Source organism: Pinus tabuliformis, chromosome 4_1 (assembly GCF_031772625.1).
Source record: "Pinus tabuliformis cultivar Carrire ecotype Pingquan chromosome 4_1, CPIR1, whole genome shotgun sequence".
NCBI classification, from domain to species: Eukaryota; Viridiplantae; Streptophyta; class Pinopsida; order Pinales; family Pinaceae; genus Pinus; species Pinus tabuliformis.
Window position 1 is genome coordinate 957828248 of NC_142303.1, and position 288358 is coordinate 958116605.

At 38.5% G+C, this 288358-nt stretch overlaps 1 pseudogene across 1 annotated transcript; it reads right to left on the reverse strand.

Moving 5' to 3' along the window:
* Positions 1-75894: 75894 nt before the first annotated feature.
* LOC149179334 (putative serine/threonine-protein kinase At1g54610) lies at positions 75895-218169 on the reverse strand (annotated as a pseudogene). Its single transcript, XR_016258265.1, has 9 exons — positions 217760-218169; positions 216989-217421; positions 213243-213527; positions 205997-206313; positions 164121-164348; positions 89909-90009; positions 89474-89597; positions 78777-78906; positions 75895-76633 (listed from the first exon to the last, which is right to left on the reverse strand). The product of XR_016258265.1 is annotated as a putative serine/threonine-protein kinase At1g54610 (transcript).
* Between the last annotated feature and the right edge of the window lie 70189 nt (positions 218170-288358).

A 288358-nucleotide genomic window follows, 5' to 3' on the forward strand; every position in this document is an offset into this window, starting at 1 on the left:
ATTTTCCATTATTTTTTTCTCCTTGAGACTAATTGAGTTTTCATTGAACGTAGTGTGACTCATTTAGAATTTCCAATAACAATTTTTCAAATCCATGGGACTCTCCTATGTGCCCAATTGATAAAGCATTGTTTTATCAAACTATCTAATCAAAACAATAAGTTAGGTATCTGAACTATTAACCCAATGGTGGAAGAAAACTTGGAAAATGGATAGATATGAGAAATTAAAAGCTCAAGCATTGAGTATATTGTTAATTATATTCAATACTCCACCCACTCATATAATGGTGATTAATGTTTTATGTTAAAGACAACATAGTTACACACACATATAAATTATGATTATTATCACTCAAGGAAAACTAAACTAGTTTCATGGAAAATATTTAAGGATGGAAATTTTAATTAATGTTTAGAAAACTTGATAAATCTCACGAGTCCACAATATGCAATATGTAAAATGTTTGGTGATATTTTGTAAAAATATTCAATTATTTTATAATTTTATATAGTCTCTTTATAAAAAATTTAAGGATGAAAATTTTAATTAATGTTTAGAAAACTTGACAAATCTCACGAGTCCACAATATGCAATATGTGAAATGTTTGGTGATATTTTGTAAAAATATTCAAATTTTTTATAATTTTATATAGTCTTCTGTGGCTAGGTCTTCTGCGGCTAGGTTTTACTTCTACGGCTAGGTCAAACTTCTGCAGCCTTCTACGGCTAGGTCTTATGTCTTATTCTGCATCAAAAAAGTTGCAACCATTGGATTCCTGGCATTATATTCCTTCTGCGGCCTTCCAGGCCAGTAAAATTAACCCTGGGTTAGCCATTGTTCGTGCGTGCATGCAAGGTTTCACTTCCAGTCGTTCATTCCCATCTCGGTTGTTGCAGAGTGAAGCAAGCAGTCAGATCGATTTTTGTTTTCATTTTTTGTTCAATTCTTCATAGATCTGCTCTATTTGCATTACCCGAGGGTTTCTGAACTTATAGTTAACCATTTTTTAAGATAGCAAGCGATTTTCTAGGATTTAAGATAGCAAGCAAGCGAGGGCTTTGATCTCTGCGGCTGGAAAATTATCTCTGTGGCTGCACATTTTGTTCTCTGTTGTGGGGGATCTTGTGAGATCAATCTCGCAAATATTAAATCTCAACAGCTCACAAATATTAAATCTCTAGATGGCTCCCAACTTCGCGAAAATAGTTGTTGGCTCAGTTCCGTCTGCCTCTGGGGGGCAAGCTCCTGCCCATATCGTCAGTGAAGCCCCAGATCCCACTATCCAGGTGGTCCAAGCCTCACTTAATGAGGCTTTGAAGTTTTCTGAAAGTGTCCTAATTTGTTGGTTCAATGGTTTTTGGCCATGGCTGACAGCTCTCCATAGTTGGATCTCAGAGATATGGAAGCCTGTCATTTCTGTTGCAATTAATATCTACCCCTGTGCTAGGGGTTTCTTTATAGTAGATTTTGAAAACCTTGAAAGTAGACAATATATTCTAGATTCCAGCCCTTGGTTTTTGGAAAAATCGGGCCTATTCATGAAGCCGTGGAACCCATCATTCAATATCTCAACAACAGTCATAACCTCAGCACTAGTTTGGGTGAGATTTCCAAACCTACCCTTGCATCTCTGGAATTTCTCCTCACTAAAAGCCATTGGAAATGCAATTGGGAAATTTTACTGCAGGTGCCCAGAAACAAATGAATATGCCAGAGCCACCTATGCACGCATCTGTGTGGAAATGGACTTTAGCGCCAGATTCCCCACTAAAATAAACCTAACAAGTAAAGACTATGTGTGGAACCAAAAACTTGATTATGAAAGTGTCCTCTTCAGATGTCGATCCTGCTTTGAGACCGGCCATCTAGCCAAAAATTGCCTAAAATCCTCCCAGAAAAATTCTGCTAGAAAAAATCACCACAGATCTACATGGTGGGAAGGGGCACAAAAATAACATTACGCTGTCATCAAAGAAGAATACTCTTGAGAAAACTCTGAATCACAAGAAATCGGCACAAAAGAAACAACTCTCAAGACAAGCAAAGGGAAAGCCTGGCCCAACAACAAAAAAGTGAACTCGACAACCCCTCAAGCATCAACATTTATGAAGATTGGAATACTGCACAGAATAAATCTTCATTTACCAACAAAGCAGATCTCCTAGACCAAACTTCTTCTCCGACTATCATCAAAAGGACGAACACAATAGATCGCAAAGCTAAGACACTAATGTCCCAAGAACCAGAAGAGATGAAAGAGGTGCAAGATAAAGGAAGTTGGAAGACCGTAGAGAAAAAAAAGAAAGCTACAACACCAATCTCGCCAAGAAAGACGAGGAGCCAGACAATTAAAAACTAAGAAAATTATAGGTCCGATAGACCAATTTGGTCTCAGTGGATGTTAACCACCATCATCATCATCATCATAAAATTTTGGTAAATTTTAAGGTAAAATAATTTTATACTATAAAATTTGGGCAAATCATTTTTATAAAAAATGGAAATTAGCAAATATTTTTTTTGGAAAACTCATGGAAGATTAGTGCACTTGTGAATATTAACCCCTAAAATTTTCCCTGACTCACTCTTAGATAACATATATTATCCCATAATACCTCTAAAGGGTTACTAATGTCCACCACTTGTCTCTCTCTTAGGATAAAATTAAAAGGGTAAAATATTGGGAAACAAAATTTATATCACGTGGGATATGTAAGTATCATCATCGAGACTATGGATGCTCATTGGAAATGGAACAAGGCCTATGATACCAAAGTGATGTTGTCAAGGCTATGGATGCTCACAAGTAATGGAGAAACACCAAGAGAATAAGAATAAAACAACCTAAATAAATATTCAAACATCTATTATTGTAGCAAATTGGTTGTATTATGCTAGCATCTAAGGACAATTATGTCAAGAAGAAAAATCATTCATCTATCCTTGTTGCTTTGGCTAGTAAGTTCCAAAAACTTGGAATTGACTCTTCATACATCTATTTTTAAGGACGAGTTCTAGTGGGGATATATGGAGGTTGAATCTAATATTCTATGTGCAATATAATTATTTCCTTTTCAAAACTTGTGTTATCCAATAGCTAATTTGTAGAATTCCATGGTTTCACTTAGTGTGTCACCAGTTATTAAACAAGCAACAACCTCCCTAGTCTTTTTTTCATTTTTCATGCAACTCAGGAAAGAATTTGGGGCCCCTCCTATCCCTTTTTCAATGAGTTCAAGAGAATCCAAACTTGTTCATGTTCTAACTTGAATAAATTTCTATTTTTTTTTTATTTTAATGAAGTACCAAATAGGATCACTTGACTTCTAGTAACTACCTTGTCTGTAATTTCAACAACTTTGAATGGACCTCTCAGTGTTTTATTTTATTTTTTTACAATCTCTCACTATGATATTATTACCAATCCTTGAAATGTTTTCATTTGCTTCAAATTTTCCTTCCTTGCAAAATATTCTAACATGCTCAAATTTGGAAAGTCTCAAAGTTTTGAAACTACATCATTGACCATTTTCCAAAGTTCGAAAAGATGTGATGCATCACAACATCACAAAAGGTATCAAACATCCCAATAAAAATATTCTTGTATTTATCGTGTGTATCCCAAGGATGTAAGACTTCAAAGTTTGCAACCAAGGAAAGAAAAAATTAATAAGGTGTGAAATGTCATGCAATTACAAATTTTAAAAACATGTGAGACTACTACAAAAATTTTGTGATGTAACTTATCACATCTCCGCAAAACCATGAATCTTGCAAGATTACAACAAGGAAGAGGTAGTACTCACCTTCAAAAGCTTTTTATGTTTGTGATGTGACACATCTAACATGAAGAGAAGAAGAAACTTGGTTATCACATCAAAAATTTATAAGGTGCAACACATAATGAGGCTTGATGTTTTAAAGGGTAATGGTATGTGGTAGCATAAAAAAAGGGCTATCATACCTTTGAAAATTCTCCAAGGATGTGACACACCACACCAAGCTAGAATTTAAAAAATGTGAAAAGTGCACCCATGGAAATGTTAAAGTCATGCAATACATAAAAGTTTAAAAAGGGAACCATATGCTTATTAAAGGGGCACTATAGTAACTTTATTTTCACTTTTCTTTTTACAAAGGATTAATGTGGTAAAGCTAACTCTAGTAAGAGGGTTTTCACCAAGATTCATTCACTTTTATAAATGACTAAAACAGCTATGTCATATTAGCATAACTCCTTTGATGTAGGAGCATCCAGCTCACCATGACCAGGTGAAGTCTCTGCCAGGTTGGAAAGTTGTTTGAGTATTTGGATTGTTTTTTTTATGTTTAGTTTATCAGGACATGGGATAGGATTTTATTTTGTGTTACTGTTAATTGCTGTGTTAGTCAAAGTTAATAGTCGGTTAGGGTTGTTATTTGTCCGACAGAAATAAACAACAATTTAATAATTGTTCTGTCAACTTAAGGAGGAAAAGACAAAATTGTCTACATGAAGATCTTGTCATGTAAATCGAACTGAGAGCTAGAAGTTACACAACTATATTATTTCTGTTCAACTGAAAGCAATTACAGTTTCAATTAATTGTAAACAAAAAAAAAAATGTATAAATGTAGCAATGTAAAATAGGAAAAAGGTTCAGCATTTCCATAATCAAGGAATAAAACAGAGACAGAACATTTTTCTAAATTGTCCATCTGTGTCATTGCCTACATACTGTAGTATTTTATTTTTCATTTCATTGAACTGTTAATATAATTCTAGCAGACAGAGAACGACCACTATAGGTCATGTTTCCTTTTGTCCTCATCGAACAGCAAACAATATCGAATTCACGCATAATCAGAGCAGAGAGCAACCGAATTGAATCTACAGCCAGAACAATAAAGCACAACGAGAACACCGAGGAGATAACACTGAAACAGAGTGCCGAAGAGAACAGAATAGAACAAAGGTAATTTCGAACGAACCCTTTAAATTTTCATAAGTAAACAGAGATCCACAAAATTGTGTTCATATTGCTATTGTTCAAGTCACACACATATTACAGTCATTCATAAACAAAAATCAGTGCCAGCGTCCATGGAATGGACAAACCCTAGCCTAGGGTTTGATAACAGGAATCATTTTTTTTAACCAAAACGGGACAGCCAACCAAAACAGACATTGAAGCCAGATTCAAGCTTCATCCTTGAAAGCGATTCGGATTGAATATGAATGCAAAATGGCGAGTGACAAACCCTACAAAAACTCAAAGACCCTAACTGTAAATTGACGGACTTTAAGAGCTAGAGCCTACCAGTAGAGGGTTGCCACATTTGGAGACTGAACCCGTAAGGAATCTGCATACCCAGGTTGAGCCATTGACCTGCACATACCAAAAAAATCTCAGTCAGCATACCTGTATAGAGAGACCTGAAAATCGAAGTAGAATAGAAGCAGAAGGGATATATAAGTTACCTGAGTGCGACCGGACCAAGGGGTTTGCGAAACAGAGCCACTGACAAATCGAAGGAGCCTGAAACAGAAGGAGTAGGCTTGGTCACTGTCAATGCTAGAGGAAGATCGAATTAAATCAAGGAGAGGACTATTTACCTGTTTGTAGCCACGAAAGACCATCACCCTATTACCTGAGTTCATGGACACCAGAAGTTAACCGATTTGCATACCGAGCAGAGACAAAGGCAATAACAATAATAGCAAGTGACAATCATCGAATGAGAGACCTTATTCCATAACCAAACCACAGAAGAACGAGAGCATGAGATCAAGAAACTTACTGTATGAAAAGAGTTCGAGCAGGCGCACCTCTGGAGCCAAGACAAGCTCGTGCCACAGGAGAAGTCCACAGAAAACCACATCAACAAGTTTGGAAGTTCGGCATTCATTTACAACCATACCCAAAGAGAAACCAGAGATTTCTATACGCGCTAGAGAAAAAACCATACAGAGTGACAAACAAACCCTTGCAGAGTCGCTCAACAGAACAGAACCATCGCGAATGACCGGGAAGCAGAACCATTTTGGGCATAGACCAAACGAAGGGAATCAGGCCCAAGGACCGTAGATGGGCATTGAATAACGCATTAAATCATTCCCACTTTCCAAAACAAAATATCTGTTATCCACATTACATACAACCGCCGGAAACAACAAACAAACACACCACGTCATAAAGCCCGAAACAGGTGTAAAGCCGAGGCTACGTGGAAGCGTGGGCTGGGTCACCTCATCCTTTCCATTCACTATCAATTGTTTGCTACGACTAAGTAGAAATTATTTTACCACAATAACTCAATAAGAATAGTAAAATTTCTTGTTTCTTACTCTGATAAATTATAATCACTTATGTTTGGAAATTTCATTTCTACTTCACCTAACCCTATTGGAACTTCTGCTTCCACTTTCTTTCCCATAACTAAAACACAAGAATATGGTCTCTTAAATAAATTTCACTTGCACTATTAAACTATACCTCATGACTGAAATCCTAGGCTCCAGCCCTTTTATGGTCAATTTTTCACTTGCAGTATTAAACCCTACCTCATGACTGAAATCCTCGGCTCGAGTCCTTTTATGGTCCATTTTCGTGTGACTTATGGTCTATTTGTACTTATACAAATCTCATCTCATACAAATCCCATCTCAAATAAATTATTCTGTAAAAATTTATTATCTATTGCATATTTAGATATTTGATAATATCTATTACACGTATTGAGTATATGAAAGATGTTTCAATATTAGAGGTCATTGTGTCGTTATGCTCTGAAGATCCCTATTCCTCATTATTTTTTTTCCTTTGCTTCTGCTTGCACTCTTTTCATTTTCTTTTTTAATGAGCTTCAAAATTATCTTTTTACCTTTTTATCATCAATAATTTAAAGAAGCTAACATGCAAACAGTTTTGAACTCACTTTAGAGTGAGGTTTTGGAGAAAAAATAATATATAATCTTGGAGAAGTTTAAAATGAAAGAAAGAAAATGATAGGGAAAAAAATTAAGATATTTTGGTTATGTTTATATTAAATTTTAATTTTACAAAATTTATGTTTATAGGTATGTTTATTTTGAAATAAAGTTTCTGGAATTTTAATTTAATTATCAATAATCGTTAAATAGATGATGTGGATTTAACCACCATGAAATATTTTAAAATATTTATAGTATACACAAATTAAAGGGTCAATGAAATTTATCTTCAAAATAGTTATGTATTCTTTCTTTTTAAATTAAGTTAATTAATTTTTATAATGTCATATAAACAAATGTCATTCAAAAGTGAGTTATGGCTTTTTGAGCATCTGGTATTGATTGTATTGTAACAAAATATATTCACAGATTATGAATAGCATAGTAAAGTGGGGGTAAATCTCCATGGTTAAGAAACTTGTTCCATGTTTTCTAAAATGTATATATAGTTAACTTCTATAATTAATTCTTTTAATAATAATAAGTTAAAATAAAATTACAATTTAATTAGTTTATATGGTTTTTTTAATTTTAGCAACATGAGAGGTATAATAAAGTAAGTATTAATACCCATTTAATTTATATGGTTGCACTAGATATAACAATATTTATCTTTCTAACTAATTATTTTCTTAAAATTCTATAAAATGATGATAATGAGGATTGATTAATGTCCATTGAGGCCAATATGATATATCACCTTAAGAATATAAGAAATTATTCTAATTTTTTTAGCATATCATTTCTACTCTTGAAGAGGAGTGAGAAGATATTTCCCACATCACCTTAGTTTTGTTCTCTTAATAGGTAAAGAAGGTTGGTAATATGGAAAATATTTTAAAGATTGGAATAAATTTGACTATAATTGTGCAATCTAAGAGGAGAAAGTTATTTTCATCTTCAACCATCTTAGTATTTCACAGGTGGATGTTTCTTTACATGGCATGTTTCTTCCCATGTTTCTTCCCATGGCGTTTAGTATTTCACAGGTGACTCTTTCTTCCCATGGCATTTTGGGAGTATACCAAACCCAATTTCACTATGAATCTCATGAGAATTAATACTTATCTTAGCAATGTTCAATAATTTTAGTTTTTAAGATTGGGTTTGATCGCCCCCCTTATAATATATTAGCTTCATTTTTCCCTCTTTCTTTATCGCTCCATAATTCTCCTTAAATTTGGAAGTATTAATATTTTTAATATTATCCCAAGATGATCTCCTCCTTTATTTCCCAATGATCTAGCTAAGATTTGACATCCTTATGTCATGGGGTTTTGGCTAGAGTTAAAAGCAATTTTAAGAAATGTCTTGGCTTCCATGTTGTATAAGTTCTTTTTATACATAATATACCTAGTCATAGCCATGTGTTTAGTAGTCAAAAGGTAGGAAGTACATCCTTTAATCTTGAGGATGTAGGTTTTAAAATTATTTTGAATTTGCTCAATTTTCCTCCATGCTTCTTTGCTTGCCTCAAACTTCCGAGCCATGTAAAATAACAAATGAGTAAGAAACTTTTTTTTATCCCAAATCCAAAGATATAGTAACTTACAACTATTTTCAAGCTCATAATAAGCTTTCCATCCTCCACTTATTCTTTTCTCAATGATGAATCCCAAGTAAGCTCATGATTAATGTCAATTCCTAAATATTTGTATGAAAAACCATCTTCCAATTAACTATTTTTATAAATGAAATATTTATAAATTTAATTATCAAGAATTTAGTCTTAATAATCATAAAAATTATTATATACCATCTTTAAATCAATATAAATTAATTAATTCATAAATTCATAAATTAATTTCACAATTTAAGTTTTAATATACTTGTTTTGATATTGTATGTTAATTTTAGTCAACAACTATTTTAGTAATATTTATTAGTCCTTTATTTTACTCATTTTAGTAATATTTATTAGTCTTTTATTTTGCTTGTTGAAACTTGGGAGCACGAAGAATCTAAGGTCCCTAACATAAATGGCTTTACATTATGGTCTACCTGGAATAAGAAATCCTCTCGTAGAGGCATTGGGGGTATAGCTTGTTACATTAAGAAGAACATCTCTCCCCATGCTAGGATTTATAAAAATGACCCTTACAACCAATATAGTTGGATATAAATTACTAACATTTATGATAAAACCTACATAGCAAACTCTTATTTCCCCCTCATCAATTCTAACTTCTATAACAAAAAGAATCTAGATAAAAATAGTCCTTACAATGGTTTAGAGAATGATATTTCTAGCCTAAGGAATGAAGGAAATATCCTTTTAATGGGTGACTTTAATGCTCGAAATTCAAGCAACCAAGCTATTATTCTAAGAAATCATTCCAACCCTAATCCTCTTTGGTTAGACGAAGACCTTCCTTTGGCTAGCTGGTACAAAAGGAGCTCTGAATACCTCGGGGAGAATTTGTTTCGGTGAGAGCTAGTCAAGCTTTGTAGTGCTCAGGATCTCATAATTTGCAACAGTCTAAAGAAGTGGCCCAATTCTAGCCAAATGACCTGCATCCATGGTCTTGGTAGCAGCGTGGTAGACTATGTTATCTCCGATCTCCCTCTATATAATGAAATAACAAAGTTTGACATCTTAAACGACCATGAGCCTGACTTTGATCATAGGCCTTTACTTATAACTCCCAATTTTTTCATGTATAGAGATCCCATAGAAGATAATCTTTGTAGCCAAAAGAAGTTAATCTTTGATAGAAATAAAAAAGATCTCTTTCTAAATGAATTAAAAACTACTTTGCTTCCTTTATCTAGTATAGACAACATAGAAGATCTCTATCATAATTTTACTACAACCCTCTCATATTCTATTAACAAGTTCTCAATTGAACTTTCAAGTAATAAAAGAATTAGCAAAACCAACCCATGGTATGATAAAGATTGTAAAAGTGCGAGGAAAGCAATTAAGGAAGTTGTTGATGAGTCTCTTAAAATTACAAGATAAAAATATACAAAGCCATAACTAAAAGGAAGAAAAGGCAGTATATTCGTAAAAGACAAGAGAATCTCTTACACCTCTCTAAGGTAGCTCCTAAGAAATTCTGGAGGTAGATTCTAACTAGGAAAACTAAAGATAATAATAAAATTTCTTTACACGACTGGAATTCCTATCTTAAAAAGCTTTATGAATTTCCAAATGTCATGGATAACTTTGAAACCCTGCTCGCAACGAAAGAAGTTTTCTCATTAGAATACATTGATTTTGGGGTTAATCGCTTGGCTAATGGGAAAGCTAAGGACATTAAAGGTTAGCAGGCGGAAATCTTAAAAATTAGAGGTCCTGTCCTCATCCCCCACATTCACAAGCGTTTCAATCAAGCAGTCAAACAAGGGTTCCCTAAACCATGGACTCAAAGCCTTATTATCCCTATTTTTGAAAGTGGGGATACAAATAATCCCTCTAATTATCGAACAATTATGATCAGCCCTCTCCTAGCCAAGTTATATGGTATTATTTTGGAAAGGAAGTTGAGCATATGGCTTGAAAGTGAAGGTAAGTGGGCTAAAGGCCAAGCGGGTTTTAGAAAGCAGCACTCAACAACAGACCACCTCGTTACGCTTAGGATCATTGTGGAGGAATGCCGCAATGATAAATTCAATCTCTTTTGTTGCTTTGTGGACTTTAAACAGGCTTTCGATACAATTCCTAGAAACAACCTTTGGAACATATTAGAAGATTTAAAGGTTCCTTTTGAGTTGAGAGATGTCGCTATAAGGTTATACGAGAATGTAATTTCCAAGTTAAAGAGAAATGAGGGGTGGTCGAAAGATATTAAGTGTAATATCGGAGTTAAACAAGGTTGCCCCCTCTCCCCTACTGTATTTGACATTTACATTGACAAGCTAGAAGGTTGTTTAGAGGAAGCAGGATGTGCTGACATGATCTTAGCTGGGATAGTCATCATCCTTCTTCTCTACGCTGACGATATTGTTCTTCTCGCAAGGTGCCCATCTGATCTTGATAAACAACTTATACTTCTTAAGGATTTCTGCTCTACCATGGGTATGATTGTTAACACTAACAAAACAAAAGTTATGATTATCAAATCCAAGAAGGACACTTACGCTAATTTTATGTATGACAATAGTAACTTGGAGGAAGTGTCTTCCTGCAAGTACCTAGGAATTGATATTCATCACAAGCTCAACTGGAACTATAGCATTGAGAAAATGATTAATAGGGGATGGAAACCTTATTTTGGACTTGAAAATAATTGTAAAACGGAAAACCTCGTAATGTGGGATAGAAAGAAGTTCCTCTTTGAAACTTTAGTCACTCCGGTTATCTTATATGGATGTGAGGTTTGGGTTTGTAGCATCTCTAGATAATCCTGGAGAAAGATTAAGCAAATCCAAAAGCGTTTTATAACGTATAACCTCAAAATTAAAAGCAAGACACCCTATCCTATTCTCCTTATAGAAGTGGGTCTTTGCCCTATCGAGAGCCTAGCTATGACTAGGCTTCTATTGTGCAAGTACAAACTCAATAACATAGGAGACCATAGACTTCCTAAGCTAGCTTTAAATTCTAGCCAAAACCACCTAAGGCTCAAACAAGGTTGCTATAAAGACATCGGGGCTTGGTTAAACCATTGGGAGATCGACGAGAATGTTTCATTGCAAAACATTAATAACATTAAAAATATTGTTACTTCTAAGTTCAAAGAAAAAATGTGGTGTGAGAAAGATTTAGCAGCTAAAAGAAAATTAAGATATTATAAGGAGGTCATCAACCCTACCCTAGAAGATCAAAAGTATCTCTCTGTTTTAACTAGCTCAAAGAAGAAAATTAATATAGCCAAGATTAGAACGACCTTTCATGAGCTCCATAGTGAAACGGGTCGTTGGGTAGTTCCTAAAACACCATGGATGGAAAGGTTCTGCCATCTCTGTTGGAATACAAACATCGAGGATGAAAATCACTTCCTCTTAGAGTGCCCCGCGTACAACCACATTAGATCTCAGTTTCAAAATCTTTGTTGCAACACTGACCTTCCTAGCCTTTTACGATGTCAAAATTACAGTGAGCTCAAGAGGCTTCTCTCCAAGCTTTTCGAGCATAGGAATAAAATCTTAAATCAAACTAAATAATTCGTTTCTTTAGGTCCCATAGACCAAAGTTTGGTCTCAATGGACATTAACCACCACCATTATTATCATCAATAATAGATATTAAAATTAAAAACTTAAAAATAATAAATTTTAAAAAATTATAAATATTAATATTATTTATAAATTTATTTTACAAAATTTAAAAATTAATTTTTTTTATTTAATAAATATGAAATATACAATAATTTATATTAAAATTTAACTATGTTTCAAAAAAATTATTTAAATATTTTTTTATTAAAAATAAAATTTTAATTTATTTTTTAAATAAATTTTATATTTACAATTACAAAATTATGTATTTACAAAATATTAACGCATCAAATTTATGACATAAACCTATAATATCAAAATACCAAATCATTAACTATTAAAAATATAACACTTAAATTAATAAATATACTATATAGTACGATTTACATTGTATTAATTTTTTTAGCATATGATTTACTCTCTTTTATTTATATATATATGAATGATTATACATTAATTCAATAAATATTAATAAATTTAATGATTAAGAAGGTGTCTTTATTCTTAAGAATAAATTCACATTTATAGAGGTGAAAGATAATGTGTACATAAATAGAAAGATTTCTTAAAAACTTGATATTGTATTGCCATATAATTTATATGGCCATAATCTGATTATGTTCATATGTTCATATTAACAATAGTGAAAGATAAAGTACATATAAATAAAGAGGTTTTTTAAAAAAAATATTGGATTGGCATAAAATTTATATGGCGATAATCTAATTCTCATATGTTATGAATGTGCTTATGGAAATACAACAAATTTTTTTTTTTTTGTTAATTTAATTTTTTTATTATTTAAATCGAGAAATATTAAATTTTATTAAAAATCGGTTAACATTGAAATCAAATTATTTTATAAAACTGAATCTATTCATATATTCAAAAATACAATTTTTTATTTTTAAAATCTCATATCATCACATAATTTATTAAAAAAAAAAAAAAACATAATTTTTTATTTTTAAAATCTTATATCATTATATGATTTTATTTTTTATTTTTCAAAACTGATATCACCTGAATAGATCCATTTTAATAGAGGATCTAATATAACCCAAGAGATCAAATTTCTTCAAATAGTAAATTTATTTAAAAATGCAAAAAATAATGTGTAATTTTTTATTGTTTAAATTGTATTTTTGAATGTTATAGATGCAGCACATATTTTATTATATACAACACTAAAATGTTTTTTTTACATTTTTTTCTATATATAGATATATATAAAGTTGATATTACTTTTTAAAAAGCTTACTTAGATATACTCTTTTAATTTCTAATTACTTTACATGAATAGGTTATATGGAACAACTAATTAAATATCATAACATCTTTTTTCTTTTTCTTTTTAAATATTTTATTTTTATTTTAAGAGAGAATTCTTATACATTATCTTTACTGAGCTGTAAAATGAGTCTCTCCACTCAATAAACTATACATTACCTTCACTGAGCTGTAAGTCTCTCCCCTCAATAAACTTCAAAGCTTAATCAAATAACTCTTGTATTTGTGTCTATACAATTTATTGATAATTTGCAAATTTTATGTTTAAAAACAAATCTCATCTCAAACCAATGCTCTTGTAAAGATTTATGGTGTTTGTACAATTTACTGATAATTTGCAATTTTTATGTTGAAAAACAAATCTCATCTCAAGCGAATGCTCTTGTAAAGATTTATGGTCAATATGTACTTCTCTAATGCTTACAAATCTCATCTCAAATAAATGTTTATGTGAAAATTTATTGATAATTCGTAACTTTTGTTTTAAGCTTAAAAACTGATTTCAAGAGCAGATTTACAGAGAGATAGAACTAAAAGGCAATAATGTTCCGAAAAATATCACACTGATAGTTTATTATAAAACGCAGACAACTTACAGTCGATGAAACACAAGCACCAACTTAAATAAACAACTGACGGTGTACGATACATATAAATTGGCACTGACATTAATGGAAATGCGAGACAATCAACAACGCAAAAGAAAACATCAACAACAATCACTATCCAGCGGGGACGAGGAGGAGGTGGTGGTGGTTTTTGTGGATATTGTTAGCATGGTTTCTCGCAGAAGCATCTTCTGTTGCCCATGTGAGTGTGGCGACAGCTGCCCGAACTAAATTTCTCTGTTTGGCAAACGACTTTGCAGTTGGAGCTCTGCCCACAAAGTCCTTTATATGTGTGGCTCTGCGACGTACATGTCCGCCCTTCTGCAACCTCCACCTGCATCTCTGAGATTATTGGGGCAACAATACACACATTAGCTACTAAACAATAAATAAATGATTGAATCAAAAACAACATCAACATTAAGATCAAGATCTAACAACAAGAAGCAGTAAGAATATAAGAATCAAGAAAGAAAATAAGGATCAAGAATATGAGATCAAGAAGCAAGAATATAAGGATCAAGAAAGAATATAAGGATCAAGAATATTAGATCAAGTATAAAATAGCAGCAAGAGTATAAAGAAGTAGTAAAAACATAATGAGGGTTTATTTATCTCTTGAACTTAAGTCGATTGCAGATTTTCTGAATAGTCGGGAATCAGACTATCATGAGTGGTCAAAAAATTGACCTGCCCATATCCTTTTGGGAAATCTGCAATCCACTTAAAAATAACTTTATGTATCTAAGCCCCATAAACTAAATTGTTAAAGAAATAATACCTAAACTTAAGACCAATATCAACAACACAAACAGTCCGCTCAAACTGCCCATCTTCTTCACCATATCGTTCCTACTGAATGAAGGGCTTTAACGCAATGATCAGATGAGCTCTCAGTCTGAGAGAAAGCAATATAGCAAGGAACAGAATAGTACTATTTCGCTGCCTTCGTTGATAGTGAGGCTCTGTAGAGCAAAGCGTTTATTTATAGGGAGCGGGAGAGCTTTCATGCGAATGGGACTCACGTGATTGTGTCTCCTGTTGCAAGTAAACGATACCCCATTCCCAATCTGGCTCTGGTTCAGGCGATTTTCCACCAGTTAATAACCCTTTTAAACTCTTTTTTAATTTGCTTCATTTTCGATTGATTCGCTGCTTGCTTTCCTCGAGCGTTCCAACTATTTATTTATCACTTCATTAATTCCCACAACTTCTATAAACTCCACTGAGATTCTTTCCGAGAAGGAGCCCGTGATCTTGTTTTGTCATTTTCTCAACGGATAAACATGTAATAATTTGCTCAAGCAACGCGGAAAAGGTTTATCAAACCTAGAGCTTCAAGATGAATCGGACACCTTAATGTGGTGAGTGGTGGTATGAAACCATATGTTTACCTAAAACTATATAGGTATATAACCTAAGTCACCTGACTGGAGGACACGAAAATAGAGTATATATTAACAAATATAAAAAATAGTGAATATTTAGATGATCAAACAAATTCAATCAACTAACGTATATAATTAAAATAGCAATGAGTGTAAATGTAATTTATTTATGAATCAAAAATATATCGATAAAGAGCCCTCGAATGCCATGTATAGTCCAAAAAAAATTCATTTACTTTATATTGGGGTTTTCATCATCAATATCATACTCTATGCATTAAAATAAGATAGAAAAAGCTTAACATGTCAAGTCAAGATTGTGTTTCAGTGATGGGTGCATTTTTACTAGGGTCATGATAAATGAAATCAACAATCAATGCCACCACTCTCTAAACATTAAAATAACATAGAAAATGCTTAACATGTCAAGTCAAGATTTTGTTTGAGTGATGGGTGCATTTTGACTAGGGTCGTGACTAAGGAATTCAACAATCAATGTCACCAACATCTAGGTACATAGAGGGCTTGATCCTCTTAATTAAATGTTATTTCCATACCCTCATACATGACAAACTCCAATAGAAACATTGTAATCCCCTCAATCCAAAAATCTTGAAAACTATTAAGTCTAATGGATTTTGAGTGGGATCTAAAATTCTACTTTCTCCATATGAAACCCAAAGAGGTCTCTCCAACATCCTAAGCCAATTAATGGTAATGTTAAAAATTTAAGTATGTTGAGACATAATCATTGGATTGGGTGAACATTTGTAAATAATGTAAATAGTAAATAATGGAAAATGAAGAGTCATCACGAGGTCAAGCCCAAGAGTCTCTCCTTCCTGTATATAACCATGAGTAATCTTAATGAATAAATAGAATTCATTTGAGTTACCTCCTGGTCCTACATGTTATCAGAGCCAGCCCCATTTTTGGCTTCCTTTCTACCTTGTAACTCCCTCCTGCCTATGTTCTGCCTATTTTGTAGAACTGACAACTCTGCCATATTCTTTGTCCTGCATTAACATTGAATGCATATTCCACTCCATTTTCCTGAATGCATATTCCACTCCATTTTCCTGAATGCATATTCCACTCAAATGAGATGGTACGTTATGCGAAGGATAGTGCATTGTTATGTTGCAATTACTTCCGTTGAACGTTGCAATACGTGGCCCCTCCATATGTGTTAACATCTCTCCCTTGAGCCTCTCAACCCTCTCCCAATTGCGCACTGCCTCAGCAGTCATACCACACTTCAACACTGCTCCTCACATTCTTCGGTCCCTCAACTGTGCTCCCACAACATGCCCAATGCCCTACACATTGTGTTCTTCATACGCTGCTACCACTCCCAGTTTTTAATAAATATGCTCCCGATTTTTTTACTGTTCACATCTCCCACAGTTAGCACCCTTCCTCATACGCATTGTCGCACCCTTCCTCGTATGCACTATGGCACCCTTCCTCCTACACACAGTCAGCACCCTTCCTCCTATGCCTTGTGTCACCCTTCCTCCTATGCACTATGTCACCCTTCCTCCTACGCATTATGTCACCACGCTCAAAGGTGCTCCCTTGTGACCTCGACTCCTCGCGTCCATACCTTTGGTCACTGTGGTCCCCTCCCCACTACATTATCGCTGCCATACGTAACCCTCCCACTCGGTTTCCTTGGTATATAGTCGGCCCTACCTACACAAGTTAATCCCTCGGCCTCCATATGTATACCACTGCAAACACTCCTCACTAGTCATCCCTCAACCATTACATTAATAGCGGCATATACACCCTCCCCATATACTCCCTCCCCCACATATAACCTCCCCCTTATAACAACTGCCCCAAATATTACCTTTGTCCCATAAATATTAGATTGAATTTTTTTACACCAAAACTGCACTCTTGCCACCGGAACTACATTTTTTCCACCACAAGTACAATTTTTATATATTGGCAACAAAGTATTTTTAAATGCATTCATTGATCTCTATAGCTGGAGTAGTTCTATCTGGGAAAGAGAACTCTACAGAATGGTCGTGGAAAATAAAACGCACTCTCATTTTCAATGAGCTATGGAAAGGAGTTTGTGTAGGAGAAGGAGATAATGAACCTGCAAAGCCTACCTCAGACAAGGAATTCACCTTTTGGGAGAACAAGAACAGCAAGGCCTATGCATTGATTGTAGCTTCTGTAAATGAAGAGGTGAGTCGTCATATTTCACCATTTTCAAATTCTTTTGAAGCCTTATAGAAGTCGAAGGAACTCTATGACTCACACTTTGAACTTGAAGTTGTCCAATTGATGATTAAATTGTTCAGTCTTGAATTAAAAAATGATGATTCTCTTGCTTTGGCATCAGAAGTAAGATCTATTATGCATGATATCAAAGTCACTAATGTTGAATTATACATTCCTCTTGTAGCTTTTGTCAAGGAACTTTATTCCACTTATTCAAATTATCTTGAGTCATTGCAAGTAAATGGAAACCTCAAAGAGATTATCTTTGACTCCCTTGTGAAAAATTTTGCTGAGAGAAAGAAGGATTTTGGGAAAAAGGCATCTCCTCAATCTTCTGAAGAAGTTGTATGTCTTGCACATAGAGAGAATGATCATGCTCAAGATTCTTCTAGAGGAAGAGGTGGTCGAAGAGGAAGAGGAAGAAGAAATTTTAGAAGCAGGGGGGTAGACACTCTCAAGGAGAAAATTTTGTCTTCATTGCATACATTGCAATAGAGATGGATCACATGATGCATCCACATGCAAGTTTCCTTGGGAAAAATTTGAGCAAGAAAGAAATCAAGCCAAAGGTAAAACCAATGAAAAAGAGAAAGGTAAAGCACCTGAATCCACTCACTATGTTGTGGCACATTGTAATATTGGAGTAAATGAAGACTTGTTTAATGTTTCACTTGTTTCTTGGAAAAATTATTGGTTGCTTGACTCAAGAGAAACTTGCCACATGACTTTTAGAAGAGATTTTTTTGAAGAATTTACCGATAATGTTGATGGAGCAATATACTTTGCAGACAAATCAAAACTCAAGCCATCAGGGCTTGGCACAACTAGGCTCAAATTTCCTGGTTTTCCAGACTTTCTTTTGCATGATGTTTTATGTCCCCCACAGTTGAGGAGAAACTTGTTGTGCTTGGTCCACATCCGTCAGCAAGGACACTCCATTCATATGTTTGATGGCAAGCTTGAGGTTAAAAAAGCATCAAATCACTCACTTGTCATGACAGCGATAGAAGAAGAAAGACTTCTAAAGTTGCAAGGTACCTCTACTCATAAACAAAATTTATCATATAGTTCTCATTATGATGTAGGTACATTTCCATCAAGTCTTTTATGGCATGCTAAATTTGGACACTTGGACTATGACAGCCTTCGCTTGTTGAAGAAAAATGTTGTTACTGGTTTGCCTACAATTCCTAGGAAACTTAAGCAATGTGATGCTTGTATTCTAGGAAAGCATAGCAAACAGTATTTTCATGATTCACATTTCGAAGCACATAGAAAACTTGAACTCATTCATTTATATTTATGTGGTCCAATTCTTGTTCCTTCTGCAATTGGAAATAAATACATGTTGGCATTTATTAATGCCTACACCAGAATGTGTTGGGTTTATTTATTGAAGAACAAGTCTGATGCTTTTCAAACATTCAAGAACTTTCATACATGGATTGAAAGTGATGCACAATCTCATGTTGGCTCTATTCACACTGATAATGGAAAATAATAAACTTCAAATTAATTTGAAAACTATATTCGCCAACATGGGATCAAACATCAAACAACTGTGCCTTATAATCCCCAACATAATGGAGTAGCTAAAAGAATGAATAAGACAATCTTAAATATGGTACGTTCCATGATGTTTTTCAAGAATGTAAAATTGATGTTTTGGGTTGATGTAGTTCTATGTGATGTATATGTAAAGAATGGATGTCCATCTAATGCTATTAGAAACAAGGCTCCTTATGAAATGTGGTATGGCCACTTTCCTTCGGTAAAGCATCTCAGGGTCTTTGATTCCACCTGTTATGCCTTGATACCAAAGGTACAAAGAAACAAACTTGGTGCAAGGAGTCATAAGTGTATCTTCTTGGGGTATTCAAATACCTCACAGCGTACCATCTCTATGATGAAGTTAATAAGAAGTTTGTTGTATCTGGATATTTAATATTTCTTGAATCTTCCTGTTATCACCCCAAGAAACTCTCCTAGGTTGTATATCAGAGATGCTCGGGAACATTACAAGTTCAACAAAAATGTTGGAAAATGGTGGATGAATGGAAGAAATGATGCGTATTCAAGCCAGATAACCACTTCTACTATGCTTAACCCCAGACATGGGTGAACACCCCCAGACTACAAGGCTTTAGACCACTAATTACTCACAGTTTGAGGAACAGGTGAAGATGGAGAATACTGATCACACCAGCAAATGCACGGGACCCTATGATGTCCAGCTGCAACTAGTAAGGAGGTCTGCAAATCTATTTCCTAATGCACAAACAGGATGACAGCTCTCTGGCATTAAAATAACAAAAACCTGCATGCAAATTCAATGATACAAGCTAGATTCTAACACAGAGGTGGGATGACAGACCCTCTAATGCTAAACATCAATAGAACATGAATAAATGCATAGCAGGCACGGCCTGGAACAAAGAAGAAGTGGAAAGTGAGCAATTAACAGCAAAAGAAGCTTGCACTAGCTGAAAATGAAGACCAGAAGCTGCAGGTATCATAGTAGTTACAACCTCCAGAAGTTGAACTTTACATCAAAATAACATTCATCAACCATCAACACATCTTGTTTCTGGGTATATATGGAGTTTGTTTACAAAATTGCTCTGTTGTGCTATGTGTGAAGGGGTCATAATGGACCACCAACCACATTAATTCTTTGGAATGGGCCTCTGCTATGATCTGCTGCTTTAAATGGGCAGATCTAATCTTTTCTAATATTCTGCTATCCTTCCTGAGCAGGTGGAGTGTAATACGGAGCACGCCCCATAACTGATAAATGCTTGATCTGCTCGAGGCATGTCCTCTCCTTCTTCGACCATCTTTTCCGTTAAATGCAATTGCTGAGGAATAACTGCGCCAAGTACAGGTAGGTGATCGCCTTGATTCTTTGGTAGCAGAGAGTAGTCGGGAGTGTTACAGACAGTATGGCAAGGCAGACTTGAATGGAGGAACGAAGCTTCGCCATCAGATCATGCAGATCGACGATGGAGATCAGTTGTTAAGGAGTATCGGGAGGTTATAGAATCGGGATAGATGAAGGGAAAGATAGGAACAAATAACAGTCGTTAGATCCAGCAGATGAATGGCGGGGAATGGTTCGTGGACGATATCGGGAAAGAACGGAAGCGGACAGATGAGAACCGTCAGATCAGGGCGCGGTGGATCCGACGGTCATCACACGAGAAAGATGTGCAGACGATAACGTGCAGGACACGGTGGTTTCGCGGGCGGGCAGTATTCCCCGCACCGCCTTTGGGGCTGCAGTGGTTTCCGCATAAACCCGCGCGATCCAATAAAACAGCAACACATGGCAAATCCGACTGGCGGGAAACCACCGCGATCGCACATTAATGGGCGAGCAAGTCGCGCGAGCGAGGCTTGCGACTACCATCCGATCGTGCGACGGACGGTTAGATGGCGAGGAATATGTACGATGTTTAACGTGCAGGAAAAAGGGTTGCGACCATTAGATGACGATGATCAACGGCTACGGCTACGAATGCGGCAGAGGCTAATATGGGCACGGTTTCGTGGGTTAAGCGCCCGGTCTTTAGGAAATGTAGGTTTATGGGATAAAAACGAAATCGCGTTGAGTTTTGAAAGAAAATAGGGCTAGCGGGGAAAGAAGAAGTTTTAGGAGACAAAACAGAGAAAGCGGGGCTCAGAGAAAACGCGGGATTAGGCAGAGTTTCAAAGGAGAATAGGGAAAGCAGGGGCTATGGAGTTATAAGGAGAATGAGGGAGAAAAGGAAACCAACTGCTGTGAGCATTCTTAAGGCACGGAACAACACTGTCACACCTGTTTTCAATCCATCGAATGTCACAAAATGTAGCAGAGCTAACACTGGCTCCTTTTGGGATGAGATCCTCCCTGTGAGGTCTCAAGAACCTGCAGACCAATGCCTTCATACAAAACCAGCTTCCAAAACATTTCCTACTATTCATTGGGCATGGAGTCAAACTAAGCCTATACTAAGACCTGAAAAAGAAACTGCTTACAATCATTAAGGCCTGAAAACTTAAGACTTCAAAAACTGCCCATCTGCTGGGCCACCAAAATTGTTTCTCCTGCTCTCAGCCCCTTCATCATAGAGCTGCAAAACAGGATTGATTTGATCCTCTACCTCAAAAAAAATTGGGCATTTGACCTTAATAGGCAGATATGGATCAAATCTCATCTCCCTTCTGTGTGCTCTCTTCCTTGGATGTTCTTTATGTGAGCTTTTGTACACCTGTTGAATAACCATTGTTGTTGTGTACTTATCTTTGTCACCTGTGGCCTGCACAATAAATATGGATGGTGTACCAATATGTTCATGTGTAGGGGACAAAAAAACAGTATTTGCTCCTAAATCTTTGTTTGAACAATCCTCATACAAGGAGGAGTCCCACAATTGTACACCCTCTTCCTCTGTCATCTAATAAGCTTCCCTTTTGGTCTGTGTGGAGGCCAAATGGGTAGGATCCTAAATATCAAGACAGATTTTATCCATATTAGCCTTGATCATTGAATTTTGTTCTACCTCAGTGTTCAAGGGGAAACTTTGAGGGATTTTCACTTGAGCAGATAGAGGGACAAAAGATGATGGGTAGATTTCTTCTCCCTTCTTGATCACTGGTCTGGGGACAAAAGCAGGCTAGCTAATTTGCATAGCCATGTGAAGATGAGCTAGCATCGAGCACAGATTCTTGGAGGATGAAGGGGTCAGCTGCTGATTGTTGCTGCTGATAAGCTTGTTGTTCTGCAGGTACAACAAACTGACAAGCAGTGCCTCTGGATAATGCTTCTTCATATGCAGCTCTGGTTAAGAAGGGGGCACTGCCCTTATCTTCCAAACCATGGACCTTCTCCTCTTCTTCACACTGCACTTCTTCCATGACTAGATTCTGTAAAATGGTCTTCACCCCTTTATCTTTATTTGCATCTCTGTTTCTTTGCAAAATCTGCAACTGCTCCTGTGCTCCTTTATATGGATATGGCTTTAAAAGAGTAAAGGAACAAGGAGTTCCTGCTTCCTCAGAATATTGCTCAGCTTTTAGCTTGGAAACTTCAGAGGCTAATAACTCAATCACCTTAGCTAATTCATCGATCTCATGCTCTGAGGATGATGCGGATTCACTTCCCTGTCTTCTCCTTTCAACATCACCTTCGAGTCTTTCTGCAGCCAGAATGTTCGATTCTGCTTCAAAGGCTGCATTTTGCATATCATCCAAAGAAGCACATCTTCTTTCCCTTAACAGCAGGCAAAACTGAGAATCGAAGGCACTAGCATAGGTGAGCATGGCAGAAGCAGGGGTGGATCTTACTTCAGCTGGCATTCTATTGTACATAAGATTGAATCTGATGTTGAAATCAGACAGCAGCTCACCATATTCTCTTTGCAAGTTCCTAAATTCAGTATGATAAAAGAGCATATCTTTATTATTCCTCCAGTGCTTTAAAAACACATCATCTAGGGCCTCAATGTCTGCAATAGACCTAGGGGGTAATTCTCTAAACCATCTCCTGGCTTCCCCATCTAGGCTTTGGACAAAAGCCCTCATCCACACATCCTCTTCATTGATATCCAGGTTATCAGCATAGCTATAAAAGGCCTCTAAATGCTCTTCAGCTGTTACTCCTTCTGCACCAGTAAACTTAGGCATATTTTCTTGATAATCTCCTACAGGCATGGCATTCAAAGGGACAGGCATCAATGATTCTTTTTATCTTTGTGAGTGCTTGCTGAGCTGCCATGACTGGGGTATATGAAAGGATACTGGTAGAATGAGTGGTATGAATCAATGAAAAGAATGACAGAAACAAAGGAATATGATGGACAGCATGGATGCTTCTTTGAACTGAGGCCTGAAAGGGAAATGAATAACTAAGGAGCTTTATGAATCTCTGAAGGTGACTTTCACTAACATATCTGAAGGTGACTTTCACTAACATAGATACATGTAATTTCTAAGGCTTACCTGGTCCTGGTGCTCCTTTCTACGATACTTTCTTCTGCTTAACGATCTTCTCAGGATCAGGCACTGGTTCAACTGGTGATTTCTGAAGATATCTCCGAGCATGCCTCACAAACTAAGCCAGGACTGCGATGTGGAGTCACCAAAGGTTGGTCTTCCTCCAATGGAGTCGCCAAATAGATGATTACAACCAGAATATGTGCCCATACCTTGTCTATCATCAAAATCTGGAACTGTGTCATTCTCCCAGGGAAGCTGAGCCTCAATCTCCTCTCCCCGGCAACGACGCCAATTAATGTTATCGCCCCAAGAAACTCTCCTAGGTTGTATATCATAGATGCTCGGGAACATTACAAGCTCAACAAAAATGTTGGAAAATGGTGGATGGATGGAAGGAATGATGCATATTCAAGCCAGATAACCACTTCTACTATGCTTAACCCCAGACATGGGTGAACACCCCCAGACTAAAAGGCTTTAGACCACCAATTACTCACAGTTTGAGGAATAGGTGAAGATGGAGAATATTGATCACACCAGCAGATGCACAGGACCCTGTGATGGCCAGCTACAACCAGTAAGGAGGTCTGCAAATCTATTTCCTAATGCACAGACAGGATGATAGCTCTCTGGCATTAAAATAACAGAAACCTGCATACAAATTCAATGATACAAGCTAGATTCTAACACAGAGGTGGGATGACGGCCCCTCTAATGCTAAACATAAAGAGCACATGAAAAATGCATAATAGGCATAGCCTGGAACAAAGAAGAAGTGGAAAGTGAGCAATTAACAGCAAAAGAAGCTTGCATTAGCTGAAAATGAAGACCAGAAGCTGCAAGTATCACAGTAGTTACAATCTCCAGAAGTTGAACTTTACATCAAAATAACATTCATCAACCATCAACACATCTTGTTTCTGGGTATATATGGAGTTTGTTTAAAAAATTGCTATGTTGTGCTATGCATGAAGGGGTCATAATGGACCACCAACCACATTAATTCTTTGGAATGGGCATCTGCTATGATTTGTTGCTTTAAATGGACAGATCTGATATTTTCTGATATTTTGATGTCCTTGTTGAGCAGGTGGAGTGTAATACGGAGCACGCCCCATAACTGATAAATGCTTGATTTGCTCGAGGCACGTCCTCTCCTTCTTTGGCAATCTTTTCTGTTAAATGCAATCGCTGAGGAATAACTGCGCCAGGTATAGGTAGGTGATCACCTTGATTCTTTGGCAGCATAGAGCAGTCGGGAGTGTTACAGACAGTGTGGTGAGGCATACTTGAACGGAGGAATGAAGCTCCACCGTCGGATCGCGCAGATCGACGGTGGAGATCAGTTGTTAAGGAGTATCGGGAGGTTATATAATCGGGATAGATGAAGGGAACGATAGCAACAGATAACAGCCATTAGATTCAGCAGATGAACAGCGAGGAATGGTTCGCGGATGATATCGGGAAAGAAAGGAAGCGGACAGACGAGAGCTGTCAGATCAGGGCGTGGTGGATCCGACGGTCATCGCACGAGAAAGATGCTGGACGATAACGTGCGAGGCACGGTGGTTTCGTGGGCAGGTGGTATTCCCCGAACTGCCTTTAGGGCTGCGGTGGTTTCCGCATAAACCCGCGCGATCCAATAAAACAAAAACACGTGGCTACTCGTAGAGGAGTATGTGGTAGGGTGTATGTGCGACTCGTTTGAATCAGAAACTTAAACACACTGGGAAATTCTTACAACGGAATAACAGAAGAATTTTCCGGCTGTAATCAAGTAAAGATCCATCATCTAACCTTACCGGGCATGAAATTTATGGTTTCCATTGGTACAAATCCAATCACCTTGATGTGGGATGAAAAGCAATTCGTTATTGGTAGCAAATGGTCATCAATCCATTGAGCAGGGAAATCATGCAAATTGAAGAAGCATAAAGTTTATGCTCATATTGCCGCGAGAATGGAACTACCTAGCCAACCCCAAAATTACATGTCGTTATTGTATTAATAGATCTTGTATTGAGAGTATACTATAGGGTTTAGGTTTGGTCCCCAAGATCCATTAGTGGTGGTATACTATTGGAATATATAGGAAGTATATATGTTAATATGTGGTAGGTCCTGAAGTAAGCAATTTGGGAAGGAAGGGCATTAAGGTCATTATAGCTATATGAAGGGCTAATAGAAAGTAATAAAAATAAATAAAAAAAAAGGGGGGAGGACATGAGGATTTACTGAGTTGGCTGCTATTCCATCCAAGATCTAGTAAGAGGGAATTTCATTTATTGATTTGGTTGGCTGCTCCAAATTGAAAAATATTCTCTTTTTAAATATTTTATTTTTATTTTAAGAGAGAATACTTATACATTATCTTCACTGAGCTGTAAAATGAGTCTCTCCGCTCAATAAACTATATGTTACCTTCACTGAACTGTAAAGAGTTGCAAAATAAGTCTCTCCCCTCAATAAACTTCTGAGCTCAATCAAATAACTCTTGTATTTGTGTTTGTACAATTTACTGATAATTTGCCAATTTTATGTTGAAAAACAAATCTCATCTCAAACCAATGCTCTTGTAAAGATTTATGGTGTTTGTACAATTTACTGATAATTTGAAATTTTTATGTTGAAAAACAAATCTCATCTCAAGCGAATGCTCTTGTAAAGATCTATGCTCAATATGTACTTCTCTAATGCTTACGAATCTCATCTCAAATAAATGTTTATGCGAAAATTTATTGATAATTCGTAACTTCTGTTTTAAGCTTAAAAACTGATTTCAAGAGCAAATTTACACCTGCGAAACAAGAGCAGTTAAAAAATGACAGAGAGTTAGAACTAAAAAGGCAGTAATGTTCCGAAAAATATTACACTGATAGTTTATTATAAAACGCAGACAACTTACAGTCGATGAAACACAAGCACCAACTTAAATAAACAACTGACGGTGTACGATACATATAAAATGGCATTGCCATTAATGGAAATGTGTGACAATCAACAACGCAAAAGAAAACATCAACAACAATCACTATCCAGCGGGGACGACGAGGAGGTGATGGTGGTTTTTGTGGATATTGTTAGCATGGTTTCTCGCAGAAGCATCTTCTGTTGCCCATGTGAGTGTGGCGACAGCTGCCCGAACTAAATTTCTCTGTTTCGCAAACGACTTTGCAGTTGGAGCTCTCCCCGCAAAGTCCTTTATATGTGTGGCTCTGCGAGGTACATGTCCGCCCTTCTGCAACCTCCACCTGCATCTCTGAGATAAGTGGGACAATAAGACACACATGAGCTACTAAACAATAAATAAATGGTTGAATCAAAAACAACATCAACATTAAGATCAAGATCTAATAACAAGAAGCAGTAAGAATATAAGAATCAAAAAAGAAAATAAGGATCAAGAATATTAGATCAAGAAGCAAGAAGAAGAAATAATATAAGGATCAAGAATATTAGATCAAGTATAAAGTAGTAGTAAGAGTATAAAGATGGTTTATTTATCTTTCAGATCTTACAAATATTTCAGAATCTATAATCAAGATAAAAATAGAAATAAGCCCCATAAACTAAATTGTTAAAGAAATAATACCTAAACTTAAGACCAATATCAACAACACAAACATTACGCTCAAACTGCCTATCTTCTTCACCATATCGTTTCTACTGAATGAAGGGCTTTGACGCAATGATCAGATGAGCTCTCAGTCTGAGAGAAAGAAATATAGCAAGGAACAGAATAGTACTATTTCGCTGCCTTCGTTGATAGTGAAGCTCTGTAGAGCAAGGCGTTTATTTATAGGGAGCGGGAGAGCTTTCATGCGAATGGGACTCACGTGATTGTGTCTCCTGTTGCAAGTAAACGATACCCCATTCCCAATCTGGCTCTGGTTCAGGCGATTTTCCACCAGTTAATAACCCTTTTAAACTCTTTTTTAATTTGCTTCATTTTCGATTGATTCGCTGCTTGGTTTCCTCGAGCGTTCCAACTATTTATTTATCACTTCATTAATTCCCACAACTTCTATAAACTCCACTGAGATTCTTTCCGAGAAGGAGCCCGTGATCTTGTTTTGTCATTTTCTCAACGGATAAACATGTAATAATTTGCTCAAGCAACGCGGAAAAGGTTTATCAAACCTAGAGCTTCAAGATGAATCGGACACCTTAATGTGGTGAGTGGTGGTATGAAACCATATGTTTACCTAAAACTATATAGGTATATAACCTAAGTCCCCTGACTGGAGGACACGAAAATAGAGTATATATTAACAAATATAAAAAATAGTGAATATTTAGATGATCAAACAAATTCAATCAACTAATGTATATAATTAAAATAGCATTAAGTGTAAATGTAATTTATTTATGAATCAAAAATATATCGATAAAGAGGCCTTGAATGCCATGTATAGTCCAAAAAAAATTCATTTACAATAAATAACTTGTATTATATATTATCAAAATTATTGTTTATATTGGGGTTTTCATCATCAATATCATTCTCTATGCATTAAAATAAGATAGAAAAAGCTTAACATGTCAAGTCAAGATTGTGTTTGAGTGATGGGTGCATTTTTACTAGGGTCGTGACAGATGAAATCAACAATCAATGCCACCACTCTCTAAACTTTAAAATAACATAGAAAAAGCTTAACATGTCAAGTCAAGATTTTGTTTGAGTGATGGGTGCATTTTTACTAGGGTCGTGACTGAGGAATTCAACAATCAATGTCACCAACATCTAGGTACATAGAGGGCTTGATCCTCTTAATTAAATGTTATTTCCATACCCTCATACATGACAAACTCCAATAGAAACATTGTAATCCCCTCAATCCAAAAATCTTGAAAACTATTAAGTCTAATGGATTTTGAGTGGGATCTAAAATTCTACTTTCTCCATATGAAACCCAAAGAGGTCTCTCCAACATCCTAAGCAAATTAATGGTAATGTTAAAAATTTAAGTATGTTGACACCTAATCATTGGGATTGGGTGAACATTTGTAAATAATGTAAATAGTAAATAATGGAAAATGAAGAGTCATCGGGAGGTCAAGCCCAAGAGTCTCTCCTTCCTGTAGATAACCATGAGTAATCTTAATGAATAAATAGAATTCATTTGAGTTACCTCCCGGCCTGACATGGTATCAGAGCCAGCCCCATTTTTGGCTTCCTTTCTGCCTTGTAACTCCCTCCTGCCTATGTTCTGCCTATTTTGCAGAACTGACAACTCTGCCATATTCTTTGTCCTACATTAGTATTGAATTCATATTGAATGCATATTCCACTCCACTTTCCTGAATGCATATTCCACTCAAATGAGATGGTACGTTATGCGAAGGATAGTGCATTGTTATGTTGCAATTACTTCCATTGAACGCTGTAATATGTGGCCCCTCCATATGTGTTAACATCTCTCCCTTGAGCCTCTCGGCCCTCTCCCAACTGTGCACTGCCTCCACAGTCATGCCACACTTCAACACTGCTCCTCACATTCTTCAGTCCCTCAGCTATGCTCCCACAGCACCCCCAATGCCCTACACATTGTGTTATTCATACGCTGCTACCACTCCCAGTTTTTAATAAATCTGCTCCCTATTTTTTTACTGTTCACATCTCCCACAGTCAGCACCCTTCCTCGTACTCATTGTGGCACCCTTCCTCGTACGCACTATGGCACCCTTCCTCCTACACATAGTCAGCACCCTTCCTCCTATGCACTGTGTCACCCTTCCTCCTACGCATTGTGTCACCATGCTCAACGGTGCTCCCTTGTGACCTCGACTCCTCGCTTCCATACCTTTGGTCACTATGGTCCCCTCCCCACTACATTGTCGCTGCCATACGTGACCCTCCCACTTGGCTTCCTTGGTATACAGTCGGCCCTCCCTACACAAGTTAATCCCTCGGCCTCCATATGTATACCACTACAAACACTCTTCACTAGTCATCCCTCACCCATTACATTAATAGTGACATATACGCCCTCCCCATATACTCCCTCCCCCACATATAACCTCCCCCTTATAACAACTACCCCAAATATTACCTTTGTCCCATAAATATCAGATTGCATTTTTTTACACCAGAAGTGCATTCTTGCCACCAGAACTACATTTTTTCCACCACAAGTACAATTTTTATATATTGGCAACAAAGTATTTTTAAATGCATTCGTTGATCTCTATAGTTGGAGTAGTTCTATCCGGGAAAGGGAACTATCCAGAATGGTCATGGAAGATAAAACGCACTCTCATTTTCAATGAGCTATGGAAAGGAGTTTGTGTAGGAGAAGGAGATAATGAACCTGCAAAGCCTACCTCAGACAAGGAATTCGCCTTTTGGGAAAACAAGAACAACAAGTCCTATGCATTGATTGTAGCTTCTGTAAATGAAGAGGTGAGTCGTCATATTTCGTCATATTGGGTTCACAAAACTCTATAACAAGTCATTCCTCCTCTACTAAAAAACTATCCTCACCTGTATGGATTCATTATTTAATAACATCAAATCCTACCATGGAAGGGATATGATGGACAACGCATCAGAATTTGAGAAATTAAGATTATCCAGAGCTAAACTCAGTTTTTGCTATGTGCAAACATCCTCTCCGGTTGGGTAGAATCCTATATATATAACCTAAATCTAGCTCTTGGATACATCATTAAGATCTGAAAATATCTATTGACGCATCCCCTGATGATGGACTCACTTAGTAGTCCGAAACGTTGGGTTCACAAAACTCTATAACAAGTCATTCCTCCTCTACTAAAAAACTATCCTCACCTTTATGTATTCATTATTTAATAACATCAAATCCTACCATGGAAGGGATATGATGGACAGCGCATCAGAATTTGAGAAATTAAGATTATCCAGAGCTAAACTCAGTTTTTGCTATGTGCAAACATCCTCTCCGGTTGGGCAGAATCCTATATATATAACCTAAATCTAGCTCTTGGATACATCATTAAGATTTGAAAATATCTATTGACGCATCCCCTGATGATGGACTCACTTAGTAGTCCGAAACGTTGGGTTCACAAAACTCTATAACAGGTCATTCCTCCTCTACTAAAAACTATCCTCACCTGTATGGATTCATTATTTAACAACATCAAATCCTACCATGGAAGGGATATGATGGACAGCGCATCAGAATTTGAGAAATTAAGATTATCCAGAGCTAAACTCAATTTTTGCTATGTGCAAACATCCTCTCCGGTTGGGCAGAATCCTATATATATAACCTAAATCTAGCTCTTGGATACATCATTAAGATTTGAAAATATCTATTGACGCATCCCCTGATGATGGACTCACTTAGTAGTCCGAAACGTTGGGTTCACAAAACTCTATAACAGGTCATTCCTCCTCTACTAAAAAACTATCCTCACCTGTATGGATTCATTATTTAATAATATTTCACCATTTTCAAATGCTTTTGAAGCCTTATAGAAGTCGAAGGAATTCTATGACTCGCACTTTGAACTTGAAGTTGTCCAATTGATGATTAAATTGTTCAATTTTGAATTAAAAAATGATGATTCTCTTGCTTTGGCATCAGAAGTAAGATCTATTATGCATGATATCAAAGTCACTAATGTTGAACTAGACATTCCTCTTATAGCTTTTGTCAAGGCACTTTATCCCACTTATTCAAATTATCTTGAGTCATTGCAAGAAAATGGAAACCTCAAAGAGATTACCTTTGACTCCCTTGTGAAAAAGTTTGCTGAGAGAGAGAAGGATTTTGGGAAAAAGACAGCTCCTCAGTCTTCTGAAGAAGTTGTATGTCTTGCACATAGAGAGAAGGATCATGCTCAAGATTCTTCTAGAGGAAGAGGTGGTCGAAGAGGAAAAGGAAGAAGAAATTTTAGAAGCAGGGGGGGTAGACACTCTCAAGGAGAAAATTTGATCTTCATTGCATACATTGCAATAGAGATGGATCACATGATGCATCCACATGCAAGTTTCCTTGGGAAAAAATTGAGCAAGAAAGAAATCAAGCCAAAGGTAAAACCAATGAAAAAGAGAAAGGTAAAGCACCTGAATCCACTCACTATGTTGTGGCACATTGTAATATTGGAGTAAATGAAGACTTGTTTAATGTTTCACTTGTTTCTTGGAAAAATTATTGGTTGCTTGACTCAAGAGAAACTTGCCACATGACTTTTAGAAGAGATTTTTTTTTAAGAATTTACCGATAATGTTGATGGAGCAATATACTTTGCAGACAAATCAAAACTCAAGCCATCAGGGCTTGGCACAATTAGGCTCAAATTTCCTAGTTTTCCAGACTTTCTTTTGCATGATGTTTTATATCTCCCACAGATGAGGAGAAACTTGTTGTGCTTGGTCCACATCTGCCAGCAAGGACACTCCATTCATATGTTTGATGGCAAGCTTGAGGTTAAAAAAGCATCAAATCATTCACTTGTCATGACGGCGATAAAAGAAGAAAGACTTCTAAAGTTGCAAGGTACCTCTACTCATGCACAAAATTTATCATACAGTTCTCATTATGATGTAAGTACATTTCCATCAAGTCTTTTATGGCATGCTATATTTGGACACTTGAACTATGACAGCCTTCGCTTGTTGAAGAAAAATGTTGTTACTGGTTTTCCTACAATTCCGAGGAAACTTAAGCAATGTGATGCTTGTATTCTAGGAAAGCATAGCAAACAGTATTTTCATGATTCACATTTCGGAGCACATAGAAAACTTGAACTCATTCATTTCTATTTATGTGGTCCAATGCCTGTTCCTTCTGCAATTGGAAATAAATATATGTTGGCATTTATTAATGACTACACCAGAATGTGTTGGCTTTATTTATTGAAGAACAAGTCTGATGCTTTTCAAACATTCAAGAACTTTCATACATGGATTGAAAATGATGCACAATCTCATGTTGGCTCTATTCGCACTGATAATGGAAGAGAATAAACTTCAAATTAATTTGAAAACTATATTCGCCAACATGGGATCAAACATCAAACAATTGTGCCTTATAATCCCCAACATAATGGAGTAGCTAAAAGAATGAATAAGACAATCTTAAATATGGTACGTTCCATGATGTTTTTCAAGAATGTAAAAATGATGTTTTGGGTTGATGTAGTTCTATGTGATGTATATGTAAAGAATAGATGTCCATCTAATGCTATTAGAAACAAGGCTCCTTATGAAATGTGGTATGGCCACTTTCCTTCGGTAAAGCATCTCAGGGTCTTTGATTCCACTTGTTATGCCTTGATACCAAAGGTACAAAGAAACAAACTTGGTGCAAGGAGTCGTAAGTGTATCTTCTTGGGGTATTCAAATACCTTCAAAGCGTACCGTCTCTATGATGAAGTTAATAAGAAGTTTGTTGTATCTGGATATTTAATATTTCTTGAATCTTCCAAAGCTAACAATTTTTTTGAGCGGAAGCTTGATCGCTTGGATAGATTCAGACATGCAAATTCATTTCAAGAATTTGATAATTAGATTCCACGTCTTGAAGGGGAGATTCCTATACTGGATCAACCTGTGGAATCTTCTTCTGAAGCACTCTCTCCCCCACATGAAGCTCCAACCACTGATGATACTTTGAGTGATGTGATTGACAGAATTGGGAGACTCAATCTTGATTTAGTCCCGATTCAGTCAACTGAGCAACCTGGACCATCTCAGAAAAGGTCCCCCAAAATGGTTGACAAATACACTTGAAAGTGTTCATCCTAATGACGTTGGAAATACAAGAACAAGAAATTCAACTAGGAAAAATGGAGGTGATGTAGATGATTCTGATTCACCTGTTGATATTGATGTTTCTTATGATTGTGAACTGAATTTATATACAAAATTCGAACCAACTTCCTTCAAAGAAGTCGCTTCTCATGATGAATGGAAAGAAGCGATGCAAAAGGAGTACCCTTGATAAAGAATGGCACTTGGAAGCTGATTGATCCTCCATTGGGAACCAAACCAATTGGCTGCAAGGGGGACTACAAGAAAAAGTATAAAGATGATGGCTCACTTGACAAGCACAAAGCCAGGCTTGTGGCAAAAGGTTTTGCACAGAAGAAAGGGGTCGATTATGAGGAGACTTTTTCCCCCATAGAAAATGGGTTACCATCTGGACACTATTTTCCTTGGCAGCTTAGAATGATTGGAAAGTCCATCAAATGGATGTAAAAATTGCTTTCTTTAATGGAGATCTAAAAGAAAATGTTTTTATGTCCCAACCAGAAGGATTTGTTGTGAAGGGACATGAACATAAAGTATGAAAACTTGTGAAATCCTTGTATGGCCTCAAGCAAGCACCGCGAGCCTAGTATGAAAAGTAAACAGAGCATCTTTTGAAACTCAAATTCAAACATTATGATCTTGATGATGCAACTTTATTTGTCAAGAAAGTGGGCAAAACAATTGTATATCTTGTTGTGAAAATTCTATCACTGCAAAAACTGATTTATTTTACCTACTTATTTACTAATAAGTTATTTACGAAAACTCTTCAATAAACATTAAAATAAATTTTGTTGTAGATATCACACCATAATACAGAAACCAACACATGCACAAGAATCAACACATAAACACAGATATTTTGGACAAATGGCCCCGGAAAAACCTAATGTGGGAAAATCGGTGCAGCAAAGGAGGATTTTATTATTCAGCAATTCTTCAGTACAACTGGGCACCAAATTGGCTTACCCCACAGAGAACAAATTCTCCAACACTTCTCTCGATCTCAGAATCAGTATTACTAGCCTCTACGCAGCTCCCAGAGCTACCGCGTCATCTCCTGGCTCTCTATGTCAGCACTGGGCCTCTCTGCGTCACCCATGCAAGCCTTCTAGTGACTGCACAATCTGTTGCATCTGCGTCTGCCTGAGAGGCTTTGCGTCTTCCTCTCCAACCTTTGTGTTGGTCTTCTGGTGCTATTTCTAACTCTCTGTTCCATACCTACTACCTCCTGCTGCTCTCTAGACCACTCGTTCAAATTTCTCAGCTAACCCCACACCAAAAATCGAACTAACTGGTCTCCCTCAGTATGTTCTCCAACTAACCCTCGAGCCTCTTCTTATACTTTTCTTGTTGGTCCATCAACAGCCAAGATTAAATCTCTAATCAACGACTAAGATTATATTTAGCTTGATCCATGACTTTTAGAACCTTCTAGCCCAGTTTATATTAATACCCATTAATATTTTATTTTTCCTAAGTTTAGTCTTAGGAACTCCATTAAAAATATTAATTATTTTAATATCTCCCAAACCAGTAAGAATCTACCCAAACCATTTCTGGGTCTTTGGGATCTCATGTGATTTAGCTTCTCCACCAAATTTCATGGCTAGAGCACATCCGATGCTACCCAAAATAAACACTCCCTCTTAGCGAGGATTGTGCTCTAGTAATACTCCATACTGAACATTACTCTGACTATACGGCACCGATACCTGTGTTGATGTTAGGCCTCCCTTCCCAACATCCTTTGCACTGTTGCATCCTATACTACTGCCTATGGCTCTACCTCTGCCACTGTTGCATCTATACGGCAGCTCCCTCTGCATCTGTGCTGCTGCTGGTCCTTTCTCCCAACACTACATCTTCACTGCAACTCCCTTTGCATCCGTGTTTTTGTTGGTCCTTCTTCCCAACACTGCATCTACACTGAAATCTCTTCTTGGCATGTTGCATCATGCTGCTACACCACAACATCACCCCCATTTATTCTACTGAAATGGATTCTTTATCATCCTTATCTTTTCCTTGAAATAATCAAACTTTGTTCTTCCAAGGGCCTTGGTGAGGATGTCTACCACCTGTTCTCATGTAGGAGTGTAGCTCAATTGTATAGCTCCTTGTTGGACACATTCTCTAGCAAAGTGACACCGGATATCAATATGCTTTGACCGATTGTGAAACACTGGATTCTCAGAGAGCTTGATGCAACTATGATTATCGCACATGATCATGGTCACCTCCATCTTTCTTTTGAATAGGTTCACAAGCATTTTTCTAATCCATATGGCCTCACACGAAGTTGTGCTCGCAAACATATCTTCTGCCTTAGTTGAGCTCAGAGCCATGGATTTTTGTTTCCTATTGCACCAAGAGGTCATTCCTAATCCAATGTTGAAACAGTACCTAGAGGTACTTTTCTGATCCACTAAACTTCCTGCCCAATCTACATCAGTAAATCCATTCAATCTAATATCCTTACTCCTGGTGTACAAGAGTCCATAATCGACTATTCCTTGTAAATACTTGAGAACATCTTTGGTTGTTGCCTAGTGCACCCTCTTTGGCTCCACCATGAACTAACTGAGGGTGTTGACAGCGTAGCAAATGTCTAGCCTGGTATTGACCAGATACATCACGGACCCTATGAGCTACCTATATAAGGTGGGATCAACATCCTTGTCTTCTGATGCATCAATCTTCTTCTAGTTGGTGATCATTGGAGTAGCCATGGGTCTACAATCCTCCATCCTACATCTCTTTAGGATTTTTGTAGCATATCTTCCTTGTTAAAGGAATATCTCCCCCTTTTGTTGCCAAACTTCCAACCCCAGGAAATAATGCATTCGTCCCAAATCCTTCATGTCGAATTTCATGGCTAGATTCTTCTTGCAATCCCCGATGATCCTGGATGATCCTGTCAGGAAGAGATCATCAACATATAATACTAAGATTAGAGGCTCATTCTCTACAACCAAATAGTAGATATTTAGATCTGCGTCACTCTTAACAAATCCCATCTTCTACAAGTAGCCATTAATTCGACCATACCATGCTCTAGGTGAATGTTTCAGCCCATACAAGGCTTTATTCAATTTTCATACATGAGACTTCTTCTCATGTGTCTCAAAGACCTCTGGTTGTTCAATATATACCTCTTCTTATATCACCCCATTTCAGAAATGTCGTTTTGACATCCATTTGATGAATCTCCCTGATCCGGACTTAAACAGGAACGCAACAAATTACAGAGATAACCATAAACACAGATATGCAACGGAACTAATACTTCATTTCATTAATGTAAAATATTGAAATATGCTTACAAACAGTAATGGAAATAAACTAGCTAGGGCGATGGTAGCTTATCTCTGAGAAGAGATGTGGTGGCTACATGCCTCTGAACTGTGTTACAATGAGGCTCGAAGGCCTATTTATTGTTGAGAAACAATGGAAAACCCTTAACATTCCAAAACCTAACCCTAGAAGATGAAACGCCAAACTGTGGGCCCCGTTTGGGTAAATTGGTACACCAACTTCCCGGGGTCGTAACTTTGGTATACGAGCTCCGTTTGACGCGTACAATAGCTCGTTAGAAATATTTATCCGAGCATTACCACTTTGGGAGGCAACATCGGTCCATGGACCCATGTTGCCCCAGATTTCCCAAAAAACGTCGTTTAGGGCCTCAAAATGGCTCCGGAAGTTTAGGACCCAAAAAACTGCTAAAAATAGTAAGTTGTGCTACAACTAAGGAAACTGAAAATGCTAAGAGAAACAATGGTGGGGGTCTAGGTGTACTTGGCAGGTGGCCACCAATATCCACCTAGATCATTCCTCCCCCCTTAGGAAGCAATGGTCCCCATTGCGTTGAGTTCCTCCATGAGATGAGGAAACTTTTGCTGAACTTGTTCCCTGGTGAGCCACTTGCCCTGGTGAAGGAGTTGGCCTGCTTTAACAACTCGATATAGTTGGATATTCTGTTGGTGAGTGTTCTTGATCTGTGTGTCCATGATCCGATCAGTTGCAGCTTGTTCCATGCAATCTAGATTTAATTCTGTGGGTGTGAGTTGTTCTGCAATGTTGGATGTGTCTAGCAATGGTGGAAAGTATGGCTGAAGGCGGTCCACATTGAACACTGGGTGCAGGCCAAGGAATGGGGGAATGCTGAGCTCAAATGCATTGTCTCCCACAGCCTTAGTAATGGTGTAAGGACCATATCGGAGTGGTCTCAGTTTCCGATAGGCTCCAGTAAGGCGTTCCTTTTGCAAATGCAACCAGACTTTGTCGCCCACCTGAAACTTGTGTGGCATCCGATGTTGATCATGTCGTTGCTTGTACTTGGCGTTTGATTTCTCCAGAATTTCATGGACTTGCTGGCGAATACGTTGGATGTGCTCAATGAAGTTGGTGGCCTTATCTGTTTCGGACTGGCCATGAGCTGAATTTATGTGAGTAGCTGCAAGTGGCATGGCCACATCAATGGGGCATAGTGGCTGGAATCCCAAACCCACCTGAAAATGGCTATGGCCAGTGGAGCTGTGAAGAGCTCGGTTGTAGCTGTGTTGAACATAGGGGAGGCTCTCGTCCCATGTGCGTGGATGCTTTGAGTTATACATGCGCAGAATGTGCACAATCATCCTATTGACAACCTCTGTCTGGCCATCAGTGTGAGGATGGAAGGTTGTGGACTTCGTGAGTTTGGTGTCCAGCATTGACCAAAGACTGGACCAAAATGTGCTGAGGAACCGACTGACCCGATCTGAGATGATAGACTGTGGGATCCCAAAGTGCACCCACACTCGTTCAAAGAAGAGTTTAGTAGTGGCTTCTACTGTGATACTCTTCTTGCAGGCCGCCATAATGGCCATCTTCGAGAACCTGTCGACAACCACAAAAACACAGTCATTTCCATGCTTAGTGGAAGGAAGGCCTGACATGTAATCCACGGAGATGGATTCCCAAGGTTGACTAGGGGTAGGCAACGGGGTATAGAGGTCGTGCTTCTTGATGGTCGGTTTGGCAATGGCACAGGCAGTACATGATCTGATGTACTTCCCAACATCCTGTCGAAGATTCGGCCAATAGAAATAATTTTGCAGTACTGCCACTGTTTTCTCGACCCCGAAATGCCCAGCAACCCAACTGTAGTGTGCTTCCCAAATCATCTTGGCATTATCGCTTGAAGGAACACAAAGGTGACCCAAGTGGCATAACAAGGCATCCTGGAGGTGAAAATCTGGAACATGCCGACCCTCCAAGAGTGTCTGGTATGTGTGGCCGAATTCTGGGTCGCTTTTGTAGAGAAGTGGCCAATCAGAAGTCTCGTGCCCACAAGAGTTGAGCACGGTGGTTAACGCCATGATCGGTGGTCGACTGAGGCAATCTGCAACATTATTAGTGTTTCCCTTCTTATACTTGATATTCAAGTGGAACTGTTGCAGGTATGTAGACCACTTTTGATGGCGATCATTCTGGAATTTCCCTTGGGTCTGTATGAACTGCAGGGGTCGGTGGTCTGTGTGGATGACCGTTTCCTTCCCCAAAATGTAATGCTTCCATTGTCAGCAGGCCTGCACAATGGAATACATCTCTTTATTATAAGTGGGGTACTTCCGGACTGTGTCTGAAAGTGTTTCACTGTGATATGCCATTGGATGTCCATGTTGAGTAAGGACTACCCCAATCGCATAGTCATAGGCATCTGTCTCGACCTCAAATGGTTGTTGTAAATCTGGTAATGCGAGCACTGGTGCCGTGCAGAGGCGATCCTTCAACTCTATGAATGCCTTCTGTTGAGATTTAGACCAAAAGAATTTTGCTTTCGCTCCTCCCTTGGTGACTTGACTCAAGGGCCAAGTAATATGAGAAAACCCCAACACGAACCTGCGGTAGAAGTTGGCAAGACCTAGAAAGCTACGGAGCTCTGTTAGAGTGGTTGGAGATGGCCAATCCCGAATGACTTGGATCTTGGCTGGATCCACATGCACCCCCTATTCATCAATGATGTATCCCAGATACTGAACCTGGGTCATGCCAAAAGTGCATTTCTCCAAATTGGCACATAGCTTGTGTTGCCGCAGTGTTTGGAGAACCTGTCGGATGTGATGGAGGTGCTCTTCCCAACTCTGGCTGAAGATCAGAATGTCATCCAAGTATACTACTACAAATGAGTTGGTGAATGGCCGCAAGATGTCATCCATTAGCCTCATGAAGGTGGCAGGAGAATTCATCAATCCGAAAGGCATAACCAACCATTCGAAAAGGCCCTCCTTGGATTTGAAGGCAGTCTTCCACACATCAGAGGGTTCGATTGGTACCTGGTGATATCTTGACTTTAGATCGATCTTGCTGAAATATTTCGCCCCCTTTAGTTGGTCCAGGAGGTCATCAATCCGCGGTATCGGGTACCTATTATGGATAGTGATCTTGTTCAGCACTCGAAAGTCAATACAGAGTCTCCACGTCCCATCCTTCTTCTGTACCAACACGATCGGGCTCCCACAAGGCGATGAACTCAGACGGATGTGAACTTTCTGCAGGAGCTCCTGAATCTGCCTCTTGATTTCATCATTCTCCAGAATGGAGCGCCGATAAATTGGTCCATTGGGTAGCAGCGCACCTGGGGTCAGATCAATGGAGTGCTTGACTTGACAGTGCAGAGGAACCCCTGTGGGGGAGGTGAAGATGTCCTCGTACTCCTCCACGACCTTGTCCATCTGTAGTTGTCGTGCGGAGGGGCCCTGTCTGGAGGCCGCGGCCACCGTCTTCTTCTTTCCTTGAGGGCGTATCATCAGGAAAACAAATTTCCCGGTTTTGGAAATGAGCTTACTGCATTTTTTTGCAGTAATCAAAGAGATGGCGGTAGGTGGTGCTACCTCTGGTATCCTGTATAACTTATTTCCCAATGTAATAATAACAGCACGGGGCCTTGATTCATACACAGCATGTCGCTTCCACAAGTATGGTTGTCCTAATAATACATCACAAACTTCAAGGGGAGAAATGTCACACAATACCTCATTCGTGAAGGGCTTGATGTTGTATGGAAGGTGACACTGCTGGCTCACGCGAAGATCTCGTCCTTGGTGAAGCCACCCGATGGTGTACGGTTATGGATGTGCTATGGTCGGTAAGCCCAACCGCTTCACGACCTCTGCCGAAATGAGTTTCTTTTGGCTCGAGCTATCAACAGTGAACTGTAGCGTGGAGCCCTTTACCCACATCTGGGAGTGGAAGAGACGCTCCCCCTCCTCTGGATCTTCGGGTTCATTTTTCTGGATCTTGGTGGTAGCAACAGTGGCGTTGGGATCCGCATCAATGATCTGCTTCCCTTTGTCATTCCCCTTGTCGGGTTCTGACTCAGAGTCGGAACATGCATCTAATTCTGAAACCTTTAGCTCAACCACCAGTGACTGCTTGGCCCGACACTCACTTGTGTTGTGAGTGGAGCTCTTATGGAACTCACACCATTTTCCCGTGTCCTTTTTCGGCTTCGCGGCGTTGTTCTTTGCTTGCAGCTTCGGCGGGTTGTCTTGGGCTGCCCCGCCTTGGCTTTGTCCTTTGTTCTGTGGTTTAGGGGCACCTTTCCCCTGCTTTGGATTCGCAGACCCAAAGTCTCGCTTCTTTTGTTTAAACTTCTACTCGACCTTGACGGCATATCGGTATGTTGTGCCGAGCGAGGAGATGTTCAGGAATTGTATTTCTTCCTGGATGTACTTATGCAGGCAGCCACAGTATTTGAGTATCAAATGTTGCTCTGAATCCTTGATACCCAACTTTGTGCGAAGGTTATGGAAAAGATTGGTGAACTCCGGCATGTCTTGGTCCCTTCCCTACCGCAGCGTGGTCCACTTTATGTATTCATCCTCATAGCTTCCGACAGGGTAGTACTTCTCCTTGATGGCATCCCAGAATGAATTCCAGGTGGGTGCGGCTGAAAATAGTGAGCCAATACTTTCATCCTTCTGCTCGCAGTAGGTTTCCCACCAGTCCTTGACGTGGGGGGCTGCTTTGAGAAGAGCGAAAACAATCTTTTCCCGACTCGAAAATTCATGAACAGAAAAATAACCCTCTAGCATATTTAACCATTTATCTACGGCATTTGCGTCTATCTGACTCTCGAATATGGGGATTTCAAAATTAACTTGTACCTTAAAGGGCGTGGCATTTCCAGAGTAGCTGCTGGAAGCCGATGCGTCGCTTCTGGGTAGCCGCTAAAGGATCTGGGCAAATCTGTCCATCATCGCGTTCCGTTGTCGCTCAAGGGCTTCTTCGAGCAAGATTTTGATAGGATCTCCTGCCCCCTCGTCTTTCTTCTCATCCGCCATGGGAGGTCATCGGGATTTGCGAGGCTGGTCTTGCAAAGGTTCGACCAGTTCAAGCCCTAACTCCTTATATCCCGACCTTGTTGGGGACATGCAAAGAAAAACAGAGAAAAAGCAGACCGCTCTGATACCACTGATCAGGACTTAAACAGGAACGCAACAAATTACAGAGATAGCCATAAACATAGATATGCAGCGGAACTAATACTTCATTTCATTAATGTAAAACACTGAAATATTCTTACAAACAGTAATGGAAATAAACTAGTTAGGGCGATGGTAGCTTATCTCTAAGAAGAGATGTGGTGGCTACATGCCTCTGAACTGTGTTACAATGAGGCTCGAAGGCCTATTTATTGTTGAGAAACAATGGAAAACCCTTAACATTCCAAAACCTAACCCTAGAAGATGAAACGCCAAATTGTGGGCCCCGTTTGGGTAAATTGGTACACCAACTTCCCGGGGTCCTAACTTTGGCATACGATCTCCGTTTGACGCGTACAATAGCTCGTTAGAATGATCTATCCGAGCACTACCACTTTGGGAGGCAATATCGGTCCATGGACCTATGTTGCCCTAGATTTCCCAAAAACGCCGTTTAGGGCCTCAAAACGGCTCTGGAAGTTCAAGACCCGAAAAACTACTAAAAATAGTAAGTTGTGCTACAATTAAGGAAACTGAAAATGCTGAGAGAAAAAATGGTGGGGGTCTAGGTGTACTTGGCAGGTGGCCACCAATATCCACCTGGATCACTCCCACCCCATTTATGCTGCTAAAGATATCACAGTTCTAATAGAAGTATACCTGGATACCGGGGCGAAGGTCTCTTCATTGTCAATCCCTTCCTTCTAAGAATACCCCTTAGCCACAAACTTGGCTTTGTATTTCTCAGCACTGCCATCTACAGTGTATTTAATCTTGTAGATCCATCTCGAACCTACCACTGAACTGTCTTGAGGCCTTGGCACTACCTCCCAGACATCGTTCACCATTATGGCATTATACTCCTCTACCATTGCATCTAACCAAACCTGATGTTGAGATGCCTCCTGAAAACTGGCAGGCTCCCCATCCTAAGCTACTAATGCCTAATATCTATCTAGATGTTTTCGCTCCCTCTTATTGTTCCTTGGCGCACCGATGAAGTCCTCTGCATCTCGCAGAATTTGACAAAGTTCCCTACTCATTCTTCCTCTGCCAATAGGTGCTTCTCTTTGCTCCTCCTCATCTTGTGATTCTTCCTGACCTGAGGAAGAATTATTTACTTCCGTTGGTTGAAGAGGTTTGACCAATGACTCCTCTTTTGACTGCTCCGAGAAAGGCATTTCTCGATATTTTTTGAAAGCCTTGTCCTCCATGAACTTCACATCTCGTCGAATTACTACCTTCCTTCTCCCCGGAAGATAGATTTTGTATGCCTTAGTGTTATTTCTATATCCCACTAGATATCCTTTCTCTGCAGTTTGATCCAGCTTCTTCCTCTTTTCCTTGGGTATGTGGCAATATGATAAGCTCCCAAATATCCTAAAATAACTGACTCCATGCATCTTCCCTGTGAAGACTTTCTCTGGAGTAATCTTGCCTAATGCTCGGTGAGGAGTTCTATTCTGAACATAGACTGCTATGTTGCATACCTCTTCCCACAGGAATTTTGGCATATCCTGATCATACATCATGGCCCTAGTTGCTTCTACAATAGTCCAGTTCTTTCTTTCTACTGCTCCATTCTGCTCTGGATTGTAAGGAATTATCCACTCTCTTCTGATGCCTCCCTTAGCGCAAAAATTAGTGAAGTCCTTATTGACATACTCTCCACCATTATCTGAGTTCAAAACTTTTATTTTCTTCCCAGTCAGATTCTCCACCAGAACCTTGAACTCTTTGAAACAACAGAAAACCTCGTCCTTGGTTTTCAGAAAATAAATCCAAGTTTTCCTTGAGTGGTCATCAATGAAGGTGAGGAAGTACTCGGCACCACTAAGAGCTTTAGTGGACATAGGTCTGCAGATATCTGAGTGTATCAATCGTAGTACACTCTTAGCCCTACTTTTACTTCTAGGAAATGTTGCTTTAGCATACTTTCCTACAGCACATCCTTTGCATACATCACCTCGTTCCGTACTAAGATCCAGAACTCCTGTTACAGCGTTTCTAAGAGTTCTTAGCGCCCCATGGTGAAAATTTCCCATTCTTTTGTGCCATAGTTCGTTCAAATCCTTGTCTCCATGACTACCTATTAGTGCCATTAGTGATTCTATTTGTAGTCTGTATAGCCTATTGCTTTTGATCCCGATCTGTACTTTCTCTTTCCAGCTCGGGTATTTGACGTATACTTTCTCCTTGATGAAGAAAATTTCATAGCCTTTGCCTTGAAGTTGTGACACAGAAAGTAAGTTCATCCCCAATCCTAGTACATGCAGCACATTGGTAGCACAGAACCGCTCTCCCATTTCTGTTTGAAAAACTATGGTACCCCTCCCTACTCGAGTACACTTTTCCTTGTTCCCCATGGTGATATGAAAGTTCATCCTCTCCTCCTGATAATCTGAGAAACATTCCCGGATTCCCGTCATATGCCAAGAGGCTCCACTATCTATATACCATACCTCTAATGATGTCTAGTCACACAATCCTATGCATCATGGTCTCAACTCATAATTTATTTTCCCTTCTTGTCTCTGATTACTTGCTCTGATACCATGTGAAAATTCTATCACTGCAACAACTGATTTATTTTACCTACTTATTTACCAATAAGTTATTTATGAAAACCCTTCAATAAACATTAAAATAATTTTTGCTGCAAATATCACACCATAATACAGAAACCAACACATGCACAAGAGCCAACACATCAACACAAATATTTTGGACAAATGTCCCCAGAAAAACCCAATGCAAGAAAACCAGTGCAGCAGAGGAGGATTTTATTATTCAGCGATTCTTTAGTACAACTGGGTACCAAACTCGCTTACCAAACAGAGAACAAATTCTCCAGCACTTCTCCCGATCTCAGTGTCAGGCTTACTGGCCTCTACGCATCTCCCAGATCTACTGTGTCATCTCTTGCCTCTCTACGTCAGAACTGGGCCTCTCTGCGTCACCTACGCAGGCCTTCCAGTGAATGCGCATTCTGCTGCCTCTGCGTCTGCCTGAGAGGCTTTGCGTCTTCCTCTCCAACATCTGCGCTAGTCTTATGGTGTTGTTCCTGACTCTCTATTTCGTACCCGCCACCTCCTTCTTCTCTCCAGACCACTAGTTCGAATTTCTCAACTAACCCCGCTCCAGAAATCGAACTCACCGGTCTCCCTCAGTATGTTCTCCAACTGACCCTCAAGCCTCTTATTATACTTTTCCTGTTGGTCCATCAATGACCGAGAGTAAATCTCTAATCAGCGGCTAAGATTAGATTTGGCTTGATCCATGACTTTTGGAACCTTCTAACCCAGTTTTATATTAATACCCATTAATATTTTATTTTTAATAAGTTTAGACTTAGGAACTCCATTAAAAATATTAATTATTTTAATATCTCCAAAATTGATTAGAATCTGCCCAAACCATTTCTGGGTCTTGGAAATCTCATGTGCTTTATTTTCTCCACCAAGTTTCATGGCTAGATCACATCCGATGCTACCCCAAATCAACACTTGTGGTATATCTAGATGATCTTTTGATGACAGGGAACAATGAGAGCTACATTGCATCCATAAAGAAGGAATTGAGGAAAGGTTTTGAAATGAATGACTTGGGCTATGTTCACTACTATCTTGGTATTGAAGTAACTCAACATCCGAAGTATATATTCCTCTCTCAAAATAACTACATTGGAGATATGTTAAACAGGTTTGGCATGGCTGAGTGCAATCCTTTGACTACTCCAATGGAATAGAACTTAAAGCTCACATCCATTGAAGGAAAATAATTTGAGGATGCAACAAGGTATAGAAAGCTTGTAGGAAGTCTCAACTACCTAAATACTACCAGACCGTATATTTCATTTGTTGTTGGAATCTTCTCCATGTTTATGAAAAAGTCTTGTGAGGGACATTGGTCTGCTGCAAAAAGAGTTCTAAAGTACTTGAAGGGAACCCAACACTTTGGACTCGGGTATATATAGGTGGGTGACTTCAACTTGATTTGATACTCTGATTCAGACTTCGACGGAAACAAAGAAATTGGAGTATCTACTTCAGGTTATGTTATGATTCTTGGATCAAGAGATGTCCCTTGGAGAACACACAAACAATCAGTTCCAGCAGATTCTACAACAGAGGTAGAATATGTGGCAGGAGTTGAGGCAACAAAATAAATTGTGTGGCTCAGGAAAATTCTGGAAGATTTCCAGGTAAAACAACTATATTCAACTTCACTCATGATTGACAACACCTCTGCAATAAAGTTGGCCAAGAACCAAAAGTTCCAAGATCGAACGAAGCACATCAATACAAAATACCATCTGATTCGACATCATGTTGAGGCCAAGGAAATCCATATACACCATTGTTCCACTAATGAGCAGATTGCAGACATCATCACCAAAGCACTTGGAAGAGAAAAGTTCGAAAGATTCAGAACAATGCTTGGACTCACCAACATCCCCTCACATTAAGGGGGGAATGTTGACACCTAATCATTGGGATTGGGTGAACATTTGTAAATAATGTAAATAGAAAATAATGGAAAATGAAGAGTCATTGGGGGGCGAAGCCCAAGAGTCTCTATATCCTATATATAACCATGAGTAATCTTAATCCCTGCCACAGCGTGGTCTCTATTTCCACGTCTTAGTCCCTTCCCTGCCACAGCGTGGTCCACTTTATGTATTGATCCTCATAGCTTCCGACAGAGTAGTACTGCTCCTTGATGGCATCCCGGAATGAATTCCAGGTGGGTGCGACTGAAAATAGTGAGCCGGTACTTTCATCCTTCTGCTCGCAGTAGGTTTCCCACTAGTCCTTGATGTGGGGGGCTGCTTTGAGAAGAGCGAAAATAATATTTTCCAGACTGGAAAAATCATGAACAGAAAAAATAACCCTCTAGCAAATTTAACCATTTATCGACGACATTTGCGTCTATCTGACCCTCGAATATGGGGATTTCAAAATTAACTTGTACCTTAAACGGTGTGGCATTTCCAGAGTAGCTGTGGGAAGCCGATGTGTCACCCCTAGGTATCTGCTCAAGGATCTGGGAAAAGTTGTCCATCATCGCATTCCTTTGTCGCTCAAGGGCTTCTTTGAGCAAGATTTTGATAGGATCTCCTGCCCCCTCGTCTTTCTTTTCATCAGCCATGGGAGGCCGTCGGGTTTTGCGAGGCTGGTCTTGCAAAGGTTCGACCAGTTCAAGCCCTAACTCCTTATATCCCGACCTCGTTGGGGACATGCAAAGAAAAACAGAGAAAAAAAAGCAAACCGCTCTAATACCATTGATCCGGATTTAAACAGGAACACAACAAATTACAAAGATAACCATAAAGACAAAGATGCAGCAGAAATAATACTTCATTTCATTAATGTAAAACACTGAGATATGCTTACAGACAGAAAATGGAAATAAACAACTAGGGCGATGGTAGCTTATCTCTGAGAAGAGATGTGGTGACTACATGCCTCTGAACTGTGTTACAATGAGGCTCGAAGGCCTATTTATTGTTTAGAAACAATGGAAAAGCCTAAACATCCAGAAACCTAACCCTAGAAGATGAAACACCTAATAGTGGGCCCCATTTGGGTAAATTGGTACATCAACTTCCCGGGGTCGTAACTTTGGCATACGATCTCCGTTTGACGCGTACAATTTCTTGTTAGAAAGATCTATTCGAGAACTACAACTTTGGGAAGAGCAACATCGGTCCATGGACCCATGTTGCTCCCAATTTTCCCAAAAAACATTGTTTAGGGCCTCAAAACGGCTCTGGAAGTTCAGGACCCGAAAAACTGCTAAAAATAGTAAATTGTGCTACAATGAAGGAAACTGAAAAGTTGAAAGAAACAATGGTGGGGGTCCAAGTGGACTTGGCGGGTGGCCACCAATATCCACCTGGATCAGCTCCTATTCTGCAAATAAACTACGACGTTGCAGGCTTTTTCCCATAGATGTAATGGCTCTTGTTGCTCCCACTGTGCTTAGGTTCTTTCTTTTAGCCACCCCATTTTGTTGTGTGTTATGGGTTGTTATTAGTTCTCTTCTAATACCCTCTTCAGCACAAAAGTCCTTGAAGGTGCTAGAAACAAATTCTCCTTCATTGTCTCTTCTCAGGGCTTTCAGTTTCTGACCAATCTCCTTTTCAACCAATGCTTTTAATTCAACAAATTTAGAGGAAACTTCATCCTTCTTCTGCATGAAGAAGATCCAGAATTTTCGAGAAAAGTCGTCAGCAAAAATTACATAATACCTATGTTTTGCTGTAGAAGCTGTAGAAAAGGGTCCACATACATCAGAGTGGACTCGCTCCAAGATTTCTCCCACTCTGTTATCTTGGCCCTAGAAGGTCTATTTAACATATTTCCCTAATGTTCATCCCTTGCAGACATCATGTTGGTCAAGGGTGAATTTCGGGAGACCGGTGGTAATTTGCTGCATGATTTTTTAGGCCCCATGGTGTAACTGCCCCATGCACATGTGTTAGAGTTCTCCAACATCTCGATTTTTCACATTTTTTTTCCTTGCTACTCAGTGAAACACAAGATTCCACCTCAATTTTGTAGATATTTTTCACTCTAACTCCAATCTGTTTCACTTTCTTGGTAGCTACATGTCTCAAAAAATATTTCCCCTTACTGGAAATAACATCATAGCCTCTATCCTCCAATATAGCTACAGAGATCAAGTTCTTCTTCAGCCCAGGTACATACATAACATCTTTCAGATGAAGATGGGAGCCTAACTCCATCTTAATGGTTACAATTCTAATTCCTTTAGTACGGTACCACCCATCATCCCCAAGTTTTATGTGCATCTGGAGTTCCTTCTCCTTTAGGCTACTGAAGAATTCTTTGCATCCTGTCATATGGAAAAAGGCACCTGAATATAGGTACCACACACTCCCCATTACAGTGTTGGCCATGCATGCAATTAGGGTGAAGTCTAATTTGAATTATGAGTTAAGTTCTTCACCTCCTTCTCCTCCTGGAGGCTTCTTGTTAGACTTCTTATGTGGATACTTTGTTGCATAGTGCCCATATTTGTGGCAGTGAAAATATTTTATCCTGGTTAGGTCCTTCTTGCCATTATTCTGGTTGGACTATAGCTTTCTTTGGGTCTTCTTTCCCTTCCCAACCAAGGCAAAATTATCTTATATCCTTAGCTTTGTATGTTACTCCATCTCTAGTGTTCCTTTTAATTTCTTCCTGCACCAAATCAAACCAATGTCTCTCCCAATTTGGCAATTTTTCCCTTCCATTTACAGAGTCCTAGTAGTTGTGCCAGGATTTCGGAAGGCCTAGGAGAGGTAAACTCACTAGCTCAGAAGAGGAAGCATTTTCTCCTACTCCTCCAAGTTCATCTCGAACCTCAGTGTATCTAGAGAGGTAATGTGGAATGGTTTCATTATTTTGCAATCGAATGTTTCTGAGCTTATCCCTCAGTGCCAATTTCCTAACATCACTTATATTTTCAAATAACTCAATGAGGTTCTTCCACATAGCAAATGGAGTTTCTTTTCCATGTAAATTTGAGACTATGTCGTCTCTCATACCCTCCAGGATGATCCTCTTGGCTTTTGCGATATACTTCTTCCACTAGGCTAACTGTCATGCGTACAATATTGTTGGTTTTGGAATGTCACTTTTGGTGTACTCCAGCACTCCATTATCATCGAGTACAATTTCCATCATGTCCTTCCATGCTATGAAATTTGAGGTTCCCTCCAAGGCATACTCCAATCTCAACCCATTGAAAGACATTTTCCCATAGGGAATAAAACTACTTCATTGAATATGCAAATCAAAATCTCTAAAGGAGAAGATCTATTGATTGGTTTCTAGTGTGATTTCTACTCTGATACCATGTATAAATTAATAGAAATTTTCTATTGTTGATGAAATCGAACTAAAAACAAGAGATTACGAATTCCCTCTACAATACTGCGAAATGGAAAACACAATTTAGAAATGCATGCAATGACATGCAAACATCAAAACCACAAGAACACAATGATTTATAGGGGAACCCCAACTGGGAAAAACCCCTTCACTATTTTTTATTAATCATATGAGCATGAGAAACTATTGCAATGGCTTGCTTCAATCCTAAATCACACCAACATTGTAAACATGTTCTCCTAGTGACAGTCCATCTATGGCCAATGCTTAGCTAATTCAAGGCTCCAGCTTCCTCCTATTTCCTGGCACAATTTAGGAGAAATTAGGTTCCTAAGTAATAGGGGAATTCCCTATTTCCTTGTGCAATTCCCAAGGACTTGATCACCTATATCAATTCCAAGCATGTACACTCAACTAATATACAATTGATAATTATAATGTGCCTTTTCCTCCACTCTAGCTAGGTAATTTGAATTTCATGCATGTTTGGGATCTTTTTAGCTGATTGACTAGTTTAAATGAGATATTAGTGAGTTAGCAATAGTTATACTACTCAACTTACCTTCAATTGACTCAATTAATTACTTGAGCTCAGTTAACTAAGTTTAATTGAAAATAACTGAACTAGATTGATAAATTTTAGCAATCACTACATGCACAACTCTACTCCAAGACTATAACTCAAATTTTCATATCTAACTAAATAACAAGTCCATGTCACTCAAGCTAAACGCAATCCAATTTATCCTACTGATGTGGAAAATCGAATTACTCAATTTGACTAAGGCACAAGTCAAATTGAGCCTTTCTTGCTACAATTTCTAACATCTTGCCCCAGTTTGTTCTATATGAAATTTGTATTCAATTTATAGTTTCATATCCTTGATGTGCTCTATTATTTTGGTGATTTTATATCACTCAATTCTCGCCTCTTCAGGCTCATGTAGAAGGGTCCCCCTTTGATTTGACTTTTTCTAGGAAGGATTTTTTTTGTGCGTGTCTGGACCCTGCCTCCATCTCTCGAGCCCTGTATTAGCCTCATCAACTCTGACTCGGCCTTGTTTCTCTCATTCAACTCTTTATTCTTACCTAATGACTCAACTGGATTTGTTTCTCTTTTGCGGCTCCACTTCACTCCTCTCACCCACCCTTTTCATTCTGGTGTACCCAACATGCCCCGACAATGAATGAGAATCCTACGATGTTCCTCTATCAAGGGAGAAGGAAGTTGTAGGTCTCACTTTTAGGGTCATTCTATTACACAAAGTTATCATGAACATACCCCTATTATTATTCAACTTGTCATGGACCATGTGTCTTTCGAGGCCAAGTCGATAGAAATGAGTACATGAATGAAAAAAATATCACCTCAGTTGTTAACTGGCTTCCAGATCCTGGCCACACCCATGGTAGACAAAATTAGTACATTTGTACAATGGAATTATACTAGCATATCAAATTTATTATTAGCATAACTCTTGTGGGAACTTGATGACGCCAAAAGGGAGCTTTCTCTTTATAGTAGATGTCATTCTAGCAAAACATGAGGAGTCCCTATAACATAGGGACATGGCCCTTTGGCTCTCTAGGATCAATGCCACCATTTCCAAAGGAAAGGGTCATGCTTCACCTGGCATCCCCGCACCCATATATGTTCTCACTTCGACCTAACCAATGCCATGGTTTTCCTTTTCTTTTGTGGCAGCTCATCTCTGTGCCTTTATAAGTTTATCATTATCATGGGTTATGAGCAGCATAGTTTCAATTTTGTTGTGTTTAAATTTATGTATCTCCATGGCAGGGTTGAGACTCATGAATGTCATGGTTAAGCTATAGTTTATGTCAGTTTCATGTCTCTTTTTGGACAAAAGCCCTTTTTTTCCAATACTAATATTGTTTCCCAAATGATAGATTGCAACAAAAAACCTGATAATATAATGTATTTGATGTAATTTTAAAACTAATCAATAAAACATTGAACTTACAATAACCTCTCTTACCATAAGCATTCTCTCCGTTCCTGTAACCTCTCTTCTCTTAATATATTTCTTGACTTCTTTGTGGATCTCATGTAGTGCCCTTTAGCGCTAGGTTCATACCAGGGTTTAATATTAAGGACTATTGTTTTCATTTCAATTACTATGGTCTTCCCAAGCTATACTAGAGGTTACAAGGGGAGAAGATATCACCTCCCCACCTCCAACTCATACGCACTGCACTCTACAAAATGCTCAACCCCTATTTATGTGCATTACACCCCTCTTGAAATAAGGAGAGAGATGCAGCTGAAAGCGAGGATAAGATAAAAGAAATATTATTACTAATGATGAAGTTGAGGAGGAAGCTGGAGGGCAAGTCTATGACACTGGAAATACTAGAACCCAAGAAACCAGATCATGCAAACCATAGATATTTATTGGAAATTGAAAATCATCATGGTTAAAGTTATGGTGGAGCATGGTGGAGCATGTTAAATCTCAAAAGGAGATCCTCCTTTGCATCGATGAGATGCAAAATAAAACTAAGAAAATCACTAGCAAGTTCTCCATCTTGGCTAAGAAGCTAGTAGATATGGGATTTTCAACCTATGAAGAGGAATATGCATTCGCGGATACCATTCAGGTTGACTCCTTGTTCAAGTAGATGCTTTTTATGTTCACTTTTTGTTATATATGGTTCTAGCAGTAAGGGTGCATCCACAAATAGAGTTAGTAACATGTTTGATAGTAAAATGTTAGTTCTAGAAGTAAGGGTACATCCAGAAATAGAGTTAGTAACATGTTTGATAGTAAAATGTTAGGCAAGCGCCCTATCTTTCAAGTTTTGTCATTAAATTCAAATTATTTATTTGGAAAAAAGCATTATTGTTATGCTACCGATGAAAATCCATCTTAACCCCACATCCATCAAGCATCAAGAGGGATCAAGTATCTTGAGTTGCAAACCTCTTTTAGAGTGCCAAATATGAAGAAAGGTTTATACCTCGGGAGATTTGACCGCTCTTTGTGATTTATAGATTTAGGGTTAAGATGGATCTACGTATTCTATAGCCTAATATGAGGGAGATGTGTAATTCCTTTAATTCTCAATCTATGTCCCTTTCAAAATAAAAATAAAATATTCTCTAAATAAATAAACAAAAATCATGTGAGCTATAATAAAAAACAACAATGAATATTCATATTTGGTTAGTTTTACTTCTCACTCACTCTTAGTGCGCTCACTCGATTAGTTGTTAATATTATGATCCAGTGTAAAGGAGATGTGGTAAAATTATTTCACTTTCGCTCTCAGCCATAAATAAAATATTAAAATATTTTTTATCAACTTTAGATAGAGATAAGGTAATTAAAAGTTAAAAATAAATAAAATAAATAAATAAATTCTTATATAATTCTTATGCTTGTTAAAAATATTTCAACATAGGATTTTAAATAAATTATTTGAATATCCATGTTGAGAGAGAGAGACCATAATAATAAAAAATTAGTGCCCAAAAATATACTTAATTCATTCCATTCTTAATATAAAAATTGATATGTGACATTTAAAAAATATTAACAATAATAAAAAAATTCAATATGGACCATAAATAAAATATTTTAATATGCAAAATTAAGTAATATTTACCTGTCTTTAAAAATATATTAATAACAAAAAAAAATATTTTAATGTGGAAAATATGGTTCATAGATAAAAATTTCAATGCATATATATAACAAAAAAAAAGACTTATGGGTAAAACATTTCTAGTCTCATTATTCTACATTTTGGCCCTTATTATATTTTTTGGTCATTTTTGTCTAAAATCCAATAAAGATTTCTCGGAATTGTAAGTTTGAGTTGTGTAGTCTACACAATCCAATTGTTCAAGGGGATTTTCAAGGCGGTGAATCCATTTATGCATTCAAATATGAAATTTAAATAATGAAAAACTATACACGGTATGTGTGTATGCGTGTGTCTAACTACTAAAGATCCATTTTAATCACAACCTCGAGAGGGATCAAATATTTTGAGGTGCAAACCTTTTTTTAAGTTTTGCACTCTAAAAGAGTTTTGCAGTTCAGATCTATGAGCATACTAAGAGTGAAATTATTGATGTTTTATTAAAAAAAAAAGTTGTTTACTAGTTTATGTGAGCCTTGAGATGACTACACGATTAACATGTGGCTTGAGTAACTGTGACCAAGGGCATCTAAAACATCAAATTCATCGAGGGATCGCATCCGACCTAGGCCACACAAGCCCTTAGCATGGTTAAATTTTTGCCCATAGAGTTTTGAACCAGTGACCTTCACACCACAAAATGTCTTAACAAAACACCTTGTCACCATCTATTCTATGCCCTATGGCCAGTGTTATATAATATTTTTAATTAAAATTAACCAAAAATATATATTTATTTTTGTTTTTATTATAGTCAACATTGTTTTTTAATTTAGTAGATATTTTATTTTTATCTTAAACTCGAGGATGAGGATGGAATAAAATACACATCTCCCTCATGGATGGAAGAAAATACACATCTCCCTCATACTAGGCTATAAAATGTGTCTCTCTTCCCAACTAACCTAGTTTCCCTAGTAAGATACCACTAGGCATAGCTAACTTTGTATAATACAAATACTAAAAAAATAATATTATCTTTAATAACACTCTCCATTATAATTTTTAACTTTTCTCCACAATACCAAAAATAAATAAATAATTATTTTATATATATATGAAAAAATAGTATTATCTTTAATAACATTGTACATTATAGCATTCAATTTTTCTCCACAATATCAAATATAAATAAATAAATAATTGTTTTACATATACGAATGGAAATAAGAAGAGAATTGAGTAAATTATTTAATGAGAATAAGAATAGATAAAGGTGAATAATGAAAGAAAACTAAATCAAATAAATAAATAATTGTTTTACATATACAAATGGAAATAAGAAGAGAATTGAGTAAATTATTTAATGAGAATAAGAATAGATAAAGGTGAATAATGAAAGAAAACTAAATCAAATAAATAAATAATTGTTTTACATATACGAATGGAAATAAGAAGAGAATTGAGTGAATTATTTAATGAGAATAAGAATAGATAAAGGTGAATAATGAAAGAAAACTAAATCAAATTAAGATTAAGGTTTTATTATTATGCATGTGATGTTAAAGGAACCCAATCTCATTATGGATATATCTTAATCATAGATCTATATGTGTAGAGAGGGATCAATCTTTTATGGTGCAACTTTTTTTAAAGCTTTACATTGTAAAATATGTTTGCAGCTTAAGATATTTTATCCCTCTCAATATTTGCTAGATCTGTAAGCACCCTAAGAGTGAAATTATCAATGTTTTATAATGCTTTTAATTAAAATTAACCAAATATGTATATTTATTTATTTATTTTATTATAATCGACATGTAGTCAATATTATATTTTTATCTTAAAAAAAACACCTGTCGACTCAAAGCTAAGCATGACACAAAAGGAATTACACATCTCCCTCGTATAGTTTTGTAAAATGGACCTCTCATTCGACAAAACTAGTATGGTTTCCCTAGTAATAAATTGCCATGCATATCTAAATCTATATATCTTTTACTAGTAAAGTAATACAAATGTTAAAAAATTAATATTATCTTTAATAGCACTCTCGATTATAACTTTCAACTTTTCTCCACAATACCAAATAACAAATAATTATTTCTATATATAATGGAAATAAGTCAAAGGATCTTAGCTCGAGTGGTTTGGTAAACAATTATTTTCCCCACTTGAGTGAGTTAAGTATTGGAGACATGTTGTAACTGGCATGTTTGTGGCATTTATAAAATAATTATACTTGGTATATGAAATAGTTGTATCTAGTGTAATAGATCTAGTATAATAATTATTGATTCTCCGAAAATTCTCATTCCTATGTATATGTGTATTTATGTGTAGAAATAAAATAAAATAAATTATTATTACCTTTAATAATGTTGTACATTATAACTTCAATTTTTTCCACAATATTAAAAATAATATATATATGAATGAAAAGAGTTGAGTAAATTGTTCAATAAAAATGAGAGTAGACAAAGTTGTATAATGAAGGAAAACTAAATCAAAATAAGTTATCTCATTATGGATGCTATGTTAGAGGGACGCAGTCTCATTATGGATGTGATGTTCTCAAGCAGGGAGAAAATGAAAGACCATGTTGATGCACTACAAGCAACATGGGGAAATTACTTTAATCAACTTGTTTATTTCGCTGGGGAACAAATTAATAAATGGTTAATTCATTTCATCACTAAAATGAAGATGAATTGGATGTAGTGCACCACGTTGGCTATAATTTGAACTACACTAAAGACGAGTTACTCAAGAAACATGTTAATAAAGAAGTTACCATGGCACCGTTATGAGGCTTCGTTGAGAAATGGTTCCAGGAAAGATTAGAGAAGGAAATTACCTCAAAATAACTGCTCAACGGTTTTGAATGTTCAACTCCCTACATGCACCCATTTTTTTAATAGGATAAAAATTCAACAGAAAATGAGAGACTTCTTCCAATATTGTAAGGAGATTGTCTAAGATTTGGTATTCCTATCCTCCTTCTCGCTGAGAAACCGTCCAACCTTTTGGTTGTACAGTTTTCCAAGAATTAAGGCCAATTTCTAATTGTTGCTTATTTTCTCCTATAGGTGGTCACATTTGTTATATGGTTTACGGGAGGCCAATCCCTGTTCTTAAATGGAAGAATATATTTACTTTGATTGGATATTACATACTTTATAAAACGTTTATATATTTTTAAAAGTTATATAAAGAAGTATTTAAGATTGCATCTCTAATGTAACATTTGAACTTTGAGTTTTAAAGTCTAAGATAGCAAGGGTGAATACATTTTCATCTCTACAATTTTAATTGAAGTTTATTTTAAATTTCTATAAAAATGTGTGTTATGATTTTTTTCTCTATTCCAAATGCTCAATATTCTCTCATAATTTTGCTCGAAGATTTGTGAAATATATGAATTATGAATGTGATGTCTATTTAAATGTTTCTTCTATTCATATGTATTATAGCTTATGAATTTTTTAGCCCTAGTCCTACTCAGGGATCTTTCTTTATGTTCACGTATGTTGTATTTCTATGAACTTCTAAGACATCATTCTGTCTCATGCTTGTTTTCTTTGAAATTCATTTTTATATAATAGAAAGAGAACCATTTATTTAAAAACGCAGGGGAGGAGGGCAGGGGGTGGGAATCATTCCCTCAAATTGTGTCTTGATAATTTTCCAATTCCAATCATTAACAAGGCCTTTGGCTTGACCCTGGTCACATTCCCATTAAGGGGGCATGACAAAGAGCTATAGGAGAAAGTGGTTATCAAACTATTAAGCCATTGTCATCAATGTATTGGGAAATCGATCCCTATGGGTCATCAAGAGCCCTCTGATGTGGATCCATATCACAACCCCAATGTTGACATTTCTCGAAAATATTGTCTATTGATGAATATGTTTCTTCCCATACCATCCTCATTGATCAATAAAGATTTTTCCAAATAACTCATAGTTTCAAGTTGTTGGGCTATTCCGTATTCTTAGCCCCTAGTCATATCAGAAAAAGGAGTTGTGGTTGGAGCCTAACCCAAATGGATTCACAAGCCATTGCATGTCAAGTGTCTATGTTTTTCCTTTTAGTGGTTGGGACATATCTCGGAGTTGATTGTGATGATCCCATGATGCTAACAAAACTCACATTCCCATCAAGTAATAGGATGATCGAGAGTTGTCATTTAATGGATAAGAGATTGAAATATCGAGTGAATGAGATCTTATTGAAATAAAACCCTTATTAATTCCCAATACTAACAGGTACAAACAACTAACTCTCATATAAAGAACTATGAATTGAATAATGAACATAACACCTTCAACATAAGTATCTATTAAGTTTATTATTCAATAAGTATTCCCTTGAAATGACTAGTAATGTCAATAAATAGAGAGATAAGAAAGAGAAGTCACAACTCCATAAACTAGTGCAATATTTTTTCTTGTAGATTGGTAAAATAGATGGTGATTCTAGTTCAATAGATGGTAATATTTCAATAGTAGTTAATTCCATTTAGTAGAAGCCTTCATTTTGTTTTTAGCATTATAATAATGGTCGCTTTCTAAGTCATGACTCACTAGTGTACAATCCTCTGAGACCTATTTAGAGAGTAGACCCCTCTCTCAAGGTTGGACATGTCTAAGGAAGGCTATTGTCTTTTTTACTTAGGTGATTCTCTAGGCCCTAATAGTTGATCATAGCATGTCCTTATAAGTTCTATTTCAAGGCTATTCCTACCCTTATGCCTCATTATAACTAACTCCTTGTTATCATTTATGGTCAAGGTTAGTGTGCAGGGTTCATGGGATGGTTTAGTTGGGACACATGGTTTAGAGATCCCTCTAGAATGTTTCACTCTCTCTTGTGCTATGTTGTTCTAAAATTTATATGCCTAGAACGGACTTCCCTTTTTATTATAAGTATGTATCTATCTATGTATGTCACACTTTGGCTTAGGCGATGAACTCTCTAGCACTTTGGGAGTTATTTGACTTGTTATTAACAAATTATATCATAAGATACACCCTCATGTGGAGCAGCATACCTGTTCTACATATTTGTATGCACTTGGATCATTGAGGGGCACTACCTAAGAACACATGACATTTTTCGAAGACTCTACACATGCATGGTGATTTTTTAGAGGATGACTTACCATCCCAAATCCGGCACTCCCTTTCCTAGCACTCATTTGGAGGCATACATCATTATTCTATGGGAGTCATCCCCTTCTTCGTGAGGTCGTTGTTTTCCCTTAGACATGGATCTAGATTTCGAGGAGGGTTTGACCTATCAGTTCATGGGGATATGATCATTGGTATATTTTAGAGAGATTGTTGCACATTGGAGACCTCACTTGCATCATTTGACCATCATTTGGAGGAGACAACTCACCCTTTTAACCCGTACATGCCACATTTCGACATTCCCTTTCTTAACCCTTGTACTGTTTTGATAAGTCATCCACACCTAAGGGGGTTGCTCCACTATTTTGATAATTCATCCACAATTGAGGGCATCAATGCACTCTTTTCCTTGCTTTGAGGCTAGATAATGGAGCCCTGACATAACCTTATGCCCTTTATAATGGAGACATCCTACCTTCATGGAGGTTTATCATTGGGGTTTTACATATGTTGCATAATGACCTCCTTTTTTATGTATTATTAACTTTATTCACGTTAATTGTTTATTGGATAATGATTGTTTACATTCTCCTATATTATATCGAAGATTTTGAGCAATGATATTGTTATTTTATTGAGATGATTGTTGAGCTTAGAACTCTATATAAGAGGCTCCTTTCCTTGGTCATTATGTTGTTTGGTTGGATGTTTGAGAGAGAATTTGCTGAAAATTCAAGCATAATGATTCTTTGAATATTTTTTAGAGACTCCTTTTTTTAATCTATGGCTAATATTTTGATGCTTCAAGGTTAGAATTGTTGATGATTTATTTGCATAAAAGGTTACTAATATTTTGATGCTTTAAGCTTAGATTTGTTATTGGTCCATTTACATGCAAAGGCTAGTTTCATGATACACTAGGTTAGTGCATCTACTATTAATGTTGTTAAACTATTAATTTCATTCCCTCAAATGTTGTCTTGAGATTTTGACAATTCCAATCATTAACAAGGCCTTTGGCTCGACCCTAATCACATTCCCATCAAGGGGACATGACAAAAAGCTATAGGAGAAAGGGGTTGTCAAACCATTAAGCCATTGTCATCAATGTATTGGGAAATCAGGCCCTAGGGCTCATCAAGAGCCCTATGATGTGGATCCATATCACAACTTTGATGTTGACAATTCTTGAAAAGTCTATCTTTTGACAGAGATGATTTTGTCCCATACCATCCTCATTGATCAATATATATTTTTCCAAATAGCCCGGAGTTTCAAGTTTTTGGGCTATTCCTTATTCTTAGCCCCTATTCATATGGGAAAAAGGAGTTGTAAAACTGGGGCCTAGCCCAAATGGATCCACAAGCGATTGGATGTCAAGTGTCAACGTTTTGGCTTTTGGCGGTTGGGGAGTATGTTGGAGTTGATTGGGATGATCCCTTGATGTTGACAAAACTCACATCCCCATCAAGTAACTGGATGATTTGGAGTTTCCATTTGATGGATGAGAAATCGAAGTATCAAGTGATTGAGTTCCTATTGAGGTAAAACCCTTATGAATTCCCAATACTAATAGGAACAAACAACTAACTCTCATGTAATGAACTATGAATTGAATAATGAACACAACACATTCAACATAAGTATCTATTAATATATATTCAATAAATATTCCCTTGAGATGACTCATAACGTCAATAAATAGAGATATAAGAAAGAGAAGACAACTCCATAAACTAACGCAATATTTTTTCTTGTAGATTGGTAAAATAGATGGTAATTATATTTCAATATATGGTAATATTTCAATAGTAGATAATTCCATTTAGTAGAAGCCTTCATTTTGTTTTTAGCATTATAATAATGGTCGCTTTCTGAGTCATGATTCACTAGTGTACAATCCTCTGAGACCTATTTAGATTGTAGACCCTTCCCCCAATTTTGGACATGTCTAAGGAATGCTATTATATTTTTCTACTTAGGTGATTCTCTAGGCCCTTGTAGTTGATCATAGTACATCCTTATAAATTCCATTTCAAGGCTAGTCCTACCCTTATGGATCATTCTAACCACCTCCATGTTATCATTTATGGTCAAGGTTGGTGTGTAGAGATCATGGGATGGGTCAGTTGGGACGCATGGCTTAGAGATCCCTCTAGATTTTTTCACTTTCCCTCTTGTGTTATGTTGTTCTAAAAGTTATATACCTAGAACGCACTTCTCATTTTATTATAAGTATGGATCTATATATGTATGTCATACTTTGGCGTAGGTGATGAACTCTAGCAATTTGGGAGTTATTTGACATTTTATTAACAAATTATATTATAAGATACACCCTCATGTGGAGAATCATATCCCTTCTACATATTTGTATGCACTTGGATGATTAAGGGGCACTGCCTAAGAACACATAACATTTTTCGAAGACTCTTCACATGCATGGTGATTGTTTAGAGGATGACTTGCCATCCCAAATGTAGCACTCCCTTTCCTAGCACTCATTTGGAGGCATACAACATTATTCCACGAGAGTCGTTCCCTTCTTCATGAGGTTGTTGTTTTCCCTTGGACATGGATCTAGATTTTGAGGAGGGCATGGAAAATTTTAGGGGCTAATGTTCGCCCAGTGGGCTAATTTTCCATGATTTTTCCACAAAAAGATTCGCCAATTTCCAATTTTTATAAAAGATGATTCGCCCAAATTTTAGAATATAAAATTATTTTACCTTAAAAATCGCCAATAATATATAGAGACTATATATAAAATCATTATAAATTTGAATAATTTTACAAATATATCAATAAACATTTTATAGTTTGCATATCAAGGATTAGTGAGATTCGCCAATGTTTTTAAACTTCAAGAAAAATTTCCATCCTTAAAATTTTCCTTGGGTTTGATCTAATTCTTCATGGGGATATGATCATTGGTATATTTTAGAGAGATTGTTGCACATTGGAGACCTCACTTTTATCATTTGACCATCATTTGAAGGAGACAACTCACCCTTTTGATCTGTACATGCCACATTTCGGCATTCCCTTTCTTAACCCTTGCACTGTTTTGATGAGTCATCCACACCTAAGGGGGTTGCTCCACTATTTTGATAATTCATCCATGGTTGAGGGAGTCAATGCACTCTTTTCCTTGCTTGGAGGCTAGATAATGGAGCCCTGACATAACCTTATGCCCTTTATGATGGAGACATCCTACCTTCATGGAGGTTTATCATTGGGGTTTTACATATGTTGCATAAAGACCTCCTTTTTTATGTATTGTTAACTTTATTCACCTTAAAAGTTTACTAATGATTGTTTACATTCTCCTATACTATATCTAAGATTTTAACCAAAGATATTGTTATTTTATTGAGATGATTGTTGAGCTTAGAACTCTATATTAGAGGCTCCCCTCCTTAGTTATTGTGTTGTTTGTTTGGATGTTTGAGAGAGTATTTGTTGAAAATTCAATCATAATGACTTTTTGAATATTTTTTGGAGGCTCCTTTTTTTTAATCTATGACTACTATTTTGGTGCTTCAAGGTTAGATTTGGTGATGATTTATTTGCATGAAAGGTTACTAACATTTTGATGTTTTAAGCTTACATTTGGTATTGGCTCATTTACATGCAAAGGCTAGTTTCATGATACACTGGATTAGTGCATCTACTATTTTGGAGGATTTGGTGTAGCATTACCCTTTACTTTCCTTCTATGTCTTAGTATTGATTTAATAATTTGCATTTTATCTCTTGATAATAATTTCAGATTTGTTATTTTTAATAATAGAGTAATATAACACAACTAATTGAAGGTATATCTCTTGGGAGCCCTTGTGAATTTTCTGCATTATTTTTCAACATATTAGGGTGGTTGTGGCTTGCTGTATACATATTTTCCAACCTTAATTACATACAAAAACAACCCTCTTAGATAGTCTTCTTGACATCATAATCCCTAGGATTTATTTGGCACTGATCTCTCCTTTCAACCTCCATTTAAAAAGTCCAAAATCATTTACTTTTGTCTCATGAGATCTTTAATAAAATTCTAAATATCATAAATTAGATTTCTTCCTAAGTCTAACTACTTTTTCATAGATCTTAATCTTTTCATAGACATGATTTTATTTAATCGCAATTTTGAAATTTTTTCAAGTTTTGTTTATAAAATTATAATTATGCTTTGGTCGAATTTATTCTTCTTTTTTATACCATTTACTTGGATTAATTATATTAAACCTGCAAATCACACATCTACATTTACAAATCAATTTGCAAGTTCCCTCCTTAGCAATGATTTTACATATTTTAAATATATTTAACAAATAGCTTTTTACCACTTATTCAAATCTGGAAATTACCTTCAAAATATTATAAACTATATTTGATTTATAGAGCTAAACTAAAATATCTTATCTTTGATTGGATCCAATTGATTTGATTTGTAGATCTAAATGCTTACGAAATATCTTATCTTTGATTGGATCTTGTCAAAGTTTCTCAAAGCTAGAATTTACTTGTATGAAGCATTATATCATAATATTTTCTAAATATTAAATCGTTTTCACTTTGCAAAGTTACATCTTTAACTGAATTTAATTCATTATTGATATTCTCAAGTGCAAATTTGTCTATCATATATTCATCATCAATCAAATTTACATCTGAAGTCTAAGGCTCTGATTAATATATTTTCTAGGTTTAGCTATTTGGCCATTAACATCTAGGGATACCCTTTTGGTCATAAGGGAACTAACCAAAAGTGTGAGGAAAATTGTATTAAAGTGACAGTAGTACCTCTCCCAAGTTTAGCTCAAGTTTGCATTTGTGGATTAGGGGTTTTCTCAGTTAGAGGTGAGTTGAAAAGATAACAAGTAGAAAATTTTCCTTCTAACAATGTTTTTAGAATCATATATGCAAATATGACCATTTATTTTTTCATGCTGCTATTTTATATTCTAACATGTGAATTGTAGGGCATATATACTCTACAAAGTTTAGGGCTTTAGTGAATTGGCCCCATTGCACCTCAATTGTGCCATTTGATGTCAAAGGCAGGGTGGAGATTTTGGGGTGAGAAATGAGTGGTGTGGCTTAGAGAAGATGACTAGGAGGCTATAAGTGAGAAATAGTTAAAATAGCCAAAACAAAAAACAAAAAAACAAAAACAATTATGAACAAAGAATCGCAAATATTGGTAGAAAAATAGAGTAGTTGAGGAGCATACAACAAAGAAGAACATTGAGGAGAGAAACTTAGCACTAGAAGATGAGCATGAAGACGAAGATGGATATGTCATATCAAACACATGAGATTGTTGAAAACTAATCAGGGACTTAAAAATGAAGTTCTCTATCCTGATGGAAGCTTTTCAAAGATATAGCATTGATAAACTAGTTTAATGAATTCAAAAGTTATTTTGAGTTTTTGAGAAAATGGAATGCCCTCAAAAAACAAAGTTTGCATGTGCCAAGGTAAAGGGACACTAAAATCTCTTGGGATTTCATGCAAGAGAATAAATTTGGAAGGGCAAGGAAAAAAACAATTATAGCAAGATGGTCCCAAAATTGTGTGAGAAATTCTTGTGTGGACTACATGAAAAAAAATTTGTGAAGTGCAGAATTTACATAAGCAATAATAATGTGTAGGAGTACACCAAAAAAATTGACACTTTTTGGGTTCTCACTAAACACAAGGCAAGGATCAACATCTTTCAAGGTATGTTACAAGCTTAAACTTTGTAATATTGAAATGAATCTACATGAGATATGTTCAACGGAGGAAGAATATCAAACGTGCTAAATGTGGAAGAAAATTTAGTACATCATGTCAATAGGAAGATTTCCCAAAGGAAGTGAGGTGGGCAATGAAATGTTAGTTTGCGTAGCTCGGATAGGTGTTCTAGTATCTATGGTGTCTATGAGGCTAGGGAACACATTTTCTTCAATACCCTGAATTGGTTAAATAGCTTAATTAGATTTAATTAAGCGATTAATTGATTTTCCTAAGTCTAACTTAAGGAAATAGTTTAATTAATCAGTATTAATTGGAAAATTTTGATTTTTCTCTAGAGATTTCTGCAAAAGTCACTTGAAGGAGTCAAGATGATCTTAGCCATCGATTGAGATTAAATCATGGTATCGATCATTCAACGGGAGATTATGAGAGAAAATTGATGGGGTTGGAGAGACACACTTGCGCAATTTGACTTACCTAGTTGTAGAGATAGCAAGGGCACAGTTGAAGCAGAGGGAGACACCAGCAACAAGGGTTTTAGCAGAGATTTGGGAGGAGATTTCCAGAGAGGATTTCCACATATTTTCCAGTGTCTGAGTGGCAGGAAATGAGGTCAATTTTATCTACCTAAGGAGGTCGCAATAGCAATGGAAGTTAGTCATTTTACCCAGTTTGTGTAGTTGGAGTTGTATTTTCACTTCCAATTGTTGGAAGAATTGCCTAAGGAGGTGTGAGTAGCTTCAGGAAGCAGAGGGAGGCAGTTTTACTTGCAAGGAGTGATTCTCGAAGGCTTTGCGAATTTTCCAGAGCAAGCAGTGTGCATTTCTGGGCAGCAGTGCGAGTGTCAAGGATGAGTGTGAATTTGCTAGAAGAGGTCAGGTCTATTTGCATAAGAGAATTTAGATAATTTTGACCGTGGAGATTATTTTTTGTCGAAAATTTGCCATTACCAGACAAGCAGTTGTAATTTCTCAAATTGTTGAATATTAATAATAATAATAAATCCCTTATCGGTTGCACTGGTTCTCCCCACATTGGAGTTTTTCTAGGGACTTTTGTCCAAAAATATTGGTGTCATATATCTTGTGTGTGCATTATTTTCTCAATTCTCGTATTAAATTTTTGAAGTTGCAGTTGTGTTTTATTAAATATTTGTTGCAATGATTTCGCCGCTGACAAATAATCTCAAGAGATAGGAGAATAATTCCCAGAAATTGCGACAATTAAATTAAAATTTCACATGGTATCATAGCAGATCTAAGGGCAGAAAAAGGAACTGCATAGATCTAGTCGCAGAGGGTTTGCAAAAACCAGTGCATGAACAAGGAGAGAAAGCACACAAGGTTTAATACCCAGTTCGAGCTCTTCAGTTTATTTCTCTAGTGATTCCAATTCGCAGATTTTCCAAAGATGGTTGCAGCAAGATTAAGAGATTAGGACAAGTTGGATGGAGCCTCTAACTTTGGAGTTTGTAAGGCCACAATGTTGTTCCTATTGGACGAGTATGATCTGAAGGAGTTTGCTACAACAGTTATTGTCGTGCCAACAGATCCCATCAAGTTTCATGAATATGGGAGAGACAATGCCAAAGCAAAGAGGATGATTCTCGATGGAGTGAGAGATCATATCGTTCCACACATCACAAAGAAGGGTACAACGAAGGAGATGTGGGATGTCATCATCAAATTGTACTAGGATCCATCATAAAATGGGAAATTGATCCTCAAAAAGAAGCTCATGACCATCAAGTAAAATAAGGGAGAAGGTGTGACTACTTAGCTCACCAAAGTTCAGTGTGTCAGACATTAATTAGTTGTAGTTGAAGAGAAAGCCAACGATGATTAGCGAGTGCATATAACACTTAATGAGTTCTCCAAGGAATGGCGAATGTTTGTCCAAGAGATTTCCGCACAAGACAAACTTCCAGATTAGGATCAACTATGGAGTGACTTCACTGAGGAGGAACCAAGGCTTAACTTAGTTGAGGGCACCGGCAGCAGTGGCATGATATTGAAGGTTGAGAAGGAGCAAGAGAATGTTGCCTTAGCAGAAAAAAGCAAAGCAATGAATGGGGCCAGTAAGGGGCCTAGCTCGAAGGGAAAAAAGAGAAAGAAGGACCTATCAAAGGTCAAGTGTTATGGTTGTCATGAGTTTGACCACTATGTCAGTGGTTGCCACAAAGGAAGAAGAAGGGCAAGAAGCAAGTTGCAGTGTCAGCAGACGCAGATGAGTTGTCTAGCAGGATGGACCAGGAGTTCTCAATGATCACTTGCCTAACTAGCTAGACTTCATAGGATGTCTAGTACATAGAGAATGGAGTATCATTTCATACGACAGGAGTTAGGGGGTACTTCTCCAATTACAAGGAGGGGAACATTAGGTACAAGATTCAAATGGGGAACAAGTCCAAGTGAACTCATGTAGCACGAGGCACTGCGGCAAGCACCTACCCATCCATGATGTGTTACATGTGTCAAGCTTGGGGATGAGTTTGATCTTCGTATCAATCCTTCAGGACAAATAGTACAATGTTCTCTTTAGAGGGGCTAGAGTGTTGCTACAGCACAAGGACTGGAGGTCACCTATAGCAGTTAGGGTGAGGAGCATTGAGTTATACAGGTTGCAATTACACACATCCAAGGCACTAGTAAGCAACAACAATCGAAGGGACTAGGGGGAGCTATGGCATAAGAGGATGGACCGTATTCATCATGGAGCATTGAGATTTCTTTGTGAGATGGTGATAGGTGTTCCGGAGGTGAGCACAAAGCACAACAATGTATGTAGAGGATGTGTTGGGGAAGTTTGCTAAGGCATCTTTCCAAGGAGTGACAGTGGGATGCAAGGGATCTTAGACCTTGTACACTCAAACATATGTGGGCCGATGTCGACGAAATCTCTCAGGGGGTAAGAATACTTTTGTACTTTTATCAATGATTTCTCCAAAAAGACCTGGATCTATTTTTTGAGGACCAAGGATGAGGTCTTCAGTTTTTTTCAGATATATAAGGCTCTAGAGGAGAATGCGACAAGCAAAAAGATCTAGAATCTTCGGTAAAATAATGGAGGGGAATATACCAGTAAGGGGTTCCAAGAGTTTTCTACCAGGGCGGGAATCAAGAAAGAGTGGAAGTTCCTTGCAACCCACAGCGGAATGGGGTTGCTAAGAGGATGAACCAGTCTATTTCGGAGGTGGCGAGAGCTATGTTGTATGACCAAGATCTTCCACGTTACTTATGGGCATATGCATGCAATACAATAGTGTATATTCAAAATCGATTCCCACATAGAAAGCTTGGCAACATAACTCTAGAGGAGGCTTTCAGGATACCTCGATGCCTAGTGTATTGTCATATTCCAGTGGAGACACGTTCGAAATTGAATCAGATTGCATAATGAGGTTATTTCGTTGGGTATAGCGAAACCTCGAATGCATACAAGATCTACATCTCAGGGCTAGGAGGATTATAGTCAGGTGGGATGTCAAGTTCATGGAGGAAAAGGCATACAAAAGATCTAGAGAGCCGCCAGCAGTTGAAGAACACATTGAACAACTAGCAAAAGCACCCAGAGTTCAACAACAAAACCAAGGGAAACATAAGAGCACGAGTTCAGTGACCAGTACAAGCACGAGTTCAAATGTGAATGCTCCTGAGGCTTCACAAAGCATGGAGCAGCAGATGCAGAAAATTAGGGAGATGCATCAGGAGGACATGGAGGTAGATATTCCTAGCTCCATTGTTGGTAGGAGGAACCGAGAGGTTCAAGCTACACTCAGGGATGCTCAGGGGTTTGTGGGGGCTCCTGGGACAAGCAAGAAAGAGTGGAAACAACCAGACCGATACATTGGCTACATGGCGTTGGTCAGTGAGTTAGTTGATAGCGAGCCTTCTATCTATCAAGAGGTCGCATAGCATTAGGGGTGGCAGAATTTGATGGTTGAGGAGTATTTCGCAATCATGCAAAATGGTGTTTGGGAGGTAGACCCGAGGACAAATGGCAAGATCTTCCTTTGTCAAGAGAATACTACATAGAGATCCTAAGGAGATTCAGGATGGAGGACTACAGGCCATGTCTACACCCATTATCAACAATTGGAAGAAGATAGATGCATCCAGGTAGAAGGATGTGGACCCCACCTTGTACAGGGAATTGATGCTCTCTCATGTTTCTAGTTAAGACCAAGCCAAGCATATCTTATGCAGTTAACTCTCTGAGTCAGTTCATGGTGGAGCCGAAGATGACTAGTTAACTCTCTGAGTAGTTTAGCATGGTCCTGAGTCAGTTCATTGGATAGCAGCTAAACATGTGATGAGGTATTTGTGTGGCACAGTCAAATATGGGATTAGATATACTCGAGGTGATGGTGTCAGGTTGGTGGGTTATACTGATGCAGAATGGGCAAGGAACACAGTGGATTGGAAAAGCACTTCAAAGTGTTGCTTCTACATGGTATCAAGAGTTGTCTCTTGGTACAACAGGAAGCAGAAATTTGTGGCATTGAATTCAGTCGAGGCAGAGTACATAGCAACTAGCATGGCTACACATGAAGCCATATCGCTTTGGAAGTTGTCGGTAGCCTTGTTTCGTTAGAGGATAGAGACTTCAGTGATACACTGTGACAATAAGAGTTGCATTAGGTTATCGGAGAATCCAGTGCATATCGCTTTGGAAGTTGTCGATAGCCTTGTTTGGTCAGAGGATAGAGACTTCAATGATATACTGTGACAATAAGAGTTGCATTAGGTTATCGGAGAATCCAGTGTTTCATGATAGGTCCAAGCATGTAGACATTAGGTACCACTTCATCAAGGATCGTGTGCAGCACAAGATAGTCCAACGACAATATATACCTATAGTTGAGCAAGTCGCAAATATTTTGAAGGCGGCTTTGGGGAAGGTGAGGTTCATCTTCTTCAGAGACAAGTTGGGTGTTACGCAGAACACGTTCCTCGCTAAGAGGGAGTGTTAATTTGTGTAGCTCGAATAGGGGTTCTAGTCTCTATGGTGTCTATGAGGCTAGCGAACACATTTTCTACAATACGCGGAATTGATTTCACGAGATAAAGGCCCTATTTAGATTTAATTAAGCAGTTAATCAATTTTCTCAAGTCTAACATAGGGAAATAGCTTGATTAATTAGTATTAATTAGGAAAATTTGATTTTTCTCTAAAGTCTTCTGGAAAAGTCACTTGAAAGAGTCAAGATTATCGTTAGTCACTGATTGAGATTAGATCGTGGTTGTTTATTGCTCAACGAGATATTATAAGACCAAATCAAAAGGGTGGGAGAGACACACTTGCGTAGTTCGACTTACCCAGTTGTTGAGGTAGCAAGGGCACAATTGAAGCAAAGGGAGACACCAGCAACAAGGGTTTCAACAGAGATTTGGGAAGAGATTTCCAAAGAGGATTTCCACATATTTTCTAATATCCTAGTGATAGGAAAGGAAGTCTATTTTATCTACAAGAGGAGGCCGAAATAGCTATGCGAGTTAGCAAGCTTACCTAGTGCATGTCCCTGGAGCAGTATTTCCACTTCCAGTTGTCGAAAGAATTGTTGGGGGAGGTGCGAGTAGCTTCAGGGGGCAAAGGGAAGCAGTTTTGCTTGTAGGGAGTGATCCCTGAAGGCTGTGCAAATTTTCAAGAGCAGTTAGTGCGTGTTTTTGGGCAACAATGTGAGTGTCAGGGAGGAGTGCAAGTTTATTGGAAGAGACTAGGTCTATTTGCAGAGGAGAATTTTTATCTTCGGATCATTTTTTGCCAGTGGAGATTATTATTTGCCGACGCTTTTCCATTATCAAGCAAGTAGTTGTAATTTCTCAGATTGTTGAAGATTCATAATAATAAAACCCTTATCTGTTGCACTGGTTTTCCCCACATTAGGGTTTTTCCAAGGACTTTTGTCCAAAAATATTGGTGTCATCTATCTTGTGTGCATGTGCATTATTTTCTTAGTTCCTATATTTAAATTTGTGAACTTGCAATTGTGTTTTATTCAATGTTTGCCGCAAAGATTTTGCAGTTGATGTGTAATCTTAAGAGATAGGGGAATAATAACAAGAAATTGCAAAATTAAAATTAAAATTTCACATAAAAGAGGCCACAAATCCACACAAGATAGAGGATATGCATGATCAGAAGATTGAAGGATGATACAAATAATGTGACTAAAAAAATGCCAAGGTATCCATCAAATAGATTCAGAGGATTTGGTGGTTATAGGGGACAAATAAATTGTTATACACGTAGAGATGGAGATGAAGGGCACACGTTATTTTGAGCGTCCACAAACATGAGCTTCATGCAAGATTAGCAAAAAAACTCAATTAGCCTAGTGTTAAAATTGGCAACTAGGGCCAAACTCCATTGGGTCATCTTATTCATGGCAGCTAAAATTTTTCTTGGATTCCTCTCATCAAGAGGTGTAGGATTGATCTCAAAATCATCTGATTCTGACATATATTCATAGAGATATGAGTTTATTTGTGTTATGTGACAATTCGTCAAGGTCGGCCAGCGTCCAAACTACCCCCACTTGTCCTCTACATTTCACCATAAATAGAAGAGGTCTTCAAGTCATTTGAGAATCATCTCTTGTGATCTCTCTCTACTTGTCTTTGGGTTTTGGTGGTAGGTGAGATCTAAAGAGGATACGCTACCCTAAGTGGATGCACTAGCCCTAGATGTTGTCAAAAGAGAAGGCCTTACGCAGCCCTAAGAGGAAACACCTCGACACAGTTAAAGAGGACTTATCTACGCAAGGAGAGGTCTTCTATCTGTGATCTTTAAAGAGACTAGGCCGCAGTTTAAGTAGGGTTTTTATGTGCCCTAACCGCAATTAGTACAAGCCCTAGCCGCAGTCATAGAGTTGGCTCTCATACGCTGTCTAATTCCGCAGAGAAAGGAGGTTCCAAATGCAGCTTGTACATAGTCTTTGAGGGTCCTTAATACGTTGTTCAAAGGGTCCTCAATATGTTGTTCAAAGGGTCCTCAATCCTTTGTCCTAAGGAGAGGTCTACACGTTGTTCAAAAGAGACCTAGCCGCAGTTCTGTGTGTGCCCTAGTCACAGTCCAGGTGCACCCTAAATGTTGGCCTTATTCCACAGCAAAAGGAGGACTCTATGCTGCCCCAATCACAAGTCAATGAGGGTTCTATGCAGCAAGAGAAGGCTTCTTATACGCTGCCATGGAGAGCCCTAAATTACAGTCAGGGAGAGTACCCTAAACGTAGTTAAGGGAGGAACATCTAGACACATTCTGGTCATAGTCAAAGAGGATTGTATATGCAGCAAGAAGGCACTCACACATAGCTATCTAAGGGAGCCTATATATGTTAAAGGAAGCCTAGCCGCAACATAAAGGAGACATATATCAGCGTAAAGGAGCATCATGGAAATCCCTGTAACAACATGTTAAATATTGTTGTTCTAAGGCATGGATAAAGTACGTTTGGGAGCAGCAGACACTAGATTAAAAGACAAAGCGCTAAGCTGCTATTTAGGATCTTGTTTGGGTTTGATGGAGTCTACTGCTACAGCTAGCTGCTTTGCTAGGTTGCAAGCCACAACAAGCAGCTAAGGTTGTTCCAAGGCAATATTACAATTTGCTTTGAGTTCGGATGACAGCATGGATTAGGAGAGTCTATCCTAAGTGGTTGAAGTCCTTGAAGGGTTTAGTTATCTATCAGCGTGGAAGCATGATGTTGGATGCAGCATGGGGATGGATGCAACATGGTGATCGGTGTAGCATGGTTGATGCAGCGCACTGTTAGGTGCAACATGGTGATGGAATCACCTTGGAGAATCAGTTGAAGTACGAGGATTGATAAGTGTGTCTTCACCCAAGTTCAGAACTGCAATCCATGTCATCAGATCTACAACCTCATTATGTTATCTTCATGGTGAATATCTCTTATTTTGACAAGTCAAAGTGTTGATTTCTGATGCATATGTACTATCTCTCTCTGTTGAACTATTTAAGAATATAAGAAGAATTGATCAAGGGTTTCCCCACATTAGGGTTTGTCCTGGTTGGCGCCACATCTTGTGTCCTCTTGTCTTGGCTTGTCTTCTGCGATTTATGTTTATGTTCTATCTGCATTTTATTATCATGCTAAATGTGATTGCTAATCTGGAATTGATATTGAGCTACTATGGAAAATTGAAGTAAATTTGCTCTAAGCATAGAACATATCAAAACTTAACACATAGGTAGACTTTGAAGGACCGACAAACCATCCCAATTGCCATAGAAGATGGAAAACATTCAATGTTGCACAAAGTAATGATTGCACCAAAAAATTAGCAATCAATATCAAAAGAAGACAAATGATTGAAGAAAGAACATTTTCAAAACCAAGTGCAAATTTGGAAATAAGTGTTGTCCAATCATTATTGATTATAGTTCCAAAGAGAGGTTATGACATGATAGTAACATAGTGAAGCAAGGTGTCCTCCAACATAGGAGCATATTAAGATGAGATTTTGTGTGATGTCAATCCCATGGATTATTTCCATGTGGCATTGGGAAGGCTATGACAATATTATAGAGACGTGGTGCCTTGCAAGAAGAACACCGACACCATCACCAAGGATGGAAAAAGATTTCATATGTTGTCAACAAAGAATAAGGAGTCGCAAAAGTTGTTGTTTCCAAAGAACTTAAACATGGTGGAAGTGATAAAGTAATGCTATGTTATCATGCAAAGTAATGTCATACAACACATCAAGGAGTAAATCCTTGAGTAAGTAGATAAGTTGTCAGACAATTATATTGAAATAGCATGCAACAACTTGGATTACCACCACTGAGGAAGATTGCATACAAGATTCACTTGATTCCAAAGATGTCATTGGTTGAATTAAATAGTGGTATGTTCAGACTATTAGAAAGCATAGAGTTGAATTAATAGGTAAATTAGTTGTTCTATGTCAGAAGGCCTTCCATCATCTAGGTAGGGAAAAGGGCTTTTGCCTGGCAAGTTAGCTCTCATAGAGCTAGAACATCATGTGAGTCTTTTGATTATTTGACAATGAACTAGAAACTATGACAAGGTTGCAAGATTGATTAGGTAAAGCATGAACCATTGCATGGTTCCAAGATGGATTGAGGATGTGTACAAACTCTATAGCATTGAACAAGAGCAACCAATAGCATTTTTCAACAAGAAGTTAAATGAAGCACAGCATAACTATTCTACTTAACATCTTGGGTTTCATGCTATTATGTAGGAGTTGAAGCCTTGCAGACATCATCTCTTAACAAAGGAGTTTATTATGTACATAAATCATCGAGTGCTTATGTTTATTAACACTCTAGTAAAGTTGAACTCGTTAAGTTTCAGATAGGTCAAGCTTTTGCAGAGCTACTTGTTTGTGTTGTAGCACTAGTCCTTGAAGGAGAAAAAGGTCATATGCACCAAAAGCATGAGAGCGTTAATTTTGACACCAATGAGGAACAAGATGATTTCAAGCAAATTAAGGTCTCATGTGAACATAGGAGAGATTTCATACGAGTTGGGAAAATGAAAAGACATCAACAATGTAAGAAAGAAATGCATAGTTAAATTATTTCATCTAAAGACATTTTTTCGAAGGGAAGCAATTACGTATTTTGTAGGGGTCAGTGCAAAAGAATTCGATATGAGAATTGCGCAATAGCAAATTAGGACATTTTATGCTTGACAATTAAAAAAGGTTTGTTTGAAGGGGGATATTATTGGCTAAGCATGATTTTTCAACAAGAAGTTAAATGAAGCACAGCATAATTATTCTACTTAAGATCTTGGGTTTCATGCTATTATGTAGGAGTTGAAGCCTTGCAGAGATCATCTCTTAACAAAGGAGTTTATTATGTACATAAATCATCGAGTGCTTATGTTTATTAACACTCGAGTAAAGTTGAACTAGTTACGTTTCAGATAGGTCAAGCTTTTGCGGAGCTACTTGTTTGTGTTGAAGCACTAGTCCTTGAAGGAGAAAAAGGTCAAATGCACCAAAAGCATGAGAGCGTTAATTTTGACACCAATGAGGAACAAGATGATTTCAAGCAAATTAAGGTCTCATGTGAACATAGGAGAGATTTCATACAAGTTGGGAAAATGAAAAGACATCAACAATGTAAGAAAGAAATGCATAGTTAAATTATTTCATCTGAAGACATTTTTTCGAAGGGAAGCAATTATGTATTTTGTAGGGGTCAGTGCAAAAGAATTCGATATGAGAATTGCACAATAGCAAATTAGGACATTTTATGCTTGACAATTAAAAAAGGTTTGCTTGAGGGAGGATATTATTGGCTAAGCATGAAGGAATAGATGAGTCGATCAGTAGTGTGATTTAGAGTATGTTAAATCACAAAGCAAGTAAAGCGCATGATTGTACACATTATTGCCGATACCAAATATACCTTGGGAGGATATATCCATGGATTTTTTTTTCACTGTTGGAGACACACTACAAAGTTTGTTTTGGTTGGCATGTTTCTGAAGATGGTGCAGTCATTGTCTTCTAAGAAGATAAGTGCTGTGATGTATCGCACGAAGCATTTTCTGTGTGGTTGTGCAACTCCGTGGACTGCCAAAGATATGTTCAAGATAAATACATGCCAAGACCCATTTGGTGTAATTGGAAGTGGAGTTTTGGACTAATAATTTCAATATCACTTGTGTAAGTTGTACTCCATTTTGCATCAACATCATGAGATTGGCTCTGTACTTAATGCACAGTGTGTGTCTTCCATCGTTGACAGACAATGGATTCGAGGTTACACAGTGTGCAGCTAATGCAGTTGCCTTATAAGCTCCAAGTGTTTGTATGGTTGACAATTTATTAGGGGCTTCCTTCCAAGGCTTAGCTGTCTAAAAGCAACTTCTCAAAGAGTCTCTGCCTTACCTCCCACCATTCAAAAACAATGAAGCATTTGTTAATGAAATTTTCAATTGCCAAGCCTAGTTGAAATCATGAACAATGAAAGCATGTGGTTGTTGAATGTTCTATAGGGTCAAGTGCATTGACATGCAGCATTGTTTAGTGACTCAAAATCCTTAGTTTGTTCTTCTCTTAGTGGCATATAGCACTAAGACTTCTGCTATGTTTACCCTTTGGGGACTTTGACACAAATATGCTTTTGGAATGAGGTTAGCTGTGTCTCATTTCTGTCATATATGGACAGGAGGTACATACAGCTTTTGGAAATATGGTTTTTGTTTATCAAAACAAAAACGCCTAATTATAAGATCATGATGCCATTTTGGAATTTATTTATGTTATTGTAGCATTAACAAAGAGGATGTAAATTACATTGTATATACCCTTCCACCTTTTGTTTTTTTATGTAAATATAAGAAGCATATCACATTAAGAAAGAACTATCAAAGCACATAAAATCTAGATGCAAAAAAGGTCAAGAAAGTTTTATAGAGTAAGAAAAGTACTGTAAAATGGCCATAAATATCTTGCCAAGACACTGGTATAGACAAAACAATTGCATATGTCTTCAATTTGTGAGTTTTTTTTGCCAACCAATGTACAGAAACAACTGCCTTTAACTTAAAGATAATCAAGTAATCAAGTTTCCACCTACAATTTCTTACAAAGTAATGCAATTTGACCAAATTGTAGGAGCTGCAAAATAAGACTCTTCTGATCAAACCATGGGGAAAAATTTGGAATCCATTGGCTTTTTGAGTAAATAATATTGATATCTAGAAAAAGAAACGAATGAGTGGTCTTTGAAAAGTTTTGGCATACATGCATAATTAAGATGCTTCCACAATAGCTATGGGTACAACAACCCCCTCACTGAGTCACTACAGTATAATACATGCTAACACATTAAGTTCCGATTCAACCATGGAAGGGCCATGAATCAGATTTGACATTTGCCAGAAATCTATGCACTCAAGGCTCTAATCACATAGTGCTGTTGAAAGAAGTTAACTCGCTAGAAAGTTTGTTTTCTTTCCCTTGAAGCAGCTATATCATGAAGACCAGACTTAAAAGATCTGTAGGCATATGATGGAAATGCAATATTCACTTCAGGATTTCAGTTACAAATCCTTTCTAAAGGGGTATCTATTGAGAACTGATGTTGCCAACACTTATTGCAGTTTAATCATAATACAAATATGAACACTAACCTTTGCTTCATTAACTTCACAATGATTTTTAAGATACATAAGATCAGGTACATATGCTATAGAATGAAAACCCCTGAATATCAATCAAAACTAAGGACATACATGCATTACTTGAGTAGTATCGACAAAATCCAATATCAATACCCAACCACATCTTGAAATCTTGACTGTGTTCTGAATGACAATGTAGCTCGAGCTTTTTCCACGTTTTGGTTACATCCCTGAATTTTGGTAAATTCTTTTGTACCTGCAGCAAATATGTGAAAAATAATCTCTTTAAAAATTTGATGACATGAAAATAGTTCATTGATAGATTTGATAACTAACAATACAATCTTCTAACATTAGGTCTGAGGTTGTAATATTGCAGCATTCAAAGTAGTCAAGATTTGGATATGAACGGTATTTATCAGAAAATACAGGTCAATAGGAGGATTTACATCAAGATAGGGAAATTGGATCAGATGAGCTTTAAACAACTTGTTTTCCAGCAACTCCAAGAATTGATTGTATATAATGTTGTCATAATGACTCAAGAATTTCAAGACATAACAAATATGAAATCTCCATTTGAAACTTTCATGTTTCAAAACACAGTTTCTAATGGCAAAAGAGCAAAGTCATAACGAGGAAGAAGATATATTAATGAAATACCAATGCTACCAAGTAAGCCTATCATATGCATGAAGTACATAAGAAGAAAGATGTACATGGACTTTAAATAAGGAAAAATAATGGCAATTTCTAGAAGGAATGTAGCCAAAATATACCGCAACAGACATTTATGGAAGAAAAAGACAAATCTGAAATCATTCACGAGGAAAAGAAATTGAAAAAAAAAAGGGAAGGGCAAAGTTGAAGCTATGGATTTGTATGATAATAAGAGCCTTGAATTTAAATTAGGCAATAAGTTTTAACTTTTGGCTTGCCTCTTCATAAACAATGCTTGGACTCTGAATACTAATAAACCAAATTAAAGCACACCCAACAGAAAATATATGAAGTAACCAGTTTTGCCAAATGTGGGAGTATTCTGCAACAATGAGTGATAATGGGGAACCCAGGTCCCAGCCATCAAATATACATGAAGAATGTTTGGAACTGGCAGCCAATTCAAAAGTTATTTCACTAAATTTTTCAAAACCTTTTCATGGAACAGATCAGCAACATCAGTGTATTAAGGCCAACAAATCACAAATGTAAGTTACAGAAAAGATCCATAAACGTAATGATTATTCATGATGAAATCTCTCATTCTTTTGATGGAACTAATAGGAATTATGATGCATTTGTCTTCAAGCATTATCAGCCAGCATCTAAAAGAAAAAATATAGAAATCTCTTGACAGATAATGGTCTACTAAAGCTATTGAATAGATTAACTGAGTACAACATTGGTTGGTCTCTGGTGCATGATTAGTCTTCCAGTGTCATAAATCTCAATCCAAATCTATATCTTCATCTATATGTTATTCTTCTACATTTCTGGCTCTAATTCACATATTGCTCATCTCTCAACTCTCATAAACATATACAGGAAAACAATGTAAGCCAACCCTCAAATATCCCAGCCCTACTTGAAAGAGTCAACAATTTTCATGGAAGATTTGTGACTCCAGAATGTAGACACATCTAATTACCCAACCCTCATTCCTGAATCCTGTTCTTTAACAAGAAAGCCATAAAATCTATTGAAGAATAAGTTGAACTCCTACCAGAGATGTTAAAAGATTATTACTACACTAGTACAGCATACATTTGTAAAAGAGCTCAGGTAAGTTAAATGTCATTAGAGATATTCATGGGTAAATTCATTGTATGGTTGCAAAGAAGAATTACAAGAAAGGTCATAAAAAATGATTATGCTTTTGCATGATAGATAGCTGGAATCCTGGTATGTTTTACAGATCACAGCCAACAATATCATGTAAGTTGGAATTAAACAATGCACCAAAGTTGCAATGTGCTCTAAGACATCTCTTAAGACTGGAACGTGAAATTCAAAAGTTCCCATGCTTTCCTGCATCCTACACCATACAACCAACCTCTTCTAAGTTCTATTGTTATCACAATCATCTATAAACTTTGTGTTCCATGTTTTTGAAGCAGCTTTTATCATCTTAAGAGTTACTACATGCAAGGTTTTTGTCTGCTGTTGACTTAGAGAGACTGATAAAAAACCTTCTCAAACATCTCTGTCTGTATTTTCTTTGCTAATAGGCTCTGGTTACACTGGTAACTTTGAGGGATAAGTTGATTGCCAAGAAGAAATTCCTAATCTTTCCTCATTATGTTTCTTCTTTATTGAAGATCCAATCAAGGTAGGATTTCCCATGAGAACAGAACGATGATACAGAATGTGGAACATAAGAGGATGGATGAAACATATACCTTGGGGCTCAAAAGATGGTTGACCTTGCCCCGGAGGCTCCATTGGAAAACCAACAGCTCCATCTTCATGTGGTGGAGGAAACTTCTCACTCTTACTCTTAGCATTGGACTGTGAAATCATCCGTCGCTTCTGCAAACAAGACAACAAATTGTTTTTATAATGTATGCATGATATTTGCATTCACTGAAATCTTGACACCACATTATTAGTAAACCACAAACTATATTTTAAAAATAAAAGATCCTTACACGTGTAAGATTCTCCACCCAAGAGAACAACAATTTATCCTATTTTTTTCTGATATATTTTCACTTTGTTATAAGATAAGGAGAACCGGGTGCCAAAATGGCAACTCAAAAGGGGATTTGAGCATGGACCATCAGGGGAAATATTTTTCTATGGGGAGGTCAAGTTATGCATATGCTATTTCCTTGCATATCAATTCCCAACAGAAAAACTCATCTCACACAACCAAGATCCACAATTTAGACCATCCATGTCAGCAAAATAGAGAACAAAAATACATTTGCAATGAAGTTAAAACTGAACGGTTATATTGGCTGTTTGTCACAAGTTGGTCATAATGTTGGTTGCAGTTCAATGCCAAATAGCAGGTCTAAAATAATGAAACAGTGTAAGCCGGAACAGAATTCTAATTTCAGAAAAGTCTAACTAGTAAAAACCAACAGAAAAATTCATCTCTCAGAATCAAGCTCCGCAGTGTAGACCACAAAATACAGAATGAATATACACTTGAAACAAACTTAAAACCGAAAAATTATATTGGTTGTTTAAACTTTAAACTTTATTCCAGGTTGGTTATAATGTTTGTTTCAGTTCTATGCAAAATGGTAGGTCTAAAATGATAAAACATTGTAAGCAGCAACAGAATTCTAACTTCAGGAAAGTCTAAAAGGTTGCAGGAATGAGCATGTCAAACATTTTAACAAGAAAATCATTTTTATTTTTTGCAGCTTCACCTTCTCCAGTATACAACATACAAGTAACAAACTATTTCAAAAAACATGTTCCAAAGGACGAGTGATAACAAAGATGCCATCCAGCCAAATAAATCAAATTTTGCAGCAAGGGGCATTGACTTATGACTAAAGGACTCGAGATCTTATCTGGCCAAACTATTCAAACACAATGTACAGATTAAATCTAGAGATTTAGCAACAATATGCAAAAATTGACACAATTAACAACAGCACACACAGATTTTAGAACAGCTGAGCCACTTAAGGTCACTTCACTATATGAAAGCAGTCACAAAAGAGCCTCAAACAAAATTTATGTATGAACAGCCTCTCAAAATGCAACAAACAAAATTTTAAGTGAAAGGCAAACATATACCAAGTGCAACACCTGCCCAGAGCTGAGCCATGTGTCTTGCATTAAATATCATTTATTTACCAACACCAACAGAGTCAGAGTATCAAATATGAGTGGAATTAAATTCCTTAACAATGATGTAAATTTGCAATGACAGCTGACTATACCAATGACCAAAGTGTGTGACTGTTAAAATTGGCAACTAGGGCCAAACTCCATGTGGGTCATCTTATTTAGGGCAGCTAATATTTTTCTTGGATCCCTCTCATCAAGAGGTGTAGGATTGATCTAAAGATCATCCGATTCCGATAAGTATTCATGGAGATATGAATTTATTTGTGTTATAAGACAATTCGTCAAGGTCGGCCAGCAACTAAATAACACCCACATTTGTTCAACATTTTAGTATAAAAGGAGATGACTTGAGTCATTTCACACACACTTCTCTCATGATTTCTCTCCACTTGTCTTGGGTTTTAGTGTGAGAGAAATCTAGGAGGAAGTAGCCCTAAGACGCAGGAGGAAAGGAGGCTTAACAATCTGCCCTAGCCACAGTCCTAGCCCTAGCTTCTATGCATGACCTAGATGCTGTCCTAAAGATGCCCTAGCCACTGTCCTAAAGATGCCCTACATGCTGTCCTAAAGATGCCCTAGACGTTGTCCTAAAGATGCCCTAAACGCAGTCCTAAGGAAGCCCTAGCCGCAGTCCATTGTGCAACACACAATACATCAGAAAGGAGCTCGTTGAGGAGGATAACTTCTGAGTTAGGCCGCAGCAAAGAAAGGAAATTCCAGCGTGGATTTCAGGACTATCTTAAGGGCAAACAGGGGTCCGAAAGTGTTGGAAGGGAGCTGTGATATTCATTGGGATAGCAGCAATAGGATGGTGTTGCTAACACATTGGAACAGCGACAATAAGATTGGGACAGCAAACACATTGGAACAGCAAGCACAATTGGGACAGCAGCAATGACATGTGGCAGCAAAGGCAAAATGGGACAGCAGCAAGGTACAGCAAGGCTACAATGGGACAGCAAGCAATCATAGGAGCAGCAGTCACTAACAGTGGGACAGCAGTGCTAGGAATGTGACAGCAAGGTGACACATGAAGTTTGAATGCATGATAGTGCAGCAAGATGCATGGGCAGCATGATAGCAATGATGGCATGGTACAGCAATGTTACAATGACAGCATGATAGCAATGATGGCATGGTACAGCAATGTCACTAACAGTGGGACAGCAGTATGCCACATGGGACAGCAGTGGCTAGCATGGTGCTGCTATGGCACATGGGACAGTTGTGGTAGCATGGTGCAACAATGGCACATGGGACAGCAGTGGCAGCATAAGGTGCAGCAGTATGATGTGTGCAGCATGGGTATGAGGTCCAGCATAGTGATGATGGGTGCAGCATGGTGGAGCACAGTGAGGTGCAGCATGATGACAAGGTGCAGAACAATGATAAGTGAAGGAGTCACCTTGGAGAATCAATTGAAATAGCACGTCTTCAACTGAGTTCAGCTATCTCATGTATCATCTTCTTAGAGATGATCTATGCTCTTATCTAGAAAAGTCAAAGTGTTGACTTCTGTTGTAAATGTATTATCTCTCTCTGCTGAACTATTTAAGAACATAAAAGAAGAATTGATCAAGGGTTTCCCCACATTGGGGTTTGTCCCTGGCTAGCACCACATCTTGTGTCCTCTTGTCTTGGCTTGTCTTTTGCGATTTATGTTTATGTTCTATCCGCAGTTTACTTTAATGCTGATGTGATTGCTAATATGGAAAAGATATTGAGCTAACTATGAAAATTGAAATAAATTGCTCTAAGCAGTGTTGATAATATCGGTATCGGGAAAATATCGGCGAGGGTCCGGAAAATATCTTATCGGAAATATCGGCGAAAATATCGGCAAAATATCGGCAAATATCGGCAAGCATAAAAAATGCATAATATATTCATTTTTTTCAGATTTCTAAACATATAAAGCAATAACAACATGAACTAAACACATTGGCACATAAATATGAAGAAAACACTGATATATATGATGTCAAATAGAAATGATACATCAAACTTCAAAGGCGATACCAAATCCTGCTGATCCCTGATAGTGATAAATTGACAATTGTCCAATCAAGGACTCAAACAAAACTTAAAATAACATCACATATCCTGCTGATCCCCCTCCAAACTTCCCCCTCCAGCAGCCCCGTGATGTCTTGTATCCCAAATACAGCTAAGGGAAATGTTATTATGGTTTACTATTCCATAAAAATACGCTGATCAAATACCATAAATATGGATGTATTTGTAATTGTGATTCATGTAAAGCCAAAAAGTATGGCAACGCTGCCACCCTCACAATATCTATTATCAACGCTACAATCTGCAATATCAATCTGCAATATTAACGTTGGAGCATATGTTCAAGCAGGAGCATATATTTTAAGGTTGGGAAATTTATATATATTAAATGTTGGAGGCTGGAGCAATGTCAAATATACACCGTTCCCCGCTCCATGTTGCCGCAGGTCAGTTTCATATTTATAAGTTTATAACTACTTATGAGTCATGACAGTATTACGGCTTGAATCATGGAAGGCTGAAGCATCATACGCTATGTAAGGCTGAAGCATCATACGCTATGTAGAAAATTCAAAAGACATTAAAATGTGCATTGTTGAAACTTGATTATAACGGTGGGGCATCCGGCATTCACATAGATGATAGATTAGTAATAAATTAATAATAGCATCGCTGCATACATGTAGGCTGTAAACCCTCCTTCGCACTGTTCGCAGCGTCTCCAGCTCACGAAAACGAAATGACGAAAACAAAAACCAAAAACCCAATTTATAAAGGCTGCCGGCGATATTTACCATCGTTGCGCGCTATTTAGGAAAATATCGCCGAAATCTCATAAATATCGCGAGAAATTCAAAACAAGCAAATATCGCGATTTTTTCGGGGCGATATTTCGGCTCGCCGAAAATATCGCGATATTTGCGAATATCGCCGAAATTTCGGCGATATTATCAACACTGGCTCTAAGCATAGAACATAAAGAAGCATTATCTTATATTGGCCCTCTCCTTTAGACTCTTTGGGAATCTGGCTTATTGATTGTAGTGCTTCAAGGCAATTCATCGGATAGAAGGGTGCTCTCTCTAATTTGGTAGAGATGGAAACAATCATGGGATTATACTTGGAGTCAATGCCACCTATCCCAGAAAGGGTGTAGGGAATGTTACGCCTCAATTGAATGAGTGTTACTCTATTCATTTACAAGAATCTTTTTTATGTACCCTATCGCAAGAAGAACCTGGTGTCCATTTCAGCAATGGAAGTCAAAGGTTTCAGGGCGGCGTTCATCGATGGAAAGGTACGTGTTTGAAAATGAAATTTTCAAAGATGCTTTTGAGTTCAGGGTTGTATCAAGTTGCAGGAAGTCCATTGGGGACCATGTCAGTTGTCACATCTCATCTATAGCACCGGAGGTCTACTTATTATGGGGCCCTACCCGATGTGAGTCAAATGGTGACAGGGATGCCTAAATTCAAAAAGAGCATGAAGGTACATGTCTGAGATGTACCAAAGGAAAATCTTACAAGGGGACCATTCCCCTCATGAAGCAGGTCCACAAGTTTGGAACAACCCGAGGGATTTGAGATTCATGATCGGGAATCTCATGTATGCAGGTGGAAGAAAGCCCTCTATGGCTTGAAGCAAACACCCTGGGCTTAATATGAGAGGATTGATAGTTGTCTGATGAAGTTGAGATTCACTAGGAGTGAAGTCGATCCAAACCATTGCTTGAAGGTTGTGGATGATATACCTCTCATACTGGCACCTTATGAGGACAACCTCTTTCTAATAGGTGCAGACCCTCTCATTTGCAAAAGTAAGAGGGAGTTGGATTCTGAATTTGGAATGGTGAACTACAAACCCGTGACTACCTTGATGGAGCTTAATTTTCAGAAGTTATGTGGTATGGATACCGGACCTGATTTGGGAAATGCCTCTGAGTTTCACAAACTCATACTAGCATTGATGTTCTTGGTGAACTCCCGTCCAGATATATGTTTTGCAGTTAGCATGGTGAGCTCATATATGGTTGAGCCTCACTAGATTGGTGCCAAGGATCTTCTGAGATATCTTTGGGGCACAATCACTCATAGATTGAGATACACTGCCGGAAATATGAAGCTGCATGATTATTCGAATGCTGACTGGGCAGGCAGTGTGGAGGATCGCAAGAGAACTTCTGAGTGTTGGTTCCCTTTGGGTTCTGCATCGATATCCTGGATGAGCAGGAAGCAGGAATCGGTTGCTATAAGCACTGCTGAGACCAAATACATAGCTACGAGTATGACCTCTTGTGAAGCTCCCTGGTTGTGGAAGCTCTTCAGTTAACTGTTTGTACACATGATGGATACCACCGTGATCTTCTGTGTCAACCAGAGGGAGATTCAATTATTGAGGAATCCCATATTCTATGATTGCTCTAGTATATAGACATTAGATACTACCTTATATGGGATATGGTACGTTGATGAGCGAGGAGGCTCCACCGCATTGAGACTAATGTACAGGTCACAGACATTCTATCAAAACCCCGGGGAAAGTTCAAATTTGTGACTTTCCCAAACGATTTGGAGTCGTTGAGAGAACCTCTTATGAGGGTCCTGCATGATGCATGCATTGAGCTCTGGGAGCTCCAGGGGGCTTGGGGTACTTCTTGGAGCAACAAGGGACCATAGAGCGACTCACCCTCCCCTAATGGTGCGTTGTATACAAGGTGAATGGTATAGCCTTCCCCTGTGATACCCCGTGGCGACTTAGGGACAGGATGAATGGTTCTCCTGTCGAGGCATCCTACCCATGCAGTCTGGGACTCATGGGAAGTACCTCTCATCTGGCCAATGAGCAGGGAGATGGGATTAGGGACCATAGTAGTATTATCGATGGACGCATTGATGTATCTACCATACTCCCTATGCTAGGATGACCTCCATTGATTTGGCATCAATGAAACTGACTTCGGTTCAGTAAGAGTGACATGACTCACTCTCTTGGAACTGATCTGGGATCAATAAGAGTGGTATGACACACTCTCTTCATTTGGAACTGACTTCAGGTCAGTAGAGAATGGTACGAGACATTCTCGATCAATTCTTCTTCTTCATGGTTCAGTAGAGCAGAGAAATGCAGGGCACTAATGGCAGAGATAGTACAGTCTGGCAGATGGATCAGCGAATGGAGTTCTCCCTAGTTGAGAGGGAGTGTTAAAATTGGCAACTAGGGCCAATCTCCATGTGGGTCATCTTAGTTAGGGCAGCTGATATTTTTCTTGGATCCTTCTCATCAAGAGGTGTAGGATTGATCTAAAGATCATCCGATTCCGATAAGTATTCATGGAGTTATGAATTTATTTGTGTTATAAGACAATTGTCAAGGTCGCTCAGCAACTAAATAACACCCACATGTGCTTAACATTTTAGTATATAAAAGGAGATGACTTGAGAGTCATTTCACACACACTTCTCTCTTGATTTCTCTCCACTTGTCTTGGGTTTTAGTGTGAGAGAAATCTAGGAGGAAGAAGCCCTAAGACACAGGAGGAAAGGAGACTTAACAATCTGCCCTAGCCGCAGTCCTAGCCCTAGCTTCTACGCATGACCTAGACGTTGTCCTAAAGATGCCCGAGCCGATGTCCTAAAGATGCCCTAGATGTTGTCATAAAGATGCCCTAGACGTTGTCCTAAAGATGCCCTACATGCCCTAGACGCAGTCCTAAGGAAGCCCTAGCAATAGTCCATTGTGCAATACACAATACATCAAAAAGGAGCTCGTTGAGGAGGATAACTACTGAGTTAGGCCGCAGCAAAGAAAGGAAATTCCAACGTGGATTTCAGGACTATCTTAAGGGCAAACAGGGGTCCGAAAGTGTTGGAAGGGAGCTGTGATATTCATTGGGATAGCAGCAATAGGATGGTGTTGCTAACACATTGGAACAGCGACAATAAGATTGGGACAGCAAACACATTGGGACAACAAACACATTGGAATAGCAAGCACAATTGGGATAGCAGCGATGACGTGGCAGCAAAGGCAAAATGGTATAGCAGCAAGGTACAGCAAGGCTACAATGGGACAACAAGGAATCATAGGAGCAACAGTCACTAACAATGGGACAGCAGTGCTAGGAATGTGACAGAAAGGTGACACATGAAGTTTGAATGCATGATAGTGCAACAAGATGCATGGAAAGCATGATAGCAATGATGCCATGGTACAACAATGTTACAATGACAGCATGATAGCAATGATGGCATGGTACAGCAATGTCACTAACAGTGGGACAGCAGTATGCCACATGGAGCAGCGGTGGCTAGCATGGTGCTGCTATGGCACATGGGACAGTTGTGGTAGCATGGTGCAACAATGGCACATGGGACAGCAGTGGTAGCATAAGGTGCAGCAGTATGATGTGTGCAGCATGGTTATGAGGTCCAGCATAGTGATGATGGGTGCAGCATGGTGGAGCACAGTGAGGTGCAGCATGATGACAAGGTGCAGTGCAATGATAGGTGAAGGAGTCGCCTTGGAGAATCAATTGAAGCAGCACCTCTTCAACTGAGTTCAGCTATCTCATGTATCATCTTCTTAGAGATGATCTATGCTCTTATCTAGAAAAGTCAAAGTGTTGACTTCTGTTGTAAATGTACTATCTCTCTCTCTCTCGCTGCTGAACTATTGAAGAACATAAAAGAAGAATTGATCAAGGGTTTCCCCACATTGGGGTTTGTCTCTGGCTAGTGCCACATCTTGTGTCCTCTTGTCTTGGCTTGTCTTCTGCGATTTATGTTTATGTTCTATCTGCAGTTTACTTTAATGCTGATGTGATTGCTAATCTGGAAAAGATATTGAGCTAACTATGAAAATTGAAATAAATTGCTCTAAACATAGAACATACCTAAAATTAACAGTGACTGTTCAACATTACATGAAAACTCAAGGATCAAATGAATTCAAACAAAAAGGTAATAGCTAATGGAAATTATCAACCAGTTTGATTGAAGTTTTTCATTAGAGACCATATAAAAACACTCATAGATCAAACCATGCAAGCATAGTCAAGTACACATAGCCATGCTCACTGGCCTGTTTCTCCACCATACGGTATACAAACCATAGTTGCACATATCGCGATAATATCGAAATTATCGTGATTCGCGAGGTCAGACTCGCCAATATTATTGTCTCAAATTATTGCAATAATTTGCCCAGTCGAAATTATCACGATAATTTCAAAATTATGGCAAATAGAACAGAAATTATCGCCCTGCTGCTGGAAAAGAAAAATATAAAGTTCCCGTTTGGGGTTTTTTAGGGTCATTTTCATTTTTTCTTGTGCTGAGATTGAGCTCTGAGGGTTGTGTGAGTCTTGTGACTATTTTTCATCAAGCAAACAAGGGAAATCCATAGTTTTCTTTGCTGTCAACCGAGCATTTTTGGAGTGTTGATTTACTCCAGTATACCATATCCATATTTCCATGTACATAAAACAAATTTTGCCTTCCTTTTCTTTGTTTTCCAAGATTAGTATAAATTTAGAGTCTGCCTCTTCTTACCCTTTTTTAAATTTTGACATTTGTTCTATGTCGTAGATCTAAAATTTAAAAATTTAATCAGAGTTCTAAAAAATGGCAAAGCCATTGGACGAAATGTGGGAGTACGGTGAACCATGTGAGGATGATAATAGAAAAAAACTGAATTACAAGCTATGTGAAATGGAAATGTTTGGTGGAATCACCCACTTGAAATACCACCTTGCCAAAATCCCAGGTCATGAAGTGGATATTTGCCCTATAGCTACCCCAAACATTGTCCTTATTGCAAAGAACTCAATTCTTGATACTGCTAGAAAGAGAGATTAGAGTGAGGAAATAAGGAATTGCTTGGGAACCACAAGCTTCTCAAGGGCGAGGGAAACCTAATCCTTGGCCATACCTTCTCAGAGCATTATTATTATCAGATTATTGTTATACTATCTAGATGTGTCATGATGATCATCTCATGAGACACATTTATGTTTGCTTTAATGTGATTTTGTATTATCTTGTCAGAAGTTATGATTGAGGACAAATATCGTATTTCAGTGTCTACTATCAATGGTCAATGTACCACTTGACATGATACATCCTATACGTTTTATATTGTAGTTTTATTTTCATATTTGTGTGATAATGTATTTGTCTGATGTTGATGTTGCTTTAAAAGAATAAAAATTTGAAAAAAAATAATTACTTTTATATTTTTTTAAGTTTCCTCATAATTTCCGATATTTTCCCCGATATTTCCTATAGGCTATAACTTAAATTTTGGAACCCTGGTGATAAATTGCCAATAACGATAAATATAACATTGATACAAACTATTCCATAAAACATGTTCCATAGACTAATACAGAGGAAAGCCTTCCAAATAAAACAAGATTCAATGCGAAGTGGTGTAAAATTTGTCTGACCATACCATTGAAACAAAACTTACAACTTAGTGCTGGAGATGTACCTATATTATACAAAAAAATGACGCAAAATAGACAGCACACGAAAGCTTGTTGAGCAACCAATCCATTTAAGATCACTGTATCAGATGAAAGCAATGAGAAAGAAATCCACACAACATTCAAGTATGAGAAGCAGATCAAAATGCAACAAACAAAATCCAAAGAGTTATAACCAGCAAAAGGCCTGTCCAGTGTCAACTAAGTGTTGTATTCTTCGTAGATAGACTTAGCCACATCTTGGTGGGGGTTTGGGGGATGGCCCCCGAATAAAGGGGGTCTAGGGGGTAAGTCATCTCCCTGGCTGGGACGGCATGGGAGAACAGTGGGCCCCTCGTCCAAGAGTTCGGGTGCGGAGCACCCAGGGAAAAAAATTGGTTTGTTTTGTGCTTTTTCAGCCCATTGTAATCTAATACAAGCTGCAAAATATCTAAAATACTAGCCTTTCTTAGTCTAATTAACTAGATTAGAAACAGATGGCTTTAATTTTCTAGAAAGTTGTACAATAGGATTTATTTTACAGGTCTTTTTATCATGTCAGGTAAAGATTCATTCTCAAAATCTGCTGTCATGCACTTCACGTAGATTTTTCTCTATCTTTGAATGTAAAATCATAAAGTTTGTCCATGAAGCTATATTCTAGTGGTTGAAGCAGGGTGTCACCAAACTAATGACCCAGGTTTAAACCTGAACAAGCATACAGCCCTGGATTATAAGTTGGCCGAGTTTAACTGGTTTCGTATGCAGCATTAATCAATAAAAATATTCATAAATGTTACCACATACTTGCAAATTCACGGGGAGCTCTGCATTTGCTTCTGGTGCAGGAACAGCTCTGCCTTCCCGATCCCTGATGCCTGTCTTCCTTGTGCCATCACCACTACGAAATTTTCCGCTGGCTGCTCTTTGCCTTTACAACACAATCAAAATGTATATTATCTTTCTAAAATGCATACATGCTCTTCCAAACATCATCTACAAATCCAGCAATGCTCTTGCAATACTTTCACGCATGAGTAATCCAAGGATACTGGATAACTATAAAATCCACGAAATGTTCAACACAACTATTTCAGGTAAAACTAAAAAAGGAATGATGTAATCTATTGCACAAAGGCTAAACATAAAGTGCAGAGATAATGCTGTAAATTCCCACCCAACCTAACTATTATTTGACTATGATTTGTACAAGTATGCCTTCATAAGCAGTTCAAAAGATACCTTCTAGATTCTTCATCGCGCATTTTTGCATCCATTTCCTTGCTTGGAGGATACTGAGGCAAGCTTGATGGATCACAAGCATAAGGCTTGGTCATGAAAAACTGATAAATACAAGAAAAATAAAATGATTATTCTCTATGATATTCCTATAGATTCTAACCTACATATAAAATCCAAACTAACATACCTATTCACCAGTTTAATAATAAAGCAAACGGAAATTCCATTTCATCCACACATCTTAGATAGCTTGGACAATTGTTGGCACCAGCATGTCAGATCAAGAACCCATATCAGAATGAACTTTCAAATTATCCCAAGCTAGCAAAATCGTTAAAAATGTGTTGTTCTTATATATATACTGCTACCATATCGGGATTGTAAGACTTATATGAATATCTACAAAAAAGTAATGACCTCGAAAATAATATAATACGTGGAAAGTTGACACCAAAATTTTAAATTTATCAGATACAAGTGCGAAGTCTACACACAACTATTTGATATTTAATATATAAGCTCAAATAGAACTTTTTGACAAACAGTTTCATAGAATTTTTTACTCATAAGGTCAACATAATAGACAAATAATGTGTTTATCTTAAATCATCAGAAAGTCAACACACTGCATCAGAACGTCATTCTTAAAAGCATACCCATGGGCTTTAAGCCAGTGTTACATGGGGATGCATCCTCAAGGGTAAGGGACACACTCATTGCATGCTTAGAATGGGGGTACTCCAAGGGGGGGCGGTGGGAGGGTTCCACCAAGTCCTTTTTTGAGGGGAGCATAAGGAAATGCATAAGGGAAGACTCCCTTCAAAAATGGAAACATCCCCACCTAAAAAGATATGCTTCGGTGTCCCCTTTGACCAATTTTGACAATGCTGTAACAGCGGAAATATTGCTGCTGGATATTTACTTTTAGCTTTTTGGTCATAGTTAAAACTTGAAACCTCGAGCATTTGCCATACTTTGCCGTTGGATATTCTGAGTAGTAACTTATTCCTTGCTTCTGTTGGATAGTAAATACCCCAAACATTTGTTATTGCCTTGCTTCTGGTTGTGATGTTGCTGCTGGAAGAAAATACTCAGATGACAGAACTGAATCTTGCCCCTCATATTGTGTGAGGCCCTATACCTGTGTTCTTCATCACACACATCGGAGATTTTCAGGTTGGGGCAGTTTATTGACTTAAGGACATTATGGTTTACTCACACACTTTTCTCAACACTTCCCTTGTGACATATCGACCACCTTTGTGGTGAGTTCTAAGGTGTTTGAAGGAGAGTCGTTATGTTGTTTATATCTTCTAAGGCACATCACCATGGTGGGCATTGTTTCTGATGGATTATTATGGGTTATACCATGGTGAGATGATCTGCATTATCTTCCTAGTCTACATCATTAGCTCTGGTTTGGAGACTTACATCTAGTGCATGTGATGTTTGAGGGTAATGCATAACATTGTTCACACATCTGATTGACCCTTCACACATTTATGGAAAGAGATACACATCAACTAAGAGTTTCCACAGGTATTATTGGTCAATTATTGCTATTTGATGTTGTGGATTGATTCCTTTGTTGAAAAGTAACTAGGTTCAGTCTTCATAATGACATGTGTAATTGTGATTTTATGTAATTGATAGATGAAAAATAAAATTATTATTGTGCTTGTCTCATGGGTTTCATGAGCAAGGAATTTTATTTTTAGTGATGGCTCCCATTGAGAGCCTTTAGGATTTGTCATAAAAGACAATTTGAGTCTATGTCATGTATGAAGGGCCCTTCTTGGGCATACTACCTTTTCTATGCGTCATTAGATAAGTATAAATAGCCCTCCAAGACCAACCAAAGTATCCTCCTCATGCCGGCTTCAAAAAGAATAATGTAAATTCCCCAAAGGACATGTCGACTCACATACACTCACGTTGGCTCATATACAGGGGCAAACAACTATTTATAGGCAGCTCAGCCTCATTTCAGAAGGCAGATTTCAGTAAAGTTTTATGTGATGGTCTGCGGTGGACAGAAGTGCGATAAGGGAGATAGAAGCCTCCCATAACCAGCAAAGTAAAGGACAGGAAGAGCGAGGTTCTTAGGGTACTTTATGGGACTGTTTTAAGGGCAGAGAACACCTATACACGCTAGAAGTTTGTTACAGCAGTAAGGGATGAAAAGAAATCTATTGCAGCAGTGAAGGCTGAGGAGAGGAGAAGTCTGTTGCAGCAGTGGTGCAATCCTCCTAGGGAAGCCGAAGTGGAAGAAGGCCGAAGGTCCAAAGCAGAAGAAAGCCAAGGTTGAAGAAGAAGTCGAGAAGGAGGAAGGAGCAGAAGGTTGACTATCATTGACTAAGGATCTTGTGTCTTGGTCTTGGAGTGGCAGATAGGTCAAGGGTCTTGGTCTTGGTATTTGTCAATTGGAATCTCTATAAGAAGAATTTGTTCGGGTTTTCCTCTCAAAGAGAGAGGTTTTGGCCCTCACTGATAACCTATATTTTGTGTCTCTTGTCTCTTTATGGTTTATGCATTGGTAGTTGTTTGATGAAGAAGAACACTAATAACCTAAGTAAAAGAAGATCCTAATCTAAAGAAGTAAAAAGCACTCACAAGCAGTTACTAATAGAAGAGAAATCACATAATTACTATGCCCTAGATTTCTCAACATGGTATCAAGGCTAAGGCAACTAAGTCAAGGAAGGGCATCTTATCAAGGGACACTCAAGGATCAAATTTCAAGGAAGGCATCAAAGCAAAGATCATCTTGAAGTCAAAACCCTAGATCAAAGAAATCTACAAAGAAATATTGGGATCATCATCAAAGGGGAGAAGGCCAAAACCCTACCTCTACTCAACTTAAAGCGTTTTGAAGACTATTCCTCCAAAGGAAGCTAGAGCAAAAGACAGTGTCATCTCAATCTCTGTGGGATCAAGGATCATTCTTAAAGAAAACTACCTTCATCAAGGAGAAGTTTTCTATCCTCTATATCATCATCAACATCAAGAAAGCAACAAGAAGGAGCATCCCATCAAGTAAGTATATTTACGTCCACATCTGAATTTGTCAAAATGTCTTTTTGCAAGGAAAGCAACAAATTGGTTGGGGCTTCAAACTTTCTTGCATGGAAGAAAAGGACAAATCTGAATCTCATTGAAAATGAGGTGATGGAACATGTCAAAGGATCTATCACAAAACCAAGAGACAAAGATGCTCAAGCTCTTGCCAAGTATATGAAAGGGGAAGTTAGGACTTAAAGGATTCTAATTTCTCATATAATCCATCAAGGATCCCCTCATCCCATACGTATCTAAACTCGAAACTTCAAAAGAAATCTATGACAAACTGGTAGAGTTGTATTCCATAAGCACTGATGGAGAAGTCATCTCATTAAGGCAAGAACTCTACAAGTTGAAGATGTTTAGGGAAGATAGAATAGCCTCATACTTTATGAGGATATCTAAGATCCGGAATCAACTACAAGATCTAGGAGAAGTCATGTCTGATAGTGAAATGATTACAGTTGTATTAAATGCACTGCCAGAGGAGTGGGATAACTTTACTTCAAGTATTTATAGGAAGAAAGAAGCTACTCCATTCCAGGATCTATGGTCACTATGCAAGATTGAAGAATCTAGACTAAAGGCCAAATCCTAAGTCACAGGACACGTCCTCCAAGGTCTCGTGTCCCGTATTTAACGTGCCGAACAAGAAAAACGCCCTAAAACATGCTGAAAACGTTTCTGAACATGTCCTAGAAAACATAAAACGTACTTTGTCGTTTTCTTCGTGTCCTAGTAATGGAAAACGAGTTTTCTGAGTCTAAAAAACGTTGCCCTAACGTTTTTTCTCTAGTTGAATATGTACCCCACGAAATCAATAGCTTTAAAGCCCACGTAATTATCTTTTCAGGGTTCTTTTGCTTTTTTCCTCTGATGTCGTCGCTCTCCGTCGTTGTATAATCGTCGTGTGGAGCCGAGTCATCTCCTTGGAGTTGTTTGGTCACTGGAAAGTTTGGCAACTTGGCAGCGTGTGTGAGGTTCAGGTAAGTCGTAGACCATATGGCATAGACGCAACTAAAACTTAAGCAGCAAGCCCGTTAAAAATGCGTTTGATTCGTAACAATGACTAGTTGAGGGCTTGAGGCTATAATAAAATAAGATATCCATTGTCATTGTTCTCTACACCCAGGATTTTCCCTCTTCTTTCGTATCTAGAAAACCAGTTCTAGTTAAACAATATATATACAGTTGATGGAAACTGTATATCTGGTTCTGCCAGAAAATGTGGCTTCCCAAAGGGTTCTCCACAAGGCAAGCTTTTCCCGAGAAGGTGTCCTCAGAAATTATGTAAACATAAAAGGAAACATCCGAGATTGCATACTGTATGGCTACGTATCACCTGCCTAATTACTACATTATTTCTCTCTCTATTTAAAATACCTTAACTATTATGGTGTCTTAATACCATTCCGTGTGCAGCTTACGCTGTCGAATTCCAGGGCCAGTATACAAATATAAATAAGTCTACTCAGACACTGTCATCTAATGAAATGTTACAATAATATAATAATGATTATGTCAGACGATTTTCAACCCACTAGGTTTTCATTCAAGCTATTAATTTTCTTTGGTTTTTGAAATCAAATTTGTTCTGGTTACGATTATATCAAAAGAGTTAGCATGCAATGTACCTACTGTTTAACAGTTTAATATCAAAGTACATATCTATAAATTTATAATCTTTGTTTCATTATTGACCCCCAAAAACACAGTTGGATTTCAATCAGGACTGAACATATCACATTCTAATTTCTAAATTATGATTCTATTTATTTTTTTTAAATGAACTATGAACTTTGAAGTAATTATATTTTAATTTGATTAGATAAGTTGCAGCCTGCAATTTAATATGGATCAAAAACTATATATATAAAACGTGTCCCTCGTGTCCTGTTTCCGGGTCGCTGCCTTTCGTATTGAATACTCGTATTTACGTGTCCTCCGTGTTTCGTGTCCTCGTGTCATGTGACTTGGACCAAATCTAATGTGGGAGAAAGTTAGCAAAGTCAAGTTTATGCTACAATGACAAGAAAAGGAAAATTTGGAAAGTTTGGTTCCTGGAAAAAGAAAACAAACATCTCTAAGATTCAATGCTATGGGTGTCAGGAATATGGGCATTACAAAAGAGATTGTCCTAAGGTCAAGAAGGACAACAAAAGAGGAAGACAAGAAGCCCATATCGCCAAAGAAGTAGAGGAAGCTGAAAAGAGGAAGTAAGAGATCTCTATTACTGAGATAGTGTTCCTCACCTCAATTCTTCTCAAATTCCTAAGTCTTTTGTTGTAAGATATGGCTATCATGATTCACTAAATGGGATGCATCAAGGCATCATAGAAGCATTGAAAGCAAGAGTTCGAGACATCATCATAGAGAAGCACAAAAGAGAATTTGGAAGTCAAGGATATAGCTATTGGGAATCTCATTGGGAACATAAGTGGCAAGGTCATCTAGTACAAGGTTCATCATACATCTGTCAAAAGGAAACATTTGCTAATGGGGATACTTTCGATCCTCAAGATTCTCTAATGGAATCTTCATTGAAAGGTTCACCGATCATAAGAAAAAGCAAGTGTTTCATCAAGAATTCCGATCTTGTGGAATTCATGGGATGATGGTATGATGACATAAAAATGAAGCACATAAAGGGATTGAAACTCTTTCAATCAAGGAAGCTGTTGCAGGAAGTCTAGATGACCCAAAGGAAAAATGAGGTATGTATGCATACATTTGATATTGTGGAAGTCATGTCATATGGTTATAGGTATAATGAACCAATGCTCTATCTTAAGAGCATGATCAAAAGAAAGGATCTCCTCCCTCAAGGGGATGCAAGAATGCATGGGTCATTCATTCACTAAATGAAATCAACATAATATGTCCTCATATGAAGTATGAGGTGATTGATGTTAGTTTTTGGTAGCATTGGAAGTGCTCTAGCCTTGAAAATTGGTGGAGAGGCTAAAGCACATGAGTTCTAAAGAACCTAGAAACTGTTTGGTGAAATTCCACCCGGATTGTATTTTATTAAAATAATTAATATTTTTAATGGAGTTCCTAAGTCTAAACTTAGGGAAATTAAAATATTAATGGGTATTAATCAAAATATGGGTGAGAATGATCTAGAAGACGCATCAAGTCATGTTTTAATCTTAACCATTGATTAGAGACTTAATCTCGATCGTTGAAGACTCAACAGGAAAAGTATAAAATGGAGGCTTGGGGTTCATTTGGAAACACACACACAGAGAACGAATTGATCTGGAGTTTGATTTTTGGGTCTAAGAAGCTGAGAAATTCGAACTAGGTGATCATTCAGCAGTAGAGGGACGGATAGAATCCAAGAGAAGGACTTTCCGGAGAATACTGACACACAGGCAGAACGAGCTTGCGGAGAGGCAGTGCAGTAGACGGGAGAGCTAACACTGGCCTAGTTTGGGCCCACGCAGCCTTGAGGTAGAGCCAGAAGGGCTAGCACAGAGGAGAAATTTGCTTGTCACGTAGAAGTTGAAACTGTCGGGAACTGTCGAGAACTGTCGGAACAGCTGGGATTGCTGACGTAGAGGGCAAAAGAGCTAACGCAGAGCCTGAAACGCTGACGCAGGGCCTACACAGGGCCAGCACAGAAGTAGCCGAGGTTAGCCAGTCTTGTTGCCAGATCAGCGAGAATTATGCCGGGTGAAGTGAGGTAAAACTCGCTCAGATTTTCCGCCAGTATTTTCTCTGTAAAGGATTGCTAGATGAGCATCATAGATTTGTATTAAAATATTTCTCCTGCATAATAATAAACCCTCAAAACTGTTGCACCGGTTTTCTCGCATTGGGTTTTTCCGGGGACTATTATGTCCAAAAATAAGTGTGTCCTATGTATCTTGTTCTTTGCTCTGTTTTTTGTTTCATGAGATCAAATATTTAATTAGTGTAGGCTTGAGAAGTAATTTGCTTCAGTGTTCAGAAGAATAACTTGATGAATGTAATTTAAAAATCAAGTAGATGAAGTAGATTCAGATTTTCTGCAGTAGGGGTTCCTTCAGTGTAGGAATTTTCACATGGTATCAGAGCATTGATTTTGAAATAGGAAGAGCAGATCCAACATTGAGCAGAGAGGCCAAAAGCTGCACTTGGCAGCAATTCGAATCCCTTTGAAGGGATTGCGTAGTCCTTGTCAGGAAGCAGATTCGAGGAAATCTCTCTTTGAGTGAAATGACGGAGAGGTATGATTTCCAGTTCGTGAATTTGCAGAGGTAGAGGGAGTGACGCAGAGCCTCAACACAATACTTGAAGGGCGCGGTTTCTGCCAGGGCATAAATTCGCTGGAAAAGAACGAAGACACGTAGAAGGGGAATTTTCTCCTTAGAGAACTTTCTACCAGAAAGTTCGAATTTCTCACTTGCTGAGCAGCTGAGCAGTGACTAGAGGAGTCAGTTCAACAGTCAGATGAGATGGCATCACATAGGCTCAGAGATCAGCACAGGTTGGACGGAGCCTCCAATTATGTCATATGGAAGAACAAAATCTTAGTTATTCTGGAGGAATATGATCTCAAGGGCTATGTCAAAAGTGTTGTAGTTGTTCCTGCTGACAACGATCAAAAGAAGAAGTACAACGCCGAGCAAGGAAAGGCAAAGAGACTCATTCTCAATGGAGTTTGAGATCATGTGGTCTCACACTTGCAGGGCAAGGATACAGCCCGAGAGATGTCGGAAGCCTTGTCGTCACTGTATGAAGGCTCTTCTGAATAGCGGAAAATGTATTTAGAGTAGAAGTTGCAACGAACCTTGATGCAAAAAGGAGAAGGGGTGAACCTCTATCTTCAATGTCTTCGGGACACTAGAGACCAGCTTGCTGCAGTGGGGCCCACTACTCAACCAACCGTGATGGTGAGGATAGCCCTAAATGGAGTCTTGACTCTTGGATGAATGGCAAGTTTTCGTCCAAAGCATATTGGGCAGGGAAAAACTACCTTCAAGGGAGGAGATGTGGGCGCTCTTCAACAGGAGGAGTTAAGGAGGGACCTAGTGAAGGTCAACCTCAATGGCAGTAGTGGGAGTGGCACAAAGAGGAAGGAGGAGGAGGAAAACGCAACTCTAGCATCAAAGGGACAATAGAAGCAGAAGCGAAGAAGGACATTTCGAAGGTGAAATGTTTCAGATGTGGCGAGATGGGTCACTTTGCATCTCAGTGTCCTTTGAAGCAAAAGGATAAGAACGAGAAGCATGATCCAAAGGTTGCAGCCGCGAAGATAAACAAGGAAGAGTATGCCATGAGTGCCCACGCATCTCCAGGAGGGGCATGGGGCAATATTGAGTTGTAGTCGGAAGGACTACATGTGGGCAAGATCCTTGAGGAGTCCACCTCTTGGATCAATTCCTTACTATGGGAGTCCAAGGTTCAACAATAGCGAGATGGACTTAGTGTCAGATGATGCAGTGGATTGTTTGGAGAACAGATGCAGTAGGTTGGGACCAGAGCACAGAGCAAGGTTGGCAGCGGTGCAGTTGGCACAGTGCAGAAGTCAACAGTAGCACAGAAGATTCAGAGGGTCAGAGACTAATAACAGTCAAATTCCAACATTCATTCTATTATGCTGAACATAGTTAAGTTCAGTTAATTTTGGATGTTTTTCAATTGCTTCCCTCAACAACTGAATTGTAGTACGGATGTGGTGTTAGCAGTGGTAGTGCTAGCAGCATAGCAGATGCAGCGTTTGAGAGGGAGATGTAGTACAGATGCAGCAGTGGCAGTGGGCAGCAGTACAGTAGCAGCAGCAGCACAGTGTTGGTGGCAGCAACAGTGCAAAAAGGAGGTGCTTCAAAAACAGAGCGGCATGCAGGTGGACATTGTTGCTAGAGCACTTTCTTCGCTAAGAGGGAGTGTTACTTTTTGGTAGCATCAGAAGTGCTCTAGCCTTGAAAATTGGTGGAGAGGCTAAGGCACATGAGTTCTAAAGAACCCAGAAAACGTTTGGTGAAATTCCACCCGAATTGTATTTTATTAAAATAATTAATATTTTTAATAGAGTTCCTAAGTCAAAACTTAGGGAAATTAAAATATTAATGGCTATTAATCAAAATATGGGTGAGAATGATCTAGAAGGCGGATCAAGCCATGTTTTAATCTTAGTTGTTGATTAGACACTTAATTTCGGCCATTGAAGACTCAACAAGAAAAGTATAAAATGGAGGCTTGGGGTTCATTTGCAAACACACACATAGAGAACGAATTGATCTGGAGTTCGATTTATGGGGCTAGGAAGCTGAGAAATTCAAATTAGGTGATCATTCAGCAACAGAGGAGCGGAGAGAATCTGGGAGAAGGACTTTCCGGAGAACACTGACAGAGAAGCAGAAAGAGCTTGCAGAGAGGCAGCGCAGTAGCCAGGAGAGTTGTCGTTGGGCCACTCTGGGCCCACGTAGCCTTGAGGCAAAGCCAGAAGGGCCAGCACAAAGGAGTAAGTTGCCTGTCACGCAGAAGCCGGAACTGCCGGGAATTGCCGAAACAGTGGGGATGGCTGACGCAGAGGGCAGAAGCGCTGACGCAGAGCATGAAATGTTGACACAGGGCCAGCACAGAAGTAGCTGGGGTTAGCAGGTCTTGCTGCCGGATCAGCCGAAATTATGCCGGGTTAAGTGAGGTAAAACTCACTCAGATTTTCCGCCATTATTTTCTCTGTAAAGGATTGCTAGATGAGCATCCTAGATTTGTATTCAGATATTTGTCCTGCATAATAATAAACCCTCGGAATTGTTGCACTGGTTTTCCTGCATTGAGTCTTTCCGGGGACTATTGTGTCCAAAAATAAGTGTGTCCTACGTATCTTGTTCTTTGCTCTGCTTTATGTTTCATGAGATCAAATATTTAATTAGTGTAGCCTGCAGAAGTAATTTGCATGAATGTAATTTAAAAATCAAGTAGGTGAAGTAGATTCAGATTTGCTGCAGTAGGGGTTCCTTCAGTGAAGGAATTTTCACAGTTGACTACAATTGAGGAACTCTAATTGAAAGCTCCTAGGAATGAAATGTGTGAAGAAAGGAAGGAAGAGATCATGGAATATGCAACCATGGTAAAGGCAATCAACACATCTAAAAGACCAAGGAGATTTGACTAGGATATCTCCATGGAAGATATGAAGACTCTGATGGAGTCTGGAAAAGAAAGAGACCCTTGACAATATATATTGTTGGGAGATGTGTCGATATGTATGCAGGATGTTGATGCAAACTAGAAGATGTCATCATGAAAGATCGTCACAAAGGTAATGTTAATGTTCATTCCTTTATTTTTGAACAAATATCTAGATGGGTTTAGGTAGGGTTGCTGAGGGAAGATCTATGGATGTCTTCCACCACCGATGCACATGTAGTAGGATGAAAGATCCTTAAGTAAACATGGCATGAAGAAAGCAGCATGGCATGAAGGAAGGCCAGATATGCACTGATGGATCACTTTCCGATGATGACATGGTTGACTCATGAATGAAAGTGATGGACGATCGATGCCCTGTGTAGAAGTCCCAAACATGAAGACTCCTAGATAACGAAAAAAAGTTCATGACATCGTGAAGAGTTCTTCAAGCAGTTGGTTGTCCCATTATCTCCACCTGAGAAGTTGTTGTAGGTCCCTAATTAAGAGGGAGCCTGGAAACAAGTTTCTTACTTGGAATAAACTTGGAAATTCCTAAGCAAAGAGGGAGTTTAGGTACATTCCTTCTATAGGAATGAGTACATTCCTTTATTGGAATAGATATGTCCTACCTAATTAAGAAGGAGAGATAGACACATCATTCTTGTCTTCACTTGGGAAGACAGAATGGAAGATTGGGTAAACATTTGGCATCCGATGCTCTTTGAGGATGTATTAGGGAATCCAAGATAAGAGTAGTCATTAAGGACCAATATTCTTTGAGGACTGGGAATCCAAGATAAAAATAGTCCTAGTGGAACACACCATGAGAACCCAGGTGGGGTATGTTCCGAGAGAGACAGTTATGAGGGTGTCTATACATCATTAGTCTCACCAGCATTGTGCTCAAATCTCGTGGAGAGATAGATTTGTTAGTCAAGGCCTTGCAATGTGGCAATGTTGGTTAGATGCTAAACAAATGGGTTACCAATCCAACTCTTTTTATGAGAAATTCTTCAGATTGAGAATGACCAAGTATCATTATGAATACCTCCCTAGTTAAGAGGGAGTGTTGAAAAGTAACTAGGTTCGGTCTTCATAATGACATGTGCAATTGTGATTTTATCTAATTGATAGAAGAAAAATAAAATTATTATTATGCTTGTCTCATGGGTTTCATGAGCAAGGAATTTTATTTTTAGTGATGGCTCCCATTGAGAGCCTTTAGGATTTGTCATAAAAGTCAATTTGAGTCTATGTCATGTATGAAGGACCCTTCTTGGGCATACTACATGTTATATGAGTCATTAGATAAGTATAAATAGCCCTCCAAGACCAAGCAAAGTATCCTCCTCATGTTGGCATCAAAAAGAATAATGTAAATTCCCCAAAGGACATGTCGACTCACATACACTCATGTCGGCGCATATACAGAGAGGCAAACAACTATTTATAGGCAGCTCGGCCTCATTTCAGAAGGCAGATTTCAGTGAAGTTTTATGTGATGGTCTGTGGTGGAGAAGGGAGATAGAAGCCTCTCATAACTAGCGAAGTAAAGGACAGGAAAAGCGAGGTTCTTAGGGTATTTTATGGTGCTGTTTTAAGGGCAGAAAACACCTATACGTGCTAGAAATTTGTTACAGCAGTAAGGGACGAAAAGAAATCTAATGCAGAAATGAAGGCCGAGGAGAGGAGAAGTTTGTTGCAGCAGTGGTGCAGTCCTCCTAGGGAAGCCGAAGTGGGAGAAGGCCGAAGGTCCAAAGCAGAAGAAAACCAAGGTTGAAGAAGTCGAGAAGGAGGAAGGAGCAGAAGGTTGACTATCATTGACTAAGGATCTTGTCTCTTGGCCTTGGAGTGGCAGATAGGTCAAGGGTCTTGGTCTTCGTATTCGTCAATTGGAATCTCTATAAGAAGAATTTGTTCGGGTTTTCCTCTCAAAGAGTGAGAGGTTTTGGCCCTGGCTGATAGCCTATATTTTGTCTCTTGTCTCTTTATGGTTTATGCATTGGTAGCTGTTTGATGAAAAAGAACACTAATAACCTAAGTGAAAGAAGATCCTAATCTAAAGAAGCAAAAGCACTCACTAATAGAAGAGAAATCACATAATTACTATGCCCTAGATTTCTCAACATCCTTGGTATACTTTTCGAATGAAATCTTACAGTTTCACTATGATTGTCATTTCATTATTTTGATTGGGGAATCCTGAACTCATCTTTGCCTGATGGTGTAGCACCCATCAGGATATTGGTAGTGTGGCATTAATGTGGCATCATTTGAGTGGTTGGTTAACTGAGGATGTGGAGCACTCTTCTTATTTGGCATATTTTCACACATTTGGAGGCATGGAGACCTCTGCTTGAACTATTTTCTAGGTCGCTCCATATATGGCTCATGATTTGAAGATGTTAATGGTGTTTGCACATGGATATAGATCCTTGCACATTCTCCTAAGACACACTTTCTCTCTTGCCCATGGTTTGATATGAGTTCATAGGAAGATATAGGATTTGAGAGCATTTCAAACTGATATTGGAGGGTGGTCCACTTCTTGTGAACACTTTCTTAGGATGCATGCATTCGAGGTGGCCATCTTTTTTGTGCTTTTTCAGCCCACTGTAATCTAATTCAAGCTCCAAAATACCTAAAATACAGGTCTTTCTTAATCTAATTAATTAGATTAGAAACAGATAGCTGTATTCATTTGAGGTGTGCTTCCACACGTCCCCTGGATGTATTCGCCTGCTCTCACATCCCAGAAACTTGGTGGAACATTTGTTTTAACCCACTAACAAGTAGCCAGAAAGTAGTACCATCCTGCCAATGGCTGGATTTTCTGCAGTCATCAAAATGAGTGTCTCATCATGCATGTCATCAGTTTCTAAATATGTCAAAGTGTGAATCAGACAGTTGAAACATATTGACAACAAAAAACCTCTTTATGGCACGTCATTAGAACATCGACTAAAAAAGAAGCCATATATACCTGTTAAATGCAGGAACCAACAGGTAACTATAAAGAATCCACAAGTTTCTTAACTGCATGACCCTACCATCCCCTTGCCAACCAACATCCAATAAAGGTCTTGAATCATATCATTCAAATCCCTCACATCAGAAGATGACGAAAAACATAACCCATTTTCAAACAGGATTTTCTTCAGCATCATTTAAATAACCAATCAAAGAAATAAGAATTACTGTTATAAAAGCTATTGCCCAAAACTGTGTCAGGCCAAAAAGCAGTCAGATGAATTCAATTTTTTAGGATCCCATCCAAATCCTAGACAACCGCTGCTATGTAAACAGCTGAAAATGGAATCTAGCAGGGCACTTTCACCACTGTCTATATTTCTTATAACAGTTCTGTAATTATCCAATTGCCCACTAAATAGGGTTACTAGTGTCTAGTTGACATGTATAGAAACCTGCAAAATCTTGGGACTATCAAGAAAGAATGCCACTGGAACTACATTGATCTTGAGAATTTCTTTAAATGAAGAGAGCTGTCATGATCTCTACAGTACTCAACATCCTTCTGCAAGCAATATTGCTAAGTTGACACTGTTATGCATTTAACTCTTGCTCACCTTTCCATGCAAGTATCCAGTTCACTGGACATTCCTAATTTTTGGTATTCAGTATCCATGATAATGTTTAGGTTTTGACCCTTCGGCCATCCATCCAGGCTAGTATTGATTTCAACAACTTTATGGCAGTTTGCAATTTTCCTAAAGCAATCTTCCACCATTTGTACACTGAAGACTATATCTCAGTGGAAGAGGCATCATGCAGGTTACATTTGGTGAGGGTGGTGCTAAGGAATGACTCTTACAACAATTAGAAATCAACCGAGGAACCAGCTAGGTGAGTGTGTCCCTTCTAAGGCAATAGAAACACTCTCCTATTGCTAGAACATTTGATTTATTTTTAAAAAAGGTTCATAGTGCATTGGGAAATCCTCAAGAAAAACCCAACATAGCAATTTGCTAGAACCATAGCAATCCAGATTCTGCACTCAGAGAGACTGACCTAACCCTAGGTAGTTTCAAACATGAGAATTTCAATTCAAACAACAACTTAGTACATTAATCTACAAACACATACTGTTGAAAATACAAACAGCAAAAACTCAGATCTGAACTCTTGATTACATCTCACTCCTACTGAAATCTGGGAAATAGAATTAAATTGCAATAGCTCAAAAGCTAAGTTACCAGGGTACTTGGGTTTGGGGGCAGGGACAGGGATGACACTTTCTGAAACAGGGGACTTGGGTACGTCAGGGGTATGCTCTATACATATAAATATCTAAATGAAAAAATTATAAAAAATTTAAGGAAAGCACATTGCATAACATCATTTTCAGCTACAACAAAAACATGCACATTGCTTTATTTAAGTTTCGAACAATCATACAATAAATAGAAAAACACTGAATAGTCAACTCGATCATTATCATTTGAAAATTGAGATTGACATTAATAGATCTTGACTCTCAAGACTTAAAAAGTTAAAGCAAGTAGCAAGTACAGATGTCATACTGCATTCAGTCCACTTCAGACTTCCCAGTCTATCGCTGTCCACAAATATTTAGCAAGAATACAGCACTGAAATTTCTTCACTGCTGAACTGTTTTTCTCTTCACAGATGACAATGAAATGGTAAAATTGAGAAGGTGATTTAGCATTTTAAGGGCACGAGGGTGTGAGGTAAGTGAAAGATTAACGTATTTCAATAGGGCAGGGGGCGGACATGCCTTGGGACTGCCAAAAAGCAACCAAAATCAAGGTTTGGGTACCCATTCCAAGCTGCCACCCCACTCACCTACTACGAAGAACTTAAATTTTCAATGAATGACACAGTTCGTTTGATTTTTTGAGATTAAATCCCCATTTCTAAAACTGGTACAGGAAACAAGAACCCAATACAAGTTCAGGCATGCCACACTTGCCCCAAGGGCAATACCCCTGCAACATAGCTCAAAAGTCAAATAAGCTAGCCATCTCAATGGATCACCCAATGTCTCCTCTACACAAGATGAAGACACTAGGGTTTACAATGAAGACCTTCATCCCAATGGAGACCCTAGGCTAGGATAGAAACCCCAACCCTATCTCATGCCTAGACTCTAGAGACATGCACCCAATCCTGCATGAGTAGCTATACAAGATTAGCACATCCACTAAGATTTATTACATGCAGAGATACATGCAACATCTTCTAGGTATTTGTACCTTCATTAACCTAAAATAGCTAAATCTAGAGATTCCGACATCATGCATCCTATTCTAACGTTGGAACATAACTAAATTGAACAAAAGTGAAGGTAGAAACAACAATTTCTAATTTTGTAAGAAAAGCAGCTAAATCTGGAACCACAACTAATATAGGAAATAGGCTATTTAGTATTTAGGCATACATGTGCCCTATATCTCTCCTACATATCTACAACTAGGCTCCCAAAGCAACCTAGTGTTGTGCCATCATTAATGTTGATTTGGGGTAGCATCGGATGTGCTCTAGCCACGAAATTTGGTGGAGAGGTTGGAGCACATGAAATCTCCAATACCCAGAAAGGGTTTGGGCAGATTCTAAACAGATCAAGAGATATTAAAATAATTAATATTTTTAATGGAGTCCCTAAGTCTAAACTTAGGAAAAATAAAATATTAATGTGTATTAATATGAATCTGTGTTAGAATGGTCCAAAAGACGTGGCTCAAGCCAGATCTAATCTTAGCCGTTGACTAGGGACTTAATCTCGGCCGTTGAGACGTCAAAAGGAAAAGTATAAGAGGAGGCTTGAGGGTCACTTGCAGAAGACACCAGATGATCAGTCATTCTATTCTCTAGAGCAGGGTTTGCTAAGAGAGATAGAATCAGTGATCGGGAGAGCAACTGAGGGGCATTGAGTACAGAGAGACAGAGAAGGCATAGATTGTGCCGGGAGAGCAGCGCAACAGCCAAGGAAACTGATGCGGAGCCAACAATGGCTCACGCAATGCCACGCAGAGGCAGCCAAGTGCTGCACAGAGCACCAGAGAGGCTAGCGTGTCTGACGCAGAGGCCCAGAAAGCTGACACAGGACCTGCTGGGGCTGATGCAGGCCAAGAAAAGCTGATGCAGGGGCCAACATGAGACTGAGAGGGGCTGACGCAGTCCAGATTGGGCAAACGCTGGGATTGCAGAGCAGCTTTGTGCAGAAGAGCTACCGGAAGGATTTTCTGGGGTTTCAGCCAAGAGATTTCTCTCAAACTGTGAGGTACAGCTGCTAAGGAAATTCTCTATTGGGTAGGCCAGTTTTGGGGGCCAGATTGTACTCTGATATTGCGTAATAAGAAAACCCTCAGATAGCTGCACCGGTTTTCCCGCATTGGGTTTTTCCAGGGACATTGGTCCAAAAATAATGGTGTCATGTGATGTGTTTGTTCTTGTTTATTTTAGTTGCTGATCTGTAATATGTTGAGCATGCACTGGTGTTTATTTTCAGTATTTACTTTGTAAATAACTTGTTAAAGAAAAATAACAAGTAGGTAGGAATAAATCAGAAAAAGTGCATGAAGGGTTTCTAACTAAATAAACTTAGAAACTTCAACATGGTATCAGAGCGTGATTGCAGATCACAGGAGGACTAAAAGACATCAGCCGAGCGGAGCAATAGCAGTAGAAAACCATTGTCCCGAGGTGACAGAAGTTGTTTCTAGCAGCGCAGAAGCCAAGAAGTGTGACGCAAAGCCAGCCAGAGCCACGCAGAAGAAGTCGATAGTTGCGCAGAGCATCAGAGAGGCTAGCATTGCTGACGCAAAGGGCCAAAGGGTTGACGCAAGGCATCCCAGGGCTGACGCAGAGCCAGCATGAGGCAGAGAGAGGCAGACGCAATTCACAAAGAGGCAATTGTTGGAGTCCAGAAGGCTGCAGAAATAATGCAGAGTGGAGCTAGTAAGGTACTGTAGTCAGAACAATACCTAACAGAATAGGGCCAGAGCAGTTGTTACCGAGGGTTTCTAGCCGAGGAACCCAGATAAGCGGTGCAGTGGCACAAGACAATCAGAGTAGGGGGCATCTCGACAAGCGGCAGAAAGATTTCCAGAAGGGAAATCAGGACTCAGAGGGAGTCCAGAAGAGAACTTCCAAACGGGAAGTAGAGACTTAGCAAGAGTCGAACAAAGAACTTCTAGACGGGAAGTAGACTCAGCATGAGTGGAACAAAGAACTTCCAAGCGAGAAGTAGACTCAGCCGAAGTCGAACAGAGAACTTCCAGACGGGAAGTAGACTCAGTAGGAGTCAAACAGAGAACTTTCAGGCAGGAAGTAGAGAGACTCGGAGGAGTCGACAAGAAGAGCAGAGAGATGGCCATGGATGGGCTGAGGGATCAGGATAGGTTGGATGAGGCATCCAACTTTGTCATCTAGACGGCTAGGACCCTGTTTGTTCTATGTGCCATGAGTGCACACATGCCACTTGAGCAGAAGTGGGGAGACATCGAGCTATAGTTAGATGGACTACAGGTGATGAGGGGCAAGATCCTTGAGGTACCCAGCCTCTTGGATTAGACCTTGCTACGGGAGCCCCAACGAGGAGTAGGAGGACTGGCTAATGTGGATAGAGATGGATGCGGATGGAGCAGCAGAGAGAGCTACAGTGCAGGAGTCTCGAGACAGCGCGAGGCTAGCAGGCTGCAGCAATGCGAGGCACAAGAGTGTTGCACCAGTGCAGGATGGCACAGAGAGGTGTGCAACAGTGCGAGATGCAGGGAGTTGTTGCAGCAGCGCAGAGGTTAGAGAGGGAGCACTTGTCAGCGGCAGAGGGAGCTTCAGCATCAGTGGGTGTCTCTAGCCCAACAAGGAGGTCAGATTGGGAGATCAGTTACTTACTTCTCAGTAACTGAGTTACAGTGCAGCAGTGGACAGCACGATGCAGCATGATGAGAAGAGGTGTAGTGCGGATGCAGTGCTGGGAGGAAGGCCCAGCAGCAGCACGGATGCAGAGGGAGTTGTCGTACAGATGCAGCAGTGGTAATGGCAGAACCATGGGCAGTAGTACAGGAGGCAACAGTACAGAGGATGTTAGGCAGGAAGGCCTAGCATCAGCACAGGTACCGATGCCGGATGATCAAAGTAATACTCAGTGAGGAGTATTGCTAGAGCACAGTCCTCGCTAAGAGGGAGTGTTGATTTGGGGTAGCATCGGATGTACTCTAGCCACGAAATTTGGTGGAGAGGTTGGGGTACATGAGATCTCCAATACCCAGAAAGGGTTTGGGCAGATTCCAAACAGATCAGGAGATATTAAAATAATTAATATTTTTAATGGAGTCCCTAAGTCTAAACTTAGGGAAAATAAAATATTAATGTGTATTAATATGAATCTGTGTTAGAATGGTCCAAAAGACATGGCTCAAGCCAGATCTAATCTTAGCCATTGATTAGGGACTTAATCTTGGCCGTTGAGATGTCAACAGGATAAGTATAAGAGGAGGCTTGAGGGTCACTTGGAGAAGACACCAGATAATCAGTCATTCTATTCTCTAGAGCAGGGTTTGCTGAGAGAGATAGAATCAGTGATCGAGAGAGCAGCTAAGGGGCATTGAGTACAGAGAAACAGAGAAGGCATAGATTGTGCTGAGAGAGCAACACAGCAGCCAAGGAGAGTGACACAGAGCCAGCAAGGGCCCACGCAAAGGCAGCCAAGTGTTACACAAAGCACCAGAGAGGCTAGCGTGTCTGACACAGAGGCCGAGAAAGCTGACGCAGGGCCTCCTGGGGCTGATGCAGGCCAAGAAAGTCTAACGCAGGGCCAGCGTGAGACAGAGAGGGGCTAACGTAGTCCAGATTGGGCAGATGTTGGGGTTGCAGAGCAGTTTTGTGCAGAAGAGCTACCGGAAGGATTTTCCGAGGTTTCAGCCAGGAGATTTCTCTTGAACTGTGAGGTACAACTGCTAAGGAAATTCTCTGTTCGATAGGCCAGTTTAGGCACCCAGATTGTACACTGATATTGCTTAATAAGAAAACCCTCAAATAGCTACACCAGTTTTCCCGCATTGGGTTTTTCCGAGGACATTGGTCCAAAAATAATGGTGTCATGTGGTGTTGTTGTTCTTGTTTCTTTTAGTTGTTCATCTGTAATATGTTGAGCATGCACTGGTGTTTATTTTCAATATTTACTTCGTAAATAACTTGTTAAAGAAAAAATAACAAGTAGGTAGGAATAAATCAGAAAAAGTGCATGAAGGGTTTCTAACTAAGTAAACTTAGAAACTTCAACAATTAACCCACCATCTTGTTGTGCAAGAACCAAGAAAAAGACGAATTCATTAAAGCTTACAATTTCTACACAGTGCTAAGGAAAATACTAACTAAGCAATCTAGTCATACTCTAACACTCCCTCTTTGCAAGGAAAGTGTTTTCCACCAAGCCAAGTCTCGCTCAGCATCTCAAACTTCTCCTTAACTAGGGGCTTTGTCAAAATATCAACAACCTACAAATGTGAGGGAATATATTGAAGAACCACTACACCTTCTAAACTCGATATCTAAGGAAATAGTATTGAATGTCTATATGCTTGAATAGATTATGAAACATTGGATTCTCCAAGATCCTGACGCAACTCTAACCATCACAATACACAACTATTGGTTCCAACATATTATCAGTCAATGCAATACCAAATAGCCTCACAATTGTCAAAAGAAGCTATGATGTACTATGCCTCCATTGAACTCAAGGCCAATGCTTCTTGCTTCCTGCTAAACCAAGATATCATACCTGGCACCAAGCCATAACCCTAAAGTGCTCTTCCTAGCAGTAGCATCACCTACCCTATATAAATCCACAAAAATATGAAACATCAACTTTCCATCGGTAACAAACCTCAACCTATAATGAATTGTGCCTTATTGAAGCACATGCTTTCTGACAATCCAATGAGTCCACCTCAACTCAACAATGAGATGACATAATGTATTCCATACAAAGCAAATATCAGTTGAGTATTCACCAAATACATGAGGAAACCTATCAACTGCCTATACACTGAAAGATCCACGAAATACGAATCTAAATCCACAATGAATTTGAAATTTAAAACCATGAGAGGAAATAAGGGCTTACATACCATCATTTGAAATCACTTTAGAATCTCTACTAAGTGCTTCACATCTATCCTACCACAACTCAAGATCCAAAAAATATTGCATAAGATCAATGTACTTCGTATCAACCGCAAAGGTCGACTCCCCTGGTACAATGGTATGAGTTTCTCACTAGTGCCTATAAGGATCAAGCATCCATTAACAAGACCAAAACCAGCAAATATATCAAATATATATTTGATATTTGGATCTATAATAATTTTGATGAAGCCCAAATTCATAAAGTACTCATCAATCCAAGAGTACCAAGCACATGATTCTTGCTTCAACCCATACAAGGTCTTCTCCAACCTGTATACATGGATATGTCATCCATGTACCTCAAATCACCTTCGCTTATTGACATACACTTCTTCCACTATATTTCCATTCATAAATGTTGACTTTGGATCCATCTAATATAAATACCAATCGAATTAGATGCAAAGGATATAATTACCCTAATAGAAATGCATCTCACAACTACAACAAAGGTCTCATCATAGTCATCTCCCTGCATTTAAGAAAAGAAAACTTCCTACAATGAATCTGGCTCTCTACAACCTCTTGGAATCAATCACTAACTTCCCCTCTAGTCTCTATACACTCTCCCACCCATCATTACGCAATATGGAGGGATAGTCCTCTCCTATAGCATTGTCACACTTGCTCTAGATTTGCCGCCTCAAAACTAGAAGGCTTTACATCATCAATGGAGCACACCAGTGCAACATAATTGGGAAACTTCTTGGGTGTTAACCCACCTACAACAAAGTGTTTGTACTTTCAACCAACTCTGTCACTTTCTACAATATCTAAGTAAGCCATTTAGGCTCCTCGATTCAAATTTCAAACCATTTGGTAAAGAGGCATCAATTCCATCTCTAGAACCTCACTAATCTAAATTTGAAATGTCTATCTTTTCTGGATCATCAGCACTTGGGACAGCAAGTTGTTTACCATCCTCAACCCAAAATAGAAGGCTCCTAAGATTTGGAGGAGCAGGTATCCTCATCAAACTTCACATCTCGACCCATTAGTCTTCCATTGTTATGTAACATAGACCATGTAATACTTGGAGAACTCACCATAGACCAAGGAAGTCTTGGAGGACTCACTAATACTATAGACCATGTAAGAGGGAGGACTTGTTGCCACACAATCTAATAGGGCACTAAGAGGGGAGCCTATGCGACAACAACTAGACCAAGTGACAACAATGGGACAAAGACCCATTGTCACCTCAATCAATGTCCCCTGCTCTTTACGGACTTTCACCGATGGGAGGAGTCCCGGTAGGACAAGAATCACTTGAAAAGGAAGGATCAATGATCTATCTAAAGTGATTTTACTATGCTTATTCAAGGAGAAGCTCAATTAAGGCTCTGTAGCCACACAATCTAGCAAGGGTCTTGTTACCGCTCAAACTAGCAGGGGTCCTAGGAGGAGATCCTATAAGGCAACTACTAGGTCAAGGGCAACAATGGAGCGATAGCCCACTATCACCTCAACTAAGGCTCCCTGCTCTTTACGGACTTTCACCGATGGGAGGAGACCCAATATGATGGAATCACGAGAATATATGGTCAATGATAAGATAAGGAGGTGATTCCTAGGCCTATTCACAAGAGAGACTCAATTAAATGGGTTGCTTGCTTTGGAAGCAAGGTGATGGGCTCTCTAGGAAGGGCCAAGAGGACCCTTAGGGCTAGGTTTTGAGAGTATGCTTTGTTAAGATGGTTCCTAGACCTAGAGATCTTTATGGAGACTTGACTTTTATGTGATCTTTGTGAAATTCGAATCAGCAAGTTGCAAGAACACAAAGGGCCAAGTGGACCCAAAATTAGGTCAAGGATATGGAGTTGATCAACCAAGGATGTACTTGACCTAATTAGGGAAGGGAAGAGGATCAAAGAAGGAATATTCTTTTGATAAGTTAATGTTGTGATCCCAATGAGGTCACAAGCCAATGGGAAACCAAGGGCAATATCTTCGGTCTAGGGCTTGAAATATCTCAAGATCCCACCGTCAGAATTTCGTGAAATTTGGAGGGCTTCTAGAGGACACACCAGCGCAGTTGTGGGCAAGAGATCAAATCCTTTTGATGGCTAAATCGTGAGAAAAGTGATGCCCTAGGTGACCTATGGAGGCTAGGCCTATAATATAAGAGGGGAAGGTGAGAGAAATAAGTTTTTGAAAGTGATCACCTATGGAGGATTAGTGCCCTTTTTCTCTCGAAGGGATGGAGCCAAGGGGAATTTATGGTTTAGAAAGAGTTATTTCAAGATCCCACCGTCAGAATTTCGTGAAATTTGGAGGGCTTCTAGAGGACACACCAGCGCAGTTGTGGGCAAGAGATCAAATCCTTTTGATGGCTAAATCGTGAGAAAAGTGATGCCCTAGGTGACCTATGGAGGCTAGGCCTATAATAAGAGGGGAAGGTGAGAGAAATAAGTTTTTGAAAGTGATCACCTATGGAGGATTAGTGCCCTTTTTCTCTCGGAGGGATGGAGCCAAGGAGAATTTATGGTTTGGAAAGAGTTCACCCAATAAAGGAGGCCTTTAAACAACTTCACATGGCATTAGGGCATGAGAGCAGCTCCTTCAAGATCTTTATACTTCAATTTGCAATAAATGGTGACTTTTCAAGATGTGTTTAACATAAAACATCTCTAGGAACATTCACCCATTCACACATGGCCCATGACATGGTGCAACACTATAAAAGATCAAAATTTCCACCAATTCAAACAAAAAAGCAATAAATTTCAAACTTGTGTAGCGAAAATCCGAACAACATTCATGTGACAAAAGTAAATAACAAGAATAAGCATGAAAATAGCACTTACATGTATAAAGAGTATATCCAATCATCAAATTATGCCAATAGAGAAGCTCCAAGACAAGAGAAAGATATCCAAACATCAAAATTCATCCATATCATCCAAACTCGTCATCCAAAAGGAATAGCGAGAATCTCACAAGAGATAATAACCCAAACCAAGTGATGATGAATGAGAGAGAATGCCTCTCTTCTATTTCTACAATCCTCCAAGGGATTCAAATGGCCTAATTTGGACTAATAATGCCCTAGAATAAAATAATGTGCATAATTACAATACTATTGGTGACAAGCCCACCAAATAGTTCAATAGCATAAGAATAGGCCTCTCAAGACGGTCGAATGATCAATAAAGTGAGTCATTGGGCCTTTAAGGAGGACTAATGAAGTCCAAGGGGTGCCATAATGTAGAAATGGACTCCAAACATAGTCGACAAGGGGTTGGCCCCTTGTTTTCCAAGCGAGAACCTATGGTGCTCCCAAGTGGGTATAGGGACACAAGGACATCCTCATGGGTCTCCAAGTGGATCGAAAATGCCTATGGACCATCTGTAAGGGATAGGATGATGATATAAGCCCTCCCTCTGCAATGAGAGACATCCACTGGACCCTAGAACATTTGCCAAGTGTATGGTGCAAGTGTGGAGCCGATTGGGCATGGTGAACCAGGTGCATCATCCTCATCCAAAAGGTGGAAGACAAGCAATCAATGAGCATTGATGGCGATCCATGAAGTAATATCTACTAGGGTGGAGGCCCATGGTGTTGAGAAATCTAGGGCAAAGCAATTAAGTGATTTCTCTTCTATTAGTCACTGCTTGTGAGTGCTTTCTACTTCTTAGATTAGGATCTTCTTTTTCTTAGATTATTAGTGTTCTTCTTCATCAAACAGTTACCAATGCATAAACCATAAAGGGACAAGAGACACAGAATGTAGGCTATCAGCCAAAGCCAAAACCTCTCCCACTTGAGAGGAAAACCCAAACAAATTCTTCTTCTTATAGAGATTCCAATTGACGAATACCAAGACCAAGACCCTTGAAATATTTGCCACTCCAAGACCAAGACACTAGTCCCCTTCCACTGCTATTCCTTTGTGCCCAAGTCAATCCTAGTTAAACTTCTACTCCTTCCTTCTTCTCGGCTTCTTCTTCAACCTCAGCTTCCTTTTGTTTCAGACCTTCGCCTTCTTGAATGAGATCTGCAATCCTTCACCTTAATTCAGAACCTTCTTCAACAGAAGTATCCTTGATACCCTTGCTTAGGATAGAGTATCCTCTTGGCTTGTCTTGGCTTCTCTTTTGACTAGCCCTTCTTCCACTTCGACTCCCTAGGAGGACTGCAATTCTCTTCGGCTTCCACTGCTGCAACAGACCTCTTTCTTCCTTGCACGTATGGAGGTTTGCAACCCTTAAAACAGACCCAAAAATAACCCTAAGGACTTCGCTCTTCCTTCTTCTTACTTCGCTAGTTGGGAGGCTTCATCTTTGACCCCTTCCCACTTCTTACTGTAGTCTTACACTTGTCCGAAATTTTGTCTTTTGAACTAAGGCCAAGCTGCCTATTTATAGCGGTTTCCCCCTCAAATTAGTCGACTTGAAGAGGGTGAGCCAACGTGTCAATTGGAGGAGTTTATTAATTCCATCTTGAAGCCAACTTGCTAGGAGATGCGTGTGCTTGTCTTGGAGGGTCTTTTATACTTATCTAATGACTCATACAAAATGTAACATGCCCAAGAAGTGTCCTTCTTACATAATATAGTCTCAAATTGACTTTTATGACTAGATGACAAATCCTAAAGGCTCACAATGGGAGCCATCACTAAAATAAAATTCCTTGCTCATGAAACCCATGAGACAAGCATTACAATAATAATTTTTTTCTTCTTTTCATCGGTTACATAAAATCACAATTGCACATGTCATTATGAAGACTGAACCTAGTTACACTTTTCAACACTCCCTCTTAACTAGGAAGGCATTCATAATGGTACTTGTTCATTCTCAATTTGAAGAATTTCTCATAAGAAGAGTCAAATTGGTAAGCCATCTGTATAGCATCATATCAACCGGCCTTGTAACATAGCAAGGCCTTGACTAACAACTCTATCTCTCCATGAGATCTGAGCACAATGCTGGCGAGACCAATGATGTATAGACACTCTCATCATTGTCTCTCTCGGAACATACCTCACCCAGGTTCTCAGGTTGTGTTCCACAAGGACTATTCTTATCTTGGATTCCCAGTCCTCAAAGAATATCGGTCCTCTACGACTACTCTTATCTTGGATGCCTTAACACATCCTCAAAGAGCATCAGATGCCAGATGTTTACCTAATCCTCCATTATGTCTTCCCAAGCAAAGACAAGAATGATGTGTCTATCTCTCCCTCTTAATTAGGGAGGACATATCTATTCCAATAAAGGAATGTACCTAAGCTCCCTCTTGGCTTAGGAATTTTTGTTTCCAAGTTTCTACCAAGTAAGAAACTTGTTTACAGGCACCCTCTTAATTAGAGACCTACAAAACTCCTTAGATGGAGATGATTGGACAACTATATACTTGAAGAACTCCTCACAATGTCATGAACTTCTTTTCGTTATCTAGGAGTCTTTCATATTTGGGACTTTCTTCATATGGCACAGAGCATCCATCACTTTCATTCATGAGTCAATCATGTCATCATCGAAAAGTGATCCCTCTGTTCATGTTTGGCCTTCCTTCATGCCATGTTGCCTTCTTCATGCCATGTTTCCATAAGGATCTTTCATCCTACTACATGGGCATCAATGGTGGAATACATCCATAGATCTTCCATCGACAACCTGCATAAGCCCATCCAGATATTTGTTCAAAAATAAGAAATGAACATATAAATCAAAATTACCTTTATGATGGTCTTTCATCATGACATCTTCTAGTTTGCATCAGTGTCCTGCGTAGATATCGACGCCTCTCCCAAAGATATATATATATTGTCAAGGGTCTCTTTCTTTTTCCAGATTCCATTAGAATCTTCATATATTTCATGGAGATATACTAGTCAAATATTCTTGGTCTATGGATGTTGATTTTATTTTTCCATGGTTGCATATCCCACGATATCTTCCTTCCTTTCTTCACACATTTCATTCTTAGGAGCTTCCAATCAGAGTTCCTCAATTGTAGTCAACCACCTCATACTTCATATGAGGACATATTATGTTGATTTCATCTAGTGAATGTGTGACCCATGCATTCCTGCATCCCTTTGAGGGAGGAGATCCTTTCTTTTGATCATGCTCTTAAGATAGAGAATTGGTCCATGATATCTACAACCATATGACATGACTTCCACAATATCAAATGTAAGCATACATACCTCATTTTTCCTTTGGGTCATCCAAACTTCCTGCAACAGCTTCCTTGATTGAAAGAGCTTCAATCCCTTGATTTGCTTCACTTTTATGTCATCATACCATCATCCCATGAATTCCACAAGTTTGGAATTCTTGATGAAACACTTGCTTCCCCTCATGATCGGTGAACCTTTCAATGAAGATTCCATTGGAGAATCTTGAAGATCTAAAGTATCCCCATCGGCAGGTGTTTCCTTTTGACAAATGTATGATGAACCTTGTACTAGATGACCTTGCCACTTATGTTTCCAATGAGATTCCCAAGAACTATATCCTTGACTTTCATAGATTCTAATCATCTTTCATACTTCTCTATGATGATGTCCCGACCTCGTTTTCAATGCTTCTATGATGCCTTGATGCATCCCATTATTTTACTTAGTGAATCACAATAGCCATGTCTTAGAACAAAAGACTTAGGAACTTGAAAAGAACTTATGTGAGGAAGACTATCTCAGTAATAGAGATCTCTTACTTCCTCTTTCTTGGACTTCTTCTTTTCAACTTCCTCTACTTCTTTGGCGATATGGGCTTCTTCTCTTCCTCTTTTACTGTCCTTCTTGACCTTAGGAAAATCTCTTTTGTAGTGTCCATATTCCTGACACCCATAGCATTGAATCTTAGCCATGTCCTTTTTCTTTTTCTGAGAACCAGAGTTTCCACCCTTTCTTCTTGTCATTGTAGCATAAGCTTGATTTTGGTCACATGCTCCTACATCAAATTTGGCCTTTAGTCTAGATTCTTTAATCTTGCATAGTGACCACAGCTCATGGAATGGAGTAGCTTCTTTCTTCCCATAAATACTTCAAGTAAAGCTACCCCACTCCTCCAATAGTGCATTTAGTACAATTGCAGTCATTTCCCTGTCAGACGTTACTTCTCCTAGATCTTGAAGTTGATCCCTGATCTCCGATATCCTCATAAAGTATGAGGCCATACCTTCTTCTTTTGACATCTTTAGCTTGTAGAGTTCTTGCCTTAATGAGATTACTTCTCCAACAGTTCTTATGGAATACAACTCTACCAGTTTGTCATAGACTTCTTTTGAAGTTTCGAGTTTGGATACATATGGGATGAGGAGATCCTTTATAGATTCTATGAGAATCCTTTGAGCCCTAACTTCCCCTTTTATATACAGGGCAAGAGCTTGAGCATCTTCCTTTCTTGGTTTAGTGATAGATCATTTGATGTGTTCCATAACCTCATTTTCAATGAGATTCAGATTTGTCCTTTTCTTCCATGCAAGACAGTTTGAAGCCCCAACCAATTTGTTGCTTTCAAGTGGTAGGTGTCATATTAATAATGATGAGGTGGATTGCGACACAGAGGTCTCAAGGCCAAATGCCATGGGCTCAAGGGTGGTAATGGTGAGGGATGTCCACATATTTGAGTGTTTGAATGTAGAAGGGAGCAATTGTGGTACATGAGTTACCCCAGCCTTTGTTTTTCCACCCTTCTTCATTTGCCTTTTGCCCTTTGCCTTTTACTGATTTTTCTTTTATTTTACTGCTTGAGGCTCCAGGGGATGAGAGCATGATGTGTATGATATAGCAGCGATTAATCCCTTAAGGTGGGGAAGTCCATCACCCACCAGGGGTTGGGCCATACATGGGTTCCTTAATGGTGCAAGGGTCACTCATAGGGGCCCTAGGAACCAGGGTGATAGCCATAATGATAAGGGGTAGAGCTCATGTTAGGCTTTTGCCCACATGCTAAACTTTATTGTCTTGGCCATCTTTTGCATTTTGAGGCATTATTTCTTTTCGTATGTGGCCATGTTCCGCTTTTATCCTTTTTTTAACTACATCAACCTTTGAGGCATCGTTCCAGGCCCAACCTAGACATGTGGAAAAGGGGAGGGGAGTACTAGAGCTGTGTGGACCCAGTGGTCATGTGACCCTGAAGAGGGAAGATGATTAAATAGGGCTTGTAAGGTGCGAAGGGAAGTGAAAAATGTGAAATGGGAAAATGGATTCACACTAGCAGAATTGGGGTTTCCCATGTAGTGTCCATGTTAAAGATGTAAGCCAATAGGGGAGATCCCACGGAACTAGGGTTGAGGATTACCCCACCCCCCCCCCCCCCAAAGTTAAGGTAAGGAAACAAGACTACGGTCAAAACCCTTCCTACTTCCAAGTCACCCAATAATCCATACCCAAGTGTACCTAAGAAAAACAAGCATAAGCACCCAATTGCATAATGAAAAGTCATACCTTTAGAACTGGATGGCCCACCTTCAAACATACAATCTCGACAGATGGGCGAGGGGACATACGACTGGCTCAGGGAGAGAAGACATTTGACACAATTTGACTACATTGGTGGCTTTCAAGGGTTGTTGGCTACCAGCTGAAGACAAATCTAGGAGAATTTTTTCTCTTATGGGGTCACCCACAAGTGGTGGGTAACAGGATTAAAGAAAGAAAAGCTCTCCAAGAAATACCTAGGATGGAAATCAAGACCTAGGGCTTGAGATTTTTGCAATGAGGATAAGTATGCCTAGGAACAAGACTTGCAAGATGAGATAGGACCTCTCAAAGAAGCTTTGCAAGATGATTTATCACTTTAAATGGGCTTTCGCTATCCTTGAGAGGCCTAATTAGGGAGACCTAGGGTTTTAGGATATTTGTGGGAAGAAATTCCTCCAAAGTCTTCACTAGGTCAAGGTAAGATAGAAGAAAGGGTCTCTTAGGGTTTATTCCACTGAATACTAAGTTCATATGACCCTCAAGAAAGCCACCTTTCCAAAAGATTCAAGCTAGGTTTCCCTTCTAGGTCACACCTAGGGCATCAAAATTTATGGAGAATCCACCATCAAAACTTAACCATATTTTGAGATCTTCCAGAGAAAACACTAAGGAAGAGTCCTACCCAAGCAGATCCCCAAAATTCCTTCTCTAAGGAAATTAGAAGGATGCCCTAGCTAGTTGTCCAAAGGAGAGGGGCCGAAAATTTAGAGGAGACAAAAAGAGAGAGAAAGGATGGGTGATCACCAATGTTCATGGATGAGTGCATGTTTCCCTTGGCTATGGAGTCTATGGTGATTCAAAATTTGCCAAAATCATCTTCAAGGAGGCTAAAAAGTGATTGCCCTAACAACCATTTTTCAACAATTACCTACTTAATATCTATGGCTTTTCATGAAAGAAGAACAAAATCCCATCCACTACGAACATTCATCTATTGTCAATCAATGAGTAAGATGTGCAATTTACAACTAAATAATCTTTTACAATGATTATCAATAAATTAGGGCACAAGAGAATTAGCTAGTTGAAATAATTACACACATTAGACATTATTCCAATAAAAAAAATTCAACAAGATAGCACTTACAAGATGACAAGAGATATATCCAACCATAGAAAGAAGTAGCTCCAAGAGAGATCGAAATTAGCTTCAAAGATATCGAAATGCATCAAAGAACATCCAACTCATCCAAGAAAAGAAGTACGAAATTCCTTTTACAAGAGAAGTCCAAGTGATGATGATGCTCTCTCACAATGAGAGTTATCTCTATTTATATGATCCTTTCCTAATTCGAATTAGCCTAATTAGCCCCAACAATTATAAAATAATGTGCAAATAACAAATCTTGGTGACAAGCCCACCAAGTAGCTAATAAAGTGATGAAGAAGCCATCCATAAGTGAGCCGAAATGATGAAATCGTGATGTAGAAGGGTCATTGGAGGGCCTCGTTGAGACCTCAAGGTGCCATGATGAGAGAGAGGGCTCCATAAATGATGGACAAGGGGTTGGCCCCTTAATCTCTATGTAAATCATCATGTGGTGCTCCAAAGTGGCTCTAGGGCACAAGTACTGGTCTCATGGGTCTCCTCATGAAAAATAAGCTTATAGACTGCTCCAAAATGAGGGCATTGACCATGGTGCTTGCCCTCCCATGTCTCAAGGGTGAGACAAAGTTCAAACCTCCTCTAGGCCTTATATCAACTCCCAAACCATGTGTACGTTGTTAAGTCGGTTGGGGGCAATGCTGGTCCAAGTGCATCATCTCACGGATAATGAGGGCAATGAACAAGTTGTTGAAGGTGCTAAGGGTGCCCATGAGATGAGATAATGCTCTATCACATGACGAAATCTTGTGGCTCTCAATGCATCCCTTACAAGTGTCAATTGATCCTCTGGTGGGCTTTGGCCCCAGTTAAGTTGTCCAGCCCATGATGAAACCACCTTCCAATTATGCATAAGATCCAATGTGTCTCCTCACCTTTAGGTACAGTAATTCATCAATGCATCTAAGTGAACCAAGCTTGTTAGTCAAGGGCACAAACAAGACTTCATACTAGGCTTCCCTTCAAAACTTGGGGCTTTGAGCACGTAATAGTGTTACCTCCCTAGGTAGGAGTGTTTAATAAACAACCCCATTAGGTGTTCCCAGCGCCTAAAGGGAAAGACATGTCCAAGGTACATCCTTCAAGTGATAGGGGTAATGTGGATAATGATGAGGTGGATTGGGACACAAGGGTCTCAAGGCCAAATGCCATGGGTTCAAGGGTGGTAATGATGAGGGATGTCCATATATTTGAGTGTATAGATGTAGGAAGGAACAATTGTGGTACATGAGTTATTTTGGCCTTTGTTTTTCAACCCTTCTTCATTTGCCTTTTGCCTTTACTTGATTTCTTTATTATACTGCTCAGGGCTCCAAGGGATGAGAGCATGTTGTGTATGATATAAGCAGTGATTACCCCCTTAAGGTGGGGCAGTTGATCGCCCACCAAGGGCTGAGACATGCACGGGTTCCTTAATGATGCAAGGGGCACTCAAGGGGCTCTAAGAACCAGGGTGAAGACCATAATGAGGGGGCAGAGCTCACGTTTGGCTTTTGCCCACCTGCTAATATATTGTCTTGGCCATCTTATGCATTTTGTGATATTATTTGCTTTTGTATGTGGCCATGATATGTTTTTATCTTCCTTTTTTTAGCTACATCAACCTCTGAGGCATCGTTCCAAGCCCAACCCAGACATGTGGACAAGGGGAGGGGGAGTATCAGAGCCTTGCGCACCCAGTGGTCATGTGGACCCAGAGAGAGAAGGTGATGAAATAGGGCATGTAATGTGCAAAGGGGAGTGAAAAATATGAAATGGGGAAATTGGATCGCGCAACCAAAATCGGGGTTTCCCAAGTAGTGCCTATCTTGAAGCTAAAAGCCAATAGGGGAGATCCCACAAGACTAGAGTTGAGGATTAACCCCCCATTTAAGGTGAGGGAACAAGACTACAGTCAAAACCCTTCCTCCTTCCATGTCACCCAGTAATCCATACCCAAGTGTGCCCAAGGAAAAACAAGCATAAGCACTTCCACAATGAAAGACAAACCTTTAAGATTGGATGGCCCACCTTCAAACATACGCTCTCAACAGATGGGTGAGGGGACATATGACTAGCTCAAGGAGCAAAGATCAACTAGTACAATATCAGCTTCACTAGTGGTTGTCGAAGTTGTTGATTGTCAGTTGAAGACAAATCTAGGAGAAAATTTCTCCTATAGGGTCACCCACTGGTGGTGGGTAACAAGACTCACCTCCCACTTGATCCCTACGTTGTTGCAAAAAGCATCAAAATCCTTGGAGATATACACACCTTGATTATCAAACCTCAAATGCTTGGTATCTTTACCCATTTGATTCTCCACAAGAGCTTTGAGCTCCTAGAACTTCACTAAGACCTCATCTCTTTGTGAAGTAGATCCAAGTTTTCCTAGAGGAATTATAAATGAATGGAACATAGTAAATGCTACCGAATAATGAAGTTGCTAACATAATTCCACATGCATATGAATATATCAAATCAATAGTCCTCGATATGTGCTCATTGCTTGGAAAAGTATTTATGGCATGCTTGCCAAGTGCACATCCTTTTCACACTTCGGTCTTCTCAATCTTGAACTTTGGCATTTCACGCACCATGTTTTCAAGAGAGGAAAGACTCCATGTTGCAAGTGACCTAATTGTTGATGTTATAAATCACGTACATTGTCACTACTATGCACCAAGGCTCCATGTTTAATTTGATCTACTAGTGGCCTATAAAGACGACCCTCATGCACTCCTCTAGCCAAAACTCGACCAAGAACCAAGCTATGCTTTTTAATGATAACTTGTAGATCAATGAACTCAGCCACGCACTTAAGATATATGAAGCAAGAAACTAATGAAGATTCTTTGTTGATACAAGAACCAATAATACATCATGTAGCTCAAGAACATCACTTGATGGCATGTGGAATTGTAAAATTTCATTGAAATTCTACCACTGCGATGATGTCAATCCTGTAAACAAATTTGCTGCACCAAGAGACAGAATTTCTCTGCGTAATTTGTAGTGAAATAAAACACAGAGATAAAGACACAATCACTCAAAACAATAACACAATATTTTCTAGGGAACCCAACTGGGAAAACCCTCAGCTAGTTGTAGAATTTTATTGATAGAAAATAGAGCAATCTAATCTCTTTTACAAGGCAATTGTTTCAACAGAGAATACAATGTTTCTCACCGCTTGGATTAAGCTAGAAACCTCCCTACAAGACTCGACTTTCTCCTGCCTATTTCCTTGCACGGCCTCTGCTCTTATCTCACTGGAAATCTCCCATTTCCTAGCGCTAAGCAAGCCCCTATTATTTAGGAATTCTTCCTAAATCCTAGCACACTTATACAACGAAATTATCCATCTCAATTTTGCATCTAGGTTGCTCTTAGATATTCTCTTCCCACAAAAAGCACACAACCTGTGCATAATAGAATGAATTACAAAGGTGCCTTCGTCCTCCTTATAAGCAATTTGACTCAGCTAAACCTGGCAAATTATTTTGGAGCTCTAACTTGTGATTGAATTGCTAACTAAGTCAAACTGACTCTTTGTTAAAATTGGCAACTAGGGCCAAACTCCATGTGGGTCATCTTATTAATAGAAGCTAATATTTTTCTTGGATCCCTTTCATCGAGGGGTGTAGGATAGATCTAAAGATCATCTGATTCTGATAAGTATTCATGGAGATATGAATTTATTTGTGTTATGGGACAATTCTTCAACGTCGGCCAGCAACCAAATAAACCCCACTTGTGCTCAACGTTTTAGTATAAATAGAGGTGGCCTTCAAGTCATTTCAACACACTTGGGATCTCTTCCTCTCTACTTGTCTTTAGGGTTTTAGTAGGAGGAGAGATCCTAAGGGATAACGCTGCCCTAATCCAGAGGGCAAAAGCCGGAACTACCGGGAACTGTCGGGAAAAGTCGGAACAAACAGAACTGTCGGGAAAAGCCGGAACTGCCGAAACTGTCGAGAAAAGCCAGAACTGCCGGGAACTACCGGAACTGCTGGGAAAAATCGGAACTGTCGGAACTGCCAGGAATTGTCGGAACTGCCAGAACTGTCAGGAATAGCCGGAACTGTCAAAACTGACGGGAATAGCCAGAACTGCCGGAACAACCGGGAAAGCTAACCCAGAGGGCAGAAGCCGGAACTGTTGGGAACTACCAGAAGTGTCAGGAATTGCCGAAACTGCCAGAACAGGCGGGAAAGCTGACCCAGAGGGCAGAAGCCGGAACTGTCAGGAACAGCTGGAATTGTCGGAACTACCGGAACTGCCAAGAACTGCCAGGGACTGGTTGCAGCACGATGAGATGCAGCATAGCGATGATGGTTGCAGCACGATGAGGTGCAGCATGATGACGAAATGTAGCACAACAATAGGTGAAGGAGTCACCTTGGAGAATCAGTTGAAGCAGCATGTCTTCAACTGATCTCATGTATCATCTTCTTAGAGATGATCTACGCTCTTATCTAGATAAGTCAAAGTGTTGACGTCTGTTGTAAACGTACTATCTCTCTGTCTCTCTCTGCTGAACTATTGAAGAACATATAAGAAGAATTGATCAAGGGTTTCCCCACACTGGGGTTTGTCCCTAGCTAGCGCCACATCTTGTGCCCTCTTGTCTTGGCTTGTCTTCTGCGATTTATATTTATGTTCTATCTGCAATTTACTTTAATGCTGACGTGATTGCTAATCTGGAAAAGATATTGAGCTAACTGTGAAAATTGAAATAAATTGCTCTAAGGATAGAACATACCTAAAATTAACATGGTATCAGAGCTGAGGTGAAGACAATGCCCAAGCAAGAGTGAAAGAGCAATCACCGAACACAGTTGGGAAAGGACAAAAGGATCAGTGGATTCTTCATCCCTCTTCAAATTCACTGAGGGTGAAGTCGAAGCAAAGAATATTATCAAAATAGCGCAACAAAAGTTTATGAGGTCCTACCTAAAGATCACTTCATTGGGAAGTCCGGATCTAAGGGTGGAAGGAAAGGCATATGCCTTGGTTGCAATAAGTTCGGCCATTATGCGAAGGAGTGTCCGAATGGCAAAGACACATCTCTTGATGAAGATAACAATCATTCCAGGGACATCTTCAATAATCAAAAGAATGACAAGTAATGCAAGTCATCAAGGAAATGGCCGACTCTTCAAAGAAAGCAAGGAACCCCAAGTATGAAGTATCAAATGTTGTTTTTAATAAGATAAAGAAGTGTTATCTTGTATTGGCCCTCTCCTTCGGATTCTTTGGGAATCTGGCTTATTGATTGTAGGGCTTCAAGGCACTTCATCGGATAGAAGGGTGCACTCTCTAATTTGGTAGAGATGGAAACAACCATGGGATTATACTTGGAGCCGATGCCACCTATCTCGGAAAGGGTGCAAGGAATGTTACCCCTCAGATGAATTAGGGTAACCCGATTCATTTACAGAATCTCTTTTATGTCCCTGATCACAAGAAGAACCTGGTGTCCATTTCAACAATGGAAATCAAAGGTTACGAGGTGGCACTCATCGATGGAAAGGTACGTGTTTGAAAATAGAATTTTCAAAGATGTTTTTGAGTTCAGGGTTGTATCAAGTTGCAGGAAGTCCACTGGGGACCATGTCCATTGACACATAGCACCGGAGGTCTATGAGTCAGATGGTGACAGGGATCCCTGAATTCAAAAAGAGCATGGAAGTACATGTCTGAGATGTACCGAAGGTAAATCTTACAAGGGGACCATTCCCCTCATGTAGCAGGTCCACAGGTTTGGAACAACCCGAGGGGTTTGAGATTGATGATCAAGAATCTCACGTATGCAGGTGGAAGAAAGCCCTCTATGGCTTGAAGCAAAACTCCCCGGGTGTAGTATGAGAGGATTGATAGCTGTCTGATGACACTAAGATTCACTAGGAGTGAAACCAATCCAAACCATTACCCGAAGGTTGTGGATGATAGACCTCTCATACCAACACCTTATGAGGACAGCCTATTTTTGACAGGTGTAGACCCTCTCATTTGCAGAAGTAAAAGGGAGTTGGATTCCGAATGTGGAATGGTAAACTACAAGCCAGTGACTACCTCAAGGATCTTAACTTTCAGAAGTTATATGGTAGTGATGTCGAACCAGAATTGGGAATGCCTCTGAGTTTCATAAACTCATTCGCGTTGATGTTCTTGGTGAACTTTCATTCGGACATATGTTTTGCAGTTAGCATGGTGAGCTCATATTTGGTTGAGCCTCACTGGATTGGTGCCAAGAATCTTCTGAGACATCTTCGGGGCACAATCTCTCATGGATTGAGATACACTGTCGGAAATATGAAACTGTATGATTATTCGAATGCTCACTGAGTAGGCAGTGAGGAGGATCACTATAGCACTTCTCAGTGCTTGTTCTCTTTGGATTCTGCTTCGATATCATGGATGAGCAGGAAACAGAAGTCGGTTGCCATAAGCACCGCCGAGAACGAATACATAGCTACGAGTATGATCTCGTGTGAAGCTACATGGTTGCAGAAGCTCTTAAGTGAGCTGTTTGTACACATGATGAATACCACTGTGATTCTCTGTGACAACCAGAGGAGGGATTCGATTATTGAGGAATCCCGTATTTGATGATTGCTCCAGCAGATAGACATTAGATATTGCCTAATCTAGGATATGGTAAGTCGATGAGCGAGGAGGCTCCATCGCATTGACACTGATGTACAGGTCGCAGACATTTTGTCAAAGCCCCGGGGAAAGGTCAAATTTGTGACTTTCCCGAACGACTTGGAGTCATTAAGAGACCTTCTTATAAGGGTCCTACATTTTGCATACATTGAGCTCTAGGAGCTCTGGGGGGCTTGGGGTAGTTACTGGAGCAACATGCAACCACAGGGCGACTCACCCTCCCCTGGTGGTGTGCTATGTACAAGATGACAAGTTCAACCTTCCCCTGTGATACCCCGTGGCAACTGTGGAACAGGATGATTAGTGCTCCTGTGGGCCGGGATGATTACTTCTCCGGTGGCAACTGTGGAACAAGATGATTAGTTCTTATGTGGTCCGAGATGATTAGTTCTCCCGTTGCGATCGTGAAACAGGATGATTAGTTCTCCTGTGGGCCGGGATGATTAGTTCTCCTGTGGCAACTGTGAAACAGGATGATTAGTTATCCTGTGCGTCGGGATGATTAGTTCTCCCGTGGCAACTGTGGAATAGGATGATTAGTTCTCCAGTGGGTCGGGATGATTATTTCTCCCGTGGCAACTGTGAATTAGGATGATTAGTTCTCCTGTGGGCCGAGATGATTAGTTCTCCCGTGGCCACTGTGGGGCAATATGATTCGTTCTCCTGTGGACAGGATGATTAGTTCTCCTATTGAGGCATCCTACCCATGCAGTCTGGGACTCATGGGAAGTACCTCTCATCTGATCAATAAGCAGAGAAATGGGGTTAGGGACCATAGTAGTACTATCAATGGACGCATCGATGTATCTACTATACTCCCTATGCTACGATGACCTCCATTGATCTAGGATAAATGAAACTGATCTGGGATCAGTATGAGTGGTTTGAGGCACTCTCTTGTGATATTGATCTGGGATCAATAAAACTGACTTCGGGCCAGTAAGAGTGATGTGACACACTCTCTTTAGATGAAACTGACTTTGGGTCAGTAAAGAATGGTATGAGACATTCTCGATCAATTCTTCTTCTTCATGGTTCAACAAAGCAGAGCAGTGCAGGGCACTAATGGCAGAGATAGTACAATTGGACATATGGATCAGTGGATGGAGTTCTCCCTAGTTGAGAGGGAGTGTTAAAATTGGCAACTAGGGCCAAACTCCATGTGGGTCATCTTATTAATGGAAGCTGATATTTTTCTTGGATCCGTCTCATCAAGAGGTGTAGGATTGATCTAAAGATCATCCGATTCCGATAAGTATTCATGGAGATATGAATTTATTTGTGTTATGGGACAATTCGTCAAGGTCGGCCAGCGACCAAATAAACCCCACTTGTGCTCAACGTTTTAGTATAAATAGACGCGGCCTTCAAGTCATTTCAACACACTTGGGATCTCTTCCTCTCTACTTGTCTTTGGGTTTTAGTAGAAGGAGAGATCTGTTAAGAAAGGGAGACGATTGTCGTTACACCAAAACCCGTAGGTGTTAGTAAACAGACACATCGCTAGATTTAAGCACATGCCAGGAAACACATGGGGAGCATTGACCTTCTACACCGCCATTAACGGGGAGCCAACAATCTCCCCCCCAACGCGAGCCCAGTGTGTTTCGAACTCGAGACCTCTGGCTCTGATACCAGTTGTTAGAAAATTATATATTACAGAGCAATGGAACACATAAAATACTGCAAAAATATAAACGCATAAAACAAGAGAGACACAGATATACGTGGTTCACCTAGTTTGGGTTACGTCCACCCCGAACAGCCAATCCTTCCTTTCTATTATCCAACAAAATAAAGAGACACAACCTACAGCAGATCCACTATAATATCCTTTATTTTCTCTCACAGTCTCACCTCTCTGCTTCTCGCTCAGAGAATACACATCTATTACACAACTTCATACAATGCCCTCATACAAAGAGAGGGGTTGCCTTCTAGGGCAAAAAACCCTAAACTAAACATAAGTTCTACCGTCAGATCATCCGCCTAATGAACGGCCCAGATTGACTAGAAATTACTATACTTTTACAAGGCAATTTTACATTTGTTTTTAGCTTCAGGGGCGCTGCCCCCGAGCCCCCGCCGAGGGACCGCTGGCCCCCGGACCCCCCAGCCGGGGGGGATCGGCCCCGCCAGACCCCCGCAGGTGGGACAAGTCCCCCCCCACACCCCACCGTGTGGAGGGGGCGTACAAATTTCCTAGGGTATACATCTGGCTTAAAACAAAGACCTCTGAACAATCATACTCCACACACAACAAGATCCTAAGGGATAACGATGCCCTAACCCAGAGGGTAGAAGTCGGAACTGCCTGGAAAAGCCGGAACTGTCAGGAAAAGCCGGCACTGTCGGGAAAAGGCGGAACTGTCGGGAACTGCCAGGAAAAGCCGTAACTACCGAAACTGCCAGGAAAAGCCGAAATTGCCAGAACTGTCAGGAACTGCCGGAACTACCGGGATTGTAGGAACTGCCGAGAACAGCCGGAATTGCCGGAACTGTCGGGAATAGCCGGAATTCCGAAAACTGTCGGAACTATTGGGAATAGCCGAAATAGCCAGGGAAGCTGACCCAAAGGGCAGAAGCTGGAACTGTCGGGAACTGCCGGAACTGTCGGGAATTGCCGAAACTGCCGAAACTTCCGGAACAAGCGGGAAAGCTGACACAGAGGGCAGAAGCCAGAACTATCGGGAACAGCCAAAATTGTCGGAACTGCGGGGAACAGCCGGAATTGCAGGAACTGTCGGAACTACCAAGAACTGTCGGAACTGCTGGAACAGCGAGAGCATCTGTCTCCGAAGGTGAGCAGCATGCAAGGGACAACTAACTAACATTGGAACAGTTGTATGGTACTTAGCAGCAAATACACCAAGCATGCAATGTTACAGCTAGCATGCAAGGGACAGCTAGCATGCAACAGCAAGCATGCAAAGGTTAACAAGCATGCTAGGGACAACAAGCAAGCAAGATGCAGCCAGCACATAGGTCAGTATGGCAACATGGTGTAGCAATGGCACATAATGCAGTACAGTGATAGGTACAGTCATGATTAATGAAGCATGATGAGATGCAGCATAGTGATGATGGGTACAGCATGGTGCAGCTCGGTGAGGTGCAGCGTGATGACGAAAAGTAGCACAACGATAGGTGAAGGAGTCACCTTGGAGAATTAGTTGAAGCAGCATGTCTTCAACTGATCTCATGTATCATCTTAGAGATGATCTATGCTCTTATCTAGATAAGTCAAAGTGTTGACTTCTGTTGTAAACGTACTATCTCTCTCTCTCTCTGCTGAACTATTGAAGAACATATAAGAAGAATTGATCAAGGGTTTCCCCACATTGGGGTTTGTCCCTGCCTAGCGCCACATCTTGTGTCCTCTTGTCTTGGCTTGTCTTCTGCTATTTATGTTTATGTTTTATCTGTAGTTTACTTTAACACTGATGTGATTGCTAATCTGGAAAAGATATTGAGCTAACTGTGAAAATTGAAATAAATTGCTCTAAGCATAGAATATACCTAAAATTAACACTCTTCTAACTCGTCCAGCCTCAATTAGAAACTGAAGCTCACTAGCTCGTCCCTTTCCAAAAATAAACTCGCACTTGGACATAAACAACATACGACCACAGGGTGACTCACCCTCCCTTGGTGGTGCGCTATGTACAAGATGACAAGTTCAACCTTCCCCTGTGATACCCCGTGGGGACTATGGAACAGGATGATTAGTTCTCCTGTGGGCCGAGATGATTAGTTCTCCCATGGCAACTGTGGAACAGGATGATTAGTTCTTCTGTGGGCCAGGATGATTAGTTCTCCCGTGGCGATCGTGAAACAGGATGATTAGTTCCCCTGTGGGCCAGGATGATTAGTTCACCCGTGACAACTGTGGAACAGGATGATTAGTTCTCCTGTGGGCCAAGATTATTAGTTCTCCCGTGGCAACTGTGAAACAGGATGATTAGTTCACCTGTGGGCCGGGATGATTAGTTCTCCCGTGGCGACTGTGGAGCAGGATGATTCGTTCTCCTATGGACAAGATGATTAGTTCTCATGTCGAGGCATCCTACCCATGCAGTTTGGGACTCATGGGAAGTACCTCTCATATGATCAATGAGCAGAGAAATGGGTTAGGGACCATAGTAGTACTATCGATGGATGCATCGATGTATCTACCGTACTCCCTATGCTACGATGACCTCCATTGATCTGGGATCAACGAAATTGATCTGGTATCAGTATGAGTGGTTTGAGACACTCTCTTGTGATATTGATCTGGGATCAATAAAACTGGCTTCGGGCCAGTAAGAGTGATGTGACACACTCTCTTCAGATGAAACTGACTTCGATTCAGTGGAGAATGGTATGAGACATTCTCAATCAATTCTTCTTCTTCATGATACAGCAGAGCAAAGCAGAGCTCAACAGAGCAGAGCAGTGGAGGGCACTAATGGCAAAGATAATACAGTTGGACATATGGATCAGCAGATGGAGTTCTCCCTAGTTGAGAGGGAGTGTTAAGATTGGCAACTAGGGACAAACTCCATGTGGGTCATCTTATTAATGGAAGCTAATATTTTTCTTGGATCCGTCTCATCGAGACGTGTAGGATTGATCTAAAGATCATCCGATTCCGATAAGTATTCATGGAGATATGAATTTATTTGTGTTATGGGACAATTCGTCAAGGTCGGCCAGCAACCAAATAAACCCCACTTGTGCTCAACGTTTTGGTATAAACAGAGGTAGCCTTCAAGTCATTTCAACACACTTGGGATCTCTTCCTCTCTACTTGTCTTTGGGTTTTAGTAGGAGGAGAGATCTTAAGGGATAATGCTGCTCTAATCCAGAGGGCAGAAGCCAGAACTGCCGGGAAAAGCCGGCACTATCGGAACTGCCAGGAAAATCCAGCACTGTCGGAACTGCCAGGAAAATCCAGCACTGTCGGAACTGCCGGGAAAAGCCGAAACTGTCGAGCACTGTCGGAACTATCAGAACTGCCAAAACTGTCGGGAACATCCAGAATTGTCGGAATTGTCAGGAATAGTCGAAATTGTCAGAACTGTCGAGAATAGTCGGAACAGCCGAGAAAGCTGACGCAACGGGCAGAAGCCGGAACTGCCGGGAATAGCCAGAACTGTCGGAACTGCCGGGAAAAGCCGAAACTGTCGAGCACTGTCGGAACTATCAGAACTGCCAAAACTGTCGGGAACATCCAGAATTGTCGGAATTGTCAGGAATAGTCGAAATTGTCAGAACTGTCGAGAATAGCCGGAACAGCCGAGAAAGCTGACGCAACGGGCAGAAGCCGGAACTGCCGGGAATAGCCAGAACTGTCAGGAATTTCCGCAGCTGCCGCAACTGCGGGAAAGCTGACGCGAAGGGCAAAAGCCGGAGCTGTTGAGAACTGTCGGGAACAACCGAAATTGCCGGAATTTCCAGGAACAACCGGAATTGCCGGAACTGCCAAGAACTACCAGAACCGTCGGGAACTGCCGAAACAGCCAGAGCATCTGTCTCCAAAGGAGAGCAGCATGCAAGGGACAACTAACTAACATTGGGACAGTTGTATGGTACTTAGCAGCAAATACACCAAGCATGCAATGTTACAGCTAGCATGCAACAACAAGCATGCAAAGGACAACAAGCAAGCAAGATGCAGCCAGCACATAAGTCAATATGGCAACATGGTGTAGCAATGGCACATAATGCAGTACAGTGATGGGTACAGTCATGATTAATGAAGCATGATGAGATGCAACATAGTGATGATGGGTGCAGCACAGTGAGGTGCAGCATGATGATGAAATGTAGCACAACGATAGGTGAAGGAGTCACCTTGGAGAATCAGTTGAAGCAGCATGTCTTCAACTAATCTCATGTATCGTCTTCTTAGAGATGATCTATGCTCTTATCTAGATAAGTCAAAGTGTTGACTTCTGTTGTAAACGTACTATCTCTCTCTCTCTTTGTTGAACTATTGAAGAACATATAAGAAGAATTGATCAAGGGTTTCCCCACATTCGGGTTTGTCCCTGGCTAGCGCCACATCTTGTGTCCTCTTGTCTTGGCTTGTCTTCTGCGATTTATGTCTATGTTCTATCTACAATTTACTTTAAGCTGATGTGATTGCTAATCTGGAAAAATATTGAGCTAACTGTGAAATTGAAATAAATTGCTCTAAGCATAAAACATACCTCAAATTAACACTCTTCTAACTCGTCCAACCTCAATTAGAAGCTGAAGCTCACTAGCTCGTCTTTTCCAAAAATAAACTCGCACTTGGACATAAACAAAACTAAGCCTCCAACCCCTGCACATCAGTTAATTGCTCCATGACTCGTCCTTATTTTGAAGAAGTCGTGCATGCTAAAGGAAGACAATTTGTGGTCATCTTAACTAAGGCACGAGTCAAGAAGACCTTCACTCACTACTTTTCAACACTTTGTTTTAGCGAGGAAGATGCTTCTGGAACAACCCCATCCAACTGGATTTGTCTCCAACACTACCATGTTCTCCGTTGTTGCAGCTGCTCTATTTGAACTAAAAGACTTCCCCGCTTTCTTCCGCGGAACATGATCTGAAGACATGTTCTTTCCCACCATGCTCTGTGAGTCTTACACTATGATCATCAATGCCATGTAACCTGTGTAATTTTGTGGCTGCTTCCTCTCGCTGAAGGTGATACTCTAAGTTCCGACTCTCTCTTGATCTCCCTTAAACAAATCCTTTGCCCACTTGGCTCGAACTCTCCCTATACTAGGAGTCACTAACAGAGTGGTTGCTTCCACTCGCCCTAGGCTATGCTCCTCATCATCCTATTGGTCGACCAAACTGCTAATTAGCTTAGACTCAGACTGAGATACTGGCTAAGGCTCCATCTTGAGTAGCTTCTTCTCAAGTACTCTAATCTTCTCTTGCTCTAAGGACTCCCTCTGAGTTTTGCTCTCCTCAACCATCACTTCTCTACTCTGAGCTTTCCATGCCTTGCTACTCAAGGCTGCACCTATCTCTACCTGGAACTTGTAGAGATTCTTCTTCCTTGAACCTATCTGCTTCCTACATCCAGAAGCTAAGTGTTGGAGGTGTTGACCACATGTGTGCCAACTACCCCAGGAAGTAGAGTACATATCATTGGATAAAAAAATTTCAAAGTCATCATCATCATGCAACTTCCAATATGTCATTGTAATCCCAAATTTTGCAGCCCTGTGGGCCTTCATTGTAAAAATGATCCTAGTATGACCAGAAATCCATGTAAAAACATCTAGATAAGCCTTTGATTCTTAGCAAAGACTTTCACTCTAGGGAGTTTTTTACCCTCCATTAATTATTCACGTTTCCGAACCCAAAGAATTTCCAGAGTTTTTCTCCCAAGCATCTTCTAAAGCTAGAGTGGGGCTCGATGTTGGCTTTACCCTAGATGTTGGCTTATTTCACATCATTTGGCCTAATCAGTCTTGTTTTCCCTAGCTATATGCCTAATAGGCCTCCTTCCCTTGACCATAAACCTAGTAAAGGGTTTCCTCTTGTTGCAGCTGATTTCAAGGGTAATTTTGCAGTTTTTGCAGACTTTCATCTACCATCACAAGGGTTCGTTGCTTTGTTTTGATATTGGATCAATTGGAGGGTGTCTTTAAGGCTAGAAGCAAGATCTAACAACCTTGTATAACTGGGTCGCAGGGGTTTTTATGGTCTACTTCTAGCGTCACTTGCTTCAAGACTAACACATTTATGGTTGCAGGGGTAGCATTGATATTTGGAATGGATCCAGTGCTGGTTCATGGTCAAAAACGTTGTAATTTAGGCCTTGGACTTGATACATCATCCTTTGGAGCAAGGTCGCGGGGCTTTGTAGCTTTTTCTTTCCTCCACTATCACCTTTTGCAGACTGATTAATAGTCAGTTTTAAAGTGAACTTGTTGCAAACCCTATTCCCCAAGTTTGAAACCTAATACAAAGCCTAAAAACACTTCAAAAATAACTCATAACAATCACATATCAATCACAATTGTTTTGGTTATCATCCCTTTCTATTTTGAGGACTGATTGGGGTTGTTAATGGACTGATATCATTGTTACAGTGGACTGGCATATACTACAGTGAGCTCATCTTTGTTGACAGTGAAGTACATTGAAGGTTCAGTGCATTCTTGAAGTGGTTTTCCATGCATCTATTGGAATTTGAAAGGGCAGATTAATAGTTGATTGCCATTTGGCACCTATAGGACATTGACATTGCAATTGGTTTCTCTCGTCTTGTCTAAGGATAGCTTTGTTTGGGTTACTAACTACCTCACATCTCATTGTGCATTTCATAGTTGCATTGTTAGTCTCTAGTTTCATTTCATCACATAGGTGTCTCTCTTTTGCAAAAGTTGCATTGTATGGTTAAATTTTTATTGCACTTCATTTATTAATTTCACTGTTAGCTATCTCATCTAAATTGCTTGTAGTTGTGCTCTCGCAAATTTTGAAAGACTTCTCTTGTTCTAGTTCGCAAATCTAATAAGTGAAAGAGAAATCCTAATAAGGCACATACAAGTAATCATTGTTATCATTGTTTCATTGAGTTACACTGAAGTGTCTTTCTAATTGTAATTGAATCTTGTAATCTTGCTTGATCAATGGAAATTGAATATATTGGTTACAAGTAATTGATCTTATTGGAGCACTTAGCATAATTGTAATCTCATTGAAGCATTCCTAATTTGGTCATCATCTTGCATTCTCATCCTGGATTAGACTTGCATAATTAAAATTTACCTCCAGGCATGAGTTTGGTTGATAGAAAGTTAGGGCCACCTTCTTCATCCAATTTGAGAAGTTAGAACCCCATTCACGGTTAACACAAGTGACCTTGCGGTTCTCTTGTGTGCTATACCTTGTAGGAATGGAGGCACTTGAGTGGTTAGAGGTCCTAGGGAGGTATCATTAATGAGGCCTTAGCCTCCTTCCCCAACACTTCTCTCTACAACCTTGTTTGTGACTGGCTTCAAAACAATTGAGTAGAAGCCTTCACGTAGACTAGTCATATAACTAAAAATAACCAAGATCCTGCATTACCACAAATTTTCACTTGCATGATGGAATCTTATTTTTTCAATTTGAAGAAAATTAATCTATTAGTTGTCACGTGTTTGGAAGCTCTACTATTGACCTATGACCTAACAACAAAATGGTGCTAGTCAAAAGGCATGACCATGCAAAAAATTGTCTCCAATTTTGGATTTAAGCTCATCAACTCCTGCAAAAGCTTATACAATTCGTACAACTGATTTTGTTGTCACCACTTACCCTCCCCCCATTTTCTTGAAGCATTTAAAAGAATAGTGACTATTCTTGTGGCCCCTAAAGCACCTCACATGGCTCAAATCTTTGTTCACTTGGTTCAATGAACCTGAGCCTTCCTTCTTGTTCTTTGACCCATCCTAGTTCCTCCTTTCTGAAAATCATTCTTCATGCTCCCGACGAGGGCTAGGTTTTGAACCCCATCTCTAGCTGATACTATCTCTTCCTAGACAAAGTCATCCCATAGCTTTTCAAAAGTGGGCAACTTATCACTAGCACATAACCCCAAACAAACATATCCTAAGACGATATGAACTCATTCAAAGTTATCCAAACTAGCTCACTCTCATCCACTTTGTCTCATATCATTATGGTCAATCTCTCAACTCAAGGATCTTCATCAAATAGCTCACAACAATATCAATATCAATCGAGCAAGCACAAGAGACAGAACTTTTCAGAAGCATCTTATTTGATACATTCACACTCTAATATTAAGTGACCAAATCATCGTCCATATCCTTCATCGTCTTCTTCTATACGATGCGCATAGATCAAATAATCCTTAACTAGATCAAGGGTGACTCACTTTGCCTTGGTTGAATTCTTAGTATGTTTTGCCAAGTCTTTGGCATAAGTAGAAAATTCTAAACTCGGAAAAAATGACCTAAATCTATGTAACTTAAAACAAAAAAAACTCAATCAAAACAACTACTAAGTACATTGATCTACAAACACATACTATTAGAAATAAGACCAGCAAAAACTTACATTTAAACTCTCGCTTGCATCAATCTTCTATTAAATATATACATTGCAATAGTTCAAAAATCAAATACACTAGCCATCTTAGTTGATCACCCTATGTCTCCATTATAAAAGAGGAATATCTCCAAGATTTCCATCCCAATGGAATGCCCTTATTAGGATATGAAACGTAACCCAACTCAACCCTAGAAAGATGCATAGATGTATGTGTCGTCTCCTAGGAACATGCATCCTTATTAGCCTAAACTCAACCCAATCATGCATTGAACTAAATTTGGAGATTCCAACATGCATGAATCTTATTCCAACTTTATAACTGACCTAAAATAAAGATAAAAACAACAATTTTAAATTTTCCAAGGAAGGCAACTAAATTTGGAACCACAAATTATACTGGCAATGGCCTTAGGATGGAGCATGCAAACCTAAAGCATGCATGCACCCTCTAACACTCCTACATATGTATAATTCATCTCCCAATCTAACCTAATGTTGTGTTGTCATCAACACGCCATCATGATGTGCACAGGAACTAAGAAGGATGAATTTGCAAAAGCAAATCATTGTTGCACCATGCTAAGGAGAATGCTTACCAAACAATCAAGTAAACTCTAACCTAGTGTTCTACTATCATCAACTCACCTATCTATATATAAACTATGCTCTCTTTGAAGAGGCCTATGTCAACTATGTTGCTGCTGGTTCAACACCCCACCTAGGGTCAAGTGGTTACTATGAAACTGATTCAATCGTGACTCGCGCATATATATCTACATTTTCACATACGATATCGCCATGTAGACGCTATAATCGCATATCTACGTTTTCACTTTCCGATGAAGAATCCATCATGTCACGCACAAGAATCAAGAAAGGATGAATTTACAAAAGCATACCATTGTTTCACCACATTAAGGAGAATACTAATCAAGTGATCAAGTAAAACTCTAATAATATTTCCCCCACCAAAGTTAAAATCTCCTAGAGACATGTTTGACCACTCATGGGTCATCTCACCCATGTAGGTGAGTTGTTTCAAAGGGTTAATGCCAACCGCAATTACTGGACAACATTGGTAGAGTAGATACCCCCCAACCATGACTGTGTAGGCAAAGGGTTCTTCCTTGAGAGTGTTCCAAGTAAACTATGTCGATGTTTGCAGCTCAGGCATGTACTTTTGCGTAGGACTAAGTGTCTAGGTATAGACGCCTAATGAAACCTTGACCTTAGCAATTACTTTAAGTATCCCAGTAATTTCTTTTTATATGATAAAGTGAGTTAATCTAATGAAATGCAAAGGTTTTAGCATTAGTGAATTAGATAAATTTCAATCGTTGATCTAATCTCAACCATCAACCACAATGGAGCTTAGGTTTATGGATTCAGTCAATGACTAAAAATTTTAAAAGGAAGGACAAGCTAAGGGAGAAGACATACATCACATCTAGTGAGTACAAGACATTAAGATAAGGACATCTCAGTTTTTGGGTAGAGAAGCACTTCCATTCAAGTGTGCATTTTTAGTTTTTGTAGCATCGGAGGTGTTCTAGTCTCGAGACTTTGTGGAGAGGCTAAAACATGGGAATTCTCCATAACCCAGAAATCGCTTCTAAAAATTCAAACTACAAGTGTCTCAATTACATTATTAACCAATTTTTAAATATTTCCTCAGTCTAAACTTAAGAAAATTGGTTAATTAATCAGTATTAATTGAGAAAGGTGAAAATTATCTAGAAACTCACACAGATCGACTAGGAATAATCTCAGCCATAGATTAAGATTTAATCTTCGCCATTGGAGTCCCACAGTGAAATTATAAGAAGAATTCGATGGGTAGATGGAGGAAAACACTTGTGACACAAGAAATTAATTTCCTTGGGCAATTCAATTTTCCAGAGAGCGGCAGCAGTTGTCAAAAGAGTTTGAGCCAGAGAAGGGAAGCAGAGAGGGGCAGGGACAGTGATCTAGAGGAAGTTTTCCAGTTTCAAAGAGGCAGCAACAAGAGGTTGAGTTATTCCCAGTGAGGCTACACAGAGGACTGCGCAAGCAGCTTCAGAGGGCAATTCAATTTAGTTGTGGGGAAATCAATTCAGCTTCTAAAGGCCGATAAAGTTTTCCAGAAGGGCGGAGAATCATTTCCAGCAGCAAAATCAGGCAAAACGACTTGATTAGAGGCAGTTTCAGGCCAGACGTTAGAAGGTCTATGCAAGCATTGCGAAGAGGCCCGCACAAGGGATCTAGGAGGACGAGTTTCTAAAGACAAGTTATTCCAGGGTTACTTATGGAGAAGGGGAAATTCCCTCACATAATTTCAGCCAGATTTTCTTGATGTGGATTGCTAGTTTTCGGCATCCATATTGTATTCAAATAATTTCACTGTTGCTTAATAATAAAAACCCTCAGTTGCTGCATTGGTTTTCCCACATTTGGTTTTTTCGAAGACTTTAGTTCAAAAATAACTGTCATAATTTTTTTGTGTGTGTGTGTGCCAGTATTTTCTCAGTTTCCAATTTATCTTCCACAGTGTTTTATTTGTGAAGATTGCAGTGTGATTTATTCAATATTTGTCGTAGCAAATAAATTGTTAATTAATTTACAGTTAGCAGAATAATTTCTAATTGTTGCAATAGAATTTCCATTGGTGAAATTTTCACATGGTATCAAAGCGAGTTTGATCAGATGGGGAAGCTCAGAAGCGGAAGCAGAAATTCATTGTTCAAAGGGAGTAGCAAGACGAATATATGGGGGTTGCGCAGAGCCTAAGCAAGCAATATGAATTGTTGGGAAGTTCGATTTTTCAATGCAGGGTTGCAGAAAAATTCAGCTTGCCAGATAGAGTGATTCCAACAGGCAGAGGGAGCAGTAGCTCAAATTTTCGTTGAGCAGATTCCTTGTTTGAGTGCAGAAAGGTTTTGCAGCAGTTGCTAGAGCACAATCAATGTTAGGTGGAAGAGAAAGTGCACACACACAAAGAATTTCTCTCAGAGGGTTTCTAGACAAGAAATTTAAATTTCCAGTTGCAACTGACAATAGTTGCGAGCATATTTTTTCACTCCGGAAGGGAGTGCGAATAGAAAATTCAGCAGCCAAGCAGGTGAAAGAGGGAGTTTTCCGATTCAAATTCAAAGATGGCCACAGCTTCTGAAGGCCATGATGTCCTTCCTACTGGATGAATTTGGCCTGAAGACCTATGCAAACAATGTCGTGGCAGTACCTCAAGATGCAGATCAACTGAGGGAGCACAGGAAAGAAATGGTGAAGGCAAAGCGAATGATCTTGGATGGAGTCTGAGACCATATAGTCTCACATATAGCAAACAAAGGAATGGCCAAGGAGATGTGGGATGTTCTCACTCAGCTGTATCAGAATCCTTCCGAGCAGTGGAAGATGTTCCTGCAAGATAAGTTGAGAAACATCAGAATGCAGAAGGGTGAAGGCATAGATCCTTTCTTCACCAAGATTCAAGAAATCCATGATCAGTTTGCAGTTGTTGCCAAGCTGCCTCAACCTATAGAGCTTGTGCATTTGGTATTAAACAATGTCTCAGAGGAGAGGCAAGTCTTTGTCAAAAGTATCTTGGGCCGAGACACATTGCCTAGGTGGGACATGATGTGGTTAGACCTGCAGCAGCATGATATGACGCGAGCTCAAGTAAAGAGCTCCATCAATGGAAGCAGCAGTAAGGGTGAGAAGGGTGAGAAGTAGGAGAATGTGGCCCTTGCATCAAAGGGTCCCAATTAGGGGCAGGGGAGAAGAAGAAGAAGAAGCACCTATCTAAGGTCAAGTGCTACAGGTTTGGTGAGTTTGTCCACTACAGTACTCAGTGTCCTCTCAAAAAGAAGGCCAAGCAGGAGAAGCAGGACCAAGCGCCAGCATCCGCAAAGATAAACAAATTGTCCTCCAGGTTGGAGGAAGACTTCGCATTGTTTGCAACTATACCTCTGTGAGTGAGGTGGGGCGATATGGAGCTATAGTCCCAGAGCAGCATAGGATTAGGCAGGGTCCATTGAGATGTCTTCCTCATGGATCATTACCTTGCTACGAGGGCCCACAGTATTTAGTAGCAGGATGGATCGGCGTTAGTGATGCGATCAGATTCTGGAGTGACAATCGCAAACTAGTTGCAATCAGGTGTTGAGGAGCGCAAATGCAATGTTGACAACAAAGCAGATGGCTCAATGCAGAGTTAGCAGCAGCACAGAATCTTTAATAGACAGTGCAGAGGCTAGTAGCAGTGAGATACTCAAGAGACAGATGCAGCACAAAGACATAGATGATTCAGTATTTCGGATGCTTTTCAGTTGCAGTAGTTGCAGTAGCAGCAACAAAAGATGAGAGGGAGTTGCAGTGCAGATGCAGAATTGGCAGCAGTATAGCAAAGTCAACAGCATCACAGATGCAGCGTCAGAGTTGAGTAGGGGTTGGTGGGCACTAGAAGGTAGTCACATTAGCCAAACATCAGCCGCTTGTATAGAGGGTGATGTAGAGACATGGTGTTGGAGAATTTCAGCACTAGAACACCTTCCACGCTAAGAGGGAGTGTTAGTTTTTGTAGGATCAAATGTGTTCTAGTCTCGAGACTTTGTGGAGAGGCTAAAACACAAGAGTTCTCCATAACCCAAAAATCGTTGATGGAAATTTCAACTAGAAGTGTCTCAATTAGATTATTTACCAATTTTTAAATATTTCATAAGTCTAAACTTGGGAAAAATGGTTAATTAATTAGTATTAATTGAGAAAGGTGAGAATTATCTAGAAAATCACACAGATCGACTAGGAAATAATCTCAGCCATAGATTAAAATTTAATTTAGTCGTTGGAGTCCCACAGTGAGATTATAAGAAGGCGCTGATGGGTAAATGGAGGAAAACATTTGTGGCACATGAGATCGATTTCCTTGGGCAATTCGATTTTCCAGAGAGCAGTAGTAGTTGTCAGAAGAGTTCGAGCCAGAGAAGGGAAGTAGAGAGTGGCATGCACAGTGATCTGGAGGAAGTTTTCCAATTCCGAAGAGGCAGTAGCGAGAGGCCAAGTTATTCCCAATGAGGCTGTGGAGAGGACTGCATAGGCAGCTTCAGAGGGCAATTCAATTTAGCTATGGGGAAATCGATGCACCGTCCAGAGGTCGGGAAAGTTTTCCAGAAAGTCAGAGAATCATTTCCAACAGCAGAATCAGGCAGAACAATTTGATCAGAGGCAGTTCTGGGCTAGACGTCAAAGGGTCTGTGCAAGCACTACGTAAAGGCCTGCGTAAGGGGTCCATGAAAACGAGTCTCTGACACCGAGTTGTGTCAGGGTTGCTTGTGGAGAAGGGGAAATTCCCTCAAATAATTTCGGTCATATTTTCTTGCTATGGATTGCTAGCTTTCGGCATCCAGATTGTACTCAGATAATTTCTGCTACTTAATAATAAAAACCCTCAGCTGCTGCACTGATTTTCCCACAATGGGTTTTTCTGAGGAATTTAGTCCTAAAATAATTGTCATAATTTTTGTGTGTTTGCCAGTGTTTTTTCAGTTCCTAGTTTATCTTCCGCAGTATTTTATTTGTGAAGATTGCAATGTGATTTATTCGATATTTGCCAATAGAATTTCCAGTGGTGAAATTTTCACGTGCAAGGTTTCAGGAAGGTGCAACAGACAATAAGGGACATCTAGATCAGCCAAGTAAGATCAAAGGACAAATATAGGGCTTGATCAGCTCAATCAGTTCCAAATTATTGTCGTATGTATTTTCCGCATTGGGCCAATGTTGACACCTAATCTTTGGGATTAGGAAATTCATGTAAATAATGTAAATAGAAAATAAGGAGATTAGGAATATGAAGAGACACTGGGAGGTGAAGTCCAAGAGTCTCTCCCTCCATGTATATATCCATGAGCAATCTTAATGCAAAAACACAATTCGCATTGTGGAGTTACCTCCTGGCCTGACATGGTATCAGAGCCAGCTCCCAAATTAGTTTGTGTTGTAACTCCTATCAGTTCTCTACCATATTTTGTTCCTATGTTCCCTGCCATATTCTCTACAAGATTTTGTGCATTCATATTCCTCAAGGTTACGGTGGATATCCACTATGAGTGTTTTTTTGTGAAGGCTGAGGTTTTGTATTTTATACAGTTTATATTTTGGCTTATATTGTACAGTGATATTCCTTCCCTGGAGACTAGTGCAACTACACTCTCCCTGGGCCCATACTTCTGCATTGTCAGCCTCACCATCCAGCCCATATTCACAGTCGATCCATACTCCAGTCGACCCATACACCCCGGTGTTGCAAGCGTTGCTTCAAAATGTTGCCTTCTGCATAGGATTCTCCTTTGATTGGCACGTTGCCCATACCACATTGCCTCCATATCACATTACCACCATACCACATTGCCTCCATATCACATTATCAACATACCACCTCTCCACACTGGTTTCCGTTGGTTATTCAACTTCGCTCCTCCATATCACGTCCACATTACTCTCCCCACTACGCAGCGAAACCACCAATATGCTGCATATGTTAATACCTCCGACCGCCACTATTTGGTGATATGCAGCCACCCATACCAATCCATACCATATAACATATACCTCCGCTCCAAAATAACATTACGTTGTCTACGTTGTCATATCCCCGCCAGTTAATACCTCCCCCCACATACTCCTCCCCAATATACCTTTGTTTTAATATATCAGAATTATAGTTTTTTTTTACCACCAGAAGTGCAATTTCTTACAGTATATTGGCAACGAAGTAAATTTTTGTATAGTATACAGATTTTAAAATGTATTCATTGATATCTATTGTTGGAGTAGTTCTCTTGGGAAACGAGAACTATCATGAATGGTCAAGGAAGATAAAACACACTCATTTTCAATGAGTTGTGAAAAGGAGTTTGTGTAAGAGAAGGAGATAATGAACCTACAAAGCCCACCTCAGATAAGGAGATCGCCTATGCCTTGATTGCAGCACCTATAAATGAAGTGGTGAGTCACCATATTTCACCATTTTCAAATGCTTTTGAAACCTTACAAAAATTGAAGGAACTCTATGACTCACACTCTGAACTTGAAGTTGTCCAACTGATGATTAAATTGTTCAGTCTTGAATTCAAAAATGATGACCCTCTTGCTTTAGCATCAGAAGTAAGATCTATTATGCATGATATCAAACCCACTAGTGTTCAAATAGACATTCCTCTCATAGTTTATGTCAAAGCACTATATCCCACTTATTCAAATTATCTTAAGTCATTGCAAGCAAGTCAAAACCTCAAGGAGATTACCTCTGATTCCCTTCAGAAAAAATTTGCTGAGAGAGAGAAGGATTTTGGGAAGAAGACAGCTCCTCAATCTTCTGAAGAAGTTGTGTGTCTTGCACATAAAGAGAAGAATCATGCACAAGATTCTTCTAGAGGAAGAGGTGGCCGAAGAGGTAGATGTTGGAAATAATACTGAGAGGGGGGGTGAATCAGTATTATCTAGCAATTTAATCAATCTTCCTTATTTGATCTTTTGAATTATTTTTGCATGTCAGTACCATAAAATAATGAGCATGAACAAAGAAAAACAGATAGTCACACCAAAGAACACAAGATGTAAGGTGGAAACCCAATGTGGGTGAAAACCACCTGCTGCAATATGTCTCTATCTTCTTTCAAATTAGAAACTTCTTTTACAATGATTTTGTACTGGTGCAGTCCTTTACCAGTACGCAGGCTGCAACCTGCAGAGAGCTACAACTCTCTCTCTCTCTCGTTTTCCAGTCTACTCCTGGAAGGGAGCTACAACCCCCTACTTCTTTTCATAAAGCATCAGATGATCAACAAGTACATAACAGTTACAGTTCACTACAGATATCAGATCAGCAATAACAGAAGTAACCCAGAACACCTTATCAACAGAGAAATTCAATCAATAGAATATCTTAAGACAGAGACGCAGTTTTTCCTTCTGTGGCCTGTGACCAGACGCAGTTAACCTTCTGCTCCCCTGCGTCCACACGCAGATATCCTTCTGCTGCGCTGCGTGCCCACGCACTGTTCCTTTAACTGCTCTGCGTTCTGTTGCTTCAGGGACGCATCCAGAAACACTATCGCGCCGCGTCTTTCTGCTACAGGGACGCACCCAAAAACACTATCACGCCGCGTCCTTCTGCTATAGGGACGCACCCAAAAACACTATCGCGCCGCGTCCTTCTGCTACAGGGACGCACCCAAAAACACTATCGCGCCGCGTCCTTTTGCTTCAGAGACGCACCTGAACCTTGATCGCTCTGCATCCCCACGCAGATCTCCAGTCACTGAACTGCGTCCCAGACGCACCTGAACTTCGTCTGCCCTGCGTCCCCACGCAGATCTCCAGATTCTGCACTGCGTCCCGGCGCGCTTTCCTTTCACTATACCTGCGTCCCTTCGGGTATGAATGATTTCAAGACTTTAAGTGTAACCCAAACAGTCAGATCTACAGATCTGATCTTGCGTCAAAGGGATCTCAGTCCTTCAGTAGATTCGCCTTTTAGATCTAGACCAGATCTCACCCAATAAGATATTCAACCAAAGACATGCCTAAACCAAATGATCTCCTTTGCTTTATATAGGCAAGCTCCTCCTCAAATCATGGAACAATACCACGAGCCGACACCACAATAACACAATACCGTCGGCTAGATACCAAGAGTAAAACACAAGAAACCCCCACGTGTGCTTTTCTCTGCCTTAAAATGTGTGCACTGGGTGGACGCACCTCCTGAACGGCTGGCCTGCGTCTCTGGACGTGGCTTCTGCATGGTGTACCTGCGGGTACGCACTTTCTGTAAGGTATACCTGCGTCCTCCTTATTTCCTTCAATATTTGAGAGTTGATCATCAACTTCTGCTGCTGACTTGAAGAACAGTGACCTGTCACCTGAATGGGTTGCCATCAAGGACAACACTTTAGTCATAATGCCAACAATCTCCCCCTTTGGACTTGATGGCAACCTCACAAACTTCAGCTTCATTCTCCCCCTTTGACATCAAGGGCAAAAGGGGTATGCTCCCCCTAAGAACATGCTCCCCCTGAATATGAACCAGATCTGCAACAAAGAACCATAATCCACCATGAAAGAGATAGAGACATATTGCAGCTATTTCCAAGACCTCCTTCTGACCATCCTCCATAATGCCAACAATGCATTATATGCTCCCCCTGAACCTGTACCATCAATCAGAAAAGATTCAACAACAAGATGATGCATCAACAACCCCCAGCTTTTGCCTGAGGTACTCAAAGGTGTCCCTGGGCAATGGTTTGGTGAGAATATCAGCAACTTGTTCCTTAGAAGGAACATACTCCAACTTGACCTTCTGTTCAAGCACTTGTTCCCGGAGAAAATGATACTTGATTGGTATGTGCTTGGTTTTTGAATGCATAACCGGATTCTTTGAGATGCTGATTGCACTTGTGTTATCACATAAGATGGGGATAGGTGGTGTACAAGTGATTTGAAAATCCTGCAAAGTCTGCATCATCCAAAGAAGTTGGGTGCAACAAGATGCAGCAGCAACATATTCCGCTTCAGCTGTAGACAAGGCAATCGAACTCTGTTTCTTGCTGAACCAAGATACCAGTCTGGAACCCATAAAGAACGCCCCACCACTTGTGCTTTTCCTGTCATCCACGCTTCCGGCCCAATCTGCATCTGTATAAGCATGAAGAGTAAGATCTGTATCTCTAGGATACCATAAGCCATAATTTTGAGTCCCTTGAAGATATTTGAAAATTCTCTTCACTGCCTGAAGATGAGTCTCCTTCGGATTTGCCTGAAATCTTCCAACTATTCCAACTGCATGCATGATGTCCGGTCGGGTACCTGTCAAATATAGTAAACTTCCAATCATAGATCTGTAGGTTGGTTGATGTACTGCTGCAGATCCATCATTTGCACTAAGACTACATCCTGTGATCATGGGTGTACATACTGGTTTTGCATCTTCCATGCCGTATTTCTTCAAAATCTGTTTGAGATACTTGGTTTGAGATAAAAAGATTCCTTCTTCTTTTTGTTGGATTTGCAAACCAAGGAAATATGTCAGTTCTCCTAGCAAGGACATTTCAAATTCTTTCTGCATGACCGAGGCAAAGCTTTGACTCATAGCTTCTTCATTGCTGCCAAAAATAATGTCATCTACATACACAACAAGTATTAGCAATTTGTCATTTTCAACTTTTATATACAGATTGCTATCTGCTGAACCTTTTGAAAAACCTTGTTGATGAAGATATTTGTCCAACCGGTAGTACCAAGCCCTTGGAGCTTGTTTGAGACCATAGAGAGCCTTTTTCAATCTGCATACAAGATTTGGATCATTTCCAAGAATGAACCCATCTGGCTGTTCAATGTACACTTCTTCTTCCAAGTCTCCATTCAGAAAGGTTGATTTCACGTCCATTTGAAATACTTTGAAGTTTTGAAAACTTGAGAGAGCAAGGAACATTCGGATGGCCTCAAGTCTTGCAACAGGAGCAAAAGTTTCTTCAAAGTCTATTCCTTCTTGCTGCGCATACCCTTTACAAACAAGTCTGGCTTTGTTTCTAATTACTTCTCCATTTTCATTCAATTTATTTTTGAAGACCCATTTTGTTCCGATAACATTCTTATCCTTTGGTCTAGGAACCAGCTCCCAAGTGTTGTTCTTTTCGATTTGCTCAAGTTCTTCATCCATTGCTTTCACCCAACATTCATCTTTGCATGCTTCTTTCACATTTTGTGGTTCAGTAGAGGAGAGTAATGCCAAATAGCTTGAGGCTTCTGCAACTGTTCTTCTTGTTTGTACACCTGCTTCTTTCTGCCCCACAATCTGAGATTCTGGATGATTCTTCTGAACATATCTGGATGGAGTCTTTTCTTCTATTCTTGTTTGCTCCTCTGGCTCTTCTTGAGGTTCTTCTTCTTCATCATTCTGTCTTTGAGGGTAGCCTTCATCTTCTTCGATGTCTTCATGATGGACTTGCCTAGGAATGTATCCCTTCTCATCAACCACTACATCAATGCTGTCAACAATTCTGCCAAGTCTTTTATTGTAGCACTTGTATGCTTTGCTATATGGAGAGTAACCAAGAAGAATGCCTTCATCTGCCCTAGGTTCAAGTTTGCCAAGCTGCTCATCAGTATTCTTGATATAGCATTTGCTCCCAAAGATTTTGAAGTGCTTTACCGAAGGAGTCCTGCCACTCCAAAGCTCATGAGGAGTTTGAGTGTTGTTCACCCGGACATTTGTTTTGTTGAGAATAACAACCGCAGCATGTGCAGCGTCACCCCAGAAAGTTGCGGGAGTTCCTGATTCATCAAGCATAGCACGAGCCATTTGTTGGATTGTTCTGTTCATTCTTTCAACAACTCCATTTTGCTGAGGAGTTCTAGCTGTAGAGAATTCTCTCCTTATCCCATGTTCATCACAGAAATCGAAAAATTCATTTGAAGTAAATTCCCCACCTCTGTCGGATCTGAGGCACTTAATTTTGTGACCTGATTCATTTTCAACCAAGGCTTTATAGGATTTGAATTTTTCGAATGCTTCATCTTTGTGCTTCATAAGTCCCAACCAGACAAACCTGGAGAAATCGTCAATAAATAATATCAAGTATTCCTCTCCTCTAGGTGTTCTTTTCCTGAATGGACCACATGTATCTGTATGTACTAGCTCAAGAGGCATGCTAGCTGATCCTTCTTTCTCTGGAAAGTTAGTTCTGGTTTGTTTTCCAAACTGACATGATCTGCATATGGTGTTGTCAGGAATTTTGATATCTGGAAGATCGCGAACTGCCTGATATTTGCATGCTTTCCTTATTTGTGAGAAGCTTAGATGTCCCAACCTTCGATGCCATAACCAGTGCTCTTCATCCTTGCTCAGATAGCATTGTTGTTGTCCTTCTTCAAATATGTACAGATTATTTGGAGTTCTTTTGCCTTTGAGTACTGTTTTACCTGTATCAAGATCACGAACAAGACATCCATTCGATCTGAAAATAACCTCGGTTCTTTGATCACACATCTGACTGACACTTAGAAGATTATGCTTCAATCCATCAACATACAAAACATTTCCAGCTTTGACCTTTTCTTTTAACTGAGCAATGCCTTTTCCTTTTATAGTTGCAGGAGTATCATTTCCAAAAGAGACTTTCTTTCCCTTTTCTAGAGCAGAATAAGATTCAAGTTTTTCTTTATCACCTGTCATATGCTTCGAACATCCACTGTCAATGTACCATAGTTTTCCTGTCCCTCTGCATAAAATGCTATTCCACATCTTTCTGTTTGAGGTTCCTTTATTCTCCATGTTTTGGTGCTTGAGGCTTGCTCCTTTTTCTGCTGAAACCTGCTCCTGCATTCAGATTCTTCATGACCAAAGTTATTGCAAATAGAACATTCGACTTCATTTTCAAGAACCGAAAAGTTGTTATAGGTCTTTTTTGTAATCCCTGTCATACTTCTTTGTTTTTGAGCTTCCCTAGTCATGATTGTTTTATATGCAACACATTGAGCTGCTTTGTGACCAAAGTTATGACAAGAAAAGCATTGTCCATTGAAGAAACTTCTGCGGTTATCGAATCTACCAGCCAACTGATTGTAATTTCTATTTTCATCTATTCTTGGACCAAATTGAGAAGATTTTACCTGTGGCTGGTTCACCCTTAAGATGGATTGCCCTTGATAGTTTCTGTTTGTAATTCGTCCCTGCTTTACCTGATGATCTTCATTGTTCTTTTGCTCATTTCTTCTTGCTACATCAAGATAACTCTTTGAGGTGGATGCTTGAGAGGTTTCTCCATTGTAGCCCAGACCTGTTTTGTTTAGAGGAGACCGCTGCACATTGATAATCTTATCCAAAGTTTCAGATCCTTTGACAAACTTAAGATTAATAGCTTTTGTTTTCTCAATCTCTTTTCTAAGACCAACAATTTCTCCTTCTAGTTTTTCAAGATGTTTTTCCTTTTCATCAATTTGAAATTGTAGAGTATCAATGATCACATTCTTTTCTTCTATACATCTCTTGAGTCTAGTGATTTCATCATAAAGGTTATCCACATCTATAGCATCCATATAATCATCATCTTCAAATGCCATTAATAACTTATATTCATTACCTCGTTCATCTTCATCACTGTTTGATAGACCATCACTGTCTTCATGGGTGTAGTAGCTTTTCTTATTTGCACTTTGTTTCTTGTTCCATCTAGCAGGTTCCTTTCCTTTATCCTTATAAGGACATTTTGCAGCATAATGACCTACTCTTCCACAAGCAAAGCATTTGAAAGGTAGCTTACCTCTGAACCTTCCAGAACCCCTTTGAAGATTTCTGACAAAATTTGATTCTTCTTCCTCTTCTTCTGGAACATGGCTTGCTTCATAGTAATCTTCTTTGCCTGATGCCTTGAAAGCAGCTTCCCTTCTGTCTGATGGACCTCCCTTTCTCATTTCATAAGCAGTTAGAATTCCATGTAGTTGAGACATAGTGAGAATCCGGAGATTTTCCTTTTCTTCTATTGCAGATACTTTAGATTCAAACTTGGGGGATAATGATCTTAGAATCTTTTCAACTACTATAGCCTCTTTTATTTCTTCACCCAAATTTTTCATACAATTAACAATCTCATCTACCCGAAGAAAATAATTAGCCACACTTTCATCATTATACATCTTGAGAGTCTCATACTGAATCCTGAGAGTTTGAAGTTTAGCTTGCTTTACCTGTTCATCTCCTTCATAGCTCGTGACCATTTTGTCCCATATCTCTTTTGCTGATTTGAAGTGCATTACCTTCATGAATTCAGTTTGGGATATACTTCCTAATAGAGTACTGACTGCTTTTGCATTTGTTTCATACTTCTTTTTCTCAGCTGGATCTGTAGGAGTAGCTGAAGGAAAAGCATAGCCTGTTTCTACAATGTCCCAAACTTCTGTACCAAGAGATTGAAGATATGCAGTAACTCTTACCTTTCAATAATTGAAGTTTGTCCCATCAAAAACCGGTGGCCTGATTGATGCTTCTCTCTCGTAGTTGCTCATGATGAAAGATCTACCTTCAAGCGATCAAGCTTCTCTGAAGGACCTGCTCTGATACCAATTGTTGGAAATAATACTGAGAGGGGGGGTGAATCAGTATTATCTAGCAATTTAATCAATCTTCCTTATTTGATCTTTTGAATTATTTTTGCATGTCAGTACCATAAAATAATGAGCATGAACAAAGAAAAACAGATAGTCACACCAAAGAACACAAAATGTAAGGTGGAAACCCAATGTGGGTGAAAACCACCTGCTGCAATATGTCTCTATCTTCTTTCAAATTAGAAACTTCTTTTACAATGATTTTGTACTGGTGCAGTCCTTTACCAGTACGCAGGCTGCAACCTGCAGAGAGCTACAACTCTCTCTCTCTCTCTCGTTTTCCAGTCTACTCCTGGAAGGGAGCTACAACCCCCTACTTCTTTTCATAAAGCATCAGATGATCAACAAGTACATAACAGTTACAGTTCACTACAGATATCAGATCAGCAATAACAGAAGCAGTGTTACTTGGGAGCGGGAGCGGAAGCGGGGAGCGGGAGCGGAAGCGGGAGCGGGAGCGACCATTTTCAGAAGCTCCCGGTTTGGGAGCGAATCCCGGAGCGATTTTTTAAAAATATATATATTTTTTATATTTTTTAATTTTTGATACATATATGTCAACAAAAACATGTAGAATGATGAAATAGACATAAAAAACATAAAAAAACATAAATTGATCATTGAACCATATCACATCAATCATCTAGAAATTATAATCGTCATCAACCTTAGTAAAATAATAAATTAAAATAACATTCAATTCAATAACATTTATCATCATTGATCACCAAAGTAACAAGTTGTACTTGTAAGCCAAGTTTAACCATTACAAGAAGTAATATCGAATATATTTCTAAGTCCTAACTTCTAACTGTTAACATGATATGAAATGTTAAAAATTTATAAAATGAAACATGAATAATGAGATGAAATGAAACAACTTTAGTCTTTCACAAAGCATCATATTCATAATTCACAATCATTACCAATGAGTTATAATTGCCAAGGCCCAACTTCAAACTTCAAATTTTCATTGTCACAGTGATATAATGTTTACAAAAAATATCATAATGTCATAATGATATGAAAGAGTCAAGAGTCAAGAGTCAAGGACTCAAAACTCAACACTGAACAGTTATGAAAACTAAAGTGACAAGTCTAATAGAAACTAAAAAAGACAAGTAAACTGTAAATCTACAAGTGGCCCTTGCCACGAGAGTCTCCAGGAGTATAAGTAGGTCGTGGTGGTCTTCTAGGAGTCTCCCGCCCAGACCGACGACCAGAACTAGAGCCTCCACGCGAGGGTGTCGATGGAGGTGGCGACAGCAATGGAACAAGACTCGGGCCCCGAGAACTGCTACTGGATGGTGGAGGTGGAGGTGGCATGGCTGCTGCAGCTGCTTCAGCTTCATCCCGTACAAGCTCATCTTCTAGTTCTTCCATATGTACAATGCCATCCTCCAAATTGTCGTCCTCAGGGTGATTGTCCCAAATTTTATATGTGGGATCTTCATTAGCCCGATCACAGTAATGGCTCAACAACCTCAAATTGTAGTGCACATAAACCAAGCTTTCTGCTCGGTTTTCGTTGAGCCTGTTTCTTTTCACATTATGTATATAACTGTAGGTGCTCCAACACCTCTCTGCAGAAGAAGAATTTACAACCTGTGCAAGAACTTTCAATGCCAATTTTCGCAAAAGTCCGTCGCCGCCATATGTTTCCCACCATGTGAGAGAATCAAATTTATCTTTGTCGTCCATTGCATGGAAGTTACCATACAAACCACTGCCAGTGAAGTATCTACCTATTTCAAGGCGCACAGCTGCACATTCCTCCCTGTCAGGCACCAACTTTTCTAATGCATCCAGATATCCTTTAGTTACCTCTCGATCTAAATGGGGTTTGGTCCTAACACCACCCCCTGCTGCAGGTTTGCCCAACCAAGAATCTGAGTAGTATTTTGGCGTGAGGATATACGCCAAGCAATGTAGTGGAAGGTTAAGCCTTTTCCACCGTTCACACACACAATCGTGAATCAGATTGTACAAGTCGGGATCTCTGTTATTAACAATGTCTTTTATTTCCCCCAACATGGTATCCATTTGCTCATACACCTCGCCAATCACTGGTTTGTCTGTATCTGCAAACCGAATCATGTTATAAATTGGCTTGGTGAAATCCAATACCTGTCTCACAGTTGTCCAAAACTGCCCATCAAGAGCGGCCTCCTCCACCGTTTCAAAACCTGCAATGTCAGCTACATTTGTAGCCCTTTCCTTTAACACCTGCCAATTTGGACTTGATACCATGCTAGCTAAACCCTCTCTTACCTTCAAAAGGCGCCTGAAGGTGAGGTAATAGCTACCAAATCTAGTCCTCGCAATCTTCAGCAACTCCAATCTCGAGTGACTGCGGAAAAGGCCATGGGTATTGCTATGATTTGTAATAAATTTTATCATTTTTTTTCCTTTCTTGTACAAATCACCAATCCATTGGTATTGTTCATTTTTGTTTTTGACAATATCATGCAACAGAAGGTTCAATGTGTGAACCAAACATCCAGACCAAAATATGTTCGGGTATCTATCCTCAATAATTGCTCCCGCTGCCTTACAATTAGGAGCATTATCAGTGATGACTTGGATGACATTGTATGGGCCAATACGCTCAATTGTTTCAAGCAATGCTTCTGCAATGTTGATAGCGGTCTTGAACTTGTCTGAGTAATCATGTGCAGCTAGAAAAATGGGACCACTTCGGGACACAGCAAGAACACTTATCAATGGCTTGCCTTTTACATTTGTCCATCCATCAGATACAATGGACACCCCATTGTCAGTCCAAGAACTTGTCATTTTATTCAAAGAATGTGATATTTTTGCTTTTTCATGATCAAGGCCAACAGTTCTTGCCTTGTCATACCCAGGGCTCTTGTATCCTTTAGGGGCATCATTTATGGCAGAAACCATTTCGTGCCAATAAGGTGAGCGTAGAACATTGAATGGTATCCCATTTGCATAGAGGAACCTGTAAATTTTTGAATCCACATCATTCCTACACCCCTCATCAAGGAAATCTGATATGGTTCTACGGCGTAAAGAAGATGACCCTGAGCCTCCATGTCCATATCCACTGCCTTGGGAGGATGCTGAAGGAGTTCTTTGTGAGCTTTCAAAGAAACCCCTTGATCTTTTTGCTTTGTATTGGGCGTCCTCCTCTTCCTTTATGTATTTGGCTCTATCTGTTGTTGACACCGCGTTGCAAGTTCTGATTCCTATTTGTTTCTCTCCATCCCATGCCCTTTTCCCGCAAAGGTGTCTTCTAGCACGGGTGTATGAGCCTGTGTAATCAGTGTTGCAATGGGGGCAATGAAATTTAGTGGTTCCACCCCCTCTCCCTGTTTCAGCCCTCTGAACATATTTCCACAATGGAGTTTGGTCTTGTTTAGTTTTTTGACCCTCATGTTCACCCTCCTCCACATCCTCCTCACTGGGGTTTTCACCTATTTGACTTCCTCCGGCTTCTTCATCCGCCTCTTCAGTTTCAGGCCCCCTCCGTTTCCTACTCTCCACCACCATAATAACCAGAAAAGGGACCAGGAAGAGGAAAATGCCAATAAAAATCCCCAGGTCCATCGTGTTTGATGTTTGTAGGGTTTGAGTCTTGAATCTGCAAATTAATTTAGTTTATTGGGATTAATTCATTTAATTTATTAATTTAATTTAAATTAATGATCTTTAAACTCAAACAGGGAAATTAAACTAAACAAACTAACTACCTAACCAACTAAACTAACTAAATGATTAAGTTACTTACCTCTGCAAGCTTGCTCCTCGCTCCTTGGCACTTGCTCCTCGCTCCTCAGCTCTGGCTCCTTGCTCCTCAGCTCTTGCTCCTTGCTCCTTTGCTCTTCCTCAGCTCTCAAGCTCAAGCTCAATCTCATTGAAATGATTTTTTTTTGGCCCATTGGGCTTATAAACCAAAAAAAATTAGTTAAATTTTTTTGTTTTTTCGGGTACGGCGGAATTTTTTTCCGCCGAACCGCTCCCGGTTTTTTAAAATTCGCTCCCGGAGCGTTTTTTAATGCCCGGGAGCGATCAGGGAGCGATCGCTCCCCGATCGCTCCCGGGCATTAAAAAGCGCTCCGGGAGCGATCAGGGAGCGATCGCTCCTCGATCGCTCCCGGGCATTAAAAAGCGCTCCGGGAGCGCGGGAGCGATCGCTCCCTGAAGCGCTCCCTCATAGACCAGGGAGCGCAAAATTTTTTACGGGAGCGCGCTCCCGAAAATCGCTCCCGTCCGAGAGCGATTTGGGGAGCGCGCTCCCGCCCGGAGCGGGTTCGAAGGGGGGGGGGGGGGGGGGGGGGGGGGGGGCGCTCCCCCGCAACACTGAACAGAAGTAACCCAGAACACCTTATCAACAGAGAAATTCAATCAATAGAATATCTTAAGACAGAGACGCAGTTTTTCCTTCTGTGGCCTGCGACCAGACGCAGTTAACCTTCTGCTCCCCTGCGTCCACACGCAGATATCCTTCTGCTGCGCTGCGTGCCCACGCACTGTTCCTTTAACTGCTCTGCGTTCTGTTGCTTCAGGGACGCATCCAGAAACACTATCGCGCCGCGTCTTTCTGCTACAGGGACGCACCCAAAAACACTATCGCGCCGCGTCCTTCTGCTACAGGGACGCACCCAAAAACACTATCGCGCCGCGTCCTTCTGCTACAGGGACGCACCCAAAAACACTATCGCGCCGCGTCCTTCTGCTACAGGGACGCACCCAAAAACACTATCGCGCCGCGTCCTTCTGCTACAGGGACGCACCCAAAAACACTATCGCGCCGCGTCCTTTTGCTTCAGAGACGCACCTGAACCTTGATCGCTCTGCGTCCCCACGCAGATCTCCAGTCACTGAACTGCGTCCCAGACGCACCTGAACTTCGTCTGCCCTGCGTCCCCACGCAGATCTCCAGATTCTGCACTGCGTCCCGGCGCGCTTTCCTTTCACTGTACCTGCGTCCCTTCGGGTATGAATGATTTCAAGACTTTAAGTGTAACCCAAACAGTCAGATCTACAGATCTGATCTTGAGTCAAAGGGATCTCAGTCCTTCAGTAGATTCGCCTTTTAGATCTAGACCAGATCTCACCCAATAAGATATTCAACCAAAGACATGCCTAAACCAAATGATCTCCTTTGCTTTATATAGGCAAGCTCCTCCTCAAATCATGGAACTATACCACGAGCCGACACCACAATAACACAATACCGTCGGCTAGATACCAAGACTAAAACACAAGAAACCCCCACGTGTGCTTTTCTCTGCCTTAAAATGTGTGCACTGGGTGCACGCACCTCCTGAACGGCTGGCCTGCGTCTCTGGACGCGGCTTCTGCATGGTGTACCTGCGGGTACGCACTTTCTGTAAGGTATACCTGCGTCCTCCTTATTTCCTTCAATATTTGAGAGCTGATCATCAACTTCTGCTGCTGACTTGAAGAACAGTGACCTGTCACCTGAATGGGTTGCCATCAAGGACAACACTTTAGTCATAATGCCAACAGTAGAGGAAGATGGAATTTTAGAGGCAGGGGGGGCAGACAATTCTAAGGAGAAAAGTTTGATCTTCATTGCATACGTTGCAATAGAGATGGACATGATGCATCCACATGTAAGTTGCCTTGGGACAGAATTGAGCAGGAAAGAAATGAAGCCAAAGGTAAAACCCATGACAAAGAGAAAGATAAACCACCTGAATCCGCTCATTATGTTGTGGCACATTGCAATATTGGAGTAAATGAAGACTTGTTCAATGCTTCACTTGCTTCATGGAAAGATGATTGGTTGCTTGATTCAGGAGCAACTTGCCACATGACTTTTAGGAGAGATTTTTTTGAAGAATTCACTGACAATGTTGATGGAGTAGTATATTTGTAGATAAGTCAAAACTCAAGCCATCAGGGTTGGCACCATCAGGCTCAAATTGCTTGGTCTTCCAGACTTTCTTCTACATGATGTTCTATACCTCCCGGAGTTGAGGAGAAACTTGTTGTCTTTGGTCCACATCCGCCAACAAGGACACTCCATTCATATATTTGATGGCAAGGTCGAGGTCAGAAAAGCATCAGATCACTCACTTGTCATGACGGGGAAAGAAGAAGAAAGACTTCTGAAGCTGCAAGGTACCTCTGCTCGTGCACAAAACTTCTCATACAGTTCTCATTATGATGAAGGTACATTTCCATCAAGTCTTTTATGGCATGCTAGATTTGGACACTTGAATTATGTCAGCCTTCGTATGTTGAAGAAAAGTGGTGTTACTGGTTTGCCTACAAATTCTAGGAAACTTAAGCAATGTGATGCTTGTATCTTAGGAAAGCACAGCAAACAGTGTTTTCATGATTCACGTTCCAGAGCACATAGAAAACTTGAACTTATCTGTTCAGACTTATGTGACCCAATCCCTGTTCCCTCTGCAAATGGAAATAAATATATAATGACATTTAGTGATGACTACACTGGAATGTGTTGGTTTTATTTATTGAAGAACAAATTTGATGCTTTTCAAACATTCAAGAACTTTCATGAATGGATTGAAAGTGATGCACAATCTCATATTGGCACTATTCACACAGATAATGGAAAAGACTACACTTCAAATGAATTTGAAAACTATCTTCACCAGCATGGGATCAAACATCAAACAATTGTGCCTTATAATCCCCAACAAAATTGAATAGCTGAAATAATGAACAGAACAATCTTAAATATGGTATGTTCCATGATGTTTTTCGAGAATGTAAAATTGATGTTTTGGGCTGATGCGGTACTATGTGTTGTGTATGTAAAGAATAGGTGCCCATCTAATGCTATTAGAAACAAGACTCCTTATGAAATGTGGTATGGCCACATTCCTTCGATAAAGCATCTCAAGGTCTTTGGTTCCACCTGTTATGCCTTGATACCTAAGGAACAAAGAAACAAACTTGGTGCAAGGAGTCATAAGTGTATCTTCTTGGGGTATTCAAATACCTCCAAAGCGTACCGTCTCTATGATAAAGTTAATAAGAAGTTTGTTGTATCTAGAGATGTGATCTTTCTTGAATCTTCCAAGGCTAACAATGTTGTTGAGTAGCAACTTGATTGCTTGGATAGATTCAAACATGCAAAGTTGTTTCAAGAATTTGATAATCAGATTCCACATCTTGAAGTGGGTTTCCTATACTAGATCAATCTGTGGAATCTTCTTCTAAAGCACTCTCTCCTCCACATGAAGCTCTAGCCACTGATGACACTTTGAGTGAGGTGATTGACAAAATTGGGAGACTAAATCTTGATTCAGCCCCAACTCCATCAACTGAGCAACCTGGGCCATCTCAGAAAGGTACTCCAAAATGGCTGACAAAGACACTCGAAAGTGTTCGTCGTAATGAGGTTGGAAACACAGAAACAAGAAATTCAACCAGGCAAAATGGAGGTGATGTAGACGATTCTGATTCACCTGTTGATATGGATGTTTCTTATGATTGTGAACTGAATATGTCTACAAATTTTGAACCAACTTCCTTCAAAGAAGCCACTTCACATGATGAATGGAAAGAAGTAATGCAGAACGAATATGATGCCTTGATAAAGAAGGGCACTTAGAAGCTGGTTGATCCTCCATTGGGAACCAAACCAATTGGCTCCAAGTGGGTCTACAAGAACAAGTATACAGTTGATGGCTTACTTGACAAGCACAAAGCCAGGCTTGTGGTAAAAGGTTTTGCACAGAAGGAAGGGGTCGATTATGAGGAGACTTTTTCCCCCACAACAAAATGGGCTACCATCTGGAGACTCTTTGCCTTGGCAGCTCAGAACGGTTGGAATGTCCATCAAATGGATGTAAAAATTGCTTTCTTGAAAGGAGATCTGAAAGAGAATGTTTTTATGTCCAAGCCAGAAGGATTTGTTATGAAGGGCCAAGAACACAAAGTATGCAAACTTGTGAAATCCTTGTATGGCCTCAAGCAAGCACTACGAGCTTGGTATGAAAATTTAACTGAGCATCTTATGAAACTCAACTTTAAACATTATGATCTTGATGATGCAACTTTGTTTGTCAAGAAATTTGGCAAAACAGATGTATATCTTGTGGTGTATGTAGATTATCTTTTGATCACAGGGAACAATGAAAGCTACATTGCATCCATAAAAAAGAAATTGAGGAAAGGTTTTGAAATGACTGACTTGGGCTATGTTCACTACTATCTTGGTATTGAAATAACTCAACATCTGAAGTTTACATTCCTCTCTCAGAAGAAGTACAATGGAGATCTATTGAACAGGTTTGGCATGGTTGAGTGCAATCCTTTGACTACTCCAATGGAACAGAACTTGAAGCTCACATCATTTGAAGGAAAAGAATTTGAGGATGCAACAAAGTACAAACAGCTTGTAAGAAGTCTCAACTACCTAACTACTACCAGACCGGACATTTCATTTGTTGTTGGAATCCTCTCCCGGTTTATGGAAAAGCCTTGTGAGGGACATTGCTCTGCTGCAAAAAGATTTCTAAAGTTCTTGAAGGGAACTCAAGACTTTGGACTCAAGTATACACAGGTGGGTGACTTCATCTTGATTGGATACTCTGATTCGGACTTCGATGGAGACAAAGAAACTGGGGTATCTACTTCAGGTTATGCTATGAGTCTTGGATCAGGAGTTATCTCCTAGATCACACAAACAATTAGTACCAGCAGATTCCACAATTGAGGCAGAATATGTGGTAGCAGCTAAAGCAACAAAGGAAATTGTGTGGCTCAGGAAAATTTTGGAAGATTTGCAGGAGAAACAAATGCATTCAACTCCTCTCATGATTGACAACACTTCTGCAATAAAGTTGGCAAAGAACCCAAAGTTCCATGATCGAACGAAACATATCAATACAAAATACCATCTGATTTGACGTCGTGTTGAGGCCAAGACAATCCATTTACACCATTGTTCCACAAATGAGCAGATTGCAGACATCTTCACCAAAGCGCTTGGAAGAGAAAAGTTCAAAAGATTCAGAATGATGCTTGGACTCACCAACATCCCTTCAGATTAAGGGGGGGAATGTTGACACCTAATCTTTAGGATTAGGAAATTCATGTAAATAATGTAAATAGAAAATAAGGAGATTAGGAATATGAAGCCCAAGAGTCTCTCCCTCCATGTATATATGCATGAGCAATCTTAATGAAAAAACACAATTCGCGTTGTGGAGTTACATCCTGGCCTAACAGCCATTATCCTAGGAAGGGAGCCCTTGTAAGCTCTAAAATTTAATGAATGAATAACCAATTTTGAAGGGCAAAAATCCTCGTGTGCATGTGATTGTGAGATTGGTGTTCAATCTTGCTTTTGTTGTTTATTTTGTTTATGTTAAAATTCTAGTCGTGTTTGTAACTCATGTAGGTACTTCTGCACAGGCCTAAGTGTCTAGGCATGTGGTGTTGAAATTGTAGCTAGGGTCAGTCTTCTTAATTGTCATTATACTTATATCAATATGTATTTTATGTAAAAGCAATAGAAAATTATTATTATTTTCTAGCATATTCTCCATGCTTTGTTTTGGTCAAAAGAAAATGTAAAAGGGCATGTTCTTTGTGACCCTTGTAAATGAAGAAAATTTGAATTTCTAACAGTGTCATTTGTCCCTCCAATTTACCAAGTCGGCCCTCCAAGGATCAAGTCGGTCTTCCCAAGAGACATGCCTCTTCACATGAACGAACAACTATAAATAGAGGTGATTCGTTTCCATCAAGAATGGATTTCGTAGCATCTTTTCTGAGGCATGAGAGCGAGCTTTCTGAGGCACGAAAGTGACATTCTTAGGGCACATATATCTGAACTTTCTGAGGAACATATCCGAGATTCCCGAGGCATATATCCAAGACTTTTTTAGGCATATATCTGAGCTTTCTAAGGCACCATTCTTCCGAAGATCCAAGCTATTTGTGGCAACATTCTTCTGTGATTATAAAAGCATCCTGAGGCACAATTTTCTATGGTATGCAAACTATTTTTGGACAGAATCTAGCAAGTAAACTTATGGACAGATATATGCATCTTGACAGGCTTCATGTGGACATTTGTTTGGGGGGTGACTTGGCATTTGAGGGATTAGTTGTCATGGTTCTATTGGTCAGTGTGTCTATTACTTGGATATCTCCCATTTTGATCTGATTCTATAAGGAACGAATTGATGGGCTTTCCCCTTGTGGGATTTGCCTTGGTCTCTAGCCTAATCTCTAGCGTCTTGTCTTTTGTGCACTGTGATCTCTACTTATATTTTTGAATTATTAATTGCTTGATGACACAATTGAATAAAATAATTGCTAGAAGGAAACAAATACATCAGCCACAAGTAACTATCATGATTAGAAATTCTACTTGCATTCAAATTTCAACATGTGGAAGTTGCCTAATTCACCCTTAACCTTAGCAATTTAAGTATTAAAGTAATTCCTTGTTATAAGATAAAGTGAGCTAATGTAATGAAATGCAAAGGTTTTTGCATTACTGAATTAAATGAATCTCAACCATCAATCTCAAGTCATGTTGAGATCTAAACCATCAATCACTTTGGAGATTAGGGTTGTTGATTCAGTCAATAACTCAAACTTATAGAAGGAAGGTTATGCTAAGGGAGAAGACACACAAGACATCTTGAGCATAAGTTATTGGGAGAAGGACATCTTAGTGATTGGGTGGAGAAGGACTTCCATTCAAATGTGCCAAGTTCAAAGAAGGTGCAAGGTGTAGCAAGGGAGATCCAGATTATCCAACAAGATCTATAAGGGGTTTGATCAGCTGTATGAGTTCTAGGTTCTTGTTGTATGTATTTTCCTTAGTGGGCCATTATCCCAAGAAGGGAGCTCATGGAAGTTCTAAAAAATTTAAATGAAGAATTGATTTGAAGGGCAGATATCTATGTGCTTGTGATTGTGAGAATGTAATTTAATTTGCTTCTATTGTTTCTTTATTTGTGTTAAATCTCAACCATGTTATTATTCAATGGATCTAATCTAAGTAATTAACAAGGTGTTGGTGTTAAGGAAACTTAACAAACTACACTTTATTGTACTACTCCTAGATTGAGCAAGGGCATGCCCAAGTACAAGTCCCAAATGACTTTGGTGGAATAGATAACCCCCACTTGTCGCTTCTTAGTTGAAGGGTTCTTCCTTGAGTGTTGTATATCTACACTGAAATACTTCCATAATAGGGAAGAGCATGCTTTAAATATTGTGATAAGAGAAATCATCTACAAACAAATAAAGTTGATTTTTTTTATTCAAGACTACCTTAAATGCAATCTAGCCACAAGCCACAACTTTCTTGACAAATCATTATCAAAAGAAGGGAAAACACGGCAACATTTATTTATTTTCTTGGACAACTTTAATGGAATAGATAACCCCCACTCATGGCTTCTTAGCCAAAGGGTTCTTCCTTTAGCATTGTAAGTCTAATACACTTGATTGTAGTACTCCTAGATTAGGTAAGGGCATACTTGTCACACAGTGATAAGAGAAAGCATCTACTAACAAATAAAATCAATAATTATTTGTTGAGGAATACCTCAAATAAAATCTGGCACAAGCCATGGCTTTCTTGAAAAATCATGTTGAACAAAGTGGAGGCATAGCAACAATTATTTTTCCTTAAGTAGCCATGGTGGTTATTGGTTGGGGGGGGTGTCTAATTCCACCCAGCGTTTGGTTTGAAATTTTCTTAATTTAAATGGTCACATGTTCCACCTAGCTAATATATGCACAATAAATGATGCAGAGAAAACAATAACCTTATGGAGAAGGATGGTCGATGAGTCACTGAATTTGACTTATCAAACTTCAATGGGGTGGAAACCTAAGTAACATGACAATGGGACATGAGGACATGCAAACACGAGTGTCTGACATAAGACAATTAGATCCTTGAACATGAGATGGGAAGGGGGGAAATAAGTATACATGTGTGTGTGTGTGGTTTTAAAATTCCAAGGGGTTAGCTCAACCGGTTTGAAGTGATTGTTTCAAGGAGTAGTTTGCCAAGAGGTCACAAGTTCAAATTTGGATGAATTGCACTAGGTCACAAGGCACAAGATTGTCATTAATAATTTTCAACTTGGTTATCATGCCTATTTTTGGTAGTCTGCTCTCTCTTGAAGATATTCATTGTATTTTTCCTGAATTCTTCCTATTTTTGGATGAGGGTGAGCTCCCTTGGGGAAGTTTATGTCCATATCACTTGGCGTGGTCAACGATGAATTGAGGAGGGATCTAACTAATCCGTTTTTTATTATTTCTTTGACTTGTCACGGAGTTAGTTATTAAATAATATTTTAATCATATGGGGGAAGAGACTCCCTCTATAAAGAGGAACTTTCTCTCCATTGTAATAGTCATTAAGGGTTTGGAGAATGAGGAGCTATCACTTTGGACTAAATTTGTACATCTTATAATTGAAGTGTTATGGAAGATTGGAGGTATGGCATCCTTTTATGTGAGGCCTTGTGATTGTAATGTTCCCATAACCCTTGTAATTTTGTTGTGATGGGCCTATAATGAACCATGTTCCATTTGGATACTGTAGTGTGAGGATTTGATCCCTCTTATTGCTATTGCTGTTGTATGAAGCTTACATCTAACAAGCCTAGTTGCTGCTAGCATGATATGGCATCACCTTCTAGCAATATTATGGAAACACCTTAATTTTCCACAATAGATTTCAGCAAGTCAAGGCTGATTTGTGGCATGCATAGCAGCCCTTATTTCCTTACATTTTCATGCATTTGCCCTCTTTGATTCATACTTCTTTGACTCCATTTTCCCCGAGGTTTGATTAGGCACCTGGTCTTGGATTCTTCCTTCGTCTTTTGTTCTCACACCACTCATCCATCTATACTACAACCATTCATTTCACTTAGGGTCACTCTTCAATAAATCAACTTGAGCCTCCACCCTATAGCCTTAGCAATCCTATCTTTAGGGAAAGCCACCTTTGAGTTGGAGAAGAGCCAACCAAAAGTGAAAGGAAGGTCTATTGTGGTGACAATGTGTCGCCTTTTTGAGTTGCACAAGACTAGCTCCTTGATGCTTGGGACTTTACATCATATGGCGGTGCTAGATTTTGCTGTAACACACCCCATTGTTTATAGGTGTAGACCTGCTCTGACCATATACATGCCACTCTACTACTCTACATGAGAAACCAACCTTTGACTGTAATTTCAAAGAAATTTCTAAATCCACGTGTACTATCAATGACTTCCAGGAATAGGTTTGGGTGCAAGCAAGACTAAAAGGAAAAGCTACAGAACTCATGGTATGCATCTACAAAAACCCACCAAAACTATATAAGGTGCTTAACAGAAAGACAATAAACAAGCCCAAACATTAAGCATTATTTTCAGAAATCCTCTGTCAAACCTAAGTTCGACAGATGAGAATAATCAGAGCAACTCCCAGAAGAGGTACTTACTTCATTCTTCAATGCGGCAGAAGCAGTACCACGATCTGCTGGATCAATTGACAGAATAGTTTCAATAAGTGATAAGGAAGATGATGGAAAATCTTTAAAAGTCTCTCGTATACAACGTTTATATGGCTGTTGTGGCTTGAAAATAGTTGCATGTGGCAACTTGGACTTTTTCCAATACTCCTCTGATGGTGAACCACAGAGCTTAAATATTTTGTGCAACTGCTCTACCTGCAAACACGAAATAATTTGGCATAAAGCTAGTAGAAAACTTACTAAAGACAGAAAGACAGCTACATATAATCATAATAAACCAGCTACACACTAACATGTGTTGTGGTTGTTTTTCAAAATTATATCTGCTTTCTTATTCAAAGCATAGCAAACCCCCACATTATGTTGAAAAAAATGTTGGACAAAACTACATTATAAACTATGCCGACAAAAAGAAATAGTAAACTACATTACCTAAAAATTTATAACAAGCCATAAAAGACGTGCATCTGCCCAAAGTATAAAATACTGTATTATAATAGCAATAAAAACATATTTAACATGTCAAAATTTTCAGAGTTTGAATAAAGACGGCAATTTAAGAGGATAGTCCCATTTGAAACTTTGAGTAATTTAAGAAGCTTCAAGGCAGTCTATACTTGAGCATTCTCAAAATGTCTCATGGTTTCTTTTTCAGTCGTGATCTGCAATACTATTCAAAGTTTTCCAAATCATTGTTTTCCAACTCTGCTTTCTTGTCTAAAATGACAAGAAACACTATAATTTAGGTATTTGACTATAGGTCAAACAGGTAAAAGAAAAAGAAATTAGAAATAACAAAGGTACAATTTTAGAAGGTTGACCATTAATGGCTACTATATTAAAATGGAAATTTATCCAAGCACAAATACATAAAATTAAGCATTTTATATTTCTAACACACATTGCTATACTAACATATATCCATCTTAACCATGGATTTATTAAGTACCGAGAGGGATCAAAACCCTCGAGGTACAAACCTCAATGTACTTAAATAGTTTTTGGGTGAAAAATAATTGAGGTTTGCACCTCCACGATTTTGATCCTTCTTTGCACTTGATAGATACAAGGTTAAGACAGGCTTATGCTAGTTGTAGTCATACACAGCTGCATCAAACTCAAAATTTCTAGTATAGGTAAACAGTAGCTACTCCGTGCAGCATTAATAAGTAGTCTTAATTAAGGTCTCTTTCAGTATAAAAGGCTCTACTACATATAATTAGAGTCTGCTTTTGTCCATTATACTTTAACAAGTTTTATTTGAATTACTATGGGCTTTTTTGTCTCAAATTAAAGTTTAATTAGGATGCCATCTAGAGAATACTCGGGCGAGGAGGGGCTAGCTGTGTAATGATGTAATCCCAAGGGAAGACCTGTACTTAGAAGGCCACTCTCTCCTAACATTGGAGGCTCAGGGAAGAAGCTCCACATGGAAGACTAGTTGCCCGAATGAACCTAGAGGGCCAATACTCTGTATCAAGTGAGTTAGACTCTGGGACCTCCTGGAATCAATCCATGTGTCAGCTCAGAGGGAAAAGTCTGCACGTAGGAGTTGTGTTCAAAGCAGGGAGATGCTTGATGAAAGAAGGAAAGAGCAGAAAGATTATAACTTCAGGAGTCACTGTGAACATGGACGTGAAAATTGATGGAAGTTCAGATCTGAATCAGGTTGATGTAGGTTGGTTTGAAGCTAAAACATCAGTTGATTTTGATGTATGACAAGTGAAGAATGTTGGGCAGTCATCGTGTGATGTAGAAGTAGCACATAAGGTAATATGTGCACACTGCAAAGAATGCTTAAAAAAAAACATCAAATGTTATTGGTTTTGATGATGACGTAGACTTCTGGAGTCTAGTTATGGAGGTGAAGCTGAAAAGCTAGAAAGAAAAGGTAAGCCATATGTTCAGCATGTTGTTGGCTTCTTGCCTGCTGACTTGTTTCTTAGTTCAAACGTTGTAGAATCTCAGTTGATGAGAAAGAAAATAAGGATGAGGAGGAAAGCGCTAATGGCTACTACACAGGAACTATCTTTCCTAGGGTGGAGCTAATATAATGCATGTTCATTATTGTCAACTACACTAAATCTCATCAAGTTAAGTTTTGTGGTACGGGATAGGAATTTGTTTTCCATATGACCATTAAGGGAGAACTATTTTAAAATACATGACAATGTGTTAACCATTTAATAGTCATTAAATAAAATTATGTGGTTTAAGACTTTAAGTGAATCAAGTCAACTCGTAAATAATATTGAGTAGTAATTATGTTAGTCATCGCTTAATGTGGTCCTATAAGACTTGTAGTAGAGAACTTGTATTTCTCGTAAGACATTAAATATTGACATTTACAATTAAGAATAATAACCAAGTAAAATTCTTTCTCATTTTGTCTCTCTTCTCTCTATGCAAGTATTCTACTATTGTGTATGTGCATTACCTAAAAGTGTTTGGAACCTGCTTCACAAGTATAGTTTGCGCTCTTTTCGCAAAAGGCCAGACTTTGGTTGCAGTAAATAGTATGTTATCAAACCACATTACTCTCCATCACTCCATTAAGCAGGGTTGCCCCTTGACCCCTTATTTGTATAAGTATTGGTAAATTGATGCACTTGGATATTTATTTGAAGAAACTAATACACAGGGCCATATCAACGACATTAGAATAATTGCATATAGGGAAGTACTTAACAATTATTTTGTAGATGATTCCATATGCAGAACGTGCCTTAATCTTGGTTTAGTAGGGACCACTTTGTCTTGTCCTCAAACTTACTGTATTGCTAAAGGTGCAGTCAATAATGACCATAAAGTTGAATCCTAGATTGTTGGTACCAAAGATCTTCCATATTGGATACCTTGGGCTTGGAAGCATGTTTACGGTTTTACCAAGGGGAAATTGTGAGATATCTAAGAACACCTTCCAAAATTGGGCTATCCTCTTCTTCCATGTGGAAATGGGACCTGGAAAAATTACAATTTAAACTTCATCTATGACAATTTGTTGGTAAGCTTAATTTTATTGGGTTCTTGGACAGTTTTGTTAAGGCTAGTAAGTATTCAGTTTTGGTCAGTGCAAGCAGCATTATAGCATGTTTATGTGAAGGTTAAGTCTGGCTTTTTGTAAAGAAAAAGGTCGGTCTCAGCAAGGTAAAGGTCAGCTTCTGAAGTGTTTTGTCCAGTCCCTTTGGGACAGCAAAATGTAGATTCATAAGCATGATTATAACGATTCTTTTTTATGGGAAAAATGCTTATTGTTATTGACTTATTTTCAAGATCCTACAAGCGAGACGTGTATATTATGTTTATTTTTGGTTTTCGAACCAGACTCAATTTGCTAAATTGGAGAAGATATTAAGATCATTTCCTTGGCCAAATTATGAAGGAGAACAACATCTTACCATGGTCCCCTGGCATTTTTGCATCATACAAACATCAGAGGGTGGTTTGGGACTTACTGACATTTTTGCTCACAGCAAAATCGGCAGTTAGTAGTATTGTGAGAGAAGACCCGTGGAAGTGTTTACTTGTTCAAAAGATCATGCAAGCGAGCCACAACATCAAAATTCAAGGTCAATTTGATCTACATGACATTATTGTTACTCCACATCTTTTTAATATCCAAGGTTCAATTGTCCTCGAGAGCATTTGGAAGCCTAGACATATGTTGCTAAATGGCTTTCCTAGGATTTTGCAGGCAATAAAAGCACTGGGACATTCATCTTCACCCTGCAACCTCTTGTGCCTACAGAAATATATTCAAGTCCCTCAACGAAGTGCAACCCCGGAGGCACATGGGAAAGTCGCCCATAATCACCATAACAACACTTCCTCTCATTTTAAGCCAATTCTTTTATGACAGAAGGGGGGGGTCCATGGAAAAGAATGTTTTAAGACATTCTTTAGAAATAAAGGAACGGTGGACTACCAAGACCAGTGTCTATCCAATTGGGTGATGGAGTCAAGATCAAAGGGCAAAAGTGTTTGAATGTTATTGATAATACATATTTAAGCCATTCACTAATGTGCATAATTAGTCCAAAACAAATCTTCAAATTATGTAGGAATATGTGACAGCCCTTGTACAAGATGCACCATAACAAGATTCACAACCATGAAATTATAGCCAAGAGTAACATGCAACCATTGAACAAAGAAAGAACAGCCATACTAAGAAAACCAAGATGAAGTAGAGAAAGTAAGACAGACTTCTTATTCAACAAATACCCCACAACACTTTATTCTTCAAATCTGATTGCACAACAAGATCAAAAACAAGGTGAACGGCCCTAACTAGAGAATTACAGAAGTAAATATCCTTCAATAATTCATGATTACATCAAGGCTTAGAGAGAGTTTACAGCCTCTACCCTAATATTTTCTTATGTTACAACCTTGACCTTCTCCAAATATTATTTCAGCAGTAAAAGTCATGGCAATCCTTCCATAAAACCTAATCATCCATCAAAAGAAAAGAGACATAAAAAAACTTCGTATTGAGTTTGTTCCTTGACTTCTTCCTCCCAGAAGATATTCAACTAAGCTTGGAGGGGAACTCCCAACTTCAACCATGCCTATAGCAAATGAATCTCTCCTCTTTTTATATCCTTTGACTGAGACCCTAATTCATAAAATAATATTTCATTTTAGAAGGCCCTAAAATCTTCCTTGAGTTTGTCTTTTGATTGAATAAAATGTCCATGTTGCCACTTGACATCTTTCTATTTCATGATATCATTTTAAAACATGCATTTATTATTCATTTGAGGGTTTGGCCATGTCAATAATGCCACATGGTATCTCCTCCTAAAATGATATTTCCTTCAAACATGTAGATAATGCCTTGAACAAAGTGTTCTCGCCCAAAATCCCTCCTCCAAGAAACACACCTCCAAATATGTGTAGAGGACCTTGAACAATGTGTATTTACCCCCAGATATTTCAAAATGTTATATATGCCCCTAAATATGTGAAAATAAATTATATAATGTGTCCTTACCCCCAAAAGTGTGTAATTTTATCTATTGCAGCTACTGAAAATTAGTCTTCTAGCTGAAAATTTAATTATGCAATTTATTTGCTACGACAAACAACGAATAAAATCACAACTGCAATTTTCACCATAAAAGTAGTGCAGAAAATAAAACACTGGAAACTGAGAAATTCTAGTGCACAACAATTTTGACACAATTATTTTTGGACAATTGTCCCCGGAAAAACTCAATGCGGGAAAACCGGTGCAGCAGATGAGGGTTTTATTATTAATCTTCAGCAGCAATTCTGAATACAATAATTTAGATGCCCAACTAGCAATCTAATCCGAGGAAAATATTGTCAAAAATATTGTGAGAATTTTCTCTCACCCCACAACTACTCTTGGCCTCCGAAGCTGCCTTCCTAGCCTTTGCGTTGAACTCCCTGCGTCACTCTCAGCACAAAGCTTACGCTGGCCCTCTGGAAATTTCGGCCTTCCTTCCTTTGCCTCTCCCGGGAACTGGAAATCTTCCTCCCGAAATGTTGTTGCCCTCCTCTTCCACCTGCTACTCACCCTATAGCTTTATCTTCTCTGATGAGTTGCTACTTCAGAGAAAATCAAACTGCCTGGGCAACTAAGTATTTGCATTGGATGATCTCTCCATCACCACATCGACTTCTTATAATCCACTGTTGGAGCACCAACGTTAAAGATTAAAACTTAATCAATGGCTAGGATCATCTCTGGTTCGATCTGTGTGAGTTTCTAGATGATTCACGCCTTAACATAATTAACATTGATTAATTAACCAGTTTTCCTAAGTTTAGACTTAGCAAACATTAAAAAAAATTGGTTAATAATCTAATTAAGTCATTTCTAGGTGAAATTTCCATAAACGATTTATGGATTTATCTCATGGATTCTAGCCTCCCCACCAAATTTCAAGGCTAGAACACATATAATGCTACAAAAACTAACAAAAAGTTCTAATCAAAGGGGAAAAAAGACCTCCAAACCTATGTTACTGGATCCGTCCGCCTTGGGGGGCTAGATTCGTGGATCTCCGGATCGGATCCAAATTAGCTTGAATCCGCCTAAGACCCGGTTTAAAAATGTTTCCTCGACCATAACACGCATCCTGATATTTAAACTACAGTTCGTGTGATTTTTGGTTTTTTACAATACAAATGAAAGTCTTTCTCTGTTTGTATTCGTTGAATTCCAGTCCATTTGTTCACAAGAGAAATTCTTCCCCAATTAATACCTACCTTAAAACCTGGCTTGTAAATGGATCCGGTGTGTTGCTTGTACCCACCAGTGCAGGGTACCCTCATTGGGTCCTACCGGCACCAATAGAACATATCAGTGTTGGACAAATAAAGTGTTAAAACTCTGGTTCAGGCTTCAGCGCTATAACCCATCGTTGTTGATTTCATGTTCATTGTATTAAACACATTCAGCGCTATAACCAAACATTGATGTTTTCTTTCCATCGCACAGCATAAGTTAGAAATACTATTGGTATAAAAAATCAAGGTCAACCATTGTTGAAACGTGGGGACATTTGACGGAGAAAAAATAATGTTTTGGATATTATTCATGAGGACAAATGTCGCAACTCAACTTCTAGGAATAGCAAAGAAGGGATGTTATGAAACCAGCTCACAAAAAGATAGATAAACGCCTTAGAAATAAGCCTCGTCGAGGGGGCAACCTCCTTTACATTACACAAATGAACAATTCTTGGATGATGCAAATGACAAGACCTCCTTTCTATATATAGGAGTCTAAGGGGTCATAATATAATCAGAGCCAACATAACAATAATAATGTAAGGGCACAGTAATAACAATAGTGGGCTTCTATGGGGCACAATAATAACAATAGTGGGCTTCTATGGGGCACAATAATAACAATAGTGGGCTTCTATGGCGACTACATGGGTACAACAATATAATAAGGGGGTTGTACTAATAACAATAAAGGGTTACACTAGTAGTATAGGGGCCTAACATGCCCTTCTCCTCTAAAAAGTGTTGTCCTCAACACTTGAGTAGTTCTTGGTGCTTCTGTATAAAATTCTTGTCCTTCCATGTGAAATCTTCAACAGGTAAGTTCTTCCACTTGATGAGATGCTTTGAAATTGATCAATTTCGTAGCTATCGACTTCTCGGTTTTGTAAATGCTTCAGGTTCCAATATGCTTTTTCCTTCCTTGTCAAGTTCTGGCAATATTGTTGGAACTGGGATATTCGGCAACTTTTGAATGAGTTCCTACCATGCTTCGCCATTCTTCCATTCATACCTTCCTTTGTTTATCAAATTTGGTTGGATAATAGAAATAGCACAAAGCAATGCTTTGACATCCTCATCCTTTCTTGAGAGTGCATTTGCAACAAAAATTTTCTTCCCTTTTCTATAGATGATGTCAAAGTCATAACCCAACATATTTGTGACCCATTTTTTTCTGTTCTTCTAAAGATAATATTTGTTTTAAAAAGTATTTAAGACTATCATGATCCATTTTTACCTTGAAGTGTCTTCCCATTGGGTACGGTCGCCATTTCTTAAGTGCATGTAGTATTGCCAACATTTCCTTCTCATAAATAACTTGCTTGAGATGTAGCAATAAAAATACCCAATCACCTACATCAAAACATTTTTCACTGCGATGTTGATCTACCTGTTGTTTCATTCGATTCTACACCAAAGTGGCGTTATCCTTTAAAAGTTGGAGAACTTGTTGTTGATGCTCGATGTGACCTTTCACTGCTTGAACCTTTTTTTCTTGATATGTCCTATCTTTAGAGTTTGAGGAGTGGTAATTTCTTCCAATGCTTTACAAGATATGGTTGAATTCATTTCTTGATGCTCGATGTGATCTTTCACTTCTTGAACATTTTTCTTCTTGATATGTCCTTCTATCTTGATAGTTTTAGGAGTGGTAATTCTGACTAATGCATTACAAGATATGGTTGGATTCATTTCTTCTTTCTCAATGTGATCTTTCACTTCTTGAACCTTTTTCTTCTTAATATGTCATTCTATATTTAGAGTTTGAGGAGAGGTAATTTCTTCCAGTGCATTACAAGATATGGTCGAATTCATTTCTTGATGCTCTATGTGATCTTTCACTTCTTGAACATTTTTCTTCTTGATATGTCCTTCTATCTTGATAGTTTGAGGAGTGGTAATTATTTCCAATGCTTTACAAGATGTGGTCGGATTCATTTCTTCTTTCTCCAGGGTTGGTTCTTGGTGTATATACTCTTCTTTTGACGTTTCTTGATCCTTTTCTTCCTCCTCTCCACAATCAATGTAAAATAATTTCTTCTCAACACACTTATGATCTTTAATGTATTTTTTATCACAATTGTAACAAAGCCATTTTTCTCTTTTTTCTTCCAATTGTTGTGGTGTAACCCTTGTAGGTTGTGGAAGGCTAGGAGAAACAACACTTCCATCTTTATAGTTGTGAGGAGTAGACTTCCTTGTTGCCATAATTTTTCTTTCCACTTTGTAACAAAGCCCTTTTTCTCTTTTTTCTTCCAATTGTTGTGGTGTTTCTCTACAGAAAGTGTTACTCTTTGTATCCTCATAATGTGCTATAATTTCCTCCGTGAAAATTGACCATGTAACAAGTGGTTTACGAGAACAAAGCCCTTTATACCATAAAAATTGATCTTGTTCTAAATATGAAGATGCAATACATACCTTTTGTAACAGTGGTACACCATGTAGATCAAAATATTTCTCCATCTGTAGTATCCAATTTACTGGATCCTTGCCATCAAACTTCCTCATCTCGATTTTTCTTGATTTTAGGAGCTCGATCTTGAAATGATTGTAACTATGTAATTTCAGATCTCCAAGTTCTGAAATTTCTTCCTGCGGTAGCTCTTTGAGTTCTCTTTCTAACCCCGCAAGTCTGATTAGAATTTGATTATCCAAGAAAGAGTTATGTCAAATCTCCCACGGTGACCTGATTATAGACTAGTTCAATAGAGCGAACTTGTACAACGTGCCACGTCTCACTGTTTCGACCTTAGTACCTAAAACTGATATACAGAAAACTACAGGCAGTCCTCTTTCTGAAACTTCTTACGAAATTTCAATCTGATGCTCAAAACAAAAGTTATGACGATTTTCCCAAGGTGACCTATTTGGAATGTAATTCGGGGGTCTGCAAAAACCCTAACTTCCTTAGATTATATATCCGAAAATATAGCACAAAAAGCTCTAAAATTCGGACCCGAGCTTCAGAATGATTTCAACCCAAATGGTTTTTTTCAGTGTCTAAAAAGTCACAGAAAAAAAGTTATAGCACAAATGCCATGATGACCTGTTTGGAGCAGCGAAACCCTAGAATTCAAAGCTCTGATACCAAATGTTATGAAACCAGCTCACAAAAAATAGAAAAGATAGATAAACACCTTAGAAATAAGCCTCTTCGAGGGGGCAACCTCCTTTACATTACACAAATGAACAATTCTTGGATGATACAAATGACAAGACCTCCTTTCTATATATAGAAGTCTAAGGGGTCATAATATAATCAGAGCCGACATAACAATAATAATGTAAAGGCACAATAATAACAATAGTGGGCTTCTATGGGGACTATATGGATACAACAATATAATAAGGGGATTGTACTAATAACAATAAGGGGTTACACTGATAATATATTTTCAAATTTGATGATGGCGGAAGTGAAGAAAATAATGGTGGCCGTGGACGACAGTGAACTCAGTCATTCTGCTCAGCAATGGGCTTTAAACAACCGGCATCTTTATGGAAGCGCTGTTTCTCTTGTGATATTGCACGCTCAACCAGTGGTAGCCTTCAACACCGCTGCACCAATGGGGATAACAACTCCTGGATTAATTGAAACGATTTTGGTTCAACAGAAGCAGGCTTCTCAAGCAATCCTTTCTCGTGCTAAAGAGATATGTGCTCAGGAAAATGATATGGACAGTGAGAAAGCCGGGAAGACAATGAAAGGGAAAGCCTGTATTAACTTTTCTGAAAACCTGCCTGCCCATTCGAGCTGCGCGACAGGATTCAGTCAGCGCGTTGATGTAGATTTACGGCTCAGGGCGAGGGAAGATGGGAATCTGGCGACTTCCGAGGGGTGCCTGGGCATCTTGAATATGCTCATTTGGAGATTCGTTGCCAAATGGGGGCAAATGAAGGTTGCATACAAAGTGTTTGAGAAAAGTCCTGAACGAGATGCTATTGATTGGAATGAGTCGCTTTCTGGTTCTATGAAGAATGGGAGAGAGGACGACGCATTGGGACTGTTCTGGGCAATGCCTGAGAGAAATGTGGTCTCATGCACTGCCATGTTTACAGGACATGCGCAGAATTGTTGTATGGACAGGGCACTTCTGGCTGGAAGCAAGCAGCGATTCTGCTCCTCATTTTCGCCAGATTTGCTTGCAGAGGTTCCTCTATTGATTCAGCCAGATCTGTTGGAAGAATCTCAGGAATTTCAAATCCAAGTCAAACTACTGGGCAAGACAAGGATGCTTTGGGTTCGAACAACAGATCTAGTCCAGGATCTTCTGCAAAAACTGGAAAGCCGGATGGGGATCCCCTCCTCCTTCCTCAGATTGTTATATGAGGGTAAGCAACTAATGAGCCCCCTTCCTCTCTCTTTTTACAGCATTCATAAGGACGCCTCTATCGAGGCTTCTTTTCGCTTAAGGGGTGGTTCCTTTGGGCAGACCTCCTCTGCCCCTTCTTTCTCTTACAAAGATGCAGCTAGCAAAGACGCTGCGCAACCACAGTCCGCTTCGAAAGCAGCCCACCCAAACGCGGCTCCAAAGCCTTTTGTGGTAGACAAATCAAAGGAAATTCCTTCCATCAATTTCTCTCACGCCGAAATTGAAAATCGTTTACAGATTTTTGAAGAATCAGCACTCATCTGCAGATTCAATGGGCTTTGGCCTCGCACAGCAGATCTATACCAATGGATCCACTCCACTTGGACCAAAAAAAGCAAGATTTACTTATGTTCAAAAGGGTTCTTCATTGTGGTTTTTGACTCAAGTGAAGATTACCAGAAGGCCTTAATGGGAGGCCCTTGGTTCTGGGGTGCAGCTGGGCTCTTTCTCACTCCCTGGTTTCCAGAATTTGACCCTTCCACAGCAGTCATCACCAAGCTTCCGATTTGGGTCAGGCTCCCGAATCTTCCAGCTCATCTATGGCATGTATCTGTTTTCATTGCCATTGGAGAGACTTTAGGACGGTACCTGGCTGTAGACAGCTCAAGAAAGGAAAATGGTCTTTTCACCTACGGCAGACTTTGTGCAGAAATAGATATCAGTAAAGGACTACCGGATCAGATTAATCTCAAGATTGGAGATTTCCACTGGACTCAAACCTTGGATTATGAGAACACAGCCTTCAGATGCCGCCATTGCCATCAAACGGGGCACCTCCAGAATACATGTCCTCAGTTCCTCCAAAAAAAGAAGAATCTAAATCGCAAACCCAAAGCCAAGCGCTGGAATCCTTGTGAGCCTCCCCGCTCAATGGGCAGTCTAGATTTCTCTAGTTCGGATGAGGAGGAAACTAAAGCTGTTTTGCAGAAGGATGAGGCTACGGTAGCAGATGTGCAGAATGATGTGATTCCGATAGATACTCCCTCGGGAGCTCCAGCAGTCTCCTCTGACCCTCAGCTTTCTCATAAACGTACTCATTGTTCTTCTTCCTCAGATTCTGATAAGGAAATTCAGCCGCCAGTGCAGAATAGTCTACAGATTGTCTTGGCTCAGCCAAACTCCACTGGGTGGGTCAAAGTAAACAAGAAAAAAGGCAAAAAATGTCGTGTGGCTGGAAATGATTCCTCGGGGTAGTTCTCTGAGTTGAGTTCTTTCTTTTTGTTCTCCTTTGTCTACTGAGTCCTTTCTTGGATTGTCTCTTAGCGCGAGGTGGTAGCCTATCCCCTGTGGCTCCCTTGCTTTTCTGCTTCGCTTGCTTGCAAGCTTGATTGTACTATACTTTTCTTTTTTAATAGAATTAGTCTTTATTCAGAAAAAAAAATAAGGGGTTACACTAGTAGTATAGGGGCCTAACAAGGGTAGTATTAATAACTATATAGTTTATAAACATATTAAAATATTAGTATAGATATCCTATAAAAAAATTAAATTTATAATACTATAGGATTATATAAAGAAAAATAGAATATGTCTCTTTCCTGAGTTTGACCGAGAGTTAAATGACCAACCTAATATTCAACCCAGCGAAGACACAGCCATTAGCGCACTCAACAGCTAATCATGTCTTTATTAATGGTTAAGATGGCGGGTGGAGAATGACTCCACATTAAGTCCACTTTGTTGTTTCGTGGCTCGTGAACTCTCCCATTTGTTTTAGACATCTCGCATGACCCCGCATTATATATATTAATTAAACTTTATTATATTTTAAAGTTACCTTTTATATTTATATTTATAACGTTCAAAATTTATAACTTAAAATTATTATAAACTTGTCTTTTAAAAATTATAATTTAAAATTAAGTTCTAATACTTATATTATAATTTATATGTTGCAGGCAAATAGAAATATTAAAATTTATATATTTATAAAATTAAATATATTAATTTATTGTATCATATATTTAAAATATATATTAAATATTATATAAGTTATACATTTAAAATTTTGTGTTTTTACAATTTATAAATTTTTTGACTAGCTATTGTTTACCTTCTCCGAAAGTAAGTAAAAACATTAATGGCTCAAGGTCTAGACTCTAGAGGCATCTTGCAAGTTTGGAAATCATCCTTATTACAAACCACACACAACTTACAAGTTATTTTTAGGTGGTCAATTTTGTCTACACATAATGATGTAGTGACATGTTGAGGTCTTCAGATTGTATCAACAGAGGTTAGACTAGTGACCATAAATATTGTAGCCTTTTCCCTACCATGGAAAATATTTATATACTATATATACCTGTCGTTTCCCCGCCATATCCGGATCTTAGCCTTTAAAAAATCTGACAGATTTGTATCTGAATCCGCATCCGGAGCCGTATCCGTATCCAAATCTTGGTAACTAAGCTCCAAACACATGGAATACACCTCGAATATTGTGTAAAGACTCATAAAGTCATTTAATATGATTTAAATCCCCACTTGCACAAAGTGTTCCTCTTAAAGGGTATATATTCAAGATCAAGCAACCAAATGTTGTTCTTTTTACCCATGGATTGGGATGCTCCACATCAAATGACTCTCGTCTAACCATCTAAATGACTTTGATGCCACATCATCATTAAAGCAAGGTTTTCCTTCTTTAACTTATTTTTACAATTGTCATGCCTTGGGATTCCTCCAAAGTAGGGCATTTTGCTCCTTTGGGCATAGTCTTGACATAGGCCATGCTTTGAACCTCCTATAATGTAAGGCATTCCTCTTTTGGGGTTGTGTCTAATCCTTACCTTGCCATAAATCATACTTTGGACACTTGTTAAGGGAAGGTGTTCATCCTCTTGGGTTTGGTTGCTTGCTCACATCCTCCATCTACATGGTCTACGATCTTGGGTGCAATCAAGGAATGATGCTCATCATCAACAAGGCAATCAAAAATAGTGTAAGCCATGTAACCTTACCTTCAAAATGGTGTCAAGTGCATTCAAATAGAAACAGATTTCAAAATCGGTCAGTCTGAACCAGAAACCAGTGAAACCGTCCAATCAAATAGGCCCAACAAACCGATAGAAAACGCAATTGAAGGGTTGATTTGTACCGCTTAGGTATCAAACTGACCAATTTGGCACATAGCCCGTACAAACCAACCCAATTAGATCTCACATTTGTGGGGGAGTTGGAGACCACCGATGGTGTTTTTTCAGGTGGTTTTGGAGGAAACCCAGGGTTGTTTTACTTCCAATATAGTTTCCTTTGGCCATAAAACCAAACCTCCCCCTCGTAAACCCTAAGCCTAAACAAAAAACCTAACTCTACCTTAACAATGTTAACAATTGATGTTAATGTTAAATTCTTAAAAGTGACATTTCCTTTATCTTGCATTTTCATCCTTTTACTTAAATTTTTAACATTACCATGAATTGACTCGAGATGTCTGAGAGTGGTTTCAGTATGACTGGATTTCATGTGGAGAAACTAGAATTTTAGACCCACTCAAAATCCAACATACTTTTTTTTCAACCACATGGTGAATCGGTAACTGCCAATCCTAATCTATGGGAGACCCAGGACCAATCTTGATAGCTACCTCTATAACACCAGGAGTACATCCAACCACCTGCAAGTCGGGTATACTAAGATCCTATGATTTTAGCAAGAGCAGACTCACGTGCCGCCAAGACGGGATTGGGGAATCCGCCCCTTTAGCTTCCACCACAGCAGGTCAGTGTACTCAATGAGATTTGAAAATCCAGCATACTTAATAGTTTTTGTTACCCACCATTTTATGCGTAATATCCCTAGGAGAAAAAATTTCTCCAAGATGGTCCTCAGTCGGCAGCCCCTTGCAACAATCAAGCTAGCTCATTGTGCCATTTTCTCTACCACCTGAGCTAGCCATGTGGTTCCTCGCCCATCTGCCATGATCATATGTTTGAAGGTGGACCTCCTGAATATAAAGGTATGCCTTGTAATTTTGAAATTGAGTTTTGTAGTTTGCTTATCATGGACACTTTTGGGCATGGATTAATGGGTGATTCGGCAGAAAGAATGGGCTAGGTCTGTGCTTTTGTCCCCTAAACCCATTTTAGGAATTAACCTTGGATTCTAGTCCCATGGGATCTCTTTTATTGGCCATTTGGTTTCAGGGATGGTATTTCACGAGAAACCCCGATTTTGGTTGTGTGGTCCCGCTCCCTTATCCACTCATATTACCCTCTTTCCACTCATTATTATTCCATCCATCATTTTTCCCGTGTGGGTCCACATTTCTCCATTAGGTCCACATAGGGTTAGCTTGCCCCTTCCCCTTGCCCACAACTTGGGTCATGACCTGGAATGAAGCCCGAAGGTTGATGCAACTGAAAAGAAAGTTAAAAGCACATATGGCCACATTCAACAGGAAAAGTACCACAAAATGCAAAAGATGGTTGGGACAAAAACATTTTAACACGTGGGCAAAAGCCAACAAATGAGCTCTACCCCATTATCATGGCCATCACCCTGGTTCCTACAGATTCTATGAGACTTCTTCATCATATAGGAACCCATGATTGCCCCAACCCCTGGTGGGCAATGAACCACCCCACCTTAAAAGGGGGATTCCGCTGTTATACCTTATACATCATGCTCTAACCCTTTGACCCTCGAGTAGTTAATCAAAGAAAATCATAAAAGGCAAAAGGCATAATTAATCATTTTCCCCTTCTTTTATTTAATTTAGTGACTAATTAAAGTCACTTTTAATCTGGGAAAATGGTAAATCACCCACCATACTTTCTCTGGTCGCCAGAAGTCACTTATTATCATCCCATCATGTAGATCTTCTTGTTCCAGTTCCAACGAGTTATCACACTGAGGTGTTCCATCAAATATTCCTCCTAAAATACCACCTTAAACTTAATTAATTAAGTTAGGCTCAATAATAACTCTGTTTTACGGGAATTATCAAAATGCAACAGAACTAAAAGCAAGTTGTGTGAAATTGCCCCTGATGATGGAATATGCCAAGCGAACATCGTCGAACCCCATAAAACTCCTCAAAACCCCTCTAGGATCCCTGATGATGTAATCGTGCTCCTACAACTTGGCCATCACATAACTTGGAAATCCATTCTGGTTGTATTAAAGAGGAAACCAAAAATGGGGACATTACACGAACAGGGATTTACTATGCAATGAACCAGTTTAAGTCAGTTCACGGTAGAGCCTACTAGAGTACATTTAGTTGTTGCTAAACATGTTCTCAAATACCCCAGAGGCACAATGGATTATGGGTTGATGTACAAACAAGTTGATGGAGTGAAGTTGGAAGGCTTCACAGACGCAGATTGGGCAGGGGTTTCCATAGACAAGAAGAGTATCTTAGGTTGCACCTTCAGTGTTGGGTCAGCAATTGTTCCTTGGTTCACCAGGGGACAGATATCAATGGCACTGATCTCAGCAGAAGCTGAAAACATGTCCGTCAACCTCGCAGCTTGTGAGGCCATCTGGTTGAGGAAGCTGCTTATTGAGCTCTTCAGTCAGAGCCAGAGGTTGGAGCCTGCAGTCATTCACTATGATAATCAAAGTTGCATTAAGCTCTCTAATAATCCAGTGTTCCATGATAGTGATAATCAAAGTTGCATTAAGCTCTCTAATAATCCAGTGTTCCATGACCGCACCAAGCACATCAAGATCAAGTACCATCATATCAGAGACTATGTTCAGAGGAGCAAGATCAGACTTCAGTACATCCCTACAACAAAGAAGATAGTTGACATATTGACCAAGGCCTTGCCTAGAGGGATCTTTGTCTATTTCACGGATAAACTAGGTGTGGTGCAAAACACCTTCCTCTCTAAGAGGGAGTGTTAAATGAAGTTAGAGGAGGAACAATTTAGCCAGATTTAGCAGGTGCACTAAATTTGGCATGGGGACCCACAAGTGAGGCCAACGCACAGAAATAACTTTTTCTATTGTTTTTTACTTAGGAAAATTTAAATTTTGCTATAGTCAATAATTATATCGATCTCAGTGGTTCAAGGAGACTTCATCTCAACCATTTGTGGCAGTGTTGGGCCTAGGTCGCCTTCAGAGAGGGAAAAGGGCAGAAAACTTCGTTATTATGCACTAGAAGATCTTAGTGTTCAGCTCAGCGAAACAGAGAAGTATTCAACTCAATGCTAGGATTTTAGATCTGCAAATTAGAGGGAGAAGAGAGGTCAATTTAGCTCAGATCACCTTCAACAATTCACAGACTTCTTCCAACTGCTAAAATTTATGAGCAAAAGAAGTTGTACAGAAGGTGCAACCTTGCACAGGACGCAAAAGAGACGCTGAGTTGGTGTGAAGTGTTGATTTTTGATAGCATTGGATGTGCTCTAAGTCTCAAAATTTGCGGGGAGGTTTAGACACATGCATTCTCCAATACCCAGAAATTGTTTTGGGAAATTCCACCCAGAGACAGTTTTTAAAATAATTAATTATTTTTAATGAGACCCTAACTCTAAACTTAGGAAATTAAAATAATTAATGGGTATTAATCTAAACTGTGGGTGTAACTTCTAGAAGAAGGCGAAGATCAAGTCAATATGATCCTAGCCATTGATTAGAATCTAATCTGGGTCGTTGATTGATCAATGAGAGGATTATAAGAGAAGGCTTGATGGTCACTTGGAGAACACACCGAGAGAGATCAAGAAGATCAAATTTCTTAGAGAGGGCAACGTAGCAGTTGCTAGAGGAGTGATCAAAGAGATCTCTTGCAGTGAGGGGCAGTGAGTATCCGGAAGAAGGAATTTTTCCTAGGTCGAAGAGTACGAGGCAGAGAGGGCATAACAACGTCCAGAGAAACGCAGGCACTGGCCCACGCAGAGTTGACGCAATGGCAACGCAAGCCTTAGAGGGAGATCGAATTCCTGCTGAGGAAATCGAGTTTCAAAAGCCGAGAACCGAGGTGTGATATTGGGGCGCAGAGATTCGGATTTTCCAACTAGCAGAGGGTCCGAAGGAGGAGCTGCGTGATACCCAGCAAGGGTGATGCATGTACTGCGTGAGGCTTACGCAGTTCTGCACAAAGGCTACGTAGTGGCTCCAGTTCAGCGTGATCAGACTCAGATTCTCCCAGAGACAGGGTGAGAGCACTTCACCATTCGTTTTGTCTAGTTTCTCTCTGTATCAGATTGCTAGTTGAGCATCCAAGAATTGTACTCAAATTTACTATTGCATAATAATAAAACCCTCAAATTTGTTGCACCGGTTTTCCCACATTGGGTTTTTCTGGGGACATTTGAACAAAAATAACGGTGTTATTGTGTTGTATTTTCTTTCTTGCTCAGTCTCTTGTTTCCGCATATAAATTAATTAAGTGAAGGCTGCAGTGTATGTATTTCAATATTTGCCATAGGAAACTGCAAATGACATGTTCATGTAAATCTAACAAGTAGGAGAAATATCATCAGTTGCTACAGTAGGGATTTCGGTTTAGGAATTTTCACATGAAGTGCATAGACCAGTGCACAGAGGGTTTGCAGAGGCAAAGAGAAGTCTTTCGTTGATGTTTGTAATCTCTTTCTGAAGATTTGCTGAGCTGAATAATATAAAAACACCAAGATTGCAGGTTTTCCCCAGTTGACGTTTACTGGGTAAATTTGTTGCATATTGTTTACTGTGTGTTTGACTTCATTTGTTCCTTATTTCTGCTGCATGGTAGTTAGAAAACTCTATACATTTGTGGGTTAAAATTTAAAGCTCAAATTTCAGTCCTTTACTTGGTAAAATTCACAAATTAGTTAGTTGGGTTTTAAGAAATCTAACATTCAAGATTTCGAGATTTGGGGGATTCCAATGTTTCAATTTGATTTTGTCATGTGTGAGGGTATGGGATTCATATTTGATCAAGAGCATGAAGCCCTCTATGTACCTTGATGTTGGTGGTATTAATTGTTGAACTCCTCTACCATGATCTTAACAAAAATGTACCCTTCACTCAAGGAAACTAATTGGTTAGGCATGCTAAGTTTTTTATACCATATTAAGGTTGAGGAGATGAACCCTTCACTCAAACAAAAACCATTGATTAGGCATGTTAAATTTTTTCAATTTGTACCATATTATAAGGATGAGCAATACAAGTCTGAAGAATTTGAGTTAGATGATGTTTATGTAGCTCTTGTTGATGATCCCGTTTCTAGTAGTGGTGAACCAATGATGAGATTGATGAGTGATCATGTTGATCAGTGTTTTGTAGTAGGTCAGTGGCCCAATAACTTGCAACATTGTTTTTGGACTCTAGAGGCCACTTAGAGCCTCATTGACTATGTACTTTGATGTTGATATGTATTGCACTCTATGCCATTTTGATATATTCACCCTTACATGGTATATAGATGAGCAAACATTGCATATTTTGTCTCTAATGGTTTGGAATCATGGTTTGAAATCTTAAAAATAATTTTTTCATTAAAAATTAATTATTTTATGTACCTTTTTCATATATGGTTCATTAAATCTGGTTTGATCCGACTCCAGTTCAAAGCCTGATTTTGATTTTTAAAACTACTAATAGAATACCATACTTCAATATATCTCTAAAATATCCTCCAACAAGTCAGTTTTAATCCACATCGTAGATGATGACTGGTACTCAAGCAAGACCAAACAAAAACGAAACAACCTCCAAATATTTCCCTACAACCTATAATTGTCATTTAACTCCAAGCATCTCCTATTGTGCTTGTGAGAGACAAAACCCCATGACAATGCAAAATGACCACTACATTTTTACAAGGTAACACAACCTATTTGGAACTATAGGATTTGGGAGCAACAAATTGCATAATCTTTGAGGCTTCAAGCAAGAAGGCTTAATACAAAGGAAAAAATTTCTATACCAAGATCTTTGGGATATTGTTCACAGAGTTTGAATAGATTGGAGGACTTTGACTTGATCTAAGCCAATGTTGTCATGAAATAGGGAAACTATCCAGGGGATGCAAAAATTTATAAATGATGAGGACCTTCCTAAATAAATAATGTTTTGTAGGGCCCCATTTGGAGAGATTGGCAATGAGCTTGTGATAAGCCCATATTGGACCATAAAAGTGAGAAGTTATATACCTCCTAATGCATAAAAGGACCCTAATAGCCATGATATTGTTGCAAGATGGTTTTCCTTATATATTGAATTTCAATAAATCAACTGCATGAACAATGTTTGGTCCTACAGTGTCCTTTACAAGCTCAAAATGTTTTTGTGGTTAGTGTTTTATCAAGACCTACTTACAAAATTGAGGTTTGCTAAAAGTGGTTTTATCAATGACAAGTGACCGTATTGTGACAAAAATGAGACACTTAGAACACATCTTCTAGGAATGTCAATTTGGTCATCAATGTTGGAAACTAGTTCGGCAAAAATGTTCATCTTTACTTGAAGATAAGATTATTTTAGTAATGTCCGCAAATGAGACTCAAGAGTACAACCAATAACAACATAGTGTTGGAGTTCCAAGGCCACTCTTGAAAACTAAAAGAATAAGGGTGCAAAAGAGAAAGGAAGTACATACAAGTAAATAGCAAAAGGAGAAGTAATTACTCCTCAAGTAAGCATCAACTATCTGGTGGAAATGCTTGGATGTTGTAACCATCTCAATTTTTCCAACTTTTATGTTGGTCTTTGGCATCATTTTATGAAATTTGACTCTTTATTTTTTCTACATATTTGTGTTGTAACTGTATGTTTGAAGGCATCATAAGTGTTATCTCTACTATTCAAAAGTTGTGGTCTGGACAAGAAAGTACCCAAATCAAAGCTAAATGTTTTTGCTCCTACATGATGCCAAAATGTATATATTAGTGCACATATGGACCTCATTGCAATGATCATTGCGTTAAGGTAAACCCCTTTAAACTCTGTAAATATTTTATCTTTTGTATAATATAAACCGCATTATCTCAAAAGAAATGAAAAAGGAAAATTATACGCTGAAAATAACTATGCTTACTACACACCTATGTTTCTCACCATGGGCTTGGAGATCTACATTGATCAATTATATATGCCGCCATATTTTATAGTAAACCATTATCTCATATATCCTACATTACTATAATATCCCTTCCCTTAATAATAAATAATAAATAATAATATAATAATAAATAATAAATAATACAAAAATAATAATTAATAATAATAAATAAATCACTTAATAATAAATAATAAAAATAATAAATCATAAATGTTAAATAATAAATGATAGTAAAAATATATACAAAGAAAATAAATAATAAAAAATAAAAATAGTAATAACCATACTAAAGCTCTAAATAAGAATAAATAAAAATAAAACAAGAAAGCTAAAAATTAAAAGAAAAGTAAAGAAATAAAAAAAGAAAGCTAAAAATCAAAAGAAAGATGCATGTAGACACATGGAGTGTGTGCATGTGGTTCCCCTTCCAATGATTGTTCTATTTAATAGATGGTGAGGAGGATGGGAGGCATTCCATCTTTCCGAGATTCTATCTTTCATTCTCTTGGAAGAATAGTGTTCTAAGACATAGGAGTCACTGGCAGTAGTACGTTGATTAAGGGCTCGGGGGTGGCCAATTGTAGCAAATCCTTGCACAATTGAGCCTACGGCTGGGTGGAGAGTCGTCCCCAAAACCTTGTTGCGGTAAGCCTACTTCTACCACAGGTAAGCACTATTCATAGTTGAATTTAGTTTATTAATTACATGTTTATTTGGCTAGGTAAGTGCCACTCTAATTTAAATTTAATGTTAACTAGAAAAATTAATTAGATATTTATTTTTGGACTATTACATATGGTATCAAAGCAGGGCTCAACCTTTAGGACCTATGGGCATCTAAAAAAAAAAAAAATTAGGATATTTAACTTGACTTGTTTTTGAAAGTTACAGGATGCTTACTTTCCTACGAGTAATTTCCACGGCAACTGAACTTTAGAATCAGGGTTTCTAGATTTCCGCAATTTTTTATTTGTTTTCATTAATTTGTTAGCCATTTTTTACAATTGTTTGCAGGCTCTACCACAACATAAACCGAGTGGTGTGTGTTTTTATGATAGGCATCAGATAAAGCTAATTTTTTTTTGGTTCGTTTATTTAATTTTGGTAATCGACATGCACTTTCCCCATCTACTTGGCTTGATATTCCATCAGTGGGGCGATATCCATGAATCCTCCAGTCTTATCTGTATCGACAACCATTGCTTTCGAGAAACTCCAGTATCAATTGTTCTGCCTGGCATATGGGTGATATCGACCATTGGTTCCAAAACCTTCCGTCCCACTCCCATAAGCTTCCCCAATACGTGATGAGCTAGAACTATAACCATCAACATTGGAACCGTAACCATAACCTGTAGCTCCATATCCACCAATCATCCCACTGTCATACCCACCAAACCAATATATAACTATTGAAATAAACAATTTGCGGCCAAAGAATGAAGTCCTGAGCGATTTGATTTGCTTTACGGATAGGAAGGACTTCTTTGATTTTTGTTGCGTAAGGGAGTTCTTTTTGTAACCTCTTTTGCAGGTGACAGATTTCCTTAGGGCATATGTGCTACTTGTTGTCCAAAATCCTTTTAAAGTCTTCGACCCTCATCAATGGCGCACTCTTTATGATCTGTTTACCGAGGGTTTATAGCTATGGTTTATTTTGGGATTCGTTGGTTCACTTTGTTACATTGTGTCGGAGAATTAACGCATCTCTGAAAGAACTCTATCATTAAACGTTGATTTTGTCAATACAATTGATCCCTGCAGTTATCTTCAAGGTCGAAGCTTATGAGGGTTTGAAAAATTGGATTTCGTTTGGTTTTGAGTTTATTTCTGCAAGTGGCCTGAAGAAGGTTGAAATTATTCTCGCTGGACTTTTGTGACTTCTTTTTACAGGTGTCACTGAAGCATGTTATGGGCACAAGTTCTGGAAAGTACTTGCGCTCTATTGTTGAATCATTTGCGGCTTTGTGACTATCCTAGCACAAACTTGTTTTGGCATTAAGCTGTGACCTACTGGTATTGAAACTTATTGGTTTGGATGTGGTTCAAATTTGGTATATCCTAAGAGGCATCCACTTGGGCAGTTGTGCACTCCTCTTTAACCATGCCTAGCATCCAAAATCTCAAAACCCTTCCCCATAAGACGCAAGACGAACTCCATAGCCATGGACCACTGTATCATCAATTTTATTAACATTTTCGCCTTTTTTGTTATTCCCTTGTTTGATTTGATGGCTGAATTCGTCTCTAGATGCTCACTGTGGTTACCAATGAAGACCAGGATTACGTATCAGTCTAATCTCCATGAAATCCGAGAAGAAATCGTTATTAATCCATGTAGAAGACATGGGCACAACATTTCTGTGTGCACAACTCTTTGATTTCTTTTTACATATTCCATGAGGTTAAATCCAGGGGCTCTACCCCATATGCAATTACTCGTTTGATCATTTACAAGGTTCAGTTTCATATTCAAATATTCATTTGGTCTTTCTGTAAAATTTAGTGCCATACTGTACACCGGGATATTGAATACCTTCATCAAAAACCATGGGATTTACTCGTTTTGGAATTCTGAGAAGATAAGTGTCAGAAGTGGGATTTGAACCCACGCCCTCTTTCGAAGACCAGAACTTCACAATATTCGGATTATCCAACTGCTTCATAAACATTTGTCATTGCAGTTTTTGAATGAGTTATTCTAATCTTACAGAGTCGTGCCTTTGCCAAAGGGAATCACTCCTACTTCAAGACTTTTCTTAGAATTGCTTCTTGGCAGTGATGGACGTGTAAAAATATGTGATTTCAGTATAAGCCACAAATATAATTGGATTTATAGGGTTTAGGGTCATGAGGTTTAATTATTGTTTAGGTTTATATGGTTTATTTGGCAGAGATTCAATAAATTCACAATATGAGAAAAAGAAGATTTAAAGGGACTGTATACTTATTAATTTGGGATTTTTTTTTAATAGATTGAATTTGGATTTATTTCAGCATAAGCCATACCTGTGGAGGCCGAAGATGAGCTGAAATTCGAGCAATGCGAAAGCTGGTAGTCTGCTCCGAGCACTACATATTCCTCATTGATTTTTTTCTCAAGAAATGTTACCAGTCTCAAGAATCTAGAGATAAGATTTCATACCATGATAAGGGCTTATGTTCTCCCCTTCTTATATGACTGCCATTATGCCTTGGGAGCGCCTAATCATTCGACAGCCACTCCATAACATTTTCCTAACAATTATCTCAACATCAGGAACCAAAATAAAATTAAAACGTAATGGGATTGTGCCATGTTGTTGTCTATCTTTCCAAGGGAGAATGGATTCAAAGGAATATTACTTAGCATCCTGGCTCACTCGGGTAAATTCATCCTTAACTTTCTTCTGTTCGTTTATAATTGTATATCTCACTGCTTATTGTATTTCAGTGGATGTAGGTTAATGGCAGAAAAGAAGAAATGAAGAGGTCAATATCAATCTCTAGGTACCACATGTTAACGGTTGGGTTATCCATTTGTTTTAATTATTTATTTGGAACAATGAAATAAAAATTTTACATTCAATTTAAAATAAGAAAAATTCATAGTAGAGATCATTTACCATTGTAAGAATAATTTGCTATTATTTATGATGGTAAAAATAATTTGCTAATAGTTAATAATAAGGCAGTTTCTATTTCTATTAAATATTTTCTGGCTTTTCACACTTAAAATGTGCTTATAATAATTTTAAATCGACTTCTCTCTCAACTCTAGAAAGATTTGAATCTGGATGGATAGAATAACAATTATTCCATTCAAGATAAACCCAATTGATACCTATTATATTTTTAGGTGAATGAAAATTTTAAGATATTTTGGTGATTTTCATAATTTATTTAATTGAAGATTTGCGCTATAGTGCTTCCATGCCTAGAGAAAATGGGAAAAATCTTTGTGCTTAGAAAGCATTGGACTAGCTCCAAAGAATTTGTTCCTCTAGTGATGGGAAAAGAACTTATTGGTGACTCCCAACACATCTCCTCAAGGGGGTGGGGGTTATACTCTCTAGTCTCTAATCTATGCCTTAATTGTTTTGCACTTGGAGAAGACTATTCTCAAAATAAATTGAAAAACATAAACCTAAATGAATGGTTCTCATTACTCCCTAGCGAGATTAGTCAATAAGAAGCTTATGATTTTCCATGTTAAAGGAACAATTACCTACCTTGGATGAGGAAATGGTACTATTGATTGTGTAAATGGTACTATTGATCTTATAGTGTGTGCAGATTTCTCGACATTGTTGTCAAAAGGAACAATGGAATTTGCAGGAACACGCATAGCCATGGCCGCAAGCTTACAATCTTATGTCTTATGTCTTATGCAGGCAATTTTATGTCTTATCCGGGAAATTAATATGGCTAAATGTATTGTAATTTAAGGGATGGTGTTGCCTTCGCGGGTGCGCTTGCAGGCAGACCATATAATTAATAAAATGATTTTATTTTGTGTTGGGAGGGATAACCTTCCCAGTCATCTGATCCGGTTCTGGGTCGGGTGGCGGTGTCTCTTCTTTATGGTGTGGAATATTTCTTTGGTTGTTTGATTTCTTAAATTTCTTTAGAGTAATCATTTAATAGCCATAAGAATCTCAAGATACATTCAATAAATTTTATTAACATTTATTTTGTTAAAAGCAATCCATTTAATTCTTCTAACATAAGTTATGATTGCTTAAAGAGATACTTAAATATTTCACTCTACAGCACAAAATTTCAATTTATCTTTATCCTTAAAAATCATGAATTTGTAGAATTAATACTGGTGTGACATATAATGATGAATAAATTTTCTTTCAAAATTCAAGTACCTTTTAACACAATAATGCCACAAATATTCTTAAGCTTTCGTCATTCGAATATGGGTTGAGACAATTCTCTAAGTTTTATTCTGACATCATGTTTTCAATGGTTTTATACTACAAAATTTCTAATTGTTGATAATTTATGTTAATTTATGATTTTAGTATTGTGATTGTTGATAATTTATGATAAAATATATCTTATTAAAACTCATAAACTCTGATAATAAGGATAACTTATTAACCTTATTATTATTATTGAGTATATTGGTTCTTATTTTATGCTTCTTCAAGTAATGAATCTTGATATTGAGTTACAGTAGTGTTTTATTTCTCGTACAAGGTCTCTATATCAACCTTCTTTTCTTTTTACAATTCACAAAGCGAAATTCTAAATGAGTCACATAATTAAGATATAGTTTTATTATGACTCATTGATTCATTGGAAAAGTATATAATCTTGTAATCTTGGATGGTGATAATCTACCCATAATTGACGATGTATAATTCTCTGAAAGATTGCACTATTGAAATGGTATACTGGCATGTTTTTGTAACAAATCTTTAATGTTGGTGTAACTACTCACCACCAGTTGCATTGCAATTGCCAGTCAGATTACAAGTATCTGCTCATTTACTACTCATATCATTTGTATATTAAAACATCATCAAGCTACAGGATGGTATATTTCAGTCTCAGTGGCAAATCGTACAGATTTGGATTAAAGTTCAGATGTTGAGTATAATGTTACATGAGGTTCGTGATTCAAGGTTAATTGCATATAATGGTTAAAGTTGTCTAAAGAGAAATGGAAAGGAGAAACTTGCAAAAAAAAATTAAGGATGATAACTAAGGATAGTTCATGTGATTATGGCCAAATTGGATCAGATAATTAAGGTGGTAGAGAAGAAGTATCACAACAAAGATAATAAATCAGTAAGAAGAGACAACCTATTTTGGAACATAATGGAAGAATTTGGTATAAACATAACTTGGTACTCTAAAAGTGTCACTATAAGGTCTATCTAAGGATGATGCACATAAAGAAGAAAATATTGGCAATCAACCAATAAAGTTGAATAATTATGGTAATAATTTTACGGAACTTGGACGGTATGATAAAATGATTGGAAATGATAAGTTTTGTGCATGACAACATCTATAACAATTTTCCCTCTAATGGGAGAGCCACATTGTAAAGTTTTCCATGGGTAAATAACTATACGAATGGATTAGGGATAACAAGACGTATGATCAGGTAATTTTATTATGTTGATAAGCGGATTACATTTGGTAGCTATCTTAATGAATTTATTTATCGGGTATTACCCAAGTTGGAAATAGTAACAACATTTCCAAGGTATATCAGTGCTATAGGAGAGGAGGAAAGACCACAATGATTGGAGGTGAGAAACTCAAGTCAAATAAAATAGAATGAATTGAAGAAACTTCCATTTTTTAAGCCAATAGACATGGAATAGTAGGAAATCAAGACAGGGAGAAAAATAAAAATATATCTATGAATATCGGGTAGAAGGAAATGAAGGGATGTTCTATCAAGAAGAAAGTTCTTTTAAAGGTATTAATGAGTAGAGCTAGAAACATGATTGGTAATGGTCATAATGATGTGAAGGTGTGAAGTTGCATGATGACCAAATGATAATAAACAAGGAAGATATAGGAAGGAATGTTGCTAGAAATTTTATACGGATACCTTGAGAAGGATTGTGTACATGGTGACAAAAGAAGTGAAAGTCAATTAATAGAGATTATAGCGGTATTGGAATCAGTAAGCCAAAGGGTAAATGGATGTAAAATCAAGGGATTTTAATTTTGAGATAGATGATTTAAATAATGATGGTATCACTAGTAATATCTTAAACAATGAATTTCACCAAAATTTCCTTTGGGAAGGAAGAATATATGACGAGGGATTAAGACTCAAGATGATGAGGCTCATATGAAATTTAACGATGTACTTAGATGATTATACCGTGGGTGTAAATGATCAACTACCTAGTAGAAAGAAGTCGAACTGATTATTGAAAAGTAATTGACAACTTGATGAAAACATATCGACGATGTTTCATGCTATCATGGTAGGAAGATAATGAAGTACATATGGTTCTTATATTGATAAGGTATCCATACGATAGTAGCGATATGCATAAGTATTATGACGTTATGACAAGGTATATCGACATTTTCATTTACTACATGATGATAGGTATTTAATGTTCAATACTCATGATGGATATGATATGCATAACGTGGCATAGGAATTATGATGTTATAATATGAGGATTATTGACATGTGGTTCATTTATGTGAACTCATGATATGTCTTGATATAATTATGTTGATGGTATAACTAAAGCATGCGATAATTCCGTACAAATCTATGACATGCATGGGCATGCAGTTCCTTATTATTCATAATGTTGCGATTAACAAAGATGAACGTTCTCATGATGACATGCAAGAGTTGGCATGTGGATTATTTCCTATGATACTATGATGGTATGGTTAATGCATTGGATGCATGTTGAGATGTGATGATTCACAGGACTCCACAAAATGGCCGAGAGGGCCGGTTTATTTGATGATCTCGTGCGAGCCCATACGCACGAGGGAGAATAAGTAACACCATATGGACCATGGAGTGTGTGCATGTGGTTCCCCTTCCAATGTTTGTTCTATTTAATAGATGGTGAGGAGGATGGGAGGCATTCCATCTTTCCGAGATTTTATCTTTCATTCTCTTGGGAGAATGGTGTTCTAAGACATAGGAGTCACTAGCAGTAGTACGTTGATTGAGGGCTCGAGGGTGGCCAGTTGTAGCAAATCCTTGCACAATTGAGCCTACGGTTGGGTGGAGAGTCGTCCCCAAAACCTTGTTGTGGTAAGCCTACTTCTACCACAGGTAAGCACTATTCATAGTTGAATTTAGTTTATTAATTACATGTTTATTTGGCTAGGTAAGTGCCACTCTGATTTAAATTTAATGTTAATTAGAAAAGTTAATTAGATATTTATTTTTGGATTGGGATGCTGAAGTCTGGAAGGGATGTAAAGGACTTCGATGCCTGGGGCTGTGCACCTTAGTAGTTGTGGAGGGAGTGGGCCAGCCTTGCGAGATGCCCAGGGTCATTGAGTACCGGACCGGATGCCTGTCTTGGGGCAAATGAGGTCTGAGTTAGGCGCGAGCCTTGGGGCCAGCCTTGGACTAGGATACTGACCAGGTCAGGCTTATGCCTGGTGCCAAAAGTGGGAAAAAGGACAGAGATTCTTTGATATTTCCCGGGGTGTTGGGGACTTTCGATGGTTGCTGGTTATACTAGTTCAGCAGAGGGTGTTGGCAACATGAAGTAAATAAAATAATAAATAATTCAACTTAACTTTGGGACGAAGTTCCTTAAAGTGGGAGAGTATGCAATATCCCTCCCCTTAATAATAAAAATAATAAATAATACAAAAATAATAATTAATAATATATAATAAAAATAATAAATCATAAATGTTAAATAATAAATGATAGTAAAAATATATACAAAGAAAATAAATACTAAAAAATAAAAATACTAATAACCATACTAAAGCTCTAAATAAGAATAAATAGAAATAAAACAAGAAAGCTAAAAGTCAAAAGAAAAGTAAAGAAATAAAACAAGAAAGCTAAAAATCAAACGAAAGTTGCATGTAGACACATGGAGTGTGTGCATGTGGTTCCCCTTCCAATGTTTGTTCTATTTAATAGATGGTGAGGAGGATGGGAGGCATTCCATCTTTCCGAGATTCTATCTTTCATTCTCTTGGGAGAATGGTGTTCTAAGACATAGGAGTCACTGGCAGTATTACATTGATTGAGGGCTCGAGGGTGGCCAGTTGTAGCAAATCCTTGCACAATTGAGCCTATGGTTGGATGGAGAGTCGTCCCCAAAACCTTGTTGCGGTAAGCCTACTTCTACCACAGGTAAGCACTATTCATAGTTGAATTTATTTTATTAATTACATGTTTATTTGGCTAGGTAAGTGCCACTCTGATTTAAATTTAATGTTAATTAGAAAAGTTAATTAGATATTTATTTTTGGATTGTTACAATAACCAAGATGATGACATGATGTCACCTTCTTTATCTCCTCAGTCATGAGTTTATTTTCTTTGTAATGTTCAACATTAGTCATCTATAACATATGTACTCAATTTTTTTTAAATCCATTCATGTTCGGCGAACCTTCACAGATTCTCACCCGTTCAAATTCAAGTTGTAAACGGAATTTAAAGACAAATTTTGAGCGAGTTTTCTAAAGGTTTGCAAGTTCAAGGCTTTATTGTTTAGTGCTTTAAAGATGTTGAAGTCAAAGCGAAGAAGATTATCAGGGATTCCATTGACAAGCATCTGGTGGCCTATATCTCCGAATTGAAGACCTCCAAGGAGATCTACGACAGGTTGGTCGGCATGTTCAAGGTTAGTAATGCTAATCAAATTCTCTTTCTCAAGAATAAGTTGAAGGATATTAAGAAGGGCAAGGACGAGGACATTCAATCCTATTTCTTGAGGATTACTGAGATCAAGAATGATCTACTCTCGATTGGAGAAGTCATTCCTGACAAGGAACTTACTCTCACCACCCTTGGAGGACTCCCACCTAAGTGGTATGTATTTAGAACCATTATACTCAACAATGATCGAATTCCAGGATTTGAAGAATTGATGTCGAGATGCATTCAAGAAGAAAAAAGAATGGTGGAGCAAGAAATGCTTTCTAATAGAAGCATCTCATATATCCTACATAACCAAGATGATGACATGATGTCACCTGCTTTATCTCCTCAGTCATGAGTTTATTTTCTTTGTAATGTTCAACATTAGTTATCTATAACATATGTACTCAATTTTTTTTTAAATCCATTCAATTTTGGCGAACCTTCCCAGGTTCTCACCCGTTCAAATTCAAGTTGTAAACCGAATTTAAAGACAAATTTTGAGCGAGTTTTCTAAAGGTTTGCAAGCTCAAGGCTTTATTGTTTAGTGCTTTAAAGATGCTAAAGTCAAAGCGAAGAAGATTATCAGGGATTCCATTGACAAGCATCTGGTGGTCTATATCTCCGAATTGAAGACCTCTAAGGAGATCTACAACAGGTTGGTTGGCATGTTCAAGGTTAGTAATGCTAATCAAAGTCTCTTTCTCAAGAGTAACTTGAAGGATATTAAGAAGGGCAACGACGAGGACATTCAATCCTATTTCTTGAAGATTACTGAGATCAAGAATGATCTACTCTCGATTGGAGAAGTCATTCCTGACAGGGAACTTACTCTCACCACCCTTGGAGGACTCCCACCTGAGTATACTCAACAATGATCGAATTCATAACAACTCCAAGGGAAACTTCAACAAAAATGATTAAAGGAATGGCAAGTCCAATGGCAAAGGAAAAAGGAATGTTGGACATCAAGGAAATGGTCGACCCTCCAAGAAATCAAGGAACCCCAGGTATGAAGAATCCAATGTTGTTAACAATAAGCAAAAAGAGTATTATCTTATATCGGCCCTCTCCACTGCCTCTCCTCCGAACACTTTGGGAAATTGGCTGATTGATAGTGGTGCCTCAAGCATTTCACCGGACACGAGGAAGCCCTCTCTAATCTGATAGAAAAGGAGACAAACTTGGAGATCATCCTTGGAGACGATGTCGCCTATCCCGTGAAGGGAGTAGGGAATGTTACCCTTCAATTGAATCAAGGTAACACTATTAATTTGCAAGAAGTACTACATGTACCCAATCTCAAGAAGAAATTGGTGTCTATTTCTGCAATGTAAGATAAAGGATTCAAGGTGGCTTTTATCAATGGAAAGGTACGTGTTTGGAAAAGAAATTTTAAAGATGCTTTTACTCTTGGGTTCAGGGTTGACACTTTGTATCAAGTTGGAGGAAGTCCATTGGGAGCCATGTCTTGCGACACATCTCTACAATCTGAACTATGGCACCGGAGGTTCGCCCATCTTCATTATAAGGCCCTACCCGATGTGAGACAGATGGTGACAAGTATGCCCGAGTTCAAAGTAGAGCATGAAGGTGTATGTCCAGGATGTGCCGAAGGAAAACTTACAAGGGGACCATTCCCCTCAAGTAATAGCAAGACCACAGACATATTGCAATTGATCCACTCCGACATATCTGGTATGATGCCCGTAAACTCCTTGGGAGGATACTTATATTATCTCACCTTTGTGGATGATTATTCTCACAAGACCTGGATCTACTTCTTGAAGAAGAAGGATGAAGTGTTCACCTGGTTCCGACATTTCAAAGCCTTGATCAAAAAACAATTCGAGAAGAAAATCAAGATATTGAGGACTAATAATGGGACCAAGTACGAATCCAATGAATTCCAAGATTATTGCAAAGAAGTTGGCATTAAGAGGGAGACTACAACGCCATACACTCCCGAGCAGAATGGTGTGGCTGAAAGGAAGAATCGCTCTATTGTAGAAGTTGTTTGTGCCATGCTTCATGATCAAGGCCTTTTGAAGTTTCTATGGGTTGAAGCTGCAAATACCGATGTGTATGTTCAAAACCGATGCCCTCATCAAGCATTGGACTCTAACACTCCCGAAGAAATGTTCACTGGTATGAAACCCGATGTCTCTCACTTTAGAATTTTTGGAAGCCCCATATATTTTCATGTGCCGAAAGACAAAAGAAGAAAATTGGGTGCATCTGGGAAGAAAAGAATCCTTGTGGGCTATAGTGAAAATTCTAAGGGATATAGAATTTATGTGGTTGGTCAAAAGGAAGTTAAGATAAGTCATGATGTCACCTTCGACGAAAATATGGCCCTCAGGAAGGTCAACAAACTTCCTATCTTAAGGAAGGACAAAGACGCTGACATAGGAAATCAGGGTGAAAAAGAGGACGAAACAATGCCTGATGTCGATGAACCTATGGATCCTATTGATCCACTCCCTCATGAACCTTCCTCCTCCAAGAGGAGACCCTCATGGCTTAGGGAGACTCTCGAAGATGTTGAGAAGCACATTGCACCAAGAGGGACTTTCCGTGAAAGCAAGAAGTCAAACAGGTACCAAGGATATTTGACCGCCATGAGCTCTATCATTCAAAATGAGCCTTCATCATTCGAAGAAGTTGTGAAGCAACAAGCATGGAAGGATGCTATGAATGAAGAATATGAGTCAATTATGAAGAATGATGTCTGGGTTGTGGTCCCTAGACCCCAGGACAAATCGGTTGTCACTTCTAAGTGGCTCCACAAAATCAAGCATGGAGCTGATGGAAGTGTAGAAAAGTTCAGGGCCCGCTTTGTTGCTCGAGGACTCTCTCAAAAGGAAGGTGTAGATTACGATGAAATATTTGCACTTGTTGCCCGTTACACCACCATCTGCTCGATCATAGCCCTTGCTGCGTCGCAAGGATGGAACCTACATTAGATGTATGTCAAGACCGCTTTCTTGCATGGTTCAATCAAAGAGGAAGTCTATGTGGAACAACCCAAGGGGTTTGAGGTTCATGATCGGGAATCTCATGCATGCAGGTTGAAGAAAGCTCTCTATGGGTTGAAGCAAGCACCCTCGGCTTAGTATGAGAGGATCGATAGCTATCTGATGAAACTAGGATTCACTAGAAGTGAAGTCGATCCAAACCTTTACTATAAGGTTAAAAATGATAAACCTCTCATTCAAGTACTTTATGTGGATGATCCCCTCATTCACAAATGTAAGAGGGAGTTGTCTTCTGAATTTGAGATGAAGGTTCTAGGACTGATGCATTATTTCGTAGGGTTGGAGGTCTGACAAAAGCCAAGCGAAATTTTCCTCTCAAGGAAAATATGTTGTGAAGATATTGTAAAGATTTGGGATGGTGGACTGACTGCAAGCCTGTGACTACTCCGATGGAACTTAACTTTAAGAAGTTATGTAGTAGTGTTGTTGGACCTGAATTGGGAAATGCTTCAGAGTATTGTCAACTCATAGGAGCACTGATGTTCTTGGTGAACTCTTGTCCAGACATATGTTTTGCAATTAACACATTGAGCCAATACATGGTTGAGCCTCATCATATACATTGGATTGCTGCAAAGAATCTTCTGAGATATATTCAGGGCACAATCACTCATGGACTGAGATACACTATCGGAAATGTGAGACTGCATAGTTATTCTGATGTTGATTAGGTTGGCAGTGTGGTGGATCGCAAGAGCACTTTTGGATGTCGTTTTTGTTTGGGTTCTGCTTCGATATCCTAGATGAGTAGGAAGCAGAAATCGGTTGCCTTGAGCACCGTCGAGGCCGAATACATAGCTGCTAGTATGGCCTCCTGTGACGCTATCTGGTTGAGGAAGCTCTTCAGTGCCATGTTTGGACATGTATTGGATACCACCGTGATCCTCTGTGACAACCAGAGTGGGATCCAATTATCAGAGAATCCCTGTTTCATGATTGCTCCAAGCATATAGATATCAAGTACCACTTTATCCGAGACATGGTACAACGAGGAGCAATAAGGCTCCATCACATTGGGACTGATGAGCAAGTCGCCGATATTCTAACAAAGCCCTTGGGGAAGGTCAAATTCTTGGCCTTCCGAGAATGACTTGGACTCATGGAGAGACCCTCTTATGAGGGTCCTATATGAGATGGACATTGAGATTTGGGAGCTCCGAGGGACTTGGGGTACTTCTTGGAGCGGTGAGCAACCATAGGGTGAGTGGTTCAACTTTTCCCTAGTGGTTTTTTGTGTACAAGGTGAGTGGTTCAGCTTCCCCTGTGATACACCTTGGCGACATGTAGACAGGATGAGTGGTTCATCCTTCTTTTGCCAAGACATCTTACCCATGCAGTCTGGGACTCATGGAAAGTACCTCTCATCTGGCCAATGAGTAGGGAAATGAAGATAGGGACCATAGTACTATCGATGGACGCATCGTGTACTACCATACTCCCTATGCTAGGATGTTCGATATTGATCTGGGACCAACAAGAACTGACTTCGGGTCAATAAGAGTGGTGAGACACTCTCTTTTGATTGGCACTGACTTCAGGTCAGTAGAGAATGGTATGATACATTCTCAATCACTTCTTCTTCATAGTTCAGTAGAGCAGAGCAAAGCAGTCCAGAGAAGTGCATTGATGGCAAAGATAATATAGATTGGCAGATGGATTAGTAGATGGAGTTCTCCCTAGTTGAGAAGGAGTGTTAAAATTAGCAACTAGGGCCAAACTCCACATAGGTCATCTTATTTATGACAGCTGATATTTTTCTTAGATTCCTCCCTCTGAGAGGTGTAGGATTGATCTAGAGATCATCCAATTCTGACATGTATAAATTAAGTTATGAATTTATTTTGATTCTGGACAAATTGTCAAGGTCGACCAGCAAACTCATGTAGGCTCAGAAGCCCAATAGTCACGTCTATTCATCCTCAATGTTAGCTTATATATACATGAAGCCTCATCCTCATTTGGACACACTCATCTTCACAGATCTCTCTCTCCCCTCATCTGATTGGGTATGGATTTCTAGGCAGCTTATCTCTCCACATGTGCGGAGGAAAGGACAGCTAAATTTATGTTTTAGACGTTGACCAGGTTTGACCTAATTTCCAGAAGGTTGTTTTGGGTTGCGTTGATCAAGCGTTGACCTGTTTGACTGTGATTTGGTGAGGCTTATCTCTGATTGGGCATGCTGCATTTATGAGCACAGAAATTGAGGCACTCTGTTCACTGTTTGACCAACGTTGACTGTGGTTAGGGGTGACTGCAGGTTGACTGTTTGACCAGACTTTGACTGGGCAGACTTCAGCTGTTTTGAGGGTTGTTTCATCTTGTTGTTTGGAGGCCAAAGTTGACTGAATTTCACTGAATCTTTGAGGGTCAAATCTGCCCTATTGACCAAGGTTGACTTTTTTGGTTAGGGCTCTTTTATTGCTGTTATAAATTGTCAAAATTTGTAAATTTTACTATCTCTCTCTGCTGAACTATTGAAGACTAAAAGAAGATTTGATCAAGGGTTTCCCCACAATGGGGTTTGTCCCTGGCTAGTGCCGCATCTTGTGTCCTCTTGTTTTGGCTTGTCTTCTATTGTTTATGTTTATGTTTATGTTCTATCTGCATTTTACTATCATGTGGATATGATGATTGCTAAACTGGATATTGATATTGGGCTAATAAAGAAATTGAAATAAAATTGCTCTAAAGCATAAACATACCATTGTTGCCTAAAATTAACAGATTTAGAACTTGCAAGGAAATAGAGCTTGTACTTTAAATAGATATATGCTCAATTATGATGAAATAACATTAAAGGGCAATTGGCAAGAGCGTGTAAACGAACAAGTACAAGAATATAATGAAATACTTGCAAATTTGATGAAATGCTCACAACCTAACTTATACAATAACCAATTGTGTGAAAGATGCAAACAAGTGTATGTGAAGTGTGTGAGGCAAAGTGGCCTTGGTTAATTTTAATTAATGCCTAATCTAAGGTTTGACTTCCCCTCAATTTCTTCAACTTGGTAAAGGACTAAGGTTGTTGCAAGAAGGCTAGGATGAGGAGGCTAAGGCCTCATTAACGATACCCACCTAGGACTTCAATGCAACCCGCATGCTTTTGTTCCTACAGTGGCTCGGCCACAAGAGAACTACGAGGTCACACATTTTAACCTTTGCTCCAAACTCAAATTTAGGGAGATTGAATGACACTTAGGGAAGTTGGTCCTAAATATCTATCAACCATGGTTATGCTTGGAGGTATATTTTAGAGATGCAAATTATATGCAATCTAGAAATGAGATCTAAAATAATAACAAGACCTTAAATGAGATATAAATTTGACAATTAAAACAAAATGCTTCAAATGTCAAATGTCTTATGAATGTCAATTAGCAAACACCATTCCACTTTAAATGATCAATCAATTAATTAGCAAAGAGTATGTTTAGGGTGCTAAATGACCAATGAAGCAAAATCAATTTGCTCAATGAAGAAAATGACAATTAGATCAAGAAGCTAAAAACTACTTCAATGAAAATGCCAATTAGATCAAGTGAATGATGAGTGATTAAATCTACTTGCATAATGAAAATTGGAGGCTAGATCTAGAAATTAAATGATGCAATTAGCAAGAAAATGATCTAAGCTACCAATGCAAAAATGAACAAGATAGTGATTTAGATCTAATGACTAAGCTAGCAAAAGAAAATGAAATGAGTTAGTGACTAGCTATCCAAGAAGTTCTCCTACCAAATGAGGAGGTGGGATACCAAGGGGAGAAAACCGCAAGCTCCCTCAAAGAAAATTCTCTTTTATTATTATTACAAATTGAAACCCTCTTAGAGAGAAGAGAGGGCTTAGATCTAGAGGAGGGTTTACGAAAATGAACTTCAATGAGCTAATACCCTTCCTTAGAGAACCAAGAAAAATAAGAAAATTATTTAGAAATTTATGATGAAAATTACAAATGAGAAAATTCCTCTAAAGGAATTTGATAATCCTCCAGAAAAATAATTGGCTTGCTCTTCAAGATAATTAAGCTTAAGCTTTGACATCCAAGAGAAGAGGATTTTTCGCACAAGAGAAAAAGAGAAACCTTTCCTATGCTTACAGCGAGCTAATACCCTTCCTTAGAGAACCAAGAAAAATAAGAAAACTATTTACAAATTTATGGTGAAAATTACAAATGAGAAAATTCCTCTAAAGGAATCTGATAATCCTCCAGAAAAATAAATGGCTTTCTCTTCAAGATAATTAAGCTTAAGCTTTGACATCCAAGAGAAGAGGATTTTTTGCACAAGAGAAAAAGAGAAACCTTTCCTATGCTTACAGCCAAGAGAAAAGGCTTCAAAATTTGAGGACACCTTCTCCAAAAATTTGATCTTGATTCACAAGCTTTTAGATGGTGGCTCTCTTCAGAGGAGAGGGTGATGGCTTGATCAACGAAGAAGTGTAGGTTTTGAGCTCCAAAAAATATATTTGTCTGTTTGAATCTTCAAGCATCCACTTGCAAGAAAAAATTTCAAGAAAAAAAAACTCCAATGCCAAACCCTTGATCCTCCTTCAAATCTACGCAAAAATAGAGAGGAGATACAAATATATACAAGAGGAGAATTATTTATGTACAAAGGGGTTAGAATATATACAAAAAATTATAGATCTACTAGCCCAAAGAGTGTGAGGACACCTTCGCTCTTGGGTAGCAAAAATAAGCTCTAAAATAGCTAGATCTGACAAATAAAGTGCACAAATAAATAGATCTAGAGATTTAATGATAATATTTCCAAGCTATCGCAAGGAAACTCGCCTTAAATTAGATCGTATGAGAAGCCTTTGAGAGAGATCGGTGTGGGTTTTTCCACTTCTATTCCTTGAGAGTTGGTTGGTTCAACCAAAAACTTCCCCAAACACTCGAATCTGATTCAGAAAATAGATCTCTACATACTTTCAAAAATATTGTTAGATCCACATGGGATTAGATAACACAATGAAAAAGAAGACTAGGGGTTCAACCGAAAACCCACTAGTGCTTCTAGATCTAGAATGTTTCTCTAATCCATATATCAATTCGAGATGATTGTACATCAATATATCCAAATCATGGTAAATGGAAATAAATAATTTAATTAACACTAGTAGAGCATTAAGAACACATAAATGGGGACCCTTTCCTCGTTTCGATGCGGTGGAGCCGAAGCACGTCTGCCCTGGCATCAGGGCTCTCTTGCAACAACTGGTGACCTTGAAACCTACATGATTTAATGTGCTCAGCTGGTTGGACTCTGATTTAAATTTTTGCATTGAATGGATAAGATAAGAACACTAATTGAATTGACTTGGTTCCGGCGCGGCGAACCTAGGGTTTTTTCTTTCGCTCTGGCTGCTGCCTGAGCCTGCGGCGGCAGGACCTTCCGCGGGTGGGGGATCTGGTCGCCCTCCAGGCTACCATCACCTGACCTTCGCCGGAGCTTGCAGCAGCTGGTGGTATCGGCGTTGTGGACCTGCTACCAGCGGTATCTTCCTCTTCGGTGGCTGGGGTTTTGTGCTGAGAGGCGGCGGCTTTATTTTCTGATTCTTTGAGCTTCAACTGCGCATCTACAGACCTTCGACTTGGCGGTTCAAGCGGGGGGTTTTGGCCTCTGAAATTTAGTGCTGCGGTGCTGTGTGGGGACTTGGGTTTCGGGCCTGACTCCTTCATGGGGGCGAGGTGGCTGCCCTAGTCGCCTCTGCCCCCGAACCGACCCGCCTCTGCATTTTGGGACCTGTTCGGGCTCCATTGCTGTTGCTGGGTTCATTTTTTGGGTCCTCTGCTTGCCTTCCATTGCAGCTTTGGAGAGTGTCGAGGGATCTGGCATCGATTCGTGCCGCTCTTCTATGGCTGTCTATGATAGGTTTTCTTTCTGGCTTCACTGGATAGATGTGTGGATTTCTGCTGGTTATTGGTGGAGAGTTGAGGGGATGGAGGTATGGCTCCATTTCGTGCCTCTTCCCTCTGGTGGCATCTTTTCTGCACATCCCACTGGAGTTATCGTTCATTTACTGTTTGTATTAGCTTGTTAGGGTAGGAGTTTACTCCTGTTTGGGGTTTACATACCCGGTTTCTAAGCTATTGTTTTTATTTACTGTTTTTATTAGCTATTGGGTAGGTTATACTCCTGTTGGGGATACATACCCTGTTTCTGGATGCCCCTGTGGGCTTTACTTGCCTTGTTTCTGGAGGCCCTGACTGAGGGCTGTATCTGCATACTTCCCAGAAGTATTGGTTATTGTAAGTGGTTTTTTACCACACTACTGCATATGCTTTGGCATCTACAACATGTAATCTCTATTATCTTCTTTTTAATAGAAATTACGAACTCTATTTTCCCCGGAAAAAGAACACATAAATCAGAAAGAAGAAAAGAACAAACAACAACAACGAAAACAACAACAACAAAAAATTACCATAGATGTAGAATAATAACACCACAAAGCATTAGCCTCCAAAGTCTTTTCTTTATTAATCAGACAACAAAAGAAAAAGATAAGAAAAAAAAAATAAAAATAAAAATAAAATTTGTACAAAGTTCCAACAGAGCTAAAAAAAAGAAAATTGTACAAAGTTACAACAGAGCTAAAAAAAAAAAAAAAAAAAAATTGTACAAAGTTCCAACAGAGCTTTGATAGCCAAGAGCTCAATTACAATTCATACAAGTGAGGTGTGAGAGCCTCGATTTATAGAAAAATATGAGAGTAAATCCCCTCTAAGTGAAAACGTCTAGCTCCAAGAGGAAAACGGCTGGATCCATGTCCATCAACTCATGTCCCTTGATGCCCCTGCACAGATCTCTATGAGAGAGAGACGTTCGCCTTGAAAGAGGAGTTGGGTGGAATAAGAATTGATTGTTGGAGTGGTTTTGGACCATTCAAAAAAATTTCCCATATTTTTCCTTAAAAATATTTCATTCAATTCAACCATCATGGACCATCTTCTTTAAAAATTCGATTTGCTGGGACATGGGCTTCTTTTCTAGACCATCGGATTTTTCCTTGGCCCATCTTTTCTTGGTAAATGGAATTCCCATCATTTTTTTACTTGACTTTAATATTTGGGAATTTCCATCTCATTTTTTATCATTTTCATTTGGAGAGAAATTTTTATTTTCTTCCCACTTTATTTTCCAGCTAATTATTTGCCAATTTTTGCGAGAAATTAGAAGAAAAAAAAAATGGGTTTTGAGGGGTAAATACATATTTTTCCACCCTCAAAGTGTGTCTATATAGAAAGTTGAGGTATAGAGATCTAATTTTGATTACTAATACCCCTTACAACTTTTATAGACAATGCTTATTACATTTTCCATCAAATAATTATTAAAAATCCCGACCAGTAGGAAATTTTTAACAATTAAAAACTGACCCTTAGACTCAACCAAATTCTACGAAATTTTAGAGATGATCTAGTGTGGTAATATACACTAATTCTAGACACTAGGACTCGCTTAAGACTCTACCATCAAGCACACTCTAGCTTTGGGGTAAAATCTGGCAGAAAAACTTAACTGATTATAAGCATTGAAAACACACAAATAATGAGCTAAGGAAAAAAACTCCCAAAAGTAAACCCACTTGCTAGTACAGTCCTAAGCTACTAGGCCTTTTACATGACTCATTTTCAGCATACTAGAATCATTTTCCAATGTCCCTGCGAGGCTGCAGAATTTGAGATATAAAACTGATGAATTTTGACATGATTTGATGATGATGGAATGCTGCAATTGTGCTTCGGGCATGGAATCTTTGACAAATCTTCAAATGACATTTGGGTGGTCAACAGGACCAATCATCAATATGAGGAATCTGAATTAGAATCATTTGCATTCTCCATAATACACCTCAGTTGTGCATCATCAAGTCCCTCCTCATCTACCTTTGCATTAGGTTTACATTTGTGTAGTTTTTTATTTGCTTTCTTTTGTCTTTATTTTCCTCAAAAAGGTACTAGTCAAAAGGGAGCATATGAGCATCTCATTTTTCCAGGGAGATGTTCCCTACTGCACCCCGCCAAATGAAGACACGAGGAAACGTCCCCATTCAACTACCCAAATCCTGAGAGCACGAAGAGTCAATCCCCTACCGTCAGCAACACATCTCTGTGTAACAATGCTTTTATTTCCAGTAATGATGCCGATGTTGAGTTAGAGCCTTGCATCTCTTAGGGTTTTTCTCTTATGCTTTACCTGGAATCTGCTGCTATGTCTTTCATAACCATTTGTATCTTCCATTTTTGCTATCATTTTAGCATCTAGGAGTGTCATAGACACTCCCATAACCTACCAGTACCTAGTTGTACTCTCTATTCCTACTGACCTAGTTTTTGGTCATGTCTTGGACATTAATAAAATTACCTTATGTTATCTTACTAAATAATAAGTATAGAAATTATTTCTTCCTGGTATCAAATATTTAAGGAAACCAGTAACCAGACATCTATATTCCTTTTGTAAAGATAGAATAAATCATGGAATCCATAAAGACCGCAACTTGCTTGATTTTTATTATTAACATCCAACAGTAAATCCGTTTCAGAACTGATGACAAAGTACTTTGATTCACTGTAGTTGACATTCTATTTAGTCATGGCCATAACTCCACCCAGAAAAGCATTTTAGCATTTTATGGTAAGGCATGAAAATGAAAAAGGAAAAAGAATCATTTATTAACCTCCAAAGCATTTATAATCATTCTTATGTTTCTATAACAAGTCAAAGAACTTCCATAACATAAATCTTATAAGAGAAGCCATCATGTTTATATAAAAAACAAAGCTTTCCTAAAAAAGCTGCAATTTTACCTCTGTGCGTCCAGGCATTATTGGTTTGCCTGCCAATAATTCTGCCAGGAGGCAACCAGCACTCCAAAGATCAACAGTTGCATCATACTCTGTAGCCCCAACAATAGTTCCGGGGGTCGATACCAAAGGGTAACTATACTACTAGTCATAGGTTGCTTCTGATCAGGATTGTAAAATGTAGCCAAACCAAAATCAGCAATTTTCAATATGCCTCCATTGTCAAGAAGCAGATTGGAACCCTTAATATCACGATGCAAGACACCTCTGCTGTGACAGTGTTCAAGCCCTGAAAGCAACTGATGCAAATAGCATTTTACCTGTTAAGAAGTCAATGTAAAATTTGTAAAAAAAAAGTTATTTCCAGAATTTTGCATCTCAAAAAACAAAGGCATGAAAGCATGAGTTTATCTAAAAACAGATAGTCACTATTTTATTTGCAATTCGAAAGAAGGTTGTATGCTTAGAAACGTTCCATAATATATATGAAAAGGGCATATTATGGATGGGAATATATGTTTTTTAACAACCTACAATCAAAAATAAGAGCAATGCATATAATATCCTAGTTACAAGGATGTGAACAGAAAACATGGAACTAAATTTGCGAAGTGAATTTTTAACTGTAATTAATTGAAAATTAAAATGTAATTACATAATACACTATTCAAAATTAACGTGCAAGTTTGCAAGTTAAATTTTAACTCTAACTAATTGAGAAATAGAATATATATATAGATATTACACAAATTCAGACACATGCCAAAAAAAAACATGTTTTATCAGATACCTTACACTTGGACTGACAGCTGCTGATTTCCAGTTATAATTACAACTTTTAATGCAGACAGAAGGATGGACAACCTTGCAAGTTGCAGAACAGCATTCATAAGAAATCTTACACTGAGGGCTGCTGATTGCCAGGTACAGTTACAATTTTTAATGAAAACGGAAAGGTTAAAAACCTTGGAGAATATTCTCCAGAAACCATTGGAAATCGGTACTACCTGTCTAATCAAGCTTCTTCCCAAGGGATTGCATAGCATGTTCAACATAATTCTGAAGCAACTGAAAGTCAGCACCACTGACCTCCTTTCACTTTCTGTGCACTTGAATTAGTATTTCAACAACTTACGTGTATGCAAAACTTTCTGTGATAGCAAGCAAGTGGACTTTTTAATAAGTAACTAAACAAGCAATTCAGATTCTTTATGTACATAATTCACTGGCAGTTTATTCTTTTCACAATAGCAAGTTCATCACTACATCTGCAGCAGAATCTGGATTTCACAACATTCTGCTCCCATATGATTTGGGAGGGGATTTTAGTGCAACTTAGAGAAAATGATAAACACAGGGGAACTTGCCTGCCCAAGCAGCAATTGACTGTGGGGACTGTGAAGATGCTTTGCAGCCCCCCCACATCTCTTTTTCCATGCACTTTAAAAAAATTTCACTGCTCTTTTATGGGGTGATGCCTCCAGCTGGAAGCATTTCCCAGCAAGGGAAATGCCTCTGAGTAATATGGGTGCATTTCCCCCCAACAGGAAACATTTCCTGCAGACTCATTTTTCCATGTGGGTTGCAGGCAGACAGAAATTCACCCGATACTGAAAAACACTAAGAGAAGATCCCCAAATCCCCAAAGCTGTATCTCCCTTCCAAGAGAAAACCTCCAAACCGACAGATCCCGGGATCCCTGGGGGCAATTCTTGTAAGTTGGAAATCCTAATGCTCCTTTGCAGGAATACTATGAGAAAGTAAGCAGTACCAAAAGTCCAGCAGGTACAGTTAAAACAGTTTGCAAATTGTAAGATGCAAACCAAAGAGACAATTCTAAAAGTGTCCATGCACATATTAGTCTCCACTTTAGGCAGGAGGAGTGGAACCTTGCACTGGATATGTTCCCTGAAACTCCAACCCAAGGTGCTGCAAACATGTTTCCATGTTTTAGAAATGTCTCCTTGTATGAAATGCCTCTGAAACACAGCTGAAACATTTCAGTGACGTTTCAGATTTTGGAATTGCTGTATAAACAGTTTCAGCCAATGTTTTGACCATTTTGGTTGGCATATCAGTTATTTCAGATGCAGTTCCCATCACTAAAATGATGAAAATCATTTAAAAAAAAAAACAAGATTGTTAAAACTTAACACAAATTTCTTACACATCAAGTATAAATACAGGGCCAAGGCTTCTCTTACTGATAACTCTCTTTTTGACTTTAGTTCCAAACTTGAAATCTATAAATGGTATTCTAAAATGTTTGTCCCCTAGTTTCCTTTAAATATATGTATATATCAATGGATGTATGTATGTATTTTACATATCCTAACGGTATCCTATCCGAATTCGCTAAAAATTTGTCATATCTGTTTCAGATGTTGTATCCATATCTGTTCTTGTATCTGTATCTGGGCAACTTACTGCATTAGTATAGAACAAGAGAGGCCAGAGTAAGTGAGAAATCAAGGGAAGATGGTTTATCAATGTTCCAAGTAGTTACAGGGATGTGGGGACATGTTGCTTGACACCCTAAATTTCATGGGACATCATAGGCAACATTGTGGTCCCTGACATGCGGGACCCTACCCCAAATATTATAAATTACACACACACACATATAGATATATTTCAAAAATATCAAAAAATGCATGAGCTAATTGGCAATTACAAAATTTGAAAATTGATATTCAAAATAGGACAAAGTTCAACATATCCATTGCCTCGTGACTCTTTTCAACTCTTTAGTTATAGACGTGCTTTTCATAATGAAATAGAAGGCATTACTTTAACCCTAGTGCTAATAATGTATTTCTAAACATTTAGAAGACAAATGTTTTATCTGTTAGTGTCCCAACAATGAAACAACTCATAACAGTGAAATTGCATAGACTTGCCTATCACAGAGGTCATTCTTTGTAACACTCGTCAGGTAACACATGAATGGTAAACATTTGGTTCACAACCTGCCAATGCTACCCAGAAACCAGTAGCGGCTAAAACTGCATCCCCTAGGATTGGTGGGTGTGCTATATATATCGATATATATATATATATGGTCATGAAGGAATCTTTGATGAATAAAGGAAGTTTTGAATCAGATTACCTTCATAGAAAAGATGTGAGGACCTACTCATTACCTCCTGTTACCCCTCATTTTGCATGAGGCTTATACCAAGGTTGCCAGAGCACAGAGTGGAGCAGAAGCGTTGGTAGCATCATTTTCCAAAAAGCCTCAGGAGCAGAGCATCCATGTAGCATCTATATATATATATATAGCTCGGGCAGGTAATTCTACACAGGCCTTCTGTCTAGGCATGCAGAAGTCATCCACATTCTCCTTACAATACTGGCTCGAGTGTGAGCAAGTTGCTAATGTAACTTAGCCTAAGCCTAAATTAGGAAAAAACACATATTAGTATGTCGGCTTATTGAGCTAAAAGAAACTTAGGAAAAGAAAAGCACTCTACATCAGTGATTTTGTTTTAATCTCAGTGATTGATCTTAAGTGAGGCAAGATCTAATATTGGCCATTAATCACTTTGAAATTAGGGTTAGGTTTAGGGATTTAGCTCAAAGTAAAGTTATAAAAGCAAGATTGGGGAGAGGAGAAAGACACACTGCAACAACACAACACTGAGACAAGCATCTCAGTGAGCAGTGTGTTGGGTCCAAGCGAGTGCATAGTGGCTGGAGATACGGATCTGCAGGGGAGATCGAGCATCAATCTGGGGTAGATATGCTGGATTAGATCCAGGCTATTTGTATTCTGTATTTTCTCAGTTGGGCTTGCTACCCACCAAAAGTGGGTGACCCCTCAGAGAAACATTTCTCCTATTCATCTCTTCCAGATGGCAGCCAGTAAGCCCCTAAGAGCCACTAGTAGCCGATGATGACGTGCCATTCATATCTCTGCCACTTGCATCAGTCATATGTTCCCTTGCCCATTTGCCAAGAGCACATGTTGGAAGGTGGGCTTCTAATCAAAAAGTACTTTATTCATTATGCAATTGGGTGCTTACGCTAGTTTGTATTTGGGCATTTTAACATGGATTATGGGGTTAGTGCAGTGAAGAACACATTCCTCTCAGAAAGGGAGCATTATTTAGTTTCTCCAGAATCTCCTATCATTCCCTTCCTTTGGCATCCTAATTTTAGAGATTTCCTAAATTTTAGGGGTTTCTATTTTCATGCTGGTAGTTAGACAAGTGATTACTCACCATTTTTTTTTTCCATAAATAAATGTGAGTGTGCCACTTCTAAAGAGATTCCCTCAAGATCCCCTTAATTTCTTGCTCGTAAATCATCAATTCTAGAGAGTATTTCTCGCATCTACTCAACGATACGTTAAGCATATCAATCAGTCTTTAGTAAGTCTACCTCCCAAGGGGTGTAACTACACAAGGACATTTAGTTTTCCAAAAATTAAAGTTACAAGTGATTGAAGCTCGTTGTCGAGTTCTTGATTTGTCTCTATCCTCCACTTGGCTGCTTGTGAAAAGCCCCAGCCGAGTCAGGGTCGATGTTAAGTGATGTGAAGTTACCCCGGGAGGTCACCCTCTTTAGATAGGTGCTCCTCCTTTGTTCTTCATTCGTTATAATTAGTTTTTTAAGCTAATTAAAGATTTCTCACAGCTTGTCTAGCATTTTCAGTGCTGTTTTTGTGATTTCAGCAAAGAGAAAACTCAGAACTACCACTCAATATTTGGTGGATCAGTCTCAAATTCAGATATGTTTAATCTTTCATGATCTATCATTCTACAGTTTCTGTTTTGAAAATGAAGTAGTTTTAATTGATGTTTCAAAAGCTTTTATGTTTCATATATAGTTTTCATCTTAGGAATCAGATCTGCATATTATGAATTAAAAAATTTAACAAGTACAAGAGTAATGATGAGTTGCACTGCAACTCTTAAGATATACTAATTTCTCAATCAATCCTCATGTAGACCCAATTCCTGGTCAACCTACTATTACTCATACAAGTGGTCCCTTAAATTTTCTAGAAGGCTTACACCAACTCCACGAAGTTAGAATTACTCTGGAGTACAAAATTATCTTTGCAAACAAAATAATGCAAGACATGGAAGGGCAAATCACCAAAACAAAATGGAAGTTACCTAAAATTGCCAAAGATCCATGCATAGCACAGGAGTGGGAAAATACTGATGTGAAGGATCTTATCCTCTTGAGATTGAAGCCCAACAAAATTTAGTCTAGAGTTAGAGTAAACAGTAGAAGTTAGCAGCACGCTATTGTGGACAATTTGTGGTCTTGAATAGAACCAGGTTGGTTGCACATACACTTGCATTGTCACCTGGCATAAGAGTGTATAAATATTTTCATGTTCTTCATCAATGAGCATGTGCATGATCCTAACCACATGCTTAATTGGGTTATGGCATAAGTGGAAACAACAGTAGAGTTCCAAATTGGTTGTGTTAGTGCAGTAGAATAACACCACCCCATTGCAAACACAAGCCATCAAAGAGATACAGGTCAAATGAAAACATTCTACCATTGATGAAGGAAAATGACAATGGAAAAATACAGTGAGGCAAAAAAGTCCACTTTAGTTTCATATCCATCACCATACCAAGTACAGTACTCTTAAGCAAGAGGAGATATGCGACAAAATGCCTGCAACACGAAAATATATTGAGAAGAATATTTAAAACTGTACATATAACTCTGTTGATTGTTGCAACTGAAGATTAAATAGCCTTTTCCTTATACATATATGAAGTGCATGCCTACAAGTAGAACTGCTTGCTTACATGTGAAGTTATTGGCACACAAGCAACTATTCACTTACACAGATTGACTAATAATGATTGATAGCAATCATGATTAACTGTACGATCCAAAAAAAAACCATAGTTAATGTTGCCTTAAAAAGGGCACATGTCTAAGAAGGATCTCCTCATAATGACACTGGCTCCACATAATTCAAGCCAAATTGGGACAGTGGATGTTACTTGTGATGGCTGCATGCCCATAAGTGCTGTTGATCCAATTGCATAATAGCCGGAAGGTGACCAAGGTAGAAATAGTTGGGAGAGGTGATTAAATACTACCCAGCTTGGTCTGATTTTGCCAAATGTAAAGAGTCTACAACTCTTTTCCACTTTCAACCCAGTTAAATACAGTAAAATGAGCACTACCCAGCTTGGTCTGATTTTGCCCTATGTAAGAGTTTACAACTTTTCCACTTTAAAACCAGTTAAGTACAATAAAATGATCTACTAACCCAGCTACAGATATTTATAGAACACAATTTGGCTGTCTGTTATTCACTTTCCATGGAACAACCAATGTAAAGGTGCTTTCCATAAGGAACCGTCTCTTCTGAGCTGAAATTGACTTTGCTCGTTGAGTCAAATTCACTTTTTACTTTTTGTTTGCAAAGATGTGGACCCCCTTCCTATTGGACCACAGGATCATATGCTCACTTTTTTGGCCATTTTAGGCTGGGAATCTCCTTGTCCTCCTGTTGTTAGATTGCTGTGACTCTCTTCGTTCCATGAAGTAATATATGATGCATTTCTCCAATACTAAAAAAGGATCTATTTGCTAATTATAATAATCTCATCTAACAAGCATATCAGTGAGTAACTGTAACAATATCCAACAACAATCACTTTTAACAAATTAAGTGGCTAACAGAACCATACCAGACAAACAATGTTCTAGGACAATGCAAATCCTCCCAGAGAACTAACACAACAATGTCACAATTGCCAGGCATTACAAAACATATAATAGATACTAGAATGAATAGTTTGTAAACCAATGCAAAATAAGATTGCGTAGGCAACAAAACATATAAATATCATTGACTAAATGAGGGCATTATGGACTGAAAAAAAAACAAGACTAATAAGGTGACAATTAGGTTACTGCAGGCAATATATTTTCCATCAAAAGTAATTTCTTCAGATTATATTTCCCAAAAGGTGTTTAAACATATATATAGATTTCTCAGAATAAATATTGCAGTTAATCAGACATTTAAACTCTGTATTCTGCAAAGTCCTAATTTAGAATTCATGCCAACTTGTACAGAACTTTACAATCCCCAGCGTAACTCAGAAAACACGAAAACTGAGAGATCTTAAATTTAATTATCTGCGCTTATTCTTCCCCACTATTTGAGGAGGAAATTTGGAAATACATGTTTAAATTCAACATTGGACAGAAGAGAAGTAGGAGAGATAAAAGCAAAGAAGAGAAATTGCTTGCAAACCTGAGGTTCAGTAAAAGTGCTTCCTGGAGAAGCTGCAAGACCTGCAAGATCATGCTCCATGTATTCAAATACAAGATACAAACTGCAAGACATTCTCGAGGTTACCAATCCCTCCAGTTTGACCACATTAGGATGATCAAGCCGTCGCAAGACCAAAATCTCCCTTGCCATAAACTTTACACTTTCAGGTTCCAAATTGTCAAAACGAACCTTCTTTAGGGCAACAATTTTCCCAGTATCTATATCTCGAGCCTTGTAAACGTTGCTATATGTCCCTTGCCCAATCTGCAACAAAAATATCCTTAATTACACATAGGACCAAAATATATGTAAAACTATAAACTACAACTCGTAAATGATGTCAAAGAAAAAACAGAAAATAGACCATGTTGTTAAGCATAAACTTGCTCTCCAAATATTTTCTCCTCGTAGGCAATAATATGACTTCACATAGACTAAAGGCACAGAAATTGCAATCATATTTTGCTGGAAAAAATATGAAGTATCTACAATTAAAAGATGGACAACATGGAGATGGAAAAATAAGAGGTGGCACTACCACATGCATAAAATACAAAAGTAAAACATTATGCTGATAAATTCTGTAGCGAGGGTACATGAAAGGAAGAGTACCTACACCCTCTATAAGTTGCAAGGGACGAGAACAAAGGGTAGGCTTCAAGTTGGCAGGTAGAATTCATTCAGCATGATGGGGACACATGTGAGCTGATGGAAAAGGCAAGGGAGGTTACCTCATCCTATCCCTTCAGTCCTCCAAATAATTTAACCATTACACCCACTCTAGTGACCATTATGGCTCTTTGTGGGAAAGGGAAATATCAGCACATTGTAGCCATGATTACTGAAGGAGCTTAACGAGAGGTATGTTTTGGGTCTCCATGGATTAGTTTTCTCAGTTATTCTTCTGACCGATTTCAAGCTTCCACAAACATTTATATCTGCATGGGGCTTAGCCTGTGAAAATGGTAGGTCTGGGCAATGTCACATGGTTCGGGTTCGAGTTCGGGTTCGACAATGATTAGGTTCAGTTTAAGTTCGAATTTTTTTATGAGGTTCGGATGAGGTTCGGCATTAGGTTCGTCTATATATATACACATATATTAATTTTAAATGAATTATAGGATAAAATAGTAAGAAATCAGCATCAATAAACATAAAAAATGTTATCACAAACTTGGAAACTGCAAGGATAAATTACAAGCTTGAGTTGTGACATGAAGTTATGAGTTTTGATTTATGGACTTGGTCAATAGCTATGAGGTTCGATGAGGTTCGCCAAACCTCAAAAAAAATTTAAGGTTCGTTAAAATTCAAACCTCAAGGTTAAAGTTCGACGAACCTTGTGACATACGGTCTGGGTATGATCTCGCATGGGTAGCTTATTCAAGATTTCATTTATCCAAAGTTCCAAACCCTAGAGGGCTTTCAGGAAGCACGGAAACAACGTAGGCTTGTTCACTCGCAAAAGTTAACATTCTCCAGTACGGTCTGAAGGATTAGCCTGGGCAGCAGATACTGATATTCTAACCTACTTCCCTTCCTCTAGGTCCTCTGTAGCTGGTCACCGGAAGGAGCAGTATCAGTCCACAAATATGAATGGCAGGCCTGACAAAGGAAAAGCGTATATGGTTGACAACAAATCTTCTAAGCCTACTAGATGAGGCATACAACAAGCATGCAGGAACCCTGACAAGGCTAACCCCACCACCAAGCCTACCAGGGCTGAAATGGAGACCAGGGAGGCAGCAGTGAAGTGCCATAGGAGGTTTTCATCTCACATCAAAGCTGAGTTCATCAAATAGAACAGAGAGGAACGCAGCGGATTGAGAACAAATGGGTTCCTCACTCTTACATTTACTCATAAAAGGCTTGAGGGATGAGATTTCTTTAGATGTTTAAAAAAATGAAAAAAATGAATATTTTGTACTTTTTTAATTTGCTGACATTTTTGAAAATTTTCCATGATGTTGCTGATAAGCTGTTTTCTGGACCCTCAACAACATATTCACTGACACAATATTTGCAACATTGACTTTCCGTTAAAAATATTTGTATTACCTTTTTGTTAATTCTTTGAAAAATATGATGTTATAATGGAATTCATTTAATGGACTCAAGAACTTAATGGTAAATCTTATCATTTTTTTTTATTGGCGAACTTTTTTTTGAATTCCATTGTCCCAAAATTCGAACACAGACATGACCCAGATGACTTCAGTTGCCATGTCCACACACTACAGTGTTTGACATTCTAATAATAATATGGAACTTAGTTTGTCTCAAAAATAGTTGAATGATTTAGTCTTCCTAGACTTCAGTTTTTTTGGTTCATAGGCAATAATTTGGAAGCAAGCAGTAGTGATGATGCTATTGAAATTTGGGCTAGAAAATGGTCATCCAAGATGGGATTGGATAATCAAGATAGAGGAGCCAGTTTGCTAAGATGAACACTTGAGTGATTAGGCAATGACTCAACAATCTTGGCAAGATATAGGTGTAGGATTTTTAGATTCCATTTCATTAGCACAAGAATCTTATGATGAAGAATTTCATCATTTTTTAAATTATGCCATAGTCCATCATCCATAGATTTTGACTTTGTACAAATAAATATTAAACTATTTGCTATATAAATTTTGGGCTTTTGTCCACACTGTCTTGCAAGAAAACAAGGTGCTAAAGCCTCCACCAATGTTCTAGTCTCACATAGGAGAGGCTCGTGTTCGTTGGACATTAGTATTCGAGATAGCAAATGGGGTCAGGTGCAAGTCTTGGATGAATTTAGTAGAATAAAGCCCACAATAGTGACAACTTAGCCAGAGGCTTGCTTATAAACGTCCACATGCCTTTGCTCGTGTTGACTGGAATCATATACCAATAAAACCAAAAAAAAGCAAATTAAAATTACCAAAAAATAGCTCTTAGTGTATTTACACTATTTCCAATTTTCATGCCATTCAAAATTAATGTTTTGTTATAGAAATTGAAGTTATTTAGTAAAATTATTGTACCCATTAATTTATTCAAATTAAGATTACAAAAATATAGCCCTTGGTGCATTTAAAGTTTAAACTACTATTTCAAACTTGGGTGCTCACTATTCAAGATTAATGTTTCGTTATAAAAGTCGAAGTTATTCGTAAATTTATTGTACCGCCTATTTTTATAGATTTGTCCTGGTCAAGCCCTGATTTTATATTGTGAAATTGTGAAATTTAGAATATTTTAGGCATTTTTATATTTCGACTTATTCAAGAGTTTTATACCGCGTTTGGCCAAGTCCCGGGTAAGTTTAACAGGTCGTTGTCAAATCCGATTCAGTACAACACTGGTAATTAAAGCAATCGTTCAATGCGTCATCTAATTCCATACAGCGCTGAGATTGCTTGCCTTGGAATCAGCTCAAAGATGCCTAAGGTCAAGGTAGGTGGAAGGATTTAAAGATTCAGACATACACAACTGCGATGATACCCTTGGCTCCAAAAGATTTCAGCAAGGTTTTGCAACATGACAGAGCTCACACTCCACCTTTTAATGGAAAATAATTTTAACAGCTTAAAAATTACGATGAACGTCGTACGCTATCCCCTAAGAAGTTCGATAATTTCCAATAATTCCAGGAAAAAGCTTCCAATGCAAAAACAGTATGTAATCTGCTCATGTAGAACCTAGTCCGAATTCAAAGTAATGGCAAGGAAATATAATAGTCGGCACTTAAGACTGACCTTATCGAGTTTCTCAAAGGTGTCAGCTCTACGTGGAATCCAGCCTTTAATTGCTTCTCCAGCAACGGCAGACAACCAAGCAGGCCACCCAGCCGCAACTTGTTCCCCCTCAATATGCTTCGGAACGTTCCTTGGTCTAGCAATCGAATCCCCTGGCGCGAACCGCCCTTCCCGCCTTTTCTTCTCCGACAACCCATCGCCGTTTCCAGCTGCCATGTGACCGTCCTGCCCGTTCTTTCCGTCAATTCCCTCTTTCTCATTATCAGCATTCTCAAGCTTAAGGGACACATTAGACCTCCTCCCAGAAGACAAATGCGAAGCCTTTTCATGCGGAGTCTCTGCCTCGTCGAGGGCTAAAGTCTGCTTGGCAAGTATGCAGCCCATTTGTACACGAAAAGGAGCTCCAATCACGCAGATGAAGCCTTAAATCCCGCTGCCATTTCCAACCAAAGCTTAAGTTTCTTTGTAAACTCAATCATTTCCTACTACTGCACAATTTATCAAAAACTGTAACTTAAATTCCAGTGTAAAGCTTAAATTACATGCTATATTCGAGCATTTCCTATTGTGTCCAGGAAATGAAAATGTGGCTCAAAAATGTTGCAATCTTTGGATTCCAGCAACAGCCGTATAGGCGAAACTTCTAAAGAAAATTCAGCCCAACGTACTGAAGCTCAAAATTTCATAGTAAGCATCGCAAATTACGCCATATTTTATTTTCAAAAGCAAATGCTACTACTAAAGAATAAATCTTTGGAGTCCGGGAATGACCGCGGTCGAAACTTGGACCGATACGCGGTGAAATGTTCCGCCGATAATCCAAAGCTTGTACCGCCCCTCCGCTCCTCCAATGCCATAAATTTAAGGCTGTTCTTTCTCCACAACCTGCTCACTTCAACTACTCCAAACCCCTCCCATTGCCCAAATCCCGAGCCCGGTTCGTGGAGAACATAACAAAACCCTTCTCGGCCCGGCGGGGAGTGAGAGATGATCACCTTGCACAGTCAGCCCAGCTCAGAGTACGGTCACGTGAGAGCCAGCCATTGATATAATTGCGGCAAAATGCTTAAGCACCCGTTGCGCAGTCATGTGGGGGAACGGGTCTGGGCTGTACGTGTCGCTTTTATCACCGACGGCGTTATAATGTGTGAGAGAAAGAGCGGGATCCACAGACATTTATGCCAACGGAGTCGACACCCATTTCCATTACCTCAACGGTAGACGTTGAGGTTTTGCATATGACATGAATGATTACACTTTAAACATTTACTTCAACTAACGTTCCGGCATCCCTGCCTGTCGTCCTCAAACTTTGATCCTCAATAATGTGAAACTAAAAGGATATTGCATTGTCGGAATACATCGTATAAAAGCCACAGGAAGAGGATAGAGGATTAACGATTTTCCTGATGTGATTTGCGGTTTTTAAAATGGATATTTAATTTTTCTAGCATTATTTAGGATTAACGATTTTCCTGATGTGATTTGCGTTTTTAAATGGATATTTAATTATCTAGCATTATTTTAAAATAGTTATTAGTAATTCTATTTTAGTTTCTATTTAATAATAAGCATAATTGTTATTATAGATATAGATATGAACTTTAAAAAAACAGTTTTTAAAAATTAGTAGAGATTGGTTTTAATTTTGAATCTATTAAATACTGAAAATGATTAATTTTCTTAAGATATAAATTTTATTGTGAGTGTAAAATTTCAAGAAAAACTTATTTTCAAAATATTTGATTTCTATGAGTTTTTGATATTTCTATATTTAAAATGGATATATATTAATTTTGAAAAACACACTAATAAAATGTTTTAATTATAAGAAATTTTTTTATTTTATTTGTTTTTTCATAAGTTTGGTTGAACTACATTTTCATCATGTCCAATATATCACATTTTCATCATGTCCAATATATCACACTCTGTGGGGAATTGATCCAGTGACTTTACATCAAGAAGTGTCTTAACAAAACACGTGATCATTATCTATCCAACACCCCGTTGACTTTATTTTACTTATTTTATATCATATATACAAATATAATTGACAATGAAGTATTATATATATATATATATATATATACAAAACACTCAATCACTATCTATCCAACACCCTGTGGACTTTATTTTACTTGTTTTATACAGCTTGAGTGGGCCTAATACAGCTTGAGTGGGCCTAACGGTTAAGAGCATGTGTTTCCTCCTAAGAGGTCACAGGTTCAAAACTAGAGGGGGGTAGAGTATGTATGCCTTCGTAGACTTAGCAGTCAAATCGCTGCGCGGAGGTGGGTCCCTTGTCCCACAAACAAGGGGGTCTCATACACCAATTTGGTGTCTGGCTTGGCTGTGACCTTAAAAATGGATATATATATATATATATATAATATATACAAAGATAATTGACATTGAAAGTATTATATATAGACAAAATACCCCATCACTATCTATCCAATGGACTTCATTTTACTTATTTTAAATTCTTTTACCCAAACAATTCTCTTTCTAACTTTTCAGACTTTAATCTCAAACAAGGAGTTCGTTTTCTATTAGTCACTCATTCAATTGAGTCTCATCACTTAATTCTCCATCAAGTTTATTTTCAAAGGCTTCTTATTTCAACTTAAAGTGGATGAGGATATGTTGACTTTTTTCTATTTTTTTAATTGAGGGCCTAGATTGACTCTTAATAGAATACGTTTAGTCTTAATGCTTATCAACCATTGTAGTGCATTAAAGAATTTGTTAGGTTGCATTGACTTTTAATAAATTAAAAAACTAGATTTGTACCAAGTGGCAATTTCCTAGGGATTTGAGATTATTCCAATTCTAATAAGTTCCTCCATGATAAGTTCATCATTATTATTTATAACACTCATTAATATATAACCAAAATTGTTTTAGCAAAATGGTCCATTACTTTTAATAAATTTAAAAAATTAGATTCATACAAAGTAGCAATTTTGCTAGGGATTTAAGATTATTCCAATTCTAATAAGTTCCTATGTGATAAGTTCTTCATTATTATTTATAACATTCATTTATATATAAACAAAATTTATTTAGCAAAATAGTCCATTACTTTTTAAAAAAATTTAAAATGTGATTCTTGTCAAGTGGCTAGGGATTTGAGATTATTCCAATTCTAATAAGTTATTCCATGATAAGTTCCTCATTATTATTTATAACATTCATTTATATATAAGCAAATTTTATTTAGCAAAATGGTCCATTACTTTTAATAAATTTAAAAAATTATATTTGTGTCAAGTGGCTCCCCACCCACCAATTTCCTAGGGATTTGAGATTATTCCAATTCTAATAAGTTCCTCCATGATAAGTTCATCATTATTACTTATAGCATTCATTTATAATTCTTTTTTTCTTAAGTCTAAGTTGACCCATAACCTTTTTATTATGTATAACATTTATAATTCTTTTTTTTCTTAAGTTAAAGTTGACCCATACCCTTTTTATACATGGTTAATTAGGTAAATGTGTGCATTAGTAAGGCATTCTTCCTGTTGTAATAGTTTTTGGGTTGTATTTATGAAGTCTTCCACTATATTAACCACATTATATTTTTTAATGTGGTTGTACCAATTAAGAAATTATTTCACTTTACTCAATAAGTCAGTGGTTCATTTAATCTAGTCCCATTATTTATAACTTTATTCTTAATAAAAGAGTGGGTGATTATTCAATTAAATCTTATATTCTAAATGCAACAAGTATTTCATAAAAATATTGTAATATTGATTATTGTGTAGAGAGGCATTTTACAATTTAATAGGCAAAAGATGTTATAGTGTCTTAACATTTAAATGTTGATTAAAAATGAGGGAAATGCTGTAGTATCATTAAATAAGTATAAACATTTAAATGCCAGGTAAATGTGAGAAATGTAATGTCCAGAAAATGAAGTATTAAGTTAAATAATAATAATAATAATAAAACATAATTAAAAGTTAATTAAAGGATAATAAATACTGTAAATAATAAATAAATTTAATTCAATTTGTTATATTATAATTTTGTTTTTATTAATAAAATTATAAACAATTTTTTCCAAGAAAAAATCAAAATATACATATCAAATTAAAATATAATAATAATGATTCATATTAGTAACTCTCCAAATTTCATATTTAAATTGAATTTATTTTTTAAGATCAAGAATGTTATATTACTTCAGAAAACATAAAATTACATCATAAATAGTTATTATTACTCTGCCACTAGAAAACCAAACCAATAGTATAAACTCAAAATAAACATAAAGAAAATACTACATGGATAGTGCTGCATGGACTAATAGACAAGAACATATTATAAGACAAACTATAGATAAGAGTCTAAATAAACATAAACAAAATACTACATGGACAGTACTACATGGACTAATAGACAAGAATATATTACAAGACAAACTATAGATAAGAGTCTTAACAAAAAAAAATACTACATGGACAGTATTGCATGGACTAATAGACAAGAACATATTATAAGACAAACTATAGATAAGAATCTAAACTTTAAATGCTCAACATAAACATAAAGAAAATATTACATGGACAATAATGCATGGACTAATAGACAAGAACATATTATAAGACAAAATATAGATCGAACTCTGAACTCTAAATGCTCTCATGATGTTGGAATGTGTGTTTCATCACGTAGCAGAGGGTTGCCACTGGTATCCGATAATGGGGGATCGATGCTAGTAATTTGCTTGAACAATAGATTGACTTTCTTGTTTATAGTTTCCATTTTTTTCTATGAGTTTAACCATGCAAATGATGAGCTCTTGTTGAGTGTTTGTTGTATATGTGAACTTTTCCCATGAGAGTTTTAATATGCCAATACAGGTTAATCATATTCATGTATGTAAATGCCCTTGCCTTGATGGAATTTCCGACATCGACGATCTAATCGTTGGTCTCTCGCTTCACATGAGAGTCAAGAACAAATCTATGAGCTTATGTAACCCGATCCTCAATATCTAAAATAACCCTCTGGACTACTTCAAAAATGATGTGTCTATATTCTCTATGGTTTCTCTAGTTAAATTTTGGGCGTAGGTACCATGTAGGGTGGGGGAATTGAGATTAAGAGAACGGGACAAACCAGGCCTACCTCAACAACCTCGTCTCAAGGTGCTAACTAGTCGACGATGCACCATAATGGAGGAGGAACCAAAAATTGGGTATGTGTGGGGGGAAGAATGAGGTTAGAGAAAGGGTAACACACAGAGGAGAAAGGCAATGGATCAGGAAGTAGGAGATCATATTTAAATTGAATTAATAAGCATATAAAATTTTGAAATTTATAATAAACTCTATATATATATATATATATATATATATATATATATATCACATTAAAAAATAAAAAATAAATAAATTGTAAAACATATGAAAGAAATATTTTATATAAATATAAATAATATGAGGCTTTTTCTAACTATTGCAAGTTTTGAAGTTTTTGGCATGCGAAACAATTTTTAGTTAAATCTCGATCTTTTTTTATTTAAAATGTGTTTTTGGCTCCATATGTGAATTTAAAAGACTGAAAAACCCGTGAGGCACCCAATTGTGAAGAGTTCACAACTCTAACAAATCCTCACCAGCTTCTAGACAACTAGAAAAATATGTCTGAAAAACCTCCAAAATGTATAACAAATAGATTGTGGCATCGTATTACTAAGAATTAATATAGATCCATCTTAACACCCGAACTACTAAGTGTTGAAAGGAATCAAGTCTTTTAGAGATGTAATATTTTCTTCAAATTTTACACTAAAAAAGATGTTTGCATTTTGAGATATTTGATTCCACTCGATGCTTAATAAATCTAGGATTAAGATAAATTTATGTTAATATTCATTTTACTTACAACATTCACATCAACATATATTAATTTATTTTGCCCACGGGGCTTTGGATTGACGGTGAATGGGTGCGTTGTTAAGGCACTTCTTGCGATAAGTCACCAGTTCAAATCCCCAGTGGGTACTTAGGTTAGTCTTAACTAAAAAAAAAAAACATATATTAATTTGTTTCAATATTTTATATAAAATTTAAAATATTAATATTAAAGGTAAAAAGTATCATTAACTAGAGGAACGTGCTTAGTATCTTTCTTAGTTGTTTTCTATTACATATGAGTTTGAGTGGTACCAAAAACATGTGTGTATGTGCACTTGAGTATCTAATCTCTATTAATGCTTAATAAATCCAAAGTTCAAATTGGTCAAAGTTCAAATTTATGTGTATTAGTTGTTCTATTCTCAACCATCCACTTTATATATCACACTCATAATCTTGTGTAAAATAAATAATATTTTGATTTTAAAATCATGGTTATAAATAATAATTTAATTACATTGAAGGTGTTCTTATGATGGGTTTCGCTGAGCAGATTCAGTCAATCGTAGAGGTTAAATTTTGTCCTCCTCTATTGAATAATTTTTTCCCTCGTGGCAAAGGAGAACGATTAGATTTTGAGTTATTTTGTTCTTGCGATGAGTTCTGACAAGATTCCCTGATTTATCACTTAAAAGCAGCCAATTTCAACCACAGCTGCACCAATATCCCAATCGTCGAGTTGTCCTTGTATCGTTGGAACGCAAAGAAAGAAGATCGAATGTCGACAAATCCTGATGTGGGATATTCGTGCACTCAAAGTTTGAATGATGAATTGACCTTGAATTCTTGAAGTCCAAACAATGTGTTGACCCTTGAATTCTCGAAGTTCTAATAATAACTCAACCTTTAATTCTCAGTCTTCATGATGAGCCTCTTTGTGGGCTCAAAAAATCCACAGAAACCATGAACCAATTGGAGATAGTCCAACAAACAATGAATTGTGGCTCTGTGAATTCTCATCTAGTTCAAGTAGAATACCTGTTTGTTGGATTTTTAGTTGTGTATTTTTTACATAAACCTGGAAGAAAAGATATTGAAATTTGTCATCGAATTTTATAACATTTTTAGACTCCATTGTTGATCATTTTTATTGGAAAAAAAAAGTGAATTTGATTTGGCTTAACATCTACCAAATTATGGAAATGTTAAAATTGAACTGCTTTAGAGATACCCAAATATTACTTAATCTTATTAAGTTGGAAGAAATATGGAATAAAAGTTTTGTATTGATTAAGTTAAACTAGGGAATTCTCATCAACAAAAGAAATCAAAGAAACAACCTACAACGAGAAAAAGCACTTGGAGAAGGCCTAATCAACAACCCAAAAAAGTACAATATAAGATGGGATATCATGTTTCATACAAAATTCTAATTTTCATTTAAACATGTTTAGATATTTGAAGTGACAAACGACACAATAGTTTATTTTCTTTGGGGTTAGTAATTTGGATTGAGAAGCAATATAGAATATGTATGATAAAAACTTATTGAAGAGTGAATTATTTTGTGAACATAAGTTTGCACTTATATACCCTGATGCATTAGAAAATTGTATGGGAGTGGGACCACTACATCCACAAAATAATTGTGCCAAGCAAATTTACTCGTTCAAACAAAATTCTATTTTTCATGTAAATATGTTTAGATATTTGAAGTGACAAATGACATGATAGTTTATTTTCTTTGGGGTCAGTAATTTGGATTGAGAAGCAATATAGAATATGCATGGTAAGAACTTATTGAAGAGTGAATTATTTTGTGAACATAAGTTTGCACTTATATGCCCTGATGCATTAGAAAATTGCATGGGAGTGGGACCGCGACATCCACGAAATAATTGTGCCAAGCAAATTTACCCGAAAGGATTACTTCTTGTCGACTCAACCATATAGCCTAACCTCAAGAGTGTTGAGGGAATTGAACCCATGACCTCTCAATAACTGAGGTTCTTTCACAATGGGGACTCGACCAACTAAGCAAACCCTCGGGGCTTGCACATGTTGGACATTATATTCCATTATCTAGAATTAATTTTTCTATATATGTTTTGGATCATCCCCACACACGAAGAATATTTGGGGCTATATTATCCTTATTTTATTTACATGGCTTTGTAGTGACATGTCATGTACACCCATTGAATGTGATTTTGAAGTTAGTTTAGGAATCGAGAAAATCTACACTTAGTAGTTTAGAGAAAAGATTGCTTTTATTAGTCATATTGATCACAATTAACAGCTAATTTTTAAGCCCATCTAAAAGAGTTGCATGTATTATTTATTATACTCCATTTGGCAAATTCTTCTATATTGGGAATGAAATCATTTAGTTTTTCTTATTTTTTGAATCAAGAAGGAAAATCTCATAGGTTATTAATTTAGTGGATTATTAAATTTTCGAAATGAAATTTTCACTTCTAATGAAAGTTACTATTTTTTCTTCAGAAAAAAATTGAATTATTAAATTATGAGAGAATACAAGATATGATAAGAAATTTTCTAAATGGATACCATTATAATGAGTTCTATTGGTTTTAATTAGAATATTTGCATTATTGGCTCTTCATCTCTACATTTAAAAGTAGCATGGGTTTTATTGACTTATGAAATCATAGAAAAGGGCATTGTTTTAAATTAAGTAGCCATTATGTCCTATACATTGAGTGAATCCATTAGAAAAACCAATGTTGGTGCATCCACCAATCATTTGGAAACTCTTCCAGAATCTCATTGTTTAGGTGTGTGGCTTTGATCCCCCAACCTGTTTCTATCAGAGAAGGGGGAGGCCCACTGAGTCACCTGCAATCGATTTTCCACAACCCCTTAAACCCTACTAGAAAATTTGCTTTAGATAAATTGCAAACAAATGATTAGTCCAATACCTAACAATGGCTTTTCCATTCTAGTTGACCCTTCAAATGTGTGATTCTATTGCCATTTGAGTTGTTGTGATGATGCTTCTTGTGGAAGGAAAAAAGAATATAATTCTGAGAGTGACATATTATACCTCGCTCGAGTAAACTGCCCCATGTTATGCATGGGTAGAATGATTTTCAACTATTGGGTTCGACAATGTATTTATAATAATTCCATATACAAACTGGATGGACCCAGGTGACCTAATCAAGGTGGTGGGAGCCTTATATCTAGGGAGGGTCTTTGTAATAAAAGATTGATTTTTGCATCCAAGCACCACCAGCTTTCCCTTAACATCACCACACAGTCAATCTATGAATGAATAAAATGACCGAGTAAAAGGTTATCCTGACTAGGGGTTAAATTTGACGAATCCCCTTACCCATCAAAGAATTTTTTTTGTGACGGTTTTGAGACAAGATGCAGGTTGGTTTTGCAAGCTTAGTAGGCATGTTGGCTAGCATCCATCATGAACTACATTTATCCTCGCATCTTTCGAACAAATAGCCCAGAATTGGCACTATTTTGGCTACCCTCTTCCCTTAATACTAAGATTGATAATTAGCAAAATAATTAATAAACGATGGAATACTGAAATTAATTCAGGTTATCTTATTCTAATTAGAAATATTAAATTAATGAACTATGAATTACTGTATCTGCTCCACGTTATGCCATTCTATCCCAGATTGGACGTATCAGGCACTTGGATTAAGAACTCCCAAGCTGGTTGGAGCAAACTAAACTTCTTCAAGATTGAACACAATCATGATTTGGATAAGAACTCCCGAACACAATCATGATTAAGATAAGAACTCCTGAATACAATCATGATTTGGATAAGAACTCCCAGTTTCTTGGATTGTTCAAAACAACCTAGATTTCTTCCAAGTGAAACTTGTTTGGCGAAACTGATACAATGGACACTGAATATTTGGAGATTTTATTTTTATTTACTGAAAGTGATCTCTGGTTAAATTTCCCTATTAATCTACACCAATTATGTCCAGTGGGACTGTGCTAATTTTTACTTCTACATCTAAGCAATAAACATTGAGGAGTATTTGCTATAAATTCATCTAGCAGGGACATATCAATGCATGAGAGGAAAAATATTTTGAAGTCTTGCAGAAATAAGAAAATAGAGCTAAATATGATGTGGATTCGTGACTCTTTGCACTCGTTCCTGATTACAAAGTGAATAGTTCTGGCCATAAGCAACATAAAGTGCCTCTGTGGTCCCCAGTTCTATTTTCCCAAAAACAATTTCCAATCCAATTCTAAATCAATAAAATCGACACTTCAAGTTCCGATCAGTAACTAACTTATAACAAAATAACAAGAAACTCCAATTTTAAAAATATTCACCACCGTGTTCCATAAATATAGGGAAAAAGGGCAACAATAATGAAGGTGTGGTAAATATAGGTAATTTTAACTTACATCTCTTGAATTTAGAATCGATTATGCAAAACAACACCTCCCTCAGACTGAATTGAATATAAAATAGTACCGAAAATGCATAAGAAAATATTCACAGGTAGAACTTTGTGTGTCGACCTTGATTTAGTTTGTTTGGGGTGATGGAGAAAATCCATTGGGAGAGGGACATGCGATAAACTTCGGTATCTTGTCTCTGGGCATCTAAATAGGTAGAATTCAACACTGCGATTAAAAAAAAGGCATTTAAATTTCTTTTATTCTCATACATTGTCGAAAATAATTTGGATATACATGTTGTATCAGGTTCTAATTGGTAGCCAACAAAGGGAAATAGAAGCATCACCTGTTTAATAGCCTCCTTCGATGATGAAGAAGTCGACATGCAATAGCAAATCTTGAACCAAGGTAATAGATGGATTAGCAAAAACAGTGTCTGTGTATCGGCTGTGTAGAGTCCTGAACTTCTACCAATGGTAACAACATGAAAAACAATGCACTGATGTCGAAAACTATTAACAAAAACATGGTTGTTCCTAAAGGAAACTCCAAGGGCCACCATAGGGTTTCCACCCGAATAAACAAATGTAGGTAACAATTATAGTAGGATACGCAAAGCACCACAACCAGAGGAAAAGGAGAACAAGGACGTGAGCGATCAACATGACACTCGAAGGAGGATCAGGACAACAATTTTGATGCAAAATTCCAACAACCTGTATTCAAAAAGGCACCAACTCGTAGGGATTTTGAAAAATTGCATTAAATGCGCGATATTGACTTAAATAAATAAATTAAATATATAAATTAAATTTGAAACTTTCGATTTTTTTATCCGTCATTTTGAGTTTGTGCCTTATACAATCATATTCATAGGCTTTTTGGAGTGCCAAAAGTTGTGTGATACGATACATGAGAATTCAAGCCTGTGACTAATAGTGATTATGTTTTCTCCATATTTTTTCCAAATCTAATGAAATTTGTGTTTTGTAGCCTGTCATTATTGATTTTGAACACAATATAAACCTATTTATAAAGCTAAAGTGATATATAGAATGTATATGTGTCCACATTTAAATTCTTTGGGAGTGTAAGTGTCAATTTGACTTACTAGCAAAGTTATAACAAATCATCCATGTTCTTATAGGTCCGCGAGCTCGGCAATTGTCAAGGTCAAAATTCCAAATGTGTCGAACTTCAAAGCCAAATAGAATCAAATTGTTAATGTTTAAGTAACTACGAACTTTAATTCCAACAAAACCGTAGCAAATTTTGACTCAATTCATTGGCAATTAGTTGAAATTATGTTTTTTGGGGGGTTAACAGATTTTAAAAACATAACATTCCTCCATAATGGATCCATGGAGCACTCCATCCATTCTTTGAGAAGCAATCAGTTCCTCAAGGTTCAATGCTCACATAGATTCAATTGTCCCTGCTCGCGACATGTCCATAAAGCTATCACCACAATTGAGATGTGATACCCATTTCAGTTAAATTTTTTTTTCCTTCTAAAAGGACTTTTATATTATCGTGATCTCCGTATTTACAAAACTAAGAACCTGGAAATTCAAAATTATCACATAAATGAACTTAACAAGAAAACGATTAACGAAATTAGATTGCTTTTTCTAGAAGAGCATCCCTCTTTCCACCTCTGGAAGAGTGTCACTCTACTCCAGTTCCACCTATTTTGTTGTCATTCCCATTCCTCTTGCTCTAACACTAGATTGTACTGAAGGAACTGACGATGACATCTTTTTCAATACCGAAAACTCCTTCTTCAATCCTAATAGCAACCTAATTCGTCTCATCAGTGGTTAAAATCTAACAGGTGTAGTCCTCTTGAGAGATTTATATGCCCCTTTCTAACATCTCTGAGTGGCTTTAGATATATGTCATTTACATATTCTTATCAAGAAGCGATTTTGCTCCACTCATAGAAATGATTAATGATGCCTGCATTAAAGTGAGTGAGAAGATGCTCTTCCCAAATTTTCTATTCCTTCAATGTACCTTTGCACCTTTAATGATAATTACTAATTATAAAATCAATCAAATTTACATACACCACATCTTTAATTTATTACAATTTCACCACTTAATTTACAAAATTATGGATCGGAAAAAAACATAAACTCACTCACTTGTTTAATAATTTATAAACTTAAATACTCATAATATATTATAAGGAAAAAGACACAAGCTCTTGCTTATAAAGCCCGCCCAATGTTTCATAATTTATAATATATTACCAGGAAAAAAACACAAGCTCACTCAATGTTTAATAATTTATAAACTTAAATACTCATAATATATTCTAAGGAAAAAAACACAAGCTCACTCAATGTTTAATAATTTATAAACTTAAATACTCATAATATATTATAAGGAAAAAAGCCCACTCAATGTTTCATAATTTATAGATATGTACATTTACGTTTCTCTAAATTCAAACTTATACGCTTCATAAAGCCTACTCAATTTGTAGTTATATATTGCAATATGCTTATTTTAATACCTTTCCATTTTCACACACTTAGCATGATATTTTATTCCATGAATTATTGATCTTTCAAAATTTATTCTTAATTGTATTTTTATTTTATAAAAGGTTAATTTTGAATTTTTTTTCAATTTATTAAAATTATTTATATAACATTTGTATTTTTAATATATTTTTTTATTTTTCTTTTTAAATATTATTGATTTAAAAACTAACAAGTACTATGTAGTAGTTAGTATTTAAAGCCTACTCAATTTGTAGTTATATATTGCAATATGCTTATTTTAATACCTTTCCATTTTCACACACTTAGCATGATATTTTATTCCATGAATTATTGAACTTTTAAAATTTATTCTTAATTGTATTTTTATTTTTTTTTTCCATGGAAAAAAGCGGTAACCTTTTATTAAAAATTTAATGAAAAGTTACACAATCATATGCAATGAAGCATTCAGTATGTTGCCACCTGGGCTCGCAGCGTTAGTGAACTAACGTGCCAAAAGAATAAGAAAGAGAAGAGAAAAAGAACGAAAAAATGGGAAAAAACCTGTCTTCCTCAGGTTTTTCGCCCCTTTTTCTTTTCAACCTTGCGCCACTCTCCCACAGTGGGCTCGGTCGAGGCAATGACTAACTGGGTTGTTTCATTTTGTTGCCCTATTTCTTTATCTGAATCTGATGTATCTGAATGATGCTGCCGCTTGATGCCTCCCATGCTTTGATCCACGCTTGTCATCTGTTGCTGGGTCTCTGCCTGGAAAGAATGTGGCTGTAGCTCCTTGTTTACTGTTGTATTTTCCTTTTGGGTCTCTAGTTCAGCCTCCTCTATGTTTGTATCGTCCTCCTCTGCTTCTGTTTCTGCATCTTCTGGTATTATGGGGACTTTCTTTTCCTCGGTTCTTTTCTTTATGACATTGTCTATGTTCTGCCATCCTTTGTGCTTCCTTTGTTGTGGCTTTTGCATGCATTGAACAGATGACCTGTTTGTTGACATCCCCTGCATCTGAATGCTGTGTTCTCATAGTCCAAAGATTGTTTCCATTGAGTATTGTTGAAGTTCAGGATGATGTTTTCTGGTAACCCCTGGCTGAGGTCTACCTCGACGCAAATTCTAGCAAAGGTAAAAATCCCTTTTAGATGTCTCTCTGTATCAATCTTTAACATTCTTCCGAGAGTACTTCCTATGACTGCTAAAGATGAAAAGTGCCAAAAATGCATCGGAAGATTATGCAGCCTTACCCATACCGGCATTTTTGATACCACCATGGTGTTTGGATCAAAATCCGGGAACCAGGGAGTGACAAATAATCCCGCACTGCCCCAGAACCATGGTCCTTCGGTAAGAGCTTTATCCCTCTCTTCTTCGGCGCGAAAGACTACTATGAAAAATCCTTTCGAGCATAGGTGAATCCGGCAGTTTTTTGTCCATGTCTTGTGTATCCATTGGTACAAAGCATCCGATCTAGGCCAGAAGCCGTTAAATCTACAAATGACTGCATTTGTTTGTAGATCTGCGAAAATACCCTTTACCTCTGGGATGTCCAACAGAATAGAGGGACTCTCTGGTGCTTCATCTATGATATACTGCCCTGGAGGGGTATTTACATTTGCATGTTCTTTCCCCGTTTGATTTTCTGTCCCCTTTGCTGCATCTCTGTAGGATCCTGTAGATTTTGATGTAGATCCCTTTGATCCACCTCGCAACCGGAGATTGAGAATAACAGTTGAATCTTTTGCAACCCTGTAGTGCTGGAGGGTGTGATGTTCCTGCATGCATTTCCCAGAATATATTAAACTTTGAAATGCAACTGGGATTCCCAGTTTGTCCTGGATTTTTTGTTTAAGCTCCAGAACCTTCATGCTTCCCCAGATCTGCAGACACACATGTTTGCCTTCTGTTGATCTGATGAAAATTTGTTTCACTGCCGAGGAAAAAGGGGTTTCATCTAGATCTACAACTTTCCCCTTTAAAATTCGCCCTGGGACGGCCGATCCAATCCACGGCGCACTGGAAAGAGGCAGCGAAAGCGGCATACGCCTCTCTCCTTCATAATCGCAGACAGATTTTCCTCTCTGCAATACTCGAGTAATGGCTAGATCCTGCAGATCCAAACCAGAACTGCAAATTTTAGGTCCATGCAATGAAGATGGGCATGTAACTGCAGCATGCAAGCCCCTCCTGCAGTTTTTCCATGCGTCTGGAATTTGTCGAGGCCTGGCCCCTAAACGCCATACATATCGACGGCTTTCTTGTTCACAGGCACTGATTGGGCCTTCGATCTCTCGCCAGAGAACATCCTCCTCGCGGATCCACGCAGGACGGTGTGTTTCCGTTGAAACCCTTGCCACATAGTCGCGATGGCTCACTGTATTTTGCTCCCAATCCGATAGCTTTAGTTTCCTTGTGGTCGTAAGCCCTGCAGGTACACGGCCGCCCTGAACTGAGCATATTTGAGGCAAAGTTTGTCGTTTCTCTGAGGGCGCAGGCGACTTCCCAGCAGCGAAAACTGTTAACCCATGCCCTGGATCTCTTTCAGGTTCTGATACTGGCTTTGGGGCCGATGCGACTGCGCAAACCCTAGCCAACGCCAACGCCATCGCCATCCCGCCCGATGTCCAAAAATATTGAAATTTATCAATTGTATTTTTATTTTATAAAAGGTTAATTTTGAATTTTTTTTTCAATTTATTAAAATTATTTATATAACATTTGTATTTTTAATATATTTTTTTATTTTTCTTTTTAAATATTATTGATTTAAAAACTAACAAGTACTATGTACTATGTAGTAGTTAGTATTTGTCGTTTAGTTTAAACATAGTTAATTGGAATATGAATTAATGACATAATGTGAGCTCATCAATTAAAGTCTTTATATAAAAATAGAAATGAAAATGAAAATGTTGTGCTAAAATGTTGTTTTTTGGTGAGCGTCACTCCTCATTGGTTGTAATGAAGCTTTGTAACTTTATTTCTTTGGCAGTGTTTGCTTCAAATTGATATGGGGAAACTTAGTTTCAACTCAATGAGATGTCAATTCCAAGAAACTTGTTTTGAACAACCAATTGTTTCCTACAAAGTTAATGGGAATTGTACATAATTGATATAGAGTTGAATGTAATTGTGTTTGTGGTAGTGAGGACATGAGAATATGGAGCAAAACCTTTAATGTTATCTCTCAAATGACGTCCAGTTTCAAACAAGACTTATTTCTTTTGCAAAGCAAAATGGAGTTGGGATGATCTATAATTTGTGATTTAGTATTAAATTAATTTTTAAATTAAATTCTAAAGACAAGTTAATTAATATTTTTGAATAAGTCGTAATAACAATTATTTTACTATTACTTTAACAACTAAATTATAACTAGCATAGTGATATAAATTAATCACTAGCAACTACAGATAGATATCAAAACACTTAGTTTCTAATCAAAATACTTTGTTCCAAAAACATTTCGTATCTGAAAACAAAACAAAAAACATTAATTTTTTTTATTATTAAAATAAAGAAAATATATCATTAGTCATTTTCAAATAAAGTTGCAGTAGATTAAACCTCTTTAACAAAATTCACACATTAACTTTTTGCATGGTAACTGAGACCAATCTTCTATGTTTGGTTCAAGGAAAGAAGATAAAACAACTTTAACAAACCAATTGAAACATATGAGAAATTGAAGGCTAATCTCTCAATAAATGTCGAGCAATCTCCAGCTACTTGAAGCATAATATGGAACTTCAAAGTGGGATCCTGGTAATACCTCGGGGGAGTTTAAAATCCTTTGACCTACCAGAACAATAGATATTAATCACAGACACACGAAAGGATAAATAAAAACTCAAAAAAGAAAAACCTTCTTGAATTCAAGAAGATCAATTTCTTGAACTCTTGAATTCAATTTCTTGTTATAAGATCATTTTCTTGAATTCTTGATATACTTAGGCAAAAATTATCAAAACTATGTGTAAATAAAACAAATTCAACAAAGTTAGGAAAAAAATGCTCTCGATCCTAGAAAATAGTAACTATACATTCATGAAACTTTCTTAATAAAATTAGGAAAGAAATGCTCACATATTTTAAAAACTAATAACTAATTATCATAATAGTTATTAATTATAAAATTATGTGTAAACACGAAAAAAGTTTATGATTAATGTAATTGGAATTGAAAAAAAAAAAAAAAACAAAACAAAACAACAACAACAACAAAAAAAAAAATATAAGTCAAGTGAAAAAGTTATAAATCTTAAAAATTATATATATATTGGAAAAAATCTTATTATTATCTTTTACTCTTTAAATTTTTTCATCTTAAAAAAATAACACCCATAGGAAAATAAAATAAAAATAAAACTAATATATATATATAATTGTTTTTTCCTCTTTAAAATTTGTCATCTTAAATCGAAAATATGGATAAAAAGCTATAACTCATGAAAATGGAAATAATAGAAAAACAACAACAAAAAAATATAAAAAAATAAATAAAAAGGAAATAAAACTAAAAACAAAAAATTAATAACCAATAGAAATGGAAGTTACTAAACAATCCATAATAAGACCTCAACCAATCACCTTTTTTTTTAACAAGGTCATTTACTGATATATTATAAAACTTCAAGGAGCGAGTCCTATTACATAAGATGGTAAGATCAAGGAGGAGAGGATCCAAAATGGGTACGCAGACCCTTGATCCATGTCAGAGGACTTGTAGATTGAGATTTGGAAAAGATAACGGCTATATTGCCGTACAAACAGGCCTACAAGAAAGCAAAATTTGCAAGACATAGAAAGAGTTACAGTTGCTGGTTTACTGAATCATCGAACTGGGGCTCCTTTTTCTCACTGATCTTTGTCGAGGCCTCTCCGTGCATGCTTTGAGTCATTGCTTTTATGTGAGTTATTGCTTCTTCCAGGTGGTTGCATTTTTCTTTAAGGCCTTCAATCTCCGCTCTCTGTTTCTCCAACTTTTTCCTCTTGGATTTACTGTCAGCCTGAAATTCTTCCTTGAGGTCATTGAAGTGTTTTACAAAACGGGCGATCATGAAACAGTGGGCTTTGCACAGGGTGCAGCTGCTGTTGGTTATAACTCGCTCCAAAGGATTCTCTGCCATAACGTTTCCGATCTTAGAGACTGCTTGAAGAACTTGGTACAGAGGAAGATACAGAGGGTAGCAGAGGGGAGTGGAATAATGAGAGAGGGAAGTAGAAGTGATCTGGCAGATAGCGCGGGCCTGTAAGAGGAACATTGAGGAGAGATAGCCTTTGACGGAGAGAAAAATGAAAGGGAGGAGATAGATGAGGGGAGTGGAAGAGACCAGGGAGGTGGTGAGCGTAGAAGAAAGAAGGAGCTGCTTCAGAAAACCAGAGAGACTGTTAGCGAAAAAGCAAAGGAAAGCACAAAAAACACTGCGATTACCACTGTTGACAGAGGGAGAAATCCTTCTTCCAGTGCTGATCACAAAGCCCAGTCTAGAACTGAAGAACACCTGAGGCTTTCTGAAGAGAGCGCTTCTGGGACTCGAGCCTTTACTCTTATGATCTTGAAGAACTTAAGCTCTGAACTGAGGGAAGAGTGAAGTTTCTTGTTGTATATATAGAAGGTCGAGAGTCTGGGCATTAGAATCTGAGGCATGCGACTCAGAAATTTTACTGACCATGGAGTCTTGTCTTGGATCGCTTATGCAGTCAATATAGATTATGAAGGGACTGATGCCTAACCTCTGCTTGGAATTGTCACGAGAACTCTGTCTGGACATAGTCCCGTACCAGATTATTTCATCTGTGTAGATTTCCTTTGCAGCATTCATGATGAGGAAGATGACGGTGTCAGAAAGGGAGGAGTCAGCGGACAGCTTGTCGATTTTGGGAGGAGAGGCAGACGAGATTATGAGATGACTGATATGATCGAGGTTCAGAGGAGTTGCTGAAGGAAGGGTCAAGTTAAGGAATTGACTTGTCATAGATATGATCATTCTCTCGAACCTGACCAGTGGTTCTGTTGACTGCCCTGTTGGCAAGAGAGTCCGCCTCCATATTGTTATTCCTCAGAACATGTTTGAAGGTGGTGTCTCCCAGATGGCTTAAATTATTCATGATCCTGAGTTTGATGTTACTGAGAGCCTTTTTTTTGAATTCTGCCCCTATGACCAATGCAGCGATCACAATTGCCGAGTCACCCATAATGATTGGGTTCTAAACTTGCATTTGTTTCATGATGCTTGTGTCTAAAAGAAGGTTGTATGCCTCTGCCATATTATTCGACATTTGTCCCAGGCCCCATTCGTAAGTTGCGAGAATTTTGCCATACTGATCTTTGATAATTCCCCCTGCCCCTGCTTTCCCCAGGTTGTCTTTTGATGCTCCATCAAACTGGAGGGTGGTTCTCTTTTGCTCATGTATCCATTGATTTATGTCTTCCTTAGTACCCATGAGTTTCCAGATGTTCCCCCTCTTGCCAGCTGTGGGAGGAGGTTGCTTATTTTTATCATAACTTAAGCAGAATTTATTGAACCAATCTTCCTCATCTTTCTGCCAGCTGGATCGATCCGGTTGAGAGACAGAATTGGCACTTATTATTTCAGAGACAAGGCCCATTGTTTTTGCCAGGGTGCGAGCTGGGTTTGGCTTCTGGTTGTTGAAGATGCAGTTATTCCTGGTGAGCCAAATTTGCCAGCTGAGCGTTGAGGGGATACATTTCCACAAGCGGGTGATGATGGCCTTGCTTTTTCTAGAGTGAGGGTAACATTTCTCCCAGTTTCTGTGAAGGGTAGGGAGCTGGTCGAAGGTCTCTCTTATTCTCAATGGACTGGTAATTTGATTCCAACAGTTTTGGGCATAAGGGCAATCTAAAAAGAGGTGTTGACTACTTTCCTCCTCAGCGCGGCAGAGACAGCAGATTGAGGGGCCATGAATTCCTCTTTTTTTGAGATTCTCGGCCGTGAGAATCTTACCTTTGAGAAGAGTCCAGTTGAAGAATTTGATCTTTGGAAGGCATTCTGTTTTCCACACAGTTGTACGAAGATTCCAGTTACCAAGAGTAGAGCTTGCCTGGAGAAGTTTGTACCCATCTTTTACAGTGAAGTTTCCTCCACTAGGATCCCATATGAACCTGTCACAAGCATCTTTGTTTATGGGAGTTGATCCCGAAAGGGAGATCTTGAGGTCTGCCCATTGATCCCTGAGGTTATTTGGGAGAGGGAGATCCTTCCAAGCAAGCCAACTATTTTGATCCCATAGGGAGATGTCATATAGAGAGTTCAAGTTTTTTGCCTCCATCCATGTTTTCAAGGTGCTGAACTGTTGAAGAAGATTTCTTGGCTTCGATCCCATAATTCTGTCTGTCCATATATTTGTTTCTTTTCCATTACTCGACGATTTTGAGATGTGGTTTTTGAATTGGGGGAGGACTTTTTTGATGAGTTTCCAAACTGGAGTGCAAGATCTTTTTGCAATTACTTCAGAGAGGACATTTGAGTTCAGCCCATTGAGGTATTTCCTTTTCATAGCCTCAACCCACCAGGACCCTTTTCCTATGAGCATTCTCCAGATCAGTTTAAATCCCATTGCTTTGTTAGAGAGGCTTGGAATTTTGATAGCTAGGCCCCCTTTTTCGAAAGGGAGGGTAACTTGGTCCCATCTGACGAGGCTAAATTTTTTCGAATCTTGCTTCCCTCCCTGCCAGAGGAAACTTCTCATGATTAACTCCATGTGCTTGTGGGCGCTAGCAGGGGCCAGAGTGACTGCATATTGATATATGGGGAGAGCGGAGAGGAGAGCCTTAATGAGAGTTGTTCTGCCCACCAAATTTAGCCAGGACAGCCCCCAACTTTGGAGTAGTCCTCTCATTTTTTCTATTTTCTTAATCTAGATTTTAGACTTGACGATTTCTTTTGCTAAGGGCAGACCCAAATAAGAGAAGTGACTCCAATTTCTTTGAACTGGGATGTCCATGATCAAGGAGATTCTTTGCATGATTTGAAGAGGAACGTTCCACGTATATATTTTACACTTTTTGTTGTGTAGCATTCCCCCTAAAACTGCCAGGAAGGCGTCCAAAGTTCTCTTGAATCTTTTTGCCCTTAAGCTTGAGGCTCCTCCTATTAAAAGGGTGTCATCCGCAAAGAGCGAGTGATTAATTTCTTTTATCCCTCTCGCTATGCTAATCCCTGTGATCTCCTTTTGCTTTCGAAGGTTTTCCAAATGGATGCTCAAGGTTTCAGCCTCAACCAATCACCTTACAAATAAAATAAGTTGTCAAATTGTAAATAAAATATTGTTTTTGTCTTATCCGCTTTAAAGTGTACATGAATGAGTGCTCGTAGATTAATTTCTTTGTTGTAATTTGATAAAGAGTTTCCATTACCCTTTAAAAAAATGTTAACATGTTGGTTGGCACCAATGGGTGTCAAGCTCCAACTTATTAAGCATTATTAGTTGAGTACTTGTTTTTATGGGTGTTTGGTCTCCATCCTATCTTTTAATTTATTTTTTTCAAGAAAGGAGAGATCGTTCTTTTTATTATAGAAAAGAAGTATAGTAATTGATATCAAAGATGATATCTTCAAAAACTTTCTCGACTCTGACATAAGAAACTTATGTAAATATTTATCCCAAGAAAAACAAAGGAGATACCCACTACTAAAGAGCAACTAAACCTGCAACTACAAGAATAATAGATACTGCCAAAGATTGAATACAGAGGTGTCCATAAACAAAAAATTGTGTACATTGCAAAGACCCGCCGCATGAGGACAAGAGTTCACTGTCAAAAGGAAAACTCAAAGAAATAATTCACCAAGATCTATGCATATAAGTAGAAAAAGCTAAGAGAGTCAGAGAGTCAAAAGTTGGTGATTTGAAGGGACCAAAAGGTGGTTGGTTATCTTGAAGGTTCTTCACCGTGATTGTACCTTCGTCTTCTTAAAGGCCTCTTTTGGATAAAGCATCTATCCAACAATTCAGTTCTCTATGAATATGTTGGAAAGAGAGTTGCTGGAAATGGTCTTTTAATAATTTGATTCTATCCTTCTAGTAAAGAAGATCCAAAACTTTAAATTGATAAAACCCTTTAATCCATCCTACCACACATTGAGGGTCTCCTTGAACATGAAGAGAAACCACTTTAATAGAGGCGTCAACTAAGAGAAGGTCCCAACGGGCCACTAACTATGTTTTCGTATTAGAACCCTTCCCCATGTTTAGATAAATCTGCACTATGGCATTTTCATAGAGGTTTATAACAACACCTCCACCACACACTCCATTTTGTTGAGCTCCATAAAAAATTCTAGAACTATCCGCAGAGGTAGCAATAGGAGCAATTATAAGGCACTGAAATATAAGTTTCCTCTGCCTCAAATAGCCATAGAAAAAAACCAAGAATCTAGGGTAAGATCCATTGTATACTAATAGGGTGATCTTCAAAAATCAATTTGTTCCTGATTTTCCATATTCCCCAAGCCACATAAATTGGAAGGGATTGATGATTCCCCATATTTTGTTCCCACCGGGAAATACAAGTCTCCAAATAGTTGAGCAAACCCATAACCCAAATGTTGAGGCTCATGAGGACTTCCTGTAGTGTAGCAATAACAAAATCGCATTGGAATAAAATATGCTTAGTTGTTTTAGGCCCTTGCTTACAGAGGACACAAGAACTCAGCCCATTAAACCCTCGACGAGACAAATTATTCCATGTTAGGATTCGGTTTTCCAAATCCAACCAAATGAAGCATTTAAGCTTTGGAGGAATGTCTCAACTCTAAATCTTTTGATACCACCATTTCACCCCTGTGCCAATGTTTTCTGTTGTAATCGTTGCATAGGCCAACCTAGCCGTGATTTGACCTATTGTTGGATTCATTTGCCAAATAATGACATCCTTCCTTTCATTTAGAATGAGGCCACTTCGAGACAACTTATGGATGTAGCCCTCCCATTCCCTTGCCAGTTTACCCAACAAACCCATATCCATTAAAGTCTTCCATCTTCCTTTGCAATAAACATTGGAGCCTGATAGGAATGCATGACTAAGCCTCATGATGCCCTCCTCTTTAAACTTATTAATAAGATCTTTAGACAATCTAAAAAAGGAAATACCTATGATGAATGGTTTAGTTACTATCTTAATGTTATTGCCATCACCAATATTCCACTCCAACCACATTTTGATCCAAGGCACTGTAGATATCAAACCTTTCCAAATATTCGATCCTCCTTTGAAAGGTGAGTAATGATCCATCCAAATCCACTCAGAGAAGGTTCAAATTTTTAGGGATTTATCAACAATTATTGAGCTCCAGATATCTGTGCCAATGATTACTCTCCACAGATTTTTCATTACCAGAGCTGAGTCGAACCAGTGGTGGTTCTTGAAGCCCCATCCACCACGGGATTTAGGCTAAGATAGTACTTGTCACTTGTCCAAGTGAAAGCTTGACTGATCTTTCTTCCCTACCCACAAAAAATTGAAAATGGCTTGTCTAATTCTGTTAATGGCAGATTTAAGGATCTTCAGTCGAGAGCTAGTAAACCAAAATGCTTTTTAAAACCAATTTTATAAGTGTTTGCCTTCCACCAATTGAAAACCAGTTGTCAATGTGCCTTAAAATATGTTTAAGAAGCCAATTCCAGTCCTTAACTAGAGAACAATTAGGTTAGAGTCAGTAATCGAGATAGGTGAAACCTTGCTCCATGGATTCCACCTTGAATGGAAGCAAAGAGGTAATGTCTTCATAGATTTTTGAAAAGACATTGTGCATGAAAAAGCAAGACTTATCTTTGTTGATCTACATTCTAGTGGCCGCACAAAAGGAGTAAAAAATAGAGTTGAAGATCTTCCATTCTCTAACCGATCCCTCTCCAAAGATCAAGACATCATCCACAAAGAGAAAATGAGTAAGAAATATGTTTTTGGAAATCTTAACACCCTTCAAGGAACCATTAGACTTTGCCTTTGAAATCATCCTACTAATGCCTTCAATAAAAAGAATAAATAACAACGAAGACAGGGGACATCCCTGTCGCAGACCCCTAAAGGCTAAAAAGAAAGCAAAAGGTGAACCATTGACTAGGACTACAAAATTAGCAAAGGAAATACATCCCATAATCCAATTAGTTACATGCGAATCCAAGCCAATGTGTAAAAGAAGGAGTCTTAGAAAACCCCAATTTACCCTATCATATGTTTTTACCAAATCCACCTTGAGAATAACAGTGTTGCACTTTTTTATTTTAATGGAATGGATGGCCTCCTGAGCCACTCCAATAGCATCATAAATAACTCTTCCATAGAGGAATCAAAACTGCTCCTGAGAGATGTTAGAAGATAGAACATTTCTCAATATGTTTGAGATCACTTTGAAGATCACTTTATAAACAAGGTTACACAAAGAAATCAGACAAAATTCATCAAATGTTCCAGGCTTTGAGCTCTTAGGAATCAAGGCTAGGAATGTGGCATTAATTGCCCTTGAAACCTTACGAGTAATCAACGACTCTTCAACAACTTTCAAGAGATCCAAACTGATCTTAATTCAAGCTTTGTACCTCATATTCATCTCAATTTTAAAGTATTTTTTCTTTATAAATTTAATCTCAATGAATTTAATTTCAATGAGGATTTATTATTATTATTATTTATGAGATGTAGATTTGTTGGTTTGGGTGGAGTTTAGTCTTCATTAAGTTCCAGGTTCAAATATTATGGAGAGGGATTGAGTGTTGAAGTTAGTTGTGGGAGTTATGATAGTTTTTGTAGCATCAGATGTGCTATAGCCATGAAATTTTGTGGAGAGGCTAGAATACATGAGATCTCCAAAACCGAGAAATCGTTTCTAGAAATTCCATTAGAAATGACTTAATTACATTATTAACTAGTTTTTTTAATATTTCCTAAGTTTAAACTTAGGGAATATGGTTAATTAATCAGAATTAATTAATTCAAGGTGTGAATGTTCTAGAAACTCGCACAGATCGACTTATAGTTAATACTAGCCATCGATTAAGATCTAGTCTTGGTTGTTGAAGTCCCAACAAAGGATTATAAGAAGAAGTCGATCGACACTTTGAGAATACACTTGAGAGGTTCGATTTCATGAGCAGATCGATTTCTAGAGTAGTAGCAGTCAGTTGCTGGAAAGAGATCTAGTGAGATAAAAGTAGCGAGTGAGGGGCAAAGACAGTGATCCGAAGGAAATTTTTTTCCAGATCTAGAGAGGTAGCAACAAGATGGCATAATTATCCCATAGAGGTAGCCCTGAGGGGTAGCGCAATTGCTTTAGACAAGAAATTCAATTTGGCAAGAGGAATAATCATTCTCAATTCAAGAAACCAGGAAGGAGTCCCAGATAGACGAGTTTCTCAGCATCCAGAGGCAGAACGACTTCATCAGAGCCCAGTCTGAAGCAAGTCGTCTAGCTAGCAACGCAGAGCCTGACACAAAGCTCCAAGAGGCTGAATTTTGGTAGGGAAATTTGAGCCAAAGATTGCTTGTGGGAGAAGGGTAATTCCCTTAAGTATTTTTCTCAAATTTTCTTGTTGTTTGGGTTGCCAGTTGGGCATCCATAGATGTACTTAGATTTCACTGTTGCATAATAAATTAAAACTCTCACTACTGGACCGGTTTTCCCAAGTTAGGTTTTTTCGGGGACATTGGTCCAAAAATAACTGTGTAAATTTATATGTGTGTTAGCATTCTTCCAACGTTTATTCTTCCGCAGTTTTATTTGTGTAGGTTGCAGTTTGAATTATTTAGTATTTGTTGTAGGAAACAACAAATAAATTGTTAAATTTAATTAACAATTAGGAGAATAATTTCCAGTTGTTGCAATAGGATTATGGTTTCCGAATTTTCACATGGTATCAGAGTGTAGATGATCAAATGGAGAGCTCAATAGCAAAGAAAGAAGGAGTTTCGCTATTTATTGTGGGCAAAAGATCGAAACCCCAAAGGGCAACGCAGTCACTTTGCCAAGATTTTTTTGAGAGAGGGACAAAAAAATATGATCTCCTTAGATCGATGGATTCTAGAGGCAGAGGGAGCAACCCAGTATTCTCGTAGAGCATATCTCTAGATGGACACAATAGCTTTGAAACAATTTGCGAGAGCAGAGCTAGCGTTGGGTGGAAGAAGAGCACACACTGAGGTAAAAGTTTCCTCAGGGAACTTCTAGTCTCAAGAAGTTTGATTTCCCTTGCAGATCAACAACCGTTGTGAGGAGAGTTTCTCACTCTAGAAGGGAGTGAAAATAGCCTAGCAGCAACTGAGTAGAAGCGAAGAAGAAAATTTCAACATTTGTTGAGATGGCCACTACTGGACTTCAAGATGAGGACAAGTTGGATGGTGCTTCCAACTATGTCATCTGGAAGGAAAGATGTCCTTCCTTCTGGATGAATATGGCCTAAAGACATATATTGATGCAGTAGTAGCAGTGCCCCATGATGAATATCAGATGAAGGAGCACAGAGAGGAGATGGCGCAGGCGAAGAGGTTGATCCTAGACGGAGTCCTTGATCACATTGTTTCACACATAGCTGGCAAAGGGACTGCCAAAGAAATGTGGGGGACTCTCTCCACGCTGTACCAGGGCACTTCTGAGCATCGAAAGATGTACTTAGAGGACAAGTTGAGGCTCATTGAGATGCAGAAAGGGGAAGGCATAGACCCCTTCCTCACCAGGATTCAGGAAGTCTGGGACCAGTTGTGAGATGTTGGGGCAACACCTCAACCTATAGAGCTTGTGAAATTGGCACTCATGAGTGTCTTTGAGGATTGGCAGGTATTTTTCCAAAGCATATTGGGCAGAGACAGGTTACCAGAGTGGGATAGATTGAGCTAACTTGCAGCAATAGGAGTTGGGACGAGCTCCATTAGTGGTAGCAACGGATCGAAGAAGGTGAAGGAGGAGGAAAATGTGGCCCTCACATTTAAGGGTCCCAGTCAGGGGCAGGGGGGGAAGTGAAAGAAGAAGAAGGAATTGTCGAAGGTAAAGTGCTTCAGATGTTGTAAGCATTGTCACTAAAGTACCTAGTGTCCTCTCAGGAAGAAGGACAAAGAGGAGAAGTAGGACCAATAGGCAACATCAATAGAGACTAATAGGCTGTCCTCCAGGTTGGAGGAAGGCTTCGCCATGTTTGTTGACATACCTCCAGGAGGGAGGTGGGGAGACTTGGTTTTGTAGCCCCAAAGCGCTATAGATGGGTAGGGTCCTTGAGGAGTTCACCTCATGGATCAATACCTTGCTACGCGGGCCCATAGTATTCAGTAGCAGGATGGATCAATGGCAGTAGATGCAGTCAGAGGCTAAGTGATAGTTGCAGACTAGTAGCATTCAGGAGCTGGGGAGCGCAGTGTAGAGTTAGCAGCACTGCAGTCGGCACAGTGCAGAGTTAGCAGCACTGCAGAGTCTTAAGCAGTATCTAGAAGTAGTCAGAGACTTGGGAGACAGATGCATCATAATGATCACATGTCAATCAGTATTTAGGATACTTTTTAATTTCAGATGTTGCAGTTGCAGCAACAACAGATGAGAGGGACTTGCAGTGGAGATGCAGTGTTGGTAGCAGTTTAGCAGGGTCAGCAGAAACACAAATGCAACATATATTAGAGTTGCACAGTGGTTGTTGAGCAGCATGGCCAGACTTCAACAGTGTGGCAGGAGATGATATCGAGATAGGGTGTTGTCACAGGATGTGTAGTAGAGCACTAGAACACACTCCTCGCTAAGAGAAAGTGTTCATTTTTGTAGCATCGGATGTGCTCTAGCCACGAAATTTTGTGGAGAGGCTAAAATACAAGAGATCTCCAAAACCCAGTAATCATTTTTAGAAATTTCGCCTAGAAATGACTTGATTAGATTATTAACCAGTTTTTTTAACATTTCCTAAGTATAAACTCAAGGAATATGGTTAATTAATTAGAATTAATTAAGTCGAGGTGTGAATGTTTTGGAAATTCACATAGATCAACTTCTAGTTAATCCTATCCATCGATTAAGATTTAATCTTAGTCGTTGAAGTCCCAACAGAGGATTATAAGAAGAAGTCAATTGGCACTTGAAGAATACACTTGAGAGATTCGATTTCATGAGTAGATCAATGTCTAGAGTAACAACAATCAGTTGTCGAAAGAGAGCTAGTGAGATCAAATTAGTGAGTGAGGGGCAGAGACAGTGATCCAGAAGAAAGTTTTTCCAGATTTGGAAATGCAGCAAACAAGAGAGCCAAATTATCCTAGGGAGGCAGCACAATTGCTTCAGCAAGGCAGTTCAATTTGGAGAGAGGAATAATTGTTCTCAATTCTATAGGTCGGGAAGGAGTCCCAGAGTGATGGAGATATGAGTTTCTCAACATTATGAGGCAGAACGACTTTATCATAGCCCAGTGCGAAGCAAGCCGTCCAGCTAGCTACATAGAGTAGCACAAAGGCTGACGTTGAGCTCTAGGAGGCTGAGTTTTGGTAGGGAAAGTCGTGCCAAAGTTTGCTTGTGTGAGAAGGGTAATTCCCTTCAGTATTTTTCTCAGATTTTCTTGTTGTTTGGATTTCTAGTTGGGCATCCATAGATGTACTCAGATTTCACTGCTACATAATAAATTAAAACCCTCACCGCTGCACTGGTTTTCCCAAGTTGGGTTTTCCCGTGGACATTGGTCCAAAAATAACTGTGTAAATTTATGTGTGTGTGCTAGCATTTCTTCTAGTGTTTATTATTTCAAAATTTTATTTATGTAGGTTGCAGTGTGAATTATTTAGTATTTGTTGTAGGAAACAGTAAATAAATTGTTAAATTTAATTAACAATTAGGAGAACAATTTCCAGTTGTTGTAATAAGTTTCCAGGTTTCTGAATTTTCACAAGTTATATTATCCCAAGGGGTGTCTAGGTTGGGTTGAGTCTTGTATAATCCAAGTGAAAACATCATGTTTTGGGGCAAAATGTTCTTTTATCCAACGTGTGGGTTAACCCCATCCTAGGCATAGCTTATTAATGAAAAAAAAAGGTCCTTAATCTCATATTTGCATGGAGAAAGTCACCTTAGTCCTAGTTTTGAAATTAGATTTCTCTTAGCTCAAGGGTAGTTGATCTATAAATTCAATTGTTTATAACCAAAGCTAAAATATCTCCAAGCTTGAGTCTCTAAACCTTGAGAATCTTTCTTTGTGATATTTGAATCGTCCACCCTTGTGTTGGTGGCTTCTTAATCCTAAAAAAATATTTTTGATGTAGACATTGAAGTTGTCAATGACAAAGGCTCTTGGTTTGTGGGAAAGTTGAACCTATTTACAACGCCTTAGATGCCTAATTTTAATCTGCATACAAAATCGTCATCATCAATTTTAGTTTGGATAAAGTTTCCCAACATCCTTTTAGAATAATGGAATTAAAATTTTACAATGGTCATTGATAATGCAGTAGAAAAAATTATTACCACATCCCCTTGTTACCAATGATATACAAATCTTTTCCAGTACTCAAATATACATTAATGTTTATTTGAGTAAATATTTGAAAAAAAATCATATTTAACAATTCAATCATAGTTAAATTAAGTAATTAACTATGAACATATTATTTATATTAAAGTTTTTGCCTATAAATACTTACTTTTCAAACTTAAAAAACAAAAAAAACAAAAAAAAATATCATAAACCCATCTTATAATTACAAATCTACCTTACTTTTCAAACTTAAAAAGAAAAACAAAAAAAATATCATAAACCTATCTTATAATTACAAATCTACCTAGAGAAAGCATCAAAATAACTTTGAACTAATTGATGTTATAAATGCACTTGATTTGCACTCAAATAAAATTAAGGCTATTAATATGTTAGTGGAAAAAGAACCTATAAATGAACTCGATTTTCACTAACATAAAATTAAAGTTTTTTTTGTAAGTCAGTATAAAAAGTATAAAAAGATTTATGTTAATATAAAAAGTTTTACATTAATGGCATATGATGACCATGTGATAAAATTGGTTTGAAGATGGTTATGGACATAACAGACTTAAGGACGACCATGAAATAAAGTAGAGAACACATATAGAAAACGAAAAGACAGAACCATTGGAATCATGCAACTTGAGGCTCACCACCAATGCGGCTTTTCTTTCATTTCTTCTTTACTACTTTGCTCCAACCTTCTGGAGGTGTGGCTATCAAAGTTACCTTGAGCTTGTTTAGACAATCTAAAGAAGCATCATTGTTAGAGACCAAGGAGGTTGATTCATGGGTGTGCTTCATGGCACTCATCAGAGCATTATTATTGAGTTTTTCTCTCATGGTTGACAATTTTTTTATCTTTTGACCTCCTTCACAAGGCTTGTGAAGACCGAATTCTAGACCTCGTCCAATGAGAACATATCGTCATGAAATTAAAATTATTAATATGCTACTGGAAAAAGAACCCAAACATTTTAACTTCTTAATTGATAAGATGATTTAGAGAAACCCTTAAGAGAGGGTTGCGAGGGATAAAATGAACCATTCAATAAAAAAATAATGGGAATCAATTCTTGTAAACAAGCCTATTTGAAAATTATTTGTAGGGTCTCCATCTTATTGGAGAATTATGAGGATCTCCATAAATTTCAAGTGTATGAGAGCAACTTGAGCTTGTCAACAAAAGTTGGACAAAGATTATAAAATGATAATAATAACATAAATGGAAAGTTAGTTATCTATTTAAAAAAGAAAAGAGACGTAGATGGAAATAAAACGTAGTGGCCCCTCCAATAAATTGGCAAAGGCTAAACCTAAAATGTAATGACCATTATAATTTGGCTTTTAAAAAGCATTGATAACATATATCAGTAGATCTCACCTGAGGGTCAAATTCGCTTCTCATGGGTTGACTATGGAAGTCAATTATTAAACATATGCCATATGGGATGCATATTAAATTTATATTAAACAGATTTATTTATTTTTAAAAATAAATATATGTCTTTCTATTCAGTGTAGCTATTTTTGAACAATACCAGTAGGTTTATCGAAGAAATAAATTATTTAAATTATGTATCATCTCTTACAAGGACCCATTATAGTGGGCTTGATAATTATCCATCATTTCGTTGCATGGCATATTATGGCTATTTAGTGCCCCCTTATCTTTTTCATGAACCATGTCTCCATTTTAGGCACCAAATTATTAATATTTGATATTGATTTCATATAGTTTCTCGAACCATATCCATATTTAGAATAATACTTTGTGGTCCAGTCCTCGTGTTAGAAATAAAGTGTTCGGTTGGCATATATGGTTGACAAAGCTAAGACATAGTGGCGGTTAACATCATGTTAGTATACAATTGAAGTCACGTCACAAACATGTAGCATTTGATGTTACTTTCAACATTGTCGTCCATGTCGCCAACAGAGAATATCAGTTGGGTGTTCTATATGCATCATTCTCCACACCAAGCAATCATGAGTAGTGCCATGCACGTTTGTATAATACAATTCATTTTATTTTTTAGCAATAAATTAAATACTTTGATTTCTGAGTCAAGTTTGCTCGTAGGTTTGTTTTTTAAATATATATATATATATATATATATTCAACTAACAAAAGTATTTCAATTATATATATAAATATATATATATATTTTTTTTCTTTCTTCACAGCTAACAAAAGTATTTCAATTATATACATTTGCAACCATCATGATAGTATTTGAATTAAAAAACCAAATATAATATATAATTGTCCAGGTGAAGTGTTATTATTAAAATTGATAAAGGATTTTTCTTTAACCGTCATAAAAAATAATTGATTTTGTACGTTTGGATTTTATTTTTTCTAATATTTGATGAGGATGGAATCCTATTCTTGAAGAAATATAATACATTATCATGAAGGAATCCTACTCATTTAAAATATATATTACGATATTGTTCATTCTTTGAGTAGGGATATTATAGATTTTAATGTACTTAAATATAATATCGCGATCAACTTATGAGCGGTTGTTTAAAGAATCATAGAATAAAAATGACGATTTGAAAATGATTACTTCAAATCGATTAATTAATTATATATATATTTTTAATGCGTTAACATTTATTATAATTTTTTAATGAGAATTGTTATTATTGGTTATTAGTAAATGGAAGTTAATTTTTTTTTGTTATTAACGGCGATATTCTTTATTTTATCTTTTTAAGTGAGGTTTTTTAAACTTTTTTTTTAATGATTGGAAAATATACTTTGAAGGGTCAATTTTTTCGGAGATTTGAAATGGTCTTAACTAGAGGGTTTGAAATTTAGTATTTCCCTTTATCTTCATGGGCTTTGTCTCATTTCAACACTAAGTCATTGACAACAAAGTCTTTGTTATCAACCAAGGATCCATTAAACCACTATTTAAGAGGATTTGAAATTTAGTATGTTTGCCCTTTACCTTCATGGGATTTCTCCCATTTTAGCACTAAGTCATCGACAGCAAAGTCTTTGCTATCAACAAAGGATCTTCCAAACCATTTTTTAACAATTTGTTGATGAATATTGAATTTTTCTTTGGTCTTTTCTCATTTGTCTTCCAATTTTAATAAATCTTAAAGTCTATGCATTTTTTTGGCAAGTTTCATCTTTGATACATTGGGAAAGTTGCAAAGAAAGAATGAATGTATCGGGGGGGGGGGGATTGCTTCCTTTCCATAGACAAGGAACACTGGAGAGTCCCCTAATACTAACTTTAGTGGAACTTGATTTTCCCACAGAGAATTTGGAAGAGCTTTGTGCCAGTTACGTTGGTTTTCTTCAAAACAAATCTTAATAATTCTAATGAATTTTTTATTGGTGGACTTTGCTAGACCATTGGCCTATGGATAATAAATTGTAGAATATTTCTTTTAATCTCTTTACTAACAACAAACTTAGTTAATTTCAAAGACATAAAGTAAGATGCATTGTTAAAAACTAAAGAATCAGGGATACCAAACTTGGCAATAAATAATTTGTTCAAGGAAAGAGATAACTTAATTGTCATTTACAATTTTAAGTGGGATGGACTTTGTCCATGATGTAAAGTAAGCCATTATAATGAGTATGTACTTTGTAACTATAACAAATTTGGTGTAATTTCTCCAATTATATCAAGTCTCCGCTGTAAAAATGGATTTTCACTTATCATTGTTTGTATAGGAAATGCAAGTTTTTTCTCTTTACTTGCAAAAGTTTGACATATTTCACATTTCTTGGTAAACACATGAGTGACCTTGAATAGTGTAGACTAATAATATCCAACACATAGAACTTTCTGTGCATTGGTGTTACCACTAATTTGTCATGTTTTTAGGTTGCTGTGTAATTCTACCAACACTTTCTCAACATCTTCCCTTTCCAGGAATCTTAGTAAACCACCATCATAATTATTACAAAACAACACCTCATCAGTGAGCTAGTATTGAGTAACTTTCAACCTTAGTGCTCTCTTATCTGATTCTAGATACCACAAAGTGATACCATGGTTGACATAGAATTCCAAATCATTGTACAAAGAGATAGTTGAAATAGACACATATAATTCTTCTTTAACATTCACTTCAACCTCATTCTCCTAACCTAGTTCTTTTTCTGTTTGAGGTCTTTCGGGTTCAGTTGCTAATTTGCCAATATCTTGTTTTCTATCAATGTTTGCATGATTTATCTCCATATCGTCTTCCTATAGTGTGGTCATCTAATTTTCCCTTTTATCTCCTAACTCTTTTTGAACTAATGAATGAAATACAACATGGTACAAAATAGTATTTTTTGTGTGTTATTTCAATAGATATGGTTGAAAATATTTCACTACTTCGGAAACAATGAAAAATTGCTTTTCCACTTCAAGCTATCTTAATTCAACTAATTGTAGTTTTGAACTCATGAAAGAAATGGGCACTTCATTTCCCTCTGAGTTTTTCTGAGTTAACACTACAACAAAAGAAAAATCAGTGGCAAAAGTATATAAATAAATTCCTGATTAAAATTAACACACATAAGTGTTGGAGCTTGTACAATGTCTTGTTTTTTTTTTTTTATCGTTGAAACTACACTAATTCTATTATTTACAGTAATAACATCGAACAATTACATCCAGGATTACAAGTCGCCAGAGGCCTGGGGTGGCACCCTGGATCATAGAGCTTCATTAAGACAATTACCCGCGCAGGGGCCTTCTCCTTGTAACTAAGCACCCACGCAGGGGTTATATCATTGTGACCGCTACTAAAACTGGAAGCCCATGCAGAGGCAGAGGAGCTTTGGAAACCAAACAAAGCAAAAAAGACTTTCCCACGCAGGGGCAAAAGAGAGAACTGTAAGAAATTCATCAGAGTCCCACGCAGGGGACGGGACACGCACTGAACAGCAGAATTGTCAAACCAAACAAAACGATTCATGCCATACATTAAGCAATGGCAATAGGGAAAACAACATACAAAAAAACCTGAGTTCGAGCTGAGAACTGGAGCTTGGCTGAGCCAGCAACTATTCATCCGAGTCTTCCTCCGAATCTTCCGGATAGATCCAGTATTCGCCTTCGGGTGGGGGTCCCCAGTCATACTTGGCTTTACCCTTCGCGGATCCTGGTTGAGAGGCTGGTGGAACAACTCCTGGCTCTGATTGTGCCCCTACTTTCTCCTCAGCAGCCTTGGAACTCTCTGCGGGATGAGTTGGGGCACTGGGTTGCTCCCCTCCTGCATGATGCATTGGGGCACTAGGTTGCTCCCCCCCTTCTTCTTTCGCTTCTTCCATGAATAATACTGAAACATGAGCTTGAATGCTTGAATTACCTTGGGCGTTTCTGAAAGAGAAAATCGCTGAGCCAAACGCCGGCAGCGGAGCAGCTCCTGGTTCCTGTGGCCCGGCTTCCATGAATTGTTGCGTCTGGATGGGGTTGGCTTCCTCCACCCTGTGGCACAGACAGCGGCAGCAATTTGAAGACGGGTCGACAGGGGGGCGTGAAGTTCCGCCTCGTCCTGTGCCGCGGCGACTGAAGGGCCTCTGTCTTGGCGGCATGATATCCAAGCTGCCTGCAATTCCTGTAGCTGCCCTTCCACCGTTTCCGAGAGCCAGAAGGTGTCTTCGTGCTCGCTCTCTGAGCCTTGACACACAGAGTCCCACCTCCACAATTCGAACAGAGAAACATTCCCAAACCTCTCCAGTCTTATGCCGCAATGGTTGGCATTGGTTCTGGTGAGCCATAACTCGTCTCTGCCACAGCGTATGGTGCTCATCTGTATCCATAAATGGCCGTCCCTTCGGTCTATTGCTCTCACGCTTGCCAACCAGGGCGGCGTAGAGCATTTAAGGTTATGTTTGTGCTTGAGCCCGCCCATGTAAACCATGTGGCGTACTATCCTCCCCTGGCGTGGCACCCGCATCCGGGTGGGCTTTGTCATTTTGGATAAGCTTATCCAGCTCCTGGGCTTGAGCATTGTCTGGGATCACTGTTGGGCCTCCTATGAGGAGTGTATGTTTGTGTTCTGCCCCTATGTTGGCAAGAAGGTCAGCGACTTTGTTGCCTTCTCTTTTTGTGTGAGAAAAAGAGATTGCCCTGTTACTGCGTAGGGCTTGTTCAATAGCTTCTAAACGTGCTGCCAGTCGCCAACTGTTTGTGATTTTTTTCGCATGAGAGCCATTCTGCAATCTCTTGGCCATGTTTATAAGAATCTGGGAGTCTCCTTCCACTATCAAGGGCTGCAATTGGAGGTTTTCAGCTAGGAGGAGCCCTTGCCATAGTCCTTCTATTTCCGCTGAATTGTTTGTATCCCAACCCAGGGATCCCAAAAATATTTTCAATGGTGTGCCTTCATGATTTCTGAGGATGCCTCCAAAGCCTGCTTTTCCGGGATTGCCTTTGGAGGCTCCATCAAAATTGAGCTTGTAAGAGTATTTAGGTGGGGCACTCCAGGTATCTTTGCTTGAGTCACTGCTAGTGGAAGTACTATTCCCGTGTTGGGATTGAGAGATGTTCAGTTGCCAATTGCTTAATATGCCTTTCTCATTATCCAGCGAGGGAAAATCCTCCTTTGTCCAGGAGTGGAGGTTTAGCGTTTCATTTAGGTTCCCACATAGTTTGATCCAAACCTCCTCGATCCGTGTGCTCTGATTTTTGAAGATCCGCTTGTTCCTTTCTTTCCAAATACTCCAGGATATGAGGCCCGGTAGAAGATTCCACAAGCCATTGAGGAGTTCACTCTTGTAAGGGTTCTGCGGCCAGTGCCTGAGAGATTCAGTGATGTCGTCTTGTGTTCTGCATCTCTTTTGACATCTGAAGCCCGCCTTTTCCCATAGTTGATTAGCTAGAGGGCAGGTATCCAAAAGGTGTTGAAGCGTTTCCTCATTTTGTCCACAGTTGGGGCATCGCGAAGGTCCATGAAAATTCCTTCTTCTTAATTTATCCCAGGTAAGGATTCTTTTGTGACTGACAAGCCATAAGAAGTAGGAGATTTTGGGCCATGAACCGAAGCTCCATAATTTGGTCCAGATGGGGTCCGGGTGGATATTATTATTGCAGAGTATCTTATAAGCTTCTGAAGTGGTGTAGTCCCCTTTTGGGCGATATCCCCATCTCAGGATGTCGGCCTCTTCATTATATCGAATTCTTCTTTTATCCAGCTCCCTCTCTAGAAACCCTGTATTCTGTAAATCTGTGCTAGTGGCCCATTGATTTCCATGTTTCCACTCCCTGAATCCGTGTTCCATTACTGGCTCCCAGTAGTGGTGTATCTTTTCTTGCTGCTGCTCCTGTCTGACTTGTTCCAAAGGTAAATGGAGGGTGTGAATGAGCTTTGGCATCTGATTCCAAGCATCTGTCCAAAACCGTGCTGTTTGACCATTTCTCACTTCCCAAAAGCTGTGTTGCTGTATTAAGTGATAGTGCTGTTTGGCCGCATTCCAGACAAGCGAGCCTTTCTCCCAGGGGATGAACCGGATGAGCTCCTCCTGGGGTCTGTTGTTGGCATATTTAGCAGTCCAGAGCCTGGCCCACGGCTTTTCCGGGTTAGTGATCCAATGCCACCAAATTTTTGCACTCATGATGGCATTACTGTGCTCTGGATCCCTCAGCCCAATACCTCCTTTTTCTTTTGGCTGGCATACTGTTGGCCATTTGACCAGGGCCCATTTCCTATTAGTAGCCGTTCCTCCCCAGAGAAAGCTGCGTTGAAGCTGCCTAATTCTTTTCAGGGCCCATTTGGGCGCTGCAAGAATTGAAAATAGATATAGCGGCATGGCCTGAAGCACAGATTTAATGAGCACAACTCTACTAGCTAGGTTGAGAGATCTATACGTCCATGAGTTGAGACGGGATTCCATGTTCTCTATAAGAGTGCGCCAAGCAGAGTGCTTAAGAGCTGAGGCTGTAAGAGGAGCTCCAAGGTACTTTGAGGGAAGAGAGGTGCTCGGGAATCCAAGGATGCGAATGATGGCAGATTTTACAAGGGGAGGCGTGTGGAAAAAGAAAATCTGCGATTTGGAACAATTTACATCCGTGCCAGAAGCTTCAGCAAAGTCAGTGAGTAAGGATTTGAGGCGGGCAGCTTCCTGGGCAGAAGGGTAGCCAAAAAGCATAGTATCGTCAACAAATTGCTGATTTGAAGTGGCTGGGGTGTTGTGAACAGAGATGCCCTTGAGATGGTGAGATTGGAGAGCTTGCTTGATGTGGCGTCCTAGACCTTCTGCCATGAGAACGAATAGGAAGGGAGATAGGGGGTCCCCTTGCCTGATTCCCCTTGAGGGCTTGAAAGGCTTTGAAGAAATGCCATTTACTAGGATGGAGAACTGAGACGAGTTTATTAGACTCATAACCCATCGAATCCACATAGCACTAAAACCAAAAGCTTTTAACATTTGCTGTATGAAGATCCAGCTGAGTTTATCGAATGCTTTTGAGAGATCTAATTTAAGAAGCATACCTGCCTTTTTGGACTGCTTGAGGGAGTGGATGATTTCATGCGTGAGAAGAATGCCATCCAAAATTTGTCTGCCCTCCACATAGCCTGATTGTTCCTGGGATATGAGCAACGGTAGCAGAGGCTTCAGCCGATTAGCTACTACTTTAGATACGACTTTGTATATAACATTACAAAGCACAATCGGCCTATATTTGTCAGGCGTAATGGCTTCCTTCTCCTTGGGGATCAAGGCTATAAACGTTGTGTTGAGAGCTGGTAACATCCAGTGGAGGGCTCTCGATTCTTCCACCATTTGCCATACCTCTCTTTTGATCAGCTCCCAGAAGGTGTGAAAGAACGTGGATGTGAAACCGTCAGGCCCTGGTGCCTTTCCTTCTTTGAGCTGGATCATAGCTTCATCTACCTCCTGAGGCGTTATTGGGCGAAGGAGGAGCTCATTGTGTTCTTCCTTGACGATTCTAGGCACGTTGTTGGTGATTTTTTCGATTGCTATTTTCTTGTCTCCTTCGGGCTCCTGTAGGATCTGATTGAAGTGATTGCGTAATTCGGCTTCGATTTCCTCATGCTTTTCTAGTTTTTCTCCTCCCTGCTTCTGTATGAAAGGGATATTATTGTGCATTCTTCTCTGTATTGTGGTTCTATGGAAGAATTTTGTGTTGCGTTCTCCTTCCTTCAACCATCTTATTCGGGATTTTTGCTTCCAGTATACCTCCTCCTGCTTCTGCCTGTCCTGAATTTGACTATGGATGCGTCGTTCCTGTTCTAGAGTCCCTTCAATATGCCCTTCTGTGATTATCTTCTGATGGAGGTCTGTTAGTTCCATGTTGACAGACTGCTGAGCTTTGAAGATGTCTCCAAAGGTTTCTCTGTTCCATCTCTTTAGGTGGCCTTTGAGGTACCTGAGTTTCTGCTGAAATTGATACATCTTGGATCCCTCTGGAGGAGTGAAGGAGGTCCAAATGGATTTTACAAAGTCTTTGAACTCAGGGTGCGCAAGCCAAAAACCTTCAAAGCGGAAGGGTCTTCGCGTTTGATCCCCAGGTCGTTGCCATTGAAGAGCTATTGGCCAGTGGTCCGAGCCCGTGTGCTGAAGTATAGCTGCAAAAAAGTCTCCTCCCAAATGAATCGCATTATCTGAGATGAGGATGCGATCGAGTTTGGAGGTGATTTGATGTTTTCCAGCTCTGCGGTTGCTCCAGGTGAACGTGCCATTGCAGAACGACATATCGATGAGGGAGGCATTTTGTATGAAGTTCTTGAAGTGGGTGGTTTCTTGTTCCAGTTTGTTTCTCCCTCCTTTCTTTTCCTCTTGCTTCGTGATCATGTTGAAGTCTCCCCCGAGAATCCATAGAGGGTACCTTCTGTTGTTGTTCAGTGCCTCTATGGTATTAAGAAGTGCTATTTTGCTCCCTGTGTCCTGTGGGAAGTACACATTTGAGAGGTTGCCATGAACATTCGTACCCAGAATATGGAAAGCCGCCTGTATTAGATGGTGGGAGGCATGGAAATCTGAGAGGTCTATTGCTTGTTCATTCCATACAATGGCTAACCCCCCTGATGCTCCTGATGCGTCTACTGCTACTGAGCGGCAGCCTGGCCATGCCTTCGTGAGGATACTACCTAAGGTATTACTGTTACATTTTGTTTCCTGGAGGAAGCATATTTGAGGCTTCTCCATTTTAATCATGTTTTTCAACATTCTAAGTTTCCCTGGGCTGTTGAGCCCTCTTAAATTCCAAGAGACTAACTTCATTGTTCACTATTTGCAGAGGGTTTGTAATACTTTGTCAATTTCGCATACCTTCCAGAGTCTAGCAGGAGCCTCCCGAGCTCAATGGTTCTCTGCAGATCTGTTTTCCTTCCTCTTTTCTTAGATTCTTTTGGAGGTTGGCTTCCATCCCATTGGCTTCCGGGTTGAATCCCTAGTTGTTGCTGCTGATAAGCTCTTGAAATGACTACCTCCAGCTTATTGAGTTGGGATTCAGTGATGTTGTCATAGGCTTTTGTTATGCATGCTAACTCTAGCTCTTGAATGTTCAAGCCCTGCAAGTCGATGCTCTCAGGTTCTTCTTCCATAGGTTTCACCTGATCGCCGTCTTCCTCGTTTGGCAATGTGCTTGAGGGCGGATCCATTGTGCTCCCCATCTCCATTTCCTTGTCCGTCTCGGACAGAACCTTCTTATCTCCCCCGGGAAGATCTGGGGTGGTATCCGGGGTCCTGCGAGAGGGGGAGGATGGTGGTGGTGGAGGGGGGGCAGAGGAAGATGGCTGGGAGGGGCGAGGCTCCGAGGTCGTGGGCAGATCCTCTGAGGAGTGAGCTAGGATTTCAAAGCTATTCTTGGAAGCTTGACCGCTAGTGCTATTCTGCTGGGCCTTTTGCCCATTGGTGGATTTCTTGTGCGCGCGCTTCCTGCTGGGGGCTTTAGTGAATCCATCTTGAGTGGATGTGGCCGAGGGGTTCAGAGACGCTGCTGTGGCATTCAGAGGGCAGTCCCTGAATAAGTGACCAAGGGCATGGCATCTCCTACAGCGGAAGGGCACATGCTCATAGTCTAGGGCTTGGATCCATTCTTCATCCCAGTGGGAGAGCGTTATCGATTCTGGTAGTGCTTCATTCAGCCTCATGAAAACACATATGCGGGCGTATGAGATGAACCTGCATGTTTTGGTTTCTTCTGCTGTTCTGATGTATTCTCCAACTCCATTTCCAATCTTCCTGAGCGTATCCTCGTCCCAGTATTCGTCTGGAAGCCCATACATTCGGATCCAAACTGGTGCCCAGGTTAGGTCCTCCTTATCCAGGTTGAATCTGGGTATCCAATCTCGCATGTACAAACCTGCTGCATTGAAGAAATGAGGCCCTGTTCCCAGTACTCTGAGTTTATCTTCAACGCAGTAGAAAATAACTGTGAAGAAGCCCTTCGGTCCTAATTGCAACAGGACATCCCCTTTAGGTTTCCATTTGGCTGCAATCCATCCATATAGGGCTCTTTCCGTAGGCCAGAAACCTATGAACTTCCCTATGATGGCGTGTTCTTTCATGAACTCAATTCGAGCATTTATCAGGTGTCCCGGTAATTCTATTCTTGGCCTTTCAGCAGCTACTGGTTTGCAGGTAGCCGAAGTGACCTTTGGCGATTCCTCCTTGCTTTTCCCCTTGTCCTGAGTGCCGCTGGCTTGGCCATGTAGTTCTCCTGACTTCTTATTCTCTTGCTATGGCGTATTTCCATTATTCAAAATCTCCCTGTTGATCGAGCCAAACAGGAAATCGTTGTCCGGATCGTGCTGCATTGGGGAGGGCCCTGACGCCCCCCCTGCGGTGGCTCCATGGTGTCTGACTAGCACTGTTCTGGTTCTCTTTTCGCCTAGGGGTACGATTTGGTGTGGGTGCAGGGCCTGTGTTGGGTCCCTATAATACTAGTGATTACCCCATTACTATTGTAGTTATACCCCTTATTTATATTGTTGTGCCCCTATTACCCCCATATTGTTATTTCTGTGCCCCATAGAATCCCTCTATTGTTATTTTTGTGGCTTTATATTATTATTGTTAGGTCGGCTGGATTATATTGTGACTCCCTAGACTCCTATATATAGAAAGGAGGTTTTGTCATTTGTATCATCCAAGAATTGTTCATTTATGTAATGTAAAGGAGGTTGCCCCCTCGAAGAGGTTGAATTCTAAGGCGTGGATCTCTCTTTTCTATCTTTTTGTGAGCTGGTTTCATAACATTTGGTATCAGAGCTTTGGATTCTAGGGTTTCGCTGCTCCAAACAGGTCATCGTGGCATTTTCGCTATAACTTTTTTTCTGTGACGTTTCAGAAGTCGCAAAAAAAACCCATTTGAGAAGAATTGGCGCTGAACCTTGGGTCCGAATTTCAGAGCTTTTCTCGAGATATTTTCGGAGATATGATCTGAGAAAGTTGGTCTTTTTGCAGACTCCTGAATTACATTCAAAACAGGTGACCTGGGGAAAATCGTCATAACTCTCTCTCTGAGGATCGGATTGAAATTTCGTAAAAAGGTACAGAAAGAGGACGGACTGTAGTTTCTTGTGTGTGTGTTTCAGATTCAAAGGTTGAAACAGTGACTCGTGGCACGTCGTACAAGTTCGCTCTACTGAACCAGTCTAAAAGCAAGTCACTGTGGGAGATTTCACATAACTCTTCCTTGGAGAATCCAATTTGGCTCAGACTTGTGGCATTGGAAAGAGGACGTAGAAGGCTACTACAGGTAGCAATTTCAGAATTGGAGGATCCGAAATTACAGAGATACATCAGATTCAATATCAGGCTTCTATAAAGTGAAAAAAGGTGTGTAGTTTTTTTTTTAATTTTTGTGTAAGCTTGGTTCAACGGATTCAAAGGGCATAGTAAAACTTTATTATCGGTAACTGATGCCCCGAGGAAAGAAAATGCAAACACCTAGTAAGGAACCTGAAAGCTCTAGCATGACTCATGAAGAAGAGGAAGAAATGCTACATGATATATCAAAATTACAAGAACAAGTGCAACAAATGTCACGCTCACAAAAGCTAACAAAAGCTAAGATAAGTGGCGTGGAATCTAAGGTAAATGGCGTGGAATCTAAGATAAAGGGAATGGAAGCTAAGATGGATGGCATGGAAGCTAAGATTGACGCTAAATTTGATGGCATGGATGATAAGATGGATGAATTGAAGAAGTTGCTACAAGAAAGGGTCACTAATGGTGAAAAGGTAGTAAAGGAAACTCATGATGAGAATAAAAGAAATGTTAATCATGATTCCATAGACTCTAATGTTGGATCGAAGACTCACCATGTTCCAAAAATCGATGTGAGGAAGTTTGATGGCAAGGATCCCGCCACATGGATATTACAGATGGAGCGATTCTTCGATCTCAATAATGTGCAAAACACACAAAAGGTACGTATGGCAACTTTATATTTGGAACCAAATCAGTTTGTATGGTATCAATGGCTTTGTTCTCGTAAACAATTTATCACTTGGGCAATTTTTACGGAAGAATTGATAGCACATTATGAGGATACAAAAAGCAACACTTTTTTTAGCCAATTGATAAGTCTCAAACAAAAGGGTTCAATAATGGAGCACATTGATGAGTTCCAAAAATTGAACATAAGGGTAAAAGATATTCCAGAGGAGCATAGGATTGATGTGTTCATAGGGTCTTTAAAGGATAATATCCAACATGATGTGCGCCTTTGGGAACCTGATTCATTAGAGAAGGCATTCAGGTTAGCAAGAAAAATGGAAAGCAAAATTATGGCAACTAGGAAGCATACCGTTCACAACTATAAAGACGGAAGTGTTGTTGCCCATAGTCTTCCACAACCTACAAGGTTGACACCACAACAATTGGAAGAAAAAAGAGCAAAAGGGCTTTGTTACAATTGTGATAGCAAATACACAAAAGGTCATAAGTGTGCTGAGAAGAAATTATTCTACATAGATTGTGAAGAGGAAGAAGAAAAGGAGCAAGAAAGGTCAAAAGAAGAGGATATATTCCAGGAACAAAGCCTAGATGAAGAACAAATAAATCCGACCATATCTTGTAATGCATTGGCAGGAATTACCACTCCTCAAACCATCAAGATAGAAGGACAAATCAAGAAGAAAAAGGTAATAGTGTTGATTGATTCAGGAAGCACCCACAATTTTATTCATTGTAGGGTAGCAAAAGAATTGAATTGCTTCCTATATCCAGCACCAGAGTGTCAAGTGATGATTGCAAATGGAGGAACAATAAATTGTTCTGGAAAGTGCCATAATATCAAGCTATCCATGGGAGAATATGTATTGACTAGCCCAATGCTTTCCATTCCAATGGGAGGTGTTGATGTTGTACTAGGAGTCCAATGGCTACAATCCTTGGGTACAATAGCTTTTAATTTTCAAGAACTTTTCATGAAATTTTCTGTGGAAGGAAAGGAAGTTGAATTAAGGGGTATTGCAGGGAAACCAGGAAAGATAATCAGCTCTAATGGCATGACAAAGCTTCTAAAAAAGGAGCAAAGAGGTGTAATTGCACAATTATGTTCGCTAGATGTTTCCACATTGGAATCATCTATTTCTCCAGATCTCCAAAAAGTCCTGGACAATCATTCCAAGGTATTTGAGACTCCCAAAGGTCTCCCACCTATGCGTGATCATGATCATGCTATTCATCTGATTCCAGGAAGTGTTCCTCCAAACATCAGGCCGTACAGATATCCCTATGTCCAAAAAAGTGAAATTGAACGTATGGTTGCAGAAATGCTAGAGGCTGGTATAATTCAACCGAGTCAAAGTTCTTTCTCAGCTCCAGTAGTATTGGTGCACAAGAAGGATGGATCATGGCGCATGTGTCCGGATTATAGGGAGCTCAACAAGCTCACTATTAAAGATAAGTTCCCCATTCCTGTTATTGATGAATTACTGGATGAATTGCATGGATCAATTTACTTCACCAAGTTGGATCTTCGTTCGGGATATCATCAAATCAGAATGAAGGTTGAAGACATTCCGAAAACGGCATTTAGAACTCATGAGGGTCATTATGAATTTTTGGTCATGCCTTTTGGCCTTACCAATGCACCTTCAACATTTCAAGGTTTGATGAATTCAATTTTCAAACCATTCCTTAGAAAATTTGTGTTAGTATTTTTTGATGATATACTAATCTACAGCAAGTCTTGGAAGGATCATGTTGAACATGTTGACAGGGTGCTACAACTATTGGAGGAGAAACAATTATATGCAAAAAGATCCAAATGTTTCTTTGGAGTCCAGGAGGTGGAATATTTGGGTCATATTGTATCTCATGAAGGAGTTAAGGTAGACCCTAGCAAAATTAAAGCCATTAAGGAATGGAAAATCCCCACATCCATAAAGCATCTGCGAGGATTTCTTGGGTTGACAGGGTATTATCGCAAGTTTGTTAAGAATTATGGGAGAATAGCAGCACCTCTAACAACATTATTGAAGAAAGATTCATTTTCATGGACTCCGGAAGCAACAAAGGCCTTTGAACATCTTAAAGAGGCAATGTGCCAAGCACCGGTCTTAGCTACACCGGACTTCACAAAAACCTTTATTGTGGAATGTGATGCTTCAGGAAATGGAATTGGTGCTGTTCTAATGCAAGATGAAAGACCCATTGCTTTTGAAAGTCGTCCAATCAAGGGAAAGTTTTTAAGCAAAGCTATTTATGAGAAGGAAATGTTGGCAATACTCCATGCACTTAAGAAATGGCGACCCTACCTAATGGGAAGACACTTCAAGGTAAAAACGGATCATGATAGCCTTAAATACTTTTTAGAACAAAGATTATCCTCTGAAGAGCAACAAAAGTGGGTCACAAAGATGTTGGGTTATGACTTTGAAATCATCTACAAAAAAGGGAAGCAAAATGTTGTGGCAGATGCACTCTCAAGAAAGGATGAGGATGTGGAAGCATTGTTGTGTGCCATTTCTATTATCCAACCAGATTGGATAAACGAAGCAAGGGAGGAATGGAAGAATGACGAAGAAGTGTGGGCACTTATTCGAAAGTTACAACAAGATTCCAGTACTTCTGATACATTTAGCTGGCAAAATGATTCGTTATGGTACAAAGATCGCTTATACCTTTGTAAGGATTCCCAGCTAAAACAAAAGATTCTTATGGAATTGCACACTTCTCCCTTAGGAGGGCACTCAGGATTTTTAAAAACTTACCACAGGGTTAAGAAGGAATTTTTTTGGGATGGCCTTAAATCAGATATTCAAAAGTTTGTGGCGGAATGTTTGGTTTGCCAGCAAAATAAAGTTGAAACAATTAAGACACCGGGTCTATTACAACCTTTATCCATTCCAAGCCAACGTTGGGAGGAGGTTTCAATGGATTTTATCACAGGTTTACCCAAGTCTGAGGGAAAGAGTGTCATCATGGTGGTAGTTGACAGACTTACCAAGTATGCACACTTTTGTGCATTATCACATCCATTTAAAGCCAGTACAGTTTCTACTGCATTTATGGAAACAGTTCAAAAGCTACATGGAAACCCAAAGATTATTGTAAGTGACAGAGATCCCATTTTCACTGGAAATTTTTGGACAGAATTATTTTCTTGTCTTGGTACTCAGTTAGCTCATAGCTCATCTTATCATCCTCAATCTGATGGGCAAACTGAGATAGTAAACAAATGTTTGGAAGGATATCTTCGTTGCTTTGTATCTGATAAGCAGACACAATGGGTCAAATGGTTGCCTCTGGCTGAATGGTGGTATAACACTTCCTTCCATACAGCAACAAAAATGACCCCATTTATGGCACTTTATGGGTATCAACCACCATCCATCACATCATATTTAAGAGAAAATTCTAAGGTTCAGGCAGTGGAACATCACATCGAACATCAACAACAAGTCCTCCAACTCTTAAAGGATAACCTAGTGTTGGCACAAAATAGAATGAAACAACAGGCAGATCAACATCGCAGTGAAAGAAGTTTTGATGTAGGTGATTGGGTATTCCTACGGCTACAACCATATAAGCAAATGTCCCTAAAGCAAGCTAAGAAGGATAATAAATTATCACCAAAGTATTATGGTACGTACAAGGTGTTGCAAAAGATTGGTACTATGGCATACAAATTGGAGCTTCCTGCAGCTTCTCGATTGCACCCAGTTTTCCATGTTTCATGTTTAAAGAAGGTTATAGGTGACAAGCTCCCAATTCAAACAATATTGCCAGAACTTGATGAGGAAGGAAAAATTATATTGGAACCGGAAGCAGTCACAGAAACAAGAACTCGACAGCTACGAAATCGATCAATTTCAGAGTATCTTATCAAGTGGAAGAACTTATCCGCTGAAGATTCCACATGGGAGGATGAGAATTTTATGCAGAAGTATCCAGAACTACTCAAGCGTTGAGGACAACACTTTTTTGAAGGAGAGGGGCATGTTGGGTCCCTATAATACTAGTGATTACCCCATTACTATTGTAGTTATACCCCTTATTTATATTGTTGTGCCCCTATTACCCCCATATTGTTATTTCTGTGCCCCATAGAATCCCTCTATTGTTATTTTTGTGGCTTTATATTATTATTGTTAGGTCGGCTGGATTATATTGTGACTCCCTAGACTCCTATATATAGAAAGGAGGTTTTGTCATTTGTATCATCCAAGAATTGTTCATTTATGTAATGTAAAGGAGGTTGCCCCCTCGAAGAGGCTGAATTCTAAGGCGTGGATCTCTCTTTTCTATCTTTTTGTGAGCTGGTTTCATAACAGCCTGCGCTTCACAGTCTGCGCCGTCACGGATTGCAGAAAACCCTAATCTCTTCCTGCAGAGCTCTCTCCAAAATCAATGGTGCTCTAAAATCACAATGTCTTGTTTAATTGAACTGAAAAAATCTTTTTCTTTTTTGTCTCACTTAAACAAGGCATTTTTCTTAATCATATCTTGGATTGGTCTAACTATATTTGCAAAATTGAGAATAAAACTTCACATAAAATTTCCTTTTTCCTAACAAGGATTGCATGGACATTTTATCACAAGGAAAAGTAATTTGTAAAATAGTTTTTGTTCTTTCTGGATCTATCATAATTCCAAACTTGGATGCAACAAAACCCAAGAGTTTAGCGTCTATTACTGCAAATATAGTTTTCTTTTGGTTGATAGATATGCCATATCTTTGGTAGTGATCGAAAATTGGTCTTAGATGATGTAGAAAACTATTACATCATCCACATATACTACTAGTGATTTATTAACCAGTCCCTTGAAAGCAATGTCCACTACCCTCTAAAATATGGCACCAATTTTAATTAATCCAAAATGTATTTTTCTATGTGCATATAAACCCCATTTTGTTCTAAAAGTGGTCTTTATTTGATCAGCATGTGTTGGTAAACCTAGTTTTAACCCAAAAAGCCACACAACCGAGATAACATTTCAGAACATGAAACACATTGGAGGATTTGTTCCATGGATGGAATAGGGTGGTTATCTTTAAGTGATGTGTTGTTCATATTCTTGAATCAATACAAATCCAAATTTCACAGTTCTTCTTCCCAATAGGCACCATATTTATTAGTCCATTGGAATGTCAAACGAGAAATATTATTTTTGCCTCTAACAACTTATTAAGTTCATTTTTTATTTGTTGTTCCATCATTGGATGCATCTTTCACAATTTTTGTTGAATATAATTTACATCTTTCTTGAGTGGTATCACATGCTAACTTATTTTAGTATTCTCTTTCTCAAAATTGTTGTAAGTCTAAGCTAAGCAAAAATATCTTTATATTCCTTGAACAAACAAATAAATGAAACTCTCTCAATAGGCGTACATCCAATACCTAGATTAATACCTTAAGGATATTGTTAAGTATCAAAATTGATTTCCTCATATTGGATCGAAGAACTGTTATTTATAATTTGTTACCCCTTTGAACTTATCTTGTAAATTGTAATATTACTCTATTCTAAACACATATTTACGAACTACGTTCTCGTTCTTTGGTTTTAGATCTAGAGACATCGTGTTAATTTAATCTTCATGCTAATTTTAAACAATGGTTGATACATAAAAATATCTTCTTGCAAAAGGAACTCCAAAGTCTGGGCGCCACCATATAAAACTCTCCAATTTGCAGCATTGTCTAGTACTGAAGGCTTATAAATCAGTTCAACAAAAAACTTGTCAAGAGAAAACATTTCCGATGATAGTAACTTAGAGGGTACATTTGAAAGAAAATTAACATCTAAATTTTGACTTTGAGGTATCGAATTAATATCGAATGCATCAAAATTAGATATAAGATTCCATACCTCATCTATGAAATTCTTAAGGTGATTCGAAATATAATGAATTGAAATTATTAGCTGTTTGATAACTATTTATGAATAACCTATTACCTTGAACTATTAAACATTAAATATATTTCTTGTTTAGGAACTTCTGTCAAAGCCTCATACTTAACGATGCCATTTGTGCATTGAAACTCGAAGAAGCAAGGCCTCATATATTTATTTCCTTGAGGATATTTGAGAATGCATCTAAATCACACACCCCCACTTGATTTGGAGTCGTTGAAGAACAAAGACCATAAATTTTTATTAATATGTAAACTGCTATGGATATTGCACTAGATAGTTTGTCACAACATATCTATTAAAATAAACTAAAATCTATACTATGAAGGGTTAATTCCTTTGGATTCAAGATCTATTATCACTGATTCCATTAGTGATTCATGCAAACAAATAAAATGTGTAAAATAGAGAACAATGAAATATAAACACACACTAATTACAATGAACACCAATATATGCTTTGGGAAACCCTTTTAGGAGAAAACCCAACTGGAAGGTGAGGTTTCTCTGCTCTCTTTTATCTGCAATGTAAATCATGCAAATATAAAGAAGAATGAACTCTCTATTGAGATAATTGAGACTTGTGGCTCGTGGGATGCTACAAAACAAAATCCCCTCTATTTTTCTCTCTCCCTATCCACTCTTAGCTAATTAAATCTACTATGGAACAAAATGTACTCGAATAAAATGGGGGCTCTGTTCCTCCTAGTGACCTAGTTATAACACAACTTGTTAGCCAACTATGGGTTAAGTTCAATTCTCAGCTGGAGTTACAACTTTCACCCTTATAGAGTCCTATTAATAGTATCCACATGGATATATATTTTTCCATGAGTAATGGGGCTAATGTGGCAACCTCTCAAATCATGATCGACAAAATAGGAAGATTAATTTCTAGGTGGCATAAATTTTGCATATTAACTCCATTTGATGTCTTTCTTGCACTGCTGGAAAGGTATATAAATGTAGAATAATGCCAATGGGTCTAGAATTAGTGAGAATTTTTGGACCCTAAAAAACTTCATTTAATGGCTCAAACTACCTTCAAAATATTTCAAACCCTAATTAATTAAATCAAAACCTCAAGTAAAAAAGGCCCTAAACTGATTCCTCCAAGTTTTCTACTATGAAATCATTGATATGGAGGATAAATAATATAATGATCTAATCTAGATAATAAATCCTCATTTTGGGAGGCTTTTGGTCCTAAAAACATTTTGTTGAATGATATGAGGAAATTTTTCCTCTACCTTTTCCCTAGAGTACCATTTAGCCTTGCTTGGAAGCTATAATTTCAACCCATTTTTCCAAAGGCCACATGTTATCTTTATATTGTAGTTCAAGAACTCTTCTACAAAACTATATTCTTTGTCAATTCTACTTGAGCATATGGAGCTAATTCCTCTATGGAAGGTAAGACCTACTCCTATTCTTGATCCAACATGGAAGATTCATAGAGTTTGAAATTTTCCATATTCATCATTGAGTAAATGCACATGTATAGGGGTAGATGGAGTTTGTAGGCATCATCTCCTACCCTTTCTAGTATCTTGAAAGCACCACATCATAGTTCCTTGATTTTCTAATGAGGATCCTATAGCCTCTCCTTGTTCAACTACAACCATACTCTATCTCCCACCCTGAATGACCTCTTTATCCTTTGTTGATCATTCCTGACCTTATATTTTTTCCATGACTTATTTAATGCGTATTGTACTTGTAAACGAATGTTCCTAATAGTCTCAACAAATTCTTCTACTCTTAAATCATCCCCTTTGATACCCTCTCTCACTCCTCCTTTTTGTCGATATACTACATTCAAAGGTGAAGGTGGAAAATATCCCAAAAAATGTCCCAAATGGTGACTTAACATTGAAGTGTCCATTGCTCTGCTATATATAAATGATATTTTCATCCTAGGTATTTGGATGCTTCCAAGTATAACCCATCAAACGCTGTGCCAAAGTGTTGTTGAATATTTTTGTTTTCCTATCTATCTTTGGATAGAATGCTATAAGCCTCTTCAATTTTTTTGTGCATATTCTAGGGACAACATAGTCCAAAATGCACTAAGAAATTTGGTTCCTTTATTTGAAATGATGCTCCTTGGTATCACAAAATGCACCCAAACTTGTTCAACAAACAAGTTGTTTCTACTTTCCCCCTAATAGCCTTTTTATAGGGTATGAGAATACACCTCTTGTTGAACATGTCAACTACCACAAATAGGTAGTCATGTGCCTTGATAGTTGTAGGTAAACCTCCCATGAAGTCCATGGGAATGCTTCCCCAAGGATGAGTAGGTATAGGTAAGGGATGGTATAGACCCTATTTCATGTTACTAGACTTGCTGGTACAACAAAGCATGCATTTTCTTATGAACCTAGCTACATCTTCTTGCATGTTGGGACAACACACATACCTCTATAAGTTAACCACTATCTTCCTTGCACCAAATTGACCTGCAACCTTAGAGGTGTGAGCTTATCTGATTAGATACAATCACTCACCTCTAGGAACACATAGCTTTTCCATCCTGTATATTAACCCATTTTGGAGATGATAGTCGACTATGTTGTCACCATCATCCACATGACTCTAGCCCTATAGTTGGTGATACACCTCTATAAAGTACTCATCCTCTATATATGTCTCTCTATATGCATCATGGGTGAAAGGTTCCATGTGCATAAGAGTTCTCAAAGCTGCAAATTTTGATGCAGGTGGCCTTAAAATCATGTTGGCCAACTTGTTTGTACTTCCATTTTTGTACTTGATGACTAACTGAAAATTTTGTAAAAACTCCATCCACTTATAGTGTCTACTCCGTTGTAACTTAATATGGGCTTCTAGGTAATGTTGACTGGTGATTTGTGTGGATTACTATCTCCTTTCCCATTAGACATGTTTTCACTTTTTGACAACTTGTAATAGGGCATATAGCTCCTTGTCATTGATAAGGAAGTTGGGAACCACCCCATGAAACACTTTAGAATGGTAGCATACTGCCTACATCAAGAACACTCCCATGGTAGACCCACTCACATTTGTCTCGACTTTGAAGAGATGTTGAAAGTTTAGTAATGTAAGAATCGATAATTAGCTAATTTTCTTCTTCAATTTTTCAAAGGCATTCTATTGACCATTCTCCCACTGGAAACTCTTTCCACTTGTTGTTTTAGGGTGGAGTGGTGTAGCTATTGTTGGAAATGAGGCTATGGATTTCATTAAGTACTATGCCACCACAATGAAACTCCTAACCTTAGAAGCATTTTTAAGAATTATTCACTTCATGGTGGATTCCTTCTTGGTAGTATTTATCTTTAGTTAACTTCCACCGATCACATATCCTAAATACACCAAAAACTATTGTGCAAACTCACATCTCTTTAGATTTGCTAACAATTGGTTTTATTTCAAAGTCTCTAGCACCTACATCAAGTGTGAGATGTGCTCCTCCTATGTAGACTGTAAAACAATATATCATCCAAATAAATAATAACAAATGAATCTAAATAAGGGTAGAATACATCATTCTTTAATCTCATGAATGTAGCTGGTGTATTACATATACCAAATTCTTGTCTTATTTTGAAGGCCATATTTTAGGTATCTTCTTCTCTGACTCAAACCTGGTGATACCTTGATTTTAAATCTAGCTCGGTTACGTATTTTTCTTGATGCAATTAGTCTAACTGGTCATCAATACTAGGCAAGACATACCTATTTTTGAGCATAATTTTTTCTAATGCCATGTAATCAAGTCCCATCCTTCTTTGGGGGTAACCCACATGAGGTGCTTGGTGGAAGAACACCCTACTCTAACAACTAACACAACTAATTCTTCACTTCACTTGCTTCTAGAATGGAAACTTTGTACAATCTAATGTTTACCAATGAAGAGTCCAACAAGAATTGGATCTTGTGTTCCACTTCCCTCTCAAGTGGTAGACCTTTAGTTTCCTAGAACACTCCCCTATACACTTATAATAATTCTTCCATTAGCAATATTTTTTCCTTAGTGCACCCCTCTAGGGATACCTTCTCTCTAATTGACTCTTTTATAGACTAATTTTCTCCTAAGAATAATAAAACATACTTTTTACAGGAACTGATCAATTTCTTTGCTCGGTTGGAACTTACCAATGAAATCTTTGACAGACCTTCATGTAAATTAATGATGAAGTATTTTTTGTCCTTAATGAGGTGGAATTGGTCAATATATGCATGAATATTGCATCCTGCATGTACATATAGGGACTCAAAAATGCAAATCCACATACATCAAGTGGAATTACATCCAATTCTACTTCATCAATAAAATCAACACTAATAAAAAATTTAATTTTACACTATTTGGTTACCTTTATCTTTGCCTCCTTGTTGATACGTCCAAATGGATATGGGTTAGGATGATCATGGACCTCCAATCCATGTTTGTTTACTGGATCCATTACTATGATATTTTCCTATGAACCCAAGTCAAATAGAGCTCCAATCTTTGTCTTTTTGACCTGTATCTTTATATAAAATAATTTGGTAATCTCCTTCTCTTCCTATTGATGAAGGTTACTGAGATTCTCCTCGTTTTTCACAGAGCTGTAGACAATATTTTTGTTTGTGTTAGATATTCTTTCCAATTGATTCCTTGAATCTATGGCGATGATATTTTTATTCTTTGTATCCTTCTTACAGTTCTTAGGGTTGAGCTCTTGATGTAATTTCCAACACTTCTCCTATGTGAGACCATCAATGTTGCAATGGTTGCTAGATCCTTGCACTAGTGTCTTGTGGTTATTTTTCTCTTATTCTTACCCCATTTCACTTCTTCTCCTCCTCATTGGAAGCTTCCAAGTGTTCCTTCTACTTTGGAATACTTGGGTGGGATTTCTTCTAGCCCATGTTTTCCCTACATTGTGCCTATACACAAGCCTTATCCACCATCCAAGGTTTGAACAATGTCACTTGATTTCACCGATGACTGTGTAGACCCTCCAAATTACTGAGGATTTAATTTGGGTTCTTGGGAGAGATACTCACCATTATTTCCATCTTCCTAAATTCTATGGTGCGCTCCTATACACTCTTCTCTTGTCTTTGCGTAAAGTAATGCCAATGGATCCATTGGTCCTCTACATGCTTGATATGGTAGAATTGGGAGTTTATGATAGTTTTAAAATCCTCCTGCTTAGTTATTGGAGGATCCCCCTCCAGCCTAAGGGTTTCTTTGTGAACTTCCCACTAGTCAGGTTGTGGCCCTTTAATTTCAAACGAGTAAATGAAATTTTATGTTCCTTCTCTATATGGTGAACACTAAGGTAAACCTAAATTTTTGTAACTAATGATTTAATTTCAAATCATTTATCTCACCTTGATATGACTTGATATCCACATTTACTTCCATCTTGAAGAGAGATTGTGAATGGTTCATGATGCTCAAAATTGGTTGCCTTTTTTTGGGTTTCTTCAAATCCTTCTCTAGTTCTTCATGGTCCCCTAATTTTCCCTCCAGTTTGACCTCTGAGTTGGAACCAAAATCTTATTTGATCAAATAAATTTTATTAGTTAGGGCTTCCATGAGGAGGTTCACATTATGGTTTATATTTTCAACTTGTGATTCTTGTTGTGCAAATATCTCCTCTCCAAGATCTCGAGGATTATCATAAACTGATTCATTGGACATGGATGGGTTTTTATGAAATTTTGCTTAAACCAATATGATACCCCACAAATTACAATAAAATACCTAAAGAAACCTACTCTAACACTAATATGATCTGTAAACTTCTATGGATATTCCATTGGACAGTTCATCACAACACAACTATTAAAATAAATTGAAATATATACTATAAAGGGTTAATTCATTTATATCCTATATCTATTATTGTAGATTTTGTTGTTTATTTATGCAATAGATAAAATGTGAAAAATAAATAACAGTGAAATACAAACACACACCAATCACAATGAACACAAATGAATGCTTTGGGAAATCATTTTAGGAGAAAACCTAACTAGAAGGTGAGGCTGCTCTATTCCCTTTTGTTTGGAAAATGACTCAAATTCAAAGGAGAAGCCACTCTTTATTGGGTTCCCTAAGAGATCCAGCCCATGGGATGCTACAAAACATAGACCCCTCTATATTATTCTCTTTCTCTTTCCACTCTCAGCTACTTTTTTCTACTATGGAACAAAATGCACTCCAATGGAATGGAGTCCTTTTCCTCCTAGTGGACTAATTATAACACGACCTAATAACCAACTAGGGGTTAAGATTGACTTCTTCAACTCTAAACTAGAGTTAAACCTTTGAATCTTCTACAATATTCATCATATTCTCCATGTGTCTAGCTGCTTTTTCCATGAGTAACATGGTTGACATGGCATCCTCTTGAATCATGGTGCACAAAACAAGCAGGTCAAATTTTCGGTGGCATAACTTTTGTATATGAACTTCATTGACATATTTCTTGCACTGTTGGAAAAGTATCTAAGTGTAGAACAATGCTAAGGGGTCTGGAATAAGAGAGGTTTTGGGCTTCAAAAAAACTTATTTTAATGCCTCAAACTACTTCCTTAAGGTTTCAAATGCTAATTTGCAAAACTAGGACCTGCCAGTGAAAATGGCCTTTGTTGGGTCCAAGAATTGACATCATTTTCTCAACTCTTTCTTTACCCTTTTTACCACTTTCGACTTCATAACAACATCCTTTTATTTAATTGATTATGTTTTTAGCTAAGATATGCCACTCTCTCATGTCACTCTAACTTATGTAGTTTTTATTGCATTTGATGAGAGGATAATTGTTTTGGTAATATTTACTAACAAAATGATAAGGAAGAATGTTTATATGATGACCTAGTTGGTCAGGACGTTGTTACTCCCTTTTTCGAGAAAAAGTGATGCTAGTCTTCTTGGATTTTGGGATGTTGTAATACCAAGCCAATAAATTTGTTATTATTCTAATGTTGATACTTTGTTTTGCGGTAACACAATTCTTGGTGCAATTTTTGGGAGCTGACATGAAACTGTTACTCAGCGGGTCAACCAGGATCATTGTGTCAATAGGGATTTGACATTTTTGATCAATTGACCAACTCGACTATAACAATTATGATCTCCAGTATTTTAGCTACTCACTAAAACAAGGCACCCATTATGGGATCAACTTTATTTGATATTTTGTTGTAACTTGTTTCAAGAAAAGACATTTTGTTCGAATAGCTTGAAAATTGAAAGATTCTCATGGTTGTTCATGATTTTGATACCCAAGATTATATATAAGAGATAAACCTATAAGACATGATTTCTCTGCCTCGTGTTGGGGGGGGGGCATATTCAATGTTTAGAATGTGCATTTTTTATTCCATTTTCAAAGCTAATGCAATCTTCTATGATTTCATGGTTCATTTATGATCTATTGTGCTAGACTGTGAGTTTTAATTTTACCAGCTCCCTAATAAGGAGGAAGAGACTTCCTCTTTAAGAAGGATAATTGTTTTTGTAGAGGTAGCATAGTTACTTTAATTAATTCACTTGTAGATTGTGGTGTTTCAATTATTGTTACTTCAAGTTACTAATATTACAAATTCCTTGCTTGATATATTGTTGTTACTATTTGATTGAGTTAGCTTGCAGAATACTTGAATACAAGTCACTCATGTGTCATCATAACTATTACTGGATCGATCATTATTAATTGTTTTGTTACTGTTGTTCAATTGCCGCTACAAATTTAAAATTCATCTTTGGTAGAAAAATTTAGTCAGCTACTGTCACAGACTGATACAATTTATTATTTGATTTTAGTTTCAATTGTGAGCATAAGGGTGTATGATTGTGTGTGGTTGTGGTTAAATGACTGTAAAGTGAGGAATTGATTTCAAGGAGTGTTATTTCCCTTCCTACAAGAGTGGCGAATGACTTTTTATTCTACAAGTGTGATATCCATTTCTAGAGTTGTGTGCGAAGAGTCATTTTCGTGCTAGTGTGGGTTTGACAATGAAACTTTTGTTTGAACTGATATCCATTCTTGTAGATGCGAATATTTACAATAACCTTTGGTTTGATTGAGTGCCAAGCTATTGTATAAGGAAGGCTTAACAATGATTAGGAATTATTCAATGTTACTTGGTAATTGTTGCATGCATATACTGTACATGATAACCTTGAAATATACAAGACTTACCTTGGTTGATAATTTATGTGTCCGTGAATGACTTGTTTTATTAAGACAATTAATTTTCCCAACATTTTGGCATCATTGTCAGGGAGGTTATTAAAGGTGCAAGAGCATAACTAAAATTATTTCATTTTATAGATTTATTGTTGAAATAAGATACATTAGAAGTGTTCCTAGCTTCGAGGTGACATGGCATTAAGACATGAGGTATGAACCTATGCATCACTTCAACATACTAAGGCAGGCTTGTCCATATAAAGAGTCAAGACATATAGGTTGCATGAATAAAGAAGAAGATAATTGAGGTGCCCCCAAAAATACTAATCGTGCACGAAGAAAAGGACGTGGAGGAAGGAAAAATCAAGGCTTACGATGAGTGACATTTATTCAGGAGCTGGTCTTGAAGGTAGAGGAAAAATCACCTGAACCAAGAGTAAATTCTTGGAAAATAAGATCCCATTAAATCATCCACTTTTGGAGTAATCTCCCAGAAGACAGAATTTCAATTGTCATCTGTGTCGGGAGTAAATATTTGGGAGACATAATCTTGTGAACCCTCTACCTTAGAAGCAAGGACAAGAATCTATGAATCATCTGCATCAACAGAAGGTTAATACCAGGACATGTTCGAAGGACAGGAAAATACAAACAGATAGAATTTGGATCATCAAGAACCAAGTACAAAAAATAAGCAACTACTTGATAATTCTATCCATCATAAAACCCTTCACAACTAGGTGGGCAACGAGTACCTAAAACAATTTTGCAGAACCCCCAAATTTTGTGCAATAATTAGATGGAAAATGAAAATGCAGATTACACAATTACCTCCTTTGAATTCCCTATTGGGAACCTTTAGGGAAAAGCTCCAATGGATAAAATTCCTTTGTCAACCCTCCCAACCTTCCATAGCACAATTAGTGAAACTCCAAATACTTCATTTCTAATTTTATATTTTGTGTTGGAGTTATAGTTACACCTCAAATGCCAAGAAACTGAAGCTTTTCCCTGTTAATTTGAAGGGAGCTACTTTATGATGGTTCATGGGACTTGACATTAACATTAAAACACTTCTTGAAAAAATAAAGGGAGTAGTTTCACATTCAAACTTGTTTGGCCATTCCCTTAGGGTCTCATCGGTTTCCCTAGGTGTTTCACCCATCTCCCTATCTTTTTGTAACGATCTTCCCCTCTTGTTTTTTGCTGTTGTTGCACCACTTTCCAGCAACTTAGAGTCACTTGATCCCAGTCACACTAACAATCAGATCTCTTGACCGTTTCAATGTATTTTCCATCGGTTTAGTCACCTAGCAGTACATTGTTTGTAAACCTAGTTTGGGTGGGGTTTAGTTAATTGTTTTGCTATTTATTTTCTGTTATTTATTTCAATTTATTTGCAACAATATTTTTTCTTTTTTACAAACACGATCTGGGCTTAATCAATTAATACACTTGCACACACAAGCACACCTTAAGCGAAGGGCGCTTGGTTTACACCGCCAAGCCAAGACTTAACATAATAAATTTATCTCACCGCATCAGAGACAGAAGATATATTGTTGATCTCCCTTCACCATTTCCATGTTCCATGTGTCCTTCCATCATTATGCCACCAAGGCGTGAGTCGCAGAGACTATTAGGCCTTCACCCCCAGTTTTTGCTTGGGCGTATTACTCCTCCCCGTCGGGTTCGAGTTCATAGCCCTCCGAGTCCCCATCCCGACTCTTCTCCTGGTCCTTCTGATTCCTCATCTGATTCCGAACCTCCTTCACCACATATCGTCACCATGTCTGGACCCACAACTAGTGTAGGAACCCAAACTGGTGGTGGCTTCGGTAATATACCGGTGGTCACATCAGGCGAAATAATCTCAGGAACCGTTTCAACAACCCCCATGCTCCCCTTTATGGCTGGGTTAAGTCTACCAGATCTTAACCAGTTGATAAACGACCCCATACACCATGATGCTGGTTGGCCCTCTATGCCGACTAAGCTTCCCTTAGACATCCCAAAGTTTGAGGGTATTGCTGGAGAGGATCCTACCAACCATGTCTGATCCTTCCACATGTGGTGTTCGTCCAACTCCATAACCGCTAAATCCATTCGTCTTCGGCTCTTCCAACGCATGCTCATTGGGGACGCTGCAAAATGGTATGTAGACCAGCCCTCCGCCTCTCTTTCCATTTTTGCGACACTTGCTAAAGCGCTCTTATCATATTTCTAGTTACCTCTCCAGTATGACACTGGTACTGATATTTTGACCACATTTCGTCAATCCTCCACTACTCGCCTTTCTGACCATGTCCAACAGTGGCGTCGAAGGAGGAGCACATGTCATGCTCCGCCTTTCGAAGACCGTGTTAATCTAGATTGGTTTCTCAAGAGCCTTATATTCCCCATCGGGAAAGATGTTGCGTCCCATTTTCCTCAGACCGAGGAAGAAGCTCTCCAAATCGCTTTTAGATACAATATGAACTATGCTCAATCTGGTTATATCTATACCGTTATTCCATACCTCCATCGTCTTGGAAGTGCCAATGCACCGGGGGCATCTCGCGCCGCCAATGGTACCATTGGATCCATTTCACACTCTTCGCCATATTCTTAGCAGAGTTATGGCTACTCGCAGGGGGGCACCCGTTACTCCAACATTTCTTCCCCTCCTGCTAGAAACATGTTTTTAGGGCCCCAAACCATTGCTCCTTCTTATGCACAGCCTGACACTCCAGCCCCTCAATCATTAGCGTCACAACCTCCCATGCATCCTCAGTCCCAGTAGCCATTGCCCCCTCAAGGTCAGGTGTTTGCATAATAGAGTGATACCAATTCCCAAAATTCGAAGAAAAAGAGTAAAGGCAAGGGTAACAAGGGTAACCAGGGTAACCAAGGTAACCAACCTAGTGAACCCCAGGGGAACCAGCCTAACACCAAAAATGAGCAACAGGGTGCCCAACCCAAGTAGAACAAGTCTATTCGTATGAACAAGACTTGTGCATGTTGTGGTGTACATGGCCACTATACACATGAGCTTCCCCTCTTACCCCAGATGCACCAAATGTGGGAAGCTCAAGCAGCTTCTTGAGGCCAACAACCACCTTAGAATTCTGTGCCACCTCAACCAGCCGTACTCACAAATCCTTTCCCTCAGCAAGGATTTGTTGTTGCTCAACCCCAGCCTAGTCAAGCAGCCCACCTCCCCCAACCTTCTGGTCTTGGTGACTACCAGATCCTATTGATGAACTTTGATGAGGTTAACCCCTCTAATATCAACCTACAAACTCGATCGCATCAATATGACAAGCCCTCCACTTCGTCAACTGCCGAGTCCAAAACCAAAGTGTCCGCTGAGCCTCTTACGACACCAAATGGTCCTTTACAGATCCCTCAACCCAAAGTTGAGGCCATTCCCAAGATCCCAAAGGGACCATTACGCCGTAATGCGGCTTCTAACAGAGCTGCCCATACATACAATATAATAGATGACTTGGCACAATCACCTACTGCCATGTCGACACTAGAAGTCCTCCAGTCGTGCCCTTCCTAAAAGAAGGCTCTACTAACTGCCTTGGGTGCAGTGGACCCTTCCGACGATCGGTTAACTGTTGTCCCGGTTGATACATCAGAGCATCCCCCATTGCCTTCATCTGTTGCTTTCTAGATACCAGTTAGAGTCCGTAATGCCATCATCTCCAGATGCATTATTGATGAAGGCACATCCACCTATGTGATGTCCGCTGTTGTTTGGAAACAACTCAGGTCACCCGAGTTGTCCCTCTCCACTATCACTTTGCATGATGGACACTCCTCCCAGCCCCTTAGCATGTACCACAATTGTCCAGTGACCCTTGCGGGCACGACTGTCCATGTTGATATCGAAGTCATTGATGCCCCTTTGGATTACAACATCCTCTTAGGTCATAGTTACACATATTCCATGTTAGCTCTAGCATCTGTGGTGTTCCGCAAGATGTGCTTCACCATGAAGGGAAGATCATTACCATTGATCAATTGACTTACTACGAGCCAGCCTCTGCGACCTCCCTCGAGTCCATCATCTCGTCGATGTCCAAAAACCAGTCTTCAACTCATTGCACCAGTGTCTCACCCGGAGTCTATAAGGATTCCTCATTGTTGGGTGCCTTCCCTGGTCCTCCCCCTCCCATTTCTGAACCTACTTCCATGAGTGTTTGCATGTTACAAGCATCACGAACTACCCTTAAACAATCTGGTACACCTGATCAACAACCAGCTCCTCAGCATCTTGTTGTTGCTCTTCTAGCTGAACCCTCTAGACCCACTCCCCCAGGACCTCCTCCATTTGTGGGTGCCTCTCCTATGTTCCCTCTAGGAATTGTTCCTCCAGGTCTCAACCATCCAGGAGCTATTCCGTTAGGTCATTATCCTGCGGGCTAGATGCCTTTCTTATTCCCCCCTTCGGGTATTTTTCTGTACCTGTCATGGCTTTGTTGGTCCTTCCTAACATGACTCTCGAGATCCCAGTATGTTACATCGATCCCCCTACAAACATTCTGCTTGGTCAGCCAAGACCATATCACACTTTGACCCCGGTTCCACCAGTCCCCATGACCCCTCCCACTGCTTCAGTACCATCACTGCCTTAATAGGAACCAACTCCTGTTGTGAAAGCATCTAACCAGGGGGGCAAAGCCAAACAAAAAGAAAGAGCCGAAGGACAAGGCTCCTCAAGCTTGTCCAACCCCTAAGGTCCCAAGGTTGTGCACTTTGTGTGAATTTGTTGGGCATACCACCAACAATTGTCTCGAACTTCCTCAACTTAAACCTTTGCTTCGTGAAGCATTCCTTGAGTCAAATATTCCGAAAGTCCATGTTGACATACCAGTCCCACCTAAGAAACTCAAAACGCTTCGCACAAACCACCCTTGTGCCCTTTGTGATCATCATGGTCACTATTCCCATTATTTCCCTCATCTCGATGAGTTTCGCGATTGGCTTGGGGCGATTTGTGAATACGAGGCCACTTGTAGTAGAGCCTCTACTCCTCTACCTGTGGATTCTGGTACCATGAGTCAACCTGAACAGGGAAACTCTGGCCCCTCTATTGTGATCCCCTCCCCCGATGTCGAGATGATAGACACCACAGGCTCCATTCTTTACATGTCATCATCCTTGAGTTCCTTGCTGTCAAACCTTCCCGAGGTTGTTGCGCATATTTCTATCGAGCCTTTTTTGACAGAATATGAGGTCTCAACCTCAATAGACCCTCCGCCTACCAGTCCGTCATCTACCATTCCAGACGATGCGTATGTGAACCTTATTCCTCAGGTTGATGTACCAGGTAATTTTATTGCATCATGTAGTCAGCCTTCCTCCTGTCTGCCCATATCCTAGCCTAATGAGGACACCATGGAAGCTATGTCTACCCTGATTACCCCTACACTTGAGTAAGGGGGAATTCCTTCACGAGGATTTCGAAGACCATCTCCTTCCTAATTCTCCCAATGCGCTCTACCTCCAGAAATGTTTCTCACAACACATACCTTTGATTTGCGTGTCTCTATTTCTGCCATAAAGTTAGGTAGGTTGCATCATCTCATTGTTGTCTTTTGCACCTTTCATATGGATCCATCATCCACACCGTATATCAGCCATGTCGATGGTGCGAGTCGCTTCTCCCGGAATCTAGCCTCGGCAGCGTGGACCATTTTTACCCCCTTGCATACGTTAGTCCTTTCAAACGACGTGTGCATTGGATCTACCACCAATAATCAGGCCAAATATGATGCAATGATAGGTTTGTTAGTCGATTCCCTTGCTCATCGCATCCTTCATCTTCATGTTCGTTTAGATTCCTTGCTACTTGTCATGCAATTGAATGGTGTGTATCATGTGCATAACCAAGTCCTATTTAGAAAATATCTACGAGTGAAGCTATTGGTACGTGAGTTCGAAGCCATTACTTTCAGTCATGTGCCTAGAGCCCAAAATTGCTATGTAGATAACATTTCAAACAACATTCTAGATTGGCATTTATCACATGTATACCACAAAAGACAACCATAAACAAAACAAATGGCGAACTATCATCATCATATAAAATGCATAATCATGTTATGTATCATAAAAGTGTTTGGAGCCCATAGCTCTAGATACATCCAGTACGCCCATAACATACTGGGGGGCACATATGCCTCTACATCTCGTTATTGTCCTTTGGAGGATCTGGTGCCAAGTTGGGCTGAGATGCTTGAATCCCTTTTTGAGCACTTGGAACACAATGACACTCCACAAACTCCTCCTGCTAGGGGGCATCATTCCCACCTTTTCATACTAGATTAGTATCCCATGCTTGGGGGCATGATGGTTTTCCCCTAGCCATCTTCTCAGTTAAGTCTTGGCCTAGATCCCATTGGATCTAGGTATGGTCGATTATCCTCCCATTCCTTGGATAGTTTGTCCTACCGGCCTCTCCGACGAGCCATATGCACATCGCATATCATAGATGTTTGATACCATATCTTCAAATATTCTACTCCTTTACCACCTAGTCCCCATGTTTGACTTAGTGGGCGAGGATGATTCTAGACCTCCTCTAGTAGTTCATTCTCATTTTCCTCTTCCCTTAATTCTTCACCAGGAACCATCGTTCCAAGAAGCATTAAGGCCATCTTTAGATAAGTAAGGCCACTTGCCTGAAAGTTGTAGATCCTGATTCCGATGGTCGGTTTGTCTGCTACGATCTCCACAAGATTTAGGGCCTTCTCCTCCTCCCAAATTGGAGGGAAAACACCCTTTTATAGGAAAACCCATAGTTTTTCTGTCGCCCATTGCGACTAGACCGTAGCTCATTTTGACGAACCGTCAACACCGCTGGAAATATCTCATTGAGCTCTAAAATGGGTCTTCCTAAATTTTTGATGATTCGACACTTCACCTATAAACCATTTTTCCAAGAAGGTCGCTTCATTGTCTGTCAAAATTGAATTTCGTCATAAAGAGACACTTGTACTTTGAGGACCACCTCCTATTCATACTTTTCGTACCATATGTCGATTCTCATCGTGAGTAACCATCATTTACTCATGTTTTCATGGTCCCCACCGAGTCTAGTTTGTGTGGTAGCGTCATCGAGTCACCCTTGTTCAGAGCATCCGTGATGAGTCACCCTTACATTCTTGGAGTCTATTTCATGTCCCATCATCTCATGTCACAATATTCCATCCATATTTGCATACCGTTCATCCTGTGTTGCCCATTTTGGCCTCCAGTCATACTGTCCGCATCCCCTCTGGAGTTGAGTCAGTTGCTGCCAGGTCAACCATGCACTTTATACTCTGACAGAGGTAGTCGTTTGTTTATACCTCAGTCCCCTTTTCCCCATTATCCTTGGTGTCAGTCCATCAGTCACATTACTATTTTCACTCCTACTTTAGTTTAGGTTCCTCATTGCCTCATCTATTGCGGGCCCTTTTTTGTCGACATCAGCTCATTTATTCCGAAAGAACGGCCTAGAGGGCGGTGTAGCTTGGTTCCCGCTTCCATTCTTGTTCAACACATTGGATCGAGCAGAGGGTCTCATTATTGCCCTTTGACTTGGTCATTTAATGTTCGTGATCTATACACTTGATGGTCCAATGATGCAGCAAATGTACCAGTGATTCCCGAGTATGTGTGAGATGTTTCAGACCTCATGAGGGGGTGGCCCTTTAGGTAGCCCCCACATGCCCAAATGAATACCTACTATGCTACAACCTCATATGCAGTTCCACAGAGTTGATGGGTTCGGTTCCTACCGATCACAGTGTTCATAGCATGCATGTCTCCTCTAGATGATCCATTCAGTTTTGCAGAGCCCTTCCTTGTTCAGTAGGGCTTCTTTGGTTGTTCTACCCTCCCTCCCACCCATTTTTTGAGGGAAGGGACTTTGTATCTCATGTACTCAAACATTATTGTATTCAGTCTTGGCTCATGTTTTTACTAGGTGCATTATGTATATGGGACACATCATATTATTTTCTGGCTCTATTATGCCAACGTGTCATGTACCATTCAACATGTACTTTATTGCTCAATTTTTTTTTTTTTTTTTTTTTTTTAATTTTTTGGGCGAACCATTATTTTTGTACTAAGTTATTTCGACGGGTATGTGTATGCCTCCCCCACCTCATTGAGGTCCAGTACCATAACATAAAAGGAGACTTGCATTAGTCTCGCCCCCTCTGTCACTATACTCTCTTAGCTTCAACTTCATTGGTCTCTCTCTCTCTCTCCTTGACTCCACTGTGTTGTCTAATTGATTGTGTCTTTACAACGTACTTCAGTCATACGTTTTTCTCCTAACACTTGTACGTTAGGGGGCAATCTGTTATCACCAAAATATTGATCATCTAGCCTAATTTACTAGATGGATCAGAGTACACCATGTAAAACCAATTTTACCATAGCAAAATTTCTTTCACTGTGAGAAATTACCTAATAAACCACCTTTATTAAGTAATTTCTAATTAAACCCATGAAGAATAATTAAATAAATCACTATTTATTTGATTTGCTTCTAGGAATAATTAATTAAACCATTGTTTTATTATTATTCCTTGTTAAATTTGACCCAATCATGAAAAATAAACAGATAAATCATTATTTTTCTTATTTTTCTCTAAGAATAATGAATTAATCACTAATTAACTATTATTCTTTGTCAAATTTGACTAAATCCCTTAGGAATAATTAAATAAATCATGATTTGTTTATTATTCCTTAACTAATTCCGTGAGATAATAAATAATTTATTTATTTATTTATTATTTCTAAATAAAAGTTTAAATACGTTTTCCCTCCTAAACAAATATAATAAAATATTCCCAATGGTTATTCTAAGAATGGGATCAATAATATTTTATTATTGCTCAGTATTCGAGGATAACTCTATATTTTGTTATAAATAGGAGGGTTTTCCATTCATTATTTACTTTTGATTATTTTCATTGTTGCACTCACTATTGTAACTCTGATCATTTTCATTGTCACACACCATATTTTTGTTGGGTTTATGAATTATAAAGGAGAGATACTCTACAAAAGCTAAAAGCATTTGAAGATAGCCAAGAACCCATCCCATAGAGGGGGACTAGTAACATATATTTGTTCCCTTCACACGTGTTATAATAAAATCATTCTTTGCATATCTGGTTTTGATTGGATGTTTTGGGGTTATTACTCTTTATTTCACTGTTTAACTATGATTGCAACATAGATCAGAATTTTGGCAGGTTTTGTTTCTATCAATAGTTGTAGATGTATAATGTTTAGCAGTCATTTCTATTGTTGAGATTGTTTGTCATCCACGATCTTAAGTGGGTTCTTTTCGTACATCATTGAGAAGAAAACACTACAACATAAACTCTTGTAATAACTAATGTCATTGTTACTGTTGAATCTTTTGTAACATTCAATATTGCTATTACTATTGAAACTCATTTGAATCCACCTTACCTAGAGAGAAAGACTGTAACCAAGGCTACTCCACAACCTGAGTCTAATTTTCTGGAGGAATTGAAAAATATATACATCTGCATTCCATCATTCCAAGCAAACAGAGATATATATCCTAATCTATGCAAAAATAGTAAGGGAACTTTGTGTTAAGAAACCTGGTAGGAAGCCTTGAGATCCTCCCACTATCCATGTGGTGGGAAATCTATCAGAACTAATGTTGGGTGAAACTTCGCTTACCAAATATGATGATCCTAGGAACATGACAATAACTTTTCACAATAGAAAAATGGCTATTCCAAGTACATTGGTTAATTCGGGAGTTTCAATAAACATGATGACCAAAGAAACCTTTGAGTTTCTTAAATTCACCAATTTGAGACCAACCCCTACTGTACTAGAACTGGGTGATAAATCCAAAATTCGACCTAAGGGAATTCTAAAAGACGTTATTTTTGTGGACACCTGGTAGTATCTCGCTGGTTTCTTAATATTACAGCCTAAGACATGCCTAGGAGAACACCCACTAAACTTGAGAAGACTGTGGTTAGCCATTGGAGATGTATTCATTAGTTGCAAATCAAGTTTCATGAGAACATCTGATGGAAATGCTACAAAAAACATCATTCTCTACCCTCTAACTAGACCAAGCATTGATTATGAAAGACCTTTATGGGATGAATTTGAACTAGAAAGGGATGATGCATGACCCCTTGTCATGCTTGGTAATAACCTTTATTTTAAGGACGAAATAGGGGATGACACTATTAGTATTTTTATTAGTAACCCCTTTGCTATTACTAAATCAATATCCCAGATTTTAAATTCCATAATGAGTGAACCCAATTTGGATGATACTATTGACAATATTACTATAGAAAATATACCAACTACCCCAAACCTTAAGAGTGCCCCAGTCAAAATTGAGCTCGGAAAGACTTTAAACATTAATCCAAATTTGTCTTCTAAGCAAGTAGAGAAGTTGATTCAATTACTGTGAAAGCATAAAGAAGATTTTGCTTGGGATTACATGGATATGGATGGGACTCGCCCTTGTTTATGTAACCACCATATCTACTTGAAGGATGGCAACTATCATGTTCGACAACCACAACGTGGAATGAATCCAACCCTATCAAGGAAGAAATCCATAAATTACTAAATGCTAATTTCATCTACCCATTCTCTGATAGCCAGTGGGTGTCCCCACTAATCTTTTGATCCAGGTGGATATTGGTGGCCACCTGCCTATTCCACTTGGACCCCCACCATTGTTTCTTTCAGTTTTTCAGTTTCCTTAATTGTAGCACAATTTACTATTTTTGGTAGTTTTTTGGGTCCTGAACTTCCGGAGCCGTTTTGAGGATCTAAATGACATTTTTTTTGCAAAATCGGGGCCAACATGAGTTGTTAATCAATTTTGGCCACTCACAAGTTTTAGTCCTCTGATAGATCTTTCTAACGAGGTATTGTGGGCGTCAAACGAAGATCATATGCCAAAGTTACAACCTCAGGAAGTTGATGTACCAATTTACCCAAATAAGGCCCATAGTTTTCCATTGTTTCTCAATAATAAATAGGCCTTCGAGCCTCATTGTAACATAATTCAGAGGCATGTAGCTGCCACATCTCTTCTCAGAGATAAGCTACCATCGCCCGAGCTAGTCTTATTTCCATTCCGTTTGTAAGCATATTTCAGTTCTTTGATACAAATGAAATGAAGTTTTATTTCTGCTGCATCTCTATGTTTATGGTTATATCTGTAATTTGTTGCATTCCTGTTTAAATTCGGATAATCTTTGTGCCTACAAAGAATAAAAAAAGGAGAATTTGCATTGAATACAAGGAACTCAATAAGGCCATACAAAGGACCACTTTACATTACCTTTTATTAACCAATTCCTCGATACCCTGTCTGGTAAGAAATTATTTTCGTTTCTTGAAAGATTTAGTGGTTATATTCAGATCTAGATTACCCCCAAAGACCAAGATAAAACCATTTTCACCTGCCCCTAGGGTACATTTGCATACCAAGTCCTTCCTTTTGGATTGTAATGCCCACCATTCAACGATTTGGGAATATTTTCGAACCTGGTTAATGATTGTCTAGATACCTTTATGGATGATTTTACACCATATAATGATGGATTTAATGTAGCATTAGCTATTCTTGAGAAAATGCTAGAATGATATAACCAAAATCATTTTTCTTTGAGCACTGAAAAAATGCCATATGGCAATGATTGAAGGAATTGTGCTGGGACATTATCTTTCTTCTATATAAATACAAGTTGATCCAACAAAAATTGAGGTAACCTTAATATTTATTACTCTAAAAAAACAAAAATAGGTACAAATATTTATAGGAAATGCAGGTTATTATAGGCATTTTATATGAATTTTTTAAAGCTTGCATCTCCATTGTTTGCATTACTTTCGAAGGATGTGGAATTTATATTGACTGATAAATATAAATATGATTTTGCAGGTCTAAAAAGGTGTGTACGAGAATATATTATTTTATGTGGACCTAATTGGAACTTACAATTCCATATTTCCACAATGCCTGTTATTGGGGCTATGCTAGGATAATAAGAAGAACGAAAGCCTTACACCATCTATTACATTAGCAAGAATGTTAGGTCCCTATAATACTAGTGTATTCCCCTTATTGTTATTGTAGCCCCCTATTGTTATTGTTGTGCCCATGTATCCCCCATGTTGTTATGGTGTGACCCCATAGATGCCCACTATTGTTATTGTTGTGCCCTTTCATTATTATTGTTATGTGGGCCCTGATTATATTGTGACCCCTTAAACTCCTATATATACCAAGGAGGTCTTATCATTTGAATCATTCAAGAATTTTTCATTTATGTGATGTAAAGGAGGTTGCCCCCTCGAAGAGTCTAATTTTGAAGTCGTTGATCTATATTTTTTGTGATTTGGTTACATAACATTTGGTATCAGAGCTTTGAATTTTAGGGTTTTCGCTTCTTCAAACATGACATCTTGGAATTTTCTCTATAATTATTTCTCGAAGAGGAGTAAGAAGTTGAAATTGAAATCACATCGAGAAGAAATATTGATGAACTTCGTGTATGAATTTTAGATCTTGGTTCGCTACATTTTCAGAGATATGATTTGAGAAAGTTAGGGTTTTTGCAGGCTCTAGAATTCCATCTCAAACAAGTGACTTAGGGAAAATTGTCATAAAATTCTCTCCAAGCATCGAATTTGAATTTGTAAATAGTGAATAAAAGCACAGACTAGTTTTTTGTGTATCATTTTTAGGGCATAAAGTAGAAATAGTGACACGTGGAACTCCATACAAGTTCTCTCTACTGAACCAATATATAATTATGCCATTGTGGGAGATTGGGAATACTCTTTCTTGAAGAATCCAAGATCAGTTTGACTTGTGGGGTTGGAAAGAATACTTAGAGGGATATCACAGGACAAAATTTTAGACCTTGGAGATTCAAAATTACAGAGATACAACAACTTCAATATTGAGCTCCTAAAAACAAGGAAATTATGTGTATTTTTTTAAATTTTGCATAACATTTGTTTGAAAAACTAGTTTCAAGTAATTCAAAAGGCATAGTGAATCATAGATATCATTGTTTGATTCCAAAATTCCTAAAAAAAAAAGGATACACCTAGTAATCAACCATAAAGCTCTAGTATGACACATGAACAAGAGGAAGAAATGAAACATATATATCAAAATTACAAGACCAAGTGCAACAATTTTTGCTCTCACAAAGAGTAACCAAAAATGAATTGGAATCTAAGATGGATGGTTTAGAAGAAAAAATAAAAGGAAACATGGATGTTTTTAAAGCAGACATGGACATGATGAATTTCAAGTTGGAAGGGTTGACAAAGTTGTTGCAAGAAAGGCTTCCGAGTGGTGACAAGGTAATCCATGAAAATCATGACGAGGACAAAAGTAATATGAGTTATGATTGTAGAGACTCCAATATGGGGTTTATAAACAGCCAAATTCCAAAGATAGATACGAGGAAGTTTGATGGCAAGGATCTGGTAACATGGATACTATAGATGGAGCAATATTTTCATCTCCATGATGTACAACACACACAAAAGGTACACACTGCATCTTTATATTTAGAACCCAATAAGTTTGTATGGTATCAATGTCTTTGTTCTCATAAACCACTTGTCACTTGGTCAATTTTTACTGAAGAAATGATAACACACTATGAGGATACAAAGAGCAACACCTTATTTAGCCAATTGATAAATCTCAAACAAAAGGGTTCAATGATGGAGCACATTGAGGACTTCCAAAAATTGAATATCATGGTAACTAATATTCCAGAGGAGAATAGGATTGATGTCTTCATAGGGACTTTGAAGGATAACATACAACATGAGGTTCACCTTTGGGAACCTGATTCATTGGAGAAGGAATTCATGGTGGCAAGTGAAGTTGAAAGAAAAATTATGACAACAAGGAAGTCTACCAATCACAACTATAAAGATGGAAGTGTTGTTGCTCCTAGCCTTCCACAACCTACAAGTTTAACGCCAAAAAAATTGGAGGAAAAAAGAGCAAAAGGGATTTGTTACAGTTGTGATAACAACTACACTAAAGGTCATAACTGTGCTGAGAAGAAATTATTCTACATAGATTGTGAAGAGGAGGAAGCAAAGGAATAAGAAACATCAAAAGAGGAGGAAATACACTAGGAACCAACCCCAAAGAAAGAAGAAATGAATTTGACCATATATTGTAATGCATTGGCAAGAATCACAACTCCTCAAACTCTTAAAATAAAAGGATATATCAAGAAGAAAAAGGTAATAGTGCTGATTGATTCTAGTAGTGCCCATAATTTTATTCATTGTAAGATAGCTAAGGAATTGAGTTGCTTCTTATATCTAGCACCAAAGTGTCAAGTGATGGTTGCAAATGGAGGAACTGTAGAAAATTTGTGTAGGTTAACCCGATAATGCAATATAAATCAAACCAGAATACTATAACCTACTTCTACTATCAATTTGCGGAAGCTTAAAGATCGAGTTGAACAATATAACCTGAAGAAGAAGAATCAATGGCACAATACACATGAAAATACTTTGGGGAAAGCCTCAACTAAAAACCCCACATTATTGTATTA